General features: G+C 38.1%; 33 protein-coding genes, 3 long non-coding RNA genes, 4 other non-coding genes and 1 pseudogene across 47 annotated transcripts; 22 read left to right on the top strand and 19 right to left on the bottom strand.

Annotated features, from left to right (window-relative positions):
• Positions 1 to 12359: 12359 nt before the first annotated feature.
• On the bottom strand, positions 12360 to 13151 carry LOC106373846 (glutathione S-transferase T3-like). The gene has a single exon (XM_013813966.1). The coding sequence runs from the start codon at positions 13149 to 13151 to the stop codon at positions 12360 to 12362; it is 792 nt and encodes a 263-aa protein (XP_013669420.1).
• Positions 13152 to 18846: 5695 nt separating this feature from the next.
• On the bottom strand, positions 18847 to 19548 carry LOC106373847 (glutathione S-transferase T3-like). The gene is made up of 2 exons (XM_013813968.1): positions 19324 to 19548; positions 18847 to 19206 (listed from the first exon to the last, which is right to left on the bottom strand). The coding sequence occupies exons 1-2, from the start codon at positions 19546 to 19548 to the stop codon at positions 18847 to 18849; spliced, it is 585 nt and encodes a 194-aa protein (XP_013669422.1).
• Positions 19549 to 31453: 11905 nt separating this feature from the next.
• LOC106374880 (F-box/kelch-repeat protein At3g27150) lies at positions 31454 to 34434 on the top strand. Of its 2 annotated transcripts, XM_013814805.3 has the most exons (3): positions 31454 to 31926; positions 32040 to 32121; positions 32498 to 34434. In XM_013814805.3, the coding sequence occupies exon 3, from the start codon at positions 32505 to 32507 to the stop codon at positions 33804 to 33806; it is 1302 nt and encodes a 433-aa protein (XP_013670259.1). In that variant the 5' UTR covers positions 31454 to 31926; positions 32040 to 32121; positions 32498 to 32504; the 3' UTR covers positions 33807 to 34434. The 2 variants fall into 2 exon arrangements, with proteins under 2 accessions (XP_013670259.1, XP_048618050.1); XM_048762093.1 differs by lacking the exons at positions 31454 to 31926; positions 32040 to 32121 and adding an exon at positions 32200 to 32335.
• On the bottom strand, positions 34333 to 36576 carry LOC106376964 (protease HtpX homolog). The gene is made up of 8 exons (XM_013817108.3): positions 36130 to 36576; positions 35765 to 35890; positions 35493 to 35672; positions 35290 to 35386; positions 35110 to 35219; positions 34857 to 34990; positions 34596 to 34777; positions 34333 to 34516 (listed from the first exon to the last, which is right to left on the bottom strand). Exons 1-7 carry the CDS (start codon positions 36373 to 36375, stop codon positions 34642 to 34644), a joined length of 1029 nt encoding a protein of 342 aa, XP_013672562.2. The 5' UTR covers positions 36376 to 36576; the 3' UTR covers positions 34333 to 34516; positions 34596 to 34641.
• A 260-nt stretch (positions 36577 to 36836) lies between these two features.
• LOC106373848 (transcription and mRNA export factor ENY2) lies at positions 36837 to 38054 on the top strand (the record flags this gene model as incomplete). The annotated part of the gene is made up of 4 exons (XM_013813969.3): positions 36837 to 36950; positions 37023 to 37117; positions 37291 to 37367; positions 37475 to 38054. Coding segments are annotated over 4 exons (360 nt in total), but the record flags the coding sequence as incomplete, so codon positions are not given.
• Positions 37874 to 40186, bottom strand: LOC106376965 (B2 protein). Its single transcript, XM_013817109.3, has 6 exons — positions 39987 to 40186; positions 38983 to 39541; positions 38799 to 38899; positions 38612 to 38695; positions 38411 to 38521; positions 37874 to 38308 (listed from the first exon to the last, which is right to left on the bottom strand). Exons 2-6 carry the CDS (start codon positions 39527 to 39529, stop codon positions 38264 to 38266), a joined length of 888 nt encoding a protein of 295 aa, XP_013672563.1. The 5' UTR covers positions 39530 to 39541; positions 39987 to 40186; the 3' UTR covers positions 37874 to 38263.
• A 4100-nt stretch (positions 40187 to 44286) lies between these two features.
• Positions 44287 to 45581, top strand: LOC106376966 (ribonucleoside-diphosphate reductase small chain C). The gene has a single exon (XM_013817110.3). It carries the CDS (start codon positions 44492 to 44494, stop codon positions 45485 to 45487), a length of 996 nt encoding a protein of 331 aa, XP_013672564.1. The 5' UTR covers positions 44287 to 44491; the 3' UTR covers positions 45488 to 45581.
• Positions 45582 to 46878: 1297 nt separating this feature from the next.
• TRNAL-AAG lies at positions 46879 to 46959 on the top strand. The gene has a single exon. It is a non-coding gene; the product is annotated as a tRNA-Leu (tRNA).
• A 757-nt stretch (positions 46960 to 47716) lies between these two features.
• On the top strand, positions 47717 to 49613 carry LOC106376968. Its single transcript, XM_013817112.3, has 3 exons — positions 47717 to 47913; positions 48304 to 48305; positions 49384 to 49613. Exons 1-3 carry the CDS (start codon positions 47717 to 47719, stop codon positions 49611 to 49613), a joined length of 429 nt encoding a protein of 142 aa, XP_013672566.1.
• A 41-nt stretch (positions 49614 to 49654) lies between these two features.
• On the bottom strand, positions 49655 to 50515 carry LOC106376967. The gene has a single exon (XM_013817111.3). It carries the CDS (start codon positions 50209 to 50211, stop codon positions 50002 to 50004), a length of 210 nt encoding a protein of 69 aa, XP_013672565.1. The 5' UTR covers positions 50212 to 50515; the 3' UTR covers positions 49655 to 50001.
• A 22-nt stretch (positions 50516 to 50537) lies between these two features.
• Positions 50538 to 54403, bottom strand: LOC106349292 (protein LAZY 1-like). Its single transcript, XM_048762092.1, has 5 exons — positions 52321 to 54403; positions 52171 to 52231; positions 51449 to 52044; positions 51168 to 51351; positions 50538 to 51065 (listed from the first exon to the last, which is right to left on the bottom strand). The coding sequence occupies exons 1-5, from the start codon at positions 52324 to 52326 to the stop codon at positions 51046 to 51048; spliced, it is 867 nt and encodes a 288-aa protein (XP_048618049.1). The 5' UTR covers positions 52327 to 54403; the 3' UTR covers positions 50538 to 51045.
• Positions 54404 to 64643: 10240 nt separating this feature from the next.
• LOC106376970 (transcription factor TCP20-like) lies at positions 64644 to 66363 on the top strand. The gene has a single exon (XM_013817113.3). The coding sequence runs from the start codon at positions 65051 to 65053 to the stop codon at positions 66008 to 66010; it is 960 nt and encodes a 319-aa protein (XP_013672567.2). The 5' UTR covers positions 64644 to 65050; the 3' UTR covers positions 66011 to 66363.
• An 856-nt stretch (positions 66364 to 67219) lies between these two features.
• Positions 67220 to 70158, top strand: LOC106376971 (actin-related protein 2). Its single transcript, XM_048762091.1, has 15 exons — positions 67220 to 67377; positions 67716 to 67826; positions 67904 to 68038; positions 68107 to 68178; positions 68246 to 68324; positions 68453 to 68502; positions 68582 to 68685; positions 68780 to 68848; positions 68934 to 68997; positions 69128 to 69196; positions 69285 to 69368; positions 69454 to 69512; positions 69611 to 69677; positions 69762 to 69845; positions 69946 to 70158. Exons 1-15 carry the CDS (start codon positions 67336 to 67338, stop codon positions 70024 to 70026), a joined length of 1170 nt encoding a protein of 389 aa, XP_048618048.1. The 5' UTR covers positions 67220 to 67335; the 3' UTR covers positions 70027 to 70158.
• Positions 70106 to 71263, bottom strand: LOC106376972. Its single transcript, XM_013817115.3, has 2 exons — positions 70661 to 71263; positions 70106 to 70572 (listed from the first exon to the last, which is right to left on the bottom strand). Exons 1-2 carry the CDS (start codon positions 70833 to 70835, stop codon positions 70229 to 70231), a joined length of 519 nt encoding a protein of 172 aa, XP_013672569.2. The 5' UTR covers positions 70836 to 71263; the 3' UTR covers positions 70106 to 70228.
• A 222-nt stretch (positions 71264 to 71485) lies between these two features.
• Positions 71486 to 73198, bottom strand: LOC106376973 (membrane-anchored ubiquitin-fold protein 4). Its single transcript, XM_013817117.3, has 4 exons — positions 72949 to 73198; positions 72411 to 72610; positions 71942 to 72112; positions 71486 to 71805 (listed from the first exon to the last, which is right to left on the bottom strand). Exons 2-4 carry the CDS (start codon positions 72538 to 72540, stop codon positions 71744 to 71746), a joined length of 363 nt encoding a protein of 120 aa, XP_013672571.1. The 5' UTR covers positions 72541 to 72610; positions 72949 to 73198; the 3' UTR covers positions 71486 to 71743.
• Positions 73199 to 73346: 148 nt separating this feature from the next.
• Positions 73347 to 76795, bottom strand: LOC106376974 (regulation of nuclear pre-mRNA domain-containing protein 1A). Its single transcript, XM_013817118.3, has 8 exons — positions 76637 to 76795; positions 76222 to 76350; positions 75605 to 75852; positions 75417 to 75536; positions 75114 to 75270; positions 74519 to 74658; positions 74399 to 74434; positions 73347 to 74314 (listed from the first exon to the last, which is right to left on the bottom strand). Exons 2-8 carry the CDS (start codon positions 76295 to 76297, stop codon positions 73568 to 73570), a joined length of 1524 nt encoding a protein of 507 aa, XP_013672572.2. The 5' UTR covers positions 76298 to 76350; positions 76637 to 76795; the 3' UTR covers positions 73347 to 73567.
• Positions 76796 to 76955: 160 nt separating this feature from the next.
• On the top strand, positions 76956 to 79326 carry LOC106376975. The gene is made up of 7 exons (XM_013817119.3): positions 76956 to 77338; positions 77472 to 77634; positions 77776 to 77976; positions 78062 to 78307; positions 78402 to 78546; positions 78620 to 78851; positions 78932 to 79326. The coding sequence occupies exons 1-7, from the start codon at positions 77005 to 77007 to the stop codon at positions 79264 to 79266; spliced, it is 1656 nt and encodes a 551-aa protein (XP_013672573.2). The 5' UTR covers positions 76956 to 77004; the 3' UTR covers positions 79267 to 79326.
• A 1142-nt stretch (positions 79327 to 80468) lies between these two features.
• On the top strand, positions 80469 to 82964 carry LOC106374882 (serine/threonine-protein kinase CDG1). Of its 2 annotated transcripts, none has more exons than XM_048762090.1 (5): positions 80469 to 81002; positions 81287 to 81468; positions 81608 to 81797; positions 81876 to 82267; positions 82359 to 82964. In XM_048762090.1, exons 1-5 carry the CDS (start codon positions 80885 to 80887, stop codon positions 82815 to 82817), a joined length of 1341 nt encoding a protein of 446 aa, XP_048618047.1. In that variant the 5' UTR covers positions 80469 to 80884; the 3' UTR covers positions 82818 to 82964. The 2 variants fall into 2 exon arrangements, with proteins under 2 accessions (XP_048618047.1, XP_048618046.1); XM_048762089.1 differs by having other exon boundaries at positions 80471 to 81002; positions 81602 to 81797.
• A 550-nt stretch (positions 82965 to 83514) lies between these two features.
• LOC106376977 (probable protein S-acyltransferase 7) lies at positions 83515 to 86207 on the top strand. Its single transcript, XM_013817121.3, has 5 exons — positions 83515 to 83852; positions 84438 to 84620; positions 84710 to 85006; positions 85086 to 85319; positions 85408 to 86207. The coding sequence occupies exons 1-5, from the start codon at positions 83772 to 83774 to the stop codon at positions 85930 to 85932; spliced, it is 1320 nt and encodes a 439-aa protein (XP_013672575.2). The 5' UTR covers positions 83515 to 83771; the 3' UTR covers positions 85933 to 86207.
• Positions 86208 to 104881: 18674 nt separating this feature from the next.
• LOC125590880 lies at positions 104882 to 104988 on the bottom strand. Its single transcript, XR_007326882.1, has one exon. It is a non-coding gene; the product is annotated as a small nucleolar RNA R71 (small nucleolar RNA).
• A 2434-nt stretch (positions 104989 to 107422) lies between these two features.
• Positions 107423 to 110094, top strand: LOC125589738. Its single transcript, XM_048762088.1, has 3 exons — positions 107423 to 107866; positions 107981 to 108722; positions 109028 to 110094. The coding sequence occupies exons 1-3, from the start codon at positions 107423 to 107425 to the stop codon at positions 109933 to 109935; spliced, it is 2094 nt and encodes a 697-aa protein (XP_048618045.1). The 3' UTR covers positions 109936 to 110094.
• Positions 110095 to 116837: 6743 nt separating this feature from the next.
• Positions 116838 to 116944, top strand: LOC125590838. Its single transcript, XR_007326840.1, has one exon. It is a non-coding gene; the product is annotated as a small nucleolar RNA R71 (small nucleolar RNA).
• A 695-nt stretch (positions 116945 to 117639) lies between these two features.
• TRNAD-GUC lies at positions 117640 to 117714 on the top strand. The gene has a single exon. It is a non-coding gene; the product is annotated as a tRNA-Asp (tRNA).
• A 755-nt stretch (positions 117715 to 118469) lies between these two features.
• LOC125589737 lies at positions 118470 to 119016 on the bottom strand. The gene is made up of 2 exons (XR_007325900.1): positions 118905 to 119016; positions 118470 to 118788 (listed from the first exon to the last, which is right to left on the bottom strand). It is a non-coding gene; the product is annotated as an uncharacterized LOC125589737 (long non-coding RNA).
• A 623-nt stretch (positions 119017 to 119639) lies between these two features.
• Positions 119640 to 121959, bottom strand: LOC106376976 (F-box/FBD/LRR-repeat protein At3g26920). Its single transcript, XM_013817120.3, has 4 exons — positions 121625 to 121959; positions 120656 to 121526; positions 120436 to 120570; positions 119640 to 120330 (listed from the first exon to the last, which is right to left on the bottom strand). The coding sequence occupies exons 1-4, from the start codon at positions 121666 to 121668 to the stop codon at positions 120049 to 120051; spliced, it is 1332 nt and encodes a 443-aa protein (XP_013672574.2). The 5' UTR covers positions 121669 to 121959; the 3' UTR covers positions 119640 to 120048.
• Positions 121960 to 123239: 1280 nt separating this feature from the next.
• On the bottom strand, positions 123240 to 125189 carry LOC106410265 (F-box/FBD/LRR-repeat protein At3g26920). Its single transcript, XM_022706198.2, has 4 exons — positions 124961 to 125189; positions 124027 to 124876; positions 123818 to 123946; positions 123240 to 123719 (listed from the first exon to the last, which is right to left on the bottom strand). Exons 1-4 carry the CDS (start codon positions 124975 to 124977, stop codon positions 123474 to 123476), a joined length of 1242 nt encoding a protein of 413 aa, XP_022561919.2. The 5' UTR covers positions 124978 to 125189; the 3' UTR covers positions 123240 to 123473.
• A 286-nt stretch (positions 125190 to 125475) lies between these two features.
• Positions 125476 to 128813, top strand: BNAC07G24000D (uncharacterized protein At2g33490). Of its 3 annotated transcripts, none has more exons than XM_022706197.2 (11): positions 125476 to 125846; positions 126103 to 126175; positions 126262 to 126333; positions 126413 to 126474; positions 126568 to 126631; positions 126729 to 126757; positions 126845 to 127046; positions 127158 to 127403; positions 127475 to 127528; positions 127618 to 128446; positions 128593 to 128813. In XM_022706197.2, the coding sequence occupies exons 2-11, from the start codon at positions 126173 to 126175 to the stop codon at positions 128616 to 128618; spliced, it is 1587 nt and encodes a 528-aa protein (XP_022561918.2). In that variant the 5' UTR covers positions 125476 to 125846; positions 126103 to 126172; the 3' UTR covers positions 128619 to 128813. The 3 variants fall into 3 exon arrangements, with proteins under 3 accessions (XP_022561918.2, XP_013706208.2, XP_013706209.2); XM_013850754.3 differs by having other exon boundaries at positions 126563 to 126631; XM_013850755.3 differs by having other exon boundaries at positions 125478 to 125846; positions 126563 to 126631; positions 128574 to 128813.
• A 66-nt stretch (positions 128814 to 128879) lies between these two features.
• Positions 128880 to 131181, top strand: LOC106410266 (probable inactive shikimate kinase like 1, chloroplastic). The gene is made up of 10 exons (XM_013850759.3): positions 128880 to 129204; positions 129421 to 129461; positions 129546 to 129600; positions 129687 to 129759; positions 130066 to 130153; positions 130269 to 130351; positions 130482 to 130578; positions 130667 to 130745; positions 130829 to 130893; positions 130988 to 131181. The coding sequence occupies exons 1-10, from the start codon at positions 129009 to 129011 to the stop codon at positions 131054 to 131056; spliced, it is 846 nt and encodes a 281-aa protein (XP_013706213.2). The 5' UTR covers positions 128880 to 129008; the 3' UTR covers positions 131057 to 131181.
• Positions 131182 to 131614: 433 nt separating this feature from the next.
• LOC106410263 lies at positions 131615 to 135552 on the top strand. 2 transcript variants are annotated; one of them, XM_013850753.3, is made up of 6 exons: positions 131615 to 131864; positions 132556 to 133982; positions 134068 to 134319; positions 134454 to 134534; positions 134874 to 135275; positions 135367 to 135552. In XM_013850753.3, the coding sequence occupies exons 2-6, from the start codon at positions 132897 to 132899 to the stop codon at positions 135421 to 135423; spliced, it is 1878 nt and encodes a 625-aa protein (XP_013706207.2). In that variant the 5' UTR covers positions 131615 to 131864; positions 132556 to 132896; the 3' UTR covers positions 135424 to 135552. The 2 variants fall into 2 exon arrangements, with proteins under 2 accessions (XP_013706207.2, XP_013706206.2); XM_013850752.3 differs by having other exon boundaries at positions 134065 to 134319.
• Positions 135553 to 135784: 232 nt separating this feature from the next.
• On the top strand, positions 135785 to 139924 carry LOC106408136 (S-protein homolog 17-like). The gene has a single exon (XM_048762086.1). The coding sequence runs from the start codon at positions 139457 to 139459 to the stop codon at positions 139859 to 139861; it is 405 nt and encodes a 134-aa protein (XP_048618043.1). The 5' UTR covers positions 135785 to 139456; the 3' UTR covers positions 139862 to 139924.
• A 6024-nt stretch (positions 139925 to 145948) lies between these two features.
• Positions 145949 to 147257, top strand: LOC106410046 (annotated as a pseudogene).
• Positions 147258 to 148606: 1349 nt separating this feature from the next.
• On the bottom strand, positions 148607 to 149815 carry LOC106410364 (dual specificity protein kinase shkB-like). The gene is made up of 4 exons (XM_048762087.1): positions 149449 to 149815; positions 149278 to 149359; positions 149002 to 149118; positions 148607 to 148889 (listed from the first exon to the last, which is right to left on the bottom strand). The coding sequence occupies exons 2-4, from the start codon at positions 149314 to 149316 to the stop codon at positions 148791 to 148793; spliced, it is 255 nt and encodes an 84-aa protein (XP_048618044.1). The 5' UTR covers positions 149317 to 149359; positions 149449 to 149815; the 3' UTR covers positions 148607 to 148790.
• On the top strand, positions 149699 to 150244 carry LOC125589736. The gene is made up of 2 exons (XR_007325899.1): positions 149699 to 149909; positions 149998 to 150244. It is a non-coding gene; the product is annotated as an uncharacterized LOC125589736 (long non-coding RNA).
• An 11127-nt stretch (positions 150245 to 161371) lies between these two features.
• On the top strand, positions 161372 to 163084 carry LOC106410137 (S-protein homolog 23). Its single transcript, XM_048762085.1, has one exon. It carries the CDS (start codon positions 162529 to 162531, stop codon positions 163027 to 163029), a length of 501 nt encoding a protein of 166 aa, XP_048618042.1. The 5' UTR covers positions 161372 to 162528; the 3' UTR covers positions 163030 to 163084.
• A 2459-nt stretch (positions 163085 to 165543) lies between these two features.
• Positions 165544 to 166755, top strand: LOC106410095 (S-protein homolog 17-like). The gene has a single exon (XM_013850591.3). It carries the CDS (start codon positions 166263 to 166265, stop codon positions 166728 to 166730), a length of 468 nt encoding a protein of 155 aa, XP_013706045.2. The 5' UTR covers positions 165544 to 166262; the 3' UTR covers positions 166731 to 166755.
• A 73-nt stretch (positions 166756 to 166828) lies between these two features.
• On the bottom strand, positions 166829 to 170918 carry LOC106411264 (phytyl ester synthase 2, chloroplastic). 2 transcript variants are annotated; one of them, XM_022706389.2, is made up of 14 exons: positions 170434 to 170918; positions 170296 to 170347; positions 170012 to 170067; positions 169777 to 169935; positions 169588 to 169692; positions 169384 to 169502; positions 169147 to 169268; positions 168938 to 169046; positions 168723 to 168853; positions 168265 to 168637; positions 168081 to 168194; positions 167542 to 167627; positions 167333 to 167442; positions 166829 to 167238 (listed from the first exon to the last, which is right to left on the bottom strand). In XM_022706389.2, exons 1-14 carry the CDS (start codon positions 170819 to 170821, stop codon positions 167048 to 167050), a joined length of 2115 nt encoding a protein of 704 aa, XP_022562110.2. In that variant the 5' UTR covers positions 170822 to 170918; the 3' UTR covers positions 166829 to 167047. The 2 variants fall into 2 exon arrangements, with proteins under 2 accessions (XP_022562110.2, XP_013707442.2); XM_013851988.3 differs by having other exon boundaries at positions 169384 to 169490.
• Positions 170919 to 171048: 130 nt separating this feature from the next.
• Positions 171049 to 175448, bottom strand: LOC106411263 (phytyl ester synthase 2, chloroplastic). Its single transcript, XM_013851986.3, has 13 exons — positions 174920 to 175448; positions 174074 to 174125; positions 173774 to 173829; positions 173510 to 173668; positions 173304 to 173408; positions 173085 to 173200; positions 172892 to 173013; positions 172691 to 172799; positions 172471 to 172601; positions 172023 to 172389; positions 171812 to 171925; positions 171546 to 171631; positions 171049 to 171454 (listed from the first exon to the last, which is right to left on the bottom strand). Exons 1-13 carry the CDS (start codon positions 175302 to 175304, stop codon positions 171154 to 171156), a joined length of 2103 nt encoding a protein of 700 aa, XP_013707440.2. The 5' UTR covers positions 175305 to 175448; the 3' UTR covers positions 171049 to 171153.
• An 8013-nt stretch (positions 175449 to 183461) lies between these two features.
• On the bottom strand, positions 183462 to 186350 carry LOC125589735. The gene is made up of 8 exons (XM_048762084.1): positions 186011 to 186350; positions 185253 to 185915; positions 185047 to 185163; positions 184945 to 184983; positions 184786 to 184860; positions 184400 to 184626; positions 184218 to 184302; positions 183462 to 184149 (listed from the first exon to the last, which is right to left on the bottom strand). Coding segments are annotated over exons 2-7 (726 nt in total). The 5' UTR covers positions 185520 to 185915; positions 186011 to 186350; the 3' UTR covers positions 183462 to 184149; positions 184218 to 184301.
• A 192-nt stretch (positions 186351 to 186542) lies between these two features.
• Positions 186543 to 188534, bottom strand: LOC125589734. Its single transcript, XR_007325898.1, has 2 exons — positions 186905 to 188534; positions 186543 to 186833 (listed from the first exon to the last, which is right to left on the bottom strand). It is a non-coding gene; the product is annotated as an uncharacterized LOC125589734 (long non-coding RNA).
• Positions 188535 to 205080: 16546 nt separating this feature from the next.
• Positions 205081 to 209525, top strand: LOC106433632. The gene has a single exon (XM_048762081.1). The coding sequence runs from the start codon at positions 205081 to 205083 to the stop codon at positions 208759 to 208761; it is 3681 nt and encodes a 1226-aa protein (XP_048618038.1). The 3' UTR covers positions 208762 to 209525.
• A 77-nt stretch (positions 209526 to 209602) lies between these two features.
• Positions 209603 to 211504, bottom strand: LOC106433629. Of its 2 annotated transcripts, XM_048762082.1 has the most exons (4): positions 211336 to 211504; positions 210688 to 211259; positions 209971 to 210610; positions 209603 to 209889 (listed from the first exon to the last, which is right to left on the bottom strand). In XM_048762082.1, the coding sequence occupies exons 2-4, from the start codon at positions 211180 to 211182 to the stop codon at positions 209792 to 209794; spliced, it is 1233 nt and encodes a 410-aa protein (XP_048618039.1). In that variant the 5' UTR covers positions 211183 to 211259; positions 211336 to 211504; the 3' UTR covers positions 209603 to 209791. The 2 variants fall into 2 exon arrangements, with proteins under 2 accessions (XP_048618039.1, XP_048618040.1); XM_048762083.1 differs by lacking the exon at positions 211336 to 211504 and having other exon boundaries at positions 209603 to 209883; positions 210688 to 211186.
• Between the last annotated feature and the right edge of the window lie 13163 nt (positions 211505 to 224667).

Here is a 224667-nt window from a genome sequence, read left to right as displayed (position 1 = left end):
TTGTATATCCATAGATAAAAGAAATGGCTAACTAAATATTTTTATAAAGACTAGCAGTTTATCAGATTTCTTTAGATAAAAGAAAATAAGATTTATTTTGACTAGAAATATAATACTTTATGTGTTCAGTAGTAATGTTTATTTATTTATTTTATAAGATGTTTTACAAGTTTCTATACTTATGGTATTTAAAATTATAGAATCTTTAATTTTCATGATTAATTGAATTCTGTATTTAACTAATTATATAATAATCTATTTTTTGAGTTTTTATTTAGAACGTATTTGTATACTTTGGAAAAAGGAGTAATAGTTATATGATCCAGACGGTTTTGTTTTGGTGGAAGACACTTGACAAATGTTAGTTTGTTACAAGTGGATTAAAAGACTATTTGTTACCTCTCCAACTCAGCTGATACATGATCCGATGGATCAGCAGTATTTTTGACCACAAGCGTAGGAAGCATGTGCTTTCGGCCGCCATATTATTATCTAATTTATCGGCCACATATTCTTGTAAATGTGCCTCTGGTCTAGTGGTAACGCTGTCACAAAGCATTGCAAAGAGGCTGGGTTCAAACCTCCTTAAGGAATGTTTTATTTTTCAGCCTTTTATTTATTATTTGCTTGTGGTCTCAAAATGTGTAGGACCGGCTCTGCATGTAACAGTTCAAATATATCAAGCCTTCTTGAAATCTAACGGTTATAAAACCTTCAACTCTTGAGGTGATCAAACAGACACGTTTAGATAGATTACTAATCACTTTTTCTTCCTTCGCTCAAATGATTAATTCGAGACACAGACTTCTAACCAAACCGAACTATTGACCAAAACAAATCGGACCCAGTAGGTAACAATGTACAGAGTAACAACAAACCAATAATAATAATAATAGGGTAAGAAAATGTATTGTGCAAACTAGACCATAAGATTAATTCGCGCAAGAAGCCAACATGTACATGTGATTTATAGAAGAGTATCGAACGGCGATCTTGTCGCTATGGGGCCACTCAGAATACTTGTCTTATCGAAGACCACTCTGCTCCAATTGGCTGTCTCTTGACCCAACACGTGTCCTCTCGTGGTTCATGTGATTTTTGCTCTCCCATTTATTTTATGAGAAAATAAACTTAAACATTCGACCCAAAAAAGAACTTAAACAATACTAGCTATTATTCAATTACGTATTTTTTTGTATATATTATTCAATTAGGTTATTTTCTGTTTGTCTTCCTCGCATTCATAAATTTTACCGCATTTTCTATCCAAAAGTAGCATCACTGTATCATCTATGAGTCTATGACTACTGTGGTAAGGAATTTGAGAGAAGCCATCAGATTTACTCTTTTTGCTCCCCATTTAAAGTATATTTGACAAGAAAAAGTCTAACTCCTGTAACACTTCAGATGTTCTAGTCGGTATCCAGTTTGAATGTACATGAGTTACATATCATTACAGAATGGTTTTTAAATGTATTGTATTTCGGGTGATGGAAAAAATAGACATTGTGTTTTGTGTTATAGTTGTGAGGGCCACCTCAATAGTTGAGAAACTGGCATATACTAATATTTCACCACATATAATATAAATATAACTCGCTTTCATGAAGATTTTTTAAATAACAGCGAGTATTATGGACATTACATTTATGGTATATAAATAACAATAAAATAATAATAGACAAATTTCGTGTTGTGTGTTTGTGTACATATATTAGCAAATGAATTGGATAAGAATAAGATTATTGTGGAGAGATTTATACGATATTATTGAAGATGACATTGACTCTGCGCTTATGGACGACTAGCTAGACAAGATAACCTCCACGTTTTATGTTTTCTCCAAAAATTTTGAAAAAAAAACTACAAATAGAGGACAATAGATGTAGCGCGAGTTAGCAAATTTAGGTTTTCTTAATTGTCTGATATTTTCATGGGTGTTCTCATATTTGATATTGATAAAACGTAAACGGGAAAAGTGGGAAAATAATATAGAAAGGTATTAAGTCAGATCTTAATATGTAAATATATATATATATATATATGGATTGATCCATATAATTTATCTTTTGTTAAAATATCATACTTTCATAACTTTGCATAGTCTATTTCACTTTCCCCCTTCACTCTTTTATAATTTGTTTGTCTTCGACTCCAACCGGTGTTTTCTGTATATCAAACCGTTGATTACCTGTTTTTAGTTCTTATCTTTGTTGTAAAACATGTTGTTATATCTACGAAAAGCATCGTATCGCAAGATATTTAAACATGCATTATGTAACAAATACCAACACAGAGAAAACAAGGGAAAATTTGCACCAAAAAAAAACAGTTTCAATCATTCGTTGATAAACAATCAAGGTTTACATACATAACGTACATATTATTAAGATCAGGACCACTAACTATAATTCATATCAAACTTTAAAAACATTCAATGATTCGATGAAAAGAGTTGACAACTTGCTAATCTAGTTGTATTTAAAAGATTCCGAAATCCTCACTGGGTGCCAGTTTGAGCATAAAGAAACAAAAAGGTCCAACATCATAAACTATTTTACAAATCCTTTGAAATAAATTAACAAAGGGGTCCAACAGCAAAACAATATAGGTTACAAATGTTTTGAAATAAACAACACCAACATAACTATCTATGATGTACATCTATTTAAAAACTTAAGTTATATTTATCATATGTTTTTTTTCCTCTTTTGGTCTCAGTTGTCTTAGCTTTGTTAATTAGAACTAATGCTTTTACAGTTTTACCTTATATGTTTTTGCACGAGTTTTAATTTGTGCATGTTTGCACTTAAATACGACTGTTTAAATAATTAATTTTAAACTGAAAATCATATAAAAGTATTACTAAAATATAGATATATAATATGTTCAGTTGAAGATGTATCTATTTTAATAAAGTACAAATAAGAAATAACCCTAAAACTTACAACTTAATTACAATACAATGCCATTGAAGTAATTAATAAACTTAAATCTAAATTAATTTTTTTCTTAAATCTATTACACAACAAATTCATGATAAATATTACACTTAATGCACATTAATACTATAAACCTTAATATGTCAAGTAGAAAACTTCTTTCCATAAATTCGTGGATATTATCCTCTATTAAATAATGTTTATTACATTTTTCAAAATTTTATTGTTAATGAAATCAATTAACAATATTTAAAAAAATTAAAGGATATGCTGTATTTGAGAATAAAAACTTAATAATGAGAACATATTTAAAAATATCCATTTTACTTGATAATTCTAAATTTGTATCTAATTAAATTTTCAAATAACCAATTTGACTAATCTATTTAATTGACGATATTGTTTTAGATATATATAACTAAAATGCTATTAGAAAATTATTTTAAATTATGTATGATATTACATATGTTCAATTGAATTTTACCTTAAATTATTTTTCCTTAGTAAGGATTTGAAATATTAGATTTGGTAATAACATGTACATTTGAGTATTAGTATTAAAAAAATTAAAAACACCTAAGATTTTCTTATGCGAAAATTGTAATAGGGAAAGTTTCAAAAGAATATTCTTCAAGTTTTGTATGTAAAGAAAAACATTTAGACAAGAACAATGTTCTAAAAAAAGAAAAGAAAAACAGTTCATGTAAAATAAAAATCCTACATATAATAAAATGTTAAAGTCAATAAGTTAAAATAAAATTAATTTAATAATAATATAAATACAAGAAATGCAATTACTCATTCTAACAAATTACTCATTTTAATAAGTATAATATAAATATTTAACTAAAAATGCATGACGAATATTTATATATCGGGTTGAGAAATTAAAAATTAAGACTACTTATATAACGGGTTGGAAATTTAAATATAGTTATCATTTATGACCAAAAACCTATCAAAACATCTCAAATATTATTTTCGCATATATATGTTAGTTTATGAAAAACACACACATAAACTAAAATATATATTTTAATTATTATGCGTAATGTCATAATAAAAATACATAATACGTGAAAAATAAATAAATCTTATATTATTTATAGAAAACAAAAATATATTCCTAAAAAATGAAAAGTGGTTTCTTTTTTTACTGGGAACCCAAATGTTATAAATAATTGTTTCTGACGCGTATCAAACCCGACCAATGAAAGGCTACTAGCATTTCTTTTACCACTAGCCAACTCGATATCAGATAAATAAAAATGATATCGGTTAAGTAAAAAAAAATATTCGCGTGATATTTGCATTTACAGTTATATAAATCATTTTAATTTTACTATTAGTGGAATTATGTAACATCAATATATATATGTATTATTTGATGTATTTTTGTCACCATTTTATTATAATTTTTATAGATTATATAATGGTGTAAAAAAAATTTAGTTACATTACCTAAACAAAAAAAACACCCACGCATGTATGGAATGTATATCTAACAAAACTCTATGAAATGTAGTTTAGACTTTTAATGATGTTCCAAAAACAAATATGCCTTTGCGTTTGTTGCCACATAAATAAATTTGTGTAATTCTGAGTAACTTCCTTCAAAACAATCATATAACGATGGAATGTATTTAAAAGATTGCTGACGCGTGAATTCTTATCTAATTGGTTGCTTCTTACTTAATCAAAAGTTTAACTAGTGGAACATAATGATTCATCGATTAAAATGAAATTTTTTATCTACAAGTGATTGGTTAATTCCGCCCACTGGCAATAGATTTCCTATCAGTCACTCACTTTTTCTACAAGTTGAAATTTAATAAGGAGATTTTTATTATCAAGTGAAAGAACACGTATGCACTCCTTTACGTCCCTTCATTTTGATTCGTCCATAAAAAGTTTGAAAACATGTAGAATCTTATAATATACTGTAACACTCAATATCATAATGCAATCAAATGTACATTAAGCTTAACCCCTGGAGTCTCGGGTAATGAAACTTACATATTTTTGTTGTTGTTGTAATGATATTTGTTACGCGAACCTTCGTGATTGTTAGCGAATAAAATATATATTATTCAGTGCTTAAAGTCTAATACCTTATGTGAACCAAAAAAAGTCCATATACCTTATGTCGTTTTCTCAGAAATCGATACCTAGTGAATATAACGGCATGTTTTGTGGAGAACGGTGTCGTCTTAGGTTATGGGCTCTTGAGCCTCGCAAGTTAAACAACAAGAGGCGTAAAAGGAGTTATGGGCCGAACAGGCTGAAGATCACTTAAAGTTCAGCTCGCGGAGCTTAATGAGCTGACGTCACAAGGTTGTTACAAAAGGGGGACCCACAGGTTGTTACGATCATCGTCTTCCTCATCGATACAGAGGAGAACGAGTTTTTTACACAGAGAGAGAAGGGAGAGATTACAGACGCTGGAAGAGAAAGCTAGACTAAGATCAGAGAAGATCTGGTAGTTGATAGCAGCTCTTGAAGTCGCCAAGCATTCTCTGGTTCAAGCTAACTTTGTCGTTATCAGAGGAATCGGAGGTTGAAAGATTGTCATCTCCGTGTAGTCGCTGACGTAATCTTCTCCGGTTAGTTCTTTGTGTATGCGCTTGTAATAGCTGGAGAGAAGAACAAATAGATATCAGGATCGTGATATCAAACACTTGTAATCACATCAGTTATATAGTGGATTTGCTAGCTGAGCTAGCTCTAGCTCCGGTGAGTATAGCGGCTTCTCCACATCAAAGAATTGCGGTGAACACTGTGTAAACATCTCTCTTGTGTTGATTTTTTTTGTTTGCGTTTTCACTTGTCAAGATCGAGATCGAATCATCAACTTAATCAAGCCGTAGATAGAGTTGAATCTATAACCTTGAACTTGGATCGATACCTTAACATGTTTTTGGTCTGAAGAAGAGTTTTCAAAGGAAAAAAAATATCTATTATGATATATGGTTTAACTTCTTCTTTTTTTGCCATCATGGTTTAATATTATTGTAAACTAGGTGGGTGTCTGCGCGAATGATTTTATGATGACGTGATTACGTGGTTAGTATTTATTTGTGAAGAGCATTATTTGATGTTTTATTATGTTATGTAGTAGTATGTAATAAATTAATATATTATGTATGTCTTTTTAATAATTTGTTATTGTATGTATAATACTATTTGTTAGTGGTGAAGTGAATTTCTGATGTAAAACATATTGAATTTCAGTAACTTTATCTTTAGGCGTTTGTTGATTTTAAGATTAACGGCTTCAATACTATATTTTAATTTTTCACATTTTTGAACATTACTCTTTTAGGGTGTTTTTTGTACTCTCCCCCATCTTTTGACCTTGAACCATGACCATCTATGTATTTCAGTCACCTCTCCGGTGTGCAGTGCTTCTCTCCATCACTGGGAAAAGACTCACCTCCGTGCTATTGTTTTTCATCACATTCTTTTTCTGTGAGATTATCTGGTATTTGTTATAGATTAGATATATTAGTTTCATGTTGTGCGGTTGTTTCTTACGGCGTTATATGTTATTTTGGTCAATACTGGTCCTTTTTTCCTTAGGTTTTGGCTAACGTTAGAAACTACATCTCGCTGGGTTGGGTCAGAGTTTAGTTGTCATTGATGTTGTTTTCCTCATCGATGGTTTGCCGTCAAGAGTCTCTGCTCGTCTTGATTTTCAAAATCTGGTTTTTGGTGATCTGAATTTTATGCTCTTTTTCATAGCTCGGGGATGGCTCCACAGTTTGTTGATTTCATTTTATCTCTTTTTATCTCTTTGTTCTCTCATCTCGTTGTACGTTTCATCGCTGATCACGTCTCTTGTGTCTCTCCCTTTCGCCATATCTGCTACTCCAAGTTTGGATAGTGTTTTTCTCTGTGTATGCCTTGTGCGCTTGGAATGTTGTTTATGGTCTCAAGCTTAAGCTTTGGTTTCTCAGTGGGTTGCTTCCATTCTCCCCCCCCCCCCCCCCCATTCTCATGCATCCCTTGGTGTAGGTGTGCGGAGTTAGTCTTTTGGAGCTTTGGTTTCTTCTATTTAGAGTTTTGTGGTTCTTCGCTGGCATGAGCACCTTCTATGTGCGCTGGTGCTTGATCGCGATACTTTGTGTTCCGGAGATTGCTTTGTCTCATACTTTATCTTTTTACCTTTTTCTGACATCTGTTTGTTCTAGTCAAGACATTCTATGGTAAGATGAGATAGGTTAGTCTTCTTTGTTAATCTTTTTTCACCTCCAAACCTTTATTGAGTTAGTGTTTCTATGGTATTTTATTTTTTTCTCTCTGACTGTGGAAGTTTTATGTTTAGATTATGTATTGCATTCTAATTTCTTCTTATTAGTTTGGTCATTTTATATTTTAATAGTTAAATAAATATTTAATTTGTAAATTAAATAATAGAAAATGGTAAAAAATAATAAAATAACAAAAAAAATATTTTTAGTTGTGAATAAATTAAATATGTAAAATATATTTCTATTATTTTATTTTATTTTTCATCTTGAATTTTAGTGAACAATAAAATAGATTATCAAATGTCATACAATAATAGTTAGTGCGAAAAGAATTCGATAGTTCACGATTAAAAAGTATTTGGCCAAATTGCAATAATCTAAAAGAAGAATGACCTAAAATGTAAAAAGAAATACATGGATGACACGTGTCGCAAAAGCCCCCTGCCACTTTTCAGAAGGAAAAAAACCAACTTTATATATATAGATAATACTAGGTGGTTGCCCGCGATTTCGTGGGTATAAATATTTTATGAAAATTATATATTATGTTTACAATTTTATAATTTGAATAATAATCATAACTATTAAAACTAACCATTTTATTTTAAATAGTTCGGAAAATAAAAGTGTTAGTATTGTATAATCTTAGAAGATTATTAAGATATATTGTTAATTCTATAAATTTTATTATAAGTTTTCAAAAAGTGTTTTATATATAAATTTTGATTTAGTACATCTTATATATTAAAACATAAGTCACAACCTTGATTCATGTGTGATTTGTTTTTTTAAAATAGACCTGATGGACTTATTCCTAAAAAGTCATGTTACATTTAATCTATAATCTCATCATTTAAATTTTGGGTCTACCAGAAATTTTTATTGGGCTATCAATAATTGGTTTTAAGAATAGATGATTCATTGGACTTATAGATAATATAAATTAAATATATATAATTTAATGTTGTAATACTATACCTCCATATGTTAAATATTTAAATATTTGTCGATGTTAATTTTTAAAATTATATTTTTTTAAAAAAAATAACAAAAATCATATTATCTAACAATGATTAATCTTTACTACCTTAAACCAATGAAAACAAATTTTAAACTATATAGTTTATTTTAAAAATTAAACAAAAACTAAATGTTTAATTATTTACTCGATAATATAAATTTATGAAGCGAAAAGTTTAATTTTTTAAAGAACATCTAAATTTGTGAAATGTTACAATATCTTTGAATATAAAAATAAAATAATATTTTATTAATCTTTATATATATATAGTTACGATTTTAATAATGAAATAATAATCCGAAATATATATATATATATATATATAGAAGAAGATATAAAAACATGTGAAAGTTTAAAACAATCTATTCGATGAAAAAAATATACCGTAAACTTATTATGTTTTAAAAATTGATAGACACATATATTATAATATATACAAATTTAGAATTGAAAACAAAATATTTATATAAAATAAATGAAAACAAAAACCCGCGCGGTTGCGCGGTTCGAAATCTAGTAAAAGATTAAAATAACAAAGAATAAAACCAAGAATATAACAAATAAGTTTTATTATTTTCTTCACTGGTTTTTTATATATGTATCCTTTCTTATTTCCTATTAAAAAATAAGCATGTCAATTTTATTATAATCAAAACTATATCAATAGAGTCTTGTATTAGTATATTGTTCTCGTTTTTTTAATTTATATTATAATAAACTTTTTCATAAACAAATTATGTTAGTTTTTCTATCTTTAAAATGTTTAATTGTTTGTATGGTAATATAGATTAGATTAGGTAGTTCTAGGATTAGTTTTCTTTTAAAATATTTAATTGAATAAATGAAAATTCAAATACCAACAACCAATCAAATTAAGAGAATTAATTCTAAATTTCACCTATGAATGACACCTAAGCAAAAGTCTAAAAACTGATGTCTCAGTTAGTATATAGTAGGATTATTTTCTTCACTGATGTTTTATATATGTACTAGGTGTTTTCCTGCACCATGTGCAGTAAAGAATTTTTTAAATCTAACTTATATTTAAAAATAAATTTTATTAAATATTATAGATTTTACTATTTTCTTACTATTATTTAATATAGATTTGATATATATTAAATCAATTTGTATAAAACTAATAAAATGATATAAAATTGTATAATTATCAAAAATTTATCCTAAACAATATTTATAAAATTTGCAGATATATAAGAAACTAATGTTCTTACGATTAGATATTTAAATTTTAAAAAAATTATAATTTTTTTTGAAAGTTTTAGTAATACAAATTGTATAATTATACAAAAATAATAATATTTCAAAATTTAAAATATTATATATGAATATATTTATTTTATAGATGGTGCATTGGCTATTACCGTATTTAAAAAATGTTTACCAAAAAGAAATATCAATATTAAATGTAATATATGAATTATTACCATATTCTAATAAATTTGCCAAAAATATAAATCAACATTAAATGAAATTATTCATGTCGTATTTTTCCAAAAGCCATGTCATCAATTTCAGTAGCCATGTCATATTTGTTTTGTGAAATTAATTGTAAAGAGTACATGTGGCAAAATCACTTCTCAAATATAGTTTAGGGGATCCTTTCTTTTTTCCTATTGAAAAATAAGCATGTCAATTTTATTATAATCAAAACTATATTAATAGAGTCTTGTATGAGTATATTGTTCTCGTTTTTTAATTTATACTATTATAAAATTTTCATAAACAAATTATGTTAGTTTTTCTATTTTTAAAATGTTTAATTGTTTTTATGGTAATATAGATTAGATTAGGTAGTTCTAAAATTAGTTTCTTTTTTAAAAATTTAATTAAATAAATGAAAATTCAAATACCAACAACCAATCAAATTAAGAGAATTAATTCTAAATTTTACCTATAAATGACACCTAAGAAAAAGTGACTTCTCGGTTATTATACAGCAGGATGTTAGGTCGAAGATTTGAGTTGCAATCATAATCAGTGGCACCGAGACTCCGAGAGTTCAAAAGTAGGCTTATACTAAATCTGAGAGCCCATTGAGAGAGTCACGCAACAGATAGTCATGGGATTTACTACAGCCCACGAAACCCAACAAAGAAACCGAAATGTCGACCCCCTAAAGCAACGCTACCTATAGTTGGTCTTAAAAGCATCCCCTTTAGTGAACCCCCGTGTTAGAAAATTTTTAATATATTTCTGGTGGGGCCATGAATAATGATTAACTTGTTTTATTTTGCTCTTCCATTGGTGAACTTGGAGATGGGGTTCTTAGAAATAAAATTAAATATTTTAAATATTATTTAAAAGTTTTTATTCAATACAATGAGAATTCATGAAAATACAAAGATTATTCATCTAGATTACCAAACCTTTGCCTTATATTTTCAACTAAATCAGCTTTCAAACGATCATGTATCTGTTGATCCCGAATTTGATTGCGAATGCCAAGCATATTACCGATATTGGAAGGGGTGTCCGTAGAGTACGAGAAATCAACCTGGGAACTTCTGCTTGACTCTCCTGCTACGAAGTCAGATGTATCATACTGAGTGATTCGTCTCGTTCGTTCTCTACTATCATATTGTGCAATATGACACAAGTTCTCATAATCCTTCCTATCTTTTCCTTGTCTCATAGTAGAGTTGAGTTTTTAACTATTGCAAACCTCGATTGCAATACTCCAAAAGCACGTTCGACATCATTTTTGGCGGATTCTTGACGTTCAGCAAATAGCTCTGCTTTAGGACCTTGAGGAAGTAAGATGGATTGGATAAATGTTGACCATTTCGGATATATTCTGTTGGTAAGGTAGTACGCCATACGATGATTGTGGACGTTGACCTTGAAATTAACTTTAGGAGCTCGACCTTGTAAAATGTCATCAAAAACTGGTGACCGATCAATAACATTAATATCGTTGAGGGTACCTGGAGCTCCGAAAAATGTGTTTCATATCCAAAGATCATCTGATACCACATCCTCTAAGACAATTGTCGGCTTTCCTGAACCACGTGTGTACTGCCCTCTCCAAGCCGTTGGGCAGTTTTTCCACTCCCAATGCATACAGTCGATCCTGCCTATCATCCCTGGAAACCCGCGTACCTCTCCAATATCGAGTAATCGTTGAAGATCATCCGGTGTAGGTCTTCGTAGATACTCATCTCCAAGCAATTGTATTATCCCATTAGTGAAATTTTCCAAACATAAAAGTGCAGTATTTTCACCAAGTCAGAGATATTTGTCATACGTATCTCCCGATTGACCATATGCCAGCATACGTATAGCTGCTGTACACTTTTGAAGTGCAGATAGCCGTACCTTCCGTGAGCATTTTTTCTTTGCTCAAAGTATGGAACTTCATTACTTAGGCGATCGGCAATGCGAAGAAACAATGGTTTGTTCATTCGAAAAATCCGCCTAAACATTTCCGGTGGGTATGTAGGATGTTCCCTGAAATAGTCGTTCCATAGTAGATTGTGTCCTTGTTCCCGATCTCTTTCGATATAAACTCGTCTCTTCGGCTTGTTGCCTTGAACATCAACTATTGAGTCGAAGGTATGATCAAATTGTTGGTCGAACATTTCTTCAAAAGCTTCGTTTAACCTTGCATCTACGCCATTAGACGATGAGGAAGACATTTTTTTCTTTATTTGGAAATTTGGTTAAGTGTTTTGGAAAGAAAGGTAGAGATAGAACAAGTTTATAGATTCAAGAGAGACAATTTGAAGAAGTAGAGAGACAATTTGAAGAAGTAGAGAGACAATTTTAAATAGAAGAAGTTGAGTTTGTTGCACATTTGAGAAATAAAGAGAGACATAGTTTATAGAGTGCATCAGATTACATGACCCGTGAATGAAAAAAAGAAGTGTAGAAACAAACAAAATTCTACACTTTTCCGTGAAACAAACAGACATAAACATAAACTAGAACCCGTGTCCTGCAAATACAAAACAGAACAAGCCAGTAGACAAGTAGAACCCATGACCTGCAAAACAAAACGGAACAAGCAAGTAAACAAGTAAATAGAATAGATTCAATCAAGAATAAGTTAAACCAGTAAACAAGTAAACATTGTCTCAAACAAGTTAAACAAGTTGTCAATTCAAAAAGTTAAAGCCACTGACCAGATCAAATCATTTCAGATACGAGTTTGTTCTTCAGAGACACTTCTATATCAGATAGTGTATCTTTGTGGGCAAAGAGACGATCAAGGAGTTTCTGTTTGGATATGTTCTCTTTCACAACTAGCATGCTCTGTAATTGATCAAAAGCTGCTTCATTCTCATGCTTCTTGTGCTTGGCTGCTTTGCAAGCCTTAACACCAGTAGGCCTAACCTCTTCCAAGTCAGGCACCATCTCCGCAGCTTCCTTCCTTTTGTCCTTTGCACCATCTCTGGACAAAGAGTTTGATCTCCATTTTTGATCAAACCTAAGTTCCCTCCAGGCATGTTCAAGGCTGAACTTGACCTGGTAGTCATTTAAGAAGATGTCATGGGCAGCCTTCATGACATCATTCTCATTTTGGCCACTAGCTTGCTCCTTAAAAGCGGTTTCATAGCTTCCCACAAACTTGCACACCTGCTCATTCACTCTTCCCCACATGTGCTTACATTGACTTGCCTCTCTAGGAGCTAAGCCACTGAGCTGAGGGCTTGAATTGAAATACTCCTCTACTCTCTTCCAAAACGCTCCTGCCTTCCGCTCATTACTCACTATGGGATCCTTGCTGGTGTTCAACCAAGCATTGATGAGAACAATGTCTTCTTTTGGTGTACACTTTCTCCTTTCCACTGGTTTAGGATCTTCAGAGCTCTGGCTACTAAACCTAGGAACCTCGGAAGACTCTACGTCTATTGTTTGACTGCTCTGGGAAGCAAATAGGTTAACAAACCTGGGAGAGTTTAGGGATAAAGGATCCATTTTGGTTTTGGTTGGTGTTTTTAAGTTGGTTTGTGTTTTCAGAAGTGGATTTGCTATGTTTTTAAACTAGTTTTTGCTTTGATAGGAGAGAACAATTAAACAAACTCTAACTACCAAACATTCATTATAGTTAATTACACAACAACTAGTTCACATAGAGCATTCATTACACATCAAATCAGTTGAAAAACTCGAACATTCATCACAGCAACCAACCAACACAGAATTAATGAAAGTTTTTTTAAAGAAAATTAAGTTCTAGTTCAGTTTAAGGCTGTTTAGTTTACTTTAGCTTAAGAACTAGAACGAAGTCAGAACTAGTTCTAGTTCAGTTTAGTTTAGTTTAGTCTAGCTTTTAAAAAAACTTAAGTTCTAGTTCATCATTCACACGGATACATTTTTTGAACATAACAACCACATTTAGAAACAATTATTAAGATTGAGTCTTACCTTTGGTTTTCATTCGAAGAAGAGCTTCTCCAGGTCAGCGATCTGCACAGTGAGGTTATCAACCTGCCCAGTGAAGATTTGACCTGTGCCTGGACATGGAAACAGCAATGAAACTGTGTTAGTGACTTAATAAGTACCTAACTATACAAATATTAACTACGTTAAAGGACAAATATGAGACACTCAAAAGTAAACTTCACTAACCTCCAGTGTCTCAATCTGTTTATTGAGATTCGGCACCCCCTTAATCACCTGCTCAGCCTCCTCCACCTGCTTAGTCAGGCATTCGATCTCCTCCTGGACACCAATCACCCAAGGCTGACGATAATGGAACCCATCAGCCTTGTTTACAACATAAACACAAATCATAATCGCGTTTGTGCAACATAATTTATAGAAATTTGCCAATTGAGACTTACCTGGTAGTTTTTGTAGGTGAAGAAGCGCTTCCCAGGAAGAGTGTCGTAGTCCTCCTTCCCCCGAACCTCGTCAATGATTCTCCCACCACATGGACACCTTGTCGGAATCTCGTATTCTGAATAGGCCACGTATCCTAGCATGTTGATGTACTCCTTTTGCCTCTTTGTCTCTCTTCTCTCTTCTGTGGGATCCATTTGTACTAGAAATCGAAATGACTAGAACATAATGACGAAACAATATGATGAAACGAACCCTAAATCGAACCCTCATGATGATTTACAACCATAAAACGAAACCCCAAATTGATTTAGAACCCTAACTCGAAACTCCCAAATCGATTTAGAACCCTAACTCGAAACCTCTAACTCGATTTCGAATCCCCGATAAACGAACCCTAAATCGAACCCGCATGACGATTTACAACCATAAATCGAAACCCCCATATCGATTTAGAACCCTACCTCGAAACCCCCAAATCGATTTCGAATCCCCGAGATCGGTTTCGAGCCCAAAAATCGATTCTATTAAACCGTGAATCTACTCGATACTGACCTGAGCTCGTGGAGGAGACAGTCCGTCATCGATTAGATGGAGAAAAGCTCCGGCAGTCGGCGTCGCACGAGAAATCGCCTCTGAGAGCGAGAAACCCTAGTTTTTTCAGAGAGAAGAGAAAATGAATCCTCTCACGCTGAACCCTAGTTTCGTCGTTGTTAATGCGAAAAGGCGTTGCCAATGGGTGGTTGACACGTGGCTTGAACCCGTATCATACGGGTTCACTCGTAAGAGCCGGATCGCCGAAATAAACCCATTTTTTAATTTTTTTTCTTTTCGGGCCTATGAACCCGAGCCCATGAACCCCTTTACATCCTCTAATTGAGATATATTGTTAATTCTATAAATTTTATTATAAGTTTTCAAAAAGTGTTATATAATTTTTGATTTAGTACATCTTATATATTAAAACAGAAGTCACAACCTTGATTCATGTGTGATTTTTTTTTAAATGGACCTTATGGACTTATTCCTTAAAAGTCATCTTACATTTTATCTATAATCTTATCATTTAAATTTTGGGCCTACCATAAATTTTTATTGGGCTATCAATAATTGGATTTAAAGAATAGATGATCCGTTGGACTTATAGATAGTATAAATTAAATATATATAATTTAATGTTGTAATACTATACCTCCATATGTTAAATATTTAAATATTTATCGATGTTAATTTTTAAAATTATAAAGATTTTTTTGAAAAATAACAAAAATCATATTATCTAACAATGATTAATCTTTACTACCTTAAACCAATGAAAACAAATTTTAAACTATATAGTTTATTTTTAAAATTAAACAAAAATTAAATGTTTAATTATTTACTCGATAATATAAATCTATGAAGCAAAATTTTTAATTTTTAAAAAACTTTCTAAATTTTTGAAATGTTACAATATCTTTGAATATGACAATAAAATAATATTTTATTAATCTTTATATATATAGCTACGATTTCAATAATGAATAAATAATCCGAAATATATATATATATATAGAAGAAGATACAAATACATATGAAAATTTAAAACAATCTATTCAATAAAAAAATATACCGTAAACGTATTATGTTTTAAAAATTGATAGACACATATATTATAGTATATACCAATTTAGAATTGAAAACAAAATATTTATATAAAATAAATGAAAACAAAAACATGCGCGGTTGCGTGGTTCGAGATCTAGTAAAAGATTAAAATAACAAACAATAAAACCAAGAATAACAAATACGTTTTATTATTTTCTTCACTGACGTTTTGTATATGTATCCTTTCTTTTTTCCTATTAAAAATAAGCATGTCAATTTTATTATAATCAAAACTATATCAATAGAGTCTTGTATTAGTATATTGTTCTCGTTTTTTAATTTATATTATAATAAACTTTTTCATAAACAAATTATGTTAGTTTTTCTTTCTTTAAAATATTTAATTGTTTGTATGGTAATATAGATTAGATTAGATAGTTCTAGGATTAGTTTTCTTTTAAAAAATTTAATTAAATAAATGAAAATTCAAATACCAACAACCAATCATATTAAGAGAATTAATTTTAAATTTCACCTACGAATGACACCTAAGCAAAAGTCACTTAACTGACTTCTCAGTTAATATATAGTAGGATTATTTTCTTCAGTGATGTTTTATATATGTATCCTTTCTTTTTTCTATTAAAAATAAGCATATCAATTTTATTATAATCAAAACTATATTAATAGAGTCTTGTATTAGTATATTGTTCTCGCTTTTTAATTTATAATATAATAAACTTTTTCATAAACAAATTATGTTAGTTTTTCTATCTTTAAAATGCTTAATTGTTTGTATGGTAATATAGATTAGATTAGCTAGTTGTAGAATTAGTTTCCTTTTTAAAAATTTAATTAAATAAATGAAAATTCAAATACCAACAACCAATTAAATTAAGAGAATTAATTCTAAATTTTACATAATGACACCTAAGCAAAAGTCACTTAAGTGACTTCTCGGTTAATATATAGCAGGATGTTAGGTCGAAGGTTTGAGTTGCAATCATAATCAGTGGCACCGAGACTCCAAGAGTTCAAAAGTAGGCTTATACTAAATCTGAGAGCCCATTGAGAGAGCCACGCAACAGATAGTCATGGGATTTACTACAGCCCACGAAACCCAACAAAGAAACCGAAATGTCGACCCCCTAACGCAACGCTACCTAAAGTTGGCCTATTAGTGAACCTTGTCATGGGGTTGTTAGAAATTTTTTAATATATTTTTGGTAGGTCCATAAATAGTGATGAATTTGTATCTATTTTGTTCTTCCATTGGTGAACCTGAAGATGGGGTTCTTAGGAATAAAATTAAATATTTTAAATATTTTTTAAAAGTTTTTATTCAATACAATGAGAATTCATGAACATACAAAGATTATTCATCTAGATTACCAAACTTTTGTCATATATTTATAACTAAATAAACTTTCAAACGATCATGTATCTGTTGATCCCGAATTTGATTGCGAATGCAAAGCATATTACCGATATTGGGAGGGGTGTCCGTAGAGTACGAGAAATCAACCTGGGAACTTCTGCTTGACTATCCTACTACGAAGTCAGAACTGAGTGTATTCGTCTCGTTCGTTCTCTACTATCATATTGTGCAGTATGACACAAGTTCTCATAATCCTTCCTATCTTTTCCTTGTCCCATAGTAGAGTTGGGTTTTTAACTATTGCAAACCTCGATTGCAATACTCCAAAAGCACGTTCGACATCATTTTTGGCGGATTCTTGAAGTTCAGCAAATAGCTCTGCTTTAGGACCTTGAGGAAGTGAGATGGATTGGATAAATGTTGACCATTTCGGATAAATTCTGTCGGTAAGGTAGTACGCCATACGATAGTTATGGATGTTGACCTTGAAATTAACTTTAGGAGCTCGACCTTGTAAAATGTCATCAAAAACTGGTGACCGATCAATAACATTAATATCGTTGAGGGTACCTGGAGCTCCGAAAAATGTGTGCCATATCCAAAGATCATCTGATACCACATCCTCTAAGACAATTATCGGCTTTCCTGAACCGCGTGTGTACTGCCCTCTCCAAGCCGTTGGGCAGTTTTTCCACTCCCAATGCATACAGTCAATCCTGCCTATCATCCCTGGAAACCCGCGTACCTCTCCAACATCGAGTAATCGTTGAAGATCATCCGGTGTAGGTCTTCGTAGATATTCATCTCCAAACAATTGTATTATCCCATTAGTGAAATTTTCCAAACATAAAAGTGCAGTACTTTCACCAAGTCAGAGATATTCGTCATACGTATCTCCCGATTGACCATATGCCAGCATACGTATAGCTGCTGTACACTTTTGAAGTGCAGATAGCTCGTACCTTCCGTGAGCATTTTTTCTTTGCTCAAAGTATGGAACTTCATTACTTAGGCGATCGACAATGCGAAGGAACAATGGCTTGTTCATTTGAAAACGCCGCCTAAACATTTCCGATGGGTATGTAGGATGTTCCCTGAAATAGTCGTTCCATAGTAGATTGTGTCCTTGTTCCCGATCTCTTTCGATATAAGCTTGTCTCTTCGGCTTGTTGGCTTGAACATCAACTATTGAGTCGAAGGTATGATCAAATTGTTGGTCGAACATTTCTTCAAAAGCTTTGTTTAACCTTTCATCTACGCCATTAGACGATGAGGAAGACATTGTTTTCTTTTTTTTTGAAATTTGGTTAAGTGTTTTGGAAAGAAAGGTAGAGATAGAACAAGTTTATAGATTCAAGAGAGACAATTTGAAGAAGTAGAGAGACAATTTGAAGAAGTAGAGAGACAATTTTAAATAGAAGAAGTTGAGTTTGTTGCACATTTGAGAAATAAATAGAGACATAGTTTATAGAGTGCATCAGATTACATAACCCGTGAATGAAAAAAAGAAGTGTAGAAACAAACAAAATTCTACACTTTTCCGTGAAACAAACAGACAGAAACATAAACTAGAACCCGTGTCCTGCAAATACAAAACAGAACAAGCCAGTAGACAAGTAGAACCCGTGATCTGCAAAACAAAACAGAACAAGCAAGTAAACAAGTAAATAGAATAGATTCAATCAAGAATAAGTTAAACCAGTAAACAAGTAAACCTTGTCTCAAACAAGTTAAACAAGTTGTCAATTCAAAAAGTTAAAGCCACTGACCAGATCAAAGCATTTCAGATACGAGTTTGTTCTTCAGAGACACTTCTATATCATATAGTGTATCTTTTTGGGCAAGGAGACGATCAAGGAGTTTCTATTTGGATATGTTCTCTTTCACAACTAGCATGCTCTGTAATTGATCAAAAGCTGCTTCATTCCCATGCTTCTTGCGTTTGGCTGCTTTACAAGCCTTAACACCAGTAGGCCTAACCTCTTCCAAGTCAGACACCATCTCCGCAGCTTCCTTCCTTTTGTCCTTTGCACCATCTCTGAACAAAGAGTTTGATCTCCATTTTTGATGAAACCTAAGTTCCCTCCAGACATGTTCAAGGCTGAACTTGACCTGGTAGTCATTTAAGAAGGTGTCATGGGCAGCCTTCATGACATCATTTTCATTTTGGCCACTAGCTTGCTCCTTCAAAGCGGCCTCGTAGCTTCCCACAAACTTGCACACCTGCTCATTCACTCTTCCCCACCTGTGCTTACTTTGACTTGCCTCTCTAGGAGCTAAGCCACTGAGCTGAGGACTTGAATTGAAATACTCCTCTATTCTCTTCCAAAACGCTCATGCCTTCCGCTCATTACTCACTATGGGATCCTTGCTGGTGTTCAACCAAGCACTGATGAGCACAATGTCTTCTTTTGGTGTCCACTTTCTCCTTTCCACTGGTTTAGGATCTTCAGAGCTCTGGCTACTAAACCTAGGAACCTCAGAAGACTCTACGTCTATTGTTTGACTGCTCTGGGAAGCTAATAGGTTAACAAACCCGAGAGAGTTTAGGGAAAAAGGATCCATTTTGGTTTTGGTTGGTGTCTTTAAGTTGGTTTGTGTTTTCAGAAGTGGATTTGCTATGTTTTTAAACTAGTTTTTGCTTTGATAGGAGAGAACAATTAAACAAACTCTAACTACCAAACATTCATTATAGTTAATTACACAAAAACTAGTTCACGGAGAGCATTCATTACACATCAAATCGGTTGAAAAACTCGAACATTCATCACATCAACCAACCAACACAGAATTAATGAAAGTTTTTTAAAGAAAATTAAGTTCTAGTTCAGTTTAAGGCTGTTTAGTTTATTTAGCTTAAGAACTAGAACTAAGTCAGAACTAGTTCTAGTTCAGTTTAGTTTAGTTTAGTCTAGCTTTTAAAAAAACTCAAGTTCTAGTTCATGATTCACACGGATACATTTTTTGAACATAACAACCACATTTAGAAACAGTTATTCAGATTGAGTCTTACCTTTGGTTTTCATTCGAAGCAGAGCTTTTCTAGGTCAGCGATCTGCACAGTGAGGTTATCAACCTGCCCAGTGAGGATTTTGATCTGTGCCTGGACATGGAAACAGCAATGAAACTGTGTTAGTGACTTAATAAGTACCTAACTATACAAATATTAACTACGTTAAAGGACAAATATGAGACACTCAAAAGTAAACTTCACTAACCTCTAGTGTCTCAATCTGTTTATTGAGATTCGGCACCCCCTTGATCACCTGCTCAGCCTCCTCCACCTGCTTAGTCAGGCATTCGATCTCCTCCTGGACACCAATCACCCAAGGCTGACGATAATGGAACCCATCAGCCTTGTTTACAACATAAACACAAATCAGAATCGCGTTTGTGCAACATAATTTATAGAAATTTGCCAATTGAGACTTACCTGGTAGTTTTTGCAGGTGAAGAAGCGCTTCCCAGGAAGAGTGTCGTAGTCCTCCTTCCCCCAAACCTCGTCAATGATTCTCCCACCACACGGACACCTTGTCAGAATCCCGTATTCTGAATCGACCACATATCCTAGCATGTTAATGTACTCTTTTTGCCTCTTTGTCTCTCTTCTCTCGTCTGCGGGATCCATCTGTACCAGAAATCGAAATGATTAGAACATAATGATGAAACAATATGATGAAATGAACCCTAAATCGAACCCTCATGATGATTTACAACCATAAAACGAAACCCCCAAATCGATTTAGAACCCTAACTCGAAACCCCAAATCGATTTAGAACCCTAACTTGAAACCCCCAACTCGATTTCGAATCCCCGATAAACGAACCCTAAATACCACATGACGATTTACAACCATAAATCAAAACCCCCATATCGATTTAGAACCCTACCTCGAAACCCCCAAATCGATTTCGAATCCCCGAGATCGGTTTCGAGCCCAAAAATTGATTCTATTAAACCGTGAATCTACTCGATACTGACCTGAGCTCGTGGAGGAGACAGTCCGTCGTTGATTAGATGGCGAGAAGCTCCGGCAGTCGGCGTCGCACGAGAAATCGCCTCTGAGAGCGAGAAACCCTAGTTTTTTCAGAGAGAAGAGAAAATGAATCCTCTCACGCTGAACCCTAGTTTCATCGTCGTCAACACGAAAAGGCGTGGCCAATGGGTGGTTGACACGTGGCTTGAACCCGTATCATACGGGTTCACTCGTAAGAGCCGGATCGCCGAAATAAACCCATTTTTTAATTCTTTTTTCTTTTCAGGCCTATGAACCCGAGCCCTTGAATCCCTTTACATCCTCTAATTGAGATATATTGTTAATTCTATAAATTTTATTATAAGTTTTCAAAAACTGTTTTATATATAATTTTTGATTTAGTACATCTTATATATTAAAACAGAAGTCACAACCTTGATTCATGTGTGTGTTTTTTTTAAATGGACCTAATGGACTTATTCCTAAAAAAGTCATGTTACATTTAATCTATAATCTTATCATTTAAATTTTGGTCCAACCAGAAATTTTTATTGGGCTATCAATAATTGGATTTAAATAATAGATGATTCATTGGACTTATAGATAATATAAATTAAATATATATAATTTAATGTTGTAATACTACACCTCCATATGTTAAATATTTATCGATGTTAATTTTTAAAATTATAAAAAAAAATTCAAAAATAACAAAAATCATATTATCTAACAATGATTAATCTTTACTACCTTAAACCAATGAAAACAAATTTTAAACTATATAGTTTATTTTAAAAATTAAACAAAAACTAAATGTTTAATTATTTACTAGATAATATAAATTTATGAAACGAAAAGTTTAATTTTTAAAAAACTTTCTAAATTTGTGAAATTTTACAATATTTTTGAATAAGACAATAAATCAATATTTTATTAATCTTTATATATATAGTTTAACATCCTCTAATGGAGATGCTCTAAGTAACCAAAAAAGGATGGGGACCTATTTACTGAAACCGTGTTCGAGAAGGTACATGTCCATCAGGCATCTCCCAGTTATCTTCTTCTCCATCCTTTTTCTTACTCTTGGTTGCTGCTGCTTCGTATCTAGTTTCTTGAGTAAACCATCCTTGAGGCCTGAAACAAAATAAGTAAATAACGATGATAAACCACAACACAAACTCAAGCCCATTACTGGATTTGTTTTTTGTTTATCTTATTTTATTGATAGGTTTAATTAGAGTGTATTATAAACGTAAACAACGTCAATGTTTACGGCACCAAACTTTTGACATTATAAATCATGTGGAGCCCACCGTCATTATGCACGCACAGTAACTTCAACTTTTTCACTTCTATATAAATCGATCATTTCGATCGATTGTGAGATATCTCTAAAGACACAATCTCTTCTCCCTTATAATAAAACCTCTCTCTATTCCAGTGTTATCTTCTTTCTACGGGTATAAAATTTTGCTTTGTTTAAATTCTCGCGATACAATAAAATTTCATTTCTTTTTATAACACGTTATCAGCACGATCGTTCTTCAATTTGGTAAAATTTATTTGTATCATTTATACCCTGCTATAATGGTCGGTATACCGCATCTACTATTATTTATATCATGTTATAATGGCCGGAATACCGCCTATATTATTTATTAATAATTTAATTAATTTATTGGTCGGCCGAGCCGCATTATATTCTGTTTATTTTTAATTGGTCGGCCGAGCCGCCTTATATTCTGTTTATTGTTAATTGGTCGGCCGAGCCGCCGTATAATTTATTTATTACTCTGCATTGACCGGCTGAACCGTCGCATGATTTGTTGCCATAATTTTTACCTTTACCAATTTTTATGAAATTTTATAGATTTGATTGACTTTTTAATACAATATTTTCATACTGATTTTTGGTGCACTCGATTTAACACCAACGGTCACAAAGAAAAAATTTCAAAAATTTTCCTTTTCTCAAACGGTCGTGAACAGTGATTTTCATCTATAAATACAACTCATTTTCACTCCATTTCATCATCCAAAATATTTCATTTTCTCTCAAAAAAAATTTCAAATCGCTCTCCTCCGATTTTTCATTTCAAGAAAGATGATTCGCGCACTTTTGTTTTTATGTGCCATTTTTATTTGTGTTTCTATTTATGGTTTATTCGTTGGAGAATTTACTCCGAGTGAATTTAAGATGAATATCGGTTTAATTTTCTTTACATCACTTCTCCTTGTAATTGCTTGCATGATTAATGTAAACGGTTCCTTTTAATATGAATAATATTCTAATAATTTTTATTTATGTGCTTTAGAAATACAAATGGCAAACATCGAGAAACTCCAGTTCCCGGCTCTGAAAATAACTGGCGAAAATTACGTCGGATGGGTCACAAACGTGAAACCATATCTGGTGATGAAAAAGATAACCGAAACAATTGTAATCGGTAACAAATCACCCGAGCATATAGCTGAAGCGATAATCTTCCTGAAGAAGCATTTAGATGAAAATCTAATGCACGACTATGCAAACGTCGAGGACCCAGCTGAATTGTGGCAAACTTTAAAAGAAAAGTTCGATATCCAGAGACAAATCAACCTCCCTCGCGCTCTAGAAGTGTGGAAAAATCTGAGGTTCCAAGATTTTCAAAAGGTTGAGGATTACAATTCCGCCGTCCTGAGGATAGTTGCAGTCCTGAAGTATTGTGGTAATCCTGTCTCTGAGGCAGAAATGATGAATAAAACATATAATACTTTCCACAAACAGCTTCACTTCTTGCCTGAAATTTACAGAAAATGCGGGTACACAAGATTTTCTGAATTGATGGTTGCGCTCATGTTGGCTTAAAAGAACAATGAGCTCTTAATCAAAAACCACAATTCCCGACCTACGGGAGCCAAAGCATTCCCTAAAGTGAATGCTACGGCGGTAGAAAATTCAGAAAGAAGGAACCAGGCCAACCGAGGTTATGGTCGCCGCTTCAATAATAAACGTGGAAAAGCTTACAATCCTAAATGGAAGGGATCTAACAAGTGGGTTAGATCCGAACAAGTTTCTAAGGGTAAAGAAACTCAAGAGGATACCACCCAGAAGTGTGGGACATGTGTTACCGATGTGGATGTAAAGGACATTGGTCCCGTACCTGTCGTACTCCTCCACATCTCTGTAAGTTATATCAAGAGTCCACGAAAGGCAAAGCTAAAGAAGTGAACCTCACTGAAAACTTTGAAGGGACATCGTACCTCGATGCCTCCGACTTCGCAAATGAGCTGGACTAGATTACTCCTGAAGAGAGCCAAAATGCGTATAATAAGACTATTGAATAGTTTTCAATGTTGTCATGTATAATTATTAAATTTCCTGTTTTAAACAAATAATGATGTTTTAACATCACCTTAATGTATAATTATTGTGTGTTTCCTTATATGATTATTATATGAATTAATTTTATGTTTTTCTTTTATTAATATTTATGACAATTTCAGAAATGGATCAGAATGCTAATGAAGCAAAATCCAAGAAACGAATTCGTGAAATATGCATACCAGATAGTGAAACAACGCACACTATTCTGAGACAAAAGAGATATTTCTCCGATATAAAACCGACAAGAATTGTCGTTAATACAATATCAGGTCCTGCAGACGTGATTGAAGGGACTGGAAAAGCAAACTTTACGTTGCCAAATGGAACAAAATTTTCCATAAATAATGCTTTATATTCTCCAAGTTCTAAAAGGAATTTGTTGAGTTTTAAAGACATATATCTTCACGGATATGATACTCAGTCTGCAACAGAGGATGGAAAGAAATACATGTATGTAACCTCTGAGAAATGTGGCAGAAAACACATATTGGAAAAGTTTCCAGAACTTCCTTCGGGGCTACACCATACTTATATCGATAAAATCGAATCAAATCTTGTAGTAAACGGAACTCAGAAGAGTTCACATTATGGCATGATCGCCTTGGCCATCCAGGCACTACAATGATGCGTAAAATCATAGAAAGTTCACATGGTCATTCACTGAAAATCCAGGAGATTTCTCAAGGGAATAAAATGACATGTGTTGCATGTTATCTAGGAAAATTGATCGTAAGGCCATCGCCAACCAAAATCGATAAAGAATCACCAAAGTTCCTTGAAAGAATTCAAGGCGATATATGTGGACCTATACACCCACCTTGTGGACCATTCCACTATTTTATGGTATTAATTGACGCATCCAGTAGATGGTCACACGTTTGTCTATTATCATCTTGAAATGTGGCATTTTCGAGATTCCTAACTCAGATAATCAAACTGCGAGCACAGTTTCCTGATTATACTATTAAAAGAGTTAGACTAGACAACGCTGGTGAATTCACATCCCAAGCATTCAATGACTATTGTATGGTAATGGGAATTGAAGTTGAACATTCGGTTGCTCATGTTCATACGCAAAATGGTTTGGCCGAATCTTTAATTAAGCGTCTGCAATTGATTGCAAGACCATTGATCATGAGATCAAAACTTCCAACCTCTGTATGGGGACATGCCATTTTGCATGCAGAAGCACTCATTCGGATCAGACCGAGTGCATACCATAAGTATTCCCCACTACAGTTAGCGTTTGGTCGAGAACCAAACATTTCCCACTTTAGAATCTTTGGTTGTGCGGTATATGTGCATGTAGCACCACCACAACGTACAGATGGGACCACAAAGAAGATTGGGAATATATGTTGGTTGTGATTCTCCATCAATTATACGATACCTAGAACCACAGACTGGTGACGTTTTTACGGCACGTTTCGCCGATTGTCATTTTGATGAGAAAGTATTCCCAGTTCTAGGGGGAGAAAACAAAAATGTAGAAAATGACATCAAATGGAGTGTACCTTCATTACTATATCTTGACCCTCCTACTAAAGAGTCTGAACTAGAAGTTCGACGAATCATGCATTTACAGAGTATAGCTAATCAGCTACCTGATGCATTTACGGATACCAAGACGGTAACTAAATCTCATATACCAGCCGTGAATGCTCCTGCTTGTATCAAAATATCAAATGAGCAAGGAAAAGCGGACGATACACGAGAGTCTAAAACACGCCTGCAGCGTGGCAGACCTGCTGGTTCTAAGAATAAAAATCCTAGAAAATAAAAGGATATCAAGATAAATGACACATCCAAAATAGCAGAAAGTATTTTGGAAGAAACAAATAATGAGGATACTGAGAAAGTTGAGCATCATGAGTCGGAAAGTAATCATGAAATTTCTATCAACTACATCCATAATAAAAGGATATGGAATAGAAATGAACAAAATGATCTTAATGATGTTTTCTCATATATTGTGTCAAGTGAAATAAATGAAGAAGTCGATGATCCAGAACCAAGATCTGTCAATGAATGTCAAAAGAGACATGATTGGGAACAATGGAAAAATGCAATACAAGCTGAACTTGATTCGCTTAATAAACGAGAAGTATTTGGATCTATTGTGCTCACACCTGCAGATGTGAGACCAGTTGGGTACAAATGGGTTTTCGTTCGAAAACGAAATGAGAAAAATGAGGTTACGAGATACAAAGCTCGTCTAGTGGCTCAAGGTTTTTCTCAAAGACCTGGAATCGATTATGAAGAAACGTATTCTCCAGTTATGGATGCCATTACGTTTAGATTCCTGATGAGTCTAGCAGCTGATAAAAATCTAGAAATGCGTCTCATGGATGTTGTTACAGCTTATCTATATGGATCATTAGATACTGATATCTACATGAAAGTTCCTGATGGATTTAAAATGCCAGAAGCATTAAGTTCCAAACCTAAAGAGTTATGTGCAATAAAATTGCAAAGATCATTATATGGGTTAAAGCAATCTGGACGTATGTGGTATAATCGTCTCAGTGATCATTTAATAAAAGAAGGATATGTGAATGATCCTATATGCCCATGTGTTTTCATCAAGAAAACAATATCCAGATTTGTAATAATCGCGGTATATGTTGATGATCTTAACATTATCGGAACTCAAAAGGAAATACAAAAGGCATCAGACTATCTCAAAGGAGAATTTGAGATGAAAGATCTTGGACAGACACAGTATTGTCTTGGCCTACAAATAGAACATTCACAAAATGGTATATTTGTGCATCAATCCACATACACTAAAAGAGTGTTGAAACGATTTAACATGGATAAATCAACTCCTCTTAGCACCCCGATGGTCGTTAGGTCACTTAATATTGAAAGTGATCCATTTCGACCACCTGAGGAGAAAGAAGAGATACTTGGTCCGGAAGTACCATATCTAAGTGCAATTGGAGCGCTGATGTACCTTGCAAATTGTACACGGCCTGATATATCATTTGCTGTGAATCTTTTGGCAAGATTCAGCTCATCCCCAACTCGAAGACATTGGAATGAGATTAAGCATGTTTTTTGTATCTCCAAGAGACCATTGATTTAGGCTTGTTTTATCCTAAAAGTTCAAAAGGTCAAATGGTTGGTTTTGCAGATGCAGGATATCTTTCAGATCCACACAAAGCTTGATCACAAACAGGATACGTTTTCACGATCGGAGGCACTACTATATCTTGGCGTTCTCAGAAACAAACGCTCGTGGCTACTTCTTCAAATCATGCTGAGATCATTGCACTCCATGAAGCAAGTAGAGAATGTGTATGGCTAAGATCAATAAGCCGACACATCTGTTCAAGCAGTGGGATTGGCGAAAATACGGAGCCAACTATTCTATATGAAGATAATGCAGCATGTGTTGCTCAAACAAAGGACGGATATATTAAAAGCGATAGAACGAAGCATATTCATCCGAAGTTCTTCTCATACACTAAAGAGCTCGTAAAGAAGAAAGAGATTGAAGTAAGATATGTCCAATCATGCGACAATGCAGCTGACCTCTTCACAAAATCACTTCCGACTTCGGTATTCAAAAAACATGTTCGTAACATTGGAATGCGTCATCAGAAGGATCTATGACTGCTCATTCGAGGGGGAGCTTACGTAGTTGTACTTTTTTACCTTACTATGGTTTTTCCCATTGGGTTTTCCTAGAAAGGTTTTTAACGAGGCAACATAGACGTTAAGCAAGAAGCGATAGTGACACTGGTCTCCAAGGGGGAGTATTATAAACGTAAACAACGTCAATGTTTACGGCACCAACTTTTGACATTATAAATCATGTGGAGCCCACCGTCACTATGCACGCACAGTAACTTCAACTTTTTCACTTCTATATAAATCGATTATTTCGATCGATTGTGAGATATCTCTAAAGACACAATCTCTTCTCCCTTATAATAAAACCTCTCTCTATTCCAATGTTATCTTCTTCGTACGGATATAAAATTTTGGTTTGTTTAAATTCTTGCGATACAATAAAATTTCATTTCTTTTTATAACAGAGTGTTAATATGTTTTGGGTGATTATTATTTTAATGTTTCAATGTCTGCTCTGTCTTAAATAAAATATTTCCTATGGGAAGCGATAATGGTGGTGACTGTACGTGAACTTCCTCTTTATTAAATCAAAAGGAATTGTATACTTTGGGAATAAATATTATATTAAGGTGACATAAAGGTACTTTTGCTTCCTTAATATAATAGAAATGTACATGATTAAAAAAAATAAGATTTGATGCAACGAAAGAAGCCTTAAGATTGGCCCAATCGGGCAGTTGTCAATCTCACATGAATCTTCACATAAAAGTATGTATAAGTTTTTCTCTGTGTATGATATAAATGTGGAAATTCGTAAATCAATATACTTTTCAAATACATTATTCGAGAAAAAAAAACCCATAGAAAGCCACATCGTTTGAGTGTCCAAATTGAACTCCGCTCCATTTTTAAATCATTTAATTATGTACTTGTTTAAAGTGTAAAGGAAATCTTATAAGTTTAAAAACTGTTCATTGTAACGTTAGAACAAAGCGATGCTTGATTCCTTTAACGTTAGGATTAGTAATTCACTTTCTTGATTTTAATTTCTCTAGTTTTTCTCTTAGTAGACATGCTTGATGAACCTTATGTATATTCGCAAAATTCCAATTCGACTAATATCTCACTAAAACTGATTAGCGTCTACCAAAATCAAATGTTATCAGAATCAACACAATATGGTGCCGCACCTGCACCGAGTACGACGTATGGCATTTTTGTTTGGTGATACCTCACTTTTAACGTTTAATTTCTCTAGTGGACTAACTTTGAGGATTAGTTATTAGTTATTAGTTATATCGAAATTTTCATATTAAATTGTGTATGTATAATGATTCAGAAAATCATGGTTATGTAAAATAATATAATCATAGTACATTTGTCCATTGATGATCGTTCTCTATTTGGGATTTATAGGACCACAATTGTCTATCTTTCAAATAATCTACAAGATTAGGTTGTCTTAGAAAAAGATAGTTGGACAAAGACTATTTTTCTATTAGAAAAAAATATTTATATTTGTATGTATGAGCAGTACAGTTATTTAAACAAATAGACGGACCAACTATTTCGAATATAATTAAAGTATCAGTGTGTCCAGTGTTATTCTACTACCATATCTACTTTTTTCTACGGCTAACGCTCACCATTCTATGAACTTTTATGTGGTGTGTTAGCTAAATTCTGTTAAAAAAAAATCAAACGGCTTAATCACGTAATCATTCAAGATTTATTTTGTATATATTGCTTATACTAATTCTACCAGTACTCGTGTATTTATTACTATATTTTGTACTTCTTTGTATACTTTACTTGTATTTTCCATGTATTTTAGTCGGCATTTGCAGGCTATATCGATATTTGTGGGTATGACTAGACCCATGTTTGACATCCTAACCCTAATTTAGTACTCTAGTAATATATGAGACTTTTGTATGTTCATTGTTTGGGTCAAATTCTCAGATCTCATACACGGTTCAATTTGTTTGTCGTATGAGAACCTCATTTATGAACTTGCCAGCAAACATAGGGTAGGAGAGGTTCCTACAAATATTTGGTGAATTACCTATCCCTTTGGCCTTGTCTCAGTATTAATGTTGTATGAATTGTGTGTTTGTATGATTCTTGAGGGAATTATTTAGAGAGATTTTCTTCTTCTCTCCACAAATCTCGATATATCCGAAGACCTCCCTATATTTCCAGGGTTCTTGCTGTCTTTTTAGAGCTTTCCTTACCTTGAATGGCAAGCGGAGTAGTTATAAAGTTTACCTAACTCATATAAGAAGACTAAGTTTTATACATGCGGTCAAGTCAACCCTAGCTAGCTAATTGTAGCTAAAATATATATTGATGGTTGTGCGTTATAAGCGGTAAGAGCATGATTAACCCGAGTTCTTAATTTGGGGTTCTTAACTCATGATTTGACATTTTTTTGTTTTTTGTTTTTGTTTTTACACTCTTCGGCTAAGAACCGGTTCTTATATCTCTTATTTAAGAGACGGTTCTTAGTTTTTCTTAGTTAAAAACTAAGAACTTGTTCTTAGCCGAAACTAAAAACTCCACCCTAAGAGCCCGGATTAATCATGGTCTAATGAGGTGAGGTGATTACAATATTCGTAGAGCATGACGATTAATTAAGTTTTCAGTTGAAACCATTTCATCACTATTTTTATTCTTTTGCACTAGACTTGATTTTTATTTTTGATTTCTCTCTTTGCTAGAGATTTTTATCATTTAAGAGAAACCAAAATATTATTAGTTTGAACAATCGGTCTATATATATATATCATGATTTCTTATAATGTTTTTTTCCAGTGTTTCTCAACTACAGTCTTTAATAGTTTAGAACTTCTATCTCGGATTGATTGAAGTCACTGAACCAATAAGAAACATATCAAAAGGTAGAGAGGAAGGGAGATTAATTGATTGTTTTTGTTTTGATACCATGGTGTATACAATAGTAACATGAGCTTGAGACGGACCAAGAAAAAGCCTCTCCACTTAAAAATAGTGGAGACCCAGCACATAAGACGTGGATTAATCTATTGATTAGGTAACGTTATTTAATGTTAAAGAGTAGAGACAGAAAATGTTAAATGACATTTTTTTAATACAAGTGACACGCTAGCATAGGTAAGCTTGGGCCGAAAGGATAATACGGCGGTGATCACGGTGGTATGAGTAAAAATCATTTGCTAATTGTCCACACATTTTGTAAACTCGTATTCTTCAATGAAAAATAACTGATCAATGCGTGTGGGTTAAGAAAAATACTTAAAACACACATTTAAATCTTATTCAACGTACGTAGACATAGTCTATATATATTTCATGGATTATGGATTAGGAAACTTATAGCAGAGTAGATGAATATTATTCTTATCAACGTACGTAGACATTTGCTATTTTCTAAATAAGATGCGCGTATGTTTTATTAAAGATCACCATATAGTTAACGAAAATGACTACAATATAAATGATGATAAACACACATATTTATATATAAAGGCAAAATATGAATAGATCACAACTGGATGCTAGTATACTAGTAGTGTGGAATATTCCGGTAGATATGCCAACTAATTTTGATATGTTTTCATGATATTAAAGCTTCCTTTTTGCCATTTTCTGGTTTAAGAAAGCTTTAATTTGCAAGAAGAACTTTAAATAATTTTGTCTTATCTTCTTCTTGGATTTGAAAAACTATTTTCTTTCCTTTTTCTCTAAGCATATTCTCACTCTCTCGCACACAGTCAGACACACATACACACACTTGACGATATATAATATCATAAACATAGCTTTTTGCCTTTTTCGAGTTTTTACCGGCGATTTCTTGAATATGAGTCGTGTATGGTTTTGTCGTTGCTCGCTTATTGCAGAAAAAAATAATAATAAGTCACTGCCTTTACTGCTCCAATATTTTTAAAAATTAGTATTTTCTTCTGGCATATTCTAAATCAAGCTTGAATTTTCCCTGCAACTGAGGGTGGATTACCTTCCTCTCTTTGCAAAAAGGTTCTGATTATTATACATTTTTACTTTTCATAAAATTTATTTTATTGTATTTTTATATTCAGTCCCTCGTCATCTCTTTTTGTATTTTTCGTTTATAATTTTCTTATTTACAGATGAAGAAGATTAACAAGAAGAAGAAGCAGAAGGAAAGAGAAGAGAGCTTACTATCATATTTTCTAGGGCTTGTCTTCCCCTGTAAGTTTCTTGATTTCTCCTCTTTGACTTTTGACCTAGTTTTCTTCAGGTATATAAAAACACACACCCTTTCTACTAGTTTTCTTTTGTAGACCGTTGACCAGTTTCAGTCTCCACTTCACTGTCATGATTTAATCAAATCTGTTTAGTTTCTTGTTAGAACCAGTTGTGGTTTGCACTACTTATAAGTTACAAATCAAGATTGCTAGATCTGGTTAGTCAAAGATTGGATTGTTTGTCTGTTACATTTTTGCTCTCCCAACTATAAGTGTGAATCTTTGTTTTTTTCTATACAAAAAGATTAAAACTTGGTAATCACTTTTATAATTTGATTCAGTTTGCACTGTTTGATTCAGTTTTTTTAAAAAATTTATAGAGAGGGAATGTCAAAGGCGTACGTAGTAGCAAAAGGGATGGATTATTACCAAGAAATGTTGGCGTTAGGACAAGACCACACCGGTCGTATTCGGGCAAGCTCGAGCAGGTCCAGGCCAAGGAAGGTTCGGATCCGTGAATACAAGATTCCGGATCTAAACGAAGACCCTTGTTTGGATTTGGATGAAGAAGAAACAAGAGAGGTGGTAGTATTCAGACCTCAGGATGCAGATTATTCACAAAACGTTCCTCAGCTTCCTTACGAGCTAGAGGTCGAGATACTCGCACGCCTCCCGCGTTTCGAGTATTGGAAACTTAAGTTTCTTAATAAGCGTTTCTCGCGTTTACTAAATGAAGGTAAAATCTTCAAGGTGAGGCGAGACCGCGGCCTGGTTGAACCGTCTGTCTTTATGCGGTCCCACGGCGACACGAAATGGACCATGTTCGATAAGAACTTCGAGAATTACCAGGAGGTTCCGGAACTTCCTTTACCTTCCGACAGCTCCTTCTTCCTTGGAGATAAAGAATCGCTTTGCGCTGGGACGCATTTGATTGTCACTGGGAACGAGGGAGAGAGCATCGCTTTGTGGCGGTACGAGCTGGAGACGAGCAAGTGGTTCAAGGGCCCCGCAATGATCACGCCGAGGATCTTGTTCGCTTCAGCTACGTGTGGGAGCGTTGCGTTTTTAGCTGGAGGGTTAAAAATGTACGGAGACACGTCTAAGGAAGTCGTGAATGAAGCCGAGAAGTACGATTCGCGGACCAAAACGTGGACGCGTCTCCGTGGAATGAACAAGAGGCGGCAGTTCTGTTCCGGATGTTACTTGCGTGGCAAGTTTTACGTCCTCGGTGGTAAGGATGAGAACGATAAGAACCTAACTTGCGGAGAACGTTACGATGAGCTTACGGACAGTTGGGAACTAATACCAGACATTCTTAAAGACGTGTCTTTCTCATCTGTTCAGTCTCCCCCTCTCATCGCTGTGGTTAATGACAATCTTTACTCGCTGGAAACGTCTGGGAACGAGCTCCGCGTTTACGACACAAACGCAAACGCTTGGAAGAAGCTCGGGGATGTACCTGTGAGAGCTAAGTCTAACGGAGGATGGGGCGTTGCGTTTAGGTCTCTTGGAGACAAGCTGCTTGTGATTGGAGAATCGGTGGGACCTTCCAGGACAGAGACGATGTCCGTCTACACGTGTCGTCCCTCTGCTAATCCCGAGGAGAAGCTGCTTTGGGAGGAGTCTAAAGGCTGCTGTGGTGTTAAGCTCAGCCATTTTATCTTAAACTGTTGTGTGATGATTGCTTAAGGGTCTTTTCTCTGGAGCAAGCAGAAACAAGGGTGGTAACTTTTGTTTTTTTTTAATGTGTGTTTTGAATAATGCAAGTTGTAGCGTCTCCAGACGCTGAGACTTAATAACTGTTGTGTGGATTGTCTTTCTTGTTCGGCTTAAACGCCGGCGTGATTATGTGAAAAAAAATAACAAGCTTGTTTAAACAGAGTAATCCTACCTAAAGCAGAGACTTTCTTATCACGGCCCATTCTAATGTTCAAAGGCCCATTCTAATGTTCAAAGACAACTACACGCCGTTTTGTAAGTAGGCTATTAAACTGCAGGACGTTTTAACGTCAAGCAGGTAAAGAGTCAAGGCATGGTCGGTGGTTCTAGCTAAAAGAAATTTATGTTTCTGTCACTGTTTCATAAATTTGATCATGGTACAGGACTTTAAAGACACATTGCAAGATGTAAGGCCTTCAGTTTCTCAGGACGAACTTAGAATCTACAACAACCGGAACAATCAGTTTGGTAGTTATAAGCCCTTTAAGACTGAGACTGGCGAGTTAATACAATCTTATCATATATACTATCACTGATCCTTTTGTTTCTCTTGAATATACATTTGTGTTATCTATCACAACAATAAGATATACAAATACAAATACAAGAGTTTTTACAGTACCTGTTTAGACCTAAGAATCCAGTCTCTTTTTTCTTATGTGCCCCATCTGTATTGTCCCCTGTCAAAGCATTAAAGAGAGAGACATTTGAACAATCCACAAAACCAAAAACTTGAACTAACATTTCTATGTAACTTACCTATATGCTATATATTTTTTTTTCCCTTTCTGAATGTTTTGCACCACTAAACATTCTCCAACGTGCTTATTCGATTAGCCCGTTTCAGGAGACTCCTGTATTCAAGACTCCTTGACCACTCATCAACCTCGCGTGCACGAAGAACCGGCAATGGATGTGATAATTGACTCGTCTGAGCATTTCTGTATATAAACAAACAAGAAATGACCACAAGTAACAATAAATTAAAAATTTCACCGCTACTTTTTTGATTCTCTTTACCTTATGTACCAGCCCAAGGGGGATGAAGAAGCTTTGTCATATGAACGGGCTTGTTCTAGAAACGCATCAACATTTAGCTGATCAGCAATTGATGGACATCCTCCAGCTAACTTCATTAGAACGGACACAACAACCTCTTGGAAGCCACATGAGAGAGGTTACAAGAAAGAAGAGAAACATCACTAGGTATTTTTCGTCTAATTTTGAAGCAATTAACGTTTAAAAGGTTCTTTTATTGTTTTAAAACTAGTACCTTTGGATCTTGGGCCACGAGAAGTGCTGCACGGTCACAGGTCAGCTCTGCTGAACGTAGCCAACGAAGCATCTGTTCTTCCAAGGTTCGAGCTATCATTTGCCCAAAAGCTACAAACAACATAATTCAACTTAGTCACTACAACTTTGTGAGACCGACGCAGAAGAGTGAAGGACCTACCAGGGACTGTATAAGCCCCAAGAGTAAGAATATTAGCGAAGGTGAGCCACACGCCGTGATCACACTTCAGATGGCCTAGCTCATGAGCCAAGACAGCCTAGTTTTTTTTTGTACAATTAAAAAAAAAATTTAACTAATATGTGGGATTGGCCAATATTAATAGTAGCAAAAAAGCATGGAACTTGTAATTGCAGAGTATGAACCTGAAGCTCCTGGCGAGTAAGAAGCTCGATGAGGCTGGTATGAACGACAATGAAAGGCTTTTTACCGCTTATCGCCAGTGTATACGCGTTTGGAACAGGACTCTGTCGAACATAGAGATCAGGAGCCTCTATGTTCAAAATCTCAGCAGCTTCGACCAACAAACAGTGAAGATCAGAGAGCTGAGACATCAAAAAAATACAACAAGCATCATGTCTCATTGTTGGCAGAGACATAAAAAAAAAGAGTATAAAACGTCGTCCAAAGAGCTAACCTGGTTCTTGGAGACAAGAACAGAAGTACCAATGTTCTCAAGAAGCATGATCTGTTCCGTCGCTGATCCTAACAGAGCTTTCCCGAACTCGTTCAACCCCGGAATGGCTCTTAGTAACAACGTGTTCTGTAGTTACAATTCAAAACATCGAATCAACGCTTTTCAATTACGATCATAACGAAGATATTACTCTTAGTAATTACTAATGTTATTAATAATCGGTTTAAACGGTCCTATGCGTTTATAACCGAAACAATTTTCTTAAAACCTGCAATTCAATTGTAGTTTAAATAATTTTAAATTGATTCAAATAGGAATAAACTGGTTCAAATTAATCTAAACCGGTTAAATCAAGTAAACCAGACCTGCTTATCCAAAGGATGTCGAAAATCATCGGCGTCGAGATCTTTGAACAAGAGAGGAGGCACGGCTCTGCAAACCGGAGCCCTAACCCTCGACTTACGCACCTTCTCCGCACCGAAACCGATGGAGCTCCGTGAATTACGACCAGAACTTAATCTCTTCTGCTGTATGTAACCTAAACGACTACTTTGTTCGCCGCTCTGATGGAAACAGAGGGGCAAGATCGGAGCAGAGACTGAGACAGCCATGAGAGAGAGAGCTGAGAAGAAGCGACGGAGGTGCGCAGGTTAGCCGTAGGCTTTAGTATTCTAGTATTGTACGCCGCTTTTAATTTGCGGAAGAGAAGGATAAATAAAGAAATAATATTTTTTCGGTCTCTGCAGTTTCGTTTCGGAGACGAACACTGTTTGCCGACCACAACCGTACTTTAATGGTTAGCATTTGTCGCGCCTTCGTTTTCCCGTTGACCGTTATTTTCCTTCCTATAACCTCTTTCATGCCTGGGCTCTCTTTAATGGGCCTAATTATAGAACTGTTTGATAAAGGCCCATTATATGAACATCAATTAATTTGATTATGTTGTCATCTGCTTTTCTTCTTCTCGAGTTTGCTGGGAAAATTTGTGATCGATCGATTAAAACAGATGTACGTAGAAGACAAATCATATTAGCTTCATTCGAATTGTTAATCATCCTATTTGAATCTTTGATCTAAGCCTTTCGATTTCTCGGAAGCAACCGTCACGTCTCCGGTACCTGATGAAGACGTGACGGTTGCTTCCGAGAAGGACGAGCTCACGCTTGGAGAAATCATCAACATCAAGGTTTCTCTCGATTTTTGATGCGATAAAGTCTCTTTTAGTTTGGAGTATTTGATGAAGAAGTTGATTGTGTAGTTGGTGGAGAGTGGAGAGAAAGATAATCTGATGGAGCTTGTGAGAGATAGATTGGTGGAGTCTGGTCGGAAAGATGGGATGAGGGTTGCTTGCAGGTGCTCTTATCATTGACTATTCATTTGAAAGTAACTCTTTGATTTAGATCAATCTTTAAAGCTGGTAGATGTTGTTGGTGTAACGTAAAAGGTAATCAACTTTTTGTTTGTTGGTCTAGAAAATGGGTATGGTTGAAAGCTGTATTTCGTTTTTTTTTTTTTGGTACTTGCAGGGAGCATGTAAAGAAGAAAGGGAGAAAAGATGTCGCAGTCGATGAACTAATCCGAGTTATCACTCCCAAAAGCAGAGGTATACAAACCCTTTTAGGATGAAACCGGAACAAAGAAACCTCCGTTAACTTAGTATAATGTTCGACTTTTGTTTGTTTTCAACGGACCTTCGTCGTGTATGTGCAGCTTCAGTACCAGATGCTGTGAAGCAAGAGCTGCTGAACAGAATTCAAAACTTCATTGGATCAGCTGCTCCTTGATGGTTTTGTCTCCTTTTTTTTTTTTTTTTTTTTTGGGTCAAAGATGGTTTTGTCTCTATGGTGCGGTGGTTTCTAGTTTCTTCTTGTAGCCAACACTTAACCGGAGAAGAATTATAGATTTTACCAATTTATCATCTTTGCTGTTGTAGAATTAGTTCTTTCCTATTTCAACTCCTTTTTGAGCCAAATGAAACAATGCCATCCTTAAAGATACCATTTATGATGATTTAGGAGTACCATATGAGATCAGATCTGCTAGATCCTTGGTTTGGATAAGCATCTGGTTTGGATAAGCATCTGGTTTAGATAAGCATAAGATGATGGCTTTATGCTTAAAAGTTAAACTTGCTATTTAAAACATTTGTTTTTCCCTTGCACAAAGCAAACACAAACAGTAGCTCATACCATTGGTTTGGCTCTGTTATTTAGTCTCACTTTCTCTCTACATAAATTGTTTGTTTCAAATCTCTCACAAAGCACAGACACTCACACATTAGACACAACAAGAACAAGGGTAGTCGCTTATTCGGCAGAGCTTCTTCACCCTTTTGCTTGCCTCAAGACGCACACAACTCCTCACTTCTTAGTAAACCATACATTTGAATTCGACTCTTATCTAACTCCCAAAAGCTTACGCTCTTATGGTAATATGCATATATATAGATAGATTTCAGATCACTTCCCCTAGCAACGTGGCATTGCAGGGTTGATCGGCTTATGCAGAACCAGCTTGTTCGCACAGATCTAGCAGATCCAATGTCTGCAACAAAACATCATAATGGAAATACATAATCAGCCCACAGGCCCCTTACATGCAAAGGTTTTCTGCTTAAAACCAAACTCTAGATCCATGGATACGCACCTCAGGAACAGAGAGCTCAAGGCGGAATTTTGGGCCATCATAGTGGTGAAGAACAGGCCTGAAGGAATCCTCTTCCAAGGCTTTGCATATTTTCCTCACTCTGATCCTCACCTGTTACGATTTGAGACAAAAGTAGTCGACTTGGTACAAAGTATCAATATAAAGACTAAAGGAAGTTACTATTGTGATTGTAAATTTTACCTGAGCCGGAAATCTTGACTCTCCTTTGCACTTTTTGTCTTCCCAGGCAGTCGCATCAATATTAGTACCTCCAAAAGTTGTTGCCTAAACCAGGAATAATATCAAGGAACAACTTTCAGTTAATGGAAGCTTCAAAGACGTTGCTATGATACGAGATATGGGAAGGAGAAGAAGGACGAGAACAAACCTCAAAGATACCATGGAGCTGGTGAGTGGTGTAATTGTAAAGAAACAGAGGTAACCCAGGTGTTATCGCCCGGACAGAGTCCCTGTACCTTGGAGGTAAACCTGGCAAATGGACACAAGATTTTAAAACGAAATGCATTGAGAAATCATATTGTAAAATAACATGTATGTCGAGATAAAATTACCAAATAGGTGGCGTTTCAAGTCCTCCTGCATGGTATCATTGTTGCAAACAAAGATGTAGCCGCCAAGAACTTCATTCCTCGGAAGCGTCTCCGATGCAGGCAAAGTCTTAAACCTCTTGTCAACATTCATATTCACATTATCATTATTGCTGTGCTTGTTGTTGTTGTTGCTCAGCTCCTTGTTAGCAACAACATTGCCACTGTACTTGTTAACCTTCATGTTGCCTCCACTCTTGAAGTCGTTCTTCTGGAAAACATTGTTCACGTTGTTGTAAACATTGCTCTGCATCGGAGCTTTGCCCATGCCTTGCACATACTTGCCGTCCAGGTTCAACATGTTGAAATTAAGGTTGTTGTTGTCCTGGAAACTAAACTTGTCGGTTGGCCTGAACTCAGAGTAGGGCTTGGAGAGATCGAGGTTGTTCATCCTTTCCCCTTTCATCCTAGTCTGCTCAGCGAGCTTGGTTGCGACAGTGGACCATTTGTGATCCTCTGAGGCTCGTGACTGACCTCGGAGCTCATCGCCCAATTGCCAGAAGCTGTCCATAGTTCCCTAAATCTAATACAAACAAAGAGATCACTGTTAAAACTCATTACATAGGTTTCCTTCACGCATTAACTTAAAATCCTAAATTATCTAATTAACACGCAAAGTTTGAAGCTTTCACTCCTATTCGATCAATTCACAGGGAAAACAATCCAAATCGAAGCTAATCCAAAAAAAAATCTAAGAATCAAAAACCCTAAATTATCTAATTAACACGCAAAGTTCCGTCAAATTTCAAACATTTCACAAATTCATAATCGAAAGTGTCAATAGCTGGACTGAGAAAGCCAAAGCTCTGAAGTGATCGGAGTGTTTTTAACCAAAAAAAGACCCAGAGATTTCGGAAAAAGAATCTTAAGCGATAAACATCAAAAATCGAAAAAAACAAAATAACACCAACACTAGATTTAGGGATTGGATTATACAGAGCATATAAATCGAGAGAGAGAGAGCAGACCTTAAGCTTCGCTTCCTCGAAAGTCGCCGGAGATGAAGGAGAGAAACTGAAGAAGGTAAACACGTCAGAGTAAAGAGAGAGATGGTCCTGAATGGTGTGGATGGATCTGTAGATTTATCAGACCTACTCTCCCAAATAGCCCTTTCTTTTCCACATTAATCACGACATTCTGCCATTTCCGTATAAGCCACGCGTCATTTCTTAAGTAGCTCTCAAGTTTAACTTTTTTGGATCCATTGTTTACTCCTTCTCGGCCGTCCGATTAAGTTGACAAATTTTGTTTATAAGCTTATAAACAAAATTAAATGTTTTGTTTTTTATGAGGTCTCTTTTGTCACGAGTGGAACAAATATCCCATTTTCAATAATATTTTTAAAAAAATTAAATGTCTTTTTTTTAACACAAAAAAATATATTAAATGTCTTAATATCCAAAACCTCTAGGGACGATTGATATTTATAACCTTTGTAGTGTGAACTCCTGCATTTTATTGAGGTAGAAGATCTATTTATAAATCTGGATTTTATGGTATCTTTTTTTGAGAATTTTTTTTTTTTTATGGATTTTATGGTATCTTACAAGAAAAAAAAACTGAATGAATGGTATCCGTTGTTACTCGATAATATATTTGAAAATTCGAAATTGCACGTGTCTCCAGAGACACAAGACGAATAAAAATGCTAAAGAAGCATATACGAATAAAATAGCCTGTTAAGAAAAAAAAAACACGTATAAATGTATAATACTTGGAATGTAGAATAAGTCATAGTGTGGGAAAAAACTGAAAATGTATAAAGCCCACATGGTTGATATCCCATAATTTTACCAACCAAATTTTATTACCTTTGCAATACTGTATGTCACGATAAATATTGCTTCTTCTTTTTATTCAAAATCATATGTCACATGTGAGAATAATTATTACTATATTAAAATCTATCATTTCTTTCACCAACAAGCTTCAATTTACTTTTGTTTTAATAATTAGACACATTCAGAAACGAAATATAGACAAATATGAATGTCTGCATTAACTTATAAACACAGTATTCAAGCCAAAAAAAACTTATAAACACTGTACCCTTATGTTAATAAAACACTAAATTCTGATCCGCGCGGTTGCGCGGAGTATTTATATTTCTAGTGTATGTTTTTAAATAATTTTTTTTATGATCTGACGATATTTTATAAAATTCAGTTCGTGTTAAAATTATTTGTTTTATTTTTTTATTTGCCACCGGTTCGGTTGTAGATTTTGATTTTTGGTTCAAGAAATATAGTAATTGTTCAGTTATTTATGAATTTAGGTTTGGTTTAGGTTTTGTTATTTTGGTTTTGTATCATTTTGAACTTTTTTGTACACACTTTTCGTGTCAAATGTTTTTTTATCAGACAAATTTATATGTAATATGTATAAGTTAATACTATACATGTTTTTGAAAATATTCTTACATATTTGTTTAATAGTTTAAAATGTTTTATCGTAGAAACAATCGTTTTCATATATATAATTTAATAATATTTTGAATACATAAATATTAGTTTTTTATAAAATTTTGAAGATAAACTCACGTTTTACACTTGTAAATTTTGTTGATCCGTAGTCAAAAGAGCTTAAAGAAAAAAAAAACAGAAAATGCTAGAATATCAAAAGAATATTGCAACCTCGTATAAATTTACATTTTGAAGCTTTTGGAAAATTTTACAAACAAATAGCAATCAAGAAGTGTGAATTGTCGTGAGACCTCCCCACTGTTCCTGTAACTCACCTATACATCTGTTATTAACAAATGATTTACAATTACTTTAATTTTTTGAGGCTCTGATATGTTGCATGCATGATTTCCTGTGGATCCTTTTTGTTGTAAAAACTTCCCATATGAAACAATCTGCAAGAAACTTTTAAGCAGTAACCCGTTGCATCTGGAACTACATATGTTTTTGCGAGCTTGCTCAAACAGAGCAGAGCATGCTTGTCATTCCTTGAGGAGCTCATGTCTAGCTTTGGGCAATAACCCACTACAAAGCTGTATATAAGGGTTCAAACAAAATTGATTTTCAATTTTTTTTAAGTTTTTCCATACTGATATAGACTTCTTACTATCCTAAAATTTTAAATATTAATAGTCATCATGAACCTTTCTTGAACAGTTCCTTTACTCAATTTTTTCACCAGATTTTCTAGAGTGCCAAATTTTTTTCACTCATTTTTACACGAACTTGCTGTAATATATTACAACACACACCATTAAGCACAAAACAATAATTGGAAAGATATATAAAGACACTACAAACTCACGTTGACAGCATCAAGGTTCTTCCAAAAATAAGCGGTGCAGATGACTGTATATTAGTAATAAAGTCAATGACTTTCATTCTCTAGCACACAAAAAACACTCATTCTCTATTGCTTCTTAGGAAAACATCAAGAACAAAGAAAAACCCCAAAACTTTAGCTCGATTTTTTCTTGGGTTTCCCTAGACTATCAATCATATATATTTGTTCCGAGCTCAAGACTCAACAGCCTTAAGCACCTCCTAAACGAGCTTTCATCACTAATCAAACTTCGAATCCACTCTAAAGGAGATTCCTTCCGGTAATCTCACCACAACTAATTTTCAAAACCATATTTCTCTACTAACTCGACTACCTCAACAACTAAACTTTTTTAGGTCAACTTGATTGATCAAAAAACTGTAACTTTTCTATTTACCTATTATGAGATCCAACCAAACACAAACCAACGAACCGAACACAACAGAGCCAAGATAAAAAAATCAAAACACCTCCACCGTTTAACTTTATTGCATTCTGCAACTTGACGACAGTGGAAGCATCTCCTTGTTCACAGTCTGATCCAGCTACTCAAGGGAATTGTTGTAATTAATGGGTGATGCTTCTAGTGATGAATCTGTATAATCTCGACGCTATCGATGACTCCAACCTGTTGCAATCATAGTTAAGATCAGGAAGAGTAAGGTCTGGATTCTTAGGAAACCCAGAAACACTGTCTACAGAAGACGTCTCCAAGCTGTCTAGGGTTTTTCTACGCTATAGAACAAATCGCGATTGTTGATAGATGATGATGATATGCACAAACACTGTGGTGGCCTACAATGAATTGTTGTTTTACTGTAGAAGAATGAATTGGAAATTGATTTCAAAAAAATCGTGTATGAATTAGGTTAAATCATATAATTGTCACTATGAGGTATGTTGACATTAATCCAGTCTAATAGTCTAAGAATTAGATGATAATTGTATTTTTAATGAAAGTCATATACATCTAATCTATTAAAGAGATATGGAGTATGTTTTTAATACATAGTCGCAACATGTTTAATAGATAAAAAAAAAATGTGTCACGGTAATTTCAAATATGATTCTGTTTTAATAGATTATATATAAAATCAGTAAATGGAATTCAATGTTCTTGACTCCGATAAACGGAGTTATCAATCATTATGTCATCACTAAATTTGGATATGCGTGTACAAATTTGTACATTTACATTTATCATGGAAAAAAAAGAGACATGAATCATTGTCTAAAAAATAATAGTACTAGATTTTAAATATATAGTTTTCAAATTTAGAAACCTATATCTACTTGCGTTTATGATTTCAAAACACGGAAACATACTTTTAGGGGAACATCTTAATCTTGTTTCACGTGATGCTGTACCTTTTTGCAAAGCCTCTTTTCCTACTTTCAATATAGTAGTATTGATTCACTAAATAATATATGGGTTATTCTCTGTGAGTTTACATGGGGCAGGCGAGATTAGTCACATGACTCTCATAACAAGCTCACATAGTCGTTGGACTAACATTCATCACACATATTTGTTTGTTCTTATTCCACAAATTATATCATCGTTTTGTAGAATAAAATCTGATAACGAATTTGGCAATTGGCATGGTGCCGGACAAGAAGACGACGCTATATATTTTCTTCAAGATGGTAATACTAATATCATTATTTGTTCTTTTTATTTGTGTTGGGTCATATGCTGAAAACCAGCGAACTGTCTTGTAACACATATTCGAAACGGCAAACAGTTGAGACGCTGGGCTTTACTAGCATTCACATGAACTGTAATTAGGTCAGGCCCAAATTTGAATTATCATTATGGGCTTGAAACCAAGAACTCACACGAAGGTTCGTGTGCCTCACAACAAGACACGCGAACCACAGACGTTCGCGTCATTTGACCACGAAATGCGAAATGTTGCCGCCAACTTGACTACTTCCCTCGCTTAATTACATTCCCCTCGCACCAAATTTACGGTAATACCCTTCATCTTCCCCCAACAAGCCTCTCGAAAGAGTGAAATTTTCAAAACGTTTCAACGCTTCCCTCCATGTCTCTTCCCTCTTATCCTCAAAACATTTGAAACCCCTAAAACCCTTCCATCCCCATTATAAATATCCGTCTCCAGACTCCCAAGGATAACCATCAAATCACATCTCTACATTAATCTTATCATCATTATCCAAAAGAATGCCTTCCATGGCAGAAGAGCCGCTCCTCACCCCAACCCCAGACAGATTCTGCATGTTCCCGATCCAATACCCGCAGATCTGGGAGATGTACAAGAAGGCCGAAGCCTCTTTCTGGACCGCCGAAGAAGTCGACCTCTCCCAAGACAATCGCGACTGGGAGAATCTCAACGACGGAGAGCGCCACTTCATCAAACACGTCCTCGCCTTCTTCGCCGCCTCAGACGGAATCGTTTTGGAGAATCTCGCCTCGCGGTTCATGTCCGACGTGCAAGTCTCCGAGGCGCGTGCCTTCTACGGGTTCCAGATCGCGATTGAGAATATCCACTCAGAGATGTACAGCCTCCTGCTCGACACGTACATCAAGGACAACAAGGAGAGGGACCACCTTTTCCGCGCGATTGAGACCATCCCTTGCGTCGCGAAGAAGGCCCAATGGGCCATGACGTGGATCGACGGATCTCAGACTTTCGCCGAGAGGATCGTCGCCTTCGCTTGCGTCGAAGGGATCTTCTTCTCCGGTAGCTTCTGCTCGATCTTCTGGCTTAAGAAGCGAGGGCTCATGCCTGGGTTAACCTTCTCCAACGAGTTGATCTCCCGAGACGAAGGCTTGCACTGCGATTTCGCCTGCCTGATCTATACCCTCCTGAGGACGAAGCTCACGGAGGAGCGCGTGAAGTCGATCGTCTGCGACGCGGTCGAGATCGAGAGGGAGTTTGTGTGCGACGCGCTTCCTTGCGCGTTGGTGGGGATGAACCGTGACCTGATGAGTCAGTATATCGAGTTTGTGGCGGATAGGCTGTTGGGTGCGCTTGGGTACGGGAAGGTGTACGGTGTGGCGAATCCGTTTGATTGGATGGAGTTGATCTCGCTTCAGGGGAAAACGAACTTCTTCGAGAAGAGAGTTGGTGATTACCAGAAAGCTTCTGTTATGTCTAGCGTTACTGGAGGCGGCGCGTTTGATAATCATGTGTTTTCCCTCGACGAAGACTTTTAGATTTGATATTGTAATAAATTGTTGTGACGATTATATCATTGTAATATTCCGTGTATTATCGAGTTTTTAATTAATGGAATTCCCTAGCTCTAAATCTCCATGATTTATGGTTTTATACATATATTATAGTTGGTAGACTAATGTGTTTTCAAATTGGATGAGAATAAGAAATGGCAAGGGTAATGTTGTTGTTAAATCATTATTTTGAAGTTTTGAATCTGAGAATTTTCAGTTCTGCAGAATCAATATCAGATTATGGATTTTTAGAGGAAAAAGATAGCTTGAATCTTCACATGATGTTTTTGATGTACGATAATGGTTAGAAAAAGTGCTAACTGCATTGAAACTATACATGTGTTGGTGAATGGCTTCTACAAGTGTCTCGCTCAGATAGGTGGCTTTTTGCTCTATTCTAGTCTGAAGTCTTCGTAGGTAGATTAAAACTTTTTCATTTAAGTGACTAGATTAGGAGGGTTAAATACACCAGTTAATAGGGAGAAATTGGCATGTATAGAAGCTGAACTTCGACCAGATAATATGAATTACGTGAACAGCCAATGTCAGCTTGGTTATACTAAATAATATGAATTCATTACAGTTCATTGTCTAAATATTCAAGCGTGCATAGTGCAGCATTTGAAAATGCTGAAGCATATGAGTTAATTTCCTCTCAGCGACCAATCTACTATCCTCTAAAAGGTTTAACCAAAAAACTTCATAACACTTTCTTCTCGATACCATATAGATATATAATTCATATGACTGTATGAGAACGAACAGAACGAGTTCTTCAGCGTTGAACTTATTCAAAACCACAATGGCCTTTGGAATTATGAAATTATCTAGTGAAGAGTGATTCAGCTTCAACTTAACCTCTGAAAGAGCTCAAATTGTTCTAGCATTCATTGTATCATTTTTCAGCTTCAGAATTAACTAGAAAGTGCAGATTTCAAGCCTGAGGCATTGTTTTTGTCAGGGAAAGAAGCTGGAAGAAGAAAAGTTTCACCAGTTTTTGGAAGCAGATAACTTCTTATTCCTCACATGCCACTTCAATTTGTAAACCGAGTCTCTTTCTCTATTCACTGTCATATACTTAAAACTCAAGGTCAGAACAAAGTATGAAAGTATATGCACTAATGTTGCCAGTCTGTGTGGTTTTATGCCTAGAGAAGATCAATCATTTTTGACCATTCCCTTTTTTCGTGGGAGACCAGGTGGTTTGTGATGTGGTGGCTTATGCAAAGCTGTCTATCTCTTATTAGGAAAGTCATGGCAATTTGGAGGAGACCACTAACAATGAACGTTTAAACGTATTCTGTCGCACTCCACCAATTAGGACATGGGTGAAGTCCTTTCACTAAAACACATGTTTGTCACGTTTATGTCAACAAGTTGATATGGCCGAGTTGGTCTAAGGCGCAGGATTAAGGTTCCTGTCCGAAAGGGCGTGGGTTCAAATCCCACTGTCAACAATTTACTTTTTTTTTGCTGTGCGCCGACGTGTTACAGTGACATCACAGTCTAGTAAAAGTTTAAAAAATAGTAAACCATCAAATAAAGTGAGTCCAGCGAAACATGAATCCTCACACAACTTGATGGATCATAGTCTCTCTTTTTCTCTCTAAAGCATACTTTTCTTAACATCACTTTATATCCTTCCATGTCACAGAAGTTTGTCCGTTCCTCCCAAAGCACTCTTTCTTCCCTGTCACAAAAGAACCACAATCTTCTATTCTCACCTGCCATTATCAACCCATTATACTATAACGTACCGACCGCCCACGGCTAATGGCCCACCCACACCCGCTCTCTCGGCCTGTGGGCCCCATCCCATCTGACGGTCGGTCCGTTAATTTTTGAAGGCTCGAAATCATTGTTTACTGACCCTGCAATCACCACCCGACCTTTTTCCCATGCTTTGGCCTCACTCGCACGCTATCGCGAATCACTTCCCGATAGGTCACCCATCCTTCCATTACTCTAGCTCAAGCACGCTTACCTCTGGAGTTTTTTCAGGATGTGCTCCGAAAAAGGTAAGTCAACTTTGGTGACATAGGTAGCCAAATCAATTCTCTTAAGCCTTTTCACATATCACAACTCGGGATGTTACGTATACATCCCCCACACGGATATAAATACACACGCTTATGGATTTGCATGGATCGATCAACTCTATATCTCTCTCTCTCTCTTATAAATACTTAACAAGAGAGAAGAAGATAGATAAAGATGCCTGATTGGGGACCGGTTTTTGTCGCGGTGGCGCTTTTTGTGTTGCTAACTCCGGGAGTGTTGATTCAGATTCCAGGGAAAAACAGAGTGGTTGAGTTTGGAACGTTTCAGACAAGTGGTCTTTCCGTTATAGTTCATACGCTCATCTACTTCACGCTTGTTTGTATTCTCTTGCTCGCTATTCAAATTCACATGTACATCGCCTAATCTAATAAAATAAATGAATCTCTCCATTTTTTTTGTACTAGCTTAGTGTATTCTTAAAGTTATATATATCGTCAAGTTTTATTTTACTTTGAATTGTGTGTAATTCGCAGTTTGTTTGATACATATATAAGAAACAAAGTGGTCTCATATCTACCACCATTTTATGACATCTGTGTATGTAAGGGATGTATAGAAGTTATATGATATATATACCGTTCAATCTAGTTCTGGATTTTAATTACGGTTTATACTTCTTTTCATGAGATGGACAGGAATATAAATAATAAGTTTTTTACTCGATAATTCGGTTTGATCTAGTTAAATCATCATTTATGCATGTGGGCTCATTCATATGTTCTTGCTTAGCGATATATTAGTTGTTCAGCCAAAAATGATTTTATGTGGTATATACTATCAGAAAATGATATATCAAAAGTATCCAGATTGTTCTCCTGACCAAGAAAACTTGCTGGATTTGAATTAATTCTCATTAATTTCAGCAAGATTTCATATGAAAATAGAATTTGTATTATTAATCTTTACAGTCGGAATACATAGGTAAACTTTTATTGCTTTGATGGTACTATAATATTACAGTAGAGATCAGTTTTAGTAACTGTAATATTAGGAGTGTGAGTTCGGTCGGTCCACCACCAGCTTTTTTTTTAAACAACGGTTATCATATTAAAAATGGAAAAGAGTTGGGCCCGTAGGCAGGTTTTAAACAGAGGGAATTACACAGCAGTGGGTTTGAAGGGCCTGTTTAGCTAAGAAATCAGTTTCCCTATTCTGAGAACGAGGGATGAACTGGAAACAGATAGAGACGAAGAGAGAAGAGAGGCGATCGATGTCTTGGAGAACGCCGTAAACCTCTTTGATCCGACTCTTGTTGACGATAGCTCTGATGAACGTTTGGCAATCCGAGAAGACTGTTGTGGATTGTACTCCCGCTTTGATCAATTCCTCAATGCCGTTCCGGAGAGCGAGCGATTCAGCCATAAGGGGAGAGTTGACGTTGTCGAAGATCTGTGAACCTGATCGGGCATGGTGCGGGAGGTGTTTGTTAAGAATCCATGCGGTTCCCGCTCGCTTAGCTGTGGAGTCCCAGACGGCGTCGACGAAACAGGGGTTCTCAGTATCTTAGACTAATCAACCTGATTGGAGCAGTTCTTTGCGGTATGTTTGGGTTAGTCGGTCCACCACCAGCTAAAAGATTAAATATATTCCGTTAAAAAAGTTACTACAAAAATTCAATAAAAAAGTTACACGATTAAATTAGCATTAATAATCGGCATCAGTATTTTCGCGCCTTCCTAAGTACTTTAGATTAATGATAACCACGAGATTATTTAGATAAAAATTAAAACACCCCCATTACTCCATAACGTTCGTCCTCTCTAGATTCTTCCACCTCATCTCTCCTCCTGTCCTTTTCTATACTCACCGCTCTCTAAAAGGTTACTTTTACACGACAACAATGACGGATTGGGCTCCGGTTATCGTCGGCGTCATCTTGTTCGTGATTCTCTCGCCGGGTCTTCTCTTCTCGTTGCCCGGAAACAACCGAGCGGTAGACTTCGGTAACCTCAAAACCAACGGAAAAGCCATAGCTGTTCACACTCTCATCTTCTTCGCCATCTACTCCATTTTGATCATCGCCGTCAATCTCCACATCTACACCGGTTGATTCTTTTCTGGGTCTCTCTCTGTTTCCCTTGTTTGTATGGAGTAAAGGTGTACCCTTTATGGAAAACGAGTCTATCAACTCTGTAATTTAGGGGTTTTATTTACCTTTAATCTATAGTTTTTTTTTTCTTCTTGTTGATGTTGTAACAAACAGACATGATGAAAGTTGTGTTTCGTACTTGTATTGTAATATTTACTTCAGTTTGCTTTTTTACTTTAAAGTCTCTTTAACTCTGTTTATTTGCTCAAATTCAGACAAAAGTTGCTTACTTTCTGTCATCTTGGTTTAGACATGTTGAACGAGAGATTTGTAAATTACATTAGAGTTTGTAATAAAACTCCGTTTTTTTTTGTTACGTACATTTACATGATATAAGAGAGCAGAGAGATCAGAAATGGATGTGAACTTGTATAGCGATCACCAAGATTGTGAGTATACAAAAGTATATAACTGCGTGAACCAAAATAGCGATACCGCTCGTGCTCATGTTCCCGAACTCAACCACTCTCGTCCTTGCTGGAATCTGAAACAGTAGGCCTGGTGATAGTAGGATGAACAGAGACACCGCTACAATCACTGGCCCCCAGTCTGCGCTCATATGTAATGTAACGACGGTTTTTGATCTCTTTGCTTCTTAGTGTTTGTATTGAAAACGCCTCTTGTGAAGTGTATGTGTGTGTGTAAAGAGTGTTTGTTCTTTTGCTGATGAAGATGGAGTCAAGTGGAGAGTTATGTAGAAGGTGATCGACGACTCTTTTCTGTCGCTTTTCTTGGTGGCTAAGTAGAGAAGGAAGAAGAGGTTAAGATTTAAAAGCTTAGTGATAGGTATTGTATTTCTATATTGGCTTTAGCTTTTTGTGAACTTTGGGGATGATTGATCAATCAATTGTTTCAGTGCTCTTTCGGTAGAGTTTTTGCATTTTTTATGTTAAAGAGTTTGCTCTAAAGTAGATTACTACCTCTAAAGATGATACCAAGATATGCGTCAACTTGATAGTTTTCTTAGTAGTTTATGTTTCCTTTTTGTTTGTTTCTCCTTGATCAGTGACACCGGACCGATTGAATCTGGTCTGGTCTAAGAAGCATCAAGTTCAATACCTCTGTTTCTTGTGATTTCTCTATGTTGAGTTTCATAGCTTCTAATCTTTGTTAGAGTTCAAGATCAATAGTCAAAGTGGGTCGTATCATCAGTTAGACATTTTAGTTGCGGCAGTGATTCGTTTGAAACAGAGATGAGACAGTTACGAGCAGTTTAACACATATGCTTACTTTGAACTGTTTAATTTGAGTAATATAGAAGCTTTATTATTAATTGCCTTAAACTAGACTACATAACCTTTTGACAACACAATAATAGATAGTGATTTTATAGATTACATATAAGTTTCATAGGAGAACATCAATGTAGGTTTGTTGCAATGTGTGTTGATCTTCAAAGTTCAAGAACAAGATCTGCACAAAAAAAAAAAAGCAAACGTTATGAAAAACTCTTGAAAGACGGAAATAAAACAGATTAGTGTTCAAATGTTGTGTATAGGAAGGATCTTGACTTACACTCTGCGTCAGTCTTGATCCATTTTTCTCTTTTCCTGTTCGCTTCCGAGATGGAGCTTGAAAACGGACGTGGAGTCTTGAGATTGGAGCCGTTGGTGCAGCTTCTTCTGTCATCTATCTCGTTATCGTCTCTTGCAGGTGTACAGAGAACAGGATGGACTTTACTCCGGAAGTTTTGAACATTCTATAACCAAAACAAACAAACAAAAAACACATTAACTTTCATAATACTTTTGACCAATATAGATTTGAAAATGCTTGAAGAAAAAAAAAGACAGAACCTTTCTGATGTCTTTCTTCTTGTGCATATAATCATCATTGTCATCTTTTATTGTCTTTGAAGAAGACATGTAGAGCTTCTCGAACACCCTTTTAATCAAATATCCTGTGCCATGTTTCTCCATGGTGTTACACTCTCCGTCTACCGTCTTTCTTCTCTTGAAAAGGCTTGTAAGTAAACCCTCTTTCTTCTTTACTTCTTTGCTGCTCTTTGTAAACTCAATACGTTCTTTACGTACATCAACTGATTCTCTATGTTCTTTTGCATTCGATCTCTCAACCTGCTTACTGCTACTATCCTCCGGATATTCCTCAAGCAACTTGTCTACCTTCTCAGTAATGAGCTTTGCAATATCTTTGTGTACTCCGCTTACATCTTCTTTTGCAACTGAAGTGAATCTTGGTGTTTCAGGATCTCTACCGAGCGTCCCGATCGTTAGAAATCCACCGAACCCGTCTTCATGATCAAACTCGAGTTCCTCATCAGCTTCTGGTGGTTTCGGGTCATGAGATGGTCCATAGAAGGAGAAGGAGAAGGAGTTTGTACGGATGTCTTGGACTTCAGATGAAACCTGAGCTCTTAAGCAACAGAAATTACCTGAAAGATTGGTTGTTCTTTTATATATATAATTTAACCAAAAGCATATTATGTATAACGTTGTATGAAGATGAAGATTTAAAAGGTTTTACGTAAGAGAAAAGTTTTGCTATCATATAATCAAACCTTTGAACTCCTTTGATTGGTCTAAACCGTTTTGCTTTATAGTTCGAATCCAACTTAGCAGCTGCAAGAGATGGAATATAAACACAATTAAAGCTCACAAAGAGAAGAATATTTTGATTAGGCTTGGAAAAATGGAATATGTATACGCACCTTCATGTTTGTCTTCGCTTTCTTGCTTCTACTGTTTTTCTTTTAGTGTTCTTTTGGGTTTTGTAGCTATATATATAGGGTATTAAGATATGCTTGCATATCGAGCTTAGTATCAACTGTGAATATTTAATGTATATATGTTTAGGATGATTTCCATTGATGTCTATATATGTGGTTATTGGATAAAGCAAGTGTATATCTATTTATCTAATTGTGACAGAACTATCATATGGTAATAATATTATTTATACGTGTGATCATGATTTATTCTACCAATTTTTTTTAATTATTTACATATTAGATCATTTTAACAGAACACACAATCACTGTTTTACCCTTGAATATTTTTAAAATTTTAGAAACTTTCTATTTTTACTATAACAATTTTTTGTCTGGTTAAAAAAAACAAATTTTTGTTAAAATTTTATTATTTAAACAATTTATTAAAAATATACATAAATGTTAACTCAGTTTTAGCCTTAAAATAAAAAAAATACAAATTGAATTTATTATATTCTGTAACTCCAACATTTTTAACTTAAACAAAAATAAATATTTTATCACAAAAACAAAAATTAAACAGGATTTTTATTAAATTAGATTTTGTAGAATACATTTTTTATTAAATTATATTTTGTAGAAATGTAATTTCACGTTTTTAAATGTGTGGGTAAGAATCTAATCAATTTGTTGTTATTGTCCGTCTTCTCATGTCGTATGTGTTGATGAGAGAATCTAATAAACGACACAAGTGTAAAAGAGTTTCGATAAGGACCAGAACAATGATCGTGTGATCTGCATTCGTCGTGAATTTCTTACGTGGGCAACGTCTGAAAATGTATTATTAGCACGTAAGATGGGACGTTACAGAAGTAGTGAAGTGTTTCTTTTGAGCTAAAAGATATGCTTAATACGGAAGTGTCTGGCTGAGGTCGAGACTAAAGAGAGTCATAAGCCACTACTTCGCCTCTATTTTGTTCGGACATGTTTGCGAACTTCTCTCACAAACAGCCACGTGTTGTATCATATGACATGACAAGACACGATACGATACAGTCGTAACTAATTGAGATCATAAGTGTGTACTGCTCATTCTTATTATTATTATTTTTTTTGATTAACCTCGGGTATCTCAGGTCCATGGAGAGGCCCAGACTAATCTCCAAGAAAAGGTGCAGCCCATGGATAGACTCTCTCTCCGGGTATTCAGATGGACCCTAAAGCATATGCCCATATCCGTGTTAGGTGACCACGATAATTGTGACTTAGGGTGTGACTGGTAACCATTGAAGAACATTAAGAATGATTAGGAAAAGAATGAATAGGAATAAAATTTTGAGAATGGTGAGGAATGAGGGTTCCTTATCAAAATTAACAAGGAACAAATTTACATTATAATTCTCTAAAAAAAGGGAATGAGAAGGAATGAAGAAGAAAAAATATTCCTCATGAATGGTAACATTTTTGAGGAACTTTAAAGAATGTAGTGTTCTTCTTCGTTCCTTTGGTTACCATTCAAACTTTTAGTTTCGCGGAGCAGGTGGATCAAACCTGAAACGTGTTGGCGTCTCAGTTCCGTCTCCTTACCACTCGACCACAGTCACCCGGTCATGTACTGCTCATTCTTGCATGCTTCTTTCCTCCAAAAGGAAAGTGATATATCTTTAAAAGGAATGCTTTCTATCTTTAAGTAAAAGGCGTGCAAGCAATGGAACTCTCTAGTTCTCCGAGAGAGTCCCACTTGCGACCAGGTTTTTGTCCTGGCTCTGCCACGTCTCCGACATTGGCTATATTTTGTTTTCCTTTGGGTGCAAAAGGCTAAAAAAATTTGTGTATAATTTTAAGGGAAAATGATAGATGTGACCCCAAAAGAATAAATATAACCCAATGATGTGGTGGATCTATGGGGAAACGATTAATGTTAGAATATATTAACAAGACGACGTAAGAAATATAATATGTTGAAACCAAAACTTATATAATAAGACTTCAACACTCTGGTACGTTGTGTGTAGTAAACAAAAGAAGAAAGAGCTATATTTCAATGTAAGCGTTTATTTAAGATCTTTCTGATCGATACACATGGGGATTGATTTGTTCCGTACGCTCATTTATCATCGCACTATTGCACATGCGAAAACCTGACAAATGAAATAGTTAATCAAAACGTGCTTAACATCCCTCTTGGTCCCCTTTTTATGTTGTATTTTTCTCACATTTCTTGTAGTTGAGGTTTGCGAAGTTTAGGAGCCACCAACACTTCCGATCGATGAATTTGCTAAGACGTTAAACTTCATGAACATTTTTGTTGGTTAAGTTTTATTATCTTTTCAACGAATCCAAACTTCAATCCAAAATAATTATGTAAGAATCCTGATATTTTCTTATCGAATGTCAATCTATCACATGAACTGCAACTGGAGCTTGAGATGTTAACTAGCATGGCCTAGTCCAGCAATAATCTTGGGCCCAACAAGCAGAATAGTTGTAAAGTTTAGTGTAGCAAAAGAAAATAACAAATACATCTTTATAAATAAACTTGAGCTCAACAAACAAAATAGTGTAGCATGACCTAGCCTAGCAATAAACTTAAGCCCAGCAAACAAAATCTTGGTGGCATCTACCACACTGAGTAGCTAAACATGGGAATGGAGATCCCTAGATCAACGACGATACCAGATGCATTGTAGCCGGAATCTGACAAGACCACGACAAGCATGAACCGAAGTGGAAAGGGCAGATTTGAGATCTTTTTCCTTTTATCAGTCTTCATGAGGAGTGTATTGATCCAAATATCAGATATATTGAAGTGATAAGGTTCAAACTTAGAATAAAACTGAAAAAGGCTCCAAAATTACATAGTACAGATGTTGGTGACACATAAATGACGATAGTCACAATACATGCACAAACACAAACACGCTAGACTTATGATACATGTCATGACCTTTATACTCATAATTATACCAACATTTATGTACAATATTGTTTTCACCTCGATGGAATTAAGAAACCTGTTCAAACAATTTAAAAGAAAATATATAAATGTGTTTCATACGCTTCGACCAATTTTTAATATGAACATTCTATATGATTTTCTAGCTGACAACGCCATTATTCTAGAATAAACCAAAACAAAAAAGAAGTAACAACTTACAATGATCCAAATTTGCCAAGTAGTTCTCATGAACGATTTGTTAATAAGATAAGCCAGGTTATGTAATAATTAGATATATGATAGTTGATGTGAAATTCTGGCTAATTAGTTGGCTTAATTTTCTTACAAAATATAGTTTTGTTTTCACAACAAGTTCATACATTGAAAAGAGTCGGCAATTAATCTGAAAAGTTGTTAAGGAACGGTAAACTTGTAATGATGAAACTGCACACCCATCTCAATCTACCATAATTGGGGCACGATTGGTGGAGATAATTGTGGCACAAACTCTTGAGATTGAGTAATGTCAAATACTTAAATCATTGAGGAAGAAAATAGTCATATGAAAATAAAGGTGAAAGGTAAACATAAACAAAGGATAAGGACTTGGGTTGAATAAATTGGATGAAGATTTTATCTTGATCGAGGCTAACCAATCAAATTCCACCAGTTTCGAATGGAGATTTAAATGAGAAGTATAATTATATTTGATTTATGCACTTATGAACGATTGAGATTAATTAACAGCCATTTTCTCCAGAGTGTTTTCTTTCTAGATGTTCACATATATAGAAACACAAGGGGGAAAATGAATATGTGTAGCAAGTCGATGGTTATACACTAATACGGGAAAAAAGATTTACGTATGGTTTATAGACTGGACTTGTGTATAAAAAAATGATACGACTCAATTGCTAGGTGCAAGACGCCATAGACGAAACCTCTCCCTATTATATTTGGAGATGGAACTTGTTAGTAGGCTATGAAAACAATCCTTACGAGTTACGAGCAAGACCCCTTGTTGTCATTATAAGACGAGAAACTTCTAGATTTTCGTTACTCCACAACCTAAATGGGTCGAGTGAAGGATGCACACCTAGCACATCATCACATTTGGATTTAGATGGTCGCCATACAACTGCTAAATTCCATTGATTTGTATATTGATTAGAACTAAACTACAATTGTAGTTTAATGTTAATATTTTAAAGCTCAGTGTGTGTATACACGTTCATCTTGAATTCGATATTCTTGAGAACTAAACTATCGATACTTGGCTAATATAAACTTGAGTTTTAGTTTAAGTAGTTAACATGGTGGACAGTAACAAACAATAAGTTCACCCTATGACATTAGTCGAAAGATATTTCAAATTTGGATCATACAATATGGTACGTTTTTGAGTTACTCCATTCTCTAATACTATATACGTTTTTCCAAAGTCGACCGGATGAGCTGTAGTACATGTTAAAAAAACTAAATTACACTTACTATGAAGTTTCAAGATCAGTCGTGGAAGGTGGACTGAGTCATGTTTTTAATTGTTTTTGCTTAGATCATCTTCAAATTAATTGTATAATATTATATAGTATGGTAAAATTAGGGGAAAAACTAAAAAGGCAGCTAGGAAAAACTGAGAATGGAAGGAAAAAGGGTAATGTGATGGCATATATGGGCGGGCCCTTGCGTGTCTTTGCTTTTGGAGCATAATTCAATCGAAAATTTCACATGCACCAACTCAAATTCTATATTTACTTTACTCCACCGGTCCACCAAGAATGAACCATGCCGACTATTAATTATCAATTATATATAAATACTTATAAGTATAAACGACTATAAAAGTGATAAATTCTACCACCTCTACAGAATAAGATCACGGTGTCTAAAAATACGATATTGACTGTTGTGATAGATTTACCACCTCTCAAAGTCTTCGTTTTAAGGGTACGACTGGTACATTAGAGCGTGGTTATCCCTTGATCCTTAAGTGTGATTCTTAATGATTATTTAATATTTTTAATGTATTTAAGTGAGGTTAAGAACCATAGTTAAAAAACTCCCATTTGGAGTGCTCCAATGTAAGTTTCTTAATTTTTTTTTTTAAAGATAAAATTTATTTATTAATTCAAACATATTAAAAGATAACATTTAAAACATAGATTTTTTTTTAAAAAAAACATAAAAATAAAGACTAGTACAATAATCGAGAATAATTTGGAAAAACATCTGAGCTCAGTAGTTGTCTCCAGCACGTCCAAATTTACACCATATATATTCAACCAAATCAGCTTTGAGCTGTTGATGCATTTGTCTATCACGAATTCTAGTTCGAACACCCATCATATTGGCGATATTTGAAGGGATATCTGTAGAATACGTGAGATCGACATGTAAAGTTCCGGTATCTTCTCCTTGTTGGAACTCTGAAATATCAAAATGAGTGTATCCATCTCGTTCGTCTTCTACTATCATATTATGAAGTATGATACATGCTCGCATAATCTTTCCAATTTTGGCTTTATCCCAAAAAAGTGCGGGATTTTTAACAATGGAAAATCGAGCTTGCAAGACTCCAAAAGCACGCTCGACATTTTTTCGGACAGCTTCTTGATGTTGAGCGAATAAAGCCGCTTTCGGACCTTGTGGTATTGGAATAGATTGGATAAAAGTTGCCCATTTCGGATAAATACCATCGGTGAGATAGTAGGCCAAATGATACCCTCTTCCATTGACAGAGAAAGTAACTTGCGGAGCTTGACTTTTTATTATGTCATCAAAAATAGGTGAGCGATCAAGAACATTGATATCATTTAAGGTACTTGGAGGTCCAAAAAAACGCATGCCATATCCATAAATCATACGAAGCAACTGCCTCTAACATGATTGTGGGTTTACCCGAACCACGTGAATATTGACCTTTCCAAGTGGTGGGACAATTCTTCTACTCCCAATGCATACAATCGATGCTCCCTATCATCCCGGGAAAGCCACGTTGCTCACCAATATAAAGTAGACGTTGAAGATCAGCCGGTGTTGGTCTTCTGAGGTACTCATCGCCGAATAAATATATTATTCCTTCCACAAAATGTTCCACACACAACCGAGCTGTCGTGGCACCGAGTCGGAGGTATTCGTCAACAACAACCGGATTTTATAAATGAAAAGAGCTACCGGATTTTATAAATGAAAAGAGCTACCGGTTGGCTTTTAATTGCCTTTACTCTAACAAATTTATTAAATTTGATTGCCTTAGCTCTAACAAATTTATTACCAAGCAGACTCCCCTAACACGCATTAATCAGATTTGAGAGCTATCAGAAGCATTCATCACCAGCACAACCACAATATAACAAGCATATTCACTACCCTACCCTAACTCTAACCATCACCTAACTATAACCACCACCAAACTGTAAGCATTTATTAACATAAGTAATGAGATCAATTTTGCACACTAACCTCACCGACAGGGGGTGATACGCCTCCAAGAGCTTTAAGAGTGGCGTTGAGATGAGTTGAGAGCTACTGGTTTTGATACGCCTCTTGTGTTTCGCTCCTTAAGTTCTCACTAATTTGTGCATTCTGATCTTTCCCTCCTCGCATGATTCATCAATGCAAACCAAATTAGCAAAGCACATAGTGTAACAAAGAACCATATAATCAAAAATAAGTGTCTTCATATTCATAACACCTAATTAAATCACCTTTGAACTTTAGACATATGATCAATCAAAACCGATAGAGTCTGTTGGGAGACTTCTTCCTCTCCAGAATAGCCGATAGAGAAATCTTCCTCACACTACCTGATCAGAAAATAAAAAAGGGATTCACCTTTGAACTTTAGACATATGATCAATAAAAACCCTAATTGAGATTAATACAAAGAAGGATGAGGTGAGAAAGTTAATTACTTGGGTAGTTGATCTGGAAGTTGAATAGATCGTGAGAGCCATCTGAAAGAGCGACGGAGTAGACCGAGAGAGTCGTCGCCCTCTCCATCGTTCCTCTGACATCGAAGACGACAGAAGACAGAGAAGTCGCCGTCAAGTCTCCGAGAGTCGTCGATCGTGGTGGGTTTCCACCGTTTCTTTCACGGCGAAGATGAGAGAAGACAGAGGCGACGCCGTGAGAACCGAGAAACTCATCGATCGTGGTGAGTTTCCACCGTTTCTCTGACGGCGAAGATGAGAGAAGACAGAGGCGACGCCTTGAGAATCGAGATACTCGTCGATCGTGGTGGGTTTCCATTGTTTCTCTGACGGCGAAGATGAGAGAAGACAGAGGCGACGCCGTGAGAACCGAGAGTTCGATCGTGGTGGATTTCCACCGTTTCTTTGACGGCGAAGATGAGAGAAGAGAGAGGGGACACCGTGAGAACCGAGAGACTCGTCGATCATGGTGGGTTTCCACCGTTTCTCTGACGGCGAAGATGAGAGAAGACAGAGGCGACGCCGTGAGAACCGAGAGACTCGTCGATCATGGTGGGTTGTCATCGTTGATCTCACGGCGAAGAGGATAGAAGACGGAGGAGAGGTCGACAACATCGACAGAGTCGTCGATCGCTTGCGGAGAAAACGAGAACAGGAGAAGAAACGAGAGATAAAATGAGAAAAAAAATGAAAAAAAAATAGAGGTTGTTTCAGTCTGACACGTGGAAGAAAACACCATTTAAATTCGGTTCCCAAAATAATCCCTAATCAAAGATCGATTATTTCCTTTTCTTTTATTTTACATTTAATTAAATGAGCTTATTTCATTAAGGACTCCCTCAAGCACCAGCGATATTCATGGTTTTATAGAGTAACTGAGCGATACTTCAGCTAGAGTAATTAAGAGGTAAAATACTGGAGTAATAAAGATAAGAAAAAAGAAAAGTCAAGAGTAATTTGTTTTTCACCTCAAAAACAGTGAGAGAAAAAAGGGAGGTATATACCTCTATTTAAACAGTATCAAACGTAATAGAGAAAAAGCTGTTTTCATCTGATTGGTAAAACTAAGTGGAACTAAGTGGAAAAATAATTCTCGCTAGAAAAATTAACGCTACATGTACCTTTCAATCACACCCTAAGTGTGTAAATATTTTTCTGAATTAAGTTACAAAAAAGAAAAAAAAAATTGTCTGACTACTAACCTAATAAGTCAATATGCTGACAAAAAAGTCAATATGTATAAGTCAGTCATACTGACAATTATGGATATATAATGTGGTAAATCTTTATAAATATAAATTTGTAACGGTATTGTAAAATAATCCCTTATATATTAATTTTGAGAATCATTAAATTATTAAGTTATATATCACCTAATTAAGATGTCAATTTGGCTCACGTGGCAGCATAAAAATCAATTGAATAATTTGTAGGTCCAAAATCCAATTGGTAAGGAACATTATATTAACCTAAAATATAAGAAACATGAATTATTTCCTTAATTAAATAAAATCTACGGTGTTACCTAATATGATTAACATATATGTGACAATTAATGATTATAAATAATAAAGATTTTATAACAATTTTTGTATCCTTCCTTTTTGTTTAATTTTATATTGTTAAAATAAATTAAGCAATCACATTAACCACATAATAAACCAATTAGGAATTTTCTTATATGTTATATTTTAATTTTTTTAAAACGAATTTAAATTACAGAAAATGTTAAAAATCCTTTTGAAAATTTTGTGATCAATAGTTTTTTTTGTTATAACAAGATACAATGATCATAAAATCGTATTAATATAAATTTTTAGTTAATAGATATTCGTATTAAATAATATATATATATATATATATTAATTTTGTTTAAATTAAACTATGTCCGTTTAAAAATACATAAATATGTTAATTTTGAAATTTGCATCAAAAATATATCACATCGAAAATTTTGGTATTAATGGTTTAATTTTTTTGTTACATCAAATATACAAATGTTAATAAAACCATATGAGTAAGAAGTCTCAATAATAAATATTTATATTAAAATATACTACATATTTATGTCAATATCATTGAAATATAATTATATACCATATAAAATAAATAAAATGATTATTTTGATTTATTTACCATAAATATATTGTAAATAAACAAGAGGTATTATGTTGATTTATGTGATTACTCTAATCTCCTATATTTTAATTGAGAAACAACTCAACATGTTTAAGATTTTATTAATTAATATTGTTCGAAAATCTTACAAGGGATCAATACAGCTAAGATTTATTTAGAAGCTATTGAAATCAGCTAGCGAGAACATGGATTGCACAACAAATTTGCTTTCCTAACCCTAACCCCCTTTCTATTTGTCACAACACCGACATAGAATATTTGGAAGTGTCGATTGACAATTTAAAATGATAACTTTTTATGTCCAGTCCATTGTTTTCCTTAAATAGGTTTAAACATTTTTGCGTACCCAAAATCAATATGAACCATCATCATTTTCGTTTAAAATTTTGTCACAATAAAAATATAGGGTTGGGCAAAAAATTCGAATCTAAAAAAAACAAACCATAACCAATCCAAAAATAGTAATGAACTTTAGCCAAAATTGGTTAGATATCCGGATGGATTCAAAATTTTGTTATCTAGAGAACCGGAACCGAACCCGATTCGAACCAAAATATTTTGGCTATCCGAATATATCTGAACCAGATTTATATATGTAAATATATTAATTATTTTTCAATTTAATATCTAGAAGAATATACAAAATATAAGATATTTTTAAGTTGTCCAAAATACTTGGAAATATATACAAATAGTTATAAGTACATGTTTAAAAGCTAAACGATATTTAAAATACCTAAAATACTTAAAATATCTTTTGATTTCCTATCCAAATATTTAACCTAAACTAATTTTATGTTAAGTTTAAGTATTTGGCATACATTATTCAAATTTATATGTTATATTTTATTTTTATTTTTTAGATTTTGAAAAATTAAAGTATATATGAACTTTAATTTTTGGAAAAAAAAAACTAAATAGGTTATCCAAACCCAAACCCGAACCAAACCCGCAAGAATCCGAACCGAACCAAACCCGCAAGAATCCAAACCAAATAGTACTCGAATGTCCACCTCTAATCAAATGTAGAAAAAAATTATTGATAACATAAGATAAAATATTTAAATACAATATATTTTAAAAAAATTCACCCTGCATTACTTATACAAAATCTTGGGGATGGAGAGTTCATTCATTAGAAAGTCTTCAAACAGTCCTACCAAAAAAAAAAAGAAAGTCTTCAAACATAACACTTTTTTTTTTACCAAAAAAAACCTAACACATTCTCAAAATTAATTATTACTCCTTAAAGATTAGCCAAGAGATCATTTAATATGTATCAAGAGTTTTAGATAATTTGGCAGGTACAGTAGAGTATTAAACGTGATTATGAGCGCCATTAATAATTCATGCCTTTAATCATCAAGAGTAGTTAAATCAATTAGGATTAATTGAACTCCAAGACTTAAGTTGAATGATGATACTAAAAAAAAAAGTTGAATGATGATACGAGAGGTGCAAGTAAATAGAAAAGAGAGTGACGGTATGATGTTGTCGGTCCATAAATGATGGAACCTCAAAGTCATTCAATCTCTCTAGGGCTTGCCCTACAAGCTAACCAAACCCTCTGTGGACCTGACAATTTTCGAATAATACCATTGATCCATTTGAAAGACTAGTACTTCCTTCTTTGAGAAGACGTTGACGTTGACTCTGACTACTGTTTTAGGTAAGGTACGTATCACTACGTAAATTGTTTCTTCTTTTCATTTTCTGTTTGCTTATGGTAAAAAGAGACTATTTAGTATTTACCATGCAATCTTGTATCCTAGTATATAAAAAGTAGTATTTTATGATTTGTGCTAACATCGTAGCTAAGACTAAAAGCCTTAACAACATTAATTTTTATTTCTCTCTTTTTTACCGTTTGTGTTTAATCATATCGTTTAACAACAATGTGTAATACTCACTCCGTTCCTTAAAGATACATATTTTAGAGAAAAAATTTGTTTCTAAAAGATTCATTTTTTACATTTTCAATGTATGTTTTATTAACTAATTGCAAACTTTAAAAATCTTAATTGCACTAATTGATTTTTTATTGGCTTAAAATTGTGGAAACAAGATAAACACAAAAAAATATGCAAATTTAATGTGTTTTACTAAAATGTTTGAAAAACCTAGAATTTTGTAAATTTAATGTGTTTTACTAAAACGTGTGAAAAACCTAGAATTCAGATCTTTTAGGAATAGAGGAAGTAGAATTTTTTGTCGAAATAGGTGAGAGCGAAAAATAAAAAGTCACTGTCTTTCCACATTCTCTGGTCGATGGCCTCTGCCGTTGGTACTATGAGAGGGTGGTTACCCATTTCCTTCTTGTTTCAGTATTTTTTATGGCTTGCTTATTAATCTAGAGGGTTTTAGATCTGGTTGGAAGCTTCATTTTTTTGTGTTGAAACAGAGAGTCTCAAATTAGAATTTATGGCCCTCGATCTCGTCAGATCTACGGTATGTGGTAGTGGATTTATAATTACCGGCTGGTTTGAGTAAGACGCGTAGACAGCGCGTGGTGAGCTCCTACATATGTCAATGGCAAGTTTTAGTTGGATCTGAAGGGGGGCGGTGGAGCAAAGGCGCTTATGAGACACAATCTACAGCAACGGTTTTCCATAAACTATCGATCTGGTTTGTTCTTTCTATGGTATTAACTATGTTCATGTTGTCCGTGTATGTTAGTTTAAATGTGTCCAAGTATGTTTTTACCTTCGGGATTGTATTTATGCAATCGCCGCTTCTGGCTCCAGGATTGTATCTCTAAACCGTCCGCTCAAGATTATGATGTCGTTTCATTACGACATCCTTTGTAACTTGCCTTTTGGCTTACCTAGTTTCAAATCAATATAGACAAAAAAATATAACAATGTGTACTATTAGATATGTCAGAATTACCCATGACCTACAAATAACCCATAGATGATTAGATCTTTCATATCTAACTAACTGACTTCAGAGAAAGAATCAACATGATCTTTGTAAAATAATCATTTAATATATCGACTCATTGTTTGAATGAGATTCTTAATTACTATGGCTTTTATGAATGTTAAATAAGAGAAGAGACATATACCATATTCACTAAAAATCACTAGATTGGAGCAGTTACAAGAACGTTCACATTAAAATTTCAACTTTTTCTTCCATTAAGAAGTCTTAACAAGAGAGTTACTGGACTAGACAAAAGTCATTGAAGAAGTGGGGCGTGAAGTGGCATTTCTTAGATATTATCATTACTTTTGTTTCAAAGGGATTAAATGTGAAACGGTCACACTGCTTTTTCTTTTATGGGGTTATAACTTGTTTGGTTACTTTGCTGGTTATAGTTCTCAAAAGACAGTGTTTGGTGAGAAACCAAAGTAACTCACTATCTCTCTGTTATGCAACAAACAAACCACACCCAAAGTTAAAGAAGAAGAAAAAGACAAAACTAAAGTCTTCAGCTTTTAAATGTTTTCTCATTTCTTTTTTGACCCATTTTAAGATGGAAAGATGATAACTTTTCCTTTTATTCTCCTCCATTCTGCATCGGGATCTTACGGGGTCTCATTGGAATTATAAAAAACAAAAAAAAAAAAAACACTGTAAATTTTTCCTCAAAGTCGATACCTTTTTTTCTCATCGAAGTCACACACCACAATTCTCTCACAAACCCTTAAAAATTGAATCCGAGTCCGAGAGAAGAAGAAGAGCCTGGACCCTCAAAAGTCCCCACACAAGTTTTTTGATGGATCCCAAGAACCCAAACCGCCACCAAGTACCGAACTTCTTGAACCCACCACCAAGACACCAGAGCATAGGAGATGCTTCCAAGGACGACAATCATCATCATTCCAAACCGGCCGAGGTTAAGGATTTTCAGATCGTGGTCGCTTCCGACAAAGAACCGAACATCAGTAAGAAGCCGCAGCAGCAGCAGCAGCAGCAGAACCAGCTTGGTCCTAAGAGAAGCTCTAACAAAGACAGACACATCAAAGTCGAAGGCAGGGGTCGGAGAATCAGGATGCCTGCTCTCTGCGCCGCTAGGATCTTCCAATTGACTAGAGAATTGGGCCACAAATCCGACGGCGAGACAATCCAGTGGCTGCTTCAGCAGGCTGAGCCGTCGATTATCGCAGCCACCGGTTCGGGAACCATACCGGCCTCTGCTTTAGCCTCGGCCGCTGCTGTATCCAGCCACCATCTTCAAGGTGGGTCACTCACTGCTGGTTTGATGATCAGTCATGAGTTGGACGGTGGTGGTGGGTCTAGTAGTGGGAGGCCAAATTGGGGTGTTGGCGGCGGAGATGGAGTAGGAGGAGCTTCTAGGTCGAGTTTACCAACAGGGCTGTGGCCAAATGTAGCTGGGTTTGGAGCTGGTGTGCAGACCACTGGGATGATGAGTGATGGAGGTGGTTACAGAATTGGGTTTCCTGGGTTTGATTATCCTGGTGGAGCTATGAGTTTTGCGTCCATTCTTGGTGGTGGTAATAACAATCAGATGCCTGGACTTGAGTTAGGGTTGGCTCAGGAAGGGAATGTTGGTGTCTTGAATCCGCACTCTTTTGCACAGATTTATCAGCAGCAGATGAGTCAAGCTCAGGCTCAGGGTAGGGTTCTTCACCATACTCTTCTGCATAACCCATCACATGAGGAGCATCAGCAAGAGAGTGGTGAGAAAGATGATTCTCAAGGCTCAGGGCGTTAATTTAAGCTTTTTTTAAAAAAACATTGGTTTTCTCTTGTGGATTTGAAAAGCTTTTGGCTTTTTGTTTTTGTTTTGTGATAATATTGTTGTAAAACTAGCATGGAGAAGAAAAGAAAAAGGTTCATACTGAGTGAGAGTGAAAATCTATGCTTATTGAAACCTCTGATACTTTCAGAGGATGATGATGATGCAAGAGAGACTCCAACAGCTTTTTTTTTTGAGTGTTTGTGGCATTTCCTTTTTTGCAGTTGTTGGTTGAAACTTGCAGGTTGAGGTTGTTAATAGATATAGCCAGAGATTGTTTGTACCTTTATTGAAGCTTTGGAGTCTTAAGATATAGGCTTGTTTTTTCACTTGTTCTGTGTGTTGTTGCTTCTTTCGAATATCAAAGAAACTGGCTTTTCGATAGTACAATGGTAATGCGTACTTTACCTTCCATCACATAATGAAGATTACTGTTTTTACAAAGACGGAGGAAATTACTTTAGCTTCTTTTGCACATTTCCAGAGATCCTCCTTTTCCACTTTTCTGCATGTTCTGGTTCAGTGTCTTTGAGCTTCAGTGGAGTTCACTATGATCTTACTTGTTTTGTTCTTTAACTCTTACATGCATATAGGCATGCAGTTCGATTTCTTCTGTTAGTTTGGAATTTGGTTAGTCTGGGTCAGTCCAAATCGCAAAGTGAACCAAAAAGAAATTCAGTTTGATTTACAGTTAGTTCGTTTCAAAATATTCTACCGATAATTTTGGTTTTTATTTAAATTTTTGGTTTAAATTGAGTAGAATTCGAAAAATTTCGGGTAAGTTTAGTTGTTTCAATTAGTTCAGTTATTTTAGTGTAGATTTTGGTTAGTTCGATTCGGAATTTTGGGTTAACATAGATATATTTATAGAAAACCGAAACCAATTTTTTCTAGTTGCCGAACTGAGCCGAAAACCAGACTTTTCGGTTTGATTCTGGTAATAACCGGAGGCCTACCTGCATTCATGGTACTGCTCTCAGTATCTTCGGTGAGAAATATAACCCACGCTAAGAAAAGGGTCAAGTAATCGTGTTAAAGGCCCATAAACAGTTTCATCTATAGCTCAAATAGAGACGCCGTTTTTGTATTGATCATTTGAACTACGAGACGTTTCGACGCAGAGTAAACGACGCGCATGCTTATAGAGAAATGAGGAAACAGTGTCGAAAGATCGAACGCGACCTGTGACCGGTCAGAGCAAAGCGGAACCAAGTCGAAGAAGGGAAGAGTGATTCTCATTCGCTTCCATAAAAAAAAAAACAAGTTTTCATTTTTGTAAGATTGAACAAGTCGGAGAAGATATGGACAACAAAAACGTCGTCGTTTGCGACAACGGCACCGGCGTATGCTTCTTCTCATCTCTCTGTTTACGTGATCCTGTTTGCCGTTGTTTCAAAACTCCCAACCCTTTGATCCCACGAGCTCTTTAGTTGAATCTGATCAAACATTACATTGTCTTCCTTATAAACAAAAAAAAAAAATCTCACCTTTGTTTCCTTAAACGGATTTGTTTAGGATCTGGTTGTTTAATCTGAAATTTTGCAAAAAAAATTGAAACTTGGGCGTGTGTAAATGATCTTTATTCTGAAATTCGGATCGAAGCTTAAAGTTTGAGCTCCGATGCGTTTACTTTATGTTCTTGAGTCTTTGATATCTGATGTTGTTTCTTGGCGATTTCAAGTATGTGAAGTGCGGATTTGCTGGAGAGAATTTCCCGACATCTGTTTTCCCTTGTGTCGTGGGAAGGCCGTTGCTTCGGTATGAAGAATCACTCATGGAGCAGCAACTGAAGGTTCGTCCTACATTGTGGCTTTTCCTCTTACAAAAAGTTTAGATCTTTTACTTGAAATAACATTTTGTTTCATTTAGGATATAGTTGTTGGGGAGACTTGCGCTGTGCTCAGGCATCAACTGGATATAAACTATCCTGTCCACAATGGTATTGTCCAGAACTGGGAGGATATGGAACATGTTTGGGATCATGCTTTCTACAACGAGTTGAAAGTACTCTTCCTTCTCTTCCTTCCGCAATTGGGTTTGAATGACTCTTAAAACCCCTTTGTTATGAACAGATCAATCCATCAGATTGTAAGATACTGCTCACGGATCCACCACTTAACCCCTCCAAGAACCGCGAGAAAATGGTACGATACTTTGTCAAGTCTTGGTGGTTGTTGGAGTAGTAAGTAACTGATTCAAGTTGTGAAACAGATTGAGACAATGTTTGAGAAGTACAATTTCGCCGGCGTTTTCATTCAAATCCAAGCCGTTTTGACTCTGTATGCTCAAGGTGCTTATTGGAGATTCTTCTTGAAGGTTTATGTTTTCTTTTATGTGTGTTGTATAGTCCACCTGTTCAAAAGAATCTATCTGCTATTCGTTTTTATTAATCTTCTTGTGTTTGATTATTGGTTTCAGGTTTGCTAACTGGTTTGGTTATTGATTCTGGTGATGGTGTTACTCATGTGGTAAGCTACAAAAAGAAACGGTAACTTTTAGATCGAGTTTTGCTTATAAAGCACTGAACCGTGGTCCCTACCATCTTAGGTTCCGGTGGTTGATGGTTACTCTTTCCCTCATCTTACCAAAAGGATGAATGTAGCTGGCAGACACATTACAGCTTATCTTGTTGATCTTCTTTCTCGGAGAGGGTGAGAAACCGATTCACAAATTCAAATTCTGAAACTTTATTAACATTTTGATGATATATGATGTGAGCTAAACACAAAGTCGTTTGTTCATCAGATATGCGATGAATAAAACGGCCGACTTTGAGACTGTTAGGGAAATTAAAGAGAAGCTCTGCTATATAGGGAAAGCGACCTCTTCCTAGTTCTCATCTCAATATATGTGTAGTGATTAATTACAAGAAGTGGAAATAAAATCTATTTGTTTGCAGTTATGATTATAAGAGAGAGTGTGAGCTTGGTCTGGAGACAACCATCCTTGTTAAGAATTATACTGTGAGTTCTCTGTTCTACTATTAACCTGCTTATGTTAAGCTAATAGAATCTAGATTCAAAGACATATTATCTCCCAGTTAATTGTTTTCCGGACAACTAATTTGTTGAGGGTTTTGTTCTGTGAGATCAGCTTCCAGATGGGAGAGTCATCAAAGTAGGCACTGAAAGATTCCAAGCACCTGAAGCGCTTTTTACACCGGTATACCTTAATCTATGGCTTTGCCTACTTTCCTTTCTCTCGTTGCTCATCACATAACATAATATTTCCTCTTTTAATGGGTTTTTAGGAGCTCATTGATGTTGAAGGTGATGGAATGGCAGACATGGTTTTCCGCTGTATTCAAGAAATGGATATTGATAACCGCATGACCGTACTTGCGCCTCTCACCCTTGCTTCTTATTTCAACAACTAATCTTAATTTTTCTCAAACCCTTTGCTCTTTTCTTTTTATGCAGCTCTATCAACACATAGTTTTAAGCGGAGGAAGCACCATGTATCCAGGATTACCTAGCCGGTTTGTCTCTTCTTCTTTTTAGTGTGTGTGTGTTTCCAAAATCCAACAAGAAGCTCGATGTCTTACTTTGAATGTGTTATGTCTTCTCTTTGTTTCAGTCTAGAGAAAGAAATCCAGGATCGGTATCTCGATACAGTTCTAAAAGGAAACAAAGATGGCTTGAAGGTAAACTATCACGTTGAGTCCATAATCAATTTCACTGCCATGTTTTTTTTTAACATATTCTTTGTGATGTTTTGGTCAAATCAGAAACTCAGATTGAGGATCGAGGATCCACCTAGAAGGAAACACATGGTATACCTCGGAGGCGCTGTTCTTGCAGGAATCATGAAGGTAAAAAGAGGCTCAATGCTTTCTCTTTTGTAACATGGAACCTTGTAGTATGTGAAATTATTATTTTAAGAGAAATGTTGTTGAACGGTTTGTGTTGCAGGACGCACCAGAGTTCTGGATCAATAGAGAGGACTATCTGGAAGAAGGGATTGGTTGCTTAAATAAGATGAGCCAAGCTTGATGATACTCTAAACATCAACTCTTAAGCTTAACTTGAGGACCGTCATTGTCTTTTTGTTTTTTGTTTTTTGGGTTAAACGGAAACGAATTTTCATTCATTGATTAAATAAAAAACAATATCTTCTCCTTGCTACTAGACAATATCTCTGAGTAGAAGCAACATGGACAATAACAGTGAAAGATAGCTTTGTTGTTTTGAAACTCTATTTCTTGCCACACAAGGCAAGATCTCTCTTGAAGGGTCTGAAATTCAAAGCATTGAATCCATAGATACAGAGACTAGACCGTTTAGACTTGAACACGACTTGATCCGTCGTGGTTCTATAACCAGGTATGTTGCAAGAAAGATCCGAGGAGCTTCTTCTTCTTCCGACCAAACTCGCTTGACAGGAACTCGCGAGACTATCCACGTCAGCGCAATCTAGAGAAGTTATGGCTACCTTGTAGAGACCGAACTCGTCAGTGGTTCTGTTTGCAGAGAATGTTACCATCTCGTTTGTTCTCGACGAAGCTGATTTGAATCTGCAGAGTATTCTCACATCCACGCCTGCATCAAGAAAACGTTAGAAACATAGTTTTTTTTTTGCAAGAGAATCTTCTTAGTGATGTTTTTGTTTTTGTTTTCTCTTAATTACCGGACATGAAGTAACTGTGTCTGGAGAAAGTGTTGTTGGAGCAGACATCGCAGTAAACAAAACCCATTACAGTTACTTCTGCATTTGGCTTGGCTGATGAATGTTTTGGAGAAAGCGAGTTTACTAACATAAGTTGCGGAAGAACAAACAAAAACATTATCAACTTCTTCTCCATCTTGACAACAAGTTTTGCTTTTTGTTTATATGGTTGAAGTAAAAAAGAGTGTGGAACACTGTGTTCACTGAACTAGCTTCATGCTTCAGTTGTATTCACTTGTTCCTTTATATACAGAGATTTATGCAGACGTGTCTCTTAGCATTGATTTTGAGGACAGCATAGAGAAAGTGGTGGGGGAACAACGAGAGAAGCGCAAATGGAGTGAAGATTATAAATGAGAGGAGAAGAATAGAATTGAATGCAAAAGCAGAGAAGATAGTGGAAACACACTGACTGAAAGTGAAGGTTATAAATGAGAGAGTTAAGTGGAAGATAGTGAAAAGACAGTGAGAAGTTAGGTGAGAGGACAGTTAATGAGACCTCATGCTCTTTGTTTCTTCTGGAGTTTTGTGTATAATTCCCAAATATTGGCTATCTGTAAAGGAGAAAGTGGAGAGAAAGGTAATGCCACTTATGTCTTATGCATGGACCATATACTTTGCATATCAAAAGTGTTGGTACTGGTTCATTACTGGTTTTTGGTTAGTGCTGGACCGGATAAAGATTTGTTGGCACAAGGTTTGGGCATATAACTGATAGAGAAAATGAACAGGTCTTACGGTGTAGAGATGAAAAGAACCATCCAACAAAATATGTTACTAGAATTCTTGGAAACAAAAAAAGAATCTACTCTTTATATTAAGTTGCTCCAAACAAGAGTTTTCATCACAATGCAAGAGAGAAAGACTTCAAGAAACGCCATTGATGAAGCTTTCTTTGAACTTTTGATGAATACAAAACATGAAGCGTGAGAATGGTAACTTATGTTTTTAGGGTCTTCTAGCAAAAACCACAATGAAACAAGACTTTAAAGACGCTTCTAAAGTCTTCTCTTTCAGATCTGAGGTTTGGGACTTATTCTTCTTTCACATTATGGTACATGAGCAAAGGCTTCTTTGTGGAGATTCTTCATCTTCAATTTTCTTCTCTGCAATGGACGAAAAGATAACAAAAACAAACCTCAATGATATTAGGAGTTTTGTACTGTTTATCTTTCAAGAAGTCCTAAGCATTCATTACACAAACAAGATGTACAGGAGATAAGAAATCAAAGAGAAAAAGACCTGGTCTTGCTTTTGTTGGAGACAGTTGAACGACAACGTGCATTGTAATGACGGATTTAGGGAGATCGTCAAATGGAGCTTTACACTGAGCAACAGTTTTACCATTCTCCAAAATCTTACCAGCATTTATCAGCTTGATGTCACTAGCTGCTTTTGGAACAATCTTCTTGTCTAGCAAACAACACATTCAAAAAAACCCCAAAATTAGATTATTATTAGTCAACAACTACCAGTAGTAAATAAAAAGTTTGAGACATGAAACTGTGTTCATCCTAGAGTCTCTAAAGAGATGTTTGGTAGGTAAGGACAAGTGATTAGTAATACAGTCAGATCTATTACTACTAGCCTACACTTTTGTCTGTCAAGCCACAACTGAAGAAGCTGTTCGAGAAATGAATGAAGCAAACCTACTCTGACACAAAGTATAAAGCAATCAAGAGAACTTGGTACTAAAGACCTCTAAGCTCACCTTTAGGCCATTCAGAGACGAGTCTCTCTTTGAGCATTGCCACAGTGGCGGTTGGAGAGTACTGAAACGGACCAACATCAGAACCGTCATATAACCGGAATTTAAGCTCTACCAAATCTTCCCCCGGCATTTGATTTCTCTTTTCTCCCAACAAAACACAGACAAAACTCTCAGATGTATGCAGAAGACCTCAGCTTTCCCTGTGATAATATGAGCAAAGAGAGATTGTCAATTCTAAAGGATCAATTTTGAAACTTCAGTTACTGTCGACAATCAAGAACTTGGACCATAGAAGAAGAGCGTTCATCAACTACTACAAGGAATTAACAAAACCCATTAACAATGAAGAAATATTTTCTCAAAAATCAAAACTTTAATAACTCATAACCCACAAGACAGAAACATTACTCGAACTACACATTCAAATCAATCTCCAAGTCCGTTAAATTTCTCAATCAGTAGAGTTTATTAGACGCCAAGATCCTATAAAGAGAATGTTTGAGAAAGATAAAAGGAGAAAGGGACACTAAAACTAAACCTTAGGGGGAGAGAGGGAGATCCAACAAGCAGCAGAGTCTTCTGGGTTTGCTAGGGTTGACGTCTCGAGACTGGGAGATCGAAAGAGGTAGGAGACAAACCCTTAAAAGGGTTATGACATGACCTTCAAAGTCTTTGGTCGTATTGCTCTCTCTGCTTTTGTGATGTTTCTTCTTCTGGATTGCCGCGTTACAGGGAATCCCTGACAAGTAGAAGAAGATAAAGACAACAACTTTGTGGAAAAGTATGCTTTTTTTTATTAGTCAAAAGGAAAAATCTTGTTGCCTTTTTGACCAGACCTGAAAAGAAGAGTAAACTTTGGTCCAATCTGGCTTTTAACCTTTTTTTTTTTTGAAATAACCGCCATGTTAAGAATCTTCCAAGTTTCAGAGAGAAGAATAAAGTTTGAAAGATCTATTGAATCTCTCACAGTAAATGGCTTAGAAGTTTACAGATAAAATGACAGTATGTGCAGAAGCATATAGTTAAAAGGGTACGCAGTGTTGGAAGAAAGCATACACAAAGCGCATTCCAAGAACGCAAATCCTATCAAACCCTCATTAAAACTATACTGTAACAACAACAAAAAGTGCGCTATAAACCCTGGAGAACAGATTCTTCTACTGCCGAGTGACAGGTGCCATAGAGACGGATGGGTTGATGCCATAGAAACCATCTTGTCCCTGAAACTTCTGGTATGAATTATCCGATGGAGCAGAGGTTGTTGGAAGCGGGGTGAGCCCAGGAACCCATTGACCTTGTTGTTGTTGAGTGGGTGCAGAAGTGGTCGCTATGGTGTAGTTGAACGGTGTCTGGTTTACAGGACCAGGAGGCTGTAACGGCTGCAAGTACTGAGGTTGAAGCTGGTATAGTGGTGGTGGTGGTGGTGGAGGCGGAAGCAGTAGAGGACTGGTGGATGTTGTTGCAGCGTTCTGTTGTTGCAGCTGCTGGAGATAGGACTGGTCATGGTTTTGAAGCTTGGGCCTTTTCTCTGGCGGGTACTCGTCGGACGATGGAGTTCCCGTTACAGCAGGTGGGTTGTTTCCGATGATGCCTTCGGATGCTAAGGAAGAGAGAACGTGGGAGAGCATCTCCGCTGAGGAGGTTGATGCGGTTAGCCTAGCCACCACTGCGGCGGCTGCGGTTTTTCTCGGGTCTACCGCTGATTGAGTTGGTGGGTTCGAAGCAAACATAACCGGAGCTGATTGTTCCACTTCGATGTGTGTGAAGCTTTGTGGTGCTGATGCAGCCGGTGAGACTTTGATGACTTCTTTTGATTCTTCTGTAGCAGGAGGCCGTGAACTACTACCATGGTCTAGAAGCTGTTTGCAGAGATCACCAGTTCGGTCTGATTGAAACCGAGCAATCTGAAATTATAGCAAAATGAATATCAATTTAACTAAATAGTGCAAAGACAAGGTAATATCACGTTTGTTAGTACGAATTCAAACCTGAAGGTGGTTACGGACTTGCTCTAGCTTGAGTTCCTGAATAAGAAAATAATAAGGTGAGGTCTTTGGCAAGAGCAATCAATGATGATATTTTCGTTAGCAGTTGTATAAATGAGAAACCTGTTCTTGTAAAGCTTCTCTCAAATGAGAGATGAGACTTATTCTGGATGTCTCCACTGCTCCAAGCTGTTCGATGCAGTCTCTCAGTATGGCATGTTGTCCCTGCACCTCCTTTACCAGCGCGGGGCCAGGGGTGTGTCCTGTTTAAAGCAACACTAAACAAGTAAGATAATGAAAAGAAGTCATATGGTTGATGAATGCGTGAACATGAATTGGCTTTTCTCTATACAAAAAGTCCTAGTAATCAGAACTGTAATAAATTTATTAAGGTTCCAACATTAACCAAAATGTCCAAGACTTACAAAATATACTATCATGGATTCTAATAAATTTGTGGATTCTCTTCCTAAATGGTGGGAGTAAATTCCCTCAAAATTAATGATCAGGCTTATTGAAAAGTAAGAGTCACCATACAAAACCAATGATTTTCGAAAAGCTATTTGGAAACCATTTAAGATTCCGGTTCCAGTACAAAGGGTGTGTGATTAAAAAAAAAAAGATTAAACGAGTTGAGTTCTTAGAACAGGCGATGTATGTAGCTTGTCACTTGATAAATAAAGCATATCGACACATCTGCAGCAATGGACGGTGATACCTGAACTAAGATCTTTCTCGACTTCCTGAGTTGCTCTCTCAAGGTAACCAGCAGCACTAGTACATTTTCCAACAATGACATTCTCACCAATCTGAACGCCATGAAGAGCTTCAACAGAAGATACTACTCTCTCCAACGTAGTTCCATTTGCCTGTTTCTGTTGAACAGAAAATAAATAGCAGAGCTTATCATGTGCTAACTTGGAAGAACACCGAAGCAGAAATAATTCCATAACGGTGACCTTATTGACAAATGAGCTCAAGAGGTATGCAAATGGTTTTATAAAAAAACTTATTGACTTACCAGTTTAAGTGGCACAAGTGCTCCGTTCCTGGCTCCATTTTCAGGTTGCTTTCCCAGAATCTCTTCTTTGAGAATTTGTCCATGAGATCCGAAAACCTTCCTTTCTTCCCATATATTAACCTTTTAAGAGAAAATTATGATAATTAACATCGCACTTTCATGAAGCCAAAAGTTAAACTCTGACGTACCAGTCGACGTGCAGCTTTTCTTCCAAAGTCATCACCATTTTCAATCACATCACGAAGAGCATCGGGGAGTACTTTCCAGAACTCACCTACAAACTCTGAACCTTTCCGCCTACTATTCTGCAAGATATCGTTCGCGAGGTACAAATACGCCAACCGTTGCTCACGCGGGGAACAGTGAAACTGCCTGCCCCATGTTTCCACAACATGTTTGGCCTTGTTCATGTGAAAGATACACCAATGTGACAAAGCTGGATACTACTGTCAAGGAAGAGACAGGCCGTGATAGCATATACAATGCAAAGGCCGAAAAGAAACCACAAAACATGTGAGCTAGCAACTTAAAAGCGTTGAAAAAATTTAGTCCACACTCCACAATTTTATATCAGACCCAAAAACCGAAGACAATAAATGGTAAGATTATCTTCCAAATACCCATTTAACTAGGGAAACCAATCAAAAGTACAGAGCTTTACCACAACCAAGACTAGTTAATAAACCAGAACCCATTTAACCAATAAAAGTGCAGAGCTTTACCACAACCCAGATCAGTAGATACATCAGAAACCAATACATACATAAAAAAAAAAAAAAACAGTTTAGAATTATTGAAAGGATACTCTCAATGCTTGCTTGAGAATTGTTGAGTTTAGAAAGCTTCTCAACTAATATCTGAGCATTAAATGAACTACCCATTGTTCCTTCCACCAGCTCCAACAACCAGTCCCCGCCTTTCACGAATTCTACAGCTAAAATACAAAAAAAAAAGAAACAAGCTTTAAGCATAATTTGAACCAAATTTAAAATTTTGAATATCATCAGAAACAAAGAACATGCTTTAAACAATAGAGAGAGAAGCACAAGGAGTAAAGCCGATTCTCAAGTTCGAGCACACAGAACTAGAAAGTGAGTTTAAACATCAAAACCAGTCTAAACCCTAATGTCCGAGAGATAAACCTGAGACCAATCTCAGCAGAAAGCAAATACGAGCAAAAAAACAACGAGCGCGAGAGTAAGAATATAAGAGGAAATTACAGAGGAGCAGGAGAGTATTGTTGCGATGAGCTAGGCGATAAAACGGCGCCGTTCTATCTGATGACTTGCTCCCAGAAACCGCCGGCGAAGTTGAGCAGTTGAAGAGGAAACTTGGAAACAAACAAACAACAACAATCTTCGTCGTTGTGGGTTGATGTGGAAGATGGCTTTTCATATTCCCTTATGGGCTTAAGTCGCACTATTGGGCCTAGCCCCATTATGTGATACGACGCCGTTGAGAGTAGAGTTAACTGCCACCGACAAGTAATGACGTGTCGATCGCATCGAAAAGCTCTCTCTCTCTCTCTGTTATTAATGAGACCAGAACAGTGTGGCTCGAGTTAAACGATGTGCAAGAAGAAGAAGAGATGAAGCGCGGTGGAATCAGACGGAAGCGATTGTTCGGGAGGACGATTCTCTTCACATCTATTGTGTTCTTTATCGGTTTCGGTTTGCTTCTCTTGACGCTACGCTCCGTGGATGATCCTAACTCCTCCTCCTTCATCGATGACGACGACGACGACGCCGTTTCGGACGAGGATAACGCGAGGTGGATCAATTCTTCCACCGTGGTGGAAGCCAAGGTCGACGGAGGGAGGCTCTGCGCGACGGTGGAGGAGATGGGAAGCGAGTTCGACGGTGGTTTCGTGGATCAGAGCCTCAGAGTTCGAGATGTTATCCGTCGCCATTTTCACCTCAACGGTGAGAATCTTTGATTCTTTATAATATTATATTCGAATCTTGATTTATTTATGTGTTCGTTCTAAGTTAGTGTTTGGGTAGTTTCATCCATAGTGATAGCAAGATCTTGAAATGTGATTCTTGGATGGTTCAGGGGCTGCAGCAGTTCGTGAGCTAGCTCCGGAGCAGTTCTGTCGACATGGTTATGTTCTTGGGAAGACGGCAGAGGCTGGTTTCGGGAACGAGATGTACAAGATCTTGACGTCGGGAGCGTTGAGCATAATGTTGAACAGATCATTGATCATTGGCCAGACCAGGCATATACTGGTTCTTTCTCAATCCTTTTTCTCTGCTTTTTTGAGAACTGTATTTGCAAGTCTCTGAACAAGTAGTTTTGTTTTTGCTTGTGTGTTGTTATCTGTCTGTTTATACCTTTCTCTGTGTATCTTATTTCTCAGGGGAAAATATCCATTCGGTGATTACATTGCTTACTCCAATGATACATTTACACTGTCTGAAGTGAAGCACCTGTGGCGACAAAAAGGCTGCGTGAAGAAGTACGGAAGGCGGCTTGTAATGAGGTTGGATGATTTTGAGAAGCCGGCTAAGAGTAATGTGTTGTGTAGCAATTGGAAGAAGTGGGAGGAAGCTATTATATGGTCAGTGAGGAACAAACAAAGATACAAAACTTTTAAGATGAAGTTATATAGTCATTGCTAAGCTGAGCATTTGGTTTTCCTTCAGGTTTCAAGGCACAACAGACGCTGTGGCGTCTCAGTTTTTCCTCAAGAACGTGCATCCTGAAATGAGAGCTGCTGCAGTTGAGCTGTTTGGCGAGCAAGGAAGCTCGACACCACGAGCGAATGTGTTTGGAGAGCTGATGATGAGTCTTATATCTCCTACTAAAGATGTGAAAGATGCAGTGGATTGGGTTCTACGAGAGACTGGAGATCCTGATATTTCATTACACATGCGAATGCTGATGAGCAAGTATGTTATAACGCACTTCTCTATCTGTTTTTTTTTTTTTTTTTTTTTTCTTTAAACTAGCTGGCTTAATTTTCCATCTCATGATCTCTTCCAGATCTGTTAGACCTCTGCGTGCAGCAGTGAACTGCCTAGGGAAAGCAGTTAACAGGCTTGGCGTAACGAAACCAAGAGTGGTTATAGTCTCTGACACGCCATCTGTAGTGAAAAATCTCGAACTAAATATCAGCTCAATTGCTGAGGTATCTGATCTTTCCAACAAAGTTCTTGAACTCCATTGGAGGTGGACTAACTCAGTTGCAATGGTTGTTGCAGGTTCTGCATTTTGACTATAAGCTTTTCCGAGGGGACATTGCTCAACGTGGACGTGGGTTACCAATGTTAGACTTCAGAATAAAAGATTGGGGTCCAGCACCGAGATGGGTTGCGTTTGTAGACTTCTTCCTCGCCTGCCGTGCAAAACATGCTGTGATCTCAGGTGCTCACAGACGAGTCGGTACCACTTATGCTCAGTTAGTTGCTGCTCTAGCCGCCGCAAACAGTCTCGGTTAAGACCTTTACTTAGTTTTTGTCTGTCTTTCTTTTCTTTTAATATCTGACCGGTACTGACTTGGTTAATATTAGCAGAGGACGGTTCGAGCAACTCGAGCTTTGCGTTCTTGAGTAGTTTCCAGAGCAATCTGTTAGCAGATGGTCTGAAGAACCAGGTGGGCTGGGGACATGTCTGGAACCGATACGCTGGTCCACTGAGCTGTCCGAAGCAGCCAAACCAATGCGCCTTCACGCCGCTTGCACCTCCAGGTTGGTGGGACGGTTTATGGCAGTCGCCAATACCAAGGGACGCTCGTAAGCTTGCGGCTTATGGCGTTGAGCTTTCCGGGTTTGGTACGGTTAATGAAGACCGTCTCCATGCCTTTTGTAACGCCAAGAAAGCCTACTTAAGCACTGTAACGATCGTTTAGTAACTTGTTGAAAAACTCTTTTTTGGCCTCTTGGTTTAATGTAGTAGTTACTGGTTTTTATTTCTCGGTGGTCTACATTTTTCCATTCCTTAATCGAACCGGCCAATTTACAATAACCGAACCGGCCAATTTACAATAACCGAACCGAAACCGATATATAATTAAACTTGAACAAGTCTCTTGGTTTAATTACAAACACTGATGTTATTTCCTCAATTTGATATTCTGATTTCCCTTCTAGAACTAAACCGAACTAATTAAACCGAAATACTCGTTAACGCACAGCTCACAAGATAAGACTTTTGATGTTATTATTAGAGATGGGTTCTTAGTTGCTAAGAGAGGAATAAAGCAGTTGTCAGGAGTGAGGAGTTAAAGATGGAACATTATCTCGTGAAATCAAACTTTCCCTAATAGTATATTTGATTCCCAAATTGTTTTAACTTTTAATTTATTTCTACGATGCAGATTCACGACATTTTTGTTAGCTATTCTTCTAGTCGTTCTTAACTTGCTGTTTATAATTGCAAGGTAGGTGCTGCTTAGCTTAGAGTTTAGAAATGGACAAAAGAAACAAAGTATGGATGCGTAGTTTAATTATGTTCATATTACAAATGGGTCATGTTCATATTCAAATACTACAAAGTAGTCTAATTGCGTAGCAAAAAAAAAAGTAGTTTAATTGAACAAAAGACCAACTTAGTATGGGGTGAAAATAAAAATAACTTTTTTTTGGCAAAAAACATAGAATCACATTTTAGAAAAATACATTGTTATATTTTTGATAGAGAAAACATGAATCGAATTTTTGGAACAACGTAAAATTATATTTCTTATAGAAAAATATAAATCAGATAATCATAGTTTCTTAAAGAAAAACTTTTTTTTTTGGAAAAAACGTAAATCATAGTTTTTTGTTATAAAATTTAAAATCACTTTTTTTAAAAGAAAATGTGAAATCGTACTTCTTATAGAAAACACACAAATCATAAAATATTTGAGATCTCTCAATGTATTTTTCTCCGCAGATTTATTCCCAACTTGGATAACATAATCACATTTTAGATAATCATATGTGCGTGTGAACACGGTTGATAATAAAGCGAAAGAGTTTATATACATTTTTTTTTTTTAAACAATGAATCGTTCAAAATGATGATAAACTTCCAAATGATAGTTAATACAGTAGGATACTACTACTAGTACCCACAAAAAGTAATAAATAGTACGATATATTACCATAAAAGAAACGATTTAATTTTGTTATTGTTGAGTAGAAAGGAACTTAGGAAAGAAGCAAAATGGTGTAACGTACCATAATTTGAAGCACACCCATGCTCTCTCTCTCTATGTAGTATAGATTACGTGTCTTTCATTCCCCCCCAAACAACAAAAACCCTTCCAAACCTATTCGAATTCCCATTTCCATCATTCTCTAAAATCTTTCTCCTCGTAAATTCACCACAAAACCTCCCCTTCTTATCCTAAATCCTCCTCCTTATCAACACCCACATTCTCTTTAAAGTTATCGCCTTTTCGTGGTTTTTTTCATTGTTTTGGGTCCCTGAAAACTCCGTTGATCTCTGATTGTGTGTTGTTTGATCGGCGTTTGGAGACAATGACGTGTTGCTCGTGTTTTGGTCCGAGGAGAAGACACGACGTGACGAAGAATCCAAAGCTCATCAAAGGCTTTTCCGATCACAATTCCAGACCTGACCAACCTTCTCCTTCTTCTGGTCTCATCTCACTTTTCCTTTTTTTTTTTCCATTCATGCTTGAACTTCATCGGAATCTAGTTGAATCGAATCAAAAAGTCTCTTCCTTTTTCTTCTGAATAGAGATCATTAGAGAAGATCGGTTTGTTTTGTTATTAATTAGAGTCTGTGTCACATGTAAAGGTTTATGCTTTATAGATCAAAGTCTCTCTCTTTATACTTGATGATGATGACAGTGTAACATGTTGCATGTGATGTGACACAGACTGATCTTATTGTGTTTTGTTTGTTTGCTTCTTCTGTAGCTAATAATCCAGCAAGAGCTTCACAGGATTCTGAAACACAGCAAGATCCTAGCAAGCGAACTCAATGTTTCACATACCGAGAACTCGCCACCGCTACTAACAACTTCAGGCTCGAATCTATGATCGGACGTGGCGGTTTCGGTTCTGTTTACAAAGGAATGTTAGAAACTACTCCTGGACAGGTTACTCTCAAATCATCTACAGTTTGTGATTTAAAAAAACAAAAAGTGTTTTTTCATTCAAAAAAAAAAAAAAAACTGTTTTAATGTCTGATACAGACAGAATCTTGTTTGTTTTTTATTTGGTCTTAAAAAGCTGAAGAATGTGGCTGTTAAGATGCTTGATACAACTGGTCATCAAGGAGACAAAGAGTTTCTCGTGGAGGTCTTAATGCTCTCCCTCTTGCGTCACGAGCACCTCGTGACTTTGTTCGGTTACTGCGCTGAAGGAGACCAAAGACTCCTCGTTTATGAATACATGCCTTTTGGATCCGTAGAAGATCATATCCACGGTAAAGCGAAGAACTATACTCTTTTTCATTAAAGTATTAATAAATCTTGAATACTGTTTTTTTTTTTGTTATGGTCAGGTTACGGATCTGAAGAAGAGGTTTTAGATTTGAGCACAAGGATGCAGATAGCTTTAGGATCAGCCAAAGGGCTAGCGTATCTTCACAACGTGGCACAGCCTCCTGTGATCTACAGAGACTTGAAAACCGCAAACATATTGCTGGACCACGGATACAAAGCCAAGCTCTCTGATTTTGGGCTGGCCAAGTTTGGTCCGAGTGGTGACATGTCTCATGTCTCCACTAGAGTGATGGGAACTCACGGGTATTGCGCGCCGGAGTACGCCAGCACGGGGAAGCTGACGATGAAATCTGATATCTATAGCTTTGGAGTTGTGATGTTGGAGCTTATCACTGGACGCAAACCTATTGGGGACGCATGCATGGGTGCAAAACGTTTGCTTGTGAACTGGGTAATGAATGCTCTCTGAATCTTATTGTACTTTTAAGCAGAAAAAAACATAGAGATTGTTTTTTATGATGATTGTTTTTTTTTTATGACAGGCACTGCCGTTGTTCAGGGACCAAGAGATAAGAAAGATTGCAGATCCGATGTTGTCAATACAAGGCCATCATTACTTGGAAGAAGCTGTGGAAAGAGCACTTGTGTTGGCGTACATGTGTTTGAGAGAAGATGCAAACGCTAGGCCAACGGTCAAGGAAGTGGTGGAGGCTTTAGATAACATAGTTAAGTTCATAGAGCGGAAGAAGAAGAAGAAGAAGAAAGAGAGCAATATTGGATATGGAAGAGGAGTGGAGTTGGAGAAGAAAGCTGCAGTGGCGGTGAGCTCACCGAATGAGACGACGAGGATGTTGAGTGTAAACGAAATAGAAGTAGAAGTAGAAGAAGAAGATGAAGATTTGGAGAGGGAAAGAGCTGTTGCTGATGCTAAGAACTGGGCTGAGACTATGAGAGCGTTGAGGAGACAGAGCAATGAGCCGCCAAAGCAGACAACTCCTTAGTCCTCTGTTTATGTTAGGAACTGGTCATAGTGATTTATCCCGAAATGAAATATGGAGAATGATTATAAAAATGGTGAACTAAAGAGATTAATACAGAGAAATCTCACATTTTGCATTGGTTGAAATGTGGAGATATCATTTAAACTTTTTAATGTGTTTTTAGTTAAAAATATAATTATTTAGATCACATGATTTTATATGAAATTATTTAAAATCCTAAAATCTAAAAACTTTTTGAAAATCAAATTATTTCAAATCTTTGTGAATACAATACTGAATCTGCACCATTAGTCTTTTAGTTTGTGTTTTATTACAAAACTTGATTAAATTATAAAATCTTATAATAATGGGAGATAATGTTACTTGTGTATAATTCAAGATTTCAAGGGCTCAAAAACTAGACAAATATTGTATGTAATATGTGTTGTAGAGAAGGTGAGTCCATCATTCATAATCCATCTGCCTACGAGATGGCATAGCTGCATAACTGGCATATATTGGCTGTCATCATTTTTTACTTTCCACCTTTTTCTCTCGAGATTTAAAAGATAAAATCATTTTTATTCTTTTAACTTTCATAATCACTACATCGAACAAAAGGTATTCTTTGTACAAACCAATGGTGCAAAGACACGTCAGATAATATTTAGGCTGTCAAAATAAAGAAAGACAAGAGTAAAGCGACGGTGACAGTATCTAACAGTCGCACAGTTAAGCACCATTGGAATTAGTGGAAGAAGTAGAAGAAGAAAAAAAAAAAACCCTTCGTTTTCGCTGACTTACTATTGCCCTTGTCGTCTTACTTCGCCGGAATCTGAAGATTCCATTCGCCGGAGACTATCATTATTATATTCTTCTTCTTCTTGTTCTTGTTACTTTGTGGAGAAAAACGGTGCTGAAGCTCAGAGCTCTTGGTGAGAGAAGAAAAGAGATAGAAAATTGAGGGTTGAGGAGATGTATGTAGTGCCTCCGCCTGAATCCGGTTCGGGATCCGACCGTGATTTAAGGGTTTACCAAACTTGGAAAGGCAGCAATGTTAGTTCTCTTTTTTTTCTAAATTTTCTCATCCTTACGGTTTCTGCTTGTTCTTGAGCTGCTGCTACTCTGCTTAATAATCACTCTTCCCTGTGGATTATTAATTTCAACCAAATTCAAAATTTTGAACTTTGTTTATTGTAATGATCCTAGGTTTTTGATGTTGTTTTCATTTGGTTTCCCTTGGTGGTAATAAGCTTTAGAATTGGTGATTACCCTTTGGATGGTTTTAATCTAACACTTATGACTTTTTTCTAATATGATTGCAAAATAGCTCAATGATTAAGATAAACAGGTTTGGAATTCAAAATTGTACTAGCTTATGCCTATTTATAGTTTTTTTTTTTTAAATGAATACCCTTCCCTTATTGCTTCACAACGCTGGCTAAAGACTCTCAATAATTGTTGGATGTCATTTTCAATATTGTTAATGATACCATAAACTTGTTATTCTCTTGTAGATATTAAACACTACTACTAGTGGTTCATCACTCACTGCTGGCATGTTTTCCGAGTTGATTCTTGGGACGTACATATTGGTTTCTCTAACTTTAATTGTTTTTTTCTCCTGTTTTTTTTTTGCAGATATTCTTTCTTCAGGGGAGATTTGTATTCGGGCCAGACGTAAGATCACTGGCCCTGACAATATGTCTCATTGCTGTTCCCGTTACTATTTTCTGCATCTTTGTCGCGAGGAAGCTAATGGATGACTTCTCTGATAGCTGGGGAGTATCTATAGTTGCTGTTGCCGTCGTCTTCACCATTTATGTAAGTATTAGTTTTTCTTCACTTTGTGTCTGCGCATATGTATGTTCTAATGACCGAGGCAATGGTCTCATTTCGTTTTGTATCCACAGGATTTAATTCTTCTGCTGGTTACATCCGGAAAAGATCCAGGAATCATCCCGAGAAACGCTCATCCTCCAGAGCCTGAAGCACTCGATGGCAACATGGATGCAGGAGCTGGCCAGACTCCTCAGCTGCGGCTGCCTCGCATTAAGGAAGTAGAGGTTAATGGAATCACATTTAAGGTCAAGTACTGTGACACTTGCATGCTCTATAGACCGCCTCGCTGTTCCCATTGCTCGATTTGTAACAACTGCGTTGAAAAGTTTGACCATCACTGCCCTTGGGTTGGCCAATGTATTGGTCTGGTAAGTTACAGTCCAACTTAAAGTGTCTTTTAAACTATTATCATAAAGTACCATCTCATATTTCTCATGGTTGTTGCAGAGGAACTACAGATTCTTCTTCATGTTTGTCTTCTCCACGACCCTTCTCTGTATATATGTTCATGCCTTCTGCTGGGTCTATATAAGGAAGATCACTGACTCAGAGCATACAACTATTTGGAAGGCAATGCTCAAAACTCCTGCCTCCATTGTATTGATAATCTACACATTCATATCGATGTGGTTTGTTGGTGGCTTAACAGCTTTCCATCTGTATCTCATCAGCACAAACCAGGTAACATTGCTACCAATCCAATCCAATCGTCATCCTTCTTTTTATGAATCATCTGTAACCGTTGGTTTTTTCACTTTGTCCTTTGCAGACTACATATGAGAATTTCAGATACAGATATGATAGGCGAAGCAACCCACACAACAAGGGAGTGGTTAACAACTTCAAAGAAACGTTTTGTTCTGCAATACCTCCTTCAAAGAATGACTTTAGAGCCTTGGTCCATCGTGAACCTCCATTGCCTCCTAGATCTGTAGCAGGTGGGTTTATGAGTCCAAACATGGGTAAAGCCAACGATGATATTGAGATGGGAAGGAAAGCTGTTTGGGCAGACATGGGTCCTGCAATGTCAGAGCATGGTACTAACAATGAACGGTTGCATGTTAAGGATGGTGAGTTAGGCGAGCTATCTCCTGTAGTTAGGACAACAGTTGATGAACAGAGCGATAGGCCTGGTGTGCATCCGAGGCGCTCGAGCTGGGGAAGGAAAAGCGGGAGCTGGGATATGTCGCCAGAAGTTATGGCCTTAGCAGGCAGAGTAGGAGGAGAACAAAACCAGAACCGTGGAGGAAGCAGCAGTGGAAGTGGTCTAGTGACTGAGAACCGGCATTCATAGTCAGATACACGGTTTAGCAAGGAAGGAAGACAGAACAGAGTCCCCAAGTTGGGTATGTTGAATACAGGTTTAGTGGGAATCTGAATGGTGTTTTTTTCTTTCTCAAATGCTTTTTTCCTTTTGGATTATTCAGCTTAAAATCAGTTTATTCAAAGCTTATGGAGGAAAAGAAGCTCCTAATGTGGAAAGTGTTTGTGTTGGCTTTGTTGTGGTAAGCAAAAAAGGTTGGATTGGTGTGTTGTTTTACTTGTTTGTATGAGTGAGCTTCTTCTGTATTTTTAGACTCTTTTTTTTCTTAGCTGTGTTCACTTCAAACATTTAACCAGAGATGTGTTTTGAACTAAAAACAAAAATAAATAGAGAAAAAGGTTTCTCTGTTATCATGAAGAAGCCGACACTGAAGTATCAAAGACATGTGGACCAGAAGACAGATAGTTTTTATAATTGTTCATTGGAGGGTTATCAAAGTTTTAGAGAGAAAAGTAAACCCACCTGCTTAGGTTTATTACTAAAACTCGGCCGCCTAGCCGAGTTAGCGGCCGAGAAATCGCTATCCAGTGAGATACCGTGGCGAATTGAGGATGTGCGCTCTAAAAACCGGACTTAAAAAAAACTGCAATTTTTACTTATTTAAATTTGTAAATCTGACAATCTATGTTATATCTATGAAGTTTTGATAAAAACAATAAGAAAAACGAAGAAAAATGCTGTAAATTTCGTCAAAATCTATGGCCGTTGTGTTTTTACAGAGGAAGACAATATGTACAAATGACGATTCTACCCTTCATTAAAGAAAATTAAAAAAAAAAATTCATTCTTTTGAATTTGAACTTGGGATGCTTAGGCATGTGAAACAAAATTTACCACTACACCATGCTATGTTATTTGTATCTTGTTACAATTATTTATATATAGCCTAAAACAAATCACCGATTAATTCCCTGATTAATTGATTCGGCGCTAGGCTCTACCCGACCGAACGCATAACGCCTACCGAGTTTCCGAACGGGGGTTTATAGATCATAGTATTGTCCAAATACAATAGACTAACCAAATCACTTGATAAACAATTTTTTTCTTCTTTGGTGGTGAAACCTATCTTGTAATGAATGGTTTTTGGTACGAAACAATTTGAAAGATACCAACTTTGCCAAAAAACGAAGGTTTTTTATTCTTAAATTCTCTTTTTTTAGTTAAGAGAATTCAAACGAAGGTTTTTTATTCTTAAATTCTCTTTTTTTAGTTAAGAGAATTCAAAGGATAAGAATCTCCATGAATGTTGTGTTCGGTAATAGAAGAAAAAAAATGATTTTTGACTTTTTATCCCTAGGATGCAATCTACCTTTTAGCTTCTTTTTTTCATCCTCGACTATTATTAATTTTTTTTTTTTTGGTAAAATGTTAAATTTATACTATTTTCGAGATTTAAATGCTGCTTACAACTTATTCCGAAAAAAATAAAAAAAAGAAAAGAAGAAAAGTACAACCAAACTCAAGCACGTAGAGGCCTCAAGGAGATGAGTACACGAGAACTAGAACTCTAGCATAATTGTCTGAAGTTGGAAAGGAGATGAGGCGGTCACGAAGTAGACGGTCTAACGCTCGACTAAGGCCCGCAGCTGATGTAGATGTGGAAGTGAAGATTCAAACAACAAAAGGAGTCACATTGAGTTGGTTGGAAGCTAAGATTTTAAGAAAATCTACAGAACGGTTCATACGAAGAAGCACACATACCATTGTTTCATGTCAAATTGGCAGAGAAAAGCTGACATTAGGGTTCAAAGGCGGAGACGGTGGCGGAATTGGTCTGTGGTCGGTCATTCACTAGCGTCTTTTATAAGTTAAACCAGTTCAAACCGGATAAAAATTGAAACATCGTTCGGTTCGCTTTTGTATTCCCGGAAACCGTGACTATTCATATAAGCCTGTTTTAATCGGTCTTTGAGTTGATTAGACTCTCTCTGGATATTTAATTAACTCTTTGGATATTTAATACATATTTATTAAAAAGGGCAATTCTCTCGAATATCTTTTTTTTTAATTTAAACACAAAAAAATCCAAAAAAATGACTAAAATAAATTTTATTAAAGAGACAAAATATCTTTATATCCTAGATATATAAATATTATTAAATAATTTTTTTTTAAAAGAATCAATTTTTTTTTTCAAAATTGATTTTTTATTTTAAAAAAAAAAATATTTTTGAATTCAAAAATATTTTTGAAACTATTTAATTTTTTTTAATATTTGTTTTCTATTTTCTAAAAAATTTAAACTTCAGTCTCAAAATCTCACCATTTAACTATAAACAGTAAATCTATATTAGTTAATCTTATAGATATAAGTGTATATTTTTTTTTTATGAAACACTAGAGCTCTTAACCGCACTACGTGCGGTTTATATTTTCTAATTGTATAAAATTTGAAAAAATATTCTTATATTGGATTTGTTTGAATTTTTTTTTATTTATTTCTTTTGGAAAATTAACATTTAAATATTTATGTACATTGACTAAATTATACAATCTGAAGTTTTATTCATTTTTTCTCTTTAAAACAATAATATTAATATATACACAATATCTTACTCTTGAAAAATAATAACAACAAAGCATTTATATTATTGATTTAGTTCGGAGATTTTCTTTGTTCTCTGTTTTTTCATATCGTCTCTTTCCCCTATTTTTCTGCTTATTTTCTTTTTAATTAAATAAATCCAAAAGCTAGTTTCGGATATCTTCAACTCCTAAGCTTTAAACTAACCCAATAAAAATAATATGTATGACCGGCTAGCATAAACAATAAGAAGTTGCATCATAGAAAAAAAGTTCAAAATCATAAATTGAGTATAACAAAATTTAGTTATAAAATATTGACTTAAGATAGAAGGCTAGATAGATCGTATGATTGTATGAATTATGCTTGCAAAGTATGTAAGTTCTCTGTTTATATAAATTTCATATTTTTTATAGGTTCAATTATATTCAGTTTTTAGTTATTGTTGTCTTCAATTCTTTTCATATTTATATTTTTATAGGTTCAATTATATTCAGTTTTTAGTTATTGTTCTTTGGATTTCTGACCTTGCGGTTATACCGGTTGAGACATCTTTCGTCGAAATGTTTATTGTATTATTTTCAGCCGGGTTAAAATATTACTATATATTTGGATTAATAACATTCAGTCATCAAATTTATCTCTCTTAAATAAATAACAGTTAAAATTTCATAAATACATTACTATCTATATTGTTTTAATATATTATAACTTTTATCATATAAAATTGATAAATGACCTAATGTGTGGGGTATATGTTAGGGGGTAAACTATATGATAAGGATTGTTTCCATATCTAGAGTTTTATATACATTAAAACTACAAATTAAAACATTTTATTAGTTTATAGAATTTTAGTTTTTAGGATTTTATAGATTTATATATTTATCCCAAAAAATTTATAGAATTTTAGTTTTTAGGATTTTATAGATTTATATATTTTGAATTATATATTTATCCCAAAAAAATTAAAGTATATTTATTAATTAAATTTTACAAATGCAAATTTCATGTTATTTTATTCCCTCAGTTGATGTATTGAAATTATGTAGCTTAATGTTCCCTTTTTTTATAAGAAAATTAAAATATAGTTGAGTAATTATGTAACTAATTAAAAAACAATGAATTCATGAAAGGTAATAATACTGTTACCAAACAATATAATAACTAAATTTGTGTCCATGCCATATTAAACATTAAATTTCAATTTTTAGTCATTTTCTTATTAATCTTGATACAAATTATTTGATAAATTTAAAATTTATAAAAACATTCAAATGATTTATAAAAACATTTTTTCAGGTTTTAATACCAAAAAATATGAAATAAATTAAGTTAATATATTAATTTAGTTTTATTTTCATATATATAAAACACATTCATTTAAACATAACAAAATTTCATTTAAATAAAGACTGTATATAAAAAGATGTTAAAATCAATAAATTGACATTCAACTTTATAATATATTTGATATCAGATTTTTAAATAAAATATAAATTAACAAACATTTTATTACGAAATAAAATAATATCTTATATATAAATTTTATATTTTATGTAAATACAAAGAAATAAAACTATATAATAGTATCATATACCCAAAAAATTATATTTTTATTAAATTATATTTTTAAAAAATATATTTCCGTCTTTTTAAAGTGTGAGTTATAATTTGATTGTAGTTAAATTTGGGTTGAACTGTTGTATTTGATATTTGAGTGGATGTGGCTGTATTTTAAAATTAGAAATTAACTTGTTTGAATTAATACTTCATGATTTTTTTTGTGAAAAGTAAAGACTAATTTTTAATAATAAAAATAGGATCACCTAAAAGTTCATAATACAAAGAAAAAGTGATTGGCCGAACGGCTCAGGCCTCACTTTGTTCTTATAGTTATATATCATATAGTAATTTAAAAAAAAAAATAAGCCAAACTTGATCAAAATACAGTCATAATATCACATCGTTAAAATCGGCGTCTTTAGCATATACAATGAATATTTGTGTTCCAGAGATTAGAATTTGACAAAGGGTTTTGACACACACAGAAACACATCATTGACAAAGGAAACAAACCTTCACATATGTTTGAACATCATGGAGATCATATCTTCTCTGTTTGATGTACTCTGAAAACTCAGGAGATGGAGCTTTCAAGCTCCTGCAGCAGTCGCTGATGAGCCTGGTTTAAGCCACGTGAAGAAATTCCTGAAGAAAGAGAGAGAGAGAGGGAGAGTTAAGCATTCACTGTGATAAACTTCCATCTTTGAGGTCTTTGGCAACTTCAGTAAGTGCAATGAAATTATTAAAGCTAATGGTTGCAGCTCCTCTGTCAAGAGCTTCTGCCTCGTCAACACATCCTTGCTGTTTTCTATAAATCTAGCTGTTGTACCCAGATTAGTGATTACCAGCGGCAGTGCAGGTGGGTTGGAACCACTTGTGGCATTACCCCTGAAACAGAGGGCTCTGTAAACCCTGGGCCATGCTTGTTGAAATCATCAAGTATGCTCTGTTGATCAGCTTTCTTAAGACCCTGCATCAACACCACAAAACGGTTCAGAGTTAGTGTCCGGCAGTCCAAATATATATACATTTCTATGTATTAAAGATGGCTTTCAAACAGATGATATTGTGAACATCACTATGTGTTCAACCTAATTGGTTTTTAGAGAATCTGAGTACTATTATCACCTTCAGTTCAAAGATGCGCTGAAACTCCATGAGAGTTCTTGTCAATGATGCATTTCCTGTATAAACCACCAGAAAATAATTTGATTGATGTTTGAAAAAGTTTCTAGTTTTGTCTTTTCAAAACTTACCTGATCTTTGTCTCTCTACCAATACCAATTGGAACCTTTCCTTCTGCTAATAGAGATGCAATCCCAGATTCAGTTAGGTAATAATCTGTACCTAACATCAACGTATCCTGCCAAAAAAAAACCTAAACCAAAACTGCATTTGATCAGAACAATATTCTGATTGTTTTGTTAATCAAAACGAAGAGATCTGAAGATCCACCTGAAGCGCAACTCCATAGTCTAGACCTGACCACTCTCCAAGGATGGAGCGTTGGACGCTGCATTCCCGCAGTCGCAGAAACATCTGTGTGAGATACATATTCAGATGTTAGTAGTTTGGTTCTTGTTCATGAACAAATAGAAAGTTATCAGTACCTGCCGGTTAAGAGTTTACGGGGGAATTCAACAAAGTTGCAGCTATTACCACATGAACTATCTGCACTGCAAGGCCTAGATCTTATTCATACGAACATAAGTCACATGAGGATTAAGTTCATAAAAGCTATGATCACCTGTGTACATATTGGTTGGAAACAAAGCAGGTGTCTAGGAACTGCTTGTCATCCTGCTCATACAAAACAACCAGAAGTACATTCGAAACCCACATTGTGTTCCAGAACATACGAATGAGTATAAATCAAATTATTATGTCAGAAACCGATCAAAATATTTGATACAGAAACTGTTGCAGTATGTTTTAGTAATGGTGTAATGTACAAAAAGAAACAATACCTTTGGTGAGAGAATCAATAACTCCACTGAACTCTAAATACTTCCGGAAAGCTTCTTTCTTAGCTTCTTTCTCCTAAATCATGTAGAAACAAAAAAAAAAGTCTATCAAAAACTAAAAGAAACAGAGCTGTAAGGCTAAATCATTCTCTTCTTCGATCTCTTTTGAAAAGTGTTTACCTTTTCGTTTCCAGCGATGTCAGTTACTGTTATGGTTGTGGAAATCAACAGCCACCTACTCAGCTACCTTACTCCTCCGACGGAAAGTCATGTAGAAACAAAAAAAAAAGTCTATCAAAATCTAAAAGAAACAGAGCTTTAAGGCTAAATCATTCTCTTCTTCGATCTCTTTTGAAAATTGTTTACCTTTTCGTTTCCAGCGATGTCAGGTTACTGTTACGGTTGTGGAAATCAACAGCCACCTACTCAGCTACCTTACTCCTCCGACGGAAAGTCATGTAGAAACAAAAAAAAAAGTCTATCAAAATCTAAAAGAAACAGAGCTTTAAGGCTAAATCATTCTCTTCTTCGATCTCTTTTGAAAATTGTTTACCTTTTCGTTTCCAGCGATGTCAGGTTACTGTTACGGTTGTGGAAATCAACAGCCACCTCCTCAGCTACCTTAATCCTCCGACGGAAACAATCCACCGTACGGTCATCAACTTCCTCTCCTTACTCTGTGCCCTACGATGCACCAAAGCAGCCATCCTCATCCACGCCACCGTCTGCTCCATCCTATGGTGCACTGGCTCCTTCTTCTCTTTAAGAAAACAAATCGTCGGGTTGCATGTTAAAATCAGCTAAGACGACAAAGTTGAAAGGTCGAAGAAATAGAACAATGAAACCCTTAATTGTTAACTAATAATTCGGGAAGCCCAACATTATATACTCTAGAAGCCCAACAACCCACAGCCGAGATGACGTGTCAAAAAGGGATCTCATGATTGGTCGATTTTATTATCCGAGGTGGACGTCCTCTCTGATCAGTATATTGTCATTTTATTACTTGTGTGATTCGGGTCATTGAAAGCTATATTTGTGGAAAAAATTATTGTTATCATAGGGTATTTGTATTTTTCATATATATATATATATAAATAGAAATTTCTATATTTATGAAATTTTTACGGTTTCCTCTTTTATGAAACATTTAGTCATTGGAAGCTATATTTTTTAAAAAAGAAATTTATTGTTGTCCTAGGGTATTTGTATTTCTCATATATACATATATATATATATATATATATAATTTTCTAAAATATTTAAATTTAGTTATTTTTATATATTATATTAAAAATGAAATTTATTGTTGAGGTAATTGAAAAGAAATTTTTATGAATGACCCTTTCTAGAGATGCTCTTGGCATTCGAACTAATACAAACTGTTCTTTGGAATACCATTCAGACTGGTACACATTTCCCTTTGTTCTTACTCAAAATATATTTTTTAATAAGAAAAATTAAACTACCAAAACTATATTCTTTAACTTTTAATGACCATCATTTGGAAGTTACCTGAAGGATATCTGATGTTAGGAGTTTTCAAGACTCGTAAGACAAATGTTGTAGTATAAATGATTGTCGAACCAGTTCTGAGAGATATGAAAGCACCGAGAATGCAAGTAATCACTTAATCTAAGTGCAACCAATGATTTTTAAAAGGGTTTTTAAACTATAACTAACTAAAAGGAATAACTAAATGATACTTTCTTAACTATGGGAAAAGAGAACTCATGGATATAGGTATTAGACCTCGGGTGATCAAGTTTCGAACTAAGGATGGCAAACGATCAATCAAACTATCAACCTTAAGCTTAGACACAATCCTAAACAAACTCTATGTCTAGATGAATGTTCATTTACTAACACAATCCAAGCATCAAATGTCTTTGGTTGAATAATATGAAAGTAATCATAACTAGCAAGTCCAATGGCTATCTTAGCACCTCTAACAACAAATGTCTTTGGCAAAGTATGCTAAAAGCTAGGAAGAGTTGTCTCGGGCATTTCCTCGAACACCTTTCGGGTGAGAAATGCCTAAGGATCAACAACTGAGTGGCCAACTCAGAATATGCATTAGGTTCACTCTGCTAGCAAGGAAATATGAATGATCTACACTAAAACATCCTAGCTCTAACCTAACCACCCTTAATCTCCCTAACCCATGAATTCAAAGGGGGATTACTCACTAATCTCCATGATTCCTCTTAAACCCATTTTGGATTTCAGATTAATCATGTAGAGAAACACAAAAAATAGATATAAGAACACATAATTTCAATAACAAAAACTGATCAATTGATTCAAGAGATGACTTTCCAAAGGTTTTTTGGTGGTTTTTCTTAACAACAAAGATGATCTGCCTCCCGGTGGCTAACAGAGTATTAAAACATAGGTTTAGAAAATAAAAACGTACATCATGAAATGACCAAAAGGCCCTTGAGAAATCATAAGTTCGAGCAGAAATAAGACGCGGAGCGACCTCCGCTCGTCGCTCCGAGTAGTCGCTCCATGCTTCGGGAGCAACCTCGCTGTGTCGCTGCGAGAGGTCGCTCCGGACTCGTTCTCGCATTTCCGAGTGATGAAAACGTGAGCGACCTCCGCTCGTCGCTCCGAGTAGTCGCTCCATGGTTCGGGAGCGACCTCGCTGTGTCGCTGCGAGAGGTCGCTCCGGACTCGTTCTCGCACCTCCGGGTGATCAAAACGCGAGCGACTCTTCCCTGTCGCTCTGGTAAGGTCGCTCTGATAGGGAGATCAGAGCGACTTGACGGTGTCGCTCCGGACTGGTCGCTCCGGTAAGGTGCTCGCCCAATGATCACTTTAAACACTTCTTTTGGACTCCAATTGCACCCAAATGTCTCCAAGAACTCCATGTGGTACTCCAATACCTGATAAGGACTCATGTATGCAAAATGCAACCTAAACATGGCTAAATCCTAATCTATATGATCAAAATGCACATGGGTGAATGGATAAAATATTAGAAATATGCAAGATATCAACTCCCCCAAACTTGTTCTTTACTTGTCCACAAGTGAACTTTCTAGAACTCATAGGGAGAGAGGTTTGAAGGTGGGAGCTCATAGCCAAAAGAAACACAACTAGCAAACACGATTAGCACACTCTCTTATTACACTTTAGCTTTTCTAAGCCTATCTCAACTCCTTTTGTCCCTACACTCATCATCAAGCATCCACACATTCAAATCAACCAACTCTCACATTCATTAAGCACAAAACATCTAGTGAATTCTTGCAAATAGTCAGTCGGTCCAAGTCATTTGGGTAAGGGAAGACTTTTATTCAAGTGATTCAAAAGGTTCGAAACATAAAATCTTTAAGGTGGTTTACTCTCGAAACAAGTAGCCTTGACATTGCACGTAATATATCTAAGAAATGAACCAACTCATGCATACAATGCTCAATCTCCATTGTTCTACCCTTTTCCCAAACATACAATTACACAATTTTTCCCAAATGTCAAGCCCAACTCACATCTCTCACCAAAAGATCTCAAGAACACCTTGCACAACAAAACTCTTTTCTTTGAAATCTCATAAGGATTTTTCTCAACTTCAAAACAAAACTTAGCTCTAAACAGTTTTGCTATCCTTTTTTTTAATATATATATATTTTTTTCTTTTCTTTTTCTTTTTTTTTTTCCGGGGGCCAAGACTTTTCATAAACTGAGCTAGAAGTTTCTCTACTTATCCCATAAAGACTAGCCAATTAAGCACAAGAGTTCACTCTTTTCCTTCCATTTTCTCAAACTCCCAAATCAAACTTTACAACACTCACCCCCATCTATGGCTAGACAATGATGTGCCTAATCTAGCAAGAATGAAGATCAAGCATTGTCGTTCCCGATACTCTCAACATTATGCACATGTAAGACTTTCCTAAGAAGGCCTCACTCATCAAACAATGAAAGCTTAAAAGGAGGGAAAGGTTTTTGGGAGTGGTCTACCACTAGAGTTTGTCAAAAAAAATTGGCATAAAAGATGTGACAACTCAAGTGTGTATAGCCATGACTCAGTACACAAGGGACCCTAAGCAAGAAGCATTAAGTTCGTTTAGTTCAAATAGGGTTGTAGTTGGCTTCAAAGAGTAGGTTTCAGCAATCAACAAGTTTCAAGAAGAGTTTTCAAGGCACGAAACATACAAGTCTTTTCGAGAGGTGCATAGCTTTTCAGGTGAAACGTAGTGTTCTTTATAAGGCATTTAAAATCATTGCTCCCAGTGCAAGTGAATGCAACCTATATGCCCTAGACTCTCCTAGAAATGCAAAATGATGCAAACTACATGAATTTGTTTTTTTTTATATGCAAATAGGTATGCAATGCATGACTCATGAAATAACATCAAAGCAAACATGATCAAATGCTTGGTACCTCCCCCAAACTTGAGTTACACAGTCTCTGTGTTGTCAAGTAAAGAGAGAGATACCGAAATGAAAACTAATATGCAAAAAGGAAATGGTATATACAAGGGAGAGAAAGAAGTACCTCCTATGGATAGTAGGTGGGGGCTGATGCCCCAGCATCGTCGTCGTCAGGTGGGAAGGTGGTATAGTAACCACCGGATGCTGAACCGGAGCCTCCATACCATGGCTGGCTCTCAACCTCGTCAATCTCATCCTCACTATCAGAAGAAGCGAGGGATGGGGACTTGTTACCGGAAGTGGAAGGTTGAGTGGGTGGGTTCCTCCACTTACGCTGAAGCTGCGCAGCAGTGAGGGGCAAGCCAAGAGCATCAGGCGGAGGTGGAGGCTGGGGGTTTGAGGTATTCGCGAAAGCGAAGTCTGCTGAGCTACATCCAGCTATCCCCCCCTGGTTAAGACATCAGCTACTTTCTTCATGAATTTGGCTGAGGTCTTTGCCTGCTTCTTTACCGTCTTGCTTAGCGCCTTGCACTTATCCTTCAGCTTTTCTATCGTTCTATCCTGAGCCTTGTTCCACCTCTGAAGGCGACTAATGTGGTCATGAGCATCACGAAGAGCTCCAGGGGGAAGAACTCCGTCATCTGGCTTGAAGTAGTAGCGCGGAGGTCCATAGATATGCTCAGAAGGGTCTGCAACAGGCGAGTCATGTCGCGTAGGAACACTTCTTCTCCTTGATGGAGCAGAATTAACTGGATCGAGAGGCCCGTGTTCTCCAAGAAAGTACTCCTGGGGTATGTTGAAGCTAATAGCTCCATGTATCTCTAAACTCGTCAGGTTCCGGTTTGGAAGAACCACTTCGACTGGCTTGCCCTGCAAATAGTAGTGGTAGACGTAGTCCTTCCCATATATCCCACTAAAATAGGTAACAATCCTCAAGTAGGTGCCATCAATGAACTTCGGTCCCACTGCGTCCTTTCCCAAGGGAACATTCAGAAATTGGAGCAGTGGTGTGATCATTCCACCTATCCCCATCTTTGGGCGCGAATCAGTGGTGTACCACGCCCAGTCTCTGTAGTGCTGGAGACGACCCACAAAGAAACTGACCATCCCGAAGGTAGCATAGATGTCGGTGCTGGGAAGGGGTAAAACTCCAGGTTGGGCGTAGGGACGGATAGCCGGACAGAGCAGTCACATGTCTTCCTCAGTAACCGTACCAGCTTGCTTCCGTGGGTAGAATGCATGGACTAGCATCCTGTGGAGGTAACGCACGGACGGGTGTTGGATGTGTGAATTCTTGTCAGCCCCGGTAGTGTGTTTGTTTCCAGTGATCAACTTCCAAAGCTCCGTGGGAAGGTTCTCACACTTGGGTAGGGAGTGGTCTTCTAGGTCTTGGAACCCCATGACTCTCCCAATGTCCTTGAAGTTCATGTTGTATTCTCGTCCATTGACCTTGAAACTGATTTTGCCCCATCCTTGCCTCACATGCGCGGTGTCGTGGTAAGTGACCGCAAGAGAAGATAAGAACTGACAAGTGACATCCTTGTAGAAAGGATATGCCATGGTGAGGAGTTTTGGCATCTTCAAATGTCCTAGCATCTCTTCAATGTCAGATTCAAGACCCAACTCCTTCAGCAAATCAAGGTCGGCGAACCTGGTTGGAGTCCAAGTGACCTCATTCTTCAAGTGATCATACAGCTCCTCCACAGATGGAGTTTTCGCACTATCTCGATCAACCGCAACCCCTTTGCCTTTGGACATCTTAGCTTTCTTCGTAGGTGCCTGCTCATCAGCACTCTCAGTTTCACTTTCCCCATGGATGGGAACTGCTACACTTTTCCCTGCCCTCTTCTCCTGTTCTTTCGATTTCCTTGCAGCCAAAGTCTGCTGTCGAACAGTCTTCTACGTCCCTGAGCCAGTTGGTTCGCAGGGCAAAACTTTTCCTCTTAGTGCAAACTCTTGTCTTTCAGCTTCTTGCCTCTCAGCTTCCAACTTTCCCTTTGTCTTCTTAACCATTTTCACCTGAAAAATTAAAAACTTGAAAAGGGATAAGTAGATGGAGGTAAAGAAGGGCAAGACTTTGCAAGTGAAAATTTACAAAAGTGAACTTAACAAATGAATTATCAATTTAAACTCAAGTTCAACACAATGCAACGATTCTCACTCTTGTAACACCTTAACGCATCTAGTTCACTCACAGACACACCCAAGTACGGTCAAATTCGAAAACCCCCAAATCCATGAACCCTAACTTTTCCAAAGTGCAAATTAAACTCAATTTCACCGTTTATTCGACAACCCAACTTGATAGATAAGCTTTCCCTAGGCTATTTCACCAGAATCTAGCAAGAAAATGACCAAATTTCGATTTTTAAATCCTAGGGTTCATGGACCTACGAATTTGAATTTTAAAACTCAATACCTTGCTTTGGATGAAAAGAAATGGTGAATGGGTGGTGAGGAATAGGCTACAGGGGCGAAAGCTTGGATTTAGAAACAAGAACTAGTCGATTTGGGTGAGAATTGAGAAAGTTTTGGGGTTTTTGGTGTGGGTGAGTTTGAGAGAGTTTGAGAGTTTGTGAGAGGAGGGGAGAGTGACATAGATGGATTCGCGGGGGCTGGGGGTAGGTTTAGGGTCGTCCGGTTCGGTCTAGGGTGGTTAGGGTCGGTTTACTTGAAGTAAACCGGGGTTTAGAGTCAGAAAACTTACCTGGACCGGTTCGGGAGCGACGTGAGGGTGTCTCTGCGAGAGGTCGCTCCCGAGTCCTTTTCTCGCGTCGTGATTCGACGAAAACGCGAGCGACTCTGGAGTGTCGCTCTCGAAACTCGCTCTGGAGCTGGAGCGACTTCGAGGTGTCGCTCTAGGATGTCGCTCCAGGCCAGTTTTTGAGCTCCGTGACGACGAAAACGCGAGCGACCTCGAGGTGTCGCTCCCGTAACGTCGCTGCCAGCTGGAGCGACTTTGAAGTGCCGCTGTGAGACCTCGCTCCCACGCACGATTTTTGCTCGAACCTGCATCGATCAAGCACCTGCACACGACTTCTCTCTCTCTTTTTTTTTTTTTTTTTTCAATAAGATAAAAATGAAATTACCAATGCAATATATACAAGGATACGCATGGAACTTCCTCCCAAGTGAGCTTGTTTTAAGTCTCTAGCTTGACTTTGCCTCTTTTTGGATTAGGCCGGGGTAGGGTCAGACAGTGGAGTTGAAACCCCATCTTCCTCTGGTGCAGTAGCCATGTAGAGCTTAACCCTTTGCCCATTGACTGTGAAGTCTCTTCCATCAGTACTCCAAAAAACTATTGCTCCATATGGCCTAACCTCTTTGACTTTGAAAGGGCCTGACCACCTTGACTTAAGCTTTCCTGTAAATAGCTTCAGCCTAGAGTTGTAGAGAAGAACTTGATCTCCTTCTTTAAACTCTCTCTTCAGGATATTCTTGTCATGGAAAGCTTTAGTCTTCTCCTTGTAGATCCTTGAGTTCTCAAAAGCATCCATTCTTATCTCATCAAGCTCATGTAGCTGAAAAATCCTTTTCGCCTTGGCACTCTTGATGTCAAAGTTCAGCAACTTTATTGCCCATAGTGCCTTGTACTCAAGCTCCACTGGCAGATGGCAAGCTTTCCCATACACTAGGTTGAAAGGTGTGGTGCCCAGTGGTGTCTTGTACGCTGTCCTATAAGCCCAAAGTGCATCATCGAGCTTATTGGACCAATCCTTCCTTGTGATCCCCACAATCTTCTCCAAGATAGACTTGATCTCCCTGTTAGAAATCTCAACTTGGCCACTTGTTTGGGGGTGATAAGGGGTTGCCACCTTGTGCTTCACACCATTCTTCTTGAGAAGTCCCTCAAGCAGTTTGTTAATGAAGTGGGAACCTCTGTCACTGATCACAACTCTGGGGACTCCAAACCTTGGAAAGATGTTGCTCTTGAACATCTTGGTTACAACTCTAGCATCATTGGTGGGGCTTGCAATAGCTTCCACCCATTTGGAGACATAATCAACAACCACAAGGATGTATTTGTTTCCAAAAGATGATGGAAATGGTCCCATGAAGTCAATACCCCACACATCAAACACTTCAACTTCAAGGATTGGATTCTGAGGCATCTCATTCCTCTTTGTGATGTTTCCTCTTCTTTGGCAAGAATCACACTTTGAGACAAAGTCTTGTGTATCCTTGAACATATGTGGCCACCAGAATCCAGCTTGTAATACTTTCGCAACTGTCTTGAAGGTGGCAAAGTGGCCTCCATAAGATGATCCATGACACTGTGTAAGGATCCCATCAATCTCCTCATTTGCAACCACTCTTCTATAAAGTTGATCCTTGCAGAGAATGTAGAGATAACGTTCATCCCAGTAGTATCTCTTCACATCCTTGTAGAACTTCTTCTTGGCATAGCCCACAAGATTAAAAGGTTCTCTTCCTGTGGTTAGGTAGTTCACCAAATCAGCATACCAAGGTTCCTTCTCTTCTGTTGCCTTGACTTCTTCCAGCTTCCTACCAGTCTCACAAACTGCTATCACTGCTTCAATAGCCATGATCTGCTCCTCAGGAAGTCCTTCGTCAATAGGAATACCAGACTCTACCCTCAACCTGGACAAATGATCAGCTACACCATTCTCAACTCCGGGCTTGTCTTTAATCTCCATATCAAACTCTTGAAGCAAAAGGATCCACCTCAAAAGCCTGGGTTTTGCATCCTTCTTGGCCAAAAGGTGTCTCAAGGCAGCATGATCTGTGTAGACAATGACTTTAGACCCAACCAAGTAGCTCCTGAACTTCTCAAAGGCAAAAACAATTGCCAGCATCTCCTTCTCTATTGTGGCATACCGTATCTGAGCATCATTGAGGGTTTGGCTGGAATATTAGATCACATGGGTTTTGCCATCTTTCTTCTGCCCCAAAACAGCTCCCACAGCATAGTCACTAGCGTCACACATGATCTCAAAAGGGAGATCCCAATCAGGTGGCTGGACAATTGGAGCACTAATGAGTTCACCTTTCAGCTTCTTGAAAGCTTGTAGACATTCCACATCAAAACTGAAGGTGGCTTCCTTGCACAGCAGCCTGGTCAAAGGTCTAGTGATCATGGAGAAGTCCTTGATGAACCTCCTGTAGAACCCAACATGACCAAGAAAACTCCGGATGTCTTTCACTGTCTTTGGTGGGGGCAAACCAACCATAACATCGATCTTGGCTTTATCCACTTCAATCCCCTTCTCTGAAATCTTGTGTCCCAGTACAATCCCTTCCTTGACCATGAAGTAACATTTCTCCTAATTCAGCACAAGGTTGGTGTCTTCACATCTCTGTAGGACCCTGCACAAGTTTGACAAACAAGCAAAAAACGAAGATCCGTAGACAGAGAAATCATCCATAAATACCTCCCTAACATCCTCAATCAGATCAGAGATAATTGACATCATACACCTTTGAAAGGTGGCTGGAGCATTACATAGACCAAATGGCATCCTTCGATATGCAAAGGTTCCATAGGGACATGTGAATGTCGTTTTCTCTTGATCATTGGGGTGTATGGGGATTTGGAAAAATCCTGAGTACCCATCAAGAAAGCAGTAGAATGGGTGATTTGCAAGTCTCTCAAGCATCTGATCAATAAATGGTAATGAGAAATGATCATTTCTAGATGCGGAGTTTAGTTTTCGGTAATCAATGCACATTCTATGACCTGTGATGGTTCTTGTTGGTATCAATTCATCCTTGTCATTTTTAATAACAGTGATACCACCTTTCTTTGGTACAACATGCACAAGTGATACCCATTTAGAATCTGAGATATGGTAAATAACACCAGCATCTAAGAGTTTAAGAATCTCTTTCTTTACAACATCCTTCAGGTTAGGGTTTAACCTTCTTTGATGCTCGATAGAAGTCATTGATTCATCCTCAAGATGTATCCTATGCATGCACAAAGAGGGTGATATTCCCTTGATGTCATCCAGTGAGTAACCTATTGCCTTTCTAAATCTTTTAAGCGTTTTCAAAAGTTCAGATAGCTCAGTTTCAGTAAGTTCACTACTCACAATGACAGGATAAGTTTCATTAGGACCAAGGAATGCATACCTTACACCATGGGGTAGAGGTTTAAGCTCTACTTTAGGTGCCTTAAGCTCACTCCAGTCATTCTGCTGGGTGTCATCTTGCTGAATGGCTGAGACTTCTTGGTGAACTATCTGTGGAAGCTCCTTGTACTGATCCCTACTGACAAACCCCTGGTGTGAATCCAGCATCATCCCGTAGGCAGTACTTTCCAGGTTCTCAATCACCACAGCCTCTCTCTCTACAGTCAAAGCATGCTGTAGAGGGTCCTCTAGTGACAACTCTTCAAGGAGTTCATCAGCAAGGGCGTCCATCTCTTCAATGTAGAACACTTGTGATATTCCGTGTTTTTAACGGTTTTAAACTCGTTTTGGAGAAATTAAATGGTCGGTTTTAATTAATGTTTCGGTCTATTTGATGTGTTTTGGTGTTCTTAAGTGTAATATGCAGGTTACTAGATAGCTTGCAAGAAAAGAACGCATTCGGGATTTATTTAGAAGCAAGATGGACCGAACAATGGACCGAATGAGAAGTATTGATCGCACAGGACGTGAGATCGACCGATCTGGTACATGTGGATCGACCGATCCGACGCTTTCATGCACTAGATCGACCGATCTGGTCTATGTGGATCGACCGATCCCACGCTCTACGGGCTCCACACGCACAAACGAGCTTTTCACTCCTTTTTACCCACTCCACTCAAGAATAGACAGAGGAACTCGACCTTTGGGACTCAGAAAAGACCAGGGGCGACCAAGAAGGAGATTTACAAGTTCTTGAGAGAGATTTGAGAGTTTTGTACTTGTTTTGTGTGATTTGTGAAGATTTGTAAAGGAGTTCATCTCAAAACCATTCGGAGAAGATCTTCTGAACCTTTACTCTGTTTTAATACAATCTTATCATGTTTTCTTCATCAAAATCGTGTTGTTCTTGCTTAGTTATGTGTGAGTAGTCATCTAGTTGGGTTTAGGGGTTCTCATAGGGGATTTCTTGATGTTTTGATTCATAAAACGTGTGTAGACTAAGGGATTACGTTTTGGTTCTTCATCTAATGGATTTCTTACTGCTTGAACTGAATTGATCACTTAGTTCATGATATCAGATTGTTTGATGCACCGAAAGTGATTGTTTGAACTTCCGAAAATACTTTAGATGAGCAAAGTGTCCTTAACCCTCGGAAGTTGATGTTATTGCGCTTTGTGAACATATTGAACCTGTTCTTAATGCTTGTTTAGAAATTGAAACTCAGCGGAAGTTAGTGTGGAGATTTCTATAACATAGAGAATTAGCGCTACGGAAGTAGGTTAATTCTAATATCGTGTTTGAGTTCTAGACGGTTCTTAATATATCCCTGTGTCTGCCATTAATTGTATCTTGATTAAAAAGAAATCCCTGAGAATTCCCAATGCCCAACGTTTGTTTTAAAATAGTTTTCAAATCGTTTAAATCATCTTTTTACAGCTTGTTTATGTTTTGTGACATCTAAGAAAATTAAATAAAAACCATCAAAAATATATATTGATTCGCTGTAGCTATTAACTTGTCTGCAACTCTACGTGTGATCATCGGTCCCTGTGGATTCGATCCCGCATTACTACTGCGTACTTTACTGTGCACTTGCAGTTAGATAATCGGGTTAAAACTCGACACATCAAGTTTTTGGCGCCGTTGCCGGGGACCATTTGGTCACCCTAGAGTTAATGATCAGTTTAAGACTATAGCATTTTTTTATTTTGTCTAATGTTTCTGTCTTTCTCTTTCTGTTTGTGTTTTCAGGTGAATGAGCGGATTTCATACTAGAAGCAAAGGATCATCGAATTTAATACCTTTGGAGTTAGAGCTCGGCCGCCTAGAGAGACAAGTGAAAAAGAAAAGACTTGAGTCCGCTGAAGAGGTTGAAATGGCTGAACACCAAGAAGACCAGTTTCAGGACAACCCGCAAAATCCAATTCCTGTAAATGAACGAGAAGGCAACAATGCTGGTGATAATCAGCAGGCTGGTGTAGCTGCAAGACAACAGGCTGGAGACTATGGCATGCCTAGGATGACGCTTGCACATTATGATACACCAGATGCATTCTATGCCGATCGTTCTGGGATTCGCCCACCTCCCATTGAGAGAAGAGACTTTGAGATCAAGACTGGTCTCATTAATTTGGTGGAGAAAAATCCGTTTCATGGAAACCCGTCTGAGGACCCGATGTATCACTTGGAGCATTTTGAGCGAGTCTGTGACACCAGCAGACATAATGGAGTTCCTCAAGGCGCTTTGAAATGCAGGTTGTTCCCGTTTTCCTTAGCTGATAAAGCTATCAGATGGTTAAAGTCCATCCCTCCAGGATCTCTTACTACATGGGAAGAGACAAGAGCTGCTTTTCTACAGCATTTCTTCACCAAGTCAAGGTCCACATATCTGAGAAGCAGAATTGGAAGCTTTCAGCAGCTTGATTCAGAAAGCTTTCATGAGGCTTGGGAGCGTTTCAAGGAGTACACACAGGACTGCCCTCACCATGGTTACACTGATGTGAGCTTGCTGAACATTTTCTATAATGGAGTTCATGAAGAGAGTCAAGATGCCATGGACACAGCAAGTAATGGTGATTTCATGACCAAGACTGTTGAAGAAGCTTACACCTTGCTGAACAACCTGTCATCCAGCAAAGCAAACCGCAAGTCAAGGTTTGACACCAGCCAGAAGGGTGTTGGTTATGAATCCAAGAAGATAGATGAGCTGAATGCCAAGATTGAGATGCTTCTCAAGAGAGATCAGAAATCTGTGAAATTTGTGGAGGAGCAAGGCTATCGTTCCTCACAAGAAACTGTTGGTGATGATTCAGATGATATGCAAGCTGATGTGAACTACATTGGTGGTCAAGGAAACTACAACAGAGGCTACAATCAGAACCTTGGATGGAGTCAAAATCAGCAAAATAATCTGTCTTACCGGAGCAACAATGTGGAGAATCCACAACATCAGTCCTACCCTCAGGCAGGAAACAGGCAGAACCAGAATCAGAACCAGAGTGTGTTCAACCAAGGATATCAGAACAGAAATCAATATCAGGGGAACAACTCGGGCAACTCAGGATTTCAGCAAAGGCAGCAGTACAACAACTACCAGAATCAAGGGAATGCCTCTTCGTCACAGTCTTCTCAGGATAACGAAATTAAGAAGATGCTGCAAATGGTGCTAGAAGGTCAGAAGAATAGCACTGCAGAGATAAACACCAAGGTGGATAACATGTATGGAGAGCTTAATGGGAAGTTTGAAACTTTGAACACCCATTTGAAAGTTTTGGAAAAGCAAGTTGCTCAAACCGCCTCCAGCAGCAGAACAGCACCTGGATTTCTACCAGGGAAGTCAGAGACGAATCCCAAGGAGTTTGTGAATGCTGTAACACTTAGGAGTGGAAAAACGATTGAGGGATCGAATGAGAAAGAGATCGACCGATCTAAGGAACAGATCGACCGATCCAAGGGGAAGGAGATCGACCGATCCGGTCCATCTGGATCGACCGATCCCGTGCCAACGAAGCCAAATTCCTCTGAACCTGAAGAGGTGTATGTGGCGCCTCCTGCTTATGTTCCTAAGGCTCCATACCCATCCAGACCAAGGCAGAAGATCAAAGAACGTGAGTACGAGAAGCTAAAGAACCTTGTTGGGGAGTTACATGTGAGATTGCCATTCGTTGAAGCGGTGAAGATGGTACCTTCTCTTAAAAGGTACATGAAGGAGATTCTTACCGATAAGATGAGCCTAGAGCGTGGTGTGTTGATGCTCAATGAGGAATGTAGCGCAGTTCTACAAAATGTCATGCCTAAAAAGCGTGAAGATCCCGGAGCATTTGTTCTACCATGCCGCATTGGATCACTTACCTTTGAGAAGAGTCTCTGCGATCTGGGTTCAGGAGTGAGCCTAATGCCTTTCTCTGTCTCTGAGAGGCTAGGCATGACGAACTACAAACCTACAAGGATCTCCTTGGTCCTTGCTGACCGATCAGTGCGAAGACCAGTCGGTGTACTAGAAAACATCCCTGTTGGTGTTGGAAAGGGATATGTGCTTACCGATTTTGTAGTTCTGGAGCTGGAAGAGGAACCTAAAGATCCTCTCATTTTGGGCAGACCGTTTTTAGCTACTGCTGGAGCCATGATTGATGTACAGAATGGGCATATAGACTTACGTCTAGGAGACATGGCGATGAGATACAATGTGGAGAAGGTGCTGAAAAATCCGACTATTGATGGACAGACTTTCTGGGTTGATACATTGACTGAACTGGTGGAGGAAATGGATGAAGAGTTGCACACTGATGATCCTCTACAAGTCGCATTGACCCAAAGGGAGAGTGAGTTCGGGTTCATGAACCAAGAAGTGGTTGGATTTTCTGAGATTTTGGATTCAGCCTCACCGATTGAGAAGCATGTCGCCTATGTCAGCCTTGAAGACTCAGGCACCGATAAAACCGTCAAACCGTCATCCTCCCAACCAGATTGGAGTGAGGAGAATGCTCCAAAGGTGGAACTTAAAGCCCTCCCAGCTGGGCTGAGGTATGCATTCTTGGGACCGAATTCCACATATCCTGTTATTATTTGTGCTAACCTGAATAATGTGGAGACCGCTTTGCTTCTTTCAAAATTGCGAAAGTATAGAAAAGCATTGGGGTACTCTTTGGATGATATTACAGGTATTTCTCCAGATCTTTGCATGCACAAGATTCACTTGGAGGATGAGTCAAAGACGTCCATAGAGCACCAGCGAAGACTGAATCCCAAACTGATGGAAGTTGTGAAAAAGGAGATTCTAAAGCTGTTGAGTGCAGGGGTGATCTACCCAATTTCAGACAGCACTTGGGTGAGCCCGGTTCATGTGGTTCCTAAGAAGGGTGGCATCACTGTCATCACAAATGAGAAGGCTGAGCTGATTCCTACCAGAACAGTCACAGGGCATAGGATGTGCATTGACTACAGGAAGCTAAACTCAGCCACAAGGAAGGACCACTTCCCACTTCCTTTCATTGACCAGATGCTGGAAAGACTAGCCAACCACCCCTACTACTGTTTTCTCGATGGCTACTCCGGGTTCTTTCAGATACCCATTCATCCAGAGGACCAAGAGAAGACAACATTCACCTGTCCATACGGTACTTTTGCCTACAGGAGAATGCCCTTCGGATTGTGCAATGCTCCTGCCACTTTCCAGAGATGCATGATGTCGATCTTTACTGATCTTATTGAGGACATTATGGAGGTTTTTATGGACGATTTCTCAGTCTACGGTTCTTCATTTACCGACTGCCTTGCTAATCTGTGCAAGGTGCTGGAAAGATGTGAGGAGAAGAACTTGGTGCTAAATTGGGAGAAGTGCCATTTCATGGTGAAAGATGGCATTGTTTTGGGTCACAGGATATCAGAGCAGGGTATCGAGGTTGACAAAGCAAAGATTGAAGTTATGACCAGCCTACAGCCTCCTAGGACAGTGAGGGATATTCGGAGTTTTCTGGGACATGCCGGTTTTTACAGGAGGTTTATCAAAGACTTCTCTATGATAGCGAGGCCACTCACCCGTCTGCTGTGCAAAGAAGCGAAGTTTGTTTTTGATGCTGACTGCCTCGCTGCGTTTCAGATTCTCAAGAAGTCTCTAGTCAGTGCTCCCATTGTGCAGCCACCAGATTGGGACTTGCCATTTGAAATAATGTGTGACGCAAGTGATTACGCGATTGGAGCTGTTTTGGGGCAGAGAAAAGACAAGAAACTCCATGTGATCTATTATGCCAGCCGAACGCTTGATGATGCTCAAATCAAGTATGCTACCACTGAGAAGGAGTTGCTGGCAGTAGTTTATGCTTTCGAGAAGTTCAGGTCCTATTTGGTGGGCTCGAAAGTAATTGTGCACACAGATCATGCAGCCTTGAAGTACCTGATGACGAAAAAAGATGCTAAACCGAGACTCTTAAGGTGGATCTTACTGCTACAGGAGTTTGATATTGAGATCAGAGACAAGAGAGGAGCAGAAAATGGAGTGGCAGATCATCTTTCCCGAATGAGAGTGGAAGCTGAAACACCACTGGATGATACATTACCCGAGGAGAATGTCTATGTGATCACCTTGCTGGAGGATGAGTATTTGGATCAGGCTGAATGCTGTGTCATGAGACAAATTCAGGATGATCTCCCATGGTTTGCAGACTTTGCAAACTACCTATGTGCTGGAATTGAACCACCGAACCTGAAGGGGTATGAGAGAGGCAGAAGTTCATGAGAGATGTGAACCACTACTACTGGGATGATCCCTTCCTCTACAAGAGATGCTGAGATGGTTTATTCAGGAGATGTGTTCTGGAGAATGAGATGCAAGGGATTCTTTTCCACTGCCACAGTTCAGAATACGCAGGCCATTTTGCAACATTCAAGACGGTTTCTAAGGTCCTGCAGGCTGGTTACTGGTGGCCTACACTTTTCAGAGACGCCCATGAGTTTGTCTCAAAGTGTGATGCATGTCAGCGGAAGGGCAACATCAGTAAGAGAAATGAGATGCCCCAAAATTTCATCCTTGAAGTTGAAGTTTTTGATGTATGGGGAATTGATTTTATGGGCCCTTTCCCATCTTCTTATGGAAATGAGTACATCCTGGTTGCGGTTGATTATGTCTCCAAGTGGGTGGAAGCAGTAGCCAGCAAGACAAATGACTCTAGTGTTGTCAAGAAAATGTTCAAGACAGTCATTTTTCCAAGATTCGGGATCCCGAGAGTGGTTATTAGTGATGGAGGCTCTCACTTCATCAACAAGACGTTCGATAAACTGCTGAAGAAACATGGAGTAAAGCATAAGGTAGCTACACCTTATCATCCTCAGACAAGTGGGCAGGTTGAAATATCGAACCGAGAAATCAAGGGGATTTTGGAGAAGGCTGTAGGCAAAACAAGGAAAGACTGGGCTGTGAAGCTTGATGACGCCTTATGGGCGTATAGAACCGCCTACAAGACTCCCTTGGGCACCACTCCTTTTAATCTGGTCTATGGAAAGTCTTGTCACCTACCTGTGGAATTGGAGTACAGTGGTTTTTGGGCAACGAAGTTGATGAACTTCGACATTAAAACCGCTGCAGAAAGGAGGATGGTTCAGTTGAACGAGCTGGACGAGATTCGGTTGAACGCCTATGAGAACACCAAAATCTACAAGGAAAGAACTAAGGCGTGGCATGACAGAAAGATAATCCCGAGAGACTTCGCTGCTGGAGACAAAGTCCTTCTGTTCAACTCTAGACTCAAGCTATTTCCTGGAAAGCTTAAGTCTCGTTGGTCCGGACCTTTCACCATCACAGAGGTTAGACCTTATGGAGCTGTTGTCTTGGAAGAGAATGGGAGGAAATTCACAGTCAATGGGCAGAGGCTAAAACCTTACTTCACAGATGCAAAACCCGAAGAAGGAACCAACATTCCTTTATCGGAACCCGATCTAGCCTAAGGACAACAAAATAGTCAGGCTCGCGACTTTAAACAAGCGCTGAGTGGGAGGCAACCCACATGGTTTGATTTTCTTTCTCTTTTGTGATTATGTTTTCTTGTGTGAATTGATTTTTGGTTGTGTTTTTAGATGATTTTCAGGCATGTATCACGATCAGGCATAGATCGATCGATCCTAAGGAAGGAAGAGCGGTCGGATCCGATAAGAGATCGGTCGATCCTGGATACGTAGAACGGTCGATCTAAGAAACAGATCGGTCGATCCGGGTGAAACAGATCGGTCGATCTAAGGTAGGTATTGTCCGGTTTAATTTCACTTAGTTTAAACCGGAAAACACCCATACAAACACCCAACTCGCGAAAATTCGATCAAAACACTCATAATTTCATCTTCCTCTCCTCTCAAACTCTCTCAAACCTCTCAAGAACAACCAATTCGATTTCATTCATTTCTCATCCGATTTTTGTAATTCTTGGTGCTAAACTCATTAGTTTTTCAAGCTCTATCCATTTCTACCATCAGTTTTCATCAAGACACAGGTATGACTCTCTAAATTTGGAATCTAAAATCGCCCTAGGGTTAGATGTAGGGGAATCTCCGAATTCTAAATGGAATGGCATCTAGGATGGTTTGTTTGTGATGATTATACTCATGGGTTACCTTGATTGCCAATTTCGTGGGTTGAATTGGGATTTTAGAGAAATAATTTCCAATGGTCATAATGTTGATAAAAGTTCAAATTAAAACTGAAATTCTAATTGTTTGAATGAAATGCTTGAATATTCAGGATGATTAACACTTTGCAGCATGATTTCTTTAAGCAATTATGAATTTGGAACTGAAAAATAAAAATTTTAATTTTGGACTTTAATTGAAAAACGAAAATTGGAATGGAGTTTGATGTGTTATTTTGAGTTTTGAGAAGAGATGTGTGCTAAATTTTTACATGTTTAGGGGATTGATCAGAATTGATTTTATAAGAGTGTTTTTCTATTTGTCTCTTACTTGGGTCTTGATGAATTAATTTTGCAGATAATGCCTAAGAGACAGAAGAAGCAGGGTGAGCGTGGGAGTTCCTCGGTACAGACTGCTAGGCTCAGCACAAAGGGCAATTTCCGAAAGACGGATAGGTCTCATCCTGCGAATCGAGAGATAACCCAGCAGTGGGATATACATGATGATGATTTCTACGAGCAGATGAGGGGAGTGGAAATATGTCCGTCGCGCTTCGCTCACAGAGACACTACAGATGCATTGGGGATAACCGAGGATATTGAAGCCTTGTTCGAGAAGATTGGCCTGGGGTACATCTTCGATCTCCACTGTGATTGCTATGCTGATTTGACCAGGCAGTTCCTCGCATCAGCCCGCCTCTACCATCCTGACGAGGACAACCCGGTAGCTGATAAGGCAATGTTCTCCTTCATTGTGAACAGGCAGTTCCACTCCATGACCATCTTTCAGCTGTGCGACGTCTTTGGGTTCGGGAAAGGACGTCAATCTTGTGTTCCTGACTTCCCGGAACACAATGATTTCTGGAAATTCATCGCTTCAGGAAACTTCATCTCTCGAGAGGCCAAGCAAGCTAGAATTCGTAGCCCTGTTCTGCGATATGCAGTGAGAGTGATCAGCAGTGTTATCTATGGGAAGACAGAACCCGCTGCAGTGACAAAAGATGAGCTAGCTCTTCTGTTCATCGGGGCTGGACACCTATGGCCTCAGGGCGCAGACATTACCTATGTTAGCGGGAAGGACATAAACATAGGAGCTGTGATCGCGGAGAAGCTTGCGTACTTCAAAGTTTCAGACACGAAGAGATGTGGGTTTGGAGCGGTTATCACACAGATCTTAAGGCAATGTGGAGTGTTTCTTCCACCTATTGACAGAGTGGTGGATAAGAAGGGGATGCATCAGAACTTTTTCGACATGAGAGCACTCATTAGCAGCCACTACCTCACCGGCCCTTGGCGAGGTAGCATCGACAAGTCAGCCCCTCATATCTACCAGTTCCAGGACCCACAAGGGAGAGAGCAATTTGTCAAACTACCCGATACCGCCATCACCGAGCTGACTGATCCAGGTGCCCTCATATTTCTACCACCGCCTGCATCTCTCTGCACCAGACCCGCGACACTGAAGAAGAAAGGAGTCGCATCATCATCGACACACCAGCAGGCACCACATGATGATATAGAGGAGGAACCGGAAGATGAGGAAAGTCTTTTCCCCACGGATTTCACTCCGTATATGCTGCCACCAGCACCTCCCGCTACTGCATCCGCTGCTGAGATCAACGCTTGGTCCATCAAGAGCCATCAAACCAACAACTACATACTGCTGAAGATGTGGAAGGGAATCTGCAACATTAAGAAGGGATGCGCATCACAGCCAGCTGTTTCTGGAGATAGCGATGACGACTCAGACGCTCACGACACCGCTGCTGGACCTGAGGCAGCGGAGGACTCTGATGATGATGGAGCATTGGAGAGGCGCTCGAAGAGGCGCACTGACCGCAACGCCTGATCGGTAATCTCTCTTGGAATTATTTTCACACTGAGACGGTGTGAAGTAAGTCTGGGGGAGGATGCTACTTATGTACCATATTGCTATTATTTCTTTTATTTTCTTACTTTATCGGATTTGATTGTTTTAAAAAAAAAACTCTAAAAACTCTCTACGTATTTTTATCAGACCCTGTGATGATTATTAGACTATTTCCTTGTGTGTTGTGCATTACATTTCATATTGACCATTTTTTCAGGACTGTTAGCGCAGACAAACCGAGGAACCACTTGACCAAACAACCTCTCCTTAAATCTTTTATCAAGTCTCGGTGAATTGTAATCGACTCAACTATTTTTGACCATTAACGAATTTAATTTCTTTTGACCAGGAATCAACATCAGGAAACGGTACACCATATACACATTCAGGATTTTCTTTACCACATTTTACCACTCTTTAATAATCCTGAATGGCCAGACTCATCAATAGTTTGGTACCACACCTACACCTTACCCTTTTATTTCATCTCCATGAATTCTTACACGCTGATTATATGTGCATACATGTGCAAAAACAATGGAGAGATTAGGGTAGACATGGTTCATCCGACTGCTTAGGTAGGATCAGAACATTTAGGTGGTTAGATACAGACCTGTGTGTCTAGAGGTGTAAATAGAAAAATTGGGTGTTGTAAGTGTGTGATTGCATCGCAGTGTATATATTCGATTTCAGTTTGTATAAGTTTTCATTCTGAAACTTAAAAAAAAAAAATAATAATAATAATAAATAATAAAAAAAATGAGTTCATGTTTATATCTCATTCAGTAGATTTGATTTAGACATTTTATTTTTATTTTGTGTACCAGAGATGATGCGTTGTTTAAATTTGGGGTTAGAGTTTGAGATTTGTTGGGTTTTGATCATTTGAGACTTGAGCAGTTCGAAAACGTGGTTATCAATATACTCGGTTTCTCCAGCGATTTTGCATAATGTTTTGCATTTTTTGTTATCGCTAATACCCACAAACACTTGAGCCTCACCTAATTAAACACTAAAACAACCTCCCAAACACCAAGCCCGTTATACCTGATGGAGATATCTTTGGTGGAAAGGTCACGCCCTTTTTAATGAATGTAAAGAGTTGATTACTTGAAACTGAGACTTGCAGGTCTGAAATATGGAAAGGTTTGCGCGGTCTTGGTGGGGATTTGGAACGAATGCCTTGACAGTCTCTGATTTAAGTGGTTAGCGAAATCACAAGGTAAGGTCTACTGAGGGTTAGTGAGCTCCCGAATTTTAATCTTCTTTACTTGAGGACAAGCAAAGATTCAAGTCTGGGGGAGTTGATATTCCGTGTTTTTAACGGTTTTAAACTCGTTTTGGAGAAATTAAATGGTCGGTATTAATTAATGTTTTGGTCTATTTGATGCGTTTTGGTGTTCTTAAGTGTAATATGCAGGTTACTAGATAGCTTGGAAGAAAAGAACGCATTCGGGATTTATTTAGAAGCAAGATGGACCGAACAATGGACTCTATGAGAAGTATTGATCGCACAGGATGTGAGATCGACCGATCCGGTACATGTGGATCGACCGATCCCAAGCTTTCATGCACTAGATCGACCGATCCGGTCCATGTGGATCGACCGATCCCACGCTCTACGGGCTCCACACGCACAAACGAGCTTTTCACTCCTTTTTACCCACTCCACTCAAGAATAGACAGAGGAACTCGACCTTTGGGACTCAGAAAAGACCAGGGGCGACCAAGAAGGAGATTTACAAGTTCTTGAGGGAGATTTGAGAGTTTTGTACTTGTTTTGTGTGATTTGTGAAGATTTGTAAAGGAGTTCATCTCAAAACCACTTGGAGAAGATCTTCTGAACCTTTCCTCTGTTTTAATACAATCTTATCATGTTTTCTTCATAAAATCGTGTTGTTCTTGCTTAGTTATGTGTGAGTAGTCATCTAGTTGGGTTTAGGGGTTCTCATAGGGGATTTCTTGATGTTTTGATTCATAAAACGTGTGTAGACTAAGGGATTACGTTTTGGTTCTTCATCTAATGGATTTCTTACTGCTTGAACTGAATTGATCACTTAGTTCATGATATCAGATTGTTTGATGCACCGAAAGTGATTGTTTGAACTTCCGAAAATACTTTAGATGAGCAAAGTGTCCTTAACCCTCGGAAGTTGATGTTATTGCGCTTTGTGAACATATTGAACCTGTTCTTAATGCTTGTTTAGAAATTGAAACTCAGCGGAAGTTAGTGTGGAGATTTCTATAACATAGAGAATTAGCGCTACGGAAGTAGGTTAATTCTATTATCGTGTTTGAGTTCTAGACGGTTCTTAATATATCTCTGTGTCTGCCATTAATTGTATCTTGATTAAAAAGAAGTCCCTGAGAATTCCCAATGCCCAACGTTTGTTTTAAAATAGTTTTCAAATAGTTTAAATCATCTTTTTACAGCTTGTTTATGTTTTGTGACACCTAAGAAAATTAAATAAAAACCATCAAAAATATATATATTGATTCGCTGTAGCTATTAACTTGTCTGTAACTCTACGTGTGATCATCGGTCCCTGTGGATTCGATCCCGCATTACTACTGCATACTTTACTGTGCACTTGCAGTTAGATAATCGGGTTAAAACTCGACACATCAACTTGCCCTTGAACTGTTGGCCTCCTCATTACCTCTTTGATGTCAAAATGGAGAATGTGCCCTTTACCCAGATGGAGATAAATCTTGTCTTCTTTCACATTAACAGTAGCTCCTGCTGTTGCTAGGAAAGGCTTTCCAAGGATTACAGGGTCTTGAGCTTCTTCACCCATTTCAAGCACCACAAAGTCTGTAGGGATCTCATAATTTCCAACCATCACTGGGAGGTCCTCTAAGATACCCACAGGGTACTTCACTGAACGATCAGCCAATACCAGAGAAAGTCTACACTTCTTGTACTGAGTGAAGCCGAGCTTCTTAGCAACAGATAGGGGCATCAAGCTGACACTAGCTCCCAAATCGCAGAGACATATATCAAATACCATAGGTCCAAGAGCACAAGGTAATGTGAAGCATCATGGATCTTCTAGCTTCTTTGGAATGACAAGCTCTGAATGATAGCACTGCACTCATGAGTGAGAATCACCATGCCCTCCATCTCTTTCTTCTTTGCAGCTACAGCATCTTTCAGGAACTTGCTGTATTGAGGAATCAGCATGAAAGCATCAATAATGGGCATTGTGATCTGTACTTCACTCATTTGCTTTTCAAATAGAGCTTGGTACTTCTCTAGCAGCTGCCTCTTGAATCGACCTGGGAATGGGAGCTTGGGCTCATAGGCAGGAGGAACAAAAGAACTTTCACTGGCAGGAGTGACAACTTCACCATCCTTAACTGTTTTCTTCTCTTCTCCAACCTTTCCTTTTCCTTTGGCTTCCACTATCTTCTCTAAGATCTCGTCATTGATCTTCTCATCAACAATCACCATTTCATCATCTATGTTGATGGCAACCCCCTCACTTTGTTTCTCAGCATCCTTGGTGAGAGTTCTCTAAGGTAACTCCTTACCACTCCTGAGAGTGATAGCTTTCATGGTTTCCTTTGGGTTTTGCTCAGATTTTCCAGGTAGAGAACCGTGTTGGCGATTTTGTTGAGTGTTCATCGCAGCAAACTGGTTCTCCAAAGCTCTGAACTTGTTGTTGAGCTCATTGTAGCTCCCATCAATCTTTGAGTGAAGGTTCTTCAACTCATAGCCAACATGCTTCTCACTTCTTGTTTGAGACTCCAGGATTTGTTTCAGTAGAGCTTCAGTGGTGTTGACCTGAGGAGTTGAGGTAGAGGGATTAGATTGCTGTTGGGAAGAATGGTTGCCCTTGTTGTTGAAACCAGGAGGAGGGTTTTGCTGAGGTTGATAGCTGCCTTACTGATTATTCCGAGGCTGATAACCACTCTGTTGGTTGTTGGAATAGGATTTCTGTTGGTAGTTGTTGTACTGAAAGTTGAGCTCTTTCTTGTACCAGCTACCATTGTTGTTGATGAAACACAACTCTTCCTGACCTTCCAAACCCTCAACTTCATGGAAAACAACTGGTGTCTCTTGGCTGGGGTTGCCAACAAAGTGCAGCTGCTCTTGGGTAGCTTTGTCAGCAATGAGGATGTCTATCTTATCTTGTAGGGCCTTCAACTCCTTCCTTGTCTGCTTATCATCTGTTCTACTACCTCTGTCGTGGTCTCCACTGTAGACTGCATCACTTTTAACCATGTTGTCAACCAGCTCCTCTGTATCCTCCTCAGTTCTCCCCAAGAAGAACCCATTACTAGCTGTATCCAGTCTGGCCCTGTACTTAGGAAGAGCTCCACGGTAGAATGTGCTCAGCAAACTCTCCTTAGAGAAACCATGGTGTGGGCATCGAGCTTGGAAGCCCTTGAATCTCTCCCAGGCTTCACTGAATCCTTCCAAGCCCTTCTGTTGAAAGCTGGAAATCTCATTTCTCAGCTTAGCAGTTCTTGAAGTAGAGAAGAAATTCTCCAAGAATGCTCTCTTGCAATCATCCCAAGTGGTGATAGAGTTACTGGGTAGAGACTTCTCCCACTGACGTGCCTTATCCCCCAAAGAGAAAGGGAATAGCTTGAGCTTTAAGGCATCTTCGGACACACCATTGGTTTTTGACAACCCACAGTAGCTGTCGAACCTGTCCAAGTGATCAAATGGATCCTCTAGAGCCAAACCATGATACTTGTTGTTCTCGATCACGTTGAGGAGTCCTGATTTGATCTCAAAGTTGTTGGCTGCCACAGCGGGTGCTCGGATTCCCAATCTATGACCATGAATGTTGGGGCGATCGTAAGTGCCAATGGGAATGGGTCGAGCTGCTCGCTGTTGGTTAGCTGGAGCATTGTTATTAGCGCCATTGAAGCCTGCATCATGCTGATGAACGTCTCCCATATCAGTGTTCAGTCTTTGCAGTTGAGCCTGTTGCTCTTCTTCTCTTTTCTTTCTAGCACACTCTCTCTCTAAAGCTCTGATGTCTGCAGCTCGTGGAACTAGGTTTGATGGACCGTTGCTCCGCAAGTTCATAAACCTGTAGAATAAGAGGAGGTGAAAAAGAGTCAGTAACAAAATAAAATAAAAATGACTTAGTCTCAAGCAATTGACTAAATCTCAATGTTTAAATCTACTCAGAATTTGGCAACGGCGTTGTAGTATAGTGGTAAGTATTCCCGCCTGTCATGCGGGTGACCCGGGTTCGATCCCCGGCAACGGAACCAATTTGATGTTAGGAGTTTTCAAGGCTCCTAAGACAAATGTTGTAGTATAAATGATTGTCGAACAAGTTCTGAGAGATATGAAAGCACCGAGAATGCAAGTAATCACTTAATCTAAGTGCAACTAATGGTTTTTAAAAGGGTTTTTAAACTATAACTAACTAAAAGGAATAACTAAATGATACTTTCTTAACTATGGGAAAAGAGAATTCATGGATATAAGTATTAGACCTCGGGTGATCAAGTTTCGAACTAAGGATGGCAAACGATCAATCAAACTATCAACCTTAAGCTTAGACACAATCCTAAACAAACTCTATGTCTAGATGAATGTTCATTTACTAACACAATCCAAGCATCAAATGTCTTTGGTTGAATAATATGAAAGTAATCATAACTAGCAAGTCCAATGGCTATCTTAGCACCTCTAACAACAAATGTCTTTGGCAAAGTATGCTAAAAGCTAGGAAGAATTATCTCGGGCATTTCCTCGAACACTTTTCGGGTGAGAAATGCCTAAGGATCAACAACTGAGTAACCAACTCAGAAGATGCATTAGGTTCACTCTGCTAGCAAGGAAATACGAATGATCTACACTAAAACATCCTAGCTCTAACCCAATCACCCTTAATCTCCCTAACCCATGAATTCAAAGGGGGATTACTCACTAATCTCCATGATTCCTCTTGAACCTATTTTGGATTTCAGATTAATCATGTAGAGAAACACAAAAAATAGATATAAGAACACAGAATTTCAATAACAAAAACTGATCAATTGATTCAAGAGATGACTTTCCAAAGGTTTTTTGGTGGTTTTTCTTAAGAACAAAGATGATCTGCCTCCCGGTGGCTTACAGAGTATTAAAGCATAGGTTTAGAAAATAAAAACGTGCATCATGAAATGACCAAAAGGCCCTTGAGAAATCATAAGTTCGAGCAGAAATAAGATGCGGAGCGACCTCCGCTCGTCGCTCCGAGTAGTCGCTCCATGCTTCGGGAGCGACCTCGCTGTGTCGCTGCGAGAGGTCGCTCCGGAATCGTTCTCGCGTTTCCGAGTGATGAAAACGCGAGCGACCTCCGCTCGTCGCTCCGAGTAGTCGCTCCATGCTTCGGGAGCGACCTCGCTGTGTCGCTGCGAGAGGTCGCTCCGGACTCGTTCTCGCATCTCCGGGTGATCAAAACGCGAGCGACTCTTCCCTGTCGCTCTGGTAAGGTCGCTCTGATAGGGAGATCAGAGCGACTTGACGGTGTCGCTCCGGACTGGTCGCTCCGGTAAGGTGCTCGCCCAATGATCACTTTAAACACTTGTTTTGGACTCCAATTGCACCCAAATGTCTCCAAGAACTCCATGTCGTACTCCAATACCTGATAAGGACTTATGTATGCAAAATGCAACCTAAACATGGCTAAATCCTAATCTATATGATCAAAATGCACATGGGTGAATGGATAAAACATTAGAAATATGCAAGATATCAATATCAAGCTTTTGAGAAGAAGCTTCACCAACTCAGAAATTGTTCATGTTTCGAGGACAAACAATAAAATGGCGGATCGCTTGGCACGCAGTGCTCGGATACAACCGCAGTTCGTCATACACATGGATGCAGAGTTGCCACTATGGTTTACTGAGTCTATATGAGTTTGTAAATGTTTTTGCTATAAAAAAAACTCTTTAACTTTTAAAAATCCTAAGTCTAGATTAATTCATCGTAGAAATATAAATGTATATTTATCCTTTTAATAGAACATTTTGGTCATTTTAATCTATATATTTGTGATAAAAATATTTTTTAGAGGTACCCTAGAAAATTTTTCAAATCTATATCATAAATTTAGATTAATTACAGGTATGTATATGTTTAAATCTATTTTGTCATTTTTTTTTCTTTTTTACTATTTTGTGATAAGTTTTTCTAAACCACTAGAAAGTATTTAATAAATCTTAGATTAATTACATGTATGTATATGTTTAAATTGTCATAATTCTTTTTGTGTGTCATCTAAGTTATTTACACCGCTAATAACTAAATTTTTAAATCAGACATCTTTGTTCAGAAATTTTGAAGGCCACTCTGTTTATCACCATACTTAACAAACATAATACATGTTCTATCAATTCCCATTCATCAAATCGTTTTCTGAAGCTATTCTTTCAAATGCAAGAAGCTACTGCTAAATAAAAACGAATCATAAAACTAAAAGCTGAAACTAAAAGTTAACAAAACCTAAGTTCATAACGGTTAAACATAGCGTCGTACCATAACTCAACATCTGAAAACCCTTATAGATTGAGTAACGTAGTACGTTTGTAGGACTCCGATGTGACATCAGTTTATTTGAAAACAAGCTTGCATGAGTTCGAAGCCCATACCACACTCTCCAGTTCCTTTAACCTCTCGAGTCTCTTCTCCAGGTGAATGTCTAATCTGGAGAAAGTTGCCGTTTCCAAACGACTTGCATTCCTTAGGATGTATTGAGCAACCTTTCTCTCATCTTCTACTTCCCCGTTGTAGTGATTCCAGACTAAAGTCTCGATACGGTTCACCAGACATTCAGGAACATATTTCGGCTGACTCCATTTCTTATGGGGGTGATCTCGCTTCCTAAACCATTCCTAAACCCAACGAGGAAGAGACACAGTGTGTATATATCATTAAAACCCCGAAACTGATCAGTATGAAATTTTTACGAAAGGTGGAACCTCGTAAATAATGCTTACACCAATGAGCTTGAGGACTTGCAAATTAGGAGAACTATGGAGCATGAGAATCAATAGATTCCACCTCTCTGGTGCATATATATGTAGCTCCAAATACACCAGCTGCTTGAAGATTATATCAGTGGGAAACTTAGTCTACACATAGAAGAGGCAGTGTTTTAGTACACAAACAATTAAACGATAACAAGAAACTCAAATGAAATTGCAAAATAATCATTACTAGGTCCAGTGGTGATAAAATATCCAAAGAAAGGCGTTTGACTGAAGTGAGAGATCCATGAATGTTCGCATAGATTACATCACACACATCAGTAATATGTGCCTCCACCAGCTCAGGCATATTCTCAATCAGAAGAGAAGATTCCTCATCTATTAACCCTTTAAGGTTCAGATATTTCAAAGAAGGAGCATTTATCACATAGGACGAAAAATACGCATATTCCTCATCGGCAGCAACAAGTGTTAGACACTGCAAGGATGGCACATCAATAGTGAAATTTTCCACATCAGGATGCAAATACATCATAACCTCCAGATTTTCAAGACTAGAACAGCCAGATAAAAGGTTAACAACAGATCCAGCGTCATTGTAGCTCACTGCGTTAAGGCGTAGAGTTCTAAGGGCCTTGAGACAAACCGGAAATGGGACGTCTACAAGTACATTGTGACCGAGTTTCAAGGTCTCTAGTGTTCCAGTCCCACAGTTGTACAAGCTTGTAGGAAAGCTATACGGCTCATCAGAAGAGTAAACTTCGAGTTCCAACTCACGCACATGGCGTCCAAACGCTATCCCCAGCAGTACTCCGACATCAATAGTGGAATCATTTTTTAAAATCATTTTGAGATGCAAACTCTGAAGAACAGGAGCCTGATGTGAAAGCAAACACCTACAGACATTATCTGAAAATCTCACGAGACCTTTGGTGCCATGGTAACAAAACCTGAGATTCGGCGTCATCTTACAAAGAAACCGCCATCGTTTCGACAAGACACTAGTGGCTACGGCATCTTTTGTCGGAATTAAAGACAAGATCTGTAGAAGCAGAGCGTCCGGCAGCTCACTGATCCTGTCTCCATTACTCAAAGTATGACTAGGCAAAATTCAAACAACAAAAGGAGTCACGAGTTGGTTCGGAGCTTAAGGATTAGGAAAAACTACAGAACGTCTTATACAAAGAAGAAACTTTACCATCGTTTCGTCGCCGAGTAGCTAGAGAAAAGCTCGGCTGACATTAGGGTTTCAAAAGCGGAGACGGAGGCAGAATTTGTCTAAGATGATTCATTGGCGTGTTTTATAAGTTAAAACCAGTACTAAACAAAATTGAAAATCCTTCGGTTCGGTCTTGTATTTCGATAAACCGTGACTATTCATGTAACCCGGTTTTTGAGTTTACTTAACTCTTTGGAGTTTACATATTTAATAGAAGATATACCCTCTAATATAGCAATAATAAAACAACATTTTTTTCAAAAAATAGCATACAAGAGATTTTTTTTTTAAAAAAAATAACACTTACTATAAATTAACATAATTTTTATATTTTAATTAAGGTTTAGTGACAGACCGTTTAATGACTAGAATTTGTTGACAAAAAAAGTGACTAAAGTTTAGAGTTTAATATTTTAAGAGTTGGAATTAGAGTAAAGTTTAGGATTTGTAGTAATTTAATTATTTTATCAATTAATAAATACTCTAGGGTTTTTTTAATGATAAAATTTTATAATGTGCTATTTTGTAGATTTGTTCTATTTAATATCTAATCTTATTAAATTATTTGGATGACTCGCAAGAAACAATTAATATTACTTGTCAAAATAAGACAATTAATAATTTGGCTTTAATCTTACTCCTTCATCTAATTTCAGAGATAAAAAATTCATGGCTAGTTTCACTGATATAAATTATGAATTTGGTTTTAGTGGAAGTAGATGTTGATTCTTGACATTTGCAAGATATTCTTTTGAGATTTGAGTATAAAAAAATTATGCTCTTCAATTTCATACAGTGTTTTCATATCCGGCCCGAATACACGATTATAAACTTATGATTCGTATATAGTTCACTTTAGATTTAATGGAAGACTAGTTACTTAAAAATCCGATAAAACTCAATTAAAACTCAACCCTCCCCCAATTAACATGTAACCTCATATAAATTGACCTGGTTGAAATACTCAAAAGTCTAATAATATTTTAAAATTTATTTAATTAAATTTATCATATATTTTTTAATATTGCTTAAAATAAACTAAACTATTTGTTCGCGTTTTTCTAAATTTTGATGAAATTTTGGCTGTCTTTTGAAGAAAATAGTAATATAGAAAATTTATTGACATGCCATTATTAATTTATTTTCATTGTTGTTAATCTATTACAAATTTTAGATTTGAACATTAGTTTAAAAGTTATATTATATTATTATTTATTATCTTAATGTTTACCCAAAATTTTAATTTGGTATTAAAAATTAATCAAATAATTTTTATTTATGGTGATTTAAATTGAAACTAAAGTTAAAAATAATTTTATTTTGTAAATAAAACAAGAATTTTTGATATTATTTATTTTTCAATGGTTAATAATATTATTAATCTACTGACTCAGATTTAAAAATTGGTTCCGCTGATTTGATATCAATATCTTGAAAACCGGTTAACAAATATGTTTTTCAAGTCATCCTCTCAACTAAATGTCAAAATCAGACATCTTGGGTTATAAATTTTGAAGGCCTCTCTGTTTTCCACCATACCTGTAAACATAATACATGTTCTGCCATTCTGAACATGCGACTAGATATAAACAAATCACAAAACAAAAGAAAAATTGAATCACCTTAGGTCCTTAACAGTACTTACTAAACTTCATAGTTCTTAAACGGTTAAACATAGAGCCATACTATAAAGTCAACATCTGAAAAATAATACAAAACCCTTATAGAGCGAGTAATGTAGTACGCTTGTAGGACTCCCACGTGACATCAGTTTACGTAAACACAAGCTGGCATGAGTTGGAAGCCTTGACCACACTCTCCAGTTCCTTTAACCTCTCGAGTCTCTTTTCCGTATGAAGAATGTCTGTTCTGGAGAAGGTTGCCGTTTCCAAGCAAGTGTTTCCAAACGACTTGCATTGCTTAGCATGTATTGGGCCACCTCTCTATCATCTTCTATATCCCCTTCGTAATTTTCCCAAACTAATGTCTCCAGACGGTTCACCAAACATTCAGCAACATATTTCGGTTGACTCCATCTGTTATAGGTGAGACGATCTAGGATCCTAAACCATTCCTAAACACAACAAGAGAGAGACACTACATCTTTAAAAACCTGAAACTGATCAGTTGGAAAATATTACGAGAGATGGAAACCTTGTAAATAATGCTTACACTAATGAGCTTGAGGACTTGCAAATTAGGAGAGCTATGGAGCATTAGCATCAACAGATTCCACCACTCTGGTTCATATGTATGTATCTCCAAACACACCAGCTGGTTGAAGATTCTATTAAACTTAGTCTACACATACATGAGGCAGTAATTTAGTACACAAACAATTTAATAACAACAAGAAACTCAAAAAAAAAAAAAAACATTACCAGCTTCAAGGGTGATGCAATCTTCAAAGAAAGGCGTTTGACTGAAGTTAGAGATCCATGAATGTTCTCATAGACTACACTAGACACATCAGTAATATGTGCCTCCACCACCTCAGGTGTATTCTCAATCAGACAAGAGTCCTCATCTATTAACCCTTTAAGGTTCAGATGTTTTAAATGAGGAGCATTAATCACAAATACTGAAAAATCTTCACTGTCAGAAATAAGTGTTAGATTCTGCAGGGATGGCACATGGATAGTGAAAGTCCCTAGATGAGGATGCGAAAACATCATAACCTCCAGATTTTCAAGAACAGAGCAGCCAGATAAAAGGTTAACAACAGATCCATCATCCTTGTAGCTCACATCAAAAAGGCTAAGAGTACGAAGGGCCTTGAGACAAACCGGAAACGGGACGTCTAAAAGGACACGAGAACCAAGCTTCAAGGTCTCAAGTGTCCTACAGTTGTATAAGCTTGTAGGAAACCTATACGGCTCCCAAGAGTAAACTTGGAGCTCCAACTCACGCACATGAAGTCCAAACGCAACCCCCAGAAGTACTCCAATATCCATAGTGGAACCCCTTTCAGAATTCACTTCGAGATGCAAACTCTGAAGAACCGGAGCCTGATGTGAGAGCAAAAACCTGCAGACGTTATCTGAAAACCTCTCTAGATCATCTGTGCGTTCGTACCAAAACCTGAGCCTCGGCATCATCTTACACAGATAGCGCCATCGTTTGGACAACACACTAGTGGCTACGGCATCTTTTGTCGGAACAAAAGACAGTATCTGCAGAAGCAGAGCATCCGACAGCTCACTGATCCTGTCTCTATTTCTCAAAAATGAACTAGGAAAAATCCAAACAACAAAAGGAATCACGAGTTTATTCGGACCTTACATTTTAAGAAACCATAGAAGTAAGAAAACATACCGTCGTTTCAAATCCATTGGCAGAGAAAAGTTGAGCGTTATACCGCCAACATTAGGGTTTTCAAAAGCGGAGACGGAGACGGAGACGGAGACGGAGACGGTGAGGATTATGATAATCCCACTAGTGTTTTTAATAAGTAAACCAGTACAAAACCGGATAACAATTGAAACATCGTTCGGTTCGGTTTTGTATCACGAAAAACCGTGACTATTTCATGTAGGCCGGCTAGAACCGGTTTTTTTTGGTAGTATTTAATAGATCTAAATCGTACTATTAAATACCTTGTCTGATTCAAAAGAAACAGTTAATCAAACTTGTCAAAATAAGACAAGAGGTGTTTGACCATCGACTGGCGGTCAAACCCAAATAATGAGAATCGCTTTCTTTCCCTGTCATCCATCTTTGACTTTTGACTCTTCTATCCGTTACGATATCGCCACGTGTCGTTTCGTTCCCCTCGTATAATTTCACCACGAGAGATATGCGCCGTTGGATCGTTCTTGCTTCCGTCTCCGTCTCTCTTCTCTGCTTTTTTTTTTTCTTTTCGATCTGTTGTTTTTTGACCAAAACCTTTTTGTTTGTTTGTTTGTTTGTTAATCTTTCTCTCTGCTGCCTTCCTTGAATGTGGTTGAACACATCCGTACGATACTTGAATCTCACTCTTTCTCCGAGTCGTTTCACTGAGATTTCGATCCCGAGGAAGAACAGTCTGCGAATTCTCAGAGTTATTTTGATAAATTAGGGTTGATTTTTCAAGTGTGGGGTGATTACGATGAAAGCTTCGATTGGGAGGTTCAGGAAACTAACGTCGCATAAGGTCGACGCAAAGGAGAAAGGAGAGCTCGTCGCTACGGCACTTGTTGACGAACTCGCTCGAGCTGGCAAGGTAAATTTCAAAAAACCTCGCGAATTTTAATGTGGTTTCGAGGAATCGTGGAGAGATTTTACTAGGGTTTATGCGGCTGATAGTTAATTTGGAAGGAAAACAAATTCCTTGTTTGATCGAGTGAAGACTAAATTTAGAAACTTTTTTTTTTTTCTCTGGTTTGGGAGTGAAGAACAAATTTAGAAACTTTCGAATTGGTAGCAAACCCTAGTGTAACACTAGTTAAGCTCAGATACACTAACTTGTGATGTCTCAGGATATGCAAGACATGAGAGACTGCTACGATAGACTACTCGCTGCTGCTGCTGTAACGGCAAACAGTGCTTATGGTAAAACAAACATCCAATTTCATATATATATATTTTTTTATGAACAGAAAAAAAATGGTCTTACACTTCTTAATGCAATTTTTTAGAGTTCTCTGAGTCATTGGGAGAGATGGGTAATTGTTTGGAGCAAATTGCGCCTCATAACGACGAAGAAAGCAGTAAGCGCTTAATATTTTGTCCTATTGTACAACTTTTACTTCCCTATTGTGTATTGCAACATTGGTTTTTCTTCTGTAGGTAGAATCTTGTTTATGTTGGGTAAAGTTCAGTTTGATCTCCAGAAACTTCTTGACACATATGTAAGCTGTTCATTGTAATCACCAACTCTGTAATTTTTACCCTGGTGAAATCTTACATTTGTTTTTGTTTTTTGTTTTTACTCTTCAGCGTAGTCATATATTCAAGACGATTACGTCCCCATCAGAATCACTTCTCAATGACCTCAGAACTGTTGAGGTATAACCATAGTTTTCTACTTCTTGTTTTCAAGGAACGCTTTACTTGTTTGAGTTGTTTCTCTTATCCCTTTCTTTTTTTTTTTTTAAATGAGCAGGATATGAAGCAACAATGTAACGAGAAGAGGTTTGGTTTTTTTTCACTAGTGAAGTTTTCATTTTGCAGTGTGATAAGTTGTGCGTTGAACATTTTCTATGCTTTTAAACTACTCAGAAATGTGTTTGAGATGGCGCTTGTGAAAGATAAAGGAAGGCCTAAAAGCAGTAAAGGAGAAAGACATATTCCTCCAGAGTCTCGACCTGCTTACAATGAGTTTCATGAAGAAGCAACGATGTGCATTTTTCGATTGAAATCTCTCAAGGAAGGACAAGCTCGTAGTCTCCTCACGCAAGCAGTCCGTCACCACACTGCTCAGGTAAAGATCAAACTAAATTACTTATTTATATTGCATTTTACATGGAAGTTTGATCTTCTTCTACTTCTTATGTGTTCTTAACTTTTTTTCTTCTGATGATGATTCTTTTAGATGCGTCTGTTTTACACTGGAATGAAATCGCTGGATGCAGTAGAGCGTCACGTAAGAGTTTCTGCAGAGAGACAACACATTGACTGTGATCTCTCTGTTCATGAGAAGGAAGTGGAAGGTAGTAGTGAGGATGATGATGATGATGGCCAATACATTAACAGAGAAGAAGAACTCAGTTTTGCGTACAAAGAAAATGAGCAGAGGGTAGAAGCTGCTTCTATTTCTCCAACATGGGGTTCAGTGAAGGTAAGTCGAATTAAAAATGACAAGAAACATGACTCTGCGGAATGATCTTATGCTCTCTTGTTTCTCTCTAGATGGACGATACAGACCACTCGTGTCCTCGTCCTTCTGTAACAAGAACATCAGCGGTGTGTCTTTTCCTATGATCTCCATAACCATTTGACATTTTTTGTAACCAAATTTGCTTCAACTGCGATAGTTTCATTGGTCATTCTAGGTAAATGCTGATCATAGAGAAGAGTACCCTCACAGGATGACCAGCTATTCAGCTCCGTTGTTCCCGGAAAAGAAAACAAAGACGAATCCATCTTCCAATGCTTACGTGTTACCAACCCCAGGCGATTCGCGGTACTCAAACCCGGCTTTAAACCCGAGACCAGCAAACCACAGCGTCGGAAACATATGGCATTCATCTCCGTTAGAACCGATTAAAAGCGGGAAAGACGCTGAAAACAACAGCATCTACGTCCGCCTCCCTCGCCCTTCTACAACAGACAAGCATCCTCATCAACAGCAAGCAGCTGTAAGATATGCATTTTCCGGACCAATCAAACCCTCATCATCAAAACCTGTCACCACCACAACCACAGACACGTTTCGTCCTCTGCCGACTCCTCCTGTACACCAGTCTCATTCTCCGAGAGCCTCCCCTACAGCTTCACCTCCTCCTGCGTCTTCTTCTTCCCCGAGGTATAACGAGCTTCACGAGCTTCCGAGACCACCGGGCCACTTTCCACCACCGCCAAGACGAGCCAAATCCCCTGTTCTGGTTGGTCACTCGGCGCCTCTAACCGGATGGAACCAAGAAAGAAAAAACACCGTTACTCTCGCTCCTCCGTCCACCACCAACATTGTGGCATCGCCACTGCCTGTTCCTCCACTGGTCGTTCCTCGAAGCTACTCTATACCTTCAAATAACCATAGAGCCGTTGCTCAACGAGCGGTCGGACGGAACGAAGACGGAGTAGCATCCCCACCGTTAACACCAATGACCCTGTCTCGGCCGCTTGAGTCCACGGGAGTTGCTCAGACCAGTCCAATCAGAGGTAAAACACAACAAAAAAAAAATGTTTTTATCTTTTTCATTGTTTACCTAAAAGATATTTAAAATACATTTGTGAACTTTTATCATAAGTGTATTTCCTTGTTGTGGATTTATTGAAACCTCCATAGGTTATTAACTATCTTGCAGGAGTAGGAGAGCTGATAGAACGATGAAGCTACGGCGTCGCATTTGACCAAAACGAGAATTAGGAGAATCAGCATAAGTGAATATACTACTAGTCAGTATATATGTATAATTCTTTAGTTGGTTAATTTCGTATTCTCTAATTTTTTTTGCCCTCACTTCTCCATTGTAAATCTGAAGCCTCTGTTCATTTTTCATCCCTTTAATATTTCTCTCTTTTTATATTACTGCGGTTTATGTCCGAGAGTTTTTAATATAATAAAAAAGAAACACAAGCGTAAACGCATACATTTATAATTATTTTAATTTAAAATCCGGAAAAAAAATGGTAGAAGAAAATTATCACGTTGAGCTGATTCGATAGACATACGTGGCGGATATCTAGAGAGAGGAGAAAAACATAGTTTCGTCGTTCGTCAATGGAGATCTCTGCTGCGTCTGCTTCTCTAACTTCCTCTGGACTCGTTCCTCGTCTTCTTCCTCCCTTGTTCCATCCTCAAGCTCGAAGTGCACCGTTGCTGTCTTCTTCTTCTTCTTCTTCTTCTGTGAAACTCATTTCTTCTCACAGACGTATAGCTCCGTCTCCGTGTCTCGCCGACCAGTCTGCTTCCACCGGTTAGTTTTTTCGAGCTCTAATTTGGTACTTTAGAGATGCGAACACTTGTTTCGAAGTGTTCGACGATATGTCTGATGCTGAACTAGTTGTGTGTTGTGTCCTGAATTTCTCTCACGATTAGTACTGTCTGCTCGAGAACTTGGTGAAACTGTACTAAATGTTTCTACCTGATTGAACCACGGGTTATCTTATCAGTTTATTGTTTTGTTGGGTAGGGGTCAATGTTGTTGATTCGGATCCCATTGATGCTGTTAAGGTGAGAGTTTTTATCACAGAACCTACTTTTTACTGATGTAATCAGCTTTGCTTCCTCTTAACCTGTTTCCGTCTAAAAACTCAGAGGAAAGCTATGGACATATCCCCTCAACTCAAAGGAGCTTCAATATTTCTGGTTGGTAAGGCCTCTCCCTGTTTTTAAAGAACTAATTGCTGACTTCGTAGGGATGAATACTTATGTGTGAGCTTTAACAATATGGTGTAGGGGTTACTAACCACATTAAAACCAACTTGGGCAAGCTTTTGGCTGAGTCATTACGATATTACTATTTTGATAGGTATGCCACTCGTGTGTTTGATAGAATCTCTTCTGCTTCTATATTGTTTTTTGGGGACTTATATAGCTCTTGAGAATGCCCGGAATATCTGACATTCTCATTACTTAGCTTATCCGATGACTAGTGTTAATCTATAAGCTTTAAGGTTTAAGCCCTCTTTGTTTGTCCTATTTACCTCCATAAGACCATAACAGAGGGTTGCCACCTTAAGTCCTTAATCATCCTTGTCCTCTTTATAAATTCACATTGAATATTTGTTAAGTCCGTTCACACTATTCCTAACCTCTTTTTACTCTTATTGTGCAGTGATAATTTGATCGCAGAGGCGGCTGGTGGAAATGCGTCCGTTCAATCTTTAAAGGAAGCCGATGAGAAATCTTTTATGGAATCAGAGGTAAATTATATCATTTGATCAAATGCATCCATTTCCGAAAGAGGATTGATCTCGACACCAATCTAAGTGCCACATAATGGTTTTTGACGATGACTCTTGTGATATGTTTCTACAGACTGAAGTGCTGAAGCAGCTATCATCTATGGGTCGGCTTGTAGTTTGCGCTGGAGATGGTGCAGTCCAGAGCTTGACAAATCTGTATGTTTTTTTATAAGAAGCCGCAGTTGTTTCTCTCCCATTTCGAACTTTTATAAAACATACACACTCTGCCTAGACTTTTAAAGTTCTCTTCTGTCTGCTTCTCGTTTGACCTTAAGTACTTGAACAGTGCGCTTCTAAGACACGGGATCTCCATATGGATCGATGTTCCTCTGGAAATCGCAGCTAAAGGAGATGCTCCCTTCAGCTCAAAACCGTCCCCTGAGGTCTTTCTTCTTTCTTTCTTTCTCTCTGACCTGCTTAAAGTTTCCGTCGGTGTTATTACAAAGAAACTGTGTTTCATGATGGAAGCAGTTGTTTGGCGCATTGAAAGCGAGTTACGAAAAATCAAGAAAGGGTTACGATACAGCAGATGCAGTTATTTCCCTTGAAAGTAAGAATCTATTCACAAGTCTCTAAATATAACCTTGATCGTTTCATTATATGAGTCATGCTACTTTTTGTTCTTTGAACCAGGAATAGCTACAAAGCTGGGATGTGAAGACTTGGAAACAGTAACTTCTGAAGAGCTTGCTTTGGAGGCAAGTCTTAATACTTTATGATTATTATTATTAAACATTTTGACTTATGGTTACAACTGTGAAAAGTTTTCTGAAAGAATATGTTGTTCTTCAGGTCCTGAAAGAAATAGAGAAGTTGACGAGAGTGAAGAAAATGATGGAAGAAGCTTCTCGGCCTTTCTAGGTTCATATTTACTATCCATGCATCGCAAAATCTGTGAAATTTTTTTCGGGTTTCTATCATGTTGTAAATGATGGACATATATTAGGCATTTTTTGCGTAAAATGTTGTTAGTGTTTCGGCGTTTATGCTATGCTATAGATGCTGCACGCATTGGATGGAGGAGAAACATCTGACGTCTCTATCACGTGAGATCACGTGTTTGGCTTATTCTATCTGATCCACTAGTAAGTGGGCCTAATAATATCTGCGGCCCACTAAGGGATAAGAGCGTGAAACAGAGAAAGTGCAAAAACAAAAGCTCATCTCAGTTCCCAACAGCTTTCTTGTCTCGTCGTCCTTTTTATAAAAAAAAAAAAACATATTTTTGTGTCTGTTCGTTGGAGGCGCAATAGTTGGTAAAACAATAAAAACGGTAATAATGGTAAAAATACAAAAGTAGTAGAAGAAAAGCGTATTTTTCATGCCAAACTTGTAGTTTTCTCCTTTAATCAAAAGAAAAAAGAATGTATAGTGTGTGTAATCAAATCGTATCTCGAGAAATACAAAACGTAATGAGAAATGTAATGGCGACTGAGTTAATTGGGATTTGTTTATAAACAGACGCAAAGATAAGGGGGAAAGGAACAAACCTCTCTCTGCCTCTTTCTCTCTCTCTCACCCCTTCCTTCAGATTCTTCCTCGTCTCTAAAACTTTTTTCTATCTCTTCTTCTGGATTCATCTTGTTCGTTTCTATTCCCAGTTTGATTCTGATTAATCGATCCATGTGAATGATTCCATCTGAAACGTTCTCTTGAACAGATTGTATTGGTGCGTTGTTATTATATCCGACTTTTTCTGGACTTCTGTTTATGTCTTTTTTTACCTTGTTTGATTAGTTTGAGTTATGTGGTTGCATCGGTGTTTGTTTTCGATGATTTTGATGGTGATGATGAGCTGGTTTTGTTTTCTGGGGATTTTTCTTATATGAGAAGCTTTTGAAGTATTTATTGATCAGATTGATTTGTTTTTTTGTTTTTTACGCCGTGGTTCATGGTGTTGCGTTCATGATCATCATATGTTTGATCACTTTATTGTTGTTATGTTTGATCATTTGTATATTTTTGCTCAATACTTATATACGTGTCTTGTAGTAATGATGTCTGCTTGAAAATTTCACACTGAGAAATTGCGAGGATGATTTTGGTTTAGCTCAAGTTATTATGTTCTTTGTATATTTTTATTTCTGAATGGCTGGTATTGTTTGATCTCTTCGTCTTTCTTAAAACTTTAAAACATTTGTTAAAAAAATTACTTTGGCTATTATTGTGAATGTGTCCGGGTCTTGATTTTTTTTTTTATCGTATACCTTCTTAAAAAACTGGAACTGTCAGCCTTAAACGTCTGCAATTGTGCTATAATTATGCTTTAAGCTTTAAGAGTCTGTCTGACCAACTTTGGCTTTGTTCTTTATTGTTTTTGATATGTAATTGATTATGTATCTCTGTCTAATTCGTTTCAGGAAAGTGTAACTGCAATGAACTCTGTATCTTTCACCCTCAAATTCCATACAGCTCCAGGACGCTCTGACATAAACCACTGTCGAATAAATTTCAAGTGTTTAGTTTCTTGTATGCGGGTTGCAATGCACGACTTGTGGATGCCTGTCACTGATACATAGTTCTAGTTTCAATTTGTTTCACTAGAGATAGAGGTAGTATTGTTGTTATTGCAAGGCTTTGGTACGAGATTTCCAGATAAAGTAGGGATTTGGAAACTGTCACTTCACAAGTTCCAACAAGGTATCCACCACCCTTAGGGGACCACAACTTTTTATTTGATAAAGTCCTTTGAGCATTGGCTATGGGTCTACCACAGACTGCTTCAAGTGAACAATCGAATGAAGCTTCGTCTGCTCCAAGCTCCAGCCTTTCGCAAAGTCTGCCTTTGTATTCCACTTCCCATGATTCAGATGGCCTTAACAGAGGGAGCGACCAAGGCATTTGCTCTTCCATTGGAGAATTTGATAGGAAGACATCATTGGAGCCTCTGGAGTTCACTGATGATCAGCCTAGATTCCATTCTACCTCATCTAGTAGTGTTAGTTCAAGTCTAACTGGAGCTAGAAGGATAGTTGGTTTTGCATCAAGCGAAACCAGCTCACTGGACAAGGAAGCTGTTGATCACTCTCTGTCGTCATCCACCGTTGGAGTCACAGGAGCAGATATTGGTGGAGCGTTGGTCAGGAAACGAGTACTCTCCCCTCTTAATACTCTCTTCCCTGTAAAATTCAGAGGTGACCTGCTTGATATCAGCAGTATCAACCACCAAAAAATTACTTATTCTGGTCTCTCTAGTGGGCTCCCCGGTTCTGTCGCACAAGATCACACAAAGGTTAACCTCGCTGGTAGGTTGGATCTCTCCACCACTCCTACAGCCACATCTACTCACTGGGAATGGAAGAACGCCTCGAACAGTAGCAGACTCTCCTCCATGGTCTTCACTGACGGTCCACTGCTAGACTCTGCAGACCTCCACCGACCCACAAAAGGTGAGGTTTGCTTATATTCACCAGTATATGAAACCTCTGCTACATCCAATAGGACCTCACCTTGTGATAAGGATATATCCGCCTCTCCACCGCTCTCTCTCTCACCGCTTGGTCCGAAGTTTTCTGAGAGAATCAAAGCTGGCCAAAACGGGAAGATAGTGGAAGAGTTGAGGAATATCAGTGAAGAAGCAGAACTAAGAATCGACCGTAGATTGTTTGATGATGCGTATGCTCTAAGGAGAGCGTTTTCAATGGAGAGAGGTGTTGAACCAACTCCTTCATCTCCGTGCAGAAGGTTCAGTAGAAGCTTGAGTGGACGCCCCATTCAGAGGTCATTGGTTGGTTCTTTCGAGGAGTCGTTGTTGACAGGAAGATTGTCATGCGGGACAACAAATCAGGTTTTTTCATCTTTAACTTTGATGCTTTGATGACTCATCAACAAAGTTAACTCATGACTTTCTGCTGTTTCTTTCTGTGCAGAAGATTGACGGTTTTCTTGCGGTTCTTAGTATAGCTGGGGGAGACATATCTCCGAAATCACAGAAGCTTCCGTTCTCAGTAACCAGTGTTGGTGATGATTGCGTCTTGCTATACTATGCCTCCATAGATCTTGGTGGAGGATCTAAATCGAACAAGTTCTGGAGCCAGAAGTTGAAAACAAGTCCAATCAACTTTGATGCTCAGAGCTCCTCCAAGAGCCAACTAAGGATCCCCATGAAGGGTCGGATTCAACTGGTATACATATCCTTTTTCTTTATTTTTTCCTTGTGCATCTGGTATTGATACTATTTCATTATAAATGTTGTGGCTAAAAACTCATCTGAGTGGTGGTTGAAAGTGTTTCCAAATACTCATTGCTCTTTGTGCAGGTTCTTAGTAATCCTGAGAAAACACCTCTTCACACGTTCCTCTGTAACTATGACTTAACTGATATGCCAGCCGGAACAAAGGTAATATTGAACATAAAAACATTTTACTCGTAGCCCTTCAAAGCAAACACTCTCTTCTTTTTGACTTGTAGAAAAAAAAAACTATATTTTTTTTTGTGTTGAAGAAAGAAGAATCATATAATGTACTTGCTATAGCCTTAAGAGCAATAGTATAGCCTCTAGAAAAGCTTGGCATAAGGTCTGGAGAAAAAAACTCAGTGGTGGTTTCATTTCCACTAGTTGATCTACCTTTTTAACTTAATTGTTGCATGTTCTGTTGTATGTGAAAAACAAAATAAAAGAAGTTTGAACATTAGTTTTCTTTTGTTTAACTGGGTTTCTGTGGGGGGTATTATACAGACTTTCTTGCGCCAAAAGGTTACTTTGGGATCATCTAATCCAACCAGTGAATCAACGCAAGAGAACACTAGAAAAGCCAGAAGCTGTGCAAAAGAGAACAAAACCGATTGTGAAGGATCTGATTCAGTGGAAGGAGATGAGAAACCTGATGAGTCCCACGAAAGTGAGAAAAGATGTTCAAAATCTTCCAAAGAATGTAACGGTGCTTCTGGTGCTCTACGGTACGCTCTTCACCTGAGGTTTATCTGCCCATCACCCAAGAAAGCTTCAAAGAAACCTGATAATGACGACACCACGGGGCAAAAGAAAAACTTGGATTCAGATGGGAAGAGGAGATTCTATCTGTACAACGACTTGAGAGTCGTGTTTCCTCAACGCCACACAGATTCAGATGAAGGAAAGGTACCGTTTGAGATTTTTCCTTCTGATTCTTGACCAACGTTTTAAGTTTTAATCAGTTTTTTTTTTTTGGTTCGTCTTTGTTTTGTTGCAGTTGAATGTGGAGTACCATTACCCAGAAAACCCAAGATACTTCAACATCACAGACTAAGTTTTTCAATGGTTGTATTTCGTTTTCTTGTCTAAGAAGAAATCAATGGGCTTATTTGTACATAACCCCATGGCTTTGACACAACGTTGTACAGATTCAGGCCTTACATTAACTATTACTCTTTGTCTTTTTTCTTCCATCCAACAGATAGGATCGGATCAATGTTCATGGCCCCATGAGTTCCTTGACCAGTAACATCAAGTATAGAAATTGTGATATGAAATCTGAAATGATATCTCATCAGCTGACATAATAATCATTATGGAATTAAATAAATTCTTATCAAAGCACAATTTTATTTTTGGAATTAAATAAAATTCTTTTTATATTAGATAGTGTACATGTCCGAGCACATTTATCTGAAAAAATGAAACACTATGGAACCTATATCTCTGGAGTTAAAAAAACTGAAACCCAACCAAAAACTGAATAGGTTTCTGAACTTTTAAATCCTACTATATATATCAACTGAGAAGTCACTTAATTGACTTTTGCTTAGATATCATTCATAGGTGAAGTTTAGAATTAATTCTCTTAATTTGATTGGTTGTTGATATTTGAAATTTTATTTATTTAATTAAAGTTTTAAAAAGGAAATTAATCCTAGAACTACTTAATCTAATCTATTTTACTATACAAACAATTAAACATTTTAAAGTTGGAAGAACTAACATAATTTGTTTATAGAAACAATTAAATATCATAGATTACATTATAGAAATTTAAAATATACATATAAATTAATATGGTATGATAAAAATAATTATATAAACGATTTTAACATATTTATATTAATAGTGGATACAATAAATTATAGATTACAGAAAACTAATAAACCTAAACCTAATAATATTTTCTTATACTCACTATATATATTCTTTTTTCTAAAATGTGTCCAATAAATGTAGAACAGTCAAATATACAATTTTAAAAACATTCAGTCATTTTTCAGTGACAAATGTTGATTGTATAGTTGAGTTATTACTTTAAAAAATGATTAAAGTATTTGTATATTTAAAAATAGAAAAAATATATGGTAAGTATTTTAAAATAATATTAATAAATGAAAATAATTATTATAATATAAAACTGAAATATTGGAACATTATACTAATACAAGACTAAAGTTAATATATTCTATTAATATAATTCTTATAGCTTTGATTATAATAAAATTATATGGTAAATTATTTAAAATAATATTAATCAATGAAAAAGTTTATTGTAATATATAAATTGAAAATCAGAAATAATATACTAATACGGGACTAGAGTTAAGACTCTATTGATATTGTTTTGATTATAATAAAATTGACATGCTTATTTTGTAAGAGGAAAAAAGAAAGAATACATATATAAAACATCAGTGAAGAATAAAAAACTTATTTTTTGTATTCTTGGTTGCATTCTTTGTTATTTTATGCTTTTACGTATTTAATGTTTTTATATGTTTGCCGAAATACATGTGTGTTTACGTAGTACTGTAATTGTTAATTAATTATTTGTAACTATTTTACTTCTGAAAAAATAAAGTGGTAGAAAAAATAATGCAAAAATAGAATGTTATAAAATAAATTATTGTTCACTAATATTTGTTTTTTATTAATCAAAAATTATGTCATAAAAAAACTTTTGGAAACTTATAATAAAATTATAGAATTAACACTATATATCAATAATCTTCTAAGATTATAATATCAAGACTTTGATTTTCAAACTATTTAAAATAAAATATTATTTTAAATAATTATGATTATTATTCAAAATTATAAAATTATAAGAGTATTTAGGCTCTCTATACCTACAAAAATTCATAATTAACTATCTACCACATCACTGTTTTTTACACTGTTCATAATTTGATAATCCGATTTTGCCCACTTTCAAATTTTCCTTTCTCTCTCTCACGTGTCTACTTGAATTTTCAGCCCCACTTTACATCTCTTTCTCATCTCTGTAATTAATTTCCTTTCTCTTTCTTCAGCTATAAACAAAACTTCATCCGATGTCATCTCTTGCTTGTTCATATGCTATTTCCGTCGTCGTTTCTCATACATTCTCTGTAAAAATCACAAATGGAAAGAACATCATCTCGATTCAGACAGTCATCAAGCCTCGTCAGGTCGAGGTTGGATAGCATTCGGCCTGAAGCTTGTCTTCAACGTTCCACCACCAAGAATCTGTTTTTGACTAGATATGTTCATTCAAAGCAGCACATGGCTCCAATTCGTGTTTCTATGTCGACAAGATTATTACCGTAACCGTTTTGGCAGTTTGATCAAAGTCGAACACAATATGGGGGATTTAAAGTCATTCCATGGCATGTGCAATAGCGATGTCTTTGTTTCATGAGTTTGCAAAAGCGTGTTGGGCTATAGATCATGAATATAGTCGAAGAAAGAGTAGCGTCTTTACAAGATCGATGGCTGTGACTTGGATCTCATATATTTCAATTACAAGTAATTGTAGCCACTATGTAACAAACTGGAATGGTGTTAACCGATAAATATTGGGTTAGTTGATACGAGTTAAGCATTGTGATCTGATACAAATTTGGTTATATGTTACCAAACCGTGGATGCCGCTAACTACTAAATAGTTGATAGAATTTTACAAAGCATTAGCTGATACATGTTTGATTAGATGTTACAAAGCATGTTGCCACTTTATAAAATAGTTGGTAAGATGTTAAAAGATAGCTTCCATTAACTGAAACATGTTTTGTTAGATGTGACAAACAATTACTAACGGTTAATACGTAAATATAACTCTCTAACAAAACATGTAGTATGCTAATATACTTTGATAGATTCATTGGGAGCATACCTTCGGATGGATAAGTTATCTACTAACAATTTATATAACATTTTACGTTAAAGTGTAGCGTTTAACATTTTTGTTAGCATACTAGTTGTTACGCCCAATTTTCTCAATGTACTGTGCTTTTCTCTCCTTGAACGAGTTGCAGTTGCCTATTTGCTAAGATGATTCTAGAAATCACAATCCCTAACTCATCCATTAATATTAAATTTCAGAAATCTAATGGAAAAGTTCATAAATTAGAGAAAATTCTTTTGTGCGATCTCGGATTGATGTTTTATAAATCGGAGAGATTTTTGGGAGAAAAGCCCTTTTTTAGTCAATGATTTACTGGAGTACATGGCACATCGAGCATCAATTGAATTATTGTGACAGTGGCAATGAGGAAGCGATACGAAAAGTGTACGTATGATAGTGATTGTAACAAAATCGGTCGTGGTTGAAGGATTGATAAAAAAAAAAGATTGGGAGATGTGGATTTGAGGAGAAGTTATTGCTGTCGATGAATGATAAGAGAAGAGATTGATATTGTCAGAAATAAAGAGGAAGATAAATAATGAAGAAGAAGATAAATAGTGAAGATGGTGTTGAATGATTTCTCTTTCTTATTGTCACGCGATCAATCAAAGGGTAAAATAGTCAAGTTGTGTTATTTTTGTTACAGGAAATATTGTTTTACGAGAATTAGGGTAGTTTCTTAATTTTGCTTCATATTAGGTATATTGAGCTAATAGACTCAAATTATAAACATAATATATAATTTTCATAAATATTTATATCCGCAAAATCGCGGGCAAACACCTAGTTACAAATTATATATGAGAGAGTTTTTTCAAATTAGATCCCTGAAGAAAGTCAATCTCGTAAACAAATCTGCTAATCAGAATTAAATTATTTTTTTGTCAACCTTTTTTCATCAAACCCTTTGTTTAAAGGTACAATGCATCAAAGAGCAAACCCAAACGTAAAATTACAAAATAAGATCAAAGGCTAGTGAAAAACACTTGTAATTAATGTGTTGAGAGACTAATCACAATTAATTACAATGGAATAAACAGAAAGAAATAAAAAGATACAAAGTTAAAGGAAGAAAATATCTCGTAAAATTTCCGTGATTATGTTCCATTAGGGGATCCCTTCCTAATAAGATGTGTATATATATAACCTGAACCACAGAAGGTTTTAAACATCATATCAGTAACTTAAGAAAAAAATGAACAATCTCTCAATCTTTCTATGTGTTGTCTTCTGCATGATTAGCCATGTATACGGCGACATCAGGATTGCGAACGAACTCAAATTCAATAAATATCTCTGGATAAGTTGTTTCTCCGGAGACGACCGAATGGAGCCAGTGATTAAGAAACCAGGAGAACACCATCGTATTTACTTCCGCACCAACTTTTGGGGGACCACGCGTTTCATGTGTACGTTGAGACAAGGACCTAACTATAGACACTCTCAGAGCTTCACAGCTTTCAAACAGGTAAGTCCCAGCGATAGGGGAACCTTGTGGGATTGGAGAGCCAGAGAAAATGGTATCTATTTGAAAGTGTGGGAGGACGAGTTTTCTCAAGGCGAGACCAATATGCATAAGGCGTTTGATTGGATTTACTAGTTTGTAATATTTTTATCACACATATGAAAATCAAAGTTTGTAAATACTCTTCATTAATGGAAGAGAATAATCATTTTACGGACTACCATTTAACATAAGAAGTTTTATGTTGTTCCTTATATTATTTATCTATGCTACTTGTTAAAACAATTTGATGATGAAAGAGATGATAGTTTTAGAGATCAAAGGTTGGAATATGAATATCAGAAGAGAAAAACAATGTGAGGCCCTGTAAGGTTATGATTCTGTGTTGAAGTATCAGCGGCCTCATTGATCACATTGATCGGATGGGCCATGAGAGATAGACAGATGATTGGGCCGAGATAGCATGAAGTTGACTTAGTGGGCCATGCTGGTTATGTCCAAGCCCATCACGGAAGAACTCAAAGCGGAGCTGCGAAGCGGAGCTGAAGGAGTCGTCGTCTTTCTGTTACGAGAGTAAGGTTCTATATATACTTGTAACTGATCTGAGCTCATTGTAACAAAAGAAAATATCTGATAGTGCATTCCGGGACACCGATCCTGAAGAGAGAAGTACCCGGTGGAGAAGTGGGGAACTCTATAACGTCTTGTGTGCATTCTTTTTCTTTACACTATAAACACACGAGAGCGAGAGAGTTTGAGAGAGTGCGATCGAGAGCGAATCGAGTACGTATCAGCTACAAGTGGTATCAGAGCGCTGGTTTTTCCGTTGGAGGGATACGAAGCTGATTTGAGGTTCGAGGTAGACAGTGGGAGGAATCAGATCGATAGATCTAGATCATTCAGATCTATAAGCGGTCAAGATAGTCATCACGGGATCTAGAAGGAAACCAGATCTAATCGCAAGCTACAATCGATTGGATCGGAGACTATCATGATCGTCAGGGGATTATCTCTTGCTCTTCTTGATTGAATACATGTTATTGAATACTCGAACAACTCATTTTTTTTGTCTCATTGTTGGACTGATTCTTGATCCAAATCTGGACTTGATTGCTACTGATCTATCTCTGTTTATTATCTGCAGGTGATAAACAGATCAAGATTGAGTCAGCATGGATCCAACACCGGGAAAATTCGAGATGGTGAAGTTCGAAGGCAAGGACGACTTCGGGTTACGGAAGTACAAACTTCTTGGTCAGTTAGAGATTCAAGGTTTGGGTTCAGTATTGAAGGAAGAGCCGATGGCAACTTCAGATGAAAAAGGAGATGGTTCTGAGGTTAAAGATGAGAAAGTCGATCGTAAAGAGGCAGAGAAAGACATCAGAGTGAAGAATCTGTTGGGAATGTGTCTAAGTGACACCATCTTGAGGAAGATAATGGACGAGCCTACTGCATTGGGAATGTGGAAGGCACTGGAGTAGGACTATCAAACAAAGTCTCTTCCGAACCGGATATACTTGAAGCAGGGCTTTGCGAGTTTCAAGATGGAAGAAAGAAAGTCAATCGAGGAAAATCTTGACGCCTTCCTGAAGCTCATTGCAGACCTTGCAAGCCTGAAGATCATGGTGAGTGATGAGGATCAGGAAATTCAACTCTTGACGAGTCTCCCAATGGCCTATGAACCAATGGTTCACACCCTGAAATATGGAACATGCAAGGAAACCCTCACAGTGAATGAGGTTATCTTATCAGCATACGCAAAGGAGGCAGAGCACAGACAGAGAGGGGCTCAAGACAAGTCAAGAAAGGTACATAAGGGTTGTATGTTGAAAACAGAGGAAGGTCTGACAAGAAGGGGTCAAGGAATCAAATCAACAACCGAGGAAGGAGCAGAGGTCAGGATAGAGGAAGGTCGAAGTCAAGACCGAGATATGGGTCCAATGCCTGATGGGTTTGTGGGGATGAAAATCACTGGAAGCGTGACTGTCCTCAGCGAAACAGTTAGGAACAGAGCAGACCATCAACATCTGCAAATGTCGCCATGAAGCTACCTACCTCGATAGCTCTGACGGCAAGTCTTCTAGCAAAGAGTGATGAGTGGGTACTAGACTCTGGGTGTACGTTTCTCATCACACCCAGACGAAAAGTTCTTTCGAGCTTTGAAGAATTTGAAGGAAACAAAGTCCTTATGAGGAAAACACACACTGTACGGTGAAAGGGCAAGGCACTATTACCATCGACAATCCCGATGGAACGGTTGTAACCCTCAGTCAAGTGAGGTACATTCCAGACATAAGAAGAAACTTGATTTCTTACGGTCAACTGGAGCAGGTGGGTTGCAAGTATATTGGAGCAGACTTAAAGGTGGAGTTTTACAAAGACAATCAGAGGGTATTGACAGGGCAGTATGATCAGGGTCTTTACTACCTTCAGGGTTCAGTCAGAGAGAACAATGGTAAAGATGCTTGTAGTGCAGTGGATACTACGAGTAGATGGCACTCGAGGTTGGCACATATGAGTCAGTCATCGATGGACGTCCTGGTGAGAAAAGATCACCTAAAGAAAGAAGGGATAAAATCTCTAGGTTTCTGTGAGGCATGCGCAATGGGGAAGTCGCATAAGCAAAGCTTCCCAAAGGCAAAACACACAACTAAAGGAATACTTGATTACGTTCATTCAGACTTGTGGGGATCGCCGAATGTAACTCCAAGTCTCTTTGGATGCAAGTATTTCCTGACGTTCATAGATGACTACTCGAGGCGCGTCTGGATATATTTCCCTAAGACAAAGGATGAGGCATTTCAGAAGTTCGAAGAGTGGAAGACGTTGGTTGAAAATCAGAGTCAGAAGAAGCTGAAGTGTATAAGAACTGACAACGACTTGGAGTTCTGCAACAACTTGTTTGACAAAGTATGCAGAGACACATGAGTTAAGCGTCACAAGACTTGCCCCTACACGCCACAGCAGAACGGAGTCTCAGAGCGCATGAATAGGACAATAATGGATAAGGTTCGAAGCATGCTTCATGAGACAGGTCTGGGAGAAAAGTTTTGGGCAGAGGCAGCATCAACTGCAGTGTACATCATCAACAGGTCACCAGGTTCTGTGAACAGGGACAGAGCCGAGGTATGATCAATTGAGAAGGTCCGGGTGTATTGCGTATGTTCACTCAGTAGCAGATAAGATCAGTCCTCGAGCAACTAAAGGATTTTTACTGGGCTATGCGCTTGGGACAAAGGGCTACAGAGTATGGATCCTAGAGGATGAGAAAGTTGTTGTGAGCAAGGATGTAGTGTTAAACGAAGAGAAACTCTACAAGCAACGAGAAGAGGCTACTGAACTAACAGTTGATGAAGCGAAGGCGACAAGTCCTAAGAAGCGGGTCTCCTTCAAGAAGGAGCTGGAAGAGTTTGAACCAGAAGATACAGAAGGAGAATCTTCAGCTCAAGGTGGAGCTATGAAGATAAATGATCCGATAAATCACTCAGACTCGAGTGATTCAGAAGAAGACTGTGAGACTACGTCTCAAGAAGAAGAGGAGGACTTGAGTGAATACATTCTGGCCAAAGACAGGGCTATAAGACATATTAAGCCCCCGTCAAAGTATGGTGATAGAGATCTCGTAGCTTATGCTCTTGCTAGTGCAGAAGAGATAGAGACAGAGGAACCAAAGTCCTATGCTGAAGCAAGAAGAAGTAAAGATTGGGGTCTGTGGAATGGAGCTATGAGTGAAGAAATGGTATCACATGATGTGAACCAAACATGGGAACTCGCAGAAAAACCAAAAGATCAAAAGGTTATAGGCTGCAAGTAGATTTACAAGTACAAGCCCGACATTCCAGGAGTGGAAGAACCAAGATATAAAGGACGCTTGGTTGCAAAGGGTTATGCACAGATTGAAGGGATTGACTATAACGAAGTTTTTGCTCCAGTAGTTAAACATGTGTCTATCAGGTTGCTCTTATCAGCAGTTGTTACGTTTGATATGAAGCTGGAGCAGATGGACGTCAAGACATCGTTTCTTCACAGGGTTCTACAGGAAATAATATATATGACGCAGCCAGAGGGTTTTGTTAAGGAAGGTCAAGAAGAAAAAGTATGTCTCCTAAAGAAGGCTCTGTACGGGTTGAAACAGTCTCCACGTGAGTGGAATCACCGGTTTGATGAGTTTATGATCAGAAAGAAGTACAACATGAGCCAGTATGATCCGTGTGTGTATCTGGAAGGAAAAACAGTTGAGTCAAGAGTATACTTGTTACTTTATGTGGTTACTTTATGTGGATGACATCTTGATAGCGTCGCAAAGTAAGACAAAGGTTGATCAGCTAAAGAAATTGTTAAAGGCAGAATTCAAGATGAAGGATCTGGGTCCTGCTAGACGTATTTTGGGAATGGATATTCTGAGAGACAGAAGCAGAAGAACTCTGAGGTTGTCTCAAGAGAGGTATTTGAATCAAGTTCTGAAGACGTTTGGGATGAAGGATGCAAGCGCAGTTCAGACTCCGATAGGTTCACAGTTTAAGTTGAGAGCTGTTACAAAACCGGAGGAGGCTGAGCAGATGAGAAAGATGGAAGGTGTTCCATATGCCAGTACTGTGGGAAGTCTTATGTACGCAATGGTAGGGTCAAAACCTGACTTGGCTTACGGTTTGGGCCTAGTAAGCAGATACATGGGAAAGCCAGGAACAGATCATTGGGCAGCTGTGAAATGGATCATGCGTTATCTTAAAGGAGCTGCGAAACTAAGTTTGATGCTCTCAAAAGGATCAGATTTTCAGGGCAGAGGGTTCTGTGATTCAGATTATGCGTCAGACCAAGATCGAAGCAGGTCTATTACGGGTTTTGTGTTTACTGTGGGCGGTAACACTGTGAGATGGCGCTCATGTTTACAGAAATTTGTTGCTCTATCAACGACAGAGGCTGAGTATATTTCTTTGTCCGAGTCTAGTCGTGAGGCAGTGTGGCTGAAAGGAATCTGTGAGGAGTTGGGCTATAAGCAGGAAGCGGCAGAGTTATACTGTGACTCGCAAAGCGCAATCTACTTGGCTAAGAATAACATGTTTCATGAGCGTACTAAACACGTCAGAGTCAAGTACAACTTTGTCAGAGAGCTAGTGGCACATGGGTTTGTGAAGGTGATGAAGATTCATACGTATAAGAATCCGGCAGATGCATTGACAAAGGTGTGTTACCAGGAGAGAAGTTCAGTGATCATCTGAAGTCACTGAACGTGACTGAAGTTCATGAGGATCCAGGATCGTCTCAGATATCTCAGCAAGGGAGACGGTGCAGTGGCTGAAGACTGTTAACAGGTTGGTTGTTGTTGTTATCAGTGGTTGATAAAGCTGAGTATTTGAACGTAGAGGTCAAGGAAGTCTCAAGGTAAATCAGGGAGACTTGCAAAGGATTATACCAGGAGCAGGAATGCACTTACAATGTCAAGGAGATGATGTTGAGAGAGAGAGAACAAGAACCAAGGTGGAGTTTGTAAGGTTATGGTTATGTGTTGAAGTATCAGCGGCCTCATTGATCACATTGATCAGATAGGCCATGAGAGATTGACAGATGATTGGGTCGAGATAGCATGAAGGTGATTTAGTGGGCCATGCTGGTTATGTCCAAGCCCATCACGGAAGAACTCAAAGCGGAGCTGCAAAGCAGAGCTGAAGGAGTCGTCGTCTTTCTGTTACGAGAGTTAGATTCTATATATACTTGTAACTGAGCTGAGTTCATTGTAGCAAAAGAAAATATCTGATAGTGCATTCCGGGACACCGATCCTGAAGAGAGAAGTACCCGGTGGAGAAATGGGGAACTCTATAACGTCTTGTGTGCATTCTTTTTCTTTACGCTATAAACACACGAGAGCGAGAGAGTTTGAGAGAGTGGGATCGAGAGCGAATCGAGAACGTATCGGCTACAGGCCCGATACAACATTCTTGACAACAAGTTCCTGTTGGTATTCAGATTATGATCTACGGTACGTAGATCAAAGCACATTTAACATGTATAACAGCTGTTTCTATTTTTTTTCCAAAGTAATAATAGCAGTTTTTAACAGAAGTTCAACCTGTGGAATTGCGAGGATTATCTAGCTTATTAATTAGGGCATTAACAACTCATCTAATTTGTCTCTCTATAATAGTATTTATAAACTAAAATACTATACATAGCAATATAGATGTGTATATATAATCTAAACCACAAAAAGAAGTAAACATCATATGTATCCTACAAAAATAAATATGAAAAATCTCTCAATCTTTCTATGTGTGGTTAGCTTCTGCATGATTAGCCATGTATACGGCAGCATCAGGATTTCAAACGAACTCAAATTCAAGAAAAAAACTCTCCGTAAGCTGTTACTCCAAAGACAACCGAATGAAGACAGAGATAATAGAACCAGGAGCACGATATGAAAAATACTTCAACACCAACATTTTCGGGACAACGCGTTTCATGTGTACGTTGAGACAAGGGCCTAACTATAGGCGCACTCAGAGCTTCACAGCATTCAAACAGGTAAGTCCCAGAGATAATGGAGCCTTGTGGGATTGGAGAGCCAGAGAAAATGGTATCTATTTGAAAGTGTGGGCGGGCAAACATGAACAAGGCAGTGCCTATATGCATAAGGCGTTTGATTGGATTTACTAGTTAAGAGACAAGCTTATACACATATTAAAATCAAAGTTTCTAATATTCTTCATTCATTATATACGAGAGAATAATCAATTTGTTTTTAACACTGAGTAAATCACCAATTACATATGAAAAGAGAATACTCATTATAAGGACTACCATTTAACACAAAAACTTTTATTTTGCTGCTATTATGTTTTAGATGTTGATAATAGTAAAGGCATATACATTAGTGTGTTATTTTATTTAATACTAGTGGTGTGTCCGCGCTACGCGCGGATTATTTGATATTTTGTGGTTTTTTTTTGTGCTTGTTTGTTATAAAAACTGAATTATCACTATCAGTAATAGTTTTTCTATTGCATAAAGATGATTTGTTTTATAAATGTCTTTGTAGGTTATTTTCAGGTATCCTTATAGCATGAATCGATCTTTGGTGGGCACTATTACTGGTGGAAAACACAAATTAGCTTAGCTATTATATTAAACCCCGACTCATTGTAGCTCATAATGAAATTTAGAACTTGTGAGCCTTTTTTACTCATCAAATGACTATTTTATTAGTTAAGAAACTTCACCAATCTGGTTTTGGTAATGTTTTAAAACTGGTCCGGAAGATAAATCAGATATTTATTCAGATAGATCATGGTGGTTCGACCGTATCAAACGTGGTTCAATTATCTAATTTAATATTTTTTAGATATATAATTTAAAATAAAGTTAGTAAATATGATACGTAATTAAAATATAAATTAATATCAAATATAAAACATTATAAATATAAGGTATTTTATATGTTTGGTTCATAGATTTTTGATAGTTCAATTGGTTTATATTAAGTTCAATTATTTCAAGATTCAATCTAACATTTGACCAGTTTATGGTAAAACCAACTATTAAACCCCTCACCTATGTGACTGAGTCATAGTCAAACTTAGTCCAACCACAGATCGTTCGGTTTTAAAAACACTACTTTTAGTATATTTTTAAGTGTGGATCCTATTAAACAATTATTTGAATGTTAGGGAACTATATATATTGTAAAAATGTGGATATTGTTTTATTATTATAAGCGCTATAATATAGACTAATATGTAAGAGTAACTCTAGTGCAAGGATATGCTCCAGTATCTAACTATTAAAGAAAAAAGAAAAAAAAATCAAAAATAGAAGTGAAGACGTGGTATCCCGATTCTCGTTTAAGATGCTTTAGAGCATCATTAGCGGTGAGCTCTTAAAGAGTTTTTCACCATTAAAAATATAGAAAATAATTTAAAAATGAGAGAAAATATAGAGACCATTACAAGATATCATATTGTCTCTGAATATCTTGAGTGGTGATTTAATATTTTATAAATGAACGTTGATTAAGTCGTAAATGAAGTAAGAAACTATTACAAGATATCAGTAATAAGGAAAAAGGTCTTTTACAACATTTTGCTCTTCTTTTTCGGTAAAGGCAGGATGAAGAAAACTGATGAGTGATGCATATAAGTGTAAATATATGAACAATTTAAACGATTTTCAATGAAGTAAAACAAACTTAGTCATTTGCTAAGGTATTTTTTGGCCATGTTACGTGTATTAGGAATGTCTGATTGAGTTACTGGGAATACATTAAGATATTACTGGCATGGGCTTGGTGGCCCAATTTCTGTGAGGCATTAACCATAACCCAAGGATTAGGGAGAACATTAAAAATGCACCATTCTGTTAATCGTGATGAAGTCACAAAAATGACATTTATTAAAGGGTAAAATATCCCTAATACTTTTGGCTTAAAATTAAATAAACAAACAAAAATAAATAAAAACAAATAAAAAAAAATGATTTTTTTTTTTTTATAGTTTCAGATTAGATGTTTTCAGATTCGAAATTTTTTATAACTTTTTTTTGAAATTTTTTTCCGAATTTTTTTTCTTTTCAAATTTTCTTTTTATAATTCAAAAATACTTTTTGAAACTGTTTTTTAAATTTTTATTTTTAATTTTTTAGTATTTATTTATTTTTATATAAAATTTTGAATCCTAATTCCAAAACTCCACCCCTTCACTCTAAACCCTAAGGTTTAGATTAATACCAAAGAAGTATAAGTGTATATTTACCTCTTTAAATGCTAGTTTAGGAACAAAAACTTTGTTTGGTTTGGTGCTATTCTAGTCTTTTTCTGTAATTTAAATGAACCTAATCTTTGAATCAGTTCAATGCTGATTCCAGTTTCTCATATAAGCAAATTCGAACCATTGAAGTAACCGACTCTGATAAAAAAAAAGAAGTAAACCGACAAAAATCTTGTAAATTAAAGTATCACAATAGAAATCAATCTATACATTTAAAGTACACCAAGTATGAATACACAAGAATCTTAGGACAGACTTCTACCAAGGACCAAGGTATCAGCTAATCTCAAAAGAGAGAAATAAGAACTTACATAACCAGTCTATCATCTGAAAGAGAAGAAAGAATACGTTTGACAGCCACTGGTGTTCCTCTCCAATAGGCTTTCACAATCTCACCAAATGAACCCTAACAAAATGTGACCAAAGATCCAATTAGTCCACTGCACTGAACTAAACAAACTCAAGACTATGGATCGATCACCTACGATCAAAACTTGATTCAAAAAGAATACACAAACCTTTCCAATCATGGCTGCATTTGAGAAATCCAGCTCAGCAGGGTCAATCTCCCAGTCACACTTCTTTGGAATTGGTGGTGGCAAAGGCTTTGGTTCAAAGTGACTTCCGTTTTGACCCTGCGTAGACAAAATTCAATCAGCCACACGCATTAAAGCAGGCTGCTTTGCTTCACAGAGAAAGTTCCTAAATTTATTGCAATAATCTTTTAATATTTCATAGCAATTTTTCTACCTCGAGGAATGAAAGTTTATAACTTTGATATTAAAAAAACTCACATAAGATAAAACGCCATGAGATTTGAGTAGCTCGATCATTTTCTGCTTCCTAGCTCATATTAGCTTCTGCATCAGCCAGAGGCTTTCAAAACACACACACAACAAAAGTTTCAGATCAAACATGATATAAAGAGATAAAAGAACCGAATAACATTTAAAAAAAGAGTGTACCGTGTTCTTCCACCTGTCCTGAGCGTTGACATCAGCACCAAACTCGATCAGACATTTAACAACATCGATCCACCCGAGACGTTTGGCTGTCGTAATCTCTGGCGTGAACCAGAGACTGATCTTTCTCCAGGAGTTTCCAGACTGCAGATGCGTCGTTCTGGTGCGCGTCGTGGCACAGGATCAGAGACGGTCTGCTCACGCGCGCCTTCTCCTTCTGTTTGTCGTATGCCGGTGCTGGCCCAGCGCTCGTTTCGCCGCCGTCTCCAGCCGCCGACGTTTCGGAGCTCATCTCAACCGGTAAGGTGATGAGATTGTCGGAGTTGGTAATCAGAAAAGACTATTCTTCTCGATTTCGCTGAGGTTGTTCATCTCTGAGAGCTTGGGGATTTATAGTTTGAGTTTCCATCGGTTACTTTGGAGATGATGAGGTTGATTGAATGCTTGAGAGTGAGACGAGTGGGGTAAATCACGTTAAAACTGGGCTTTACGTTTGTATTAATGAAAGTTGAAACTGTCGGCTACTGATCTTTGATTGTTGATGTTGAGAAGATGATACAGACAACACGACGCGCGCGAGAAGGAGGAGGGAACGTGGCCACACCGATCTACTCTGGACCTAACAGGTGTCGAAAAAAGCCCCAACCTGTTGTGGTGTTGTGGAAGGCTGTGTGCATCACACAAATCAATTTTATATATAAAGATTTTATATCATATATTGTGTAATATTAATAAATTTATATTGTTCAACATTATTACGTAACAGTTTGGTTTTATACAAATTGTTTTATTATCATAATTTATTATAAATCTAAATAAAATCTTGCAATAACTTGTACAATATGCTTAAGCTTATAATAACATCTCACGTTTAAAACACATAGTTTTTTTATTTAACGTGATACGTGAATGGCAATTAAAACGAATATGAGTGAGGCATATGATCGAATAGAGTTGGATTTTATTGAGGCTCTTCTTCATAAAATGGGATTTGACCTTCATTGGGTTAAATTAATGCGAGGGTGTATATCCTCAGTTCAATATAGAGTTCTTCTCAATGGGCAACCACGAGGCCTTATAATACTTCAGCGGGTATTACGTCAAGGAGATCCATTATCTCCTTATTTATTTATTATGTGTACTGAGGCTTTAATTACAAATATAAAAAAAGCAGAGAGGATGAAACAATTAACCGGTATGAAGGTTGCAAGAGCGTGTCTAGCAGTTTCTCATTTGCTATTTGCAGATGATAGTTTGTTCTTTTGTAAGACAAACAAAAAGAGTGCCAAGCTATTCTCAGGATACTAAAGGATTATGAGGATGTCTCAGGGCAACAAATTAATTTTCAGAAATCCTCAATTCAATTTGGACATAAGATTAAGGAAGCCAGCCGTCAAGAGTTGAGAGATATTTTGGGGATTCAGAACCTAGGAGGAATGAGTTCTTATTTAGGCTTGCCAGAAAGTTTAGGAGGTTCCAAGGTCCAAGTGTTTGGTTTTGTACAAGATCGTCTGAATAATAGGGTGAATGGATGAACTTTTATATTTTTTACAAAAGGGGGAAAAGAGGTGATTATTAAGTCGGTGATCACGGCTCTGCCAAACCATGTGATGTCGGTGTATCGGCTACCGAAAGCTACAGTGAAGAAACTAACGAGTGCAGTAGATCAGTTTTGGTGGAGCCTATGAGGAAGTACAACGGGTGTGCATAGGAAATCATGGGATAAATTATGTGTCCATAAGGATAATGGTGGGCTAGGCTTCAAGGATTTGACTGATTTTAATACGGCAATGTTGGGAAAGCAATTGTGGAGGCTGATCGAGAAGCCAAATTCTCTTTTTTCGCGAATTTTCAAAGGACGGTACTACAGGAATGCTTCACCCCTAGAAACGATTCGCTCATATTACCCGTCGTATGGCTGGAGGAGTATTATCTCTGTTAGATCTCTGGTTTGTAAAGAACTAATTAAAAGGGTTGGAACATGATCATCTATCTCAGTGTGGAATGACCCTTGGATCTCATCCACTCACCCGAGACCAGCAAACAAAAACTTTCATAACAGTTACCCGGACCTCACAGTGGATTCCCTCATCCATCAGGAATCCCGATAATGGAATTTACAGGCACTTAGGACTTTGGTGGAACCCCGCGATGCAAAAATGATTGAAAGTATTCCTCTGAGTAGAAATCAGATGGATGATAGGAATGGATGACATTTCACTAATAATGGGAGATACACAGTACAATCAGGGTATCAAGTAGAAAGGATATATCCTGATAAGGAAAAACCACCAGAATTTTATGGACCCAATGTGGACGTACTTAAGGCATTCTGCTGGAAAGTGAAGTTCCCTCCAAAGTTAAGGCATTTTTTATGGCAGCTGCTGACAGGTTGTATAGCAGTGACAAAAAAATTTAAAATCAAGAGAAATACAAGGAGATATAAGCTGTGCACGGTGTGGGGACCCGGAGGAATCAATAAATCATGTGTTCTTCGAATGTCCTCCGGTACGTCAAGTGTGTGCACTATCTAAGATTCCATCGAACCCAAACATTTTTCCTTTTGGCTCTATTTTTGCTAATATGGATCATCTGTTTTGGATAGTTAATCCAAAAATGGAGGATCATCAGTTTGCATGGATCCTATGGTACATATGGAAGGGTTGGAATAACAAAGTTTTCAGTAATATTGATATTGATCCGAGGGAAACGCTTAACTTAGCAGAATTGGAATCAACACTTTGGGCTGAGGCACAAGTTGTAAATAATCCCAGGGTGGTACTCAGAGACTACATGAAGATGGTGTTTCACTGACGGTTCTTGGAAAGATAAAGATTATTTTTCAGGACAAGGCTGGTTCAGCACCTTACCGGGGTTTGAGGGTTTGTTAGGGGCAAGAAATGTAAGGGCAAGTCTCTCACCTCTTCATGCGGAGTTGGAGGCATTAATTTGGACAATGGAATGTATGAAGAACTTAAGACAGTATCGGGTCACGTTTGCAACAGATTGTTCTCAATTGGTGAAGATGGTTTCGGAACCAGAAGAATGACCAGCATTTGAAAGCTACCTGGATGATATAAAGTTTTTGAGAAAAAGCTTTACCAACTCAGAGATTGTTCATGTTCCTAGGACGGCAAACATAAAGGCGAATCGCTTAGCACACAATGCTCCGACACAACCGTCTTTCGTCGTACACATAGATGCAGAGTTACCACATTGGTTTACGGAGTCTATATGAGTCTGTAAATGTTTTTTGCTGTCAAAAAAAAAAGAAAAAAAATGTGCAGATAGATATTACTTTTGACTACATTGTTACGATTTTGTGGCATATTTGTTTTGTTATCTAATTTAGACATACTTTTAAAAATCGTTTAGTTTTCTTGATTCTTATTACAGTTTGTGTAGTTACATATACCTTTTGAGTATATTGTTATCTGTTACGACTCTTGTCATAGTTGGATTATTGTCCAATTTAAACACAATTAGATACGGATCCGCGCTGTCTGCAGATATTGTTTTTGTCAAATCTTTATTAAAATTATTCAGATTAATCATGTGCATTTGGTTCTTGATTTTGGTTCCGATTTGATTCAGAGGTTTAAAATCCGTTCGGGTATTTAGAAAATTCAATTTGGGTCTGGTTCATGTTTTTTTTTTTGTTTTTAGTTTGGGTAACAAAAGTAAGAATCGGCTAATACCTGAGATTAATTTAGAATCCATTCGATTCCGACAATGTTCAAGTTTTTGGTTAATTTGGATTAAAAGTCATAAAATTTGGGTGTCTTTTTGATTAAATATCAGTTTTTTCTTTGTTTACGGATAAAAAAAATTGGATTATTCAGTTAATATTATATTTTGATAAAATTATTCCGGTAATTCAGCTTTTTGTGTATTTTGTTTATAAATATAATTTTTAATTTTGATTATTCTAAAACTAAATATAGTTAATATTTATACATATGTAAATTATATTACAAAAATGTGGATAACCATTCGGTTCTTGGTTCAGTTTCGATTCAGTTTTGGTCCTTTAGTTTTAGAGTATATGATCCGTTCGTATACATTTTGGGTTCGGTCTAGTTCTTCGGTTCTGGATAAATTTGTCATGCCTAATTTAGATTATGATACATTTTACATGTATAGAATTGATTTGTGTTATACGTATATGTCGAGACATATTTAAGAAAAATCTGTTTCAATGAAGATAAGAAGCAAACTTTACCAATTTGAAGGCCTTATTGCGGGTTCTGTACAGACTTAAAAAGGTATAGCATCTGGTTGAGCTACAATTACATATGATAGTTAGATATTGAGATCATGAAAGTATATAGTCTGATATAGTTGATTGTGATTATCGTTTTATGTGTTTCTCTGTAGGCATATGGTTTTAATGTATTTGTTTGTGTATCATGTAAAGCTAGTGATGCTCTTAATCGGTAGAAGTTGTTGTGAACCAGAGAAGAAAGATCCACTTTAAGAAATTATGCTCCAACAAACATACAAAGCTAAGTCTCGTATTCTTATTTATTTTGTTGTTCTAATTGATATATTAATTAACTAATTAGTTATGTAATCTCTTTTTCGTAGAATGTTTTATCACATTTGGATATATTGAAGAAACAGAGGCAAAGGTTAACTCGATATTGATGCAAAAAAAACCCTTAAAATTAACGGTTAGTTATTAAACCTTTGCACATTGTTTTGCATGTTCTATCATATGTTTGTTTAGTGCTTGATTCCCGGTTTATGTGTCTGTCTAGTTCTTTTTGTTTCTCTGTTTATTCGTCAGTTTAGTTCTTGATTCTCTGTTTATGTATTTGTTTACTTCTTGGTTCTCTGTTTTTTCTTATCTTATGTTTTTGTGTCTGTTTAGTTCTTCTTGATTCTCTAGTTATTCTTCTTGCTCTATTTCTGTTTGTTAGTTCTTATTTATCATCCCAAACGTCAAAATTGATCTCACTGATTATAAGTAATTTATGTTTGAAACTGCCAAAACTCAAAATGGTTTTACAGTTTCTGTGTTGGTTACATGCGTGCTCGTTTTCTAATACTAATCATAACAAACAGTCCATGTTATTTATCTTCTTCTTATGAGAGTGGATTAAAAGGAAGAACAAAAAGATCATTGATTTAGAAGTTTTACAAAACTAAAGTTATAGAGAAACTAAACGCTTAAAACATTAGTACACTTACCGTCTTATCTGCCGTATAAACTCAAGAGAGTCTCCACCACCATAAGATGAGTGCTGAGTCCATGAATGCAGAACTTTGATCTCAACCTTCCATCCAGTTTTGCCTGGTTTGACATCTTTCAATAAAGTAGTTCTGTTGGACGTCACCATTGTCATATGCCTTTTAGTTTATGATTGTGAGGTGCAGAAAATATAGAGGATGGAAGATTATTTATTTTGTTTAGACACTACTAACCATTAGGAGGATCGATAAGCATATTCATTTATCAATTTTGAGGATCGTTAGACTTAGACATATTCTCAATTCAGTTATAAAAAAGTTAAGATGTCAATATCTAATAGATAATTGAAAATGTTTAAATTTGAATTAAGTTGATAGAGGATACACTGTATGCAAGATGCGTTAGTGTAGATTTGATCAAATAGATAAAAATTGGTTAGAATTTTCAATCTAATTGATTGTATGTAGATTTTTATTATATATAGATATTTTTTAAATATCATGCCATCTATTACTTTGTGATATGGTGTATTATTCAAAGCTCGTGTAAGTATAGAGATTGTTAGAATGCTACTATGCTAGTAAAATTAAATATGGACAAATATGAACTGAATATATTTTGGTGTGTTGTAAGTGTAGTTCGTGAGCGGAAGAGAAGCAAATATAATTTTATGGGTTCATGCGATGTCCAGTTTTAGTGAGTATTAAAGTCAGAAGATAAACATAGTCGTGGTTTGATTGATATAATTAGTATTTGAAATATGTATTGGTCTTTTACCTGTAGAATAACCGAAGGATGATTTAGTGTGATGTTTTTAATTAAGAAATTCGATTATATCTTATTATATAAAGCTTGGTTCTTCAAAATTGCTAATTAACATGATCGCGACACATAATAATTATATATTTTAAGATTGTGACATGTGTTAATCTATCTCATAATTAAAAAATATATATACTAAGATATTAACAAAAATGAATTTTATTAACAAGTAATTAAAATATTATTTAATAGTAATTTTTCTTTTTTAAATTCCTAATCAAAAAATAATTGCCAAAAACTATTTGATAATAATTTTCCTTATAATAATGTGACATGTGTTTAAATATATAATAATTAAACATATATATAATAAGATAATAAAAACGAATTTTGATAAAAACTACTTTTAAAAATTCTTTAATAGTAATTTTTTTAATGTTTAGTAGTAATTATTTTAGAAGTTTTCTTTTTACAAAATCCTTAAAAAAATGGAAAACCATTTAAGTTTTTTTTTTAATATTTAGTAGTAATTATTTTAGAAATTTTCTTTTTACAAAATCCTTAAAAAAATTGAAAACCATTTATTTAATATAATATTTCTTTTCTAAAAGTTTGGTTCTTCAAAATTTTTAATTAACATGATCGCGATACATGCCAACTATATATTTTAAGAATATGACATGTGTTAATCTATCTCATAATTAAAAATATATATATTAAGATATTAACAAAAGCGAATTTTATTAAAAAATAATTAAAATATTATTTAATAGTAATTTTCCTATTTTAAAATCTTAATCAAAAGATAATTGTAAAAGACTATTTGATAACAATTTTCCTTATAATATTGTGACATGTGTTTAAATATATAATAATTAAAAATATATATAATAAGATAATAAAACGAATTTTGATAAAAACTACTTTTAAAAATTATTTAATAGTAAAAATATTTTTTTTTTAAATATTAAGTGGTAATTATTTTAGAAATTTTCTTTTTCCAAAATCCTAAAAAATTATTTCAAAAATAATTTATTTAATATAATTTTCCTTTTCCAAAATTTTAATGAAAATGTAATTATAAAATATTATATTGAGCTTGGTTATTCAAAATTGTTAATTAACATGATTGTGACACATGTCAGTTATATATTTAAAAATGTGATATGTGTTAAACTATCTCATAATCAAAATATATACTAAAATAATGAAAATGATTATTCTTAAAAAATAATTATAAATATTATTTAATAGTCTTATTATTATTATTATTATTATTATTATTATTATTATTATTATTGTTAGTATTTTTATAAAAAATTTGGTTCTTCAAAGTTGTTAATTTACATGATTGTGACAATGTTAGTTTTATATTTGAAAATGTGATATGTGTTAAACTTTCTCATAATCAAAAATATATATACTAAAATAAAATAAAAAGCTATTTTTTTAATTATAAATATTATTTAATAGTCTTATTATTATTATTTATTATAATGTTTGTTTTAAGAGATACTAAAGATAGAGAATTATAAAAGATAAATATTAACTTTTAAGAAAAATGTTAAACAAAAACTAATTGTAAAATCCTACAAGTACAAAAAATTATTTAGTAAAAAAATGAATAAAAACTACCTTTTAAATAAATAATATTACTTTTTTAAAAGCCTAATTAAAAGAAAATTTTAAAAGTACTCTTATTATTGTCTTAAAAGTAACTAACTTTCCTTTTTTAATAGATAATTTTGTATGTTAAAAAAGTATGACCAAAAATAGCTACAAATATTTCACATCTATATTTAAGTTTAAGCTTCTACATATTATTTTTACAAAACACAATAGTATTTACATGAAGAGTATTACCTCGGTATTTTTTTTTTAATTTCTTGATACAACTCAACTTTTTATTATCCTTATTACATCTTATGATGCTAACATAATTTTATATTTTGATGTTGTTATTGTACATGAGTATGTATGAATATGATGAATATTTGTTTGTATGTATAAAACAAAATATATAAATAATAAACAAATTTTTTTTATTAAAAATAAAATAGTTGTATAAAAATTTAAAATAAAAATTAATTATAAAATAATTAATTTCCTTTTTAAAAGTCTAAATAAAATAAATATATAAAAATAATCTTAATTTTATTATAATTAACTAATTTTACTTTTTAATAATTTTGTGTTAAAAAAATATAAACCAAAATTAACTTCAAATATTTCACCTGATATGATTGTGACATGTGTCAATTAAAAAAATAGATTTTAAATGTCAATAAAATTGTCATTATGTGAAAATAACTTATTCTTTTCCTAAAATCCTAAATAAAAGAGATTTCAAAAAAAAAAAAAATTATTTTCTAATCTTAACCAATTGAGATTTTTTTCTTTTTTAAAAAAATCCTGACAAGAGAGAATTGTAAAATTTTATTTAATAGTAATTTGTACTTATAAAAATTAATGATAAACATGATAGTAAAAAAAAATTTAGTTAACAAGAAAATTTGTAAAAAATATTAGTGATATTGGAAAAAATGAATTTTGAAAATGACAACTTTTAAAAATAGTTAATATTTACTGGAAATAATTATTTGATAGAAATTTTATTTTTCTAAATCCTAGAAAAAATATAATTGTAAAAGAATATGTAATATTAATTTTCTTTTCTAAAATCCTAAAAAACTGTGCAAGAGTATTTGATAGTTTTGTTTCTTATTTGTATAAAAAATCCTAAAAAAAAAAGTTGTATCATATTTTTAAGTCCTAATAAAAAGAAAATTATAAAACATTATTTGATAATATTTTTAAGAGAGTATTTGATGATGAACATGATACAAAAATATATTTAATTAACAAAAGAAGTGTAAAATTAGTATTGATACGAAATGTAAATTTTCTTTATTAGTAACTAAAAATAATTATTTGATAGCAATCTATTTTTTTCTGAAATTCTACAAAGAAGATTATTATAATATGTTATATGATAATAATTTTCTTTTTCTAAAATCTTATAAAATAGAATTTTTTCCTTTTAAAAAAATCCAAACAAAATAAATTTTTAAAGAATTATCTAATAAAACATTAAATTATTACATAAGAACATGTATAATGTTGTCATTAATGTTGTCATTGACTCGATTGGTGTATTTGATTTTCATTTCTTTTTACTTTTCATTCAATTTCTTATTTCGGGTTGTGTTCAGTTTAAACGTTTAGATATAGTATTTTATCTAATCCTAAGTACAAAGTTTATAACAATTCATCTATTTACCATGACTATAAAATACAAATATTAACTTAAACTTATGTGTAAAAATGAGTTTTAATTATAAAATAAATCTCAAACAACATATGCAAAAAAAAACCAATCATAAAACTATAATAAAATTATTTATTGTTTTATAGTTTTTATTAAATGAAAACATCACACAAAACCCGTTACAACGCAACGGGCTCATATCTTGTGTTACATAAAGTAGCGTGTAATCCAAAACTTAATAACAATCTTTAACAATAGACTAAAAAATAGGAAGAGCGTGTATATTTTAGTCCCAACTTATTGAATAGGTCCAAAAGAAAATATGTCATGGTAGAGTTTAAATAGGACTGTATTTTAATATAGTAAATTTTTAAAAAGCTAATCACATACCAAAACAGTAATTGAATCTGTACTATATTTTGGGAATTATTGATTTGTTTCGTGGTAAGTAATATTATTTAGATTTAATATATGATCCTATTTGATAAGTAATATATGACTAGGTAGCGATTCGCACCCTGCGCTGGATGAGATAGTTAAAGAAAGTTACATTTTGTGATTATGTATATTATAATTTAGCTTGACATTATACCACATTTAAGCAGGTTTTGAAAACCGGACCGGTCAGTCTAACCGATCTGACTGTGAATCGGCTATGTAGCCGAGTCCGGTTTAAGTCGAAAATCAGATATGACCTAAAACGCTAAAACCAGTTGAAAACTGGCAAAACCAGAGACCATGTTTAATATTAGAATTCAGTTTTCTAAATTGCATCATTTACTTCCATTTTGCGTTACAATTTAATGCAAATAATTTGTTTAGGAAATATTTCTACTTTTACTTTTCTTACTTCAAAGTAAGGAAAGCAAAATTTGTTAAACAGATTCTCAGTTAAAACGAAACTTATGATTTAAATAAATCCTCTTTAGTTAGTTATATTGTCATATATATATAACTAAAATTCATATATACTTTCATAGCATCTGTTTTTCAAAGTATGTTTTATTCCTAGTTCCTTTTATAACATTTTCATGTTATATATACATACTATATATACATATAAAACCCCAGTTCGACTGGTACACCGGTCCGACCAGCAATCTAGTGACAATGTCGAATCAACATCTGGTCCGGTTTTCATAACATAACATTTTACACATACGTAAATTTATGGACATAAAAGTTAAATTTTTCAAATCATCATTAAATCTGTCGTAATGAAATAAGTTTGTGGGTAAAACATGACAAATTTGTTTAAGTAAATCTGTCAAATTTAAGTAAATCTGTGACTAAAGAGAAATAAATATGTCGAAAATAAATTTGTGACTACATAAATCATTGAAAAATAAGTCTATGTAATGGCAAAATCGTAAATACTATTTTCTGTAACAAAAAAATAATGGTAAAATCGATATAACAAACTATTAATAAAATAAAATTCGAGTTAATCTGGTAATAAATTGATAAATAAGGGTTCAGCTAACTTTTTCCCTATTAGGATTTTGTTTTACATTATACCACATAAAGGACTCAAATTCAATGTGATATTGCAGGAAGAAGAATCGAATACTGCTCAAACACATATAGCATCCATATTTTCGTAATTGCGACTAAAGAAGACTCAAATTCAGTATGATACTGCGGTAAAGTGTTAGACAAAATGAACAATACAGAAAAGAGATATGAATACTCGATAAAGCCCATTCGTGCAGCATCACCAACTCGTGTCGTATGTGAGTGCGGAGCATTCTTGTGTATCCACCAGCTCAATCTCTGTTTTAACACATAAGATAGAGATCATGAAACAGAGTAGTTAAGAGATACAAAAAAACAAGCAAAAAGAAAAGCGAAGACTGGACAAACTAGGGCTGAAAATTAAGAAGACAAGCACGTGATAAAAATGTGTGTCATTTTAATATTTAACATTTGGGCAATTTGATGTGATTTTATCAAATATTTATAGATGAGCCATCTAAACTTTATAAAACAATATTAAATAGTCGTTCTAGGTTTAGCTGTGAATTAACAAAAGAACATCGTCAACTAGGATTTTGTTTGAGTTAACCATTAGGGTCATCAAACCAATCCAAGCCGAACCAATCCAAGCCGAACATGTTTGAAATTTCTGCCGATCGGTTCTGTTGCAGTAACCGAAGTGAAACCAAAATGACCAAATCTCGGTTGGGTTCGGTTTGAAAATTTTGGTTCGGTTATAAATTCCAGGCCTAGAAGTGGTTATGCTAAAAATCATGAATCTGTACTATACATATGCATGGTCAACAATTTCAACTTTTATAAAGGTAATTATATGTATCATTAATGAAATGTATTGTTAGCTCATTTTAAATTTTTAAGTGACAACATTTTATCAGTAGATAAAAGTAAAACTATAAATTAATAAAATAGATTAGATTTCTCATTACACATAAAAAGGTCAGAAATAATCTTCTTTTAAAAGTATTGATAATTTTGACGGATCAAACCCGTTGATGGTTCATCAGCTGAGACAATAAATAGAGAGACCAGAAAATGTAAAAAAAAAAAAAAAAATTCTACCTTATTTGGACGATTTTTTTTTTTCTAATTTACAGGAGAGGCTTGTTCCAAATTAGATCCCGGAAGAAACTCAATCTCGTAGTCAAATCTGCTAATCAGAATTTTTTTTGTCAAATTTTTTTCATTAAACCTAAATGGCTGTTGTTTAAAGGATATATTAAAGAGAAAACCCAAACATAAAATTACAACATAAGATCAAAGGCTAGTGGGAAACACGTGTGATATGTCGAGAGACTAATGGGAATTATTACAACCAGGTGGTTGTCCACGATTTCGGAGATATAAACATGTCATTTTTTGAATTAATAAAATTAATCTTGTGGTATTAACTATGTAACATTATTAAGTTGAGAGATATTATCATATATAACATATATTTTATGTAGCTAGATATATATTAATTTAGTGTGCATAGTTGACATGTGGTGGTCAGTACTTCAAGTAGTCAGCAATTATTTTTCTCGATTAATAATCAAAACAATTTTATTATTTTAAATAGTTTAAAAATAAAAAGTCTTGGTATTGTATAATCTTAGAAGATTATTGAGATATAGTGATAATTCTATCAATTTAAATATAAGTTTTCAAAAAAAAAATTATGACATAATTTGTGATTAATAAAAAAAAGATTAATGAGCAAAAAAAATATTTTATAATACTTTATATTTTCACATTATTTTTTTACCACTTTATTTTATTTTGAATTAAAATAGTTACAAAATTTCCGTAACTTTGTCAAATCGCAAATCACATTTTCTCAAACATTTTTGATTTAGTGATTACCTTAACACTAACAATTGGTTAATCAAAAAAATACATCATTAAATTCTCTCCAATCATCAGATTATCGTATAAAACAATGATTCATTTAAAAGTATTATTTTTAAAAGTATTACTTTCATTTTTAAAAAGTTACTATAATACATACATATTTTAATTAAATATTATTAACTAATTTTAAATTAGAAAATAATATTTTAAATTTTAAATAACATGATGTCATTATTTTCGACATATATACTTAATATTAATGTGAGATTCAGTAGTTTTATTATTCATCACTCATTTTTTATATATCTATCATTTTTTTTTCTTATTACAAAAATAAGCATGTCAATCTTATTATAATTAAAACCATATCAATAGAGTCTTAACTATAGTCTCGTATTAATATATTGTTTCCGTTTTTCAATTTATATTATTATAAACTAATCAGAATTACTTACAATGGAATAAACAGAAAGAAATAAAAATCTACAAATTTAAAGGAAGATATCTCGTCAAATTTCCGTGATTATGTTCCATGCATGACCATGATCCCTTCCTAATAAGATGTTCTGTGTATATATATAATCTAAATAACAAAAGATGTAAAACATCTTATCAGTATCCTAAGAAAAAAATGAAAAATCTCTCAATATTTCTATGTGTCGTCTGCATGATTAGCCATGTATACGGCGACATCAGGATTGCGAACGAACTCAAATTCAAGAAAAAACTCTGGATAAGCTGTTTCTCCGGAGACGACCAAATGGAGCCAGTGATAAAAAACCCAGGAGAACGCCATCGAATTAACTTCAACACCAACATTTGGGGGACAACGCGTTTCATGTGTACGTTGAGACAAGGGCCTAACTATAGACACACTCAGAGCTTCACAGCCTTCAAACAGGTAAGTCCCAGTGATAATGGAGCCTTGTGGGACTGGAGAGCCAGAGAAAATGGTATCTATTTGAAAGTGTGGGCGGGCGAACATGAGCAAGGTGGGGCCTATATGCATAAGGTGCATGATTGGATATACTAGTTTGTAATATTCTTTTCTTATATCTTATATATTCAAACAGAAGTCACAACCTTAATTTATGTGTGATTTTTTAAAAAAAATGGACATAATAGACATATTTCTATAATGTCATGTTACATTTTATCTCTAATCTTATCATTTAAATTTTGGGCATACCAGAAATTTTTATTGGACTATAATAATTGGATTTAAAGAATAGATGATTCATTGAATTTATAAATAATATAAATTAAATAAATATAATTTAATATTGTAATACTATACCTCCATATGTTAAATATTTAAATAGTCGATGTTAACTTTTAAAATTATAAAGATTTTTTTTTTAAATAACAAAAATCATATTATCTAACAATGATTAATCTTTACGACCTTAAACCAATGAAAACAAATTTAAACTATATATTTTATTTTAAAAACTAAATAAAAACGAAATGTTTAATTATTTACTCGATAATATAAATCTATGAAGCAAAAAGTTTAATTTTTAAAAAAATTTCTAAATTTGTGAAATGTTACAATATCTTTGAATATGACAATAAAACAATATTTTACTAATCTTTATATATATAGTTACGATTTTAATAATAAAATAATAATCCGAAAATATATATATAGAAGAAGATACAAATACACGTAAAAGCTTAAAACAATCTATTCAATGAAAAACATATACCGTAAACCTATTATGTTTTAAAAATTGATAGACACATATATTATAATATATACCAATTTAGAATTGAAAACAAAATATTTAAATAAAAATAAATGAAAACAAATACTATACCTCCATATTTTAAATATTTAAATATTTGTCGATGTTAACTTTTAAAATTATAATGATTTTTTTAAAATAACAAAAATCATATTATCTAACAATGATTAATCTTTACTACATTAAACCAATGAAAACAAATTTTAAACTATATAGTTTATTTTAAAAATTAAACAAAAACTAATTTTTAAAATATTTACTCGATAATATAAATCTATGAAGCGAAAAGTTTAATTTCTTAAAAACTTTCTAAATTTGTGAAATATTACAATATCTTTGAATATGACAATAAAACAATATTTTACTAATCTTTATATATATAGTTATGATTTTAATAATGAAATAATAATCCAAAATATATATATAGAAGAATATACAAATACATGTGAAAGTTTAAAATAATCTATTCAATTAAAAAAATATACCGTAAACTTATTATGTTTTAAAAATTGATAGACACATATATTATAATATATACCAATTTAGAATTGAAAACAAAATATTTAAATAAAAATAAATGAAAACAAATACTATACCTCCATATGTTAAATATTTAAATATTTGTCGATGTTAACTTTTAAAATTATAAATATTTTTTTTGAAAATAACAAAAATCATATTATCTAACAATGATTAATCTTTACTACCTTAAACCAATGAATTTTTTTTTAAACTATATAGTTTATTTTAAAAATTAAAAAAAAATAAATGTTTATTTATTTATTCGATAATATAAATCTATGAAGCGGAAAGTTTAATTTTTTAAAAACTTTCTAAATTTGTGAAATATTACAATATCTTTGAATATGATAATAAAATAATATTTTACTAATATTTATATATATATTTACGATTTTAATAATGAAATAATAATCTGAAAATATATATATATAGAAGATACAAATACATGTGAAAGTTTAAAACAATCAATTCAATGAAAAAATGTACCGTAAACTTATAATGTTTTAAAAATTGATAGACAAATATATTATAATATATACCAATTTAGAATTGAAAACAAAATATTTATATAAAAATAAATGAAAACAAAAACCGCGCGGTTGCGCGGATCGATATCTAGTTTATATATTTAAACATGTAGTCACAACCTTGATTCATGTGTGATTTTTTAAACAATGGACCTAATGGACCTATTCCTAGAAAGTCATGTTATATTTAATCTCTAATCTTATCATTTAAATTTTGGGTCTACCAGAAATTTTTATTGGGCTATCAATAATTGGATTTAAAGAATAGATGATCCATTGGATTTATAGACAATATAAATAAAATAGATATAATTTAATGGTGTAATACTATAACTCCATATGTTAAATATTTAAATATATGTCGATGTTAACTTTTAAAATTATAAAAAAAATTTAAAAAATATCAAAAATAATATTATCTAACAATGATTAATCTTTACTACCTTAAACCAATGAAAACAAATTTTAAACTATATAGTTTATTTTAAAAATTAAGCAAAAACTAAATGTTTAATTATTTACTCGATAATATAAATCCATGAAGCGAAAAGTTTAATTTTTTAAAAACTTTCTAAATTTGTGAAATATTACAATATCTTTGAATATCACAATAAAACAATATTTTACTAATCTTTATATATATAGTTATGGTTTTAATAATGAAATAATAATCCGATAATATATATATATATATAAAAGAAGATACAAATACATGTGAAATTTTAAAACAATCTATTCAATGAAAAATATATATCGTAAACTTATTATGTTTAAAAAATTGATAGACACATATATTATAATATATACCAATTTAGAATTGAAAACAAAATATTTATATAAAAATAAATAAAAACAAAAACATGCGCGGTTGCGCAGGTCAAGATCTAGTTACAGATGAAAATCGAAGTTTGTATATATTCTTCATTAATACAAGAGAATAATCAATTTAAGGACTACCATTTAACACAAAAAGTTTTATGTTGCTCCCATATTATTTATCTATGCTACTTGTGAAAAAAAATTGATGATGAAAGAGATGATAGTCATAGAGATTAAAGGTTGTAATATCAGAAGATAAACCATGTGAGGCCTGATACAAAATCCTTGTCAACAAGTTTCTGGCGGGATCACTCTCTCTTTTCATTTTCAAACAGGCAATGCCTGAGATTTGACTCGCTAGTAATGTTCTTGGGCCTGTTGTTCCTTACCTGCCAAGAAAGAGAAAAAACAAAAACAAAACCATTGCCAGTATTCAGATCATGCAATCTACAGTAGTCAAAGCACATTTAACATGTATACCAGCTGTTTCTATTTGTTTTCCAAAGTAATGATAGCAGTTTTTAACAGAAGTTCAAGCTGTGGATTTGTGAGGATTATCTATAGCTTATTAATTAGAGCATCTACAACACATCTTATTTGTCTTTCTATAATCCTATTTATAAACTAAAATACCATATATAGCAATATAGATGCGTATATATAATCTAGACCACAAAAAGAAGTACATCATCAGTATCCTAAAAATAAATATGAAAAATCTCTCAATCTTTCTATGTGTGGTTAGCTTCTGCATGATTAGCCATGTATACGGCAGCATCAGGATTTCAAACGAACTCAAATTCAAGAAAAAGCTCTCTATAAGCTGTTACTCCAAAGACAACCGAATGAAGACAGAGATGATAGAACCAGGAGCACGATATGAAAAATACTTCAACACCAACATTTTCGGGACAACGCGTTTCATGTGTACGTTGAGACAAGGGCCTAATTATAGACACACTCAGAGCTTTACAGCATTCAAACAGGTAAGTCCCAGTGATAATGGAGCCTTGTGGGACTGGAGAGCCAGAGAAAACGGTATCTATTTAAAAGTGTGGGCGGGCAAACATGAGCAAGGCGGGGCCTATATGCATAAAGCGTTTGATTGGATTTACTAGTTGAAGAGACAAGCTTATACACTTTATGAAAATCTGAGTTTGTAATATTCTTCATTTATTAATACGAGAGAGAATCATTTTAAGGACTATTATTTAACACAAAAAGTTTCATATTTCTCCTATTATTTATCTATGCCACTTGTAAAAACAATGGCCGTTAATCACACTCAATAGCCATTAAGAGACAAGCTTATATAATCATTTAACAAAACTTTTATGTTTCTTCTATTATTTATCTATACTAATTTGTTGTTCAATTCATGATTTGAAAAATAAAATATAAAGTAGTACTGTAAATGATCAAAGAGATGATAATTTCAGAGATCAAACGTTGGAATTTCAGAAGAGAAACCACGTGAAGCCTGATACAACATCCTTGGCAGCAAGTTTCTGTAGGGATCACTCTCTCTTTTCATTTTCAAATAGGCAATGCATTGTTCTACCTGAGACTTGACTTGCAAGTAAAGCTCCTGGGCTTTTTCTTTGTCTCTTAGCTCTTGTTCCTTACCTGCCAAAAAGAAAAAAAAAAAGCCATTGCAAGTACTCAGATCAGTGATCTAGAGTAGATCAAAGCAACATTAATTTACATTGAACATATATACCTGATGTTTCTATTGGTTTTCCAAAGTAATAATAGAATCTCCCTGGAATCTTAGGTACAAGCCCTGGTAAATAGAAATCTTGGTTTCCCAATTCACTCTCGTGGCCTTTCCTAAAAGATTATGACAGCTCAAAGTCAGTGATCATGTGACTATTTACATGAAGAGTATACATGAGAAAAAAATGTATATATAGTGTAGCGTTGAAACACCTTAAGTTGCCAGCTTCCTTTGTTGCCATTTCCATTAATTCCTTCAAGATAGGGATGTTCCTTTGATCATTGGAATCCAGAACGATCTGAGAGTCATTCAATGTTCCCAACCAAAGTTACTTTAAAACCGAGGTTCGGGTGAATACAAGGTATGGCACTTTTATCAGCACTTCAGAAATCAACTAAAAGAACAAATCTAATATGTGGAACGCAGTAATCTGTAGAATTAGGTAGAAGCTGAGAATGTCAAGTAATGTAGAAATCGGAATAAAGACTTGTCATTTCTTATTAGCGAAGCTTAAATCTCGGTGCACTAGTAAAATGTTACAATGTTGCAGATGTACTTTCTATCAAAGTTGACATCTGAGAAGTGTGGGGCCTTAAGTATTCTTTTTAGTATTGTGAATTATTTATTCACACAATTAATAAAGAAAATTTAAAACATATATTAGTTTTCTCTCTAAGTTGTTTAGTATTATTTTGCTTGCTGATTTGCTAAACAGCATAACCGATTGGAGCTTATGAATATGAAAGCTTACCTTGCAGATGTCGTCTTCCCCAACAACACCAAAAGGCACAATTTTGGCTCCAAATTTAGATGCAACTCTCACAAACTCAGGTTGCTCTGGCCAGAACAACTTGTACTCTTCACCCTGTACATGTAAGCCTCTAATAACATAATTTCCAAGAATACAAAAACTGTATAAAAAAGGTTATGTTCACCTTTCTATGGAGGGCTTCACGGACACCACCAGGATACAAAAGCACATGAGACTTTGAACTCAGCAACTTGTAGATATTGGCATGAGAGACAGGAGCTCCACCCGTTATCTTATATTTGTCAAATATCTGAGGGTCGAGTATGTCGTGTACTATCGTCTTGTTCATAAAAATAATCGGATGTGTCAACCCACGCAACTGAATGTTCCTCTCTTTCATGAGTTGAGCTATCATTGGAGGTAACTCAAATCCCAATATCATGTGATATCCAACGTACAGAACAGGTCCCTCCGAAGGTAGCCCTTCTAGGCTCCTTACAATCTTACCGTTCTCTAGAGTTGACAGCATTACAGGGGAAGTAGCATATATTAGTAATCTGCATGGTAAAAAATTATCACTCAGTACTATACCCTTTTACTTAAAGATACATAGAGAGAAACTATAATGAGGCACGTTGTTACCTATGTTCCTCTAGTTGTTTTCTTAACTCGTATGGCGTAGGCATAATGTAATCTGAAATGTAATCATGAGACCTCCCACGGCGATAAAAACATGTACACTTGATGATTGTAACAAGATCTACATCATCCTCCTAACGTGAGATGTACAAGAGAGATAGTTGAAGTGTAGTTTATGAATATATTTCTTGTGAACTGGATGAAGAGATGTCACTTACCAAAAGGAGAAATGGTCCACTGTCGTTGAACTTACGGAGAATACAGTTTGGCAACCTGCGCGAGAATCTGTCAATGTCTTCCAGGTTCAGCATCCATTGATCGCGTCCACTGCAATGGTAATAAACATACATTCGCATATTACACTTAAGCTCTTAGTTAGGAGTTAGGACATTCTTTGCAAGTAAAAGAGATTCAGTATTAATTTGACCTCAAGAGTATCAGTGATTCAGCTCTGACGGCGGATATATTGGACTTCGCAGATGCAATAGCAGACTTGAACATTTCCAGCTTCCAAAGAAGTGTGTCCTTAGAGAAGATCCTACTTAAAGTCTGCAAATATTGTTTTGATATGTTGATCACATTATTAGGTGAATACAATAAGTAAATTTCAGATGCATAGCTATTATGGGCTTGTATTAATGAGTTTATAATAATGAATTCTTACAGGAAGATTAGCTGAAACTGCAAACAGATCTCTTAGCATCATTCCACCGATTTGGTGGACAGAAAATTCATTTGAAAAGGCTTCTAACGTTTCAGTCAATGGACCGCCTGTGTAATAAACTTGGAGACACTTAAAGAATCCTTGAGAAAGTATCAACTACAAGAAGTCAAGATAGAAAATGAGAAGAGAACAAAGAAACTGTACCTTGCTTAAAACCAAATATTTCTTCCAATAGCGTGGGAATTCCATCTGGTAAAACATTAAGCATTCCTGATAGAGGCTGCGACATGAGGTTGTGGATATGTGTGGCTGCAACAAACGGTGTATAGGATGATCAACGATATGCACTTACCCTAAAATAAAGAACCTTACAGACCGATGGAGGGTTTTTACCAGGATTAGCCAAGATAAGGACAAGATCGATGTTGGGATTCCTGGCTGCCACATCTAACGCAAGACATGCTCCAATAGATTCTCCAACTAAGTATATAGGTCTATTTGGGAAATGATGGTTCTCTGACTTAACTGTCTGCTCAATAAGCTTCACCAAGTCTGTAAATACACCAACCAAATCAGCTTTCAACTATCTTCTTGGTTAGAAAGCAATCTTTAATAGACAACAAGGTACCTTTAGAAGAAGTACGATCCCTGGCTGGAATATGAAGGCACCATATATCAAACAGCCTACTCAAAGTCACAACCACACCAGAAATGAAGATCCATTACATGTCAGTACTTCAAAAACAGAAAAACCATATTCTTGCTTGTTTTCAGTTTAAGCTTTTCTTTATAGTTTTTACTTTTCTTTTGCGCGAGGAATTTACAAAGAAAAACGAAAATAAATAAATAAATGTAATAGCAAACTTCTAACGACATGAAAAAGGGATAAATAAGATTTTGAAGTTTACGTACTCTCCAAGTTTCTTGTGTTGGCGAATGAGCCCTAGTCCAGTGCCATCAATACCTGCAAGTTTTTTTAAACTTCAACAGTAAGATCTCAATTTTCCATGGAGATTATAGGAAAAGCCAAAGAAGATCAAGAAGAAAAACCAGGTATAAAAAGGAGGAGAGGAGAGCCTTGAGCCTGAACGGAGCTCTCAAGCGGAGAGAACCAACGAGGTGGGCCTTCTTCTCCAACGAAGTCTCTCACTTCTTCCAAAAAGTCTAACAAGCTCTTCCGAGAGTCAGGCCGCTCCTCTTCCACGTTCGCATACGGACTCTCAACCACCTTCGCCACCTTTTCATCTTGATTCTTCCTTATTCGTCGAATACCTCCATGAGTCGTAGTCGATGATTCTAGTCTGATCGCCGTGAGTCTATACTTCGAGGATGAGCTTTGTTTCCAACAGAAGAAACCAGCGTTGCGGAATGTTTCTCTTGAGAGAGACGATACAGAAGAGAGACCGTTGATGGAGCCAAGTACTACTGTACCTTTCATTGTAATAATCTCAAGACACTCTTCTCACTTCTTTCTCAAAAATGTTGTTGTTGTTCACATCTTAAGAAATTGAAAAGCCGCAAAAAACAAAAAAAAGAGAGAAAAAGTTTTGGTATTAATCTTTAACAACTTAATGGACGCATGAACATTGTATGAAGCTTAAATTATGCTGAAACGCAATCTCACGAGTTACGTATGAAGAACAACCTCAAGACTTCCATGGTTCATGAAAATAAAAAAACATCTAAATATCATGAATCATAATTGAATGTGTCTACTTACAACATAGCCACATTAATTATTCTATATTGTAAACAATTGAAAAGAGAATTTCAGAGCTCAAACGTCGGAATTTCAGAAGAGAAACCATGTGAAGCCTGATACAACACCCTTGGCAACAAGTTTCTGTAGGGATCACTCTCTCTTTTCATTTTCAAATAGGCAATGCACTCCTCGACCTCTGACTTGACTTGCAAGTAAAACTCTTGAGCCTTCTCTTTGTCTTTTAGCTCTTGTTCCCTACCTGCTGTTTCTATTGGTTTACCAAAGTAGTAGTAGAACCTCCCCGGAATCTTAGGTAAAAGTCCCGGGAAATAGCAATCTTGGTTTCCTAACTCGCTTTCATCACCTTCCCTAGTAATTTACAACAGTTCAAACTCATGTTTAGTTTCACTTGATGAGTATAAAATGATAAAAAAAAAATTGTGTAGATAAAATAAAACACCTTAAGTTGCCAGCTTGCTTTGTTGCCTCTGCCATCAAATCCTTTAGGATAGGGATGTTCTTTTGATCATTACCATCCAGTACAATCTGAGATTCATCATCCATTATCCTAACCAAAATTAATAACTTGCAAACCAAGGTTCAGGTGATGCATAAAGTAGACCATTATAGTGTTTATCAGATCATTTCTATTCTATACATAGAGACAATGCTTCTTGCTAACATGCTAAACAAGAGGTTCACAGAACTGAGTAGAGAAAATCTTACGTCAAAGATGTCATCTTCTCCAACAACACCAAAAGGGACTATTTTCGCTCCAAATTTAGATGCAACTCTCACAAATTCAGGTTGCTCTGGCCAAAACAACTTGTACTCTTCACCCTGTACATGTAAACCTCTAATAATATAACCTCCCAAGAATGCATAAACTGTAAAAAAAAAAAGGGTCACAAACTATTAAATATATTCTCATGAGCACCTTTCTGTGGAGAGCTTCACGGACACCTCCAGGGTACAAAAGCACATGAGACTTTAAACTCAGTAGTTTGTAGATATTGAAATTGGAAACAGGAACTCCACCCATTATCTTATATTTATCAAACATCTGCGTGTCGACCAACGCATCTTGGTTGTTTACAAATAGCATGGGATGTGCCAAACCGCGCAAGTGAATGTTTCTCTCTTTCAAGAGCTGTGATACCATAGGAGCTAGCTCAAATCCCAGTAACATGTGGTAGCCAACGTACAGAACAGGTCCTTCCGAAGGTAAACCTTCTAGGCTCCTTACAACTTTACCGTTTGCTAGAGTTGATAGCATTACAGGGGAAGTAGCATCTATTAACAATCTGCAACGTAGAAAATTATCATTCACTATTCGCTATAACCTCTTAAGTAATAGACTAATTTGGTTTGTTAAGCATTTTTACTTGTGGTCGTCTATTTGTTGTTTTAACTCAAATGTGGTAGGCATGATGTAATCTGAAAGGTGGTCATGAGACTTCCCACGGCGATAGAAACATGTACACTTGATGATAGTAACCAGATCGACGCCGTCCTCCTAATATGAGACGTAATCCAAGAGATAGTTAAAGTGTAGTTAGTATCAGTTTATATATCTTCTGTGTTGGATGAAGAGAGGTCACTTACGAAATACAGAAACTGTCCACTGTCTTTCATCTTGCGGACAATACATTTTGGCAATGTGAGCGCCAATCTGTCAATGTCTTCCACGTTCAGTAGCCATTGATCACGTCCACTGCAATGGATATAACCAGATATTCACATATTACACCTAAGCTTTAAGCTGGAACAAGTCTCTGCAAGTAAAAAGAGATTAAGTATTAAGACCTCAGAAGTATGAGTGTTTCAGCTCTGACCGCGTGTATGTGAGAATTGGCAGATGCAACAGCAGACTTGAGCAGTTCCAGCTTCCAAAGAAGTGTGTCCTTTGGGAACATCCTACTCAACGTCTGCAAATATATTTGTTTTAGATGTTGATAATAGTAAATGCATTGACTATAAACTAAAAAGTAATGCTTACAGGAAGATTAGCTGAAACTGCAAAGATATCTCTTAGTATCCCTCCACCAACTCCACCCATTTGGTGGACGTAAAATTCATTCGTCAAAGCGTCTAACATTGCAGTCAATGGACCACCTGCGTAATAAAGTGCCCCGGAAAAAGAGAAACCATATGTTTGTCACGTTTTGGAAGGCAAACATCAACTACAAAATGACAAGAGAACAGAAAAGTGTACTACCTTGCTTAAAACCAAATATTTCTTCCAATAGTGTGGGAACTCCATCTGGTAAAACATTCAGCATTCCTGATAGAGGTTGCGACATGAAGTTGTTGACATCTGTGGCTGCAAGAAACAATATATACGATGAGCAAAAACTTACATATACGTTATAACGTTTACCGACAATATAAGATAGAATCTCACAGACCGATGGAGGTTTGTACCTGGATTAGCCAAGATGAGCGCAAGGTCGATGTTGGGATTCCTGGATGCAACATCTAACGCAAGACATGCTCCAATAGATTCACCAACTAAATATATAGGTCTGTTTGGGAAACGATAGTTCTCTGACTTAACTGTCCTCTCAATAAGCTTCACCAAGTCTGTAAACACACATAAACAAAAGTCATTTTATCCTCATTAAGCTGTCTTCTTGGTTAGAATTTTTTTTTTTCTCTTCTTTTGTTTTGGTACACAAAATAAGGCACCTTTAGCTGGAGTGCGATCCCTGACTGGAATATGAAGGCACCATACATCAAAAATCCTACTCAAAAGGTAACAAAAAATATCAGAAAATGACTAACTTCCAGAAACAGAGAAACCATATTCAATTAATTTCATTTTAGGCTTCTTGCTTTCTCATTTTATTCTTTCAACTGATATGGACCAAGAAACATAAGCATGAATGTTACAAAAATGAAAAAGAAAAAGAAGAAGCTAATGCAAAGTTGCAAACTTCAAAAGAAAAATGAAGAAGCATATAAACAAAAATTTGAAAATTTACTCACTCCCCGAGTTTCTTGTGGTGTCTAATGAGCCCAAGTCCAGTACCATCGATACCTGTAAGGTTTCTAGTTTCTCAGTTTAGTCTTAAAATATGGTAGAAACTAGGGATGAGCTAAAAAATATTTTCGACTATTTCATTATTTGTGTCTATTTGATCTTAACAAGGGATTATCTCAAACTCTAAGAAGTAAGCTAATACTAGAATTTATTATCCATTAAAAATGAAGCAAATTACAACTATTGAAATTGTAATGGATATATATATCTGATATGCTATATAGTTATACATATAATGTATACTATTGTTTATTTGTATTTTCAGAAATAATAAAAAAAAAAAACTTAAAGTTAAAGGAGACTTGTATGAAATACTATTATTACTGGGTTAATTTTTTGTCTGAAAAATTATTTAGTTTTCTTTTAAATGACAAAGCAGAGTGAATATATAAGTAAAATCTAGATTTCATCAAGATGTTCGGATACCGTCACACCGGGATGATCTGGGAAAAACGGTTCATTGATACCATCAAAATTGAGGACAATTGCTTTATGACCCCTAGTAGAAACTAGAAACTAGAAACCGAGTACAACAGCTTTGGTATCACTATCGCCCATAAGCTTCATTTATGTTGCCACTAATTATAGCACTTTGATTTGACTGGTCTGGCGAGGATCAGCACACCATGTGGGTCAACGCCACAAATCAAATCCCACCATCCACGTCTATTATTGGACACCTCTTGTTAACCAATGTAAAATGTTTTAAAATGGCAAAAACAAAACAACCTGTTTTTATTTTTTTACAGTTTCGGTCCAAGATCTACTACTCGGTTAATTAGAGGACGAACCAGGTATGAAAAGGAGAAGAGGCGAGCCTGGAGCCTGAGAGCTACACTCCAACGGAGAGAACCAACGTGGCGGACCATCATCATCTCCGACCAAATCTCTCGCTTCCTCCAAAAATTCCGACAACCTCTTCCGCAAATCTGGACGCGCAGCCTCCACTTTTGAATACGGGCTCTCCACCAATTTAGCCACCTTTGCTCCTTCTCCGTCATCCTCCTTGTTCTTGTGTACTCGTCGAACACCACCGTGATTCGTCGGTGCTACCGATTTGATAGCCTGCGTTCTTCCTCGTAGGTTTGACTTCGTACTGCGGAAGTCAGCGTTGCAGACTCTTTCTGTAGAGACGGGAGAGATACCGAAGACGGAGCCAAGTACTGTGGCTGCCATTGGAGAGAATCTCCAGAGATCTTTGAGTTTCCTCGGAAGAGCTTTTCTGTTTTTCTATTTGTTGAAAATGAAGAGGATACGACGAACTCGTCCCATACTAAGAGCCAAGATAGTGCGCGGAGAAGACAACTTTTAATATTAGATATTAACAATAATAATTGGAACGCTACATGTGAAAAGTACATGCTTTGTATTTTATAATCTAAGTGGTACTACTACTAATTGGTTGAATGATTAGATTCGTTTAGAAACAAATCTGGTGCTAAACCATGCGACTAAAATTATAATTCATATCTTAAATAACGAAAAGAACTGTTTTTGTAGTCCTAGTTAACAAGATAATAATGAACTTTGAATAAGTTTAGCAAGAAATAATTAGAAACAAGAATAAATGCCAAAAAAGTTGGTTGACTAAACAAAATTTCAAACAACTGACACAAGTCATTAATAAATGGTTATTCAATTTTATTTACATCTGTAAACTGATTGATTAAGTTAGAAAAACAAAATTTTAGAAAAGATACTTTGTTGCCATCTTTCTGTCTCTAAAAGATCAATTTTGCCACCTCTTGTATCTAAGATAGTCTAGAGCAACAAAAAGAAATAGTTAAAAGGAAAAGTATATGCTTTTTGGGTATAAACCAATAACAGTGACTTCTTGGATTTTGTTATAATTTACATACGTGCAAGATTCATCTACTAAGATTTCTACAAAAACAAATATTGAACTTTCAACTGGCAGGGAGCGAGACAAGTCTCCATATCCTGGACTCCTAGAGGCGGTGTTCACATCACATGTTTCTTATTAGAGTGAATGGACGATATATACCCAAAAAGGCCCAAATTTAGTTAATGCACATGGATTTGGATATAGGCAAAAGCAAAGATTTTTTGGCCACGATTTGACGAAAATACCCTCCTTTAAACCTCGTGGGTTCGCCGATAAAACGCGTGTGTCAGAAAGCAGAGAAACTGAGATTTGGTTGAGGCGTGTACAGAGGAGCGTGACTGACACAAAGAGGCGCCAGAGGCGAGGAAGTGCTGGGTAAAAAGGATCTTACTCGTTATGATGACAATTGCTTCGGTAAGTGGAACGGTGGTTGCGTATTGGGTTGTGGGTTTGGTACTAGGGTTCATAGAATAGAATATATATACTTAGCAGAGGGTTGAGAGATTGGTGTGAGAGACAAAGTGAAAACGAAAACTGTGATTGAGAGTTTAGAGGTTAGGAACTCGTTTGACAGTGTTCATTATCTCTTATAGGAGAGGTATGAACATTATTGACATATATTCATCTATATAGACTTGTTCTGTCTTTTTGGTTCAGGAAACAACTCTTTGATGATTAATAGACGATTGTGTTCGCTGTTATAAACTAGAGATTCACAATCTGTGTTCTGTCTTTTTGTTCAGGAAACAACGAACTTGTTCAAGTACAAGCAATGGAGCACCTGGTGAGAGTTGTTGTAGGTGAATGGCAGAGACTTGCACATGGGACCTGGAGGTTCGACATGGATCACACACAAGTGAAATACGATATTGTGTTGAGAGAGAATGAGACTTACGGCGGCTTGGTGGCTAGGGTGAGGGGTAAATACCGAGTACTCCCTTCTGAACCTGTCGCCTTGACCTATGACTTCCCTGAGTGGATGAAAGTTCCTGGCGACTACACCACACCGCCTGTTGACATACTAGAAGACAAAGATGTGGAGCTCTTCATGGCGGTTAGGATGGACTACGTTAACTTGACTTTGTGTGTGGCCTATGGAAACGTGGAAGTTGGCCGCTACCACACCATGCAGAGGGAGGAGTTCGGGCTGACGGAAGACGAGACTGATGTTGTTCCACCTAAACCAATACCGTGGAGAGGTTTGCATTATCAACTATTAAATATGTTGGTTGCTAAGTTGTATATTTGTATGCTAACTTTGTTGTTACCATATAAATGTTTCCGTTCGAGTGGTTATCTGCAAGTTAGCGAGGAGAAGTTGATGACCATCTGCAGCAGTGAGCAGATGGTGGAAATCCGTAGGAACGCCGTGCGTCTGACAAGGGATGAGATTTTTCAGCCCCTGATGGTGATTGATGAAAACTCCCCTCAGACCGATTCATCAGATGAAATGGATATTTTCACACCTAATGCTGAAGGGATGATCCGACTTGAGGAAATACCTACAGAACCGCCAGCTGGAGCGAACCTGACATTGGCGATAGGTAAGTAGAAGTTTATTTGAGTGTTTTGTTGGAAATGAACTGGTTGATGGAGTATATATAGTTAGCGGATAACAGATGTGTTTGAGTGTTAACTGTTTTCTTAGCTACTACTAACGACGTTAATGGAGGACGCGTGGGCTCATATGTGAAAGGCAAGGGGGTAATGACTGGTCCAGACATTAGGGGTGGTCAGCTCTTCGGGCTGCAGATGGGTTCTGGCTCCGGTTTTGCAAACACAGAGGGGGCCGATGTGGTACTTGAGGAGGATGAAGCTTATGCTGGTGAGCAAAAAGGTAAGTTTCCCCCGTGATGGATAAGTTTATTTGTTCCGAGTAATGGATGAGTTAGTTGGTAAATGAGTTTGTATGTTCTAACATTATATGAATTGCTGATTTCAGACGAAGAGGAAATGGGCAGCAATAATCAGCTCTATGTGGGGGCAAGTATTTGTCGACCGGGATGCTAAAAAGGTTCACATGTCGCTACATGCATTGGCTAACAAGTACATATACTTCGTGAGGAAGTCTGAGCCCGGAAAAGTGGTTCTGGAGTGTAGTGGAGTTAACTATCATTGGCGGGTGTACGCAACTAAAATCACGGGGTGCCCGCGGTTTGAAATCAAGACATTGGATAGTAACCACCGTTGCACTGTTAGCGAGCGGGGGCAGTTTAGGAGACATGCAACCTCATCAATTGTTGGGGGAATGATGAGGGGCAAGTATGTTGGTACCGGAAGTGGCCCAAGGCCAGGAGCGTTGAGAGAGATGATGAGGACGGACCACAGTGTACCGATATCCTACTGGACTGCTTGGAAGTCCCGGGAGATTTCTATAGAGAATGGGCGTAGAAATGTTGAGGCAGCATATAGTACTTTACCTTCCTACCTCCAGCAGTTGGCTGTTGCGAATCCTGGGACTCTGGTCGCATTGGAGACAAGCAAGGGACCATGCAGTGTCCAGAGTTTCAAGTACCTCTTCCTGTCATTTGGGGCAAGCCAAAAAGGATTTGATTTCATGAGAAAGGTAGTCATCATTGATGGAACGCACTTGAAAGCGAAGTTTGCAAGGTGTTTGCTCACAACAAGTGCACAAGATGAGAACTATCAGATATTTCCGATTGCGTTTGGGATAGTGGATAGCGAGAATGACCAATCATGGACATGGTTCTTCAACAAGCTCCTTGCTGTAGCGACTGATGCTACTGACTTAGTCTTTGTCTCTGACAGACACACCGCAATATATTCTGGAATCCGCAGACTAAGCATCACTGCATTGCCTCTATTTAAAATATTATGGGTAGACTATAGTGCATAAGTTAGCGGTTAACGTATTTGGTAGTCTGTAGAATAAGATCACTCCCACAGTTTGCTAACTGCTGTAGTTACTTTTAACAGGTTTATCCGATGGCTAAGCATTGTGCTTGCCTGCTACATCTCCAGAGGAACGTCCAGACGATCTTCAAGAAGAAGCATTTGGGGTACCTTCTGGGTAGAGCAGCAAGAGCTTACAAACTGGAGGATTTCTACTTGCACTTCAACGAGCTCAAGGTGGTTGACGACGCTTGTGCGGATTATCTGATCCGGGTTGGACTTGAGCACTGGGCTAGATCGTATTTTGATGGGGCAAGGTACAACATTATGACAAGTAACCTCGCTGAGTCTCTGAACGCAGCACTGTCTGAGGCTAGAGAATACCCAATTGTCCCTCTTCTAGAGTATATTAGGTCAACGATGATGGGATGGTTCTCTTCGAGACGTGATGCAGCAGCAAAGAATGTGGGGGCACTAACTCTGAAAGTTACTGATATCGTCATGCGCAACTTCACAGACTCCACAGGATATGCTGTCAAACACATCATAAACAATGAGTACGAAGTTGTTGATGGAAATGGGATGTATCACAGTGTGGATCTTGATAAGAAAACTTGTTCTTGCAAGGAGTTCGACACGCTGGCCATCCCTTGTGCTCATGCAGTATCTGCTGCCATATATGCACGGGATTCAGTGGAGAGTAAGGTGGTTGTGTATTACAGCAACACGTATTGGGGATTAGCGTACAGTGGGAGCATCAACCCAGTGGAACAAGCAAACATTGATGTGTACAAGTTTGGTGTGGATGGAGAGGATGGCCACCTTCTACCTCCAGCAACTCGCCACCCACCTGGGAGATTGAGAAAGGCCAGAATTCCATCGCGTGGGGAATTCAAGGTTAGTATCTTTGGTGTGATTTATTTACTTTACATGTTACGATGTATACTAACGTCTAAGCACTCTGTTAACATGTAATTAACTACCAACATGCAGATGAGTGGTGCTTTAAAGCGCCGCAGAACCTGCAGCATATGTGGAGGAACAGACCATAACAAGGTCACTTGTAAGACACCTATCTGAAGATCGAGATGAAGACTAAGTATGTAGGGGTGAGTGGAGTTGTTGTGTTTCTTTTGTAATGGTCAGATTTGGGGCGACCTTTGTTGGGGTCAAAAACGGTTACGACGGAATTACCACCCGAAAATCCTCGGAGATCGTATTTCCGAAAGATATAGTAAAAAGGAAGATGTAACTTTCGTAAAATATAACCAAACATGAAGTTCTTACGAAGAAGTATCCCTGAAGATTCAAACCAAACTAACCAAGCTCGACCGTTGCTTAATTACCACGCATACACGCTGTCAGGTCGCTGCATAGCAACCAAGTCCGAGCGTTCGTCCCGCTCGGTTGCTGCGTAGCAACCGGGCTCGAGCCGAAGTTCAGTCGCTGTGTAGCGATTGAACCCTTCCGAACATCGATACGACATCAATCCATGCATTCTCGTCAAAACTTCGAATGCTATCTCCCGAAGACCGTAGCAAGCTCAGTCCATGTTTGTAGTAAATTCATCGATCAAACTTCGCGGATTAGAAACCGCGGAAAGTTCGTTCTTTATCAAAAAGAATTTGTAGTAAACGTGTCGAGTCGGAAGACGGCCCAAAGGGATCTAAAACACGACTCGAGGTCCATCCTACGATTTCTTAACCAAAAGCCCGTAAACCGCAGCACGGTTTACGCTTGGTCCACAAGGAAGGATAAATGTCAAGTTTCCGCGGATAAATACGGAAGTTTTGAAGATAATTGGAAGATCGGGAAAAATGGAATATCTCCATTTTTATGCTATGACGGCTTAAGGGCAGAAGACTAAAAGCGTAAACCAACCTTGGAGCTAGTATATAAGGAGTCCTAGGCGAGGAGCATGGCAGAGGACTTTTTAGAGCAAACTTAGCACTTAGAGCAATTTAGGCAATTTTCCGTTTTTGTTATTTCGAGCTGCGACTCAATTAGGTTTAGCCGTCTTAGGGTTGCTAGAACTAGGAATCTCGCCGACAGCTCTCGAGCGCAGGCTTATACCTTGTTGTAAACGCTCATACGCAGATTCGGAATAAGATCTATTTTGCTCTCTTTTTCGATTTCTTATTCTTATCGTTGTTATTCTCGTGTTCTGATTGCTTGACGTGTGGTAATTAGCAGATATCTGGGTCCTCTGAGAAATTAGGGTTTTTCTAGTTTCCTTATTTAAACGGAAATCGACAGTGCGAATTTCGGTTCCCACAGTTTGGCGCTAGAAGGAGGGGGGGGCGTACGGATCAATCTAACCCGCAAAAGCCACATCACTCTCGATCAGACATGTCAACTAACAACGCGGATAACGTGCAAACTCCTATTAACGAAGGCAGCGGCACCGATCTCCACACTCCAGTAGCGGACGTATCCGCGGCCAACGCAGAAGCCAACGCCGCGACGCTCGAGGAGTTTAAAAAGATGTTCGCCACCTATGAGAAAAGGTCGGAAGAACAGGATAAGCTCGTGAATACCTTGACCCAACAGGTTGAAACCTTAACGGCAAGGACCCAAGCAATCCGCCCCCGCGGAACCACCAAAATCCGCGGGAAAAGGCTCGACTTCGCTACCCCACTCGACATATCAGGAGTCGCGCGGGAACGACCTTCCGGTCAAAACCCTAGCGAGAAATCTCCCATCGAAAAGGGGAACCCTGAAAGTCTTCCGCCCCCTGCAAAGGACTCGGAGGATAACGAAGCCGAACACATTGACCTGGATCCTAGCGATGTTTCCAACGACACCGACGAGGGCGTCGACAGACATCCGAGAAGGACCAGAAGCCGATCTGCTCGGGAAGGCTCCCCGTTCGAAAAACCAATGACGGAAGAGGAAGAAATCGCCTATTGGAACGAACAGAGGGGCTGGCTGAAAGACAAACCGAGCTCTCTCGCAGTAAACGCCGACAGGCTCGGAAATCTACTGACGAGACATCGGATATCCGCGATCTTCGCGACTACATCACCAAGACTGCGGCCGAAGTGAGGGCCGTAAAGTCTCAAATCCATCATGCTACTAGTGCTGCCCCCGAAATCGATCGACTGTTGGAAGGAGCTCGGAATACCCCTTTTACCAATCGCATTTCGGACATGAGGGTGTCCGATCTGGGAAAAATCAAAGTACCGAAGTACGATGGTATGGCCGATCCAAAAGCGCACCTTCAGTGCGAATTTCGGTTCCCACAACCTTTTTTTGTTATCATGTACTAAACCTAAGTTCCCTAAGCTTCTCACATTGACGCATGTGTATGTGCAATGTAGAGTATGAATAAAGACTCCCCCATTTTATGTTATGAAATTTATGTCTTTGTTAAGTTAGCCGCTAACTTCGAGTTATTCGCAATGCTTTAGTTCATGGATTGATATGTTTCGATTTGACATGAAATATATTAGTTGGCCGCTAACTACATAGTTATGTTAACATACAATAAATGAGTTGGTCGCTAACTTAAGAGTTATGTTAGCTGCATTAGTTGTTAAAATTATAAATCTGGCTGCTCATGGTGGTAAATTACTTACGGTGCATAAGGTAATATATAGTGGGGGCAATAAATTATCAAGTGCTTTAACATCGTTATACCATAGGTTAATGTGGGTTACCATGTAAACGTTATGTTATCCGTTAACTTCGGAGAGTTATTATAAATGATATTTCGGAAATTTAATTTGAATGAGAGCAGAGAATAAGGGTTTTATATGGAAAGAGTCCATTGTAGAACGAGGTGAAATTTGATCTATATAAGTGTTATGTATTTAAAACGGTTTGACAAATGTAGCAATTACTTAAAGTTAATGCGTGTTAGCAGATAAGATATATATTGGCCGCTAACTTCAGTGTTATGTTAGCTTTAATAGTTGTTAAAATAATAAGTCTAGCCATGTTAACAAGCAATACATAAGTTGCTAGCTAAGTTAGGATTTATTCAAACTACATATGTTGTTAACTAATAACGACGAATTGACAAATGTAGCAATTACTTAAAGTTAATTCGTGTTAGCAGGTAAGATATATGTTGGCCGCTAAGTTCAGTGTTATGTTAGCTTTAATAGTTGTTAAAATGATAAGTCTAGCCGTGTTAACAAGCAATAAATAAGTTGCTAGCTAAGATAGGATTTATTCAAACTACAAAGGTTGTTAACTAATAACGACGAATTGACAAATGTAGCAATTACTTAAAGTTAATGTGTGTTAGCAGGTAAGATAGATGTTGGCCACTAACTTCAGAGTTATGTTAGCTTTAATAGTTGTTAAAATGATAAGTCTAGCCGTGTTAACAAGCAATAAAATTAATGCGTGTTAGCAGGTAAGATATATGTTGGCCGCTAACTTCAGTGTTATCATTTATAACTTAATAATTCTCATAAATGAAAACTTTAAATGATGGTAAGCTTTTGGGCAATTGAGATCTAAGATGCGTGTTAGCAGGTAAGATATATGTTGGCCGCTAGCTAAGTCTAGCCGTGTTAACAAGCAATAAATAAGTTGCTAGCTAAGTTAGGATTTATTCAAACTACATAGGTTGTTAACTAATAACGACGATTTTTTGAGTTAACGTCGGGCGATAAAATTCCAAATTTGTTGGATAGTAGGGCGTGTTCTAAAAGAAAGATTTAAAAACAACAACATAAGCTGGGCACATAGGCCTGAGTTTGTAGGAAGAGGGAAACAAGACGGTTACATAGAGATGTCATCGAATAATTTGACCACCAATTTCTTGGATGCGTCTGGAAGCAGACGCGGAGTGATTGCCTTGCAAGCACCAAGACCATCCCCAGCGTCAGCTTCGATCAACAGGACCGTCATGACTTCGGAATCAATTTGACTAGATACCTGCGGTATTCCCTTGCATCTGGACACGGTAAAGGCCTTGACACCGGCGTTGGTTCCTAAAAAGCCAAACTGCTTAAGAACGTATGGGAGGAGGGTAGCAATAGGGTTTAGCTCTTTCTTCAGCGAGCTGTCGCTTCGAAAAGATGTGTTGCAATCCAGAACATGGAGGGTGCACGCTTTGGTATTGATATAAACTCCAACCCAGTGTTGTTTTTCCATGTTAAATGGAAAATATATCCTCTCATGCGACTTCTCCAAGTGTTTCTCCAGCGGGACGTCAGCGAACTTAAGCTTGGAACGGTCCTTGACTGCGGTCTTCACAAACCGATTGTTGTGGTTCATCAGAGCTACTAGAAGGGTAGTGTCGTATATGGCAACATTGGGACCAACCGTGGGGCCACGAGAGACAAATCCGATAAGGGTGTCAACGACCTGAATCGAATAACTATTGTTAAGCATACATGTAAAAACTTGCTAAACATCTGAGAAGTGTTGCTTACCCCCGTAGGTAATATGGTGGTACGATAGGCAATATCACAGAACTCAAGCGATGGCATGGAGTACCCGTTAGGAAGCTTTATTTCTCTGTAACAATTTAATTAATGGGTTAAAAATGTTTGTAGATGCAACAAATAATTTTAGGCTTGCAGTATAAAACGGTTGGGGGGGGGGGGTTACTTACCATTCCTTCATAACCTTCTGCTCCATTAGCGTAAACCGGTGGTCTACATCAGGGATAATACATAGCCCTGCTTTGACTTTTGGATCACACTTGTAGTCTTGAAGTCCAGCAGGGATTATCCTAGACCTTTTGCTCTTGCGCGGCTCCGGTGCCTCTTCTTCATGTGCCTTGGGTGGTGAAACGTAGTTAGTCGGGTTGGGCGACTTCTCCACACCGGGGACATCTTCCTGCGAGAGCCCGAGTGAGAAAGACGGCATATCGTGTAGATAAAAAGGTATATGCATCTGAGTGTGTGTGAATATACATTACACATCAGCGAGATGGAAAGGACGAGGATAGATAGATACATATATAGTGAAATGATACGGTTAGAGACCAAGAATTACCTCATCCATCTCAAACTCTTGGGAGAGAGGCTTCTCAACAACCATAGTTGAAACTCCCAGTGATTGATTGTTCTCCTACGTGCAGCGGGAGGGAGTGTTAGCATTCATATACACAAGATGGTTATCCGACATAAACTTAGAAGTTAATATTTAATTTACCAAGTCCGGCGTTTTATTAGCATCTAAGATGTGCTCGGTCTGTACAGCACGGTAAATTGTTAGCTGCAAAGTTTGGGTTTAATTGCTAGCTTATCATCTTACCTGTTCGGTAATGTTGTTGGCTGCTACTAAATCCTCCACTTGTACTTCTCTCTGCTCAACCGGAAGCTGTGAGTCAGCAGCAATTGAGATCTGGATCGACGATCCTTTCGCGGTGTCCTAGTTTTGTCAAATAAAAAGTGAAAACAAATGAGTTTTGGAATGCAAGATAACAAATGGCTGAGTTAACTAAAAATAAGATATCTCACCAACTCAGCATCAAGATTATCATCGGCGTAAGACCCACCGCGCTCGGGAGTTTTTCTTGGAAGATCAACATCTGTGTTTGGTGGGAGAGAATGGTCAGGTACTATATTCAGATCACGCAGCACCTCGCTGATGCGAAAATCAGCAGCTTCCGATGGGGTACTAGTGTCAGGCACGACTGGAAGGTTGCCGTTGACAGGGGGCGGTTGTGTCTTGCTGTGGAAGAAACTCAGAAGATTTGCCGAAAAGCGTATGCTCAACAGCAACATCGCGGCTAGAAATGGTCTGGTCAATGAGTTCAGTTACACCCTTGAGTATCGCAGCTTGCATGATCTTCAGTTGACCAACGAGGGCAGCGCCAATCTTCTTATCAATGTCCTGGAGGCATCGTGAGATAGTAGTTAGAAGGATAGCTAATTGCTGGGATTGAATGGTTGATGAAGTAATTTTCTCTAGCTTGGCGTCTAGTGCTTGATAAATACGCTTCTCCCGCGAGCTGATTTCATCACGTAAGTCAGAGGCGGGAGATCTGGACTTGTCGACTAGCTGCGACGCAACCAAATTAGCTATTAAAATGTGGGTTTGAGAGTCGGAACCCTCGCCATCTGTCACCTCCGCGGCGTGATCCTTGTCGTTTTTTCCTTCGGTTCTTTCTCCTTGAGTTTCTTCACTCCCCTCAAACACAAAAGATCACTTGCGTTTAGACCACCTTTGAACATTTCCTTCTGAAATAAAAAAAAACCTCACAAATCAATCGAACCATGTTCTCTACAGCCAAATCCTCGGACTCATCGACCCACGAGAAATCTTGACCAGCGGACCATTCCTCGTACGGCTCATCTAGAATAGACTTGACAGGCACCTGCACAAACATGAACCTGATGCGTGTTAGAGAGGATTACAGTACAAGAAAATCTGAGAATTGCCACTATAAATTTTGTGGCTGTTGATTGAATTTTGTGGCTATTTCACTCATAGCTACGAATAGCCACAAATATAATTCGCTGACTATGAGCTCGTGGATATCAGACCATCGTTGCTATTTGCGGATTTCTTTCTACGACCTAGCCACAAATTATATTTGTGGCTAATATCTACAAATAGCATAAAATTATCTTTGTGGCTAATTTAGCCACAGAACAGCATTTTGAATCGTAGAAAATATTTTATTAAAAAAAAAATATAAATTACAAATCACAAAATAAGTTACAAATAAAAATATAAATATGTCTGATATATTAAATTTGGTATATAATAAACTGATTTACGAGTAAATTTTTTTTTTGTCGACATTTACGAATAAATTTTTATTTATAAATTAAACCCACTTTACAAATTGAAACTCATTTACAAACTAAACTAAGTCAAATTAATTACAACAAAAAAACTAAACCAAATTGACTTTTTTTAAAGAATTTAACCCAAAAAGAACTAAACCTAAAAAAAAAAAAGAATTGGTCATCGTCTTCTCCGCCGCTTCGTTGCTTCGAGTTGACGGTGCCACCATCTGCTGTCCATCTCCACCCTCGCCACCATATGCCGTCCTCCCACTTTGGTCACGCTCTCTCCCCCATCGCTAACTTCTAAATCGATAACAACATCAAAATCAATATCCTAAATGAAAAACAAAACTAAATCAGAGAGTGAGAGATACCTTCATCTTCTTCGTCTCTCTCCAGCATCGTATTCGTCTTCGTCCTCTCTAACTTGCTGGATCTTCTTCATCCTCTCTTCTCTTCTTTGTATGTGTGGTGGACGAAGAGCTTCGGTGGTGACAGCGACGAGCCTTTGGTGGTGGCGATGACAAACGAGCTACGGTGATGAGCTTTGGTGATGAACAAGCTTTGGTGAACAAGCTCGAGCAAGTAGTATGGTTAAAGAGAGAGTTATGAGAGAAAGAAGATCTGGAGCAACGTGATTGAGAATTTGAGATTCAGGAATGAAAGAGAGATGAGATCTTTGTGAAGAAAAGAGAGAGTGAGAGACACGAGGAAGAAACACAAAGTGATCTTGACCATTGGAACAAATTTAATCAATGGTCCAAAATTCTAGATAGCAATCCTTTAGCTAATTTGTCAACCAATGAAAAATTAGAAGAGTTTCTTTTTTCTTTTTTTTGTTTATCGTTTTAATTTTGGTCAAGATGTGCGCGGGGAAGGAAGAAAAATTTGGCGGAAGGATATAATTTTGGCCAAAGTTTTTTTTTTTTTTTTGCATATATAATGAATTAGATTCATGACCGGCTTTAATAAATTTTATGTAAAACATCCAATTAAATTATATATGACTTTACCATAATTGGCTTTGCTTAAATTATATTTATCGCTACGGAATTTAGAAAGATTGGAATAGATATTAATTATATATTTGTTTACATGAAAAAAATTTGAGTTTGTTTAAATAATATATTTGAAGTTTAAAAATATTGGATTCATGGTTTTATATCTAGGGTTTGAGTTTGGGGTTCAGAATATTAGATTAAGGTATGATTTATGTAGTATAGATTTAAAATGAGATTAGGTTTGATGTTTTAGATTTTGGGATTGGTATATAGAGTTTAGGTTTATAGTAGAGGGTTTGGATGAGAGGATGTGATCTGGGTAGTTTGATATCATTGGTCAAAGATAATTTTTTTTTTCTATTTTTTGTGTTCCTGCATAGAGAACATAAAAAAAAAACTAATTGCTGAAAAAAAATGTCAAATTAAGAACAAGAAAAGTTAAAAGTCATTGTGTAAAGGTTTAAGTGTATATACCTCACGATCCTCAAATGTCTTAAGTAGTTAGCTTTACCAACAATAGTTTATTTCTCCATTGGTTGGTCCACTGATTTCAACATGTTCATATTTACATCAAAATATAACCTAAACATAAAAAATAAATATATTTAGTGTATATATATATATATATATCTAAAATATATTACTATTCATATCGTTTGACGTTTGTATTTAAGAGTTCAATTCATGATCTAGGATAAATGGTTTTAGGGTATGTTTAGGGTTTAGAATAAGTTTAGGATCTATATTTCTCCAAATAGCCACAAATTACATTGTGGCTAAATACTTCAACAAATTATTTTGTGGTTAATAGTGGATTTTTTACGTCTACAAACTGTTTTGTGACTAATTGTGGCTAACTATCCTCAAAAAGCTATGAGTGTAGTTTGTAGCAAAATTAGCCACAAAAATCTACATAATAGCTACAAGTTTTGCTTTTTAAATACGGTGGCTATTTTTGTAGCTATTTGTAGCCGTAAAACTCTAGCCACAAATTTTTTGTGGCTCATTTGTGGTTATTTACGAGTTTTCTTGTAGTGTGGCCGCTAACTAACAGGTGAATGATAACGTGATAAGTTAACAGTCAACTATACATCTAACAGTCTAACATCAACATGATAAACGTAATAAGTTTGCGTGTTAGAGAGGATTAACCCGCTAAGTAACAGGTTTACGATACCGTAATAAGTTAACAGTCAACTATACATCTAACAATCTAACATCAACATAGTGGATTGAATTATTCGTTTCACAGGCGCATACATAATACGCAAACGTTTGCGTCAAAGATAAGATTTATCCGCTAACTATCAGATTTACGGAAACAAGGGAAGTTACCAGTCAAGTTTAACGCTGGATATCTAACACCCCTGAAATCGATTTGCTAGTATTGTTTCGTGTAAAGAGAACATGATTGGGAGCTAGCTTATCCTTTTCAGTTAACAACTAATCTATCTGTTAGTAGCTACTAACCGTTTTAGTACAATAAAACAATCTTATCAAATGCTTCGTATAGAGCGAGTTAACACATAAATAAGATGCCAACACATCATGTTACGGATTATTTGTTACCTGGCACTCGATATCTATGCTCTTGGCATGCCTGGGGATAAGACAATACTTGGTCGCCTCAGATGGTTTGTCGTGCGGCACTGCGTTGTCATCCTCCAAAGCTAACTCTTCATTCGGGTTCTCGCTCTCGCTCTCGGAATCCACAATAACAGTACGCTCGGACTGTGTGATTTCTTCCTTCAACTGAGGGATGGCGGCAAGAAGAACTAGTTGAATTGCATCAACGTAACCACGAATCGCAACAGACGCCTGCGATAATGCTATTTCATCCTTCGAAATAAGAGATGTAGCAAGCGTGTGGTATGAGGCTCTCCCCCAAGGGAATGCGAGGAACTCGTCTAGATCTCGAATCAGTTCAACATGCTCCGGGATGATGCGAGGTGTGTGTGAGGACGGGAATAGAATCGACGATGTGATTGCAAGGTAAGCAAACTTAATCCGCGCCTCTTTTCTCTTCACTGTGTCAACAGTGCAGAATTTCAACGAGCCAAGGAGTTTGTTCCAGTACAGCTTCTCTTTCAGAGGGTTTTTCCTCTTCTTAGTTGGTTCTGTGATCTTCCGGCAGTTTAGTCCGGTGACGATAGTAAACTCCCGGAGTGACATTCTAACAGGGCTTCCCGCAAATATGAACCAAACCTCGTATTTTTTGTTCACTTTCAGAAGCCTGACAACGACATATTGCCCAAACGCACCTGAAAACGGCGGGTTCTCCTCTATCGCGAGAATCTTTCCAAAAGTAGAATTTCTCAGAAACTCTAATTCTTCCAGTTCAAGAGCGTCGATAAGCAACTCGGTCCGCTTTAACTTGTGATACGAGTTGACACGCTCTCCAAGGGGTTCTTCGCCGGCGATGAACATTCTGGGGGGGGGAGCAAGATCCTCCATCTCAATGATTTGGGAGAAGAATTGGGACGATTGGGTAATTTAGGGTTTACTTGAGGAGGCTGAGAATGTATTGACCAAAATTATGTATATAGGAGACGAATGAGTGGTTGGGGATGTGTGAATAAATGCAACTGTTCGATGCTCGAAAACCACAGAGTAGCCTCACACTCTTTCAATTGCAGAATCTGTAAAGGCATGAAACCTTTATTTGTCCAATGGGTTGAAGACAGTCCTCAGACATTCAGCCACACGCGACCCAGGCCTATTGAGTGTAGATCGGCGTATGTGACAGGGGCAAAACCGACCAATACAAATATATTTCTAAACAAATGGTACATGACACATTACATTAGTAACTAGGTGCATTCTCACCAATTTCTGTTTTTATTATATGATGCTTAAATTTAGTCTAAATATCTATTATATTAAAATAGATCATGAACTATTGATAAATGTCATGTCTAACTATTTATTTCTTTATTAAGAACTATAATTTTAAAATATTTTAAATGTATTTTTTAACGATGGATAATTATGATATTACAACTATAAAAAAAAATATCTTTAAATATATTTATCCCATTAAATAATTCTACCTACAGCTAAATTTTTATTGAGTAACTTTCACTATAAACCTGCAAGTTACTCAATAAATATTTTTTATTGAGTAACTTTCAGATTATTTTAAGATTTTTATTGAGTAACTTTCAGATTATAACTTTCAGAACAAAAAGAAAATTTTATTGAGTAACTTTCAGATTATTTTAAGAAACCTGCAAAATATTCGTCAGTCTGAAATTATTTAAACAAATATGCTAACTCATTCATCAAATATTATTAGATTTTTTTTGGATCAGATCACTGATTAATAGCACATTTTTGGTTTAATTGAGATTTTAATTAACAGGGGTTTTCATTAAATCTTGACATGATTATATACGGATCGCCTGGTTTAAAAATTCGATTGGGTCAAATATGAAAACAATGCTTATATCTAAATTCGTGTATATATAAACAACATATGTAAGGGATTTAAATAATTTGTACAAATAGAATGCTTTATTAGCATCATGTAAATATATAGATACACTATTACTCGACTTTCAGTTTTAGTTTGGGTATTATTATTTTTTTTGTTCAAGAAATTTAGGAGCCCTTCGGATATTTACAAAGTTTGATTTGATTTTTTTTCGGTTATTTTGGTTTTTGGTTCAGTTCAGGTAGTAAGTTGAGAACCCGCCAATATCCAAGAAAATGGGTTTAATTTAGTTTCGATTTAATTTTCTGGAAAATTTTAGATAATATAGATAAAGGCATAAGATAATTCATGTTTTCAGTTTAAATATCATGTAAATCAGATTGTTTGAATAAAAATATTAGGCAATTCAGATAATTTTTAAGTTTTGGATAAAAATATTTGGGTAATTCAGTATTTCAGATAACTCAGCTTATAAATAGTATTTTAGGATATTTTTTATTTAGAAATTAAACATAATTAATATTTGTAAGTATATAATTTATATTTTAAATTATAAATTATATAGTTTCATTATGTTATTTATGTTTTCGGTTTGTTTTTTTTTTCAGGTTCGGTTTCGGTTTTTTGAGCTCCGAAAATATAGAATTCACTCAGTTATTTATGAATTCAATTTGATTTTGGTTTTGGTTTCGATTTTTCGGTTTTGGATCAATGTTTCCAGACCTATACACTATTTTGTATAGAAATTTATATTTAAAAAATATTTATTTTTAAAATAAATCTGCGTTTCGAAAGCACGGGTCAAATCCTAGTCTATCTCTATTTTCTTTTTGTCGAAAATAACATAGGATTTTAATAGCAACATAAGTACATAACATATGTGGACATTTAGGGGAGTGTATTGAATTTAGAATTTTAGAGTATTTTGGTTTTTCTTTAAAATCTTATGTTATTCAACTAATGATTTCTATTATTTTTTTCTAGTCATGTGTTATTGGATATGACATTTATCTAAAATCTCTTAAAATTGTGGGAACCAAAATTCACACCGTCGATTTTAATGAATAAGTATGGAGGAAAACCAAAAAACCCCGATTTTCCCGGAAGGTCCGAATTCTCTGCGTAATCACTTTCAGAGCGTAAAAATATAAATAGCAAGATAAAGATAAATAGTCGCTCGGGGCGTTTTATTAATGAAATAGTATGAATACAAGAATTCTCCGAGAGGAGTAGAGATATGCTAACTAGACAAAAGCAGAGCAGAAAGGCGGCAAAACGTTCTAAGCCTTGCCTTGCTAGTCTAACCACCTAAGTTCTAAGTTCCCTAAGCTAGCAGGAGTTCTCTAAGTCTAAATTCTCGGATCCCTTTTCTTCTGCTCCAGCTCTCCTTATATAGTTGTTTTAGGTCGGTGACCCATTTACTCATTTGCCTTTGGGTCCAAGTTTATCTCTTTTGGGAATATTCCATTTTTCGTCAATCTTTGTAGTTATCCTCGAATCTTGATATTTATCTTCGGAAACTTAACGTTTATCCTACTTCCGCGAGTTAGGATAAACCGTCATAACTCCCATTGGGCTCGGGTCCCTTCTAAAGCGTAGATCGGCCTCTAGACACGTTTAGATCCTCTCAGACCGTTTTTAGGCCTTCAGGATTTTCTACGATTTTAGTCGTAAAACTTCGAGAGTAACTCCGATCGAGACGAAACGAGAGGCATATGATCCAAAAGTTGGATATCACAACTATACGGAGGACACGAGAGTCGAAACGAGTCGGACTGGTCGGGATTGGATTTTCCTCGCCTGAGGGCGAGGTGAACCGGGCGCGGATCGTCCTCGCCCATGGGCGAGGTGACCGTGGTGCTGGTCGTCCTCGCCCATGGGCGAGGTGACCTTGGTGATGGTCGTCCTCGCCCATGGGCGAGGTGACCTTGGTGATGGTCGTCCTCGCCCATGGGCAAGGTGACCGTGGTGCTGGTCGTCCTCTCCCATGGGCGAGGTGACTGTGGTGCTGGTCGTGGGCGAGGTGACCGTGGTGTTGGTCGTCCTCGCCCATGGGTGAGGTGACCGTGGTGCTGGTCGTCCTCGCCCATGGGCGAAGTGACCTTGTGAGAACGGTCTGGCTCTCGGTTCTTGACCTGTCTCTTTTCCTACCGATCTTTCCGGAGACCCTTGTCCATAAGTATTTGTATTCTTCCGATCTTTCTTTCGAGAAGTCTTTCGTGAAAAATTTGCTAAAATGATAATCTTAGCCGTTGATTTCGAGATAACCATTTTCGACCCCAATAGTTAGCCCCCCAGCCTGCAAGACTCGGAGACGATTTTGCGGGCGAGTGAAGTGTTTTTAATCGGAATTTTTGGTAAAGAGTATGTTTTCTCGTAGATTGTCTTTTGAGATTATTTTACTGCGGAAATCCACGTCACCCTCATATCCTTATAAGTAGCAACTCATCAATTACCATTCTTCACGCATCTTATTCCTTCAAACTTTTCTCTCTTCATTCTCTCAAGCAAGAATGTCTTCCTCCCAAAACGAAAAGAAGAACTCCGACGTCGAGATGGGTGAGGCCAGCCCGGTTCTACCGATTCCGGCAATTCATGAAGCCATTCCGAATTTCGTTGCTGGATTCCTTTCTTTCAAAGACAGGCTATCCAGGCATAATGCCGAAAAGGAAACGAGTTGGACCTCTGCTGAAATGTCGGCTATCCCTTCCTCGTCTGCGCTGTCGATCTCAACCGAAGGAAACAAGTCTCAGAGCGATGCTGCACCCCTCGTAGGAACAGATACGGTAGCTGTGTAAGTCCCAGAGGTCTTGGCCCAACCTTCGGGCTCTACCACTACCCCGGTCCCGATTCCTGAGAAAGGACAAGTAATGGAGTCGATGCCTCCGCCTTTGGACAGGAAAGAGATCGTCTTAGGGCTTCCTGCGCCTAGTGCCACTCCGCTACCCAAAGGTCGCAAAAGGAATGGCGCTGCAACCGAGACCGCCAAGAAGAGGAGATATTCCAAAGGTGCGGAAGGAGAGCCTTCGGGGCCTTTACCGCAATATCGTGACAAGGTTCGTTTTCGAAAAACAAATTTTCTTGTAGGATACTTTGTTCTTCAATTATTCTGACTCTTATTTCTTTCGCAGTTCATATCGTTGATCGACGGGATGATCAGCGACTGTGGTTCGGAGGTGGAGCGTTTGACAGAGGGACTAGCAGAGTCGCGGGAGGCGTTGAAACGAATTGAGGCCACGCTGAAATCTACTGAGGACGCTCACGCTGCTGAGAGTTTGCAGCTGGAGTTTCAGGTCAGTGGTCACGAGCAGGATCTCGGAAAGCCGGCGAGTGCACTGTTTAGGATGAAGAAAGAGAAAAAAGCCAAGGCTTCTGAAGTCCGTCGTCTTCAGCGCCAAATCCAGAGTCAAGAGGAACCGAGGACTTGTGAGCCAGCGGGGACCGTTGTCCCGCGGGACGAGTTTCATGCCCGCCTAACGAGGATGGCTGTTCTCTTTGATTCCCTCGTGGCAGTTCGTAAGAAGGATCTGGCCCTGGCGAGCATCGAGAGAGGTCTAGGTGAGATCCAGTTACTCAAAGGCGAAGCGGTTCCGACTCTGGACTCTGAAGAGGCCTGGCTACTGTCTCATAAGGAGGAACTGATGGCCTCCGAAGGTGACTTCGATTCGATCCTCTCTCTCCTGAAATCTGAATGCACCCTCGCGCCGTTTTGGAAGAGACCGAAGGGCAAAGCCGTGCGGCCGAATAAGGCGAGGGCGATGCAGTCGAGAGAGGTGACGGTGAAGTGGCTGAAGGAGGTGATGTCGATGCGGTCCCGAGCTCCGATGAGGTTGAGGATGAAGGCGGTGCTCCGAGGAGTGCCTAGGGTAACGATCCTTTCGGGGATTTTCTTTGTTTTGTTTTGCCCTGTTCATGAGGCCGTAATTTGTATTTTCCGGGACTGGCTTCGAATCCCTGTCTTTGTTAGGGCTTTTTGTAAGATGCTTGGCTCAATCTATAAAATTTTTCGGTTGTTATAAATCGAGAGAACTTTTGTTTTTTGAAGTTAGAGGGCAGGGTGTGAGTCGTAGTCTCATTCCCCCCTCCCCCCGAATGATCACCGTATCCATCGTTTGTTGAGTACACGAGTTTATGTGCTTTTCTGCTTTTATGCGAAGGCTCGTGAAAACGTACAGATTTAAGTGAAGAGAAAAATTTTGGGATCTCATATCAGGGTGTTGATATTATGCCTTTGAGATGTCAAGATCCAGCAAGGCTGGATTTAGGGCAAGACCTAGGTTTACTTTCGGACTGAGGCTAAGCGATGACAAGTCGGCTTTCGTTTTGCCTGTTTGCGATTTTAACCTGATTCGTACCGATATAAAGTCCGCGAATTGTTATCGGCTTATACGACTTGTCTTGATACGAATCGAGCTACCTCTAATGGCCGTTTGGAGATGCTGACCAAAATTTCGGATTTCTTGTATAGCGTGCTATGGTATCCTTGTCAGATGTAAGAGAGCCTATCCTTTCGAGGGCGGCTGATGTCTGTTTAGGACGTTAGGGTTCGTTGGTTGTGGGAACTGAAATTCACACCGTCGAGTTTTGTTAATCGGAGGAAAGCCAAGTTAATCTAGTCTTCCCTGAAGGTCCCGGTTATCTGCTGGACCACGCACAACACAATCAATATGAAAGATTCGAAAGTAATAAATCGTAAAAGAGCGAAAAGAGAACAAATAGGTCTTATTTCCGAATTTGCGTTTGAGCATGAACAACAAGTAAGATCCTAGGCCACGAGAGCTGTCGGTATGTTCGCTTGTCTAGCAACCTAAGTTCTAACCTAGTCGAGTCGCAGCTAGATAGTAAAAACAGAAAAATGCCTAAATTGCTCTAAGTATTAAGTTTGCTCTTAGAATGCTCCTGCTTCTCTTCGTCTTAGGTCCTCCTTATATACTCCTCCTTAGGTCGGTTTACCTCTTCTCGGGCCAGATTTGTCGCGAAGCGGGCTTTTCCATATTTCCTTCTTCTTTGTGATTATCTTCAGAAATTTGACATTTATCTCTTCCCGCGGATACGATAAACCGTCATACCAGTTTTTCGGTTCAAGTTTTTTTGGGCCCAAATATGGGCCGTTGTCCGCAATTCGGACCCTCTTTGGGCCGTATCGAGACTTAAGCGTTTTTACGATTTACTCGCGAAGTAGCCGTTGGTATAGGCATGGTTCTTCCAACGGAATCCTGTTTCTTCGCATAGCCGAGGCAGTTGGTGTTAAGTTAACCATAACCTGCTCTACTACGAAGAATAGGAAAATGTTCAAGGGACATAACCTTCCCAACTTCCCGAATACTTTCGACGATGTTTTTAGACGGAACATTGGTGTCGTATCCACGGACCCGAAGACTGAGTTACGGAAACTTTGAACAAAAATGCATGGTTATGGGATGGGACCGGGTTTGGAATGGTCCATGGAGAATTGGCCGCGCTCGCCGGGCGAGCCGATACGTGGCACGATCGAGCTCGCCGGTGAGCCAACCGGCAACACGGCCATGCTCGCCGGGCGAGCTGGCCCGTGTCACGGCCAAGATCGCCGGCGACTCGACCGGCAACACGGCCATGCTCGTCGGGCGAGCTGGCTCGTGTCGCGGCCGAGCTCGCCGGCGAGTCGGCCGGCAACACGGCCATACTCGCCGGGCGAGCTGGCCCGTGTCACGGCTGAGTTTGCCGGCGACTCGACCGGAAACACGGCCGTGCTCGCCAGGCGATCCGTTTCGGCTGTTCATTTTCTCGGCTTTTGAAGTTTTGAACGAGATTCAGCTTTTCTAAGGACTTTCGGACATCGATTCCGTCGTGACCGATTTTGACCCCAACAGTTAGCCCCCCAGCTAGCTAGGATCCGTGGACCTGGGTGTTAGGTCCTAGCTTGCGGTATGGTCTGTTCTAGGTGGAATTTAGACGTAATCGTTTGTCGAAAGATTGAAGGTGAATAGTAAAAAGGAAAAAATCGTATATGTAAGGGAAGTAAGTTTTTCAAATTCTTTACTCACTTCTTCCCTTAAGAAAAGATTTCTCCAAGATCTCTCTTTGCTCAAAGAAATTGTCTTCAAGAAAAGGATCTTCAAAGAGGAATTCTTCCTCACACTCATCTTCGGGTGACTCTTCTGCCAATGAGGTGATCGCCCCGAAAGAAGAGTTTGAAGTTGAGGAAGAAGCAAAGGATGCGTACTACAAAACTCTTTGCGGCTCGCCTCCACCTTCGCAAGACATTCCGATTCCCAAGAGGTCCGTGAGGTCGCCAAACGCGCCCCTTACGCCGAGCATGGTCTCTCCCGACTACCTCACGACTCTCAGGGACTTTTACCAGATCCCAAGTGGAGTCGTATTTCAGATCCCGAGTGGCAACGAGAGTGCGAAGAACCCTCCGGAAGGTTTCTTTTCTTGCTATGAGGCCTTCCTGATGTATTGCCGTATGTGGTTTCCGATCCCTGGTACCATCGTCCGCGCGCTTCGCCACTTTGGGCTTTCGATCAGCCAGCTAAGCGTTCCGGCCTTGCAGCATTGGCTTGGCGTGTTGATCTTGATTTACGAGCAAGGAATGGACCTTAACCCTGGCGACTTCAAGGGATTTTGGTTTACGAGAGGAACGGGGATCGATGGCTCATACCGCATGGCGCCAAAGAAGGGTATGGCTATAATTCAGGGGCACACTTCACATCCTAAGGCATGGTTCGAGTGCTTTTTCTTTGTCCGGATAGATGGGGAGTCTGTCGAGGAGAGCTACCTCCACCTATTCCGTCGGGAGTGGAACTTCACCCGTGGTAATACGAATAGCTATATTTTCGTTTTGATACCTTGAAAACATGCGAAAATGATTTTTTTATTATCTTGCAGTGAACAGGATCCTTCCGCCGACTCCTACCGATCTTTTTGCCAAGTGAGATCTTCTCCGCAGCAGGCCGTTCTTCTGGAATTCCTTCACCGCCGAAAGGATTCGAAGAGCGGTGGAGCTCATCGATCTCGAGCCGTCTCTCAGCCTCTGGACGTTCCGTATGGCGTAGAACCGGTTATTGATGTCTTGCCTGCTCAGAGGCAGAGAATCAGGTCTCGGAAAGGCAAGGGAGTTGCCTCCGAGAACGTCTTGGGAAAACTTCCGCTGCCAGAATGGAACCCTGGTTTCTCCCCAGGGGAAAGGAGTGGAACCAGCGAGGTTCCCCTTCCCAGCGACTTTTTTGCCGTCCTCCTTCCCGGTTTTACTACTCATAAGTCGCTGGACGTAGAGTCGAGGAGGAAAGTAGTCGCCGAAGGCTCCAGCTTAATCAACGAGGTTTATCTTTTGAACTTTGATCTAAATTATATTTTTTTCTCTTTCAGATCTTAAGTTCGTGCAGGGGATGAGGGTGTTCAATGCGGCGCTCGACGGAAGTTTCCGGGAGTCGCGTATCTCTCACTTCAAAGCCGAGGAGGCTGAAAGGGAACTCTTTCGGTTTCGGAAGGAGGTTGAAGAACAGAGCCGGAGAAAGGCTGAGCTCCATTCTCGGGCCCTTGTCCATGCAGAGAGGAGAGGAAAGAGAGCGATTGTCGCCGAAATGAAGCGGATGGCTGCTTTGTTTGCCACCGAATTCGAGAGCTTTAAGGATGCTCAAAAATTCATTGGCGATTTTCGCGAGTGTTGTGGATCGGTTGCTACCCTCTATGAGTCGCAGAACGAGGACTTCTCTTTTCCTGCCGAGGTCGCCGAGATGTCGGGTCTTATAAACATGTGTGCCCATGCCGAATCCTTGGTTTCTCCGATCGAAGGAAGGGTCCGACAGCTTTGGGACTCCATCGAGGTCTCGGAGGACACGGCGGAAGCGGGAACCGGTGTCGGTGATGAAGGTGCCGGAGTCGCGGACGGAGAGGTGGATCAGCCCGTGAGCTCGTTCGGGATCTCCATGCCCGGGTTCCTTGACTTCGAGCTTTGAGGATTGTTGGAATTATTTCCCTTAGTTTTATTTCGAGGTTTGATGTATCTAGGCCGAGTGTGGCCGTATTTGATTTATGTGTGTTATGGCCTTGCGAGGCTATGTGAACTATGTGATTGAGACCAGCCGTTTGGTGGCTTTGGGTCCTAGCCATTTTTTGTAGCTTCTATATATATGACGAATGATTGACATTCTGTGCGTTTTAGTTTATACTTCTGCCAAGTGTGAGGGAAAGATACGAGTAGTCACTTCGTATCTTAACTCTTAGTTTATCGTCTTGTTCGTTTGCTCTTACTGAACGAGGGCGTTCGGAAACGTTTAGGAGTTTCGCGAAGTTTCGTGAGCGTATTAGATATAGACGATGGGACATGTTTTTAAGATCTCGTATCATGTCTTGAGATGTTAGTGGACCAGTAAGACTGGGTTTAGGGCAAGACCTAGGTTTACTGATCGGCTCTCGTTTTGCCTGTGGGCGATTTCCACCTGGTTCTTTCTGATTTAAAGTCCGCGACTTGGCGCCGGTTTATATGACTTGTATGGAACGAACCGAGCACTCTGCAGAGACCGTCTGGAGTGATGACCAAAATTTCAGATTTCTTGTATAGTGCGCTATGGTATCCTCGTCGGATGTAAGAGAACCTTTACATTTACGAAAGGTTAGACTACGAGTTCTTTTTTGAGAACGTTTTGGGTTTGTCCGTCGGGGCCAATCGACGGGCAATTTTTAGAGTCGCGGAAAGACCGTGTGTTTGGATAATATCTTTCGAAAATATTTATGACGTCTCATTTTTTCCGAAAGGTATATCCTTTGTAGTGAGAAAGTTACGATCTTCGTTTTTAGAGAAGATGTATTTGGTCTTGCTTGACCATTGATACGCAGTGATTGTTATTTAAGTTAGTTCCCATCCAAGGACTTCTTGAAAGGTATGCGTGTTTCGGACACCCTTGTCTTGGGTGTTTTCCAGGTTAATCTCCGATTGTTGTGGCTTATCGCAAGTGAATCGGGAGACCGTAATAAAATGAGTTTCATTGAAAAGGTTTCGAAAATATAGAGTACATGTGTGGATATTCCGAACTTTGTGGGAGTATACGAGTATACGTACCTACTACCCCCCCCCCCTTTTTTGGAGAGGGGGATAGCTGAACTTGTCAATAGGGCAAGCTGCCTACGTACCTCTTTCGAGGATCAAGCCATCTCGTAGTTCTGCTTTGTTGTTGCGGGTGTTCCTACTCGTTGGATAGGGCCGTTTCTGTTACTTCGGCCGTTGAGGCTTTAGTTAAATCGGCGGCCGTTTCGTGAGTCGAGTTTTCCGCTGGTAGGGCGATGGACTCCGGGATCGCGTTGCTGTCCGGAGCCGTTGCCTGGGCGAGTGATTCCAAACCGCTCTTTGTGGAACCTTCGGGAGTACTCTGAGTTTTCTTGACTCGCTTCGGGCTAACCGCAGGGGTGTTCCGAGTTTGTCGTAGCTTATGCTCGGCCAAAAAGCAGAGCCTAGATTGATTCTGGCATCCCCAGATTACTGCTGTTCCGTTTGGTGTTGGGAACTTGATGCTAAGGTGGTAAGTCGACAGTACCGCCTTCATTGCGTTGATCCATGGGGTTCCCATGATAACATTATAGATGGCCGGGTTATCGACTACGGCGAAGTCAACGATTTTCGTGACTTCCCTTGCCATGACCGGAAGTTTGATTGATCTGAGGGTCATTGATGTTGTGCCCGAAAAACCGGTCAGTGGTTTTGGTTCCGGGATGATTTCCCCGAGTTCGATGTTCATTCTCCGGAGAGTGTCGCGGAAAATGACGTTGACCGTGATGCCTGTGTCGATGAGGATTCTTCCCACTTCGAGGTCCCAAATCACCAAGTCGATGACCAGCGGGTCGCAGTGAGGTTTATCGAGTCCGACAGTTTCCTCCTCCTCGAAAACAATCGTATTGTTTGGAGCGTTGTCGGTCAGGGACCGAGTCGTCCAGTTAGAACTTGTTTCCACCTTTCTTCTGTAGGCCTTGATGGATGAAACAGAGTCGCAGTAGAATTACGATTCTCCAATGATCATGTTTATCCTCCGGCGGGTACTATTGTCTCCAAGGTCATCCTGCCTTCTTCCGCGTTTTTCGCCAGACTGATTTGAGCGTGCGTCCCTCTCGGGAGACTCTTTATCAGTCCTGGGAGGGCGGTCGGAATCCAGGATGAGGTCTTTTATGCTAGTGACCTTCGAGAGGTCGCCAGCGAGGAGTTTTGCGGCTTGCCTTGCGCCGAGAACTTTGCAGTTCGTAGTGGATTGACCTTTGGTCTAGTGGAACTCGCAGTAGGAGTTATCCTTATACTGGTTCCTGGACCAGTTGATTCCGGAGGTCTTCCCTTGTTCGGAATTGATAGCGTAGTTGTGCTCCCCCTGGATATCTTCTCCCTCGTGGTGGACATATTTGTCGTTTCGAGAGCTTTTCTTTTTCGTGGGCGTCTTCTGCGGGTGGTACTTCTGGGAGAGGATTTTCATCTCCTCTTCCATTACGATGAAGTCTGTTGCCTTATGACGAGCATCCTGATTCGTTCTCGGTTTTTCCAGGTATACCCATTGCCGAAATTTCGACCGGTACCAGAGAGTTTTCTTCAGAGCATCGATCGCCACTTTGTCGCTGATCCCGGTGACTCTTGCCATTACTAGCTTGAATCTGTTCATGAACTCGCGAAGTGGCTCGTCTTCTCTTTGAGACAGGCTCCAGAGATCGACGTCCGAGGTTTCTCTGTCCATGAACATGGAATACTGCTTGAGAAACTCTGAAGCAAGTTGGCGGAAACTTCCTATGGAATTTTGTTTTAGGCGAGAAAACCATTCGAGCGCGGCTCCTTTGAGGTTTTTGACGAAGAGGAGGCAGTAGCCAGCGTCTCGTTCGCGTTCCTTGAGTTTGCACCTCCCCATTGCGATCTGGATAGACTGCAGATGCGCTTTCGGGTCGGTGGTGCCTGTTGGACCCGAATATGACCCTCAGGTGAGGTACCGATAAGCGTGAGCTAGCATGTGGGTTGCAATAAGCCCATCATAACAAAGGGAGCTGAAAGCCGAGCTGACGACTGGACCTGGGAGACATCATAGAAGAGGTCACGACCGAAAGTGAGCTAACACCTTAAGAGACTCGGTCAAGAGGAGCCTAAAGCGAGTTCCGTAATTGAAGCCGAATATCTCGGAGAACAGTTGAAGGGTTGCCAACGAAACCTAGACTATATAAAGACGGAGAAGATAAAAGACAAGCCATCTCTTTTCCATATATCAACTTTTGTACTAGATTAAAAGCATTACGTATTCTTTAGTAATCATCTCAAGATACATTCCTTTGTATTCATCATCTTTCAACTCATCAATAAAATCATATTCATTCTTCAAGTTTATTTACGGGATTCAGCCCACGATTCTCATTCATCTCTCTTGACCTAACCTAAATCTAAGAAGTGAAACCTTGTCTCTCACAATTGGCGCCGTCTGTGGGGACAAATAATCGAATCCCTTTCTCTAAAGCTTAAAGGATGAATCCATTAGACGGAACGAATCCATCTAACCCCGATCAATCGAACCAGAGCAATAGCTCACCGAATCGCACTGCTCCGGGGGCAAATAACCCGAGAGCCTCCGGAGGGACCAACTCTGGGTCCTCAGCCCTCAATAACCCATCGCATCAATCCGCTCCGAACCAAACGGAAGATCAGCTTTCTGAGATCCGTCGGATGATGCTCCAGTTAGTGGACAAAGCTCAAGAGACCGAGCGAACGGTGCAACAGTTAGCCGAACGGCAGCAACAGTTCGAAGAGATAACCAGATCTCAATCCGCAACGACCCAACCGTCCGTCCACCAGGGAAGAGGAGTCACTTTCCATGAACGGTTAGCTGACCCTTCCTTCCCTAGAGAGCGCCTGAACTTCTCCCCTGATAGCCCAGGTGCAGAAGGGCAGGAACCTGCTTTCCAAACGCCTCGCGCTAGGACAGCTCCTGCGTTTACCCCTCCTATCACCAGCACCATGGGGAGCAATGTAGCTACAACTAGCTCCATGCCTGATCGAAACACCGGTGGGAGCACCCGTTTGCCTCCACCGCCACCTCCTTCCGGGTCTGGAGCAGGAACCAACATACCGTCCGGGGCCAGAACATCAGCTTCAGTGTTTCAAGCTAGGGTTTCAACCCCAAGCACAGACGAATACCAAAGGACGGATGCTGATCCTGCAGCTCTCCGCACTAACCTCGCTCGGAGCCTAAGGACCAATGAGCGACCTATTTCGCCAGCTAGCTGGGAAGACGACCGAGCTCGGTCTCACCAGGAACCTGCTCGCCGAGTATCTGATAATGACCCAAATGTCCTTCCCTTCGAGGGACCTGACGCAATTCGCAGGTACATGGAGCGAACCCACGCAGCTCTCCAGAAATTGGGAGCTCAAGTTCACAAGGTAACGAGCTCAGCTCCCGAAATCGAGAGCTTAATTGAGGAGACTCGTGGAACTCCGTTCACCGATAGAATTGCCAACTCTTACATAAGAGATACTCGAAAAATTAAGATTCCTGAATACGATGGGAACGCAGACCCAAAGGCCTATTTAAGAGCCTTCCGATTAGCTATCGTTAAAGCTCACTTCACAAAGGAAGAGTGTGATGCAGGATATTGCAGAACATTTGCCGAAAACCTGATCGGAACAGCTCTCGAATGGTTCTCCAGCCTCGAGCCGAACTCTATAGACAGTTTCGATCAATTGGCTAACGCCTTTATGAAGCAATATTCAACTCACATCCTGAAACAAGCGTCTGAGGCTGACCTCTGGAAGATCAGACAAGGACTGGGAGACTCACTGCGAGTCTACATCGAAAAGTTCAGAGCAGTAAGAACTAAACTCTCGAATCCCAACGATCAGGTAGCCATTGAGGCTCTTAGGAGAGGTCTCTGGTATAAATCAGGTTTCTTCTCGGAGCTAACGCTAAATCCCCCTCCAACTATCGATGACGCCCTCCATAAGGCCTCTAGATACATTACCTTGGAGGAGGAAATGGCAGCATTAGATAAGCTCCACAGAAAACCCCAGAGTCACCCGAAAGGCGAAGCCTCCGATGGAAAGGGACCTCACAAAAGAGGTAGCTCCCGAAATAATCAGACCCAGGGAGAACATTCTTACGTAGTCGAGGAAGACAAGGAAGAAAAACCTGTCGCCGCGACAGCTAAAGCCCCCTGGTCCAAAGGTTATGACGAGAGCAAACATTGCTCTTACCACGATCGAAAGGGACATTCAACCGAAGAATGTTGGGACCTCCAACGACAACTGGCTGCTAAATTCGCAGCCGGAGAAATAAAAGATGTGGACCTCAAAAAGCCACAACCTTATCAGAAGAGAGGTCCCAGAGATAGCTCTCCAAAACGCGAGAGGTCACCTGAAAAAGAAACAGACTCACCACCCCCAGCTCCCAAAAAGAGAGTCGATATGATCCTTGGAAAGTTTCCACAAGGAAAAAGCCTACAAATCGAGGCCCTCTTGAGTAAACCACCTCCCCAATCGAGCCCTGGCTCAAGGATCGATTACATCCTTGGAGGGTCCGATGTGTGTCAAGACTCCGTTAACTCTATTAAAAGTCACGTACGGAAAGCTGTGTCAAACACTCAGTCCAAACCGACCAAGCCTGAGTCTAACACTAAGATCTCTTTCTGGGAGAGTGAGACATTAGACCTCGATAGACCTCATGACGATGCCCTTGTCATAACATTAAATATAGCAGGGTACGAGGTACCTAAGCTCATGATCGACACCGGAAGCTCCGTCGATCTTATTTTCTACAACGCACTAAAGGGAATGGAAATAGACGACTACGAAATTGTCGACCAGAAATCCAACCTCGTAGGTTTCTCAGGTGAAACAGCCACCTCATTGGGAACAATTAAGCTCCCAATTATAGCTGGCGGAGTCATGAAAATGACCAACTTCATAGTTGTCGACAAACCATCCCCTTTCCACGCAATCCTCGGAAGGCCTTGGATTCATAAGATGAAAGCAGTAGCTTCAACTTATCACCAATGCGTGAAATTTCCAACAACCAACGGAATAGCTACCATACACGGTAGCCAAAAGATTTCAAGGATCTGTTACCTGGGAGGATTCGAGATCATAAAAGAATCCCCCCAATAGCAATTACAGATCCAGGAGAGTCGCGAAATGCAACGAAATATCCGAGGTCCCCCTAAGAACCTCACCGAAAAAGTTAGCATCGACGACTCAAATCCTGAGAAACAGGTGAGCATCGGATCCGAGCTACCTCTCGAAACCAAAAAGGAGCTCGTCGAATTCCTAAAACAGAATATCAAAACCTTTGCATGGACCACCAGCGACATGAAAGGCATAGATGCAAATGTCACCACTCATAAGCTCAATGTAGACCCTACTTTTAAACCGATCAAACAGAAACGTCGTAAGCTAGGTCTAGAAAAAGCCCAAGCTGTCAACGACGAGGTCGATCGACTAACAAAGGCCGGGTCCATCCGAGAGGTACAATACCCCGATTGGCTAGCTAACCCAGTGGTAGTAAAAAAGAAGAATGGGAAATGGAGAATCTGTGTAGACTTCACCGATTTAAACAAAGCCTGTCCTAAGGACAGCTTCCCGTTACCTCATATCGATCGTTTGGTCGAAGCAACGGCTGGACACCAGCTCTTGTCCTTTATGGATGCCTTTTCAGGATATAACCAGATTATGATGGATCCTGAGGATCAAGAGAAAACCGCATTCATAACTGAACGAGGAACCTATTGTTACAAGGTCATGCCGTTTGGTTTGAAAAACGCGGGAGCTACCTATCAAAGGTTAGTAAATAAAATGTTCGCTGGACAACTCGGAAAAACCATGGAAGTCTACATCGACGACATGTTAGTCAAATCCTCAAAGGGGGAGGACCACATCTCCCATCTAAGAGAATGTTTCGAAATCCTCAACAAATACGACATGAAGCTAAACCCAGCTAAGTGTACCTTCGGAGTACCTTCCGGCGAATTCCTAGGTTACCTCGTAACCGAAAGAGGCATCGAAGCCAACCCGAAACAAATAGCGACATTCCTGGAAATGCCATCACCTAAAACGACCAGAGAGGTACAAAGATTGACCGGACGGATCGCAGCACTAAATCGATTCATCTCCAGGTCCACCGATAAATGCCTTCCATTCTATAAACTTCTGAAAAATAATAAGAAGTTCTTATGGGATGAAAAGTGCGAAGAAGCCTTCAAACAGCTGAAGGCTTACCTCTCGGAACCTCCGATACTATCCAAACCTGTAGTAGGAGAACCACTGTACCTGTACCTCGCCGTGTCGGCAGCTGCAGTCAGCGGAGTGCTAGTACGAGAGGAACAAAACGAACAGAGACCTGTCTATTATACTAGCAAAAGCTTAATAGACGCCGAGACGAGATATCCCACCATGGAAAAACTAGCCCTAGCAGTCGTGACAGCTGCCAGGAAGCTGCGACCTTATTTCCAATCGCACTCGATCATCGTAATGACCTCACAACCATTACGGACGATTCTGCATAGCCCTAGCCAATCCGGACGATTAGCAAAATGGGCTATAGAGCTCAGCGAGTACGACATCGAGTACAGACCCCGAGCAGCAGCAAAAGCTCAGGTCCTCGCCGATTTCGTTATTGAGCTAGCATCCGAACATCTAGACCAGGAAACAGAGGTTCCGAAATGGAGCCTATACGTGGACGGAGCCTCGTCAAGGCAAGGCTCCGGTGTCGGTTTAAGACTAACCTCCTCAGCCGGAGAAACCATCGAACAATCCTATAGACTTGGATTTAACGCTTCCAACAACGAGGCCGAGTACGAAGCACTAATCGCTGGATTAAAGCTCGCCCTGAGCCTCGGAATTCGGGAGCTAAACGCCTACAGCGACTCGCAGCTGGTAGCTAGCCAGTTTCACGGGGAATACGAAACAAGGGACGAAAGAATGGGGGCATACCTCGAGGTCGTCCTAAACCTCACAAAGCAGTTTGACAAGTTCGAGCTAACGAGGATCCCACGAGGGGAGAACTCCTCAGCAGACGCGCTCGCCGCATTAGCTTCCACATCCGACCCTCTCGTAAAACGAATTATACCCGTGGAAGGAATCGAGAAGCCAAGTATCGACATAGCTACCAAGGCTGAGATGGATAGCAAACCAAAGGAAAAAATAGAGGATAACAGCCTCCCGACGGTAGCTACCCAAGTTTTCACGACATTCTGGTTCCCGAAAACTAGAACACGCAGCTTTAGAAAGCACACCTCCAGGAAAGCAACCCAGAACCCGGAAAACAACGACAAAAGTGAAGGTACTCACCGAAGTTCAGACTCCCTAGAGCCTAACTCTACGAGTACCTCCGGGGGCACCATCCAGACCTCGGAGCCACTTGTCTATAAAGTCCAAACAAGAAGCCGCACCGCTCTTAAAAACGCATCTAGGAACGCTACACAAACCACAGGGGATAACGAGGAAATTGGAGATATTCCTCAGAACCCAGAACCTACTCCAACGAATATCTCCGGGGGCACCACGGCACCAGGTCCCGAACAGGAATCTCCCTCCTCTCTTCACAACAAAGTTGTAGGGAGAGAAGACTGGAGAATACCGATCATGGATTACATCCTAGAGGGAAAAATTCCACCCAACAAGTGGGAGGCTCGAAAACTCAAAGCTTTAGCAGCAAGATACTGTATAATCGAGTCAGCCCTCCACAAACGAAGTGTCTCCGGACCTTACCTAAAATGCGTTCACGGCCTAGTAGCTATGAAACTCATGAAGGAAATGCACGACGGTTCCTGTGGAAACCATTCCGGAGGCAGAGCCTTAGCCATCCGAATAAAAAGACAAGGCTACTTCTGGCCTACCATTATCGCAGATTGTGAGGTCTACTCCTCATCGTGCGACAAATGCCAAAGGCATGCACCGATCATACACCAACCAGCGGAAAAGCTGTCTAACATATCAGCTCCCTACCCATTCATGAGGTGGTCTATGGACATTATAGGTCCATTAGTACCTTCAGGGAAAGGAAAGAAGTTACTAAACCTCCTGGTCCTAACCGACTACTTCACGAAATGGATTGAAGCTGAAGCTTTCCAACAAATAAACAGATTCGAGGTCGAAGGATTTGTTTGGAAAAACATCGTATGCAGGCATGGCGTCCCATACGAAATCGTAACCGACAATGGAGGACAGTTCATATCCCACGACTTCAAAAGTTTCTGCGATAAATGGAACATCCGCCTCACCTTCTCATCACCTCGGCGACCTCAAGGGAACGGACAGGCGGAGGCTGCCAACAAATCAGTTTTAGCAAACCTCAAGAAACGCCTAGGAGCCCAAAAGGAGCTTTGGTCGGAAAAACTACCCGAAGTACTATGGGCCTGCCGAACCACCCCACGAAAAGCTACAGAGGAAACTCCCTTCTCCTTAGCTTATGGGATGGAAGCTGTCGTCCCAGCAGAAACCACCGCAGGTAGCCTCAGACGGGAGCTCTGCACCTCAAATCCCGCAGCTAATAACCAGCTCCTGATGGATAGCCTCGACTTGATCGAGGAAAGACGAGACCAAGCCTTGCTTCGCATTCAAAATTATCAGCAAGCAATGGCACGACACTACAATTCCAAAGTAAGGCCCCGACAGTTCGCCGTAGGGGACCTAGTGCTTAGGAAAGTGTTCGAAGGAACAAAGGAACCGGGAGCTGGAAAGTTAGGAACCAACTGGGAAGGACCCTACCGAATTATCCACATAGTACGACCCGGAGTTTACAAACTCCAGAAGGTACGAACCGGGGTACCTGAAATCCGATCGTGGAATGCCACGAACCTCAAAAGATACTATCATTAGGTACCTAAAACCCCTGAACTACGTTTGGCTTGATCCCTTGACTGGGTACGTAGGCAACTCCGTCATGAGTGCAGCCCCAACCTCTTCTCACCAACCTCCTCACCTAAGCCAAAGGGGCAGGTGTTACCAAGAACACTTAGCCTAAAAATAGTTACTGTGTAAATAATCTGAATCATGTATTCTCTGATATCTGATATTAATAAAACGATTGATTCAGTTTCATAAACATCAAAGGTCTTAAAACCCTCCAAGAAAATTTAGGTCCCCCTAAATCGGGACCTAAGCTCAACAATCTCGAATACATTCAGGTCCCTGAAAACCTGAACCTAAGGTCTTAAAATCCTTAATACACCCAAAGGTCTTAAAATCCTTAACATAAACTAAGGTCTTAAAATCCTTAACAATCAGCAAGGTCCTAAAATCCTTAACAATCAACCAGGTCCTAAAATCCTAATCAAAACCAAAAGGTCTTGAAACCCTTATCAAAATCGAAAGGTCTTAAAATCCTAAAGAATCAGGAAAATCCCGAAATTCCTCAATTCCATCCGTTAAACTTCAAAGGCCTCGAAGTCCTTCGAATTAACTCAGGTCCCTATGAATCTAAATCCAGGTTCCTACGAACCTGAACAACCAGGTCCCAGAACCTTTCGAATCGGACTCAGGTCCCCGAGCTAAAATCAAGAACTTCTCTTTAAGGTTATCACGACCGAATATCCATTAAGCTAAATGCTTATCATAAATTAAGACTAAAGGTCCTAATCCGACTCAACGATGACAGCACACAACTCATCTGAGATTCGCAATCACTATGATTAAATGAAACGAGGTTAAGTTCAAAAACTTAAAACAGAAATAATAGCCACGATTTAAACATAAGAAAGGGTTTAAAAGCCTCCCCAGGCTATTGAAATCCAGCAAGTGTTAAGGTTTAAAGGCCTCCTCAGGCACTAAGTCATAATGCATAACGAAACAAAGCCCTTAGGCCGAAGTCTTAAAAACACAAAACATAAAGCTAAAAGAGCCGTAGCTCTCAATCTTCCTTCTCTTCCTGAATCGGATCACCAGCACCGGCAGGAACTCCCTCATCGACCACATTGCCATCACCTCCTATTGCTGCCTCGACTGGAGCTAAGTCAGGAGCCATCAAACCCAAATTAGAGCCATACTCCCCAGAAAAGGATGGATTAAACATGTTAATCTCGAAAGTACCTGAACTCTCCGAGATCTGGGGAAGAGGAAGCTTGCTGACCGAGAAGTCAGAGACTTGAGCCTTCTCATACGCAGTTGTCGCTTCTGGTAATAAGGCCACCAATTGGTTGTACTCCTCTTCAACGCTTTGGATCTTGTTGTTCAGCATATCCTTCAAGAGGTCGGCATTAGCTTGGAGCTCCTGAGCGTACACCAAGGCGTTGACCTCATCTTTCTTCCTAGCAAACTTCTCCTTAACACAGACCAGGATCTTGCCGTAAGCTTCGGCGACTTCTTTCTTCCCTTCCCTGACAGCCAGCTTGACTTCAGCTTCCTTGTTCTTCTGGCTATCCTGGGATGAGGCAATGAGCTCACGTACTTGATGCTCAGCTATCTTTCGAGCAGCCTCCAAATCATTGATCCTCCTGCTCTTCACCTGGATATCGAGCTTTTGACTCTCGATCTCTCCTTGCTGAGCATCGGCCTTCGAGCCTAGCCTCGTCACTTCGGCTTCGAGTTCAGAAATTCGAACCCGGGCTTGGTCAAGATCGGCTTTGGCTGCCTTAACCATCTCGGTAACCTCAGCAAGTTCACCAGCATTGGGGGCAGCACACAGAGCATTCTCAAACCTGAGCTGGGCCCTGTTAACAGCCCCAGCCAACTGCAATAAATCCAAAAAAAAAATATATATCATCGTCTCCAAAGAATGTAAACAAAGAACAGATAGAGATCACGTACCTGACCCATACAGTGGGCAATATCGAGATACTCATCTCGGTTAGTCAGGTCCTTGAGCGCTGGAAGGGGACATCCCACGCTCTTCAGGTGCCTCATTATCGCAGCTAGGCCCCAAGAGTCGTCCAGGATCGACCCAGGCTTCGAATGGGTAAAGCTCCACCCAACAGTCCCTCCTCTAGAGGACGAGGAAGAAGAACGGGTGGGAGCTCCGCCCTGATCGGTCCTGGGCCTCTTGTGTCTCGACGGCTCGACCTCAGAGGTACCCTTCGGAGCCTGGTAGTCAGCCTCCGGCACCTGGACCTCAGGGAGAGGAGCAGCATCCTGAGCTACAACCTCAGTTGGAGTAGTCTCGACAACAGGTTTGGATCCTCCGTCGTCCAAAACTTCCTTCATTGAGATAAGGAACGATCCTCCTTGGTTCCTGTCGCTTCCACGAGAAGCACTGGCAGCTTTAGAGGGGTTACCCCTAGAACGGAATGATGGTCGCAGAGTCATGTCACCTGGCTGAGACTTTTCAGTTCCCGAAGCACTAGCACCAGTTGAGATCGATACAACTGAATCGCCTGCCGAAACTGGAACAATGGAAATCCTTAAGTTTAAAAACTTCAAAGCGATAAAATCATTAAAAAGGTTCGAACAAGAACTTACTCTCAAGGTTCTCAGCAGGAATGGGATCTTGGAAAGAGGCGTTGTAGGTATCTGGGAATCTGGCTGCACTTATTCGAGAAGTGGTGTAGGCTACCCAGGTACAGGGACTCTGCTGCAACTTGCGGTATAGAGCCCTGGTGAGCTTGGTAGAGAGCTTCGGAGGATCTTCGATTTCTGCAAGTAAATCAGAGCAAAAAGGTTACTCGGCCATAAATGAATAAAACGGAAAAAGCATATCCCTAGAATTCCTAACCAGATGGATTAGTCCAAGTGACCCTAAGGTTCCGACCCACAGGAACCGTCGAAGGATCAACTTTAACGTAAAAATACTTCTTCCTCCAGTCATCATCACTACTAGAGAATCTGAAGATAACATGATTGGGACGACTAGGGAGGTAGTAGGTCCCGGTACCACCCTCCTTAGAGGCGCTTTCCTTCAGGGAAAAGAGGCTCATAAGTTCGGTAAGACCGACGCTAACCCCCTCCTCTTTGGACCTAGTGATAAAGCCGTTTATCACCCGGATAACCGAGGGACAGAGTTGGGAAAGGGCTAACTGATAATGATCTAGTAGATCAAGCAGTAGGGTCGGAAGAGGAAATCTCAAGTGAGACTTGGAGATGTACTTCTCATGGCAACAGAACCAACCCTCCGGAGCGGTCTCGGGGGTTTCGTCGGAATTACAGGCACGGCCAAGCTCCTTTTGGCCGAGAGCTTGAACCATGAGGTTAACCACGTCTTGATTTTTCAGCAACGAAGGCGAGTGAGGACTGCTCCCACTAGAATCGTCTTTCTTCTTCCGTTTAGAAACTCTGGTCGCGATTGCCTCCCTGGCTGTCTTTTTCCCCTTCCTCATCTTGGCTCCGACTTCTTGCTTAACTTTCAGTAGTTTAGCTCCAGAAGCAGAGGGAGGCATCCCGGATTCCCCGGAACCTTCTTTCGGATGATCCATAGTATGGGAAGGTTAAGGAGAAAATCGATTGCAAGGTTTGGGAGAGAATTTGCAGAGAAAAGTAACGAGGAAGATAAAAAAATCGCAGTAAAATAAAGAGAGAGGAGAGAAGTTACCTTGAAAACCGAACGGAGGCGTGGAGAAAGTGGGAGGCTAGCAGTTAATGTTCACCGCTTTATATCCCATCACCTCTCGAGATTCGGAAAAGTCATTTCAAACCCTCTCCATCTGAACCGTAGATTCTGCCAAACGTAATAAAGACCGTTAGATCGAGTAAGCTGAATCTAAATAGGATAAGAACTAATCATTATCTTAACGAAAAGATAAGATCGATAGCTAGATTCTAGCTTCCGAGACAAAGGATTTTATTCGGAAGCTGGGGGCAACTGTTGGACCCGAATATGACCCTCAGGTGAGGTACCGATAAGCGTGAGCTAGCATGTGGGTTGCGATAAGCCCATCATAACAAAGGGAGCTGAAAGCCGAGCTGACGACTGGACCTGGGAGACATCATAGCAGAGGTCACGACAGAAAGTGAGCTAACACCTTAAGAGACTCGGTCAAGAGGAGCCTAAAGCGAGTTCCGTAATTGAAGCCGAATATCTCGGAGAACAGTTGAAGGGTTGCCAACGAAACCTAGACTATATAAAGACGGAGAAGATAAAAGACAAGCCATCTCTTTTCCATATATATATCAACTTTTGTACTAGATTAAAAGCATTACGTATTCTTTAGTAATCATCTCAAGATACATTCCTTTGTATTCATCATCTTTCAACTCATCAATAAAATCATATTCATTCTTCAAGTTTATTTACGGGATTCAGCCCACGATTCTCATTCATCTCTCTTGACCTAACCTAAATCTAAGAAGTGAAACCTTGTCTCTCACAGTGCCATCATAGATGGGAATTTTTATCTTCCCCGGGTCCGAGACGTTGGTCTCAGTAATCCGGGCAGTGAACGGGGTTTTGCGTGCTTCCTTGATAAGTCTGTCGATCTCGGGCGCAGCGCTTGTCGCGTGGTGGATTTGTGATTTCACCGCTTTCACCTCCGCTGCGGTTTTCGCGATGTACTCGCGGAGATCGTGGATCTCATCAGGATTTCTGGCAGCCTTGCGAGCTTGTCTGTGTTGGCCGCGGTGGATCCTGGCCTGCTTCTCGGCCAGCTCCTCCTGTTCTACCCAATAGAGGTTTTCTTCTTCCTCGGTAATGGGTTTTTCGAAGGACGCGTCCTGCCGAGCGGACTGGCTTCGCGTTCTTCTTGGGTGGATGTCAGCACCGTCATCCGAGTGATCGGACTGGTCGCTTATATCCAGGTTGATGCGCTTGATTTCTTCTCCTTCGTTGCTCCCGGTAGGAGGTGGAAGGTTCTCCGCAGTTGGCTGTGCACCTGGCTGGAGCGTTTCATCAGGGTTTTGGCCTGAGGAAGCCTTGTCCGCGTGTGCAGCTCGATTGCCCGGAGTTTCGAAATCAAGTTTTCTACCGCTGCGGGCTCTTGTGGTTCCGTGCGGGGCTTTGCTCCTGGCCTTCGCCGTTTAGGTTTCCACCTGTTTTGCGAGAGAGGCCACGAGTTTTCCTTGTTCGTCCGTCTTTTTCTGAGCGGAGGCGAACATTTCCTTCATCTGGTCTATTATCGCGGTGTCGGCAGTGACCGTTGATACGTTTCCAGCTGGAGTTTTATCAGCGTTGGCATCGACGAGAGTCCCATCGTGCGTTTGCGGGTTTTTGTCAGCGTTGGTCGTCATATCGGACTGAGCGTGTGTGGTTGCGAGAGAGATAGATCCGTACCACCCCCCCCCCCTCCCCCTCCTTCTAGTGCCAAACTGTGGGAACCGAAATTCACACCGTCGAATTTTGTTAATCGGAGGAAATCCAAGTTAACCTAGTCTTCCCTGAAGGTCCCGGTTATCTGCTGGGCCACACACAACAAAATCAATATAAAAGATTCGAAAGTAATAAATCGTAAAAGAGCGAAAAGAGAACAAAGAGGTCTTATTTCCGAATTCGCGTTTGAGCATGAACAACAGATAAGTTCCTAGGCCACGAGAGCTGTCGGTATGTTTGCTAGTCTAGCCACCTAAGTTCTAACTTAGTCGAGTCGCAGCTCGATAGTAAAAACGGAAAAATGCCTAAATTGCTCTAAGTATTAAGTTTGCTCTTAGAATGCTCATGCTTCTTTTCGTCCTAGGTCCTCCTTATATACTCCTCCTTACGTCGGTTTACCTCTTCTCGGGCCGGATTTGTCGCGAAGCGGGCTTTTCCATATTTCCTTCTAATTTGTGATTATCTTCGGAAATTAGACATTTGTCTCTTCCCGCGGATACGATAAACCGTCAAACCAGTTTTTTGGTTCAAGTTTTTTTGGGACCAAAGATGGGCCGTTGTCCGCAATTCGGACCCTCTTTGGGCCGTATCGAGACTTAAGCGTTTTTACGATTTTACTCGTGAAGTAGCCGTTGGTATAAGCATGGTTCTTCCAACGGAACCCTGTTTCATCGCATAGCCGAGGCAGTTGGTGTTAAGTTAACCATAACCTGCTCTACTACGAAGAATAGGAAACTGTTCGAGAGACATAACCTTCCCAACTTCCCGAATACTTTCGACGATGTTTTCTAGACGGAACATTGGTTTCGTATCCACGGACCTGAAGACTGAGTTACGGAAACTTCGGACAAAGATGCATGGTTATCGGATGGGACCGGGTTCGGAATGGTCCATGGAGAATTGGCCGCTCTTGCCGGGCGAGCCGATCCGTGGCACGATTGAGCTCACCGACTAGCCGACCGTCAACACGGCCGTGCTCGCTGATCGAGCTGGCCCGTGTCACGGCCGAGCTCGCCGGCGAGTCGAGCGGCAACACGGCCGTGCTCACCGGGTGAGCTGGCTAGTATCGCGGCTGAGCTCGCCGGCGAGTCGACCGGCAACACGGCCGTGCTCGCCGGGCGAGCTGGCCCGTGTCACGGCCGAGCTCGTCGCGCGAGCTGGCCTGTGTCACGGCCGAGCTCGCCGGCGACTCGACCGGCAACACGGCCGTGCTCGCCGGGCGAGCTGGCTCGTGTCGTGGCCGAGCTCGTCGGGCGATCTGTTTCGGCTGTTCGTTTTCTCGGCTTTTGAAGTTTAGACTGAGCGTGTAGCGAAGTCTCACAGAGCCGAAAATTGACCTTTTCTTTTGTGCCGCATTTGTTCGTGGGCTTTTTCCCGAAGGATGCCTCTTTTACGAGCGTTCGAGGGTTTAGTCGGATTTAGTGTGATAACTAATCGATTTTGCTTTGGCGATTTGAGCGAGTCTTAGATTGCCACTTCAGCCTTTTGGCGAATAGCGGGATTGGCGACCGTAAGGTCGCGTTTTTCCGAAATTGTTTTTGAAAAAGGTCGATTTTTTTTTTTGAAAGTCTTGGGAGTATACGAGTATACGTACCCACGCCCCCCCCCCCCCCTTTTTTTTTAAGATGGGGGATAGCTGAACTCGCTTGGCGAGCTGCCTACGTACCCTTTTTTCGGGGATCAAGCCATCTCGTAGTTCTTAGTTCTCACGTTGCGATTAGTGGCAGTATTTTTAATGATGCATCGCGTTTCAGGTTCTGTGGATCTTGACGTCTTGCATGTTCGCGATTTGGTACGATCCTGGTCGGACCACCTTGATGACCTTGTATGGTCCTTCCCAGTTTGCCCCCAGGTTTCCTGCGTTACGTTCGGCAGTGTTTTGGAAGACTTTGCGCAGAACCAGATCACCTTCCTTGAACCTGCGGTGGCGAACGTTTGAATTGTAGTATTTCGCGGCAGCGTGCTGGTAGTTATGGATTCTTATGAGAGCTTGGTCTCGTCGCTCGTTAATGAGATCGAGCTCGTCCAGCAGCATCGCGTTGTTGAGATCTTCTCGTTCGGGGAGGAATCTTCTACGCACTCCGGGAAATTCTACTTCCGGTGGGATCATGCATTCCATCCCGTAAACGACGGTGAAGGAGGTTTCTCCAGTAGCCTGTCTTGGGGTTGTACGATGTGACCAAAGAACTCCTTCGAGCTCATCTACCCATCGTCCCTTTTTGGCTTCTAAGCGCTTTTTTAACCCGCCAAGGACGGTTTTGTTAATGGTCTCTGCCTGGCCGTTACATTGTGGATATCTAGGAGTTGACTTGTTCAGCCGTATCTTCCACTTCTCGCAGAATGCTTCAAATCGGGTAGAGAAGAACTGAGATCCGTTGTCTGTTACGATTTCGTAAGGGACCCCATGCCTGGTGATAATGTTCTTCCATACGAAGCTCTCCACTTGTATGTCTTTGATACTTGCGTAGGATTCTGCTTCTACCCACTTCGAAAAGAAATCCTTAAGGACGAAAATGAAGCATTTATTTTTGAATTGTGTAAAGGTCCGACGATATCCATGGACCATCGAATAAAGGGATACAGAGATGAAATGGACGAGAGGACCTCCGCAGGTTGATGGATGGTGGGCGCGTGCCTTTGGCATTTTTCGCATTTTCGTGCGAATTTCTCGCAGTCTTTGATCATAGTTGGCCAGTAATAACCGTGGCGTTTTATTTTGACTGCGAGTGACCTTCCACCGGAGTGGTTTCCGCACGATCCGGAATGGACCTCTTCCATCACTTTTCTCGCTTTCTCTCCCTCGGCGTAGGTCATGAGTGGGCCGGAGAATCTCCATTTGTAGATTTCTCCCTCTACCATTACATATCGTGCGGCTTAGGTTTTAATTTTGCGTGCCGCCCATTTCTCGGCGGGCAGCGTTCCGTCGCCAATGTAGGCTCGGATCGCCTCTAGCCATGGGCTGTCGCAACCGTATTCCGGCTGATCCATCTTTCCTTCTGGTGGATCTTCGATTTCCTCCGCATCTTCGAATAGTCCCCAAATCATATTGCCATTCACCGGCGGTCCGATGCTCGGATGTTCAATGAATTCCACGGGGATTACCCGTTTTAGTCCTGGATCCGATCTTGACGCGAGCGCGGCCAAGGCATCTGCCTGGGTGTTTTCTGAGCGAGGAATTCTAGTTAGGGCGAAGTGGTTGAAGTCTTGGGCCAGGTCCTGGACGAGTTTTAGATATGCGTCCATTCTTTTGTCCCTTGCCTCGTATTCTCTGTTGTATTGATTTGCGGCTAACTGAGAATCGCAGTAAGCGTGGATATTGCAAATCTTCAGCCCATGGGCTAGTCATAATCCTGCAATGAGTGCTTCATATTCAGCCTCGTTGTTTGATGCATGGAATTCTAACCGAAACGACTTCTCCAAGATTTCCCGTGGGCGACGTGAGCCGAATCCCAATTCCGGATCCTTGTTTGGACGATGATCCATTGACGTGAAGAACCCAAGTTAAATCTGGTTCCGTGTTTGTCATTATCCCTCACTAAGAAATCCGCTAGCACCTGAGATTTTGCGCTGGTTCTTGGGCGATACTCGACATCGTACTCACTCAGTTCGATTGCCCATTTCGCGAGCCGTCCTTACTGACTCAGACTGTGCAGAACTGTGCGCAGGGGAAAGGTGGTGAGAATCACTATGGTATGAGCTTTCTCGCCGATGTTACAACAGCGAATGCTAGTTTTTCTATCAAGGGGTACCGTGTCTCCGCGTCCAGCAAGGTTTTACTTATGTAAAAATTGGTTTTTGTTCACCGCGTTCTTCTCTGATCAAAACGCCACTTACTGCTGTTGCGGAGACCGCGATGTATAAGAATAGAGGTTCTCCCTCTACTGGTTTTGCAAGAACAGGAGGAGTGGCCAGGTAACGCTTTAGCTGTTGGAAAGCCTTTTCGCACTCTTCCGACCACTCCAACTTTTTGTTCCCTTTCAACATGTCGTAGAAAGGCAGGCACTTGTCCGTCGAACGTGAGATGAAATGGTTCAAAGCTGCGACCCTTCCGGTTAGCCTTTGGACTTCTCATTTTGTCTTTGGGGAGACCATTTCTATCAGTGCGTTTATCTGTTTGGGGTTGGCCTCGATCCCGCGACACGTGGCCAGATAACCGAGAAACTCTCCTGATGCGACTGCGAACCTACATTTTACCGGGTTTAGTTTCATGTTATGTAGGTTCAGCCTTGTGAAGCACTCTTCCAAGTGGAATATGTGGTCGTGTTTGTCAAGGGAGTTTACGAGCATGTCATCGATGTATGTTGGGGTCGAAAACCGTTGCAACGAAGTTAACGTCAAAATCCCCGAAGAAGAAAACGTAGAAACCTTCTTCGATAAATACTTCTTCGAAATAGATTCTTCTTTACGAAAAGCTTTGCGGAAGAAACAAGAGTCATCGGACAAGAGCTCGAAGAGGGTCGCTACGCAACGACCGAGCTCGAGCCAAAAGCTCGGTCGCTATGTAGCGACCGAGCTCGAGCGATCGCTCGGTCGCTACGTAGAAACCGATCTCGAGCCAAATCTCGATCGCTACGTAGCGACCGGGCTCGAGCCAAAGCTCGGTCGCTACGAACCAAAGTTCGGTCGCTACGTAGCGACCGAGCTCTTCCGAAACATCGATACGATATTAGTCCATGTGTTCTCGTCTACCCGTCGATGCTATCTCCCGAAGACCGTAGCGAACCCATTTCACAATTCCCCGCCATTCTAAGTTATCAACTTTACCGTAAAAACCGCGGAAAGTTCGTTCTTTATCGAAAGAAGCCGTAATAAACGCTTCGAGTCGGAAGATGGCCCAAAGGGACCTAAGACATGACTCGAATCCCAACTTACGTTTTCTTAACCAACATCCCGTAAGCCGCATGACGGTTTACGCTTGGTTCGCAAAGAAAGATAAATGTCAAGTTTCCGCGGATAAATACGAAATTTTGAAGATAATTACGAAGATCGGAAAAAATGGAATATCTCCATTTTTATGCTATGGCGGCTTAAGGGCAGAAGGGGAAAAGCGTAAACCGACCTTGGAGCCAGTATATAAGGAGTCCTAGGCGAGAGGCATGAGAGGAAACTTTTTCACAGAAAACTTAGCACTTAGAGCATATTGGCATATTTCCGTTTTTGTTATTCGAGCTGCGACTCAACTAGGTTATTGCCGTCTTAGGGTTTTAGAACTAGGAATCTCGCCGACAGCTCTCGTAGCCCAGGCTCTTACCTTGTTGTAACTCTCAAACGCGAATACGGAATAAGATCAACTTTGCTCTCTTTTCGATTTCTTATTCTTTATCGTTGTTATTCTTGTGTTATGATTGCTTGCCGTGTGGTATAGCAGATATCCGGGACCTCTGGGAAATTAGGGTTTTCCTCGTTTCCTTATTTAAACGGAAATCTACAGTGCGAATTTTGGTTCCCACAGTTTGGCGCTAGAAGTAGGGGGGTACGGATCAATCTAACCTGCAAAAACCACTCAACGATCAGGAACGATATGCAAGACTCAACGTGCGCGGACGTCATCTCGTTCAAGGGGGAAGCAACGGTCCATCAAGCCAAACCTCGAAACGATCTCCTTGTTATCGAACTGACGATCCGAGATATCGACGTCGCTAGGGTGCTAATCGACACCGGAAGTTCGGCCGATATCATCTTCAAAGATACTCTCGAGAAAATGGGGATCGATCAATTCAAAATCGTGAAATACCCTAGCCCACTACTGGGACTTTCGGGAGAAACGACCATGGCCTACGGGTCGATCAATCTTGCAGTCAAAGCCGGAACCGTGACAAGAGTCACAGAGTTTCTTGTCGTTGACCGTCCTGCATCTTACAACGTTATCATGGGAACACCATGGTTGAACGCCATGCGTGCCTTCCCATCAACGTACCATCTTTGCCTCAAGTTTCCAACCCCTAACGGAATCGAGGTAATATGGGGAAATCCAAGAGTATCACAGGTGTGTTACGCCGCAGAAAATAAAACGAAAAAGACCAGACCTCGAGACCACTCCTAGAAAAACGGAGAAAAAGGTCTCCGACCAAGGTTCGCGAAGTCAAGATTCGGCTGAACTCTTCTGGCAGTCTCGTAACATCGCGGCCCTAGAGGAAAAACGCAAACCAACTTGCGAACCTGTGGTCACAGTCTGTCTCGACGAAGCATCTCCGGAACGATGCGTCGAAATCGGAGCCAATCTCCGCAGGCCTTTAAGGACAGAGCTCGTAACCTGTCTAAAAAAGAACCTCAATACTTTCGCATGGGCCGCGGAATATATGCCAGGGATTGACAATAACACAACGTGTCACGAATTAAATATCGATCCGACTTTCAAACCAGTCAAACAAAAAAGGCGGAAGCTAGGACCTGAACGAGCTTTCGCGGTCAACGACGAGGTCGAAAAATTGCTTAAAGTCTGGTCAATAACGGAAGTGAGGTATCCAGACTGGCTCGCCAACCCCGTAGTAGTCAAAAAGAAAAACGGAAAATGGCGATTTTGCGTGGATTTTACCGATATAAACAAGGCATGTCCAGAAGATAGTTTTCCCCTGCCACACATCGATCGATTGGTACAAGCAACGGCAGGAAATGAACTTCTGTCTTTCATGGACACCTTCTCAGGTTACAACCAAATTATCATCGGAACCTATTGCTACAGGGTAATGCCCTTCGGCCTCAAAAACGATGGTGCAACTTACCAACGACTCGTGAACCGTATGTTCTCTCAACAACTCGGTAAAGCGATGGAGGTTTATATTGACGACATGCTCGTCAAATCCCTCCAAGCAAAGGATCACGTATCACATCTCGAGAAATGTTTCGCGCAGTTAAATTCCCATAACATGAAGCTCAACCCGACAAAATGCAGATTCGCCTTGGCATCGATGCTAATCCAAAACAGATCAACGCACTGATCGAGATGGCTTCGCCGAAGAATAAGCGGGAAGTCCAAAGGTTGACCGGTAGAGTCGCGGCACTTAACCGGTTTATTTCGCGATCAACAGACAAGTGCCTGCCTTTCTATGATGTCTTACGGGGAAATAAAAAATTCGAATGGTCGGAAGAATACGAAAACGCTTTCCAACAGCGGAAGCAGTATTTGGCTTCCCCCCCCCCAGTCCTCGCAAAACAAGTGGAGGGGGAACCTTTGTTCTTGTACATCGGTGTATCAGCAACAGCTGTGAGCGGCGTGCTAATCAGGGAAGAACGCGGCGAACAGAAACCTATTTTCTATATAAGAAAAACCTTGCTGGATGCCGAATCTAGATACCCGCTAATGGAAAAATTAGCATGTGCGGTCGTAACATCGGCCCGAAAACTAAGACCATATTTCCAATCCCACACGATCGTCGTCCTCACGACTTTTCCCCTACGAACGATCCTGCATAGCCCGAGTCAATCGGGCAGATTAGCCAAATGGTTGGTAGAACTGAGCGAATACGATATCGAGTACCGACCGAGAACAAGCGCAAAGTCACAAGTGCTTGCGGACTTCTTCGTTGAATTACCGACAGAGACCATAATCTACGAGGAACCAAATTTCACTTGGCTCCTTCACGTCGACGGATCCTCGTCCAAACAGGGATCAGGCATCGGAATTTGCCTCACATCTCCAACGAGCGAGATCTTAGAGCAATCATTTAGGCTGGTATTCCACGCCTCAAACAACGAAGCCGAATACAAAGCACTCGTCGCAGGACTGCGTTTGGCTCACGGCTTGAAGATACGAAACATCCACGCTTACTGCGATTCCCAGTTAGTGGCAAGTCAGTACAGCGGAGAGTATGAAGCCAGGGACGAACGGATGGATGCGTACCTCAAACTGGTCCGAAAACTAGCTCAAAAGTTTGACTGTGAGTTCATCGCCTGGATGCGTACCTCAACCCGTTCCGAAAACATCCAGGCGATGCTCTTGTGGCCTTAGCATCAAGTTCTGATGCAGGACTTAAAAGGGTAATTCCGGTCGAGTTCATCGAACACCCGAGCATCGGACCACCAATCGTCGTCAACCTCATTGAAGGTCAAGATGACGAAGAAGAAGAAGTTACAATACAACCGCAATCAGAGCTATCTGATTACGGCTGCGATACCCCATGGCTGCAGAAAATTCGAGACTACATTATTGACGGACGCCTGCCCACCGAGAAATGGGCAGCCCGCAAAGTCCGAACACAGGCCGCGCGCTACGTAACATTAGACGACGAAATTTACAAATGGAGATTCTCCGGACCACTCATGACGTGCCTGGAAGTGGAAGAAGCGAAAAAAGTGATGGAAGAAGTACATTCTGGGTCTTGCGGCAATCATTCCGGTGGAAGATCACTGGCAGTGAAAATCAAACGCCATGGATACTACTGGCCAACGATGATCGGAGATTGCGAGAAGTTCGCACGAAAATGCGAAAAATGCCACAGGCATGCTCCAACCATCCGACAACCAGCCGAAGTTCTCTCCTCCATCACATCGCCCTATCCTTTTATGCGCTGGGCCATGGACATCGTCGGTCCCCTTCATAATTCAAAGCAAAAGCGTTTCCTTTTAGTCCTCACCGATTTCTTTTCAAAATGGGTAGAGGCAGATTCGTACACAAGTATAAAAGATGTCCAAGTCGAAAGTTTCTCATGGAAAAACATCATCGTAACCGATAACGGATCTCAGTTTATCTCCACCTGGTTTGAGGCGTTCTGTGAAAAATGGAAGATACGGCTTAACAAATCAACGCCCAGATATCCGCAGTGTAACGGACAAGCTGAAACGATTAATAAAACCATTCTCGACGGACTGAAGAAACGCTTAGAGGCCAAAAAAGGCAGGTGGGCCGATGAACTCGAGGGAGACCTCTGGTCCCACCGTACCACCCCGAGGCGAGCAACAGGAGAAACTCTTTTCGCTCTGGTGTACGGAACGGAATGCATGATTCCCGCAGAAGTAGAATTCCCCAGTGTTCGAAGAAGATTACTTCCCGAACGAGAGGAGCTCAACAACGCAATGCTCCTCGACGATCTCGATCTCATTAACGAGCGCCGAGATCGAGCGCTCATCCGAATCCAAAATTACCAACACGCAGCCGCAAAGTACTACAATTCCAACGTACGGAATCGCAGAGTTAATCAGGGAGATCTAGTCCTTCGCAAAGTCTTCCAAAACACCGCTAAACGAAACGCGGGAAAACTCGGAGCAAACTGGGAAGGACCCTATAAAATCGAAAAAGTCATCCGACCGGCCTTCTACGAAATAGCCAACATGGAAGGCATAAAAATTTCAAGGACCTGGAACGCGATGCATCTAAAAAAATACTATCACTAACCAACTCACAATCACCGAACTACGAGACGGCTTGATCTCCATAAGGAGTACGTATGCAGTTTGTCGAAAGGCAAATTCAGCTTTCCCCCTAATCAAAAAGGGGGGGGGGAGTGGATACGTATACTCGTATACTCTCAAACTCGAAAACATCCGACCACGCCTTCGATGTTTCCGGTATATCTTAACCAAGCAAATGATCTTTTATCCACGAAACATTTTCGATATTCGAAAATAAATCAGCCGTTAGGGAGAAGCAGCCATTGGTATTGCGAGACGTCGCGAGAGATGCCTCGAGGGTTACTTCTTCCGAACGACGAAGACGGACACTCCGTCAAAAATGATGAACATTTTAATACATATCTTGCGCAAAAACTCTAAACGACGGCATTTGCCGCCAAGTTCGGTGCTGATCACATCGAACTCTTGAACGTCCTAAACAGACATAGCCATCTCACGAAGATGACTCTCGTACATCCGACACAAGGATAATAGCGCTATAAAAGAAACCCGAAATTTTGGTCCAGCACTTCCGGTTGGCTTAAAAATTGTCTCCGGAGAGATGCTTGATTCGTATCTAACAAGTCATATAAGCCGAAAACCTATCGCGGACTTTAAATCGGTACGAATCAGGTTAAAATCGCAACAGATAAATCGATAGCCGGCTAGTCACCGCATAAAATCTTAAACCGAAAGTAAACCTAGGTCTTGCCCTAAACCCAGCGCACTGGTCTCTAACATCTCAAGGCATGATATCCAAAAGATACGAGATCCCAAAACCATGCCTCTATGTTTATATTCGACATCTTCAGATATCCCACGAAGTCGATATCTCGCGGAAAAACTCTCGAAACAGATCTCGAACAAAACATTTCACATCGAAAAAGGATATGAGACGACAACTCATCAACCTTCTTCCACGCCATACGTAAGCTTATGAAAAATGCAACTCGCCATCTTGTCATAAAAAGCCGCAAAGCGGCGGGGATTCAAAGCCACATACGGCCATTCCCGAAACACGAAATGAGGCCATTTAAGGCCGAAACATCAAACATAAAAAAAATCTCCCACAAGAGATCTAACCAAAGTCATCCTCAAAGCTCACGCTCCCTCTTCACCCGTCGCTTCATCTAAACCTGGAGCCGCGTCACCTCCGAGTACCGGATTCTTCCCCTCCGGGCCTTCTGAACTCGTCGGAAGGAAGCACGCGGATTTTAGGTCAACAAGGA

The sequence above is a fragment of the Brassica napus genome, chromosome C7 (assembly GCF_020379485.1).
Source record: "Brassica napus cultivar Da-Ae chromosome C7, Da-Ae, whole genome shotgun sequence".
In the NCBI taxonomy this organism is placed as follows: Eukaryota; Viridiplantae; Streptophyta; class Magnoliopsida; order Brassicales; family Brassicaceae; genus Brassica; species Brassica napus.
This window is presented reverse-complemented; position numbering and strand designations above follow the sequence as displayed.

Bases quoted from the DNA above. Each gene is read 5' to 3' on its own strand.
- LOC106373846 (XM_013813966.1), bottom strand. From the start codon at position 13,151: ATGGATCCTTTATCCCTAAACTCTCCCAGGTTTGTTAACCTATTTGCT.
- LOC106373847 (XM_013813968.1), bottom strand. From the start codon at position 19,548: ATGGATCCTTTTTCCCTAAACTCTCTCGGGTTTGTTAACCTATTAGCT. The intron at 19,207-19,323 runs GCATGAGCGTTT...GTGAATGAGCAG, and splicing joins TAGTGAGTAATGAGCGGAAG to GTGTGCAAGTTTGTGGGAAG.
- LOC106374880 (XM_013814805.3), top strand. From the start codon at position 32,505: ATGTCAAAGGCGTACGTAGTAGCAAAAGGGATGGATTATTACCAAGAA.
- LOC106376964 (XM_013817108.3), bottom strand. From the start codon at position 36,375: ATGGCTGTCTCAGTCTCTGCTCCGATCTTGCCCCTCTGTTTCCATCAG. The intron at 35,673-35,764 runs GTTAGCTCTTTG...TTGATGTCTCAG, and splicing joins TTCTTGTCTCCAAGAACCAG to CTCTCTGATCTTCACTGTTT. The intron at 34,991-35,109 runs GTACTAGTTTTA...GGCTTCCAAGAG, and splicing joins TCGTGGCCCAAGATCCAAAG to GTTGTTGTGTCCGTTCTAAT.
- LOC106376965 (XM_013817109.3), bottom strand. From the start codon at position 39,529: ATGGACAGCTTCTGGCAATTGGGCGATGAGCTCCGAGGTCAGTCACGA. The intron at 38,522-38,611 runs GTAAAATTTACA...AAATCGTAACAG, and splicing joins AGTCAAGATTTCCGGCTCAG to GTGAGGATCAGAGTGAGGAA. The intron at 38,309-38,410 runs GTGCGTATCCAT...GTTTTGTTGCAG, and splicing joins TTGAGCTCTCTGTTCCTGAG to ACATTGGATCTGCTAGATCT.
- LOC106376966 (XM_013817110.3), top strand. From the start codon at position 44,492: ATGCCTTCCATGGCAGAAGAGCCGCTCCTCACCCCAACCCCAGACAGA.
- LOC106376968 (XM_013817112.3), top strand. From the start codon at position 47,717: ATGCCTGATTGGGGACCGGTTTTTGTCGCGGTGGCGCTTTTTGTGTTG.
- LOC106376967 (XM_013817111.3), bottom strand. From the start codon at position 50,211: ATGAGCGCAGACTGGGGGCCAGTGATTGTAGCGGTGTCTCTGTTCATC.
- LOC106349292 (XM_048762092.1), bottom strand. The intron at 52,045-52,170 runs GTTTGATTATAT...CCAATCTTTCAG, and splicing joins CCAATCAAAGGAGTTCAAAG to GTAATTTCTGTTGCTTAAGA. The intron at 51,066-51,167 runs GTAAGTCAAGAT...TTTTTTGTGCAG, and splicing joins GATCAAGACTGACGCAGAGT to ATCTTGTTCTTGAACTTTGA.
- LOC106376970 (XM_013817113.3), top strand. From the start codon at position 65,051: ATGGATCCCAAGAACCCAAACCGCCACCAAGTACCGAACTTCTTGAAC.
- LOC106376971 (XM_048762091.1), top strand. From the start codon at position 67,336: ATGGACAACAAAAACGTCGTCGTTTGCGACAACGGCACCGGC. The intron at 67,378-67,715 runs GTATGCTTCTTC...GGCGATTTCAAG, and splicing joins TTTGCGACAACGGCACCGGC to TATGTGAAGTGCGGATTTGC. The intron at 67,827-67,903 runs GTTCGTCCTACA...TGTTTCATTTAG, and splicing joins TCATGGAGCAGCAACTGAAG to GATATAGTTGTTGGGGAGAC.
- LOC106376972 (XM_013817115.3), bottom strand. From the start codon at position 70,835: ATGGAGAAGAAGTTGATAATGTTTTTGTTTGTTCTTCCGCAACTTATG. The intron at 70,573-70,660 runs GTAATTAAGAGA...TTCTTGATGCAG, and splicing joins ACACAGTTACTTCATGTCCG to GCGTGGATGTGAGAATACTC.
- LOC106376973 (XM_013817117.3), bottom strand. From the start codon at position 72,540: ATGCCGGGGGAAGATTTGGTAGAGCTTAAATTCCGGTTATATGACGGT. The intron at 72,113-72,410 runs GTGAGCTTAGAG...GTTGTTTGCTAG, and splicing joins CGTCTCTGAATGGCCTAAAG to ACAAGAAGATTGTTCCAAAA. The intron at 71,806-71,941 runs GTCTTTTTCTCT...CGTCCATTGCAG, and splicing joins TCCAACAAAAGCAAGACCAG to AGAAGAAAATTGAAGATGAA.
- LOC106376974 (XM_013817118.3), bottom strand. From the start codon at position 76,297: ATGGGTAGTTCATTTAATGCTCAGATATTAGTTGAGAAGCTTTCTAAA. The intron at 75,271-75,416 runs GTAAGTCAATAA...TCTGTTCAACAG, and splicing joins CACTTGTGCCACTTAAACTG to AAACAGGCAAATGGAACTAC. The intron at 74,315-74,398 runs GTTTGAATTCGT...CTATAATTTCAG, and splicing joins AAGTCCGTAACCACCTTCAG to ATTGCTCGGTTTCAATCAGA.
- LOC106376975 (XM_013817119.3), top strand. From the start codon at position 77,005: ATGAAGCGCGGTGGAATCAGACGGAAGCGATTGTTCGGGAGGACGATT. The intron at 78,308-78,401 runs GTATGTTATAAC...GATCTCTTCCAG, and splicing joins ATGCGAATGCTGATGAGCAA to ATCTGTTAGACCTCTGCGTG. The intron at 78,852-78,931 runs GTTAAGACCTTT...TAATATTAGCAG, and splicing joins AGCCGCCGCAAACAGTCTCG to AGGACGGTTCGAGCAACTCG.
- LOC106374882 (XM_048762089.1), top strand. From the start codon at position 80,885: ATGACGTGTTGCTCGTGTTTTGGTCCGAGGAGAAGACACGACGTGACG. The intron at 81,003-81,286 runs GTCTCATCTCAC...CTTCTTCTGTAG, and splicing joins CCAACCTTCTCCTTCTTCTG to CTAATAATCCAGCAAGAGCT. The intron at 81,798-81,875 runs GTAAAGCGAAGA...TGTTATGGTCAG, and splicing joins CGTAGAAGATCATATCCACG to GTTACGGATCTGAAGAAGAG.
- LOC106376977 (XM_013817121.3), top strand. From the start codon at position 83,772: ATGTATGTAGTGCCTCCGCCTGAATCCGGTTCGGGATCCGACCGTGAT. The intron at 85,007-85,085 runs GTAAGTTACAGT...TGGTTGTTGCAG, and splicing joins TTGGCCAATGTATTGGTCTG to AGGAACTACAGATTCTTCTT. The intron at 85,320-85,407 runs GTAACATTGCTA...TGTCCTTTGCAG, and splicing joins ATCTCATCAGCACAAACCAG to ACTACATATGAGAATTTCAG.
- LOC125589738 (XM_048762088.1), top strand. From the start codon at position 107,423: ATGTGCATTGACTACAGGAAGCTAAACTCAGCCACAAGGAAGGACCAC. The intron at 107,867-107,980 runs GGTCACAGGATA...CTGGGACATGCC, and splicing joins TGAAAGATGGCATTGTTTTG to GGTTTTTACAGGAGGTTTAT. The intron at 108,723-109,027 runs GTTCATGAGAGA...TCATCCTTGAAG, and splicing joins GGGGTATGAGAGAGGCAGAA to TTGAAGTTTTTGATGTATGG.
- LOC106376976 (XM_013817120.3), bottom strand. From the start codon at position 121,668: ATGTCAGCCGAGCTTTTCTCTAGCTACTCGGCGACGAAACGATG. The intron at 120,571-120,655 runs GTAATGATTATT...TTCTATGTGTAG, and splicing joins TTTTATCACCACTGGACCTA to ACTAAGTTTCCCACTGATAT. The intron at 120,331-120,435 runs GTAAGCATTATT...CGTTGGGTTTAG, and splicing joins AAGTCCTCAAGCTCATTGGT to GAATGGTTTAGGAAGCGAGA.
- LOC106410265 (XM_022706198.2), bottom strand. The intron at 123,947-124,026 runs GTAATGTTTTTT...ATGTATGTGTAG, and splicing joins TTGCATCACCCTTGAAGCTG to ACTAAGTTTAATAGAATCTT. The intron at 123,720-123,817 runs GTAAGCATTATT...TGTTGTGTTTAG, and splicing joins AAGTCCTCAAGCTCATTAGT to GAATGGTTTAGGATCCTAGA.
- BNAC07G24000D (XM_013850754.3), top strand. From the start codon at position 125,733: ATGAAAGCTTCGATTGGGAGGTTCAGGAAACTAACGTCGCATAAGGTC. The intron at 125,847-126,102 runs GTAAATTTCAAA...GTGATGTCTCAG, and splicing joins AACTCGCTCGAGCTGGCAAG to GATATGCAAGACATGAGAGA. The intron at 126,758-126,844 runs GTTTGGTTTTTT...TAAACTACTCAG, and splicing joins CAACAATGTAACGAGAAGAG to AAATGTGTTTGAGATGGCGC.
- LOC106410266 (XM_013850759.3), top strand. From the start codon at position 129,009: ATGGAGATCTCTGCTGCGTCTGCTTCTCTAACTTCCTCTGGACTCGTT. The intron at 129,205-129,420 runs GTTAGTTTTTTC...TTTGTTGGGTAG, and splicing joins CGACCAGTCTGCTTCCACCG to GGGTCAATGTTGTTGATTCG. The intron at 129,601-129,686 runs GTAAGGCCTCTC...AATATGGTGTAG, and splicing joins AGCTTCAATATTTCTGGTTG to GGGTTACTAACCACATTAAA.
- LOC106410263 (XM_013850752.3), top strand. From the start codon at position 132,897: ATGGGTCTACCACAGACTGCTTCAAGTGAACAATCGAATGAAGCTTCG. The intron at 134,535-134,873 runs GTAATATTGAAC...GGTATTATACAG, and splicing joins ATATGCCAGCCGGAACAAAG to ACTTTCTTGCGCCAAAAGGT. The intron at 135,276-135,366 runs GTACCGTTTGAG...GTTTTGTTGCAG, and splicing joins CAGATTCAGATGAAGGAAAG to TTGAATGTGGAGTACCATTA.
- LOC106408136 (XM_048762086.1), top strand. From the start codon at position 139,457: ATGAACAATCTCTCAATCTTTCTATGTGTTGTCTTCTGCATGATTAGC.
- LOC106410364 (XM_048762087.1), bottom strand. From the start codon at position 149,316: ATGATCGAGCTACTCAAATCTCATGGCGTTTTATCTTAT. The intron at 149,119-149,277 runs GTGAGTTTTTTT...TTGTCTACGCAG, and splicing joins CTCATGGCGTTTTATCTTAT to GGTCAAAACGGAAGTCACTT. The intron at 148,890-149,001 runs GTTTGTGTATTC...ACATTTTGTTAG, and splicing joins ATGCAGCCATGATTGGAAAG to GGTTCATTTGGTGAGATTGT.
- LOC106410137 (XM_048762085.1), top strand. From the start codon at position 162,529: ATGCATGACCATGATCCCTTCCTAATAAGATGTTCTGTGTATATATAT.
- LOC106410095 (XM_013850591.3), top strand. From the start codon at position 166,263: ATGCGTATATATAATCTAGACCACAAAAAGAAGTACATCATCAGTATC.
- LOC106411264 (XM_022706389.2), bottom strand. From the start codon at position 170,821: ATGAAAGGTACAGTAGTACTTGGCTCCATCAACGGTCTCTCTTCTGTA. The intron at 169,503-169,587 runs GTACAGTTTCTT...AGTGTCTCCAAG, and splicing joins AATATTTGGTTTTAAGCAAG to TTTATTACACAGGCGGTCCA. The intron at 169,047-169,146 runs GTCAAATTAATA...TTACCATTGCAG, and splicing joins GAATCACTGATACTCTTGAG to TGGACGCGATCAATGGATGC.
- LOC106411263 (XM_013851986.3), bottom strand. From the start codon at position 175,304: ATGGCAGCCACAGTACTTGGCTCCGTCTTCGGTATCTCTCCCGTCTCT. The intron at 173,409-173,509 runs GTACAAACCTCC...TGTTTCTTGCAG, and splicing joins GCTCATCTTGGCTAATCCAG to CCACAGATGTCAACAACTTC. The intron at 172,390-172,470 runs GTAAAAATGCTT...TCTACGTTGCAG, and splicing joins CAACAAATAGACGACCACAA to ATTGTTAATAGATGCTACTT.
- LOC125589735 (XM_048762084.1), bottom strand. From the start codon at position 185,519: ATGTTGCTGTTGAGCATACGCTTTTCGGCAAATCTTCTGAGTTTCTTC. The intron at 185,164-185,252 runs GTGAGATATCTT...TGACAAAACTAG, and splicing joins ATAATCTTGATGCTGAGTTG to GACACCGCGAAAGGATCGTC. The intron at 184,627-184,785 runs GTAATTCTTGGT...GGGCTCTCGCAG, and splicing joins AAGAGTTTGAGATGGATGAG to GAAGATGTCCCCGGTGTGGA.
- LOC106433632 (XM_048762081.1), top strand. From the start codon at position 205,081: ATGCAACGAAATATCCGAGGTCCCCCTAAGAACCTCACCGAAAAAGTT.
- LOC106433629 (XM_048762082.1), bottom strand. From the start codon at position 211,182: ATGACTCTGCGACCATCATTCCGTTCTAGGGGTAACCCCTCTAAAGCT. The intron at 210,611-210,687 runs GTACGTGATCTC...GATTTATTGCAG, and splicing joins TTGCCCACTGTATGGGTCAG to TTGGCTGGGGCTGTTAACAG. The intron at 209,890-209,970 runs GTACTTTCGAGA...CTCCTGACTTAG, and splicing joins CCAGATCTCGGAGAGTTCAG to CTCCAGTCGAGGCAGCAATA.